Source organism: Oncorhynchus mykiss, chromosome 10 (genome assembly GCF_013265735.2).
Source record: "Oncorhynchus mykiss isolate Arlee chromosome 10, USDA_OmykA_1.1, whole genome shotgun sequence".
Lineage (NCBI taxonomy): Eukaryota > Metazoa > Chordata > Actinopteri > Salmoniformes > Salmonidae > Oncorhynchus > Oncorhynchus mykiss.
In genome coordinates, this window is record NC_048574.1 from 4,176,227 (window position 1) to 4,464,584 (window position 288,358).

The 288,358-nt window shown below is 43.1% G+C and overlaps 6 protein-coding genes and 1 long non-coding RNA gene across 14 annotated transcripts; 4 read left to right on the plus strand and 3 right to left on the minus strand.

Moving 5' to 3' along the window:
• Positions 1-6,177: 6,177 nt before the first annotated feature.
• Positions 6,178-60,248, plus strand: trpc6a (transient receptor potential cation channel, subfamily C, member 6a). Its single transcript, XM_021617324.2, has 17 exons — positions 6,178-6,715; positions 20,820-20,979; positions 24,881-25,049; positions 25,140-25,272; positions 32,079-32,379; positions 32,711-32,896; positions 32,970-33,134; positions 33,227-33,398; positions 40,447-40,527; positions 48,534-48,770; positions 48,875-49,027; positions 52,587-52,698; positions 53,012-53,207; positions 53,804-53,995; positions 57,923-57,979; positions 59,753-59,828; positions 59,938-60,248. The coding sequence occupies exons 1-17, from the start codon at positions 6,585-6,587 to the stop codon at positions 60,084-60,086; spliced, it is 2,670 nt and encodes an 889-aa protein (XP_021472999.1). The 5' UTR covers positions 6,178-6,584; the 3' UTR covers positions 60,087-60,248.
• A 26,304-nt stretch (positions 60,249-86,552) lies between these two features.
• LOC110533249 (dihydrolipoyllysine-residue acetyltransferase component of pyruvate dehydrogenase complex, mitochondrial) lies at positions 86,553-107,258 on the minus strand. Its single transcript, XM_036989511.1, has 14 exons — positions 106,792-107,258; positions 99,329-99,430; positions 98,466-98,590; positions 97,427-97,568; positions 97,164-97,290; positions 95,942-96,117; positions 95,633-95,774; positions 95,479-95,549; positions 91,276-91,377; positions 90,144-90,251; positions 89,316-89,434; positions 89,075-89,237; positions 88,737-88,873; positions 86,553-87,493 (listed from the first exon to the last, which is right to left on the minus strand). Exons 1-14 carry the CDS (start codon positions 107,035-107,037, stop codon positions 87,364-87,366), a joined length of 1,890 nt encoding a protein of 629 aa, XP_036845406.1. The 5' UTR covers positions 107,038-107,258; the 3' UTR covers positions 86,553-87,363.
• Positions 107,259-109,858: 2,600 nt separating this feature from the next.
• On the minus strand, positions 109,859-125,458 carry c10h11orf1 (chromosome 10 C11orf1 homolog). Of its 7 annotated transcripts, XM_036989515.1 has the most exons (5): positions 125,198-125,458; positions 120,858-120,913; positions 120,275-120,548; positions 110,195-110,264; positions 109,859-110,059 (listed from the first exon to the last, which is right to left on the minus strand). In XM_036989515.1, exons 3-5 carry the CDS (start codon positions 120,542-120,544, stop codon positions 109,944-109,946), a joined length of 456 nt encoding a protein of 151 aa, XP_036845410.1. In that variant the 5' UTR covers positions 120,545-120,548; positions 120,858-120,913; positions 125,198-125,458; the 3' UTR covers positions 109,859-109,943. The 7 variants fall into 7 exon arrangements, with proteins under 7 accessions (XP_036845410.1, XP_036845407.1, XP_036845409.1 ...); XM_036989512.1 differs by lacking the exon at positions 120,858-120,913 and having other exon boundaries at positions 125,187-125,458; XM_036989514.1 differs by lacking the exon at positions 120,858-120,913 and having other exon boundaries at positions 125,198-125,457.
• Positions 125,459-133,580: 8,122 nt separating this feature from the next.
• On the minus strand, positions 133,581-187,732 carry alg9 (ALG9 alpha-1,2-mannosyltransferase). Its single transcript, XM_021617332.2, has 15 exons — positions 187,504-187,732; positions 181,578-181,713; positions 176,543-176,677; positions 167,823-167,893; positions 167,649-167,737; positions 162,715-162,850; positions 162,188-162,275; positions 161,919-162,024; positions 158,958-159,080; positions 148,926-149,080; positions 148,018-148,147; positions 143,905-144,052; positions 142,865-142,994; positions 137,427-137,554; positions 133,581-133,972 (listed from the first exon to the last, which is right to left on the minus strand). Exons 1-15 carry the CDS (start codon positions 187,644-187,646, stop codon positions 133,849-133,851), a joined length of 1,842 nt encoding a protein of 613 aa, XP_021473007.1. The 5' UTR covers positions 187,647-187,732; the 3' UTR covers positions 133,581-133,848.
• Positions 187,733-189,572: 1,840 nt separating this feature from the next.
• mia (MIA SH3 domain containing) lies at positions 189,573-205,213 on the plus strand. Its single transcript, XM_036989520.1, has 4 exons — positions 189,573-189,772; positions 204,015-204,148; positions 204,564-204,674; positions 204,941-205,213. Exons 1-4 carry the CDS (start codon positions 189,649-189,651, stop codon positions 204,962-204,964), a joined length of 393 nt encoding a protein of 130 aa, XP_036845415.1. The 5' UTR covers positions 189,573-189,648; the 3' UTR covers positions 204,965-205,213.
• A 49,404-nt stretch (positions 205,214-254,617) lies between these two features.
• Positions 254,618-273,721, plus strand: LOC110514932 (nectin-1-like). 2 transcript variants are annotated; one of them, XM_021594057.2, is made up of 11 exons: positions 254,618-255,371; positions 256,907-257,019; positions 257,097-257,213; positions 257,475-257,616; positions 258,243-258,360; positions 261,668-261,849; positions 265,827-265,944; positions 267,307-267,458; positions 267,556-267,697; positions 272,726-272,795; positions 273,188-273,721. In XM_021594057.2, exons 1-11 carry the CDS (start codon positions 255,320-255,322, stop codon positions 273,491-273,493), a joined length of 1,512 nt encoding a protein of 503 aa, XP_021449732.1. In that variant the 5' UTR covers positions 254,618-255,319; the 3' UTR covers positions 273,494-273,721. The 2 variants fall into 2 exon arrangements, with proteins under 2 accessions (XP_021449732.1, XP_036845416.1); XM_036989521.1 differs by having other exon boundaries at positions 272,726-273,326.
• An 845-nt stretch (positions 273,722-274,566) lies between these two features.
• LOC118966690 lies at positions 274,567-277,527 on the plus strand. The gene is made up of 2 exons (XR_005053549.1): positions 274,567-276,720; positions 276,828-277,527. It is a non-coding gene; the product is annotated as an uncharacterized LOC118966690 (long non-coding RNA).
• The last annotated feature ends 10,831 nt before the right edge of the window (positions 277,528-288,358 follow it).

Genomic DNA, 288,358 nt, shown 5'->3' on the forward strand with positions numbered 1-288,358 from the left:
GTGTCCTTTGACAGCTCTTTGGTCTAGGCCATAGTGGAGTTTGGAGTGTGACTGTTTGAGGTTGTGGACAGGTGTCTTTTATACTGATAACAAGTTCAAACAGGTGCCATTAATACAGGTAACAAGTTACAGGTCTGTGAGAGCCAGAAATCTTGCTTGTTTGTAGGTGACCAAATGCCTATTTTCCACCATAATTTGCAAATAAATTCATTAAAAATTCTACAATGTGATTTTCTGGATTTTTTTTCTCATTTTGTCTGTCATAGTTGAAGTGTACCTATGATGAAAGTTTACAGGCCTCTCTCATCTTTTTAAGTGGGAGAACTTGCACAATTGGTGGCTGACTAAATAGTTTTTTGCCCCACTGTATATCTGTTCTTAGTTCTACATTTTTTGAAAGGGGCATGCTTATTTAAGTTGCTAAGGAAAGCACTTTTAAAGTGAAATTGTGAAATGGTGAAAATGACAGTGTTAAAAGCCTACAAATTGGTCCCAGGGGCTTATTGGCAGCGTTTTCGCAATTGGAAAAGTGACAAGAAAAACAATGTAGAATTTGCACGTTTAGCGTCTCAGTTTAATCATTGGTGTTCTGCCTCAGAGGTAGATACATTGGAGGAATTTTCTGATCTGGTGGTACTTGAGCAGTTTAAGAATTAAGTACGTGTTAACTTTCAGTGCATTCGGAAAGTATTCAGACCCCTTGGCTTTTTCTACATTTTGTTACGTTACAGCTTTATTCTAAAATTGATTAAAAAATTTTTTTTTCAATCTTAGCTTCATCAGACCAGATAATTTTGTATCTCACGGTCTGAGAGTCCATTAGCTGCCTTTTGGCTTACTCCAAGCGGGCTGTCATGTGCCTTTTACTGAGGAGTGGCTTCCATCTGGCCACTCTATCATAACGGCCTGATTGGTGGAGTGCTGCAGTGATGGTTGCCCTTCTGGAAAGTTCTCCCATCCCCACAGAGGATCTCTGGAGCTCTGTCAGTGTGACCATCGGGTTCATGGTCACCTCCCGGACCAAGGCCCTCCTCCCCCGATTGCTCAGTTTGGCTGGACAGCCAGCTCTAGGAAGAATCAAGGTGGTTCTAAACTTTTTCCATTAAAAAACAGAGGCCACTGTGTTCTTGGGGACCTTCAATAGTGCAGAAATGTTTTGGTACCTTTCCTGTGCCTCCACACAATCCTGTCTTGGAGCTCTACGGACAATTCCTTCAACCTCATGGCTAGGTTTACTTATATAGACTGGTGTGTGCCTTTCAAAATCATGTCCAATCAATTTCATTTACCACAGGTGGACTCCAATCAAGTTGTAGAAACATCTCAAGGATGATCAATGGAAACAGGATGCACCTGAGCTCAATTTCTAGTCTCATAGCAAAGGGTCTGAATATGTATGTAAATAAGGTACTTCTCTGTGTAGATTGTGGAACATTTTTTAATTTAATTGTTAGAATAACCTTTTACATCAACATTAGCCATTTATGTTATTAGTAACTACTGTTGTTGGTTTGGCGTCAAATAAGCCTCTCTTTATCTGTTATTTGCTGAATCTCAGTTTTCCATGTGGGTTTTATGCTAAAGTTCCCTCTTTGAAGTCGGTAGCTAACTGGAAAATGCATCTTCTTTAGGAGTGCTATTTTTACCCCGTCACTTCTGACCATTCATCCATACTCTGTGTGTCCCACGATTGCAGGTAATGTATGACAAATGTATAAAGTATATGTTTTATAAATTTATGAGCACCAGCTAGCAGCGTATTAGCCTGGTTTTGTTAGCTGTGGAAAATATGTGGTACATTCTAGGTGTATTATATTTCTTCGCCATAAGAGACGTTGAGTCATTATTCAGGTTCATTTGACATATTTTGTTAGTTTATTCTGATGTGAATATGAGACACATGGAAACAATGTATTCTTATTATTGTAAATTAGGAATTAGTAGAAAATGATAAATCTACTATACGATCACAATGACTTTGATAGACATTTCAATTGTTCTTTTGTTAGTATATTATACAGCAGATTTATGGAGAATTGCTATTTATATCCCGTCACTACTGACCATTCATCCATACTGTGTGTGTCCCACAATTGCAGCTTTGGAAATAAATGAACTATCCATCCTTACTCATTCCTGTGTTGACTCACTGACTTGACGGACCGGACCAGGAAGGTCACACGTGACAAATAAAGTTTGATTTGATTTGTTACCTGGATGATACTGCTGATGGTAATAGTCTGTCTGTCTGAAGCCGTCTAGATACCTGGATGATACTGGTGATGGTAGTAGGGCTCCCGAGTGGCGCATCGGTCTAAGGCACCGCCTGTCAGTACAAGAGGTGTCACTACAGTCCCTGGTTTCTAGGCTGAATCACATCCGGCCGTGATTGGGAGTCTCATAGGGCGGCACACAATTTGCCCAGCGTCGTCCGGGGTAGGCCGGTCATTGTAAATAAGAATTTGTTCTTAACTGACTTGACTGACTAAAAAATGTTTTTAAAATTATATCTGAAGCCCTCTAGATACCTGGATGATACTGGTAATGCTGTCTGTCTGTCTGTCTGTCTGTCTGTCTGTCTGTCTGTCTGTCTGTCTGTCTGTCTGTCTGTCTGTCTGTCTGTCTGTCTGTCTGTCACTAGGGAATAGAGTGCCATCTATGTCTAAAGTGAAACACATTGAACTGTAGGGAACCAACGGGCCTCTATAGACCCGACTGAAGTTAAACAAGGAGAGGAATCTAGAATGCTTAACAACTTAACAACTTGTCATCGGATGAAAGTATGAGAGAAACCAGAGAGAAGGGTGGAGGAGGAAGGGTGTGGGTAGAGAGAGGCGGGTAGAGAGAGAAGGGGGTGTAGAGAAAGAGAGAAGGGGCGTAGAGAGATGGGCGTAGAGAGAGGGGGGAGTCTAGAGAGAGAGGGGGGAGTCTAGAGAGAGGGGGGAATCTAGAGAAAGGGGGAATCTAGAGAGAGAGGGGGGAGTCTAGAGAGAGGGGGCATAGAGAGAGAGAGGGGAGTCTAGAGAGAGAGGGGAGTCTAGAGAGAGGGGTGGAGAATGAGGGGGGAGTCTATAGAGAGGGCGGTAGAGAGAGAGAGTGGGGGAATCTAGAGAGAGGGGGGGGGGTCTAGAGAGAGGGGGGAGTCTAGAGAGAGGGGTGTAGAGGGCGAGAGGGGAGGGTAGTCAGAGAGGTGAGTCTAGAGAGACAGAGGGGAATCTAGAGAGATAGGGGGGAGTCTAGAGGGGGGGGGAGTCTAGAGAGAGGGGGGTTAGAGAGAGGGGAGGGTAGACAGAGAGGGGAATCTAGAGAGATAGGGGGGAGTCTAGAGAGGGGGGGCGTCTAGAGAGAGGAGGGAGTCTAGAGAGTGGGGGGTAGAGAGAGGGGAGTGTAGACAGAGAGGTGAGTCTAGAGAGACAGAGGGGAATCTAGAGACATGTTTACGTGCTGCTGTGCAGTTTATTGCTAACGTTACTTTGCTACCTGCCAACTTTACACTTTTTACTTTTTAATTACTGTTTTATATTTTTATTTTCCCCCTCACTCAACTTTTTTCATTACATTTTTTTCACCCCGGAAGCTTTAACTGGACATGGTTCGTCAGGTCCTCCAACAGCCGAAGCTAAGTAGTAACATTCACATGATGCCTTCTAATTGCAGTTACTCATAATAAAATGTGTGGGAATTGAAAAAGTGTGTGCGAACAAGGAAGCCTTCAAACCTGACTCAGTTACACCAGCTCTGTCAGGAGGAATGGGCCAAAATTCTCCCAATTTATTGTGGGAAGCTTGTGGAAGGCTACATGAAACGTTTGACCCAAGTTAAACAATTTGAAGGCAATACTACCAAATACTAATTGAGTGTTTGTAAACCTCTGACCCACTGGGAATGTGATGAAAGAAATAAAAGCTGAAATAAATCACTCTCTACTATTATTCTGACATTTCACATTCTTAAAATAAAGTGGTGATCCTAACTGACCTAAGCCAGGGAATTTTTACTAGGATTAAATGTCAGGAATTGTGAAAAACTGGGTTTAAAGGTGTATGTAAACTTCCGACTTCAACTGTATATCAATGAATTGGCAAGGGCACTAGAACAGTCTGCAGTACCTGGTCTCACCCTGCTAGAATCTGAAGTCAAATGTCTACTGGAGGGCCTACAGCAGCACCTAGATCTTCTGCACAGATTCTGCCAGACCTGGGTCCTGACAGTAAATCTCAGTAAGACCAAAATAATGGTGTTCCAAAAAAGGTCCAGTCGCCAGGACCACAAATACAAATTCCATCTAGACATCTTTGCCCTAGAGCACACGAAAAACTATACTTACTTTTGCCTAAACATCAGCGCCACAGGTAACTTCAACAAAGCTGTGAATAATCTGAGAGAAGGCAAAAAGGGCCTTCTATACCATCAAAAGGAACATAAAATTAGACATGGTCCTTTATGGTTGTGAGGTCTGGGGTCCGCTCACCAACCAACCAACAATTCATAAAATGGGACAAACACCAAATTGAGACTGCATGCAGAATTCTGCAAAAATATCCTCTGTGTACAACGTAAAATACCAAATGATGCAGAGCAGAATTAGGCCGATACCCACTAATTATCAAAATCCAGAAAAGAGACGTTAAATTTAACAACCATCTAAAAGTAATCGATTCCCAAACCTTCCATAACAAAGCCATCACCTACAGAGAGAAGAAGAGTCCCCTAAGCAAGCTGGTCCTGGGGCTGTGTTCACAAACACAAACAGACCCCACAGAGCCCCAGGACAGCAGCACAATTAGACCCAACCAAATCATGAGAAAACAAAAAGATAATTAATTGACACATTGGAAAGAATTAACAAAAAAACAGCTTTGACTATGTACAGACTCAGTGAGCTTAGCCTTGCTATTGAGAAAGGCTGTCGAAAGCAGACCTGGCTCTCAAGAGAAGACAGGCTATGTGCACACTGAGTCTGTACATAGTCAAAGCTTTCCTTAAGTTTGGGTCAGTCACAGTGGTCAGGTATTCTGCCACTGTGTACTCTCTGTTTAGGGCCAAATAGCATTCTAGTTTGCTCTGTTTTTTTGTTAATTCTTTCCAAAATGAGGTGGAAACTGAGTTGCACTTCCTAACCTCCTGACAAATGTATGAACATATTAGAGACATATATTTTCCTCAGATTACACAGATCCACAAAGAATTTGAAATCAAATCCAATTTTGATTAACTCCCATATCTACTGGGTGAAATACCACAGTGTTCCATCACAGCAGCAAGATTTGTGACCTGTTGCCACAAGAAAAGTTCAACCAGTGAAGAATAAACAACATTGTAAATACAACAAATATTTCGGATTATTTATTTTCCCTTTTGTACTTTAAGTATTTGCACATCGTTGCAACACTGTATATAGACATAATATGACATTTGAAATTCTGTGAGTGTAATGTTTACTGTTAATTTTTTATTGTTTATTTCACTTTTGTTGATCTATTTCACTTGCTTTGGCAATGTTAACATATGTTAACCATGCCAATAAAGCCCCTTAAATTGAAAAATAAATTGAGATAGAGGGGGTAGGTAGAGAGAGAGAGGGGGGGGTGGAGAGAGAGGAGGTTAAAGAGAGAAGGGGGTGGATAGAGAGGGGGGGGTAGAGGGAGAGGGGGGGTAGATAGAGGGGGTGGAGAGAGAATGGGGTGGAGAGAGAATGGGGTGGAGAGAGAGAAGGGGTGGAGAGAGAGAAGGGGTGGAGAGAGGGGGGGTTAGAGAGAGAAGGGGGTGGAGAGAGAGGGGGATAGAGAGGGGGTGGAGAGAGAGAGAGAGAAGGGGGTGGAGAGAGAGAGGAGTTAGAGAGAGAAGGGGGTGGAGAGAGAGGGGGTGGAGAGAGGGGGTAGAGAGGGAGAAGGGGTGGAGAGAGAGAGAGAAGGGGGTTGAGAGAGAGGGGGTAGAGAGAGAGGGGGGTAGAGAGAGAAGGGGGTGGAGAGAGAGAGAAGGAAGCGGGTTGAGAGAGAGGGGGTAGAGAGATGGGGTAGAGAGAGAGAGATAAACACTGTACATAGCTGATAAGTTAACACTTAAAATGTATTTTTAAAAACCTTTTGCAGTGCAATGTTTTACTGCTGTTACATGTGTTTCTTCTCACTTGTGTTTATTGTTTATTTAATTTGTTTTGGCAATATAATCATATGTTTATATGCCAATAAAGCCAATTTGAATATAAATTAATTGAGAGAGAGGGGGAGAAAGAGGTGAGAGAGAGAGAAGGGAGGAGAGGCAGTTGGAGAGAGAGAGCGAGAGAGAAAGTAGAGAAAGAGAGAGTGAGAACGAATGACAGAGGCCACGCGTTGCTGTATTGGCTCCTCCGTGTGTGTGAGATGTCAGAACCCTAGAGCGGCAACCAGCAGCAAGAGCGGCCGTTGTGGATTGTGGTCTGTAGTTCTCTGTAGTGGTCTGTAGTGGTCTGTAGTAGTCTAGTGGTCTGTAGTAGTCTGTAGATGTCAGTAGTTATCTGTCCTGATCTGTAGTTATCTATAGTTTTCTGCATTAGTCTTTAGTGGTCTGAAGTGGTTGTTTAGCAGTTGTGGAGCGGTCAGAAGATGAACCAGCGCCGGTCTGTGTCGGAACAGAACCATGTGATCGAGCGGAGGGTCAGGAGTCGTGACAACCTGCTCATCAATGCAGACTTTGGAGATGACAACTGTTCCAGTTACCATGGATACTACCCAGGGTGAGTGACATGGCTCTGATTCAGCCTAAAATAATAAGTTATCCTTCTGACTTGCATTTTTAAGTTGTTTCAAATAGTGACTGATAACGTAGGCCTAAACTAATCTGATTTCCAGAGTAATACGTAATAGATTTACTAACCCTTTATGTGCAGAATACAAGGCAAGAAAAATAGACAAATGGAACAGACTTTCTGTAGGTCTGGATTACACTTTAGTGTAGTCTTTATGCTTTTAACCTGTCTGTGTAGAGAAAGGTGTATTATAGTGAGGTTTATTTTGATCTTGTACACATGAGCAATTAAGAGCTAAATTGCAGGTTATAGACAAAAACAGGTTGATTTAGATAGGGGACAAGGTGTTGTAGCCCACTCTGATTATGGTTTCATATCATGACATGGCACTTGATACGACAACAAACTGAGTTGGCAGAGATGATGGGACTAACCCCTAAGATGAAGATAATAAAGGTTAGGACAAGTTGTATTCACGTACAGAACATTTGGAAAACAAACAGATGAATGGGACTAGCGCCATTGTTTAGAATTCATGGGACTAGCACCATTGTTTAGAATTCATGGGACTAGCACCATTGTTTAGAATTCATGGGACTAGCACCATTGTTTAGAATTCATGGGACTAGCACCATTGTTTAGAATTCATGGGACTAGCACCATTGTTTAGGATTCATATGGGACTAGCACCATTGTTTAGAATTCATGGGACTAGCACCATTGTTTAGAATTCATGGGACATGCACCATTGTTTAGAATTCATGGGACTAGCACCATTGTTTAGAATTCATGGGACATGCACCATTGTTTAGAATTCATGGGACATGCACCATTGTTTAGAATTCATGGGACTAGCACCATTGTTTAGAATTCATGGGACATGCACCATTGTTTAGAATTCATGGAACTAGCGCCATTGTTTAGAATTCATGGGACTAGCACCATTGTTTAGAATTCATGGAACTAGCGCCATTGTTTAGTATTCATGGGACTAGCGCCATTGTTTAGAATTCATGGAACTAGCACCATTGTTTAGAATTCTAATGAATTCATGCAGAGTTATGGGATATTGGAATCCTCTTGTCCTAACCTGGTGTCACTAAAGTCAACTAAATATAGAACAAGAACCCACAAACACAAAAGGGTAAATGGCCACCTAAATATAATCCCCAATCAGAGACAATGATAAACATCTGCCTCTGATTGGGAACCATATCAGGCCACCATAGACATATGAATACCTACAAAACCTCTAGACATACAAAACCCTTAGACAATACAAAAACTAGCATACCCACCCAAGTCACACCCCGACTTAACCAAAATATATAGAAAACAGAGATACTAAAGGTCAGAGCGTGACACCTGGGTATCTTCCACCTAGGCTAAAGCTCCAGCCCCATCCTTCACCTTTATAGTAAACCAAGTGGCTGGGCTGATATTTGGCTGAGAAGTGAATGACTGATTGTGTCTTTAAGCAGCTGTCGAAGGTTATAGTAACAGCTGTTGAAGGTTATAGTCGGTTAATCAATCAATGAATCAAATGTATTTATGAAGCCCTTTTTACACCAGTCAATGTCACAAAGTGCTGTACAGAAACCCAGCCTAAAACCCCAAACAGCAAGCAATGCAGATGAAGAAGCACGGTGGCTAGGAAAAACTCCCTAAAAGGCAGGAACCTAGGAAGAAACCTAGAGAGGAACCAGGCTCTGAGGGGTGGCCAGTCCTCTTCTGGCTGTGCCGGGTGGAGATTATAACTGTACATGGCCAAGATGTTCAAATGTTCATAGATGACCAGCAGGGTCAAATAGTAATAATGATCACAGTGGTTGTAGAGGGTGCAACAGGTCAGCACCTCAGGAGTAAATGTTCTGTTCATAGGTCGTCATTGTAAATAAGAATTTGTTCTTAACTGACTTGCCTAGTTAAATAAAGTTTAGATAAAAAATAAATAAATGATAAATAAAATGTCAGTTGGCTTTTCATAGCCGAGCATTCAGAGTTCCAGACAGTAGGTGCGGTAGAGGGAGAGAATCAATAACAGCAGGTAGCACGTCTGGTGAACAGGTCAGGGTTCCATAGCCGCAGGCAAAACAGTTGAAACTGGAGCAGCAGCATGACCAGGTGTACTGGGGACAGAGAGGAGTCATCAGGCCAGGTAGTCCTGAGGCATGGTCCCAGGGCTCAGGTCCCCCTGGAGGGGAGAGAGAGAGAATTAGAGGGAACATTCTTAAATTCACGCAGGACACCGGATTAGACAGGAGCCCCCCAACACAAACTATTGCAGCATAAATGCTGGAAGCTGAGACAGGAGGGGTCGGGAGACACTGTGGCCATGTCCGACGGTACCCCCGGACAGGGCCAACCAGGCAGGATATAACCCCACCCACTTTGCCAAAGCACAACCCCACAACCACTAGAAGGATATCTTCAACCACCAACTTACTACCCGAAGACAAGGCAGTGTATAGGCCACGAAGATCTCTCTCACGGCACAAACCCGAGGGGGGCGCCAACCCGGACAGGAAGATCACGTCAGTGACTCAACCCACTCAAGTGACGCACCAGTAAGCCAGTGACTCAGCCCCTGTAACAGGGTCAGAGGCAGAGAATCCCAGTGGAGAGAGGGGAACCGGCCAGGCAGAGACAGCAAGGGTGGTTCGTTGCTTCAGTGCCTTTCCATTCACCTTCACACTCCTGGGCCAGACTACACTCAACCTACTGAAGAGATGAGTCTTCAATAAAGGCTGAGACCGAGTCTGCATCTCTCACATGGATAGGCAGACCACCTTAGAAATTCTAGGGACAATAAAGAGGCCTGCGTCTTGTGACCATAGCGTACGTGTAGGTATGGACGGCAGGACCAAATCGGAGAGATAGGTAGGAGCAAGCCCATGTAATACTTTGTAGATTAGCAGTAGAACATTGAAATCAGCCCTTGCCTTAACAGGAAGCCAGTGTAGGGAGGCTAGCACTGGAGTAATATGATCACATTTTTGGTTCTAGTCAAGATTCTAGCAGCTGTGTTTAACACTAACTGAAGTTTATTTAGTGCTTTATCTGGGTAGCCGGAAAGTAGAGCATTGCAGTAGTCTAACCTAGAAGTAACAAAAGCATGGATTAATTTTTCTGCATAATTTCTGGACAGAAAGTTCCACATTTTTTGCAATGTTACATAGATGGAAAAAATCTGTCCTTGAAACAGTCTTGATATGTTCGTCAAAAGAGAGTTCAGGGTTCAGAGTAATGCCGAGGTCCTTCACAGTTTTATTTAAGACGACTGTACAACCATCAAGATTAATTGACAGATCCAACAGAAGATCTCTGTTTCTTGGGACCCAGAACAAGCATCTCTGTTTTGTCCGAGTTTACAAGTAAAATATTTGTCGTATTTTTTCATATACATTGTTTGTCTTCAAGAAGGCAGTGAGTTGCTACGCAACAGCTTTTTCAAAATGTTTTGAGAGGAATGGAAGATTCGATATAGGCCGATAGTTTTTTATATTTTCTGGGTCAAGGTTTGGCTTTTTCAAGAGAGGCTTTATTACTGCCACTTTTAGTGAGGTTGGTACACATCCGGTGGATAGAGAGCCGTTTATTATGTTCAACATAGCAGGGCCAAGCACAGGAAGCAGCTCTTTCAGTAGTTTAGTTGGAATAGGGTCCAGTATGCAGCTTGAAGGTTCAGAGGCCATTACTATTTTCATGAATGTTTCAAGAGATATAGGATAAAAAAAACTTGAGTGTCTCCCTTGATCCTATGTCATGTCAATGTTGTGCAGACTCAGGACAACTGAGCTTTGGAGAAATACACAAATTTAAAGAGGAGTCCATAATTTGCTTTCTAATGATTATGATATTTTCGTCAAAGAAGTTAATGAATTTCACTGCTGAAGTGAAAGCCATCTATCTCTCTTACAGAATGCTGCTTTTTAGTTAGCTTTGCTACAGGATCAAAAATACATTTAGGATTGTTCTTATTCTCCTCAATTCATTTGGAAAAATAGGATGATCGAGCAGCAGTGAGGGCTCTTCGATATTGCACGGTGCTGTCTTTCCAAGAGAGTCAGACGATATCCAGTTTGGTGTAGTGCCAATTCTGTTCCAATTTTCTGTACGCTTGCTTCAGGGCTCGGGAATTTTCTATATACCAGGGAGCTAGTTTCTTATGACAAATGTTTTTAGGGGTGCGACTGCATCTAGGGTATTGCGCAAGGTTAAATGTAGTTCCTCAGTTAGGTGGCTAACCAATGTTTGTACTCTGACCTCCTTTGGTAGGTGGAGGGTGTCTGGAAGGGCATCAAGGAATCTTTGGGTTGTCTGAGAATTTATGGCACAGCTTTTGATGATCCTTGGTTGGGGTCTAAAAAGATGATTTGTTGCAATTGCAAACATAATAAAATGGTGGTCCGATAGTCCAGGATTATGAGGAAAAACATTAAGATCCACAACATTTATTCCAAGGGACCAAACTATGTCCAGAGTATGACCGTGGCAGTGAGTAGGTCCGGACATGTTGGACAAAACCCACTGAGTCGATGATTGCTCCGAAAGCCTTTTGGAGGGGGTCTGTGGACTTTTCCATGTGAATATTAAAGTCATCAAAAATTAGAATATTATCTGCCATGACTACAAGGTCCTATAGGAATTCAGGGAACTCAGTGAGGAACGATGTATATGGCCCAGGAGGCCTGTAAACAGTAGCTATAAAAAGTTACTGAGTAGGCTGCATAGATTTCATGACTAGAAGCTCAAAAGACAAAAACACAGTCTTTTTTTGTAAATTGAAATTGTAAATGTTAGCAACACCTCCACCTTTGCGGGATGAATGGGGGATATGGTCACTAGTGTAACCAGGAAGAGAGGCCTCATTTAACACAGTAAATTCATCAGGCTTAAGCCATGTGTCAGTCAGGCCAATCCCATCAAGATTATGATCAGTGATTAGTTCATTGACTATAACTGCCTTGGAAGTGAGGGATCTAACATTAAGTAGCCCTATTTTGAGATGTGCAATATCACAATCTCTTTCAATCATGACAGGAATATAGGTCTTTATTCCAGTGAGATTGCTAAGGTGAACACTGCCATGTTTAGTTTTCCCAACCTAGATCGAGGCACAGACACGGTCTCCATGGGGATAGCTGAGCTGACTACACTGACTGTGCTAGTGGCAGACTCCACTATGCTGGCAGGCTGGCTAACAGCTGCTTGGCCTGCATCCTATCTCATTGTGGAGCTAGAGGAGTTAGAGCCCTGTCTATGTTTATAGATAAAATGAGAGCACCTCTCGTAACAGTTATAGTAACAGCTGTTGAAGGTTACAATAATAGTTGTTGAAGGTTATAGTAACAGCTGTTGAAGGTTACAGTAATAGTTGTTGAAGGTTATAGTAACAACTGTTGAAGCTTACAGTAACAGCTGTTGAAGATTACAGTAACAGCTCAGTACTTTTCCTAATACCGGCAAAGACTCATTATAGATGTTTTTGTTTATCTTTTGGGGGTAGATCAGCTTTAATCTTGCAGGAAGTTTGTGGTTTCTATCAATTTAAATGTCTGCATCATTTCCAATCCCCCGTATAGTTTTTCCTGTAAATATACACCACATGAACAAAAGTATGAACAAAAGAACATCTCATTCCAAAATCACAGGCATTAATAGGGAGTTGGTCAAACCTCTACTGCTGTAACAGCCTCCACTCTTCTGGGAAAGCTTTCCACTCTACGCTGACCCTTTGCTATGAGCCTCGAAATTGAGCTCAGGTGCATCCTGTTTCCATTGAGCATCCTTGAGATGTTTATACAACTTGATTGGAGTCCACCAGAGGTAAATTCAATTGATTGGACATGATTTGGAAAGGCACACACTTATAAGGTCCCACAGTTGACAGTGCATGTCAGAGCAAAAACTAAGCATTGAGGTCGAAGGAATTGTCCGTAGAGCTCCAAGACAGGATTGTGCCGAGGCACAGATCTGGGGAAAAGTACCAAAGCATTTGAGTAACATTGAAGGTCCCCAAGATCACAGTGGCCTCCATTATTCTTAAATGGAAGAAGTTTGGAACCACCAAGACGTTTCCTACAGCTGGCTGCCTGACCAAACTGAGCAATCGGGGGAGAAGGGCCTTGGTCAGGGAGGTGACCAAGAACCCAATGGTCACTCTGACAGAGCTCTCGACTTCCCCTATGGTAATGGAATAACCTTCCAGAAGTAAAACCATCTCTGCAGTACTCCACCAATCAGGCCTTTATGGTAGAGTGGACAGACGGAAGCCAGTCCTCAATAAAAGGCACATGACAGCCCGCTTGGAGTTTGCCAAAAGTCACCTAAAAGACAACAACAAGATTGCTGATGAAACCAAGATTGAACTCTTTGGCCTGAATACCAAGTGTCACATCTGGAGGAAACCTGGCACCATCCCTACAGTGAAGCATGGTGGTGGCAGCATCATGCTGTGGGGAGTGGCTTCTCTGAATGTCCCTGAGTGGCCCAGCCAGAAGGCAGACTTGAACCTGATCGAACATCTCTGGAGAGACTTGAAAATAGCTATGTAGCGATGCTCCCCATCCAATCTGACAGAGCTAGACATGATCTGCAGAGAGAATGGGAGAAACAACCCAAATACAGGTGTGCCACGCTTGTATCATACCTAAGAAGACTCCAAGCTGTAATCGCTGCCAAAGGTGCTTCAACAAAGTACTGAGTAAAGGGTCTGAATTCTTATGTAAATGTGATATTAAAAAAATATATACATTTACAAAACCTGTTTATGCTTTGTCATTATGGGATATTGTGTGTAGATTGAGGGGAAAATAATAATTTAATAATTTAATCCATTTTAGAATAAGGCTGTAAGGTAACAAAATGTGGAATGTCAAGGGGTCTGAATACTGATAAATACTGATCGTCTTTTCTCATTATCTGCTAAGCCATTACAATTATAACTAGCTATATTGATTTCACCACTTACCATAATGAGATACAAGTTCTGATTCTACATAACATAATGAGATACATGTTTTTATTATACTTAACATAATATATGTTTGTAAACTTACCATTAAGAAGTACCATGATAATTGAGTGTCCATTTGTGTCTCGTTTCTGGAAACTATATGTTGCGTGTCGTTTTTTGGGAAGAAATGCATTCTGGGAAGAAATGCATTCTGGAAAATGTGAACTTTCATAAGCCTTAATAACAGACTTCTATGCCATCTGTAAATACAAATACAATTGTAAAATTATGAGCCTGGTTGGTTTAGTCACAGAAAAAGTAAGCATGATTGGCTGAGATAATGAGTGGGCTAGACATGCCGAGAGATGAGTTCGGCTTGGTCTGCCATGTAACATGCTTCTGTCTATAACATGAGCTGGTCAGTATGTGTAGGTACTCCTTTCTAACGTGGCTTTTTTGAAAGATATCATGTAGTAAAACTGCATGTGTTGCTCTCCACTTTCTGGAGGACCGAGTTTTGAAATCAGTGGAATTAGAGTATGATAGCTAAGGAGATGGAGAAACGTCTGGCGTTTGATTGCAAACATGCCGACGGAGTCGAAAAGGCAACACAGAAGGCTGTTGTATAAAACACCTGTCTCCGGATCACATCTTCAAACAAAGGGCAACCATGGCATCCGTGACAGAGAGGGAGAAGTGTTCATCCATGTACATTAGTAAGATAGTCTAGCTAGCTACCATTTTCAGATATTACACATTTCTAATTTTGTCAAAGTCATTTTCATTTCAAGTTAGTGTACTGGTTGCTAGCTAGCTGACGTTACACGTGTGAGATCTGTGTAGTTATATTTTTTGTATCTCAGAGCCATTAAAATTGATAGTTATAGCCTATTGTTGGCTAGCTAACATTGAACCTGGTTGGTTAGCTAACTGTTGCTTCATGCAGGCTAGTAACCATGAGTTGGGATTATGGTTCTTTGTTTAGCTAGCTAGATACATGTCAAAACAGAATATTCCACTATGCTTGCTTGCTAACCTGGTCTGCTAACTGCTAGCTTGTTTAGCCCCGGCCTACTAACTGTTAGCATGTTAGCATTGGCCTGCTAACTGTCTGAATCGCCGTGTCCCCAGTCAGCCCAACCACTCAGTGGACCCATATGTTCACTTGGCTACGCATGCCTCTCTCTAATATCAATATGCCTTGTCCATTACTGTCCTAGTTAGTGATTACTGTCTTATTTCACTGTAGAGCTCTGCTCAATATACCTTAACCAAGCATGTTGTTTCACCTCCTACATAGGCAATGACATTACCTGGTTTAAACGTCTCTACAGACTATATCTCTCTCATCATTACTCAATGCCTAGGTTTACCTCCAATGTACTCACATCCTACCTTATTTTTGTCTGTATACTATGCCTTGAATCTATGCTATCGTGCCCAGAAACCTGCTCCTTTTACTCTCTGTTCCGAACGTGCTAGACCGCCAGTTCGTATAGCCGTTAGCCGTACCCTTATCCTACTTCTCCTCTGTTCCTCTGGTGATGTAGAGGTTAATCCAGGTCCTGCAGTGCCTAGCTCCACTCCCACTCCCCAGGTGCTCTCATTTGTTGACTTCTGTAACCATAAAATCCTTGGTTTCATGCATGTTTACATTAGAAGCCTACTCCCTAAGTTTGTTTTACTCACTGCTTTAGCACTCTGCCAACCCAGATGTCTTAGCCGTGTCTGAAATCTCCATTGTTAACTATAACATTTTCCGCCAAGATAGAACTGCCAAAGGGGACGGAGTTGCAATCTACTGCAAAGATAGCCTGCAGAGTTCTGTATTACTATCCAAGTCTGTATCCAAACAATTCGAGCTTCTACTTCTAAAAATGCACCTTTCCAGAAACAAGTCTCTCACTATTGCCACTTGCTATAGACCTCCCTCTGCCCCCAGCTGTGCACTCGATACCATATGTGAATTGATTGCCCCCCATCTATCTTCTGAGCTCGTGCTACTAGGTGACCTAAACTGGGACATGCTTAACACCCCGGCCATCCTACAATCCAAGCTTGATGCCCTCAATCTCACACAAATTATCAATGAACCAACCAGGAACAACTCCAAATCCGTAAACACGGGCACCCTCATAGATGTCATCCTAACTAACTCGCCCTCCAAATACACCTCTGCTGTTTTCAATCAAGATCTCAGCAATCACTGCCTCATTGCCTGTGTCCGTAATGGGTCTGCGAACAAACAACCACCCCTCATCACTGTCAAACGCTCCCTAAAACACTTCTGCGAGCAGGCATTTGTAATCGATCTGGCCGGGATATCCTGGAATGACATTGATCTCATCCCGTCAGTAGATGATGCCTGGCTATTCTTTAAAAGTGCCTTCCTCACCATCTTAAATAAGCATGCCCCATTAAAAAAATGTAGAACCAGGAATAGATATAGTCCTTGGTTTACTTCAGACCTGTCTGCCCTTGACCAGTACAAAAACATCCTGTGGCGTACTGCATTAGCATCGAATATCCCCCGTAATATGCAACTTTTCAGGGAAGTTAGGAACAAATATACACAAGCAGTTAGGAAAGCTAAGGCTAGCTTTTTCAAACAGAAATTTGCATCCTGTAGTACTAACTCAAAAAAGTTCTGGGACACTGTAAAGTCCATGGAGAATTAGAGCACCTCCTACCAGCTGCACACTGCTCTGAGGCTAGGAAACAATGTCACCACCGATAAATCCACTATAGTTGAGAATTTCAATAAGCATTTCTCTACGGCTGGCCATGCTTTCCACCTGGCTACCCCTACCCAGGTCAACTGCCCGGCACCCTCCACTGCAAACTTGCCAAAGCCTCCCCCATTCCTCCTTCACCCAAAATCCAGATAGCAGATGTTCTGAAAGAGCTGCAAAAATCTGGACCCCTACAAATCAGCTGGGCTAGACAATCTGGACACTCTCTTTCTAAAATTATCTTCCAAAATTGTTGCAACCCCTATTACTATCCTGTTAAACCTCTCTTTCATATCGTCTGAGATTCCCAAAGATTGGAAAGCTGCTGTGGTCACCCTCCTCTTCAAAGGGGGTGACACTCTAGACCCAAACTGCTACAGACTTATATCTATCCTACCCTGTCTTTCTAAGGTCTTCGAAAGCCAAGTTAACAAACAGATTACGGACCATTTCGAATCCCACCATACCTTCTCCGCTATGCAATCTGGTTTCAGAGTTGGTCATGGGTGCATCTCAGCCACGCTCAAGGTTCTAAACGTCATCATAACCGCAATCGATAAGAGACATTACTGTGCAGCCGTATTCATCGACCTGGCCAAGGCTTTCGACTTAGTCAATCACCACATTCTTATTGGCAGACTCGACAGCCTTGGTTTCACAAATGATTGCTTCGCCTGGTTTACCAACTACTTCTCTGATCGAGTTCAGTGTGTCGAATCGGAGGGCCTATTGTCCAGACCTCTGGCAGTCTCTATGGGGGTGCCACAGGGTTCAATCCTCGGGCCAACTCTCTTCTCTGTAAACATCAATGATGTTGCTCTTGCTGCTGGTGATTCTCTGATACACCTCTACGCAGACTACACCATTCTGTATACCTCTGGCCCCTCTTTGGACACTGTGTTAACTAACCTCCAGACGAGCTTCAATGCCATACAACTCTCCTTCCGTGGCCTCCAATTGCTCTTAAATGCAAGTAAAACTAAATGCATGCTATTCAACCGATCACTGCCCGCACTTGCTCGCCCATCCAGCATCACTACTCTGGACGGCTCTGACTTAGAATACGTGGACAACTACAAATACCTAGGTGTCTGGTTAGACTGTAAACTCTCCTTCCAGACTCACATTAAGCATCTCCAATCCAAAATTAAATCTAGAATCGGCTTCCTATAACGCAACAAAGCATCCTTCACTCATGCTGCCAAACATACCCTCGTAAAACTGACCATTCTACCGATCCTCGACTTCGGTGATGTCATCTATAAAATAGCCTCCAACACTCTACTCAACAAACTGGATGCAGTCTATCACAGTGCCATCCGTTTTGTCACCAAAGCCCCAAACACTACTCACCATTGCGATCTGTACGCTCTCGTTGGTTGGCCTTCGCTTCATACTCATCGCCAAACCCACTGGCTACCTGTTATCTACAAGTCCCTGCTAGGTAAAGCCATGCCTTATTTCAGCTCACTGGTCACCGTAGCAGCACCCACTCGTAGCACGCGCTCCAGCAGGTATATCTCACTGGTCAACCCCAAAGCCAATTCCTCCTTTGGTCGTCTTTCCTTCCAGTTCTCTGCTGCCAATGACTGGAACGAACTGCAATAATCACTGAAGTTGGAGACTCATATCTCCCTCACTAGCTTTAAGCACCAGTTGTCAGAGCAGCTCACAGATCACTGCACCTGTACATAGCCCATCTGTAAACATCCCATCTATCTACCTACCTCATCCCCATACTGTATTTCTTTATTTATCTTGCTCCTTTGCTCCCCAGTATCTCTACTTACACATTCCTCTTCTGCACATCTACCATTCCAGTGTTTAATTGCTATATTGTAATTACTTCGCCACCATGGCCTATTTATTGTCTTAACTTCTTATTTTACCTCATTTGCACTCACTGTATATAGACTTTTTGTTTTCTTTTGTTCTACTGTATTATTGACTATGTTTTGTTTATTCCATGTGTAACTCTGTGTTGTTGTATGTGTCGAATTGCTATGCTTTATCTTGGCCAGGTCGCAGTCTCAAATGAGAACTTGTTTTCAACTTATAAAAAATACATTAAAAAGTAACCATTTCAGTGCAATGTTCATGATATCACTGCGACAAGTGTCGATAGGCATAGCTGGTGAATTCGCTCTGGCTATCTACTCCGATTTCAAAGCATTCTTGTCTAAGTGTGCATAATAACTGATGCATTTACGAACGCTCAACACCCGTTGAATATGGCCGGTGTCAGAAAACGTTGGCAAAAAAGTGTAAATCATTTGTTGCCAGCAGCACAGTTGCAGTCACCAATGCTCTCGATAACATAAAAACAGCCTAACCAGCTCTGCTAGGGTGAGTAAAACGGTGAGTGAGCAGTTCTCTCATTTGTGTCTGGAAGTAGTTAGCAATCTAGCCAACGTTAGCCAGTTAGCTTGACTACTGTTGTTAGGTCAGAACGCTCATCAACTCTACTCCTCGGCCAGAGCGTCCAGTGTGGCTTTGAATGCTCCAGAGTGAAACGCTCTGAATTTACAAATGGACAATCTGGCAATGCTCTGAGTTTACAAACATACTGAGCGCACTCTGAACACACTCTGCCACTCCAGATTAAATTTATGAATACACCCGTAGTATAAACCAGCCTTTAGTCTTGAAATCTTTGGTTATTTAGTACTTGGCCTCACATGTGAATCCTTAAAGAGATGGCTTTAGAGGTTGAGAACAATGCTGAATGGGTGTAGACAAAGAAGAGCTCTCCAGTAGGTGTACCTAAACATTCAAGGCTATTTTCTCAAAAGTGAAGTTACAAGTTTATCAACTTTCAAAGCAGAATTACTTTCCCATTGTTCCTCAACTGCTCTGAGTCTCTACTTTTTTCCAATGTAAAAAACAAAGTTTCAAATATTGTTACATAAACCCGAATTGAGCTGGTTGCACTTTTACGCTGTAGCTGCGACTAAGTAAAACTATTTGTCCTCCAATATTCCACCCGCTAAAACATCCCCTCATCCCAAGTTGGGTTGTCCTCCCAGTGACTGGCTGACCATCCCTGTACACATGGATCCTATGACCTTGAAGAGATAGAGGCCCATCCTTTAAAATGAGCATATGGATCCTAAGACATTTAAGAGATTGGGGCCCATCCTTTAAAAGAGCAGATGGGTCCTAGGGCCTTTAAGAGATGGGGGCCCATCCTTTAAAAGAGCAGATTGGTCCTAGGACCTTTAAGGGATGGGGGCCCATCCTTTAAAAGAGCAGATGGATCCTAGGGCCTTTAAGGGATGGGGGCCCATCCTTTAAAAGAGCAGATGGATCCTAGGGCCTTTAAGGGATGGGGGCCCATCCTTTAAAAGAACAAATGGGTCCTAGGGCCTTTAAAAAAAAAATGTTAAAAAATCTTGCATATCTTAATTTATTCCCACAATTGACGAATAATATGCGTAATAATATAAGCACTTCTATGAAGGATTGTTGTCGATAACAAGGACCGGCAGTAGGAATTGTGTGTGTGTTTGTCATATCAAATTTTATTTGTCACATGCGCCGAATACAACAGGTGTAGTAGACCTTACCGTGAATGCTTAATTACAAGCCCGTATTAACCAACAATGCAGTTCAAAAATATTTACTAAATAAATTAAAGTAAAAAAAAAAGAAAGAAGTAACACTAAAATAATAATAACGAGGCTATAAACAGGGGGTACCGGCACCGAGTCAATATGGAGACTATATACAGGGGGTACCGGTACAGAGTCAATGTGGAGACTATATACAGGGGGTACCGGCACCGAGTCAATATGGAGACTATATACAGGGGGTACCGGTACAGAGTCAATGTGGAGACTATATACAGAGGGTACCGGTACGGAGTCAATGTGGAGACTATATACAGGGGGTACTGGCACTGAGTCAATGTGGAGGCTATATACAGGGGGTACCGGCACCGAGTCAATGTGGAGACTATATACAGGGGGCCAGCACAGAGTCAATGTGGAGGCTATATACAGGGGCTACCGGCACCGAGTCAATGTGGAGACTATATACAGGGGGTACCGGCACCGAGTCAATGTGGAGGCTATATACAAGGAGTACCGGTACAGAGTCCATGTGGAGGCTATATACAGGGGGTACCTGCAGAGAGTCAATGTGGAGACTATATACAGGGGGTACCGGCACCGAATCAATGTGGAGGCTATATACAAGGGGTACCGGTACAGAGTCAATGTGGAGGCTATATACAGGGGGTACCGGCACTGAGTCAATGTGCAGGGGTACAGGTTAGTCGAGGTAATTTGTACATATAGGTAGGGGTTTCAGTTTGTATATGTGTGTGTGTTGACGTGTGTGTGTGTGTGTGTGTGTGTGTATGTGTGTATTTACATTTGTATATTTGTGTTTCAATTGTCAGTCGCAGCAGTGCAGAGCGACAGCTCCTGGCACGTCAGGCGGTTGCTAAGCGACGACAGGCCCTTCGAGGCCCTGCCTACATGTTCTCGGATCCGCCCATCAGCCTCACGGATGCAGAACAGCGTTTCCTGGAGGCGGCAGAGTATGGCAATATCCCAGAGGTCAGTTACCATGACAACATTACAGCCCTGTCAAATAAAATACACGTTTATTGGTCACGTGCACAAAATACAGGTGTAAAGGGTACAGTGAAATGCTTACTTGCTAAATCTACTCAACAATGCAGTTCAAGAATAAGGATCAACAATAAGGAACTGTTACCATGACAATGTTACACCCCTGTCAGTTAACTTATAAGAGTCTAAACCCTGTCTAAGCTGGGGAAGGGGTTCTACTAAGCTATATGGAATTGTTTTAAGAAGGTCATACCAAGGATACTTTTGATTAAGAAGACTCCTTAGAGTATCCCAAATCAGCCCATACAAACTTATTGAATAACAGATTCACCAAATGGAACAACAGCTACAGTCCCCCCTCAAAAAATCTAAAGGAAGTTTGTTATGAAGTGTCTGTACTATATCTGAGAGATAAGAAAGATCAGGAAACATTACATTTTTTCAACTGGCATGGGGGACATTCAGATGAGTCTTGTGAGTCCTGTGGGCATTCTCGAGCAAAACACCAAAATGTACAGTATAGTCTCACATTTCCACAGAGGGGTCATATACAGTTAATCGGAAGGTATTCAGTCCTCTTGACTTTTTCTACATTTTGCTGCGTTACAGACTTATTCTAAAATGTATTAAATTGTGTTTTTCCGTCATCAATCTACACACAATACCCCGTAAGCAAAAACGGGTTTTTAGAAAATGTAGCTAATTTATTCAAAATAAAAAATAAATATTCAAACCCTTCACTCAGGACTTTGTTGAAGCACCTTTAACAGTGATTAAAGCCTTGAGTCTTCTTGGGTGTGGCGCTACAAGCTTGGCACACCTGTATTTGGGGAGTTTCTCCCATTCTTCTCTGCAGATCCTCTCAGCTCTGTCAGGTCGGATGGGGAGCGTCCCTGCACAGCTATTTTCAAGTCTCTCCAGAGATGTTTGATCGGGTTCAAGTCCAATCTCTGGCTGGGCCACTAAAGGACATTCAGAGACGTGTCCCAAAGCCACTCCTGTGTAGGTTTGGCTGTGTGCTTAGGGTCGTTGTCCTGTTAGAAGGTAAACCTTCGCTGAAACATGCATGAGAGCATCAGCTGTTTCGGGAAAGACTGGGTGATCACACTCTCTGCAGTCGATGTGAGTAAGACCTTTAAACAGGTCAACATTCACAAGGCCACAGGGCCAGACGGATTACCAGGACGTGTTACTGCGAACACGCGTTGACAAAGTGGCAAGTGTCTTCACTGACATTTTCAACCTCTCTCTGTCTGAGTCTGTAATGCCAACATGTTTTAAAACCTCTTCGGGCTAGGGGGAACTATTTTCATGTCTGGATGAAAAGCGTGCCCAAAGTAAGCTGCCTGCTACTCAGGCCCAGAAGCTAGGATATGAACGTAATTGGTTGATTTGGATAGAAAACACTCTAAAGTTTGTAAAACTGTTAAAATGATGTCTGTGAGTTTAAAACTCTTTAGAGATACTGGTTCCCAGTTGGGAACCAACCCTCCCACGTTCAGCTGGAACGGTGGCACATGGAACGCAAAAATATTCTTAGAAATATTTAACCTCCACACATTAACAAGTCCAATAGCTCAAATGAAAGATAAACACCTTGTTCATCTAGCCAGCAAGTCAGATTTCTAAAATGTTTTACGGCGAAAACATAGCACATATAGATGTCAAACCACCAGACACAGCTCATTTGAATAGCCAAAACATGCAATCAACAAACGCAGGATTAAAAAATAAATCATTCACTAACCTTTTGAAAATCTTCATCAGATGACAGTAATAGGACATGTTACACAGTACATTTTTTTTTTTAAATAATATGCCATTTATATCCATAAATGTCCATTTACATTGAGTTCATGTTCAAGATAACGTAAATAGACATCATAAACTTTGACTAAATATACATGTTCTACATATAGTTAGAAAGATACACTGCTTCTTTATGCAATCGCTTTGTTACATTGATTTTTAACGTTACAGAAATCGCACACTATTCAATATTCTGAGACGGCGCTCAGATATAAGCTACATTTCTCCGTAATGTTGGAGTCAACAGAAACACAGATTTCAGCATAAATATTCCCTTACCTTCGATGGTCTTCATTCAGAATGTTCTGGAAGGCTTCATACTTACCCAATACATCGTTTGGTTTCAAGTCTTGTGTCTTTGTATTAGCTACTGCTAATAACATCAGCTGAAATGCACCCAAAATGTCCTCTGGTCCAGAAAGGTTGCGCATCAAAACTTCAAAATGACATATTATATGTCGACTAAACAGGTCAAACTAAGTACAGAAGCAAGCTTTATGATGTTTTAAACACACAAAACAAATTTCAATTCAACCGGTCATCGTTAGCTCTTCCCAGAAGTGCTGGAACAAAGGAATGACCGGGACCAATTCGCGCCCCAACGCACAACATATTTTCTCATGGCACACACTAATTTCACTCCCATAGGGCCAATTCTCGCGCGATTTGAACGATTAAAAGCTCTACTGAATGAGGACATCTAGTGGAAGACATAGAAAGTCTCCCCAGATTCATAACTGGTTGGGAAGGGTGGGGGCGATGACGTCAAAGTTGCTCCGACTTTCATGACCACAAAAACTAGTTTGGAAGAATGCCTGCCCTGTGAGTTCTGCTATACTTACAGACATAATTCCAACGGTTTTAGAAGCTTTAGAGTGTTTTCTATCCAATAATAATTATTATATGCATATATTAGCAATTTTTGACAATTTGTTTTTTCAGTTTACTAGGGGTACCCAATTCCTCCAAAGGGGGCATAAGTCAGCCATATCCTCAACAGGTTTTTTAACAGAACTTATTTGGCAGGCGAAACCCAGAGGACAAACTGTCCAGGAATTTTATTTTTTGAGGTGACTGTGTTTTCAATTGGTTTTCTATGTGAATCTAGATTTCTGAGGTATGTGGTTGCAGTTTCTATGGCTTCCACTAGATGTCAACAGTCTCTAGAAATTGGTTGACTTATTGACTTACAGAAAACGTTTGACCTCTGTCATTGCCAAAAAAGAGTATATAACAAAGTATTGAGATAAACTTTTGTTATTGACCAAATACTTTTTTCCACCATAATTCGCAAATAAATTCATTAAAAATCCTACAATGTGATTTTCTGGATTTTTTTTTCTAATTTTGTCTGTCATAGTTGAAGTGTACCTATGATGAACATTACAGGCCTCTCTCATCTTTTTAAGTGGGAGAACTTGCACAATTGGTGGCTGACTAAATAATTTTTTGCCCCACTGTAGTCTTGAGTTAATTCGGGAAACGGTAACTCATTAAACAAACTTTTTCCATGGTGCCCCAAGATACTAATTGGTTGATTGTTATATGATTAATTTAATCACATAATAATTCAACATAGTTAATTATTTGATAAATCGCATGTCATCACATTAATGATAGTCACGTCATGACAGGTCATAATAGTTTGAAGGCAGTTCGGAAGCTACAGACGATTTTGTGAGAAGACTGATTTTCGGGATGTCTCATGGTCTCACAAACACCGCTGTAGCTCTATCACGTTTCACTGCAGATGCGGAAGTGTTACATCGGCAGATGCAGTGGATTGAGACGCATTCCAATGCAAAACGAGCAATATTTCTCGTTTAAACTGACAGATTTGTATGGGGAATTTTTTATTTTGCCAAATAGATTTTCCATGGGTGCTTGGACATTGACCTTAACATGATATTACAGACCTTTACCATAAAACTCTTTATAATGCCAAATTATACAGGGGACTTTAGTTTAATGTCACCACAGTGCGTTGTGTATCTGTTTCAGACATTGGGACCAGGCTTAAATTCACCACAGGGCATTATATCGCTGTTTTTTAACCAGCATTTACTTCTCCCACGAGGTGCGACGCATGGTCCTACACATGCCCAGTCTCAACGTCAACGCAGTAGACTACATGGGCCAGAATGCATTGCAGCTGGCGGTGGCAAATGAGCATCTAGAGGTGACTGAGCTGCTGCTTGGGAGAGTGGAGCTATCCAGGGTGGGAGACGCTCTGCTACTGGCCATCAGTGAGTGATTGGTTGATTGATGATTGATAGAGAGAGAGAGAAAGAGAGAGAGAGATACACTTACTCCATTACTCTCTGTGTGTATCCTAGGTAAAGGTTATGTACGTATAACGGAGGTGTTGCTAGGCCACCGTTCGTTCAGTGACGCGCAACGCCTGACAGCAAGCCCTGCCCAGGTGGACATGTTGGATGACTTCTACGCTTATGATGAGGATGGGACACGGTGAGAGGGGTGTGTGTGTGTGTATGTGTGTGTGTGTGTAATGCTTGTCTGTCTGTTTTTGTGTGTGTGTCTATGTACGTGTATGTCTCTCTCTCTCTAGTTTCTCCTGTGACGTGACCCCAGGGATTCTAGGCCTAGCGTTGGGCCAGTAACCTAAAGGTTGCTAGCTCGATCCCCGAGCTGACAAGGTAAAAATCTATCAATCTGCCCCTGAACAAGTAGTTCACCCACCGTTCCTAGGCCATCATTGTAAATAAGAATTTGATCTTAACTAACTTGCCTAGTTAAATAAAAAATAAAATAATAAATTCTAGCAGCTAACACTGAGTGTACAAAACATTAAGAAAACTTATACTCCTAATATTGACCTATTACTCCTAATATTGAATATTGACATTAAGAAAACTTACTCCTAATAGTGGAGAGCAACACTTATGCAGTTTTACTACATGATACATTTAAAAGACTGCATTAAACAGGATTACCTAGACATAAACTAGACAATGTATTATATCTTACATTATTGGCCCAGAATATTTTTGTGTTATTACATACAGCCGGGGAGAACTATTGGATATCAGAGCGCTGGTAACTCACCAGCACTACCAGCACTACCAGCATCACGAGCAGGGATGACTTTTCTGAAGCAGATCCTTTGTTTGCAACCACCAGGGCAATTGAAAGGATTCCAGAAGCCGATCCAAAACAACGCCGGCGAAGGAGTGGGGTTCTAGTCTGATTTAGGAGGCGAAAACACCACCCACCACCTCCGAGTATATTACTCGCTAATGTTCAGTCTCTGGATAACAAAGTTGACGAGCTCAGAGCCCGAGTCTGGAAAGATCCAGAGAGACATCAGGGATTGTGACATACTCTGCTTCATGGAGACATGGCTCTCTCGGAATATACTGTTAGAATCGGTCAGCCAGCTGTATTCTCAGTTCTTTGCGCAGAAAGGAATAAATATCTCTGGTAAGAAGAAGGACAGGGGTGCATGTTTCATGATTAACGGCTCATGGTGTAATTGTGATAGGACTTGAGTTCCTGTATGTTTTCGTTCACCCGATCTAAAATACCTCACAATCAAATGTTGTATTATCTCCCAAGAGATTTCTCATCGGTTATAGCCATGGCCATGTATATCCCCCCTCAAGCTGATACCACGACGGCCCTCAAAGAACTCCACTGAACTTTATGCAAACAGGAAACCATATATCCTGAGGCTGCATTTATTGTAGCTGGGGATTTTATCAAAGCAAATTTGAGAAAAAAGATGCCAAAGTTCTATCAACACATAGACTCGCGCTGCCAAAACACTCGACAACTGTTACTCCAACTTCCGGGATGCCTGTAAGGCCCTCCACTGCCATCCTTCGGCAAATCTGACCACGACTCCATTTTGCTCCTTCCTTCCTATAGGCAGAAACTCAAACAGGAAGTACCCGTGCTAAGGACTATTCAATGCTGGTCTGACCAATCGAAATCCATGCTTCATGATTGTTAAGACAGGGATTTTGCTTAAGCCCCACCCTCTTCAGCATACAGTTGAAGTCGGAAGTTTACATACACTTAGGTTGGAGTCATTAAAACTAGTTTTTCAACCCCTCCACAAATTTCTTGTTAACAAACTATAGTTTTGGCAAGTCGGTTTGGACATCTACTTTGTGCATGACAAGTCATTTTTCCAACAATTGTTTACAAACAGATTATTTCACTTATAATTCTTTGTATCACAATTCCAGTGGGTCAGAAGTTTACATACACTAAATTGACTGTACCTTTCTTAAACAGCTTGGAATACTCCAGAAAATGATGTCCTGGCTTTAGAAGCTTCTGATAGGCTAATTGACATAATTTGAGTCAATTGGAGGTGTACCTGTGGATGTATTTCAAGGCCGACTTTCAAACACAGTGCCTCTTTGCTTGACCTCATGGGAAAATCAATAGAAATCAAGACCCCAGAAAAAAATTGTAGACCTCCACAAGTCTGATTAATCCTTGGGAGCAATTTCCAAACGCCTGAAGGTACCACGTTCATCTGTACAAACAATAGTACGCAAGTATAAACACCATGGGACAATTCAGCTATCAGCCGCTCAGGAAGGAGGTGCATTCTGTCTCCTAGAGATGATCGTACTTTGGTGTGAAAAGTGCAAATCAACCCCAGAACAACAGCAAAGGACCTTGTGAAGATGCTGGCGGAAACAGGTATAAAAGCATCTACAGTGAGGGAAAAAAGTATTTGATCCCCTGCTGATTTTGTACATTTGCCCACTGACAAAGAAATTATCAGTCTATAATTTTAATGGTAGGTTTATTTTAACAGTGAGGGACAGAATAACAACAAAAAAATCAAGAAAAACGCATGTGAAAAATTGTAATAAATTGATTTGCATTTTAATGAGGGTATATGAACCCCTCTCAATCAGAAAGATTTCTGGCTCCCAGGTGTCTTTTATACAGGTAACGAGCTGAGATTAGGAGCACACTCTTAAAGGGAGTGCTCCTAATCTCAGCTTGTTACCTGTATAAAAGACAACTGTCCACAGAAGCAATCAATCAATCAGATTCCAAACTGTCCACCATGACCAAGACCAAAGAGCTCTCCAAGGATGTCAGGGACAAGATTGTAGACCTACACAAGGCTGGAATGGGCTACAAGACCATCGCCAAGCAGCTTGGTGGGAAGGTGACAACAGTTGGTGCGATTATTCGCAAATGGAAGAAATACAAAAGATCTGTCAATCTCCCTCAGCCTGGGGTTCCATGCAAGATCTCACCTCGTGGAGTTGCAATGATCATGAGAACGGTGAGGAATCAGCCCAGAACTACACGGGAGGATCTTGTCAATGATCTCACGGCAGCTGGGACCATTAGTCACCAAGAAAACAATTGGTAACGCACTACGCCGTGAAGGACTGAAATCCTGCAGCGCCCGCAAGGTCCCCCTGCTCAAGAAAGCACATATACATGCCCGTCTGAAGTTTGCCAATGAACATCTGAATGATTCAGAGGACAACTGGGTGAAAGTGTGTGTCAGATGAGATCAAAATGGAGCTCTTTGGCATCAACTCAACTCGCCGTGTTTGGAGGAGGAGGAATGCTGCCTATGACCCCAAGAACACCATCCCCACCGTCAAACATGGAGGTGGAAACATTATGCTTTGGGGGTGTTTTTCAGCTAAGGAGACAGGACAACTTCACCGCATCAAAGGGACGATGGACAGGGCCATGTACCATCAAATCTTGGGTGAGAACCTTCTTCCCTCAGCCAGGGTATTGAAAATGGGTCGTGGATGGGTATTCCAGCATGACAATGACCCAAAACACACGGCCAAGGCAACAAAGGAGTGGCTCAAGAAGAAGCACATTAAGGTCCTGGAGTGGACTAGCCAGTCTCCAGACCTTGATCCCATTGAAAATCTGTGGAGGGAGCTGAAGGTTCGAGTTGCCAAAAGTCAGCCTCGAAACCTTAATGACTTGGAGAAGATCTGCAAAGAGAAGTCGTACAAAATCCCTCCTGAGATGTGTGCAAACCTGGTGGCCAACTACAAGAAACGTCTGAACTCTGTGATTGCCAACAAGGGTTGTGATTGCAAACAAGGGTTTTGCCACCAAGTACTAAGTCATGTTTCGCAGAGGGGTCAAATACTTATTTCCCTCATTAAAATGCAAATCAATTTTTTTTTTCTTTACTTATTATTATTTTTTTGAATTTTACCCCCTTTTTCTCCCCAATTTCATACTATCCAATTATTAGTAGTTCCTATCTTGTCTCATTGCTACAACTCCTGTACGGGCTCAGGAGAGACGAAGGTCGAGAGTGCATCCTCCGAAACACAACCCAACCAAGCCGCACTGCTTCTTAACACAGAGCGCATCCAACCCAGAAGCCAGCCGCACCAATGTGTCGGAGGAAACACTGTGCACCTGGCGACCTTGGTTAGCGTGCACTGCGCCCGGCCCACCACAGGAGTCACTGGTGCGCGATGAGACAAGGATATCCCTACCGGGCAAACCCTCCCTAACCTGGACGATGCTAGGCCAATTGTGCGTCGCCCCACGAACCTCCCAGTTGCGGCTGGCTGCAACAAAGCCTGGGCGCAAACCCAGAGTCTCTGGTGTCACAGCTAGCGCTGCGATGCAGTGCCCTAGACCACTGCGCCACCTGTTTATTACCAATTTATAACATGTTTGACATGCGTTTTTCAGGATATTTTGTTGTTGTTATTCTGTCTCTCAATGTTCAAATAAACCTACCATTAAAATTATAGACTGATAATTTCTTTGTTAGTGGGCAAACGTACAAAATCAGCAGGGGATCAAATACTTTTTTCCCCCTCACTGTATATCCACAGTAAAACAAGTCCTATATCGACATAACCTGAAAGTCTGCTCAGCAAGGAAGAAGTCACTGCTCCAAAACCGCCATAAAAATGCCATACTACGGTTTGCAACTCCACATGGGCACAAAGATTGTACTTTTTGGAGAAATGTCCTCTGGTCTGATGAAACAAAAATAGAACTGTTTGGCCATACTGACCATCGTTATGTTTGGAGGAAAAAGGGGGAGGCTTGCATGCTGTAGAACACCATCCCAACTGCGAAACACGGGGGTGGCAGCATCATGTTGTGGGGGTGCTTTCCTGCATGAGGGACTGGTGCACTTCACAAAGTAGATGGCATCATGAGGCAGGAAAATGATGTGGATATATTGAAGCAACATCTCAAGACATCAGTAATGGAGTTAAAGCTTGGTTGTTAATGGGTCTTCCAAATGGCCAATGACCCCAAGCATACTTCCAAAGTTGTGGTAAAATGGCATTAATAAGTACAACAAAGTCAAGGTATTGGAGTGGCCATCACAAAGCTCTGACCTCAACCCTATATACATTTTGTGGGCTGAACTTAAAAAGCATGTGCGAGCAAGGAGGCCTACAAACCTGACTCAGTTACACCAGCTCTGTCAGGAGGAAGGGTCCAAAATTCACCCAACTTATTGTGGGAAGCTTGTGGAAGGCTACCCAAAAAGTTTGACCCAGATTAAACAATTTAAAGGCAAAGTTACCAAATGCTAATTGAGTATATGTAAACTTCTGACCCACTGGGAATGTGATGAAAGAAGTTAAAACTGAAATAAATCACTCCCTCTACTATTATTCTGACATTTCACATTCTTAAAATAAAGTGGTGATCCTAACTGGGATTAAACGTCAGGAATTGTGAAAAACTGAGTTTTTAAATGTATTTGGCTAAGGTGTATGTAAACTTCTGACTTCAACTGTAGTCAAAGCTTTCCTTAAGTTTGGGTCACTAACAGTGGTCAGATATTCTGCCACTGTGTACTCTCTGTTTAGGGTCAGTCACAGTGGTCAGATATTCTGCCACTGTGTACTCTCTGTTTAGGGTCAGTCACAGTGGTCAGAAATTCTGCCACTGTGTACTCTCTGTTTAGGGTCACTAACAGTGGTCAGATATTCTGCCACTGTGTACTCTCTGTTTAGGGTCACTAACAGTGGTCAGATATTCTGCCACTGTGTACTCTCTGTTTAGGGTCACTAACAGTGGTCAGATATTCTGCCACTGTGTACTCTCTGTTTAGGGTCACTAACAGTGGTCAGATATTCTGCCACTGTGTACTCTCTGTTTAGGGTCACTAACAGTGGTCAGATATTCTGCCACTGTGTACTCTCTGTTTAGGGTCACTAACAGTGGTCAGATATTCTGCCAATGTGTACTCTCTGTTTAGGGTCAGTCACAGTGGTCAGATATTCTGCCACTGTGTACTCTCTGTTTAGGGTCAGTCACAGTGGTCAGATATTCTGCCACTGTGTACTCTCTGTTTAGGGTCAGTCACAGTGGTCAGATATTCTGCCACTGTGTACTCTCTGTTTAGGACCGAATAGCAATTTAGTTTGCTCAGTTTTTTTATTAATTCTTTCAAATGTGTCAAGTAATTATCTTTTGGTTTTCTAATGATTTTGTTGGTTCTAATTGTGTTGCTCTGTGGGGTCTGTTGTGTTAACAGAGCCACAGGACCAGCTTGCTTAGGGGACTCTTCTCCATGTTCATCTCTCTGTAGGTGATTGCTTTGTTATGGAAGGTTTGTGAATCGCTTTGTTTTTGGTGGTTGTAGAATATAATGTCTCTTTTCTGGATTTTGACAATTAATGGGTATTGGCCTAATTCCGCTCTACATGCATTATTTGGTGTTTTACATTGTACACTGAGGATATTTCAGCAGAATTCTGCATGCAGAGTCTCAATTTGGTGTTTGTCCCATTTTGTGAATTCTTGGTTGATGAGCGGACCCCAGACCTCACAACCGGAAAGAGCCATGGGTTTTTATAACTAACTCAAGTATTTTCTTGTCAGATCCTAATTGGTATGTTGAATTTTATGTTCCTTTTGATGGTATATTAGGCCCTTCTTGTCTTGTCTCTCACATCGTTCACAGCTTTGTGGATGTTACCTCTGACGCTGATGTTTATGCCAAGGTATGTATAGTTTGTGTGCTCTAGGGTAGAGATGTCTAGATTAAATTTGTATTTGTGGTTCTGGCAACTGGACCAGCATTTTTTTTGTCTTACTGAGATATACTGTCAGGGCCCAGGTCTGACAGAATATGTGTAGAAGATCTACGTGCTGCTGTAGGCCCTCCTTGGTTGGGGACAGAAGCACCACATCATCAGCAAACAGGAGTCATTTGACTTCAGATGCTAGTAGGGTGAGGCCGGATGCTGCAGACTGTTCTAGTGCCCTCGCCAATTCATTGATACTGTCTCTCTCTTTGTCTCTCTCTATAGTTTCTCCCATGATGTGACTCCAGTGATTCTTGCTGCTCATTGTCATGAATATGAGATTGTCCACAACCTATTGGGTAAAGGAGCTCGTATAGACCCGCCCCACGACTACTTTTGTTGCTGTGATTCGTGCAACTACCAGCAGCAATTTGACTCCTTCAGCCACTCACGGTCCAGGATTAACGCTTACCGTGGCCTGGCTAGCCCCGCCTACCTCTCGCTGTCCAATGAGGATCCAGTATTAGCCGCCCTGGAACTCAGTAACGAGTTAGCTGTCCTGGCCAACATCGAGAAGGAGTTTAAGGTGCACACAGAGGAGCACTCACAGGCTCTAACTAACACACACACACGGGTACTATACACACCTGTGCTCTATACACACAACCATGCATTTATGAAGGTAAAAATGTACATACCACACACAGGTGCACATGCACACACATACATATAATTATGCACAGACAAGTGACAGAACTTGCATAAACGACATTAATGTCTCCCTCTCTTTCTCTCCACCCTCTCTCCCCCCTCTCGCTCTCCCCCTTTCTGTCTCTCTCCCACTCTCCCTACCCCAACTCTCTCTCACTATCTCCCACTCTACTTCCGCACCTCCCTCCCTCCCTCACTCCCTGTAGAATGACTACCGGCGTCTGTCTGGGCAGTGTAAAGACTATGTGGTAGGTCTGTTGGATCTCTGTCGCAGCACTGAGGAGGTGGAGGCTATACTGAGTGGAGATACTGACTCAGAGGAGAAGTACCATCCACCTGGCCGACCCTCACTCATGCGACTCAAACTGGCCATCAAATATGAACTCAAGAAGGTCAGTACACACACACACACACTTGCATGTGCGTATGGATATCAGTCTAATTTAACTCCCTTCATCTCTCCAGTTTGTAGCCCATCCTAACTGTCAACAGCAGTTGTTGTCTATCTGGTATGAGAACCTACCAGGTCTGAGACAGCAGACTACAGCTGTTAAACTACTAGTGGTCCTGGGAGTGGCTGTTGGACTTCCTGGACTAGCTGTGGCTTACCTGGTGGCCCCCTGCAGTAGGGTAGGTACCCTACACACTCCACTACGCACACTACAGCCTAACCCCTCCACCCTACAGCTGTTAAACTACTTGTGGTCACCTGTCTCCCACAGGTAGGGAAGGTGATGAGAAGTCCCTTCATGAAGTTCGTGGCCCACGCTTCCTCTTTCTCCATCTTTCTGTGTCTGCTGGTCTTGAACGCTGCCGACCGCTTCGCTGGGACCACACTGCTACCCAACATGACCACACATCTCCCCACACGACTGCAACAGAACCAACAACAAGGTCTGTTTAACTTTAACCTTAATTCTCCCCACATGACCCCGACCCGATCACAACCAACAACAAGGTCTGGTAAGGATTACACTACAGCAATGTGTCCAATATGGCAGCCATAGTGTTTGTATTTCTATTTATTATGGATCCCCATTAGATGCTAACAAGGCTCAAATTAAGGCAGTTATACATTTTTTTTAAACATTACAATACATTCATTACAGAATCCACAACACATTGTTGGCCCTCAGGCCCATACTCCACACCCACATATCTACAACACAAAATCCATGTGTACGTGTGGGTAGCGCATATGTTATCATGTGTGTGTATGCATGTGTCTGAGCCTGTTTGTCTTGCTTCACAGTCCCCGCTTTCCATAAGGTGTATTTTTACCTGCTTTTAAAATCTGATCCTACTGCTGCATCAGTTACCTGATGTGGAATAGAGTTCCATGTAGTTATGTCTCTATGTAGTACTGTGGAATAGAGTTCCATGTAGTCATGGCTCTATGCAGTACTGTAGAATAGAGTTCCATGTAGTCATGTATCTATGTAGTACTGTGGAATAGAGTTCCATGTAGTCATGGCTCTATGTAGTACTGTGGAATACTGTGTATGGTGTTGAGTCATCCACATACATAGATACACTGGCATGTAGTTAGTAAAGATTTTTAAAAGTAAGGGGCCTAGGCAGCTGCCCTGGGGAATTACTGATTCTACCTGGATTATGTTGTAGAGGCTTCCATTAAAGAACACCCTCTGTGTTCTATTTGACAGTTAACTATTTCTCCACAACACATTTTTCCAGCAGCAGACTATGATCGACAATGTCAAAAGCCGCACTGAAATCTAACAGCCCCCACAATCTTATCATCAATTTCTCTCAGTCAATCATCATTAATTTGTGTAAGTGCAGTGCTTGTTGAATATCCTTCCCTATAAGTGTGCTGAAAGTCAATTGTCAATTTGTTTACTGTAAAATAGCATTGTATCTGGTCAAACACAATTTTCCCCAGATGTTTACTAAGGGTTGGTAACAAGTTGACTGGTCGGCTATTTGAGCCAGTAAAGGGGGCTTTCCTATTCTCAGGTAGCGGAATGACTTTAGCTTCCCTCCAGGCCAGAGGGCACACACTTTCTAGTAGGCTTAAATTCAAGATATGGCAAATAGAAGTGGCAATATCGTCCGCTATTATCCTCAGTAATTTTCCATCCAAGTTGTCAGACCCTGGTGGCTTGTCATTGTTGATAGACAACAATTATTTTTTTCACCTCTTCCACACTCACTTTATAGAATTCAAAATTACAATGCTTGTCTTTCATAATTTGGTTAGATATACTGATATAATGTGTGGTGTTAGCGTTTGTTTCTGGCATGTCATGCCTACGTTTTCTAATCTTGCCAACGAAAAAAACATTAATGTAGTTGGCAATATCAGTCGGTTTTGTAGTGAATGATCCATCTGTTTCAATGAATGATGGAGCTGCTTGCTTTTTGAAGGTGCGCCAATGTTTTTTACTATCATTCTTTACTATCATTCAGGTCCGAGATACTGTTGTGAAGAAGTTTAAAGCCGGATTTGGATACAAAAAGATTTCCCAAGCTTTAAACATCCCAAGGAGCACTGTGCAAGCGATAATATTGAAATGGAAGGAGTATCAGACCACTGCAAATCTACCAAGACCTGGCCGTCCCTCTAAACTTTCCGCTCATACAAGGAGAAGACTGATCAGAGATGCAGCCAAGAGGCCCATGATCACTCTGGATGAACTGCAGAGATCTACAGCTGAGGTGGGAGACTCTGTCCATAGGACAACAATCAGTCGTATATTGCACAAATCTGGCCTTTATGGAAGAGTGGCAAGAAGAAAGCCATTTCTTAAAGATATCCATAAAAAAGTGTCGTTTAAAGTTTGCCACAAGCCACCTGGGAGACACACCAAACATGTGGAAGAAGGTGCTCTGGTCAGATGAAACCAAAATGGAACTTTCTTGCAACAATGCAAAACGTTATGTTTGGCGTAAAAGCAACACAGCTGAACACACCATCCCCACTGTCAAACATGGTGGTGGCATCATCATGGTTTGGGCCTGCTTTTCTTCAGCAGGGACAGGGAAGATGGTTAAAATTGATGGGAAGATGGATGGAGCCAAATACAGGACCATTCTGGAAGAAGACCTGATGGAGTCTGCAAAAGACCTGAGACTGGGACGGAGATTTGTCTTCCAACAAGACAATGATCCAAAACATAATGCAAAATCTACAATGGAATGGTTCAAAAATAAACATATCCAGGTGTTAGAATGGCCAAGTCAAAGTTCAGACCTGAATCCAATCGAGAATCTGTGGAAAGAACTGAAAACTGCTGTTCACAAATGCTCTCCATCCAACCTCACTGAGCTCGAGCTGTTTTGCAAGGAGGAATGGGAAAAAATGTCAGTCTCTCGATGTGCAAAACTGATAGAGACATACCCCAAGCGACTTACAGCTGTAATCGCAGCAAAAGGTGGCGCTACAAAGTATTAACTTAAGGGGGCTGAATAATTTTGCACGCCCAATTTTTCAGTTTTTGATTTGTTAAAAAAGTTTGAAATATCCAATAAATGTCATTCCACTTCATGATTGTGTCCCACTTGTTGTTGATTCTTCACAAAAAAATACAGTTTTATATCTTTATGTTTGAAGCCTGAAATGTGGCAAAAGGTCGCAAAGTTCAAGGGGGCCGAATACTTTCGCAAGGCACTGTATCAAACATTATCAAGCATTTCACACACATTATCCAGATACTGACTGTTAGCACTTGGTGGTCTATAGCAGCTTCCCACCAGAATGGGCTTTAGGTGAGGCAGATGAACCTGTAGCCATATTACTTCATGTCACGTTCTGACCATAGTTCTTTTGTGTTTTCCTTGTTTTAGTGTTGGTCAGGACGTGAGCTGGGTGGGCATTCTATGTTGTGAATCTAGTTTGTCTATTTCTATGTTTGGCCTGATACGGTTCTCAATCAGAGGCAGGTGTTAGTCATTGTCTCTGATTGTGAACCATATTTAGGTAGCCTGTTTTGTGCTGGGATTTGTGGGTGGTTGTTCCCTGTCTTTGTGTTTTATGCACCTGATAGGGCTTTTTCGGATTTGCCACGTTTATTGTTTTGTAGTTTGTTCATGTTAAGTGTCTCTTATTAAAGAACCATGAACTTCAACCACGCTGCGTTTTAGTCCTCTCCTTCCCAGGAAGAAAGCCGTTACAGAACCACCCACCACAACAGGACCAAGCGGCGTGGTGAAAAGCAGCAACAGCAGGAGAGGCAGCAGCAGCAGCAGAATCTGGACTATACGACTTGGGAAGAGATAGACAGGTGGGCGGTCGACCCAGGGAGAGTGCCGGAGCCCGCCTGGGATTCGCTGGAGCAGTGCGAGGAGGGTTATAGGAGAATGGAGTTGGAGAAACGAGCACGGCGGCGCGGTAGGAAGCCCGAGAGTCAGCCCCTAAAATGTCTTGGGAGGAGGCACACAGGAAGTGTGGCGAAGCCAGGTAGGAGACCTGCGCCAACTTCATGTGCTTACCGGAGGGCGAGAGAGACCGGGCAGGCACCGTGTTATGCTGTGGAGCGCACGATGTCCCCAGTGCGGGTGCATAGCCCGGTGCGGTACATACCAGCTCCTCGTATCGGCCGGGCTAGAGTGGGCATCGAGCCAGGTGCCATGAAGCCGGCTCTACGCATCTGGTCTCCAGTGTGTCTCCTTGGGCCAGCGTACATCGCACCAGCTTTGCACATGGTGTCCCTGGTTCACCTGCACAGCCCAGTGCGGGCTATCCCACCTCGCTGCACTGGCAGGACGACCGGGAGCATTCAACCAGGTAAGGTTTGGCAGGCTCGGTGCTCAAGAGCTCCAGTACGCCTGCACGGTCCGGCCTATCCAGTGCCACCTACACGCACAAGCCCTCCGGTGGCAGCCCCCCGCACCAGCCTTCCTGTGCATGTCCAGAGCCCAGTATTCCCTGTTTCTCCTCCCCGCACTCGCCCTGAGGTGCGTGTCCTCGGCCCAGTACCACCAGTGCCGGCATCACGCACCAGGCCTACAGTGTGCCTCTCCAGAGCTGCTAGAGTCTCCCATCTGTCCAGAGCTGCTAGAGTCTCCCGTCTGTCCAGAGCTGCTAGAGTCTCCCGTCTGTCCAGAGCCGCTAGAGTCTCCCGTCTGTCCAGAGCCGCCAGAGCCGCCAGTCTGCAGGGAGCCGCCAGAGCCGCCAGTCTGCAGGGAGCCGCCAGAGCCGCCAGTCTGCAGGGAGCCGCCAGAGCCGCCAGAGCCACCAGTGCTGCCAAGATCCTCCAGAGCCGCCAGTCAGCCAGTATCTTCCAGAGCCGCCAGTCAGCCAGGATCTTCCAGAGCCGCGAGTCAGCCAGGATCTTCCAGAGCCGCCAGTCAGCCAGGATCTTCCAAAGCCGCCAGGATCCGCCAGACCCGCCATTCAGCCAGGATCCGCCAGAGCCGCCATTCAGCCAGGATCCGCCAGAGCCGCCATTCAGCCAGGATCCGCCAGAGCCGCAATTCAGCCAGGATCTTCCGGAGCCGCCAGTCAGCCAGGATCTTCCAGAGCCGCCAGTCAGCCAGGATCTTCCAGAGCCGCCAGTCAGCCAGGATCTTCCAGAGCCGCCAGTCAGCCAGGATCTTCCAGAGCCGCCAGTCAGCCAGGATCCGCCAGAGCCGCCAGTCAGCCAGGATCCGCCACAGCCGCCAGTCAGCCAGGATCCGCCAGAGCCGCCAGTCAGCCAGGATCCGCCAGAGCCGCCATTCAGCCAGGATCCGCCAGAGCCGCCATTCAGCAAGGATCTGCCAGAGTCGTCAGCCAGTCCGGAGCTGCCCCTCAGTCCGGAGCTGCCCTTCAGTCCCGAGCTACTCCTCAGTCCGGAGCTGCCCCTCAGTCCAGTGGGGCCATTTAGCAGGGTCGCCGTGTTTAGGAGACAATGAGGTTCTGAATATAAACAGCAACACCTCCACCATTGGCATTTCTGTCTTTTCTGTAGATGTTATAACCTTGTATTGCTACCAATGTATCATCAAAGGTATTGTCTAAGTGAGTATCAGAGAGAGTCAGAATATGAATGTCATCTGTTACTATTAAGTTATTAATTTCATGAACCTTGTTTCTTAAACTACATATGTTAGCTTAGGCTATTTTGAGCACTTTTCTGAAATGTTTGTTTTCATTGCTTTACTGGGAAGCTTAGCAGAAGTAGATATGTTCATGTTTTTTATGTTAGTGCAGGGTGAGCTGCACACAGTGGACTTCCTACTAGGGCACACCGCCTCAGTGCTAACAGCATAATTCTTGTTCATAGACACGTGATTGTGTCACGTCTACTCCCGCTTCCCCTCATCAGTTTCTACATAGGTAGTAACGTTAGCTGCCTAACGTTACTTCACGTTGCTCAGGCCTACAGTCTGTTTTAAATGTATTTGTAACAGAACACCAAACTTCATGTAGGCATAGGGTGCTAATTGAATTGAAGATTAGAAACGAGGGTACAGTTTTCACTAAGGTTCAGATTACACAACATTTACAGTGGGTTAAAAGAGACTGTTGTTAAACTGAGAACTGAGCTATGTGATGCTAACCACAATAACCACTAGTCAGCCATAATAGTTAATTTTGCGGTTTGCCTTCAAAATAAAAGTCCCTCAGTGAAACTGATGCTAATTGATTTCAATTGTGGAATCGTGCCATATTTCAGCCAAATAATCCTAACATTGGAATACTGTAATATAATGTTGTTGGTGTGTTTGACTATGTGAAATGTTTGCTTTGCGAAACATTATCAATACTCCTAATGCCCCTCTTCAGGTACCACTAACTATTGCCATCTTATTACAACTGCTCAGCTCACTTCAACATTTACCAACAATGAATAACAGTACCTAGCGTAAACCCCGGCAACACAGCTTGTGGCTGTAATTATTACTATTATTAGGGGTTCAGCAGCGAAGCTGGTGAAACCTATTGTATTTGTTTGGGTTCATTATTATTATTCTGTCGTAAATCAGAATACATAAATCAGACACAGATATTTTTGTATTGTAACAAAACTTGTTTCCAAACACTGCCAAGACTCGACATATGTAAGTACATTCAGATCGACCAATGGAAAATGTTTAATTAAAAAATTTGGGGCCGATCAGCCCAGCGGTTCTGAAAAATAGTCAAAGGCTAATGTCAAAGGCATATTGCATGATTTGTTTGATGTTGAGTTCTGATGTTTGGCCAAGTATGGTAAGGATTAGATCAAATCAAATGTTTTTATTAAGCCCTTTTTACATCAGCTGATATCTCAAAGTGCTGTACAGAAACCCAGCCTAAAACTCCAAACAGCAAGCAATGCAGGTGTAGAAGCTTGGTAGCTAGGAAAAACTCCCTAGAAAGGCAAGAACCTAGGAAGAAACCTAGAGAGGAACCAGTCTCTGAGGGGTGGCCAGTCCTCTTCTGGCTGTGCCGGGTGGAGATTATAACAGTACATGTCCATTAAGGCCAGATTCTTATTCAAGATGTTCAAACATTCATAGATGACAAGCAAATAATAATCACAGTGGTTGTAGAGGGTGCAACAGATCCGCACCTCAGGAGTAAATGTCAGTTTGCTTTTCAAAGCCGAGCATTCAGAGGTTGAGACAGCAGGTGCAGGTGCGTGAGTGAGAGAGAGAGAGAAAGTCAAAACCAGCAGGTCCGGGACAAGGTAACACATCCTGTGAACAGGTCAGGGTTGAAACTGAAGCAGCCGCACGACCAGATGGATTTGTGACAGCCAGGAGTCATCAGGCCAGGTCCTAGTGCTCAGTTCTTCCAGGAGAGAGAGAATTAGAGGAAGCATACTTAAATTCACACAGGACACCAGAAAAGACAGGAGATTTACACCAGATATAACAGACTGACCCCATTGTAGGGCGATGTGTCCAATTACACCTGATGGTGGAACAGTGGGCCCACAGCTTGAATCCCAGCATTGCTGCTTGCAACTTTAATTGTTCTTCATCTTCATCTCCTCCTCCTTCTCCTCTCCAGAGGAAGACCCCACCATGCTGTATCGTATGACCACCACCCCCTTCACCTGGATGGAGATTCTCATCATATCCTGGGTCATTGGTCAGTCTGACATCATATCCTGCTGCTATAACATAATTTCCTGGCTACTAACTCCCTCCCTCTATCCTTTTCTCCCTCTATACTTCACTCCCTCTATTCTTCGCTCCCTCTATCCTTCGCTCCCTCTATCCTTCGCTCCCTCTCTCTCCCTGCTATAAGTACAGTGCCTTCAGAAAGTAATCTCATTCATTGACTTTTTCCACATTTCGTCGTTACAGCCTAAATAAAAAAATATTAAATGTAGATTTTGTCACAATACGCCATCATGTCAAAGTGAAATTATGCTTTTACATTTTTTTTTACTAATTTGTAAAAAATGAAAAGCTGAAATGTCTTCAGTCAATAAGGATTCAACCCCTTTGTTACAGGTGGTAACTCAGTTGCCGGAGAGGAAGAAAACCTCTCAAGGATTTCAGTATGAGGCCAATGGCTGTAATAAAAGAGAACTGAGGCTGGATAAACAACAGTGTAGTTACTCCAAATATTTGTATAATATTCTTGTTCACACTGAATGAAAGATAAAATGTAAAGACACATTTTCCCCTTTTTGGCCCTCTTCGACCCCCCTCCAAACACATTTAAAAAGAAAGGGAAGTCATTGAGTTACATGTCAGAAAACAAAATGATACTTCAAAACAAGCGAAAACATAATAGCCTAACAATTTCAGGTGATTAGGTGATTTTATAGGCCTATATAGCAATAATCTTAATTGGTGGGGGTGAGGCCAAGAGTACTAATCTGAAGGAAGTGTTTCGAGCTGTTCAAAATAGGATATTATCGGGTCCCAGGTGGAATAAAATGAGTTGCTTGACGCTCAGATAGTATACTTAATATCTTCTCATTTTAGGAACAGCATCAGATCTTTGAGCCAAAGAGAGGTTAAGGGAGGATAGATAGATTTCCAATCCAATAAAATCCTTCTGCGGGCCAACAGGAAGGCAAAGCCACGTTTGAAGACCCAGCCTTTATTACACATTTCTGGTGATGGAGAGGTGTAGTACTGTTGTCCTAATCCCAAAATGTTGTTTCATTTTTCATTGTTTATTAAACAAGTCTCTCACCATTGCCGCTTGCTATAGACCACCTTCTGCCTCCAGCTGTGCCCTGGACTCCATATGTGAATTGATTGCCCCCCATCTATCTTCAGAGCTCGGGATGTTAGGTGACCTAAACTGGGACATGCTTAACACCCCGGCCATCCTACAATCTAAGCTTGATGCCCTCAACCTCACACAAATTATCAATGACCCTACCAGGAACAACCCCAAATCCGTAAACACAGGCACCCTCATAGATATCATCCTAACCAACCTGCCCTACAAATACACCTCTGCTGTCTTCAACCAGGATCTCAGAGATCACTGCCCCATTGCTTGCGTCCTTAATGGGTCTGTGGTCAAACGACCACCCCTCATCACTGTCAAACGCTTCCTAAAACACTTCAGCAAGCAGGCCTTTCTAATCGACCTGGCCCGGGTTATCCTGGAAGGATACTGACCTCATGCCGTCAGTAGAAGATGCCTGGTTATTCTTTAGAAGTGCTTTCTCACCATCTTAAATAAGCATGCCCCACACAAAAAATGTAGAACCAGGAACAGATATAGCCCGTGATTCACCCCAGACCTGACTGCCCTTGACCAGCACAAAAACATCCTGTGGCATTTTACATTCGTATAGCCCCCGCGATATGCAACTTTCAGGGAAGTTAGGAACCAATATACACAGGCAGTTTGAAAAAGCTAGCCTTGGCTTTCCTAACACAAATTTTGCATCCTGCAGCACAAACACCATAAAGTTCTGGGCCACTGTAAAGTCAATGGAGAATAAGACCACCTCCTCCCAGCTGCCCAGTGCACTGAGGCTAGGAAACACTGTCACCACCGATAAATCTGCGATAATTGAGAATTTCAAAAAGCATTTTTCTACGGCTGCCCATGCTTTCCGCGTGTATACCCCTTGTGAACAGCCATGCACCCCCCACAGAATGCCTCCCCCATTTCTCCTTCACCCAAATCCAGATTGCTGATGTTCTGAAAGAGCGGCAAAATCTGGACCCCTACAAATCAGCAGGGCTAGACAATCTGGACCCTCTCTTTCTAAAACTATCTATATTTGTGGCTATCCCTATTACTAGCCTGTTCAACCTCTCTTTCGTATCATCTGAGATCCCCAAAGATTAGAAAGCTGCTGCGGTCATCCCCCTCTTCAAAGTGGGAGACACTCTAGACCCAAACTGCTACAGACCAATATCTGAGGGGGAATAGGTGTTATCGTGCCCTCTTCACAAATGTCTTGGTGTGTTTGGACCATGATAGTTTGTTGGTGGTGTGGACACCAAGGAACTTCAAGCTCTTAAAACCTGCAACACTACAGCCCCGTCAATGAGAATGAGGGCGTTCTCAGTCCACCTTTTTCTGTAGTCCACAATCATATTTTTTGTCTTGCTCACGTTGAGGGAGAGGTTGTTATCCTGGCACCACACGGCCAGGTCTCTGACCTCCTCCCTATAGGCTGTCCCATCGTTGTAGGTGATCAGGACAATCACTGTTGTGTCGTCAGCAAACTTAATGATGGTTTTGGAATTGTGCTTGGCCATGCAATCATGGGTGAACAGGGAGTACAGGAGTGGACTGAGCACGCACTCTTGAAGGGCCCCCCCTTGTTGAGGATCAGTGTGGCAGATGTGTTGCTACCCTTACTACCTGGGGGTGGCCCGTTAGGAAGTCCAGGATCCAGTTGCAGAGGGAGGTGTTTTGTCCTAGGGTCCTTAGCTTAGCGATGAGCCTTGAAGGCACTATGGTGTTGAACGATGAGCTCTAGTCAATGAATAGCATTCTCACGTAGGTGTTCTTTTTGTCCAGGTGAGAAAGAGCAGTGAGGAGTGCAATACTAGATTGCATCATCTGTGGATCTGTTGGGGCGGTGTGCAAATTGGAGTGGGTCTAGGGTTTCTGGGATAATGGTGTTGATGTGAGCCATGAACAGCTTTTCAAAGCACTTCATGACCTCAGACGTGAGTGCTACGTGTCGGTAGTCATTTAGGCAGGTTACCTTTGCTTCCTTGGGCACAGGCACTATGGTGGTCTGCTTGAAACATGTTAGTATTACAGACTTGGTCAGGGAGAGGTTGAAAATGTCAGTGAAGATACTTGCCAGCGCATGCTCGGACTACAAGTCCTTGTAATCCGTCTGGTCCTACAGCCTTGTGAATGTTGACCTGTTTAAAGGCTACGGAGAGCGTGATCACACAGTCATCCGGAACATGCTCTCATGTATGTTTCAGTGTTGCTTGCCTCAAAGCAAGCATAGAAGTCATTTTGCTCATCTGGTAGGCCCGTGTCACTGGGCAGCGGGCAGCTGTGCTTCCCTTTGTAGTCCATAATAGTTTGCATGCCCTGCCACATCCGACAAGCGTCGGAGCTGGTTTAGTACTATTCAATCTTATTCCTGTATTGACGCTTTGCCTGTTTGATGGTTTGTCGGAGGGCATAGCGGGATTTCTTATAAGCGTCTGGGTTAGAGTCCCGCTCCTTGAAAGCGGCAGCTCTACCCTTTATCTCAGTGCGGATTTTGCCTGTAATCTATGGCTTCTGATTGGGGTATGTATGTACGGTCACTGTGGGGATGACGTCATCGATACACTTATTGATGAAGCCAGTGACTAATGTGTTGTATTCCTCAATGCCATCGGAAGAATCCCAGAACATATTCCAGTCTGTGCTAGCATAACAGTCCTGTAGCTTAGCATCTGCGTCATCTGATCACTTCCTTATTGGAGCGAGTCCCTGGTTTAGTTTTTTCTCGTAAGCAGAAATCAGGATTTGCCAAATGGTGGGCGAGGGAGAGCTTTGTACGTGTCTCTGTTTGTGGAGTAAAGGTGGTCTAGAGTTTTTTTCCCTCTGGTTGCACATTTAACATGCTGGTAGAAAAAAACCCACGTTGGATATTTAACATGTGTTATTAGTGCCAGCATCGTACATGGATACAGGTCATGTTCAGTTGATTCTCAATGTAGCTAGCTAGGTAGTTGTCCATATGTCAAGCTATATCTCAGCTAGCTAACCGCTAGAAATGGAGGAGAAGTGCTGAACTAAATCCACCGCCACATTCAAATAGCCCAGTCAGTGCTTGAGCACTCCTGTTTTTGCTGTGCATAGCTAGCCATGCTAGCAAGTCAGACGAATGTCCCTGTTGTCTGAAATCTTCTCAGCCAAGTATAGACGTAGTGAAGATATCCCTCGGTGCTCCTGGAGTTGAGCCATGTAGAAACACATCTCAAAATAAACGTAGCTAGCTAGATAGTAAACAGTCAAGTGTCTCCAGCCAGCTCCCGCTTGAGTGTGATGTATTAGTTGCCATTAGTCTCAGTCAAATATAACAAACAAATAAGTCTGTGCTCCTGGAATGAGAAGATAAAACAACAATGCTTTCATGTGAAAAGTAATATCCAAGTGGATGTCATGAAAATCAGTCCGTTGTCAGCTAGCAAATTAGCCAGCCAGCCAGCCATATATTTCTCCAGCCTGACTGCTAGCCTTCCTCGATCAACTTTACTCTATGGGCATAGAAGACGGGGAGGGTGTCGGAGCTGAAACTTGATCCCCTTCTTGTTGAGACCGGTTTTGATGTCCTTGAATTCAGCTAATTTCTTCACAAGGTTGCCACTCAGGTCCGGGTAGAATCATATATCTTGGCCACAGAATTTTGGTTCATGTTACCTTGCCCAGCACATTGCACATTCCTTGTCTTGGTAATAATGAAAGTGGGCTATGATTAACCTAGGTTGCTCACCTGAGTTGGGTATAGGGGAGAGGGATCTGTGCACTCGGTCGAGCTCCGGCGGCTTGTCAAAGACACCTTTACCCATCACTTCCACCAGCATGTTGGAGACAAATTTCACAGGGTTGACTCCAGTCTAAATTCTCTCCATGACGCCAACAATCAGATGTTTTCCCTTCTGGCATAATTCACCAGCAAATCTACCTTGGAAAGTGGAGCTGTGTTGGCTGTTTCCATATGAGATACAGCTCAGCAATCCGCTCGGTGTTGTCAATGGAGAAACCTGCTAGTGTAGTGAGGCATCGCCCAAATGTGTTGACTGTTTCGCAAAAGGCGTCAATGGAAGTTTGGAGAGGTGCAAGCCAAGTGCTGAGGAGACAAGCCATATCCTCTTTTAGGCTACTTATTTGTTTAGCTACCTCAGCTACAAGAGTGGTCATATGCAAGGCCTCCAACTCTGCAGCAGGGCTGGCAGCCATATACAGTAGTTGGTTTGGCCTTCGATGTGTTGGTTGTAGCAGTTCTATCTGGGCTGGTCTTGCTCAAACTACCATAAAAAGTGATCAAAAGAATATAACAAACTGATACATCAACATAAAAACTGACAGCGGAGTGTAAAAACTTTCAAATAAATGTTTAATTGGGTACCTTTCTCAAACACGTCTTCTTACATCGCCTGACCGGAAGTCTACCATTACTACACAATACTAACTGAAATGTCAAAGTGAAAAGAAGGAAACTCGTACAGAATAAAACTATTCCAAAATATGCATCCTGTTTGCAAAAAGGCACTAAAGTAAAACTGCAAAAAATGTGGTAAAGAAATTAACTTTATGTCTTGAATACAAAGTTTTATGTTTGGGGCAAATCCAACATCACTGAGTACCACTCTTCATATTTTCAAGCATGGTGGTGGCTGCATCATGTTAGGGGTATGCTTGTCATCGGCAAGGACCAGGGAGTTTTTTGGGATAAAAAAAAACAGAATAGAGCTAAGCACAGGCAAAATCCTACAGGTAAACTTGTTTCAGTCTGCTTTCCAACAGTCACTGGGAGAAAAATTCACCTTTCAGCAGGACAATAACCTAAAACACAAGGCCAAATATATATGAGTTGCTTACCAAGATGACATTGAATGCTCCTGAGTGACCTAGTTACAGTTTTGACTTAAATCGTCTTGAAAATCTATGGCAAGACTTGAAAATGGCTGTCTAGTAATGATCAACAAACAACTTGACAGAGCTTGAAGAATTTTACAAATAAATATCTGCAAATATTGTACAATCCAGGTGTGAAAAGCTCTTAAAGACTTACCCAGAAAGATGTACAGCTGTAATCGCTGACAAAGGTGATTCTAACATCTATTGACTCGGGGGTGTGAATACTTACGTAAATTACACGTTTCTTCATTTAATTTTCAATAAATTAGCAAACATTTCTAAAAACTTGTTTTCACTTTGTCATTATGGTGTACTGTAATCTATTTAATCTAAATTGAATTCAGGCTGTAACATACAGTGCCTTGCGAAAGTATTCGGCCCCCTTGAACTTTGCGACCTTTTGCCACATTTCAGGCTTCAAACATAAAGATATAAAACTGTATTTTTTTGTGAAGAATCAACAACAAGTGGGACACAATCATGAAGTGGAACGACATTTATTGGATATTTCAAACTTTTTTAACATATCAAAAACTGAAAAATTGGGCGTGCAAAATGATTCAGCCCCTTTACTTTCAGTGCAGCAAACTCTCTCCAGAAGTTCAGTGAGGATCTCTGAATGATCCAATGTTGACCTAAATGACTAATGATGATAAATACAATCCACCTGTGTGTAATCAAGTCTCCGTATAAATGCACCTGCACTGTGATAGTCTCAGAGGTCCGTTAAAAGCGCAGAGAGCATCATGAACAAGGAACACACCAGGCAGGTCCGAGATACTGTTGTGAAGAAGTTTAAAGCCGGATTTGGATACAAAAAGATTTCCCAAGCTTTAAAACATCCCAAGGAGCACTGTGCAAGCGATAATATTGAAATGGAAGGAGTATCAGACCACTGCAAATCTACCAAGACCTGGCCGTCCCTCTAAACTTTCAGCTCATACAAGGAGAAGACTGATCAGAGATGCAGCCAAGAGGCCCATGATCACTCTGGATGAACTGTAGAGATCTACAGCTGAGGTGGGAGACTCTGTCCATAGGACAACAATCAGTCGTATATTGCACAAATCTGGCCTTTATGGAAGAGTGGCAAGAAGAAAGCCATTTCTTAAAGATATCCATAAAAAGTGTCGTTTAAAGTTTGCCACAAGCCACCTGGGAGACACACCAAACATGTGGAAGAAGGTGCTCTGGTCAGATGAAACCAAAATTGAACTTTTTGGCAACAATGCAAAACGTTATGTTTGGCGTAAAAGCAACACAGCTCATCACCCTGAACACACTATCCCCACTGTCAAACATGGTGGTGGCAGCATCATGGTTTGGGCCTGCTTTTCTTCAGCAGGGACAGGGAGGATGGTTAAAATTGATGGGAAGATGGATGGAGCCAAATACAGGACCATTCTGGAAGAAAACCTGATGGAGTCTGCAAAAGACCTGAGACTGGGACGGAGATTTGTCTTCCAACAAGACAATGATCCAAAACATAAAGCAAAATCTACAATGGAATGGTTCAAAAATAAACATATCCAGGTGTTAGAATGGCCAAGTCAAAGTCCAGACCTGAATCCAATCGAGAATCTGTGGAAAGAACTGAAAACTGCTGTTCACAAATGCTCTCCATCCAACCTCACTGAGCTCGAGCTGTTTTGCTAGGAGGAATGGGAAAAAAATTCAGTCTCTCGATGTGCAAAACTGATAGAGACATACCCCAAGTGACTTACAGCTGTAATTGCAGCAAAAGGTGGCGCTACAAAGTATTAACTTAAGGGGGCTGAATAATTTTGCACGCCCAATTTTTCAGTTTTTGATTTGTTAAAAAAGTTTGAAATATCCAATAAATGTCGTTCCACTTCATGATTGTGTCCCACTTGTTGTTGATTCTTCACAAAAAAATACAGTTTTATATCTTTATGTTTGAAGCCTGAAATGTGGCAAAAGGTCGCAAAGTTCAAGGGGGCCGAATACTTTCGCAAGGCACTGTAACTAAATGTAAAGTAAGTCCAGCGGAATGATCTGACCTGGGGTGAAAGGAGCATCTATGAACTACTAACTCCCTCCCTCAGGTATGATTTGGGCAGAGGTAAAAGAGATCTGGTCCCAGGGAGCGGGAGAATACCTCTTAGAACCATGGAACTTCTTGGACTTCGGAATGTTGGCCATCTTCCTGGCGTCCTTCAGTTCCCGCTTCTCTGCCTATAACCACACCCACTCAGCCCAGCTATATGTCCACACACACTACACCCACCTCTCTACGCTGGACAACATCACCCTTCCACCACACGTACACTACTACACACTGGGTGAGTATACACACACCACACCACACACATACACAGAGCTTAGACTTGAGTCAATCATTCATTTAATCAATCAACCAACCAACCAATCAATCAATCCCCCCCAGCTCGTCTCTCCTGGTTGCCCTCTGACCCCCAGCTGATATCTGAGGGCCTGTATGCGGTTGCCGTGGTGCTCAGTTTCAGCCGCATCGCCTACATCCTGCCAGCCAATGAAAGCTTCGGACCGCTGCAGATATCACTGGGACGCACTGTTAAAGGTACACACACACACCTAACTAACTGCTATTTATGCAGGCAGGTCCCTGGTGACACAAGTCAATATTTGACGTCCATCCATGTCTAAGGATGTCGGGAGATGACGTGGAAAACGGCTGCTAGAGGCAACAGTGAGCGGTGTTACCTTCAAGGTTTTCGGTTTTGCTAGGGTGTTGTGGACAGGGATTGCAGATGGGTGTAAGCATCTGCCTCTTATTCCGAAGTTTGCAAGTTTGAGTCCAGTGATATAAAGTTGTTTTTGGTATTTTTGTTTTAAGCCTATCCCAAACCGACTCTTACCTTAACCAACCAATCGGAGTTAATGCCTAACCTTAAGACTTTTGAGTTAATGCCTGAACTGAACTCCAACCTTAAAAATGCAGATTTAATGCCTAAACTTAGCCTTAAACACTTCTAAGAGTTATTCTTGGAAAAAAAAAATGAAATTTGACATTGAGAAACATGGATGATCGTCTAATTCTGACGTGAGACTGTGAGACCTGGTAGGTTAATGGGTTGCATGTTTCATCACAATATTGTTTTGAAGACTGACTCCAGACAAAATGTTCTACTCAATGCCTTCTCAATTGGAGTTGATAAAAAGTTAGTCTAAAGTTAATTGTGGTGGCTTGGAAAAACAATGACATTTCTAAAGGAGGCAAATCATTAGTAGGAAAACCTTGTCATCATTGTGATGTCGTCAAAATGTCTTTAGACGTAGTTTAGCGTTAACTATTTAGCCAAGACTGAGGGGAGAGCACCGGATTTTAGCTAGCTAACTTAAGCATTGCTAAGTACTTTTGACAAACCTTGATAGCTAATAACAACATTGCCATCTGTCTAAAGTAAAATTGCCGACATCATAAACATGGCAAAGTTGTTTACTACTAATTATTTGCCTACTGTATTAACATTCACACCGGAGTATCTCATATATAACCCCAACACCACAATAACCTCTCTGTTACTCTACCTGATTATCTCATATATAACCCCAACACCACAATAACCTCTCTGTTACTCTACCTGATTATCTCATATATAACCCCAACACCACAATAACCTCTCTGTTACTCTACCTGATTATCTCATATATAACCCCAACACCACAATAACCTCTCTGTTACTCTACCTGATTATCTCATATATAACCCCAACACCACAATAACCTCTCTGTTACTCTACCTGATTATCTCATATATAACCCCAACACCACAATAACCTCTCTGTTACTCTACCTGATTATCTCATATATAACCCCAACACCACAATAACCTCTCTGTTACTCTACCTGATTATCTCATATATAACCCCAACACCACAATAACCTCTCTGTTACTCTACCTGATTATCTCATATATAACCCCAACACCACAATAACCTCTCTGTTACTCTACCTGATTATCTCATATATAACCCCAACACCACAATAACCTCTCTGTTACTCTACCTGATTATCTCATATATAACCCCAACACCACAATAACCTCTCTGTTACTCTACCTGATTATCTCATATATAACCCCAACACCACAATAACCTCTCTGTTACTCTACCTGATTATCTCATATATAACCCCAACACCACAATAACCTCTCTGTTACTCTACCTGATTATCTCATATATAACCCCAACACCACAATAACCTCTCTGTTACTCTACCTGATTATCTCATATATAACCCCAACACCACAATAACCTCTCTGTTACTCTACCTGATTATCTCATATATAACCCAAACACCACAATAACCTCTCAGATACTCTACCTGATTATCTCATATATAACCCCAACACCACAATAACCTATTTGATACCCTACCTGATTATCTCATATACAGTGGGGCAAAAAAGTATTTAGTCAGCCACCAATTGTGCAAGTTCTCCCACTTAAAAAGATGAGAGAGGCCTGTAATTTTATCATAGGTACACTTCAACTATGACAGACAAAATTAGATTTTTTTTCTCCAGAAAATCACATTGCAGGATTTTTAATGAATTTATTAGCAAATTATGGTGGAAAATAAGTATTTGGTCACCTACAAACAAGCAAGACTTATAGCTTTCACAGACCTGTAACTTCTTCTTTAAGAGGCTCCTCTGTCCTCCACTTGTTACCTGTATTAATGGCACCTGTTTGAACTTGTTATCAGTATAAAAGACACCTGTCCACAACCTCAAACAGTCACACTCCAAACTCCACTATGGCCAAGACCAAAGAGCTGTCAAAGGACACCAGAAACAAAATTGTAGACCTGCACCAGGCTGGGAAGACTGAATCTGCAATAGGTAAGCAGCTTGGTTTGAAGAAATCAACTGTGGGAGCAATTATTAGGAAATGGAAGACATACAAGACCACTGATAATCTCCCTCGATCTGGGGCTCCACGCAAGATCTCACTCCGTGGGGTCAAAATGATCACAAGAACGGTGAGAAAAAATCCCAAAACCACACGGGGGGACCTAGTGAATGACCTGCAGAGAGCTGGGACCAAAGTAACAAAGCCTACCATCAGTAACACACTACGCCACCAGGGACTCAAATCCTGCAGTGCCAGATGTGTCCCCCTGCTTAAGCCAGTACATGTCCAGGCCCATCTGAAGTTTGCTAGAGAGCATTTGGATGATCCAGAAGAAGATTGGGAGAATGTCATATGGTCAGATGATACCAAAATATAATTTTTTGCTAAAAACTCAACTCGTCGTGTTTGGAGGATAAAGAATGCTGAGTTGCATCCAAAGAATACCATACCTACTGTGAAGCATGGGGGTGGAAACATCATGCTTTGGGGCTGTTTTTCTACAAAGGGACCAGGACGACTGATCCGTGTAAAGGAAAGAATGAATGGGGCCATGTATCGTGAGATTTTGAGTGAAAACCTCCTTCCATCAACAAGGGCATTGAAGATGACACGTGGCTGGGTCTTTCAGCATGACAATGATCCCAAACACACCGCCCGGGCAACGAAGGAGTGGCTTCGTAAGAAGCATTTCAAGGTCCTGGAGTGGCCTAGCCAGTCTCCAGATCTCAACCCCATAGAAAATCTTTGGAGGGAGTTGAAAGTCCGTGTTTCCCAGATCTGCATGGAGGAATGGGACAAAATACCAGCAACAGTGTGTGAAAACCTTGTGAAGACTTACAGAAAACGTTTGACCTCTGTCATTGCCAAAAAAGGGTATATAACAAAGTATTGAGATAAACTTTTGTTATTGACCAAATACTTAATTGTCCACCATAATTTGCAAATAAATTCATTAAAAAAAATGTTTTTCTCATTTTGTACCTATGATGAAAATTACAGGCCTCTCATATTTTTAAGTGGGAGAACTTGCACAATTGGTGGCTGACTAAATACTTTTTTGCCCCACTGTATAACCCCAACACCACAATAACCTCTCTGATACCCTACCTGATTATCTCATATATAACCCCAACACCACAATAACCTCTCTGTTACTCCACCTGATAATCTCATAACCCAAACACAACAGTAACCACTCTGTTAATATACCTGATTATATCACTTTCTCACCACTCCCGTGTGTGTGTGTGTGTGTTGCAGACATCTTGAAGTTCATGGTGATCTTTATCCTGGTGTTCCTGGCGTTTATGATCGGAATGTTCAACCTCTACTCTTACTACCTGGGGGCCAAGCAGAACGATGCCTTTACCACGTAAAACATTCACACACACACAGTCCTACTACCTGGGGGCCAAGCAGAACGATGCCTTTATCACGTAAAACATTCACACACACACAGTCCTACTACCTGGGGGCCAAGCAGAACGACTCCTTTATCACGCATTACATTCACACACAGTAACAACTTCCGTGCAGCCTTTAGCTCAGCAGGCTAACTCAGATGGTTTCAACCCAGTCCGTTACATACGGCTTTATTTTCATTCTAATTATGTTTTATTTCCAGTGGTGCTTCAAATAACTCCCCCATCCTCCCTTCTATTTCCCCTCCCCTCCCCTCCCTCCAGTCTCGAGGAGAGCTTTAAGACTCTGTTTTGGGCGATCTTCGGCCTGTCGGAGGTGAAGTCGGTAGTCATTAACAACGATCACAAATTCATTGAGAACATCGGCTACGTGCTGTATGGTGTTTACAATGTTACCATGGTGATCGTTCTGCTCAACATGCTGATCGCAATGATAAACAGCTCTTTCCAGGAGATAGAGGTACACACCCCACTACTGATGCTACCAGACTCATAATATGATTGGTAAATACTGTAACATTTAAGAACTTGCCCCCTAATCCCCCTGTCCAAAACGTGTAAACATTGGACCATAAATTGTGCCTTCCTGTATTATACTGATGTTAAAATGTTTATTCTATCCTACTGAGCCATTTACTTTGTGTTCATATTCTTATCTTTTGTTATTTCTTATTGTTGAGAAGGAACACGGAAGTAAGCATTTCATTGAACAATGTATACCATGTGTATCCCGTACGATAAATAAAACTTGAAACACACCCATGCAAGCACACACATACGCAAACTCAAAAACACGCCTGACACACACAGGATCAAGGCCCTGGCATTGTAAGGTCTCATCAGTCAGACTCTCCTAAACCTGTTTAATAATCTCTCCTTCCTTCTTCTCTGTTCTTCTCTCTCTCTCTTCTGTTCTTCTCTCCCTCTCTCTGTCCTCTCTTCTTCTCTCTCTCTCCCCATTCTCTCCTCTCACTCTCTTTCATTCTCTTACCTTCCTTCTCGCTCTCTCTCTCCTTCCTTCTCTCTCTCTCTCTCTCTCTCTCTACCTGTTTACAGGATGATGCTGATGTGGAGTGGAAGTTTGCCCGTGCCAAGCTGTGGTTCTCCTACTTTGAGGAAGGCAGGACCCTGCCCGTCCCATTTAACCTGGTTCCTAGTCCTAAAGCAATGTTGGGGCTGGCCACTGCTGTTAGAGAGCTGCTGCTACACAGCCACACACAGCCACCTGACGGAGCGCAGCTCAACCAGGTACACACACAAACACACCTCTTTGTTCATCCACTGTATCAGCCTCTAGTTATGGTAGACGATGGTCCTGTATCAGCCTCTAGTTATGGTAGACTTAGGCTCTGTATCAGCCTGTAGTTATGAACCATGGTAGACGTAGGTCCTGTTTCAGCCTCTAGTTATGGACCATGGTAGACCTTGGATCTGTATCTGCCTCTAGTTATGAACCATGGTAGACATTGGTTCTGTATCTGCCTCTAGTTATGGTAGACCTTGGTCCTGTATCTGTCTGTAGTTATGAACCATGGTAGGTCTTGGTCCTTTATCTGCCTCTAGTTATGAACCATGGTAGACCTTGGTCCTGTATCTGCCTCTAGTTATGGTAGACGTAGTGTAAGATGACGCCGACAGAGACGGTTCGAATTCTTAGGAAACTGCAGTCTGCTGCCTCAGTTTGTATGATGGCAATTTGCATATACTCCAGAATGTTATGAAGAGTGATCAGATGAATTGCAATTAATTGCAAAGTCCCTTTTTGCCATGCAAATGAACTGAAACCCCCCAAAACATGTCCACTGCATTTCAGCCCTGCCACAAAAGGACCAGCTGACATCATGTCAGTGATTCTCTCATTAACACAGGTGTGAGTGTTGACGAGGACAAGGCTGGAGATCACTCTGTCGTGCTTATTGAGTTCGAATAACAGACTGGAAGCTTCAAAAGGAGGGTGGTGCTTGGAATAATTGTTCTTCCTCTGTCAACCATGGTTACCTGCAAGGAAACACATGCCGTCATCATTGCTTTGCACAAAAAGGGCTTCACGGGCAAGGATATTGCTGCCAGTAAGATTGCACCTAAATGAACCATTTATCGGATCATCAAGATCTTCAAGGAGAGCGGTTCAATTGTTGTGAAGAAGGCTTCAGGACGCCCAAGAAAGTCCAGCAAGTGCCAGGACCGTCTCCTAAAGTTGATTTAGCTGTGGGATCGGGGCACCACCAGTACAGAGCTTGCTCAGGAATGGCAGCAGTCAGGTGTGAGTGCATCTGCATGCACAGTGAGGCGAAGACTTTTGGAGGATGGCCTGGTCAAAAGGTACAGGGATTGGACTGCTGAGGACTGGGGTAAAGTAATTTTATCTGATGAATCCCCTTTCCGATTGTTTGGGGCATCCAGAAAAAAGCTTGTCCGGAGAAGACAAGGTGAGCACTGCCATCAGTCCTGTGTCATGCCAACAGTAAAGCATCCTGAGACCATTCTTGTGTGGGGTTGCTTCTCAGCCAAGGGAGTGGGCTCACTGACAATTTTGCCTAAGAACACAGCCATGAATAAAGAATGGTACCAATACATCCTCTGAGAGCAACTTCTCCCAACCATCCAGGAACAGTTTGGTGATGAACAATGCCTTTTCCAGCATGATGGAGCACCTTGCCATAAGGCAAAAGTGATAACTAAGTGGCTCGGGGAACAAAACATAGATATTTTGGGTCCATGGCCAGGAAACTCCCCAGACCTTAATCCCATTGAGAATTTGTGGTCAATCCTCAAAGTGCAGGTGGACAAACAAAAACCCACAAATTCTGACAAACTCCAAGCATTGATTATGCAAGAATGGGCTGCCATCAGTCAGGATGTGGCCCAGAAGTTAATTGACAGCATGCCAGGGCAGATTGCAGAGGTCTTGAAAAAGAAGGGTCAACACTGCAAATATTGACTCTTTGCATCAACTTCATTTAATTGTCAATAAAAGCCTTTGACACTTATGAAATGCTTATACTTCAGTATTCCATAGTAACATCTGACAAAAATATCTAAAGACACTGAAGCAGCAAACTTTGTGGAAAGTAATATTTGTGTCATTCTTAAAACGTTTGGCCACAGCTGTATACAGTACGAAATTCGAGCAAGGGATGCATTCCAGAGAGAACTAAGAGATTGTAGCATTCTCTGTTTCATGGAAACATGACTCTCTCGGGGTATGTTGTTGGAATCGTTTCAGCCACCGGGCTTCTCCATGCATCGCGCCGACAGAGATAAACACTTCTCTTGGAAGAGGAAGGGCGGGGGTGTATGCTTCATGATTAACGACTCATGGTGTAATCATAACATACAGGAACTCAAGTCTTTTTGCTCACCCGACCTAGAATTCCTTACAATCAAATGCAGGCCATTTTACCTACCAAGAGAATTCTCATCAGTTGTTGTCACAGCGGTGTACATTCCCCCTCAAGCAGACACCAAGACGGCCCTCAAGGAACTTCACTGGACTCGTAGCTGGGGATTTTAACAAGAAAATTTGAGAACAAGGCTACCTAAATTCTATCAGCTTCTTTATTGCACTACGCGCAGGGGTAATACACTCGACCACTGCTACTCTAACTTTTGCGATGCATACAAAGCCATCCCCCACCCTCCCTTCAGCATATCCGACCACGACGCCATCTTGCTCCTACCGTCTTATAGGCAGAAACTCAAACAGGATGTACCAGTGATGAGAACCCATTCAACGCTGGTCTGACCAATCGGAAGCCACGCTTCAAGATTGTTTTGATCACACGTACTGGAATATGTTGCGATCATCCTCAGAGAACAGCATCGTCCTATACGCTGACTTGTGAGTGATTTTAGAAAGAAGTACATTGGAGATGTTGTACTGTGACTATTAAAACCTACCCTAACCAGGAACTGTGAACGGGTGGCGGAATTTGTGCAAAACTGAAAGCATGAACCACCGCATTTAACAATGGAAAGATGTCCAGGAATATGGCTGAATATAAACAGTGTAGTTATTCCCTCCGCAAGGCAATCAAACAAGCGAAATGCCAGTACAGGGACAAGGTGGAGACGCAATTCAACGGCTCAGACACGAGACGTATGTGGCAGAGTCTACAGGAAATAATGGACTACAAAAAAAAGCCACGTCACAGGCACCAACATCACGCCTCCAGACACCTTCTTTGCCCGCTTTGAGGATACAGTGCCTCCGTCGCGCCCCACTAACAAGGACTGCGCCTCCCCCCTCCTTCCTTCTCCATGTGAGAGAATGTGAGAAAAACATTTAAATGTATTAACCCTCGCAAGGCTGCTGGCCCAGAGGAAGGAAATTGCCCTGCGTGCAACAGAAGAGAAGTCCAGGTCACAAAAAAAGTCCTCAGGTCATCTTGGAACAAAGCTGTCCTCTCCAACTCTTCCTCTGAAGAAGCTAGGCTAATTATTGAAACAATGATGGCTTAGCAAGGCTTCTAATTGGCTAAAACAAAATAGGTTACTTTAGTTGATTACAGCATAAAAGGTCAAAATATTTAAGTGAATGGTACAATAGAAAATTAAACATTGACCCTGAAATTTTGTTTCTTCTACGTTTGCACATGAAAGTAACAAGTGTTTGATGCAATAGAAAACACCATAGGCTCATCAACAAAGGCTGTAGTAAAGGGTAATGATTATAATACATGGTTTATGAGGGTATTAGACTGGGACAAAGCGCACCAATTCATCATCATCATCAGGGTTTCAAACGTGGGGCAAAACACATCATAGGAGTTGACCACTGGTCTAAAAACCAACCATTTATTTTCCTGGGGCAGAGCAACAATGCACCACACCCAAATGTGAAAAGATAACGTTCAACTGTGCAACTATAGAAAATAAGGTTGCATGATAATACATAAGGGTTCCTATTATTACATTTGTAAGTGCATTTATAAATGGTTAACTGGAGGCAAGCACTGACTGCCGATCACACTATTTTGACCAATGCGTTGTAACCTGCTTTTCACTGGTTTATAATGCATTTACAAATGATTAAATAACCATTAATAACGTAATTATAAAACTTACTGTAAAGTGTTAACGGTAATACGTATTTATATAGGTATGTAAACAGTATTAATATAGCAATTGTAATAGTATTGTAAGTATTTAATACTGTGTCTCTGTGTGTTCCAGCTGGGAGACAGTAAAGCTTCAGGATACAGCAACTCTCCGAGACCCACCAGATACCAGGTAACATACACCAGGATTATTTTATTATTTTAATGAGCATGGCCTTATTTATATTACAGCATATTGGATGACTGTCATTCATATTCCATGGACAAAGCTCAATGTAACAACGATAGGTTTAGGCTACTACATGATACTGTAATTTTCCCTAAACCTATCATGACGTTGATAGAACCTAACCTATGAATGAAAGTTTACAATGTAGGTTCACAGGTCAAGAGAATTCTTAACAATCAAGCTCACAGACAGTAACATATTCAATATCATCTTGTCTGCATCTAGCTGATAATATATATATTTTTTTATTTAACCTTTAATTAACTAGGCAAGTCAGTTAAGAACAAATTATTTTTTAGAATGACGGCCTAGGAACAGTGGGTTAACTGCCTTGTTCAGGGGCAGAACGACAGCTCGGGAATTCAATCTAGCCACCTTTCAGTTACTGGCCCAACTCTCTAACCACTAGGCTACCTGCCGCCCCATCTAAGATGCAAGCATTAGTACAACAGTTGCAAATGAGAGATTCTATTGGACCAATTCAGCTATGTTTATCCCCATTTCATTCCGTTTAAGAAATTTTTTTCAACAGAATATGCAGAATGAATACACCCCTAATCACACACAAACACAGTTCATTTCGTAGCAGCCACATACAAACAGCATTATCACTTTTCACGTTGTAATTCCTTCTCTGATCTACTTGGTCTCCTCCTCTCACCTTTTGCCTTCGCTTGTGGACTTCAGTGCACAACACATCAGCTGTATGTGACCAGGTGAAAAAACCATTCCAAGCCAAAGCTTCATATCATACCCTCTAAATGCTACACACAGCCTACATTGTTGTCACCATATTATCTAACGTCATAGTCAACATAGCTAACATAACTAATGCACTAGTAAACTTGCTACAATCATGCAGTACAGTCAGCAAGCATTTTAGCAGTTACACCGGAGTGCCCTGGTGGCAATAAATTAATACAACCAAAAGCTTACCTTGACTTAAGAGTTCCAGTGTTGGATAAGCCATAGCCAGTTAGCTAACGTAACATTCCTCTCTGTTTTGAGCTGGGTTTTTGATTAGGCTAAACAAGCTAGCTAGATAAAGTAGCTAACTAAGTAAAAGTGAGAGAAAAAAATACTACGAAATATAGCTAGCTCTCTCTCCCTTTCTCTTGCCTCTCAATCATTTTTTAAGAAATGTATATGTTCAAAACTGTTAAACTTCCTTTCTCTCGCTTTGAGTCAACTACTCACCACATTTTATGCACTGCAGTGCTAGCTAGCTGTAGCTTATACTTTCAGTACGAGATTCATTCTCTGATCCTTTGATCGGGTGGACAACATGTCAGTTCATGCTGCAAAAGCTCTGATAAGTTAGAGGACGTCTTCCGGAAGTTGTCATAATTATGGAAGGGGGGTGATAACAATGAGCCTCCTAGGTTTTGTATTGTGGTCAATGTACCCAGAGAAGGATGGAAGCTAAGCTGTCCTCTGGCTACACCATGGTGCTACCCTACAGAGTGCTGTTGAGGCTACTGTAGACCTTCTTTGCAAAACAGTGTGTTTTAATAAATTATTTGGTGACGTGAATATGCAGTATTTAGTATATTATATATATGTTTCACTATTTGCATTTTTATGAAAATCACTGAAAAGGATGGTCCTCCCCTTCCTCTGAGGAATCGCCACTCACTCACTCACAATACCAGGTTACAATAATGAATGTATATTTTGTAAGTTTATCTGTTCAGTTTGTGTGTGTGTATTTTGCAGAAGATCATGAAGCGCCTTATAAAACGTTACATCATCAAAGCCCAGACGGACAAAGAAAATGACGAGATCAACGAAGGTGACTGACACACACACTTCAGTCATAAGAAATGCCGAGTAGTTTTGAAACTTTACTCAACGCGAACTGTGTGGTCTGTGTGTGTGTGTATGTGTGTGTGTGTGTGTAGGTGAGCTGAAAGAGATTAAGCAGGATATCTCCAGTCTGCGTTATGAGCTGCTGGAGGACAAGAATCACAACATGGAGGAGCTGCAGGAGCTTCTGGGGAGGCTGAGAGAGACTTACAACACACACCACACAGAGGAACACACACAATAACGCACACCACACAGAGGAACACACCACACAGAGGAACACACCACACTGAGGAACACACACAATTACACACACACCACACAGAGGAACACACACAATAACACACACCACACAGAGGAACACACCACACTGAGGAACACACACAATAACACACACACCACACAGAGGAACACACACAATAACACACACCACACAGAGGAACACACCACACACACCACACTGAGGAACACACACAATAACACACACACCACACAGAGGAACACACACAATAACAGAGGAACACACACAATAACACACACACACACACCACACAGAGGAACATACACAATAACACACACACCACACAGAGGAACACACCACACAGAGGAACACACACAATAACACACACACCACACAGAGGAACACACACACCACAGAGGAACACACACAATAACACACACACCACACAGAGGAACACACACACAACACAGAGGAACACACACAATAACACACACACCACACAGTAACACACACACCACACAGAGTAACACACACACCACACAGTGTAACACACACACCACACAGAGTAACACACACACCACACAGAGTAACACACACACCACACAGAGTAACACACACCACACAGAGTAACACACACACCACACAGAGTAACACACACACCACACAGAGTAACACACACACCACACAGAGTAACACACACACCATACAGAGTAACACACACAACACACAATAACACACAAGTTTTAAGAAACTGGTTTCAGCTGCTGCATTGATGTCCTTCTTGCCAAGTACCACCTGGACTCAGCAGAACATATACTCATTACTGTATCTTCTGTTCCCTGAGAGAGGGAAACCAGGTACAACACAGCTATGGGGAGTTCCTGCCCTCTACTGATCAGTACGCCACCCCCTGGGCCCAGTACACCTTGTCCAGCTGCGTCCTGAAATTGCTTATTAGGGAGCGACATATTGGGGTTAGTCATCCCTTTGTTAGCCAACGGGTCTAGGTAGCCAGCTAGCTTCTCATCCACCGGAGGCATGAAGAAAATCCCCCGCCCCCTCCATATCCGTGAAGTGGGAATTATCCATGCAACATCAGCTTGTCAGACTGTGGCTGGACACATGTTGTCTTAAGCTCATCGAAAGAGTCTTGAAAAAGAGGCTGATAGCACCAGTAGTAGGACTGTGGATAGCACCAGTAGCAGGACTGTGGATAGCACCAGTAGCAGGACTGTGGATAGCACCAGTAGCAAGCCTGTGGATAGCACCAGTAGCAGGACTGTGGATAGCACCAGTAGCAGGACTGTGGATAGCACCAGTAGCAAGCCTGTGGATAGCACCAGTAGCAGGACTGTGGATAGCACCAGTAGCGATGCAGGACTGCTGATAGCAGGACTGTGGATAGCACCAGTAGCAGGACTATGGATAGCACCAGTAGTATGACTATGGATAGCACCAGTAGCAGGACTGTGGATAGCACCAGTAGCAGGACTGTGGATAGCACCAGTAGCAGGACTGTGGATAGCACCAGTAGTATGACTATGGATAGCACCAGTAGCAGGACTGTGGATAGCACCAGTAGCAGGACTGTGGATAGCACCTATAGCAGGACTGTGGATAGCACCAGTAGCAGGACTGAGGATAGCACCAGTAGAAGAATTGTGGATAGCACCAGTAGCAGTGCAGGACTGTGGATAGCACCAGTAGCAGGACTGTGGATAGCACCAGTAGCGGTGCAGGACTGCGGATAGCACCAGTAGCAGGACTGTGGATAGCACCAGTAGCGGTGCAGGACTGTGGATAGCACCAGTAGCGGTGCAGGACTGTGGATAGCACCAGTAGCAGGACTGTGGATAGCACCAGTAGCAGGACTGTGGACAGCACCAGTAGCAGGACTGTGGATAGCACCAGTAGCAGGACTGTGGATAGCACCAGTAGCAGGACTGTGGATAGCACCAGTAGCAGGACTGTGGATAGCACCAGTAGCAGGACTGTGGATAGCACAAGTAGCGGTGCAGGACTGCGGATAGCACCAGTAGCAGGCAGGACTGTGGATAGCACCAGTAGCAGGACTGTGGATAGCACCAGTAGCAGGACTGTGGATAGCACCAGTAGCAGGACTGTGGATAGCACCAGTAGCAGGACTGTGGATAGCACCAGTAGCAGGACTGAGGATAGCACCAGTAGAAGAATTGTGGATAGCACCAGTAGCAGTGCAGGACTGTGGATAGCACCAGTAGCAGGACTGTGGATAGCACCAGTAGCGGTGCAGGACTGCGGATAGCACCAGTAGCAGGACTGTGGATAGCACCAGTAGCGGTGCAGGACTGCGGATAGCACCAGTAGCGGTGCAGGACTGCGGATAGCACCAGTAGCGGTGCAGGACTGTGGATAGCACCAGTAGCGGTGCAGGACTGTGGATAGCACCAGTAGCAGGACTCTGGATAGCACCAGTAGCAGGACTGTGGATAGCACCAGTAGCAGGACTGTGGATAGCACCAGTAGCAGGACTGTGGATAGCACAAGTAGCGGTGCAGGACTGCAGATAGCACCAGTAGCAGGACTGCGGATAGCACCAGTAGCAGGACTGCGAATAGCACCAGTAGCAGGACTGCGGATAGCACCAGTAGCAGGACTGTGAACAAGCACCAGTAGCGGTGCAGGACTGCTGATAGCACCAGTAGCAGGACTGTGGATAGCACCAGTAGCAGGACTGTGGATAGCACCAGTAGCAGGACTGAGGATAGCACCAGTAGCAGAATTGTGGATAGCACCAGTAGCAGTGCAGGACTGTGGATAGCACCAGTAGCAGGACTGTGGATAGTAGCGGTGCAGGACTGCGGATAGCACCAGTAGCGGTGCAGGACTGCGGATAGCACCAGTAGCAGGACTGTGGATAACACCAGTAGCAGGACTGAGGATAGCACCAGTAGCAGTGCAGGACTGTGGATAGCACCAGTAGCAGGACTGTGGATAGCACCAGTAGCGGAGCAGGACTGCGGATAGCACCAGTAGCAGGACTGTGGATAGCACCAGTAGCTGTGCAGGACTGCGGCTAGTACCAGTAGCGGTGCAGGACTGTGGATTGCACCAGTAGCGGTGCAGGACTGTGGATAGCACCAGTAGCGGTGCTGGACTGTGGATAGCACCAGTATTAGGACATGGGAAGCACCAGTAGCGGTGCAGGACTGCTGATAGCACCAGTAGCAGGCAGGACTGTGGATAGCACCAGTAGCAGGCAGGACTGTGGATAGCACCAGTAGCAGGCAGGACTGTGGATAGCACCAGTAGCAGGCAGGACTGTGGATAGCACCAGTAGCAGGCAGGACTGTGGATAGCACCAGTAGCAGGCAGGTCTGTGGATAGCACCAGTAGCAGGCAGGTCTGTGGATAGCACCAGTAGCAGGACTGTGGATAGCACCAGTAGCAGGACTGTGGATAGCACCAGTAGCAGGACTGTGGAGAGCACCAGTAGCGGTGCAGGACTGTGGATAGCACCAGTAGTGGTGCAGGACTGTGGATAGCACCAGTAGCAGGACTGAGGATAGCACCAGTAGCGGTGCAGGACTGCGGATAGAACCAGTAGCAGGACTGTGGATAGCACCAGTAGCGGTGCTGGACTGTGGATAGCACCAGTACCGGGACTGTGGATAGCACCAGTACCGGGACTGTGGATAGCACCAGTAGCAGGACTGTGGATAGCACCAGTAGCGGTGCAGGACTGTGGATAGCACCAGTAGCAGGCAGGACTGTGGATAGCACCAGTAGCAGGACTGTGGATAGCACCAGTAGCGGTGTAGGACTGTGCATAGCACCAGTAGCAGGACTGTGGTTAGCACCAGTAGCAGGACTGTGGATAGCACCAGTAGCAGGACTGAGGATAGCACCAGTAGCAGGACTGAGGATAGCACCAGTAGCAGGACTGTGGATAGCACCAGTAGCAGGACTGTGGATAGCACCAGTAGCGGTGCAGGACTGTGGATAGCACCAGTAGCAGGACTGTGGATAGCACCAGTAGCAGGACTGTGGATAGCACCAGTAGCAGGACTATGGATAGCACCAGTAGTATGACTATGGATAGCACCAGTAGCAGGACTGTGGATAGCACCAGTAGCAGGACTGTGGATAGCACCTATAGCAGGACTGTGGATAGCACCAGTAGCGGTGCAGGACTGTGGATAGCACCAGTAGCGGTGCAGGACTGTGGATAGCACCAGTAGCAGGACTGTGGATAGCACCAGTAGCAGGACTGTGGACAGCACCAGTAGCAGGACTGTGGATAGCACCAGTAGCAGGACTGTGGATAGCACCAGTAGCAGGACTGTGGATAGCACCAGTAGCAGGACTGTGGATAGCACCAGTAGCAGGACTGTGGATAGCACAAGTAGCGGTGCAGGACTGCGGATAGCACCAGTAGCAGGACTGCGGATAGCACCAGTAGCAGGACTGCGGATAGCACCAGTAGCAGGACTGCGGATAGCACCAGTAGCAGGACTGTGGATAGCACCAGTAGCAGGACTGTGGATAGCACCAGTAGCAGGACTGTGGATAGCACCAGTAGCAGGACTGAGGATAGCACCAGTAGAAGAATTGTGGATAGCACCAGTAGCAGTGCAGGACTGTGGATAGCACCAGTAGCAGGACTGTGGATAGCACCAGTAGCGGTGCAGGACTGCAGATAGCACCAGTAGCAGGACTGCGGATAGCACCAGTAGCAGGACTGTGAACAAGCACCAGTAGCGGTGCAGGACTGCTGATAGCACCAGTAGCAGGACTGTGGATAGCACCAGTAGCAGGACTGTGGATAGCACCAGTAGCAGGACTGAGGATAGCACCAGTAGCAGAATTGTGGATAGCACCAGTAGCAGTGCAGGACTGTGGATAGCACCAGTAGCAGGACTGTGGATAGTAGCGGTGCAGGACTGCGGATAGCACCAGTAGCGGTGCAGGACTGCGGATAGCACCAGTAGCGGTGCAGGACTGCGGATAGCACCAGTAGCGGTGCAGGACTGCGGATAGCACCAGTAGCAGGACTGTGGATAGCACCAGTAGCAGGACTGTGGATAGCACAAGTAGCGGTGCAGGACTGCGGATAGCACCAGTAGCAGGACTGTGGATAGCACCAGTAGCAGGACTGTGGATAGCACCAGTAGCAGGACTATGGATAGCACCAGTAGTATGACTATGGATAGCACCAGTAGCAGGACTGTGGATAGCACCAGTAGCAGGACTGTGGATAGCACCTATAGCAGGACTGTGGATAGCACCAGTAGCGGTGCAGGACTGTGGATAGCACCAGTAGCGGTGCAGGACTGTGGATAGCACCAGTAGCAGGACTGTGGATAGCACCAGTAGCAGGACTGTGGACAGCACCAGTAGCAGGACTGTGGATAGCACCAGTAGCAGGACTGTGGATAGCACCAGTAGCAGGACTGTGGATAGCACCAGTAGCAGGACTGTGGATAGCACAAGTAGCGGTGCAGGACTGCGGATAGCACCAGTAGCAGGACTGCGGATAGCACCAGTAGCAGGACTGCGGATAGCACCAGTAGCAGGACTGCGGATAGCACCAGTAGCAGGACTGTGGATAGCACCAGTAGCAGGACTGTGGATAGCACCAGTAGCAGGACTGTGGATAGCACCAGTAGCAGGACTGAGGATAGCACCAGTAGAAGAATTGTGGATAGCACCAGTAGCAGTGCAGGACTGTGGATAGCACCAGTAGCAGGACTGTGGATAGCACCAGTAGCGGTGCAGGACTGCGGATAGCACCAGTAGCAGGACTGCGGATAGCACCAGTAGCAGGACTGTGAACAAGCACCAGTAGCGGTGCAGGACTGCTGATAGCACCAGTAGCAGGACTGTGGATAGCACCAGTAGCAGGACTGTGGATAGCACCAGTAGCAGGACTGAGGATAGCACCAGTAGCAGAATTGTGGATAGCACCAGTAGCAGTGCAGGACTGTGGATAGCACCAGTAGCAGGACTGTGGATAGTAGCGGTGCAGGACTGCGGATAGCACCAGTAGCGGTGCAGGACTGCGGATAGCACCAGTAGCGGTGCAGGACTGCGGATAGCACCAGTAGCGGTGCAGGACTGCGGATAGCACCAGTAGCAGGACTGTGGATAACACCAGTAGCAGGACTGAGGATAGCACCAGTAGCAGTGCAGGACTGTGGATAGCACCAGTAGCAGGACTGTGGATAGCACCAGTAGCGGAGCAGGACTGCGGATAGCACCAGTAGCAGGACTGTGGATAGCACCAGTAGCTGTGCAGGACTGCGGCTAGTACCAGTAGCGGTGCAGGACTGTGGATTGCACCAGTAGCGGTGCAGGACTGTGGATAGCACCAGTAGAGGTGCTGGATTGTGGATAGCACCAGTATTAGGACATGGGAAGCACCAGTAGCGGTGCAGGACTGCTGATAGCACCAGTAGCAGGCAGGACTGTGGATAGCACCAGTAGCAGGCAGGACTGTGGATAGCACCAGTAGCAGGCAGGACTGTGGATAGCACCAGTAGCAGGCAGGACTGTGGATAGCACCAGTAGCAGGCAGGACTGTGGATAGCACCAGTAGCAGGCAGGTCTGTGGATAGCACCAGTAGCAGGCAGGTCTGTGGATAGCACCAGTAGCAGGACTGTGGATAGCACCAGTAGCAGGACTGTGGAGAGCACCAGTAGCGGGACTGTGGAGAGCACCAGTAGCGGTGCAGGACTGTGGATAGCACCAGTAGTGGTGCAGGACTGTGGATAGCACCAGTAGCAGGACTGAGGATAGCACCAGTAGCGGTGCAGGACTGCGGATAGAACCAGTAGCAGGACTGTGGATAGCACCAGTAGCGGTGCTGGACTGTGGATAGCACCAGTAGCAGGACTGTGGATAGCACCAGTACCGGGACTGTGGATAGCACCAGTAGCAGGACTGTGGATAGCACCAGTAGCGGTGCAGGACTGTGGATAGCACCAGTAGCAGGCAGGACTGTGGATAGCACCAGTAGCAGGACTGTGGATAGCACCAGTAGCGGTGTAGGACTGTGCATAGCACCAGTAGCAGGACTGTGGTTAGCACCAGTAGCAGGACTGTGGATAGCACCAGTAGCAGGACTGAGGATAGCACCAGTAGCAGGACTGAGGATAGCACCAGTAGCAGGACTGTGGATAGCACCAGTAGCAGGACTGTGGATAGCACCAGTAGCGGTGCAGGACTGTGGATAGCACCAGTAGCAGGACTGTGGATAGCACCAGTAGCAGGACTGTGGATAGCACCAGTAGCGGTGCAGGACTGTGGATAGCACCAGTAGCAGGACTGTGGATAGCAACAGTAGCAGGACTGTGGATAGCACCAGTATCAGTGCAGGACTGTGGATAGCACCAGTATCAGTGCAGGACTGAGGATAGCACCAGTAGCTGGACTGTGGATAGCACCAGTAGCTGGACTGTGGATAGCACCAGTAGCAGGACTGTGGATAGCACCAGTAGTAGGACTGTGGATAGCACCAGTAGCGGTGTAGGACTGTGGATAGCACCAGTAGCGGTGTAGGACTGTGGATAGCACCAGTAGCGGTGTAGGACTGTCGATAGCACCAGTAGCAGGACTGTGGATAGCACCAGTAGCGGTGCAGGACTGTTGATAGCACCAGTAGCAGGCAGGACTGTTGATAGCACCAGCAGCAGGCAGGACTGTGGATAGCACCAGTAGCAGGCAGGACTGTGGATCGCACCAGTAGCGGTGCATGACTATGGATAGCACCAGTTGCAGACAGGACTGTGGATAGCACAAGTAGCAGTACTGTGGATAGCACCAGTAGCGGTGCAGGACTTTGGATAGCACTAGTAGCAGTACTGTGGATAGCACCAGTAGCAGGCAGGACTGTGGATAGCACAAGTAGCTGGACTGAGGATAGCACCAGTAGCAGGACTGCGGATAGCACCAGTAGCGGTGCAGGACTGCGGATAGCACCAGTAGCGGTGCAGGACTGCGGATAGCACCAGTAGCGGTGCAGGACTGCGGATAGCACCAGTAGCGGTGCAGGAATATGGATAGCACCAGTAGCAGGACTGTGGATAGCACCAGTAGCGTTGCAGGACTGCGGATAGCACCAGTAGCGGTGCAGGACTGCGGATAGCACCAGTAGCGGTGCAGGACTATGGATAGCACCAGTAGCAGGACTGTTGATAGCACCAGTAGCAGGACTGTGGATAGCACCAGTAGCGGTGCAGGACTGTGGATAGCACCAGCAGCGGTACAAGACTATGGATAGTTCCAGTTGCAGACAGGACTGTGGATAGCACAAGTAGCAGTACTGTGGATAGCACCAGTAGCAGGACTGTGGATAGCACCAGTAGCTGGACTGTGGATAGCACCAGTAGCGGTGCAGGACTGTGGATAGCACCAGTAGCGGTGCATGACTATGGATAGCACCAGTTGCAGACAGGACTGTGGATAGCACAAGTAGCAGTACTGTGGATAGCACCAGTAGCGGTGCAGGACTGTGGATAGCACTAGTAGCAGTACTGTGGATAGCACCAGTAGCAGACAGGACTGTGGATAGCACCAGTAGCTGGACTGAGGATAGCACCAGTAGCAGGACTGGGGAATGCACCAGTATCAGTGCAGGACTGCTGATAGCACCAGTAGCGGTGCAGGACTGCGGATAACACCAGTAGCAGGACTGCGATAGCACCAGTAGCAGGACTGTGGATAGCACCAGTAGCGGTGTAGGACTGTCGATAGCACCAGTAGCAGGACTGTGGATAGCACCAGTAGCAAGACTGTGGATAACACCAGTAGTAGGACTGTGGATAGCACCAGTAGCGGTGCAAGACTGTGGATAGCACCAGTAGCAGGCAGGACTGTGGATAGCACCAGTAGCAGGCAGGACTGTGGATAGCACTAGTAGCAGTGTAGGACTGTTGATTGCACCAGTAGCAGTGTAGGACTGTTGATAGCACCAGTAGCAGTGTAGGACTGTTGATAGCACCAGTAGCAGGCAGGACTGTAGATAGCACCAGTTGCAGACAGGACTGTGGATAGCACAAGTAGCAATACTGTGGATAGCACCAGTAGCGGTGCAGGACTGTGGATAGCACTAGTAGCAGGACTGTGGATAGCATCAGTAGCAGGACTGTGGATAGCACCAGTAGCAGGACTGTGGATTGCACCAGTAGCAGGACTGTGGATTGCACCAGTAGCAGGACTGTGGATTGCACCAGTAGTAGGACTGTGGATAGCACCAGTAGCGGTGCAAGACTGTGGATAGCACCAGTAGCAGGCAGGACTGTGGATAGCACCAGTAGCAAGCAGGACTGTGGATAGCACCAGTTGCAGACAGGACTGTGGATAGCACAAGTAGCAATACTGTGATAGCACCAGTAGCGGTGCAGGACTGTGGATAGCACTAGTAGCAGTACTGTGGATAGCATCAGTAGCAGGACTGTGGATAGCACCAGTAGCAGGACTGTGGATAGCACCAGTAGCAGGACTGTGGATAGCACCAGTAGCAGGATTGTGGATAGCACCAGTAGCGGTACTGTGGATAGCACCAGTAGCAGGACTGTGGATAGCACCAGTAGCGGTGCAGGACTGTGGATAGCACCAGTAGCGGTGCAGGACTGTGGATAGCTCCAGTAGCAGTGCAGGACTATGGATAGCACCAGTTGCAGGACTGTGGATAGCACCTAGTAGCAGTGTAGGACTGTTGATTGCACCAGTAGGGGTGTAGGACTGTTGATAGCACCAGTAGCAAGCAGGACTGTGGATAGCACCAGTTGCAGACAGGACTGTGGATAGCACAAGTAGCAATACTGTGGATAGCACCAGTAGCGGTGCAGGACTGTGGATAGCACTAGTAGCAGTACTGTGGATAGCATCAGTAGCAGGACTGTCGATAGCACCAGTAGCAGGACTGTGGATAGCACCAGTAGCGGTACTGTGGATAGCACCAGTAGTGGTACTGTGGATAGCACCAGTAGCGGTACTGTGGATAGCACCAGCAGCAGGACTGTGGATAGCACCAGTAGCGGTGCAGGACTGTGGATAGCACCAGTAGCGGTGCAGGACTGTGGATAGCTCCAGTAGCAGTGCAGGACTATGGATAGCACCAGTTGTAGTACTGTGGATAGCACCAGTAGCAGGCAGGACTGTGGATAGCACCAGTAGCAGGCAGGACTGTGGATAGCACCAGTAGCAGGCAGGACTGTGGATAGCACCAGTAGCTGGACTGAGGATAGCACCAGTAGCTGGACTGAGGATAGCACCAGTAGCGGTGCAGGACTGTGGATAGCACTAGTAGCAGTACTGTGGATAGCACCAGTAGCAGGCAGGACTGTGGATAGCACCAGTAGCAGGCAGGACTGTGGATAGCACCAGTAGCTGGACTGAGGATAGCACCAGTAGCAAGCAGGACTGTGGATAGCACCAGTAGCAGGCAGGACTGTGGATAGCACCAGTAGCTGAACTGAGGATAGCACCAGTAGCAGGACTGTGGATAGCACCAGTAGCGGTGCAGGACTGTGGATAGCACCAGTAGCAGGCAGGAATGTGGATAGCACCAGTAGCAGGCAGGACTGTGGATAGCACCAGTAGCAGGCAGGACTGTGGATAGCACCAGTAGCTGGACTGAGGATAGCACCAGTAGCAGGACTGATGATAGCACCAGTAGCAGTACTGATGATAGCACCAGTAGCAGTACTGTGGATAGCAGCAGTAGCGGTGCAGGACTGTGGATAGCACCAGTAGCGGTTCAGGACTGTGGATAGCACCAGTAGCAGGACTGTGGATAGCACCAGTAGCAGGACTGTAGATTGCACCAGTTGCAGTACTGTAGATTGCACCAGTAGCAGGACTGTGGATAGCACCAGTAGCGGGACTGTGGATAGCATCAGTATCAGAACTATGGATTGCACCGGTTGCAGTACTGTAGATTGCACCAGTAGCAGGACTGTGGATAGCACCAGTAGCAGGACTGTGGATAGCACCAGTAGCGGTGTAGGACTGTGGATAGCACCAGTTGCAGTACTGTAGATTGCACCAGTAGCAGGACTGTGGATAGCACCAGTAGCAGGACTGTGGATAGCACCAGTAGCGGTGCAGGACTGTGGATAGCACCAGTAGCGGTGCAGGACTGTGGATAGCACCAGTAGCGGTGCAGGACTGTGGAAAGCATCCATAGCAGGACTGTGGATAGCATCAGTAGCAGGACTGTGGATAGCATCAGTAGCAGGACTGTGGATCGCACCAGTGCAGGACTGAGGATTGCACCAGTAGCGGTGCAGGACTGTGGATAACACCAGTAGCAGGTATTTTCACCAAACCTTGACGCCTTCCACCGCAGGGTGAGGACAGCCCCTCCGCTGACAGCCGCTCTGAGACATAAATAAATTAGCGGTTCACTAGAATCAAGGGATTCCGTAGGACGTGTGGCTGCCCGGAAAACAAACCCTCAATCTTCTCAATCCCCTAGAACAGACCATAGACACAACAGCATCATTCGAAAGTGAATCCAGATCAACCCCGTATACTGCAACTCAGACTCCGCCGAAGTACAGGCACCCAGGAGAGGAAAGACAAATTCAGTCCCACAAAGCCTTCTAAGGAAGCCTACACGCTCCTCCGGAGAGAGAGAGAGCTTGTTGGCATCTGGCACGAGATATTTTGCCCTCCAAAATAGTTATTTTTAAAGAAATGTGTGAATTGTTCTGTTCAGCTGGAGGTGAAGAACGTTCCTCTGGTTTTTCACCTGTGGAGGCAGGGCTTCTGGCAGGGTAGCCTAGTGGTTAGAGCATTGGACTAGCAACCGAAAGGTTGCAAGTTCAAATCCCCGAGCTGACAAGGTACAAAATCTGTCGTTCTGCCCCTGAACAGGCAGTTAACCCACTGTTCCTAGGCCGTCATTGAAAATAAGAATTTGTTCTTAACTGACTTGCCTAGTAAAATAAAGGTAAAAAAATAAAAATTGGCCTTGTCAGGCGTGATTCTAATGTTCTTCACCTGTGGAAGGCGAGTTTGGGTGAGTTTTTTTCTCCTCGCCTAAGTAGCCTCGTTTCATTGCCAAAAATAAAATTAACCATCTAGTGTTCAGCGAAATAACAACACAATGTCAAATACAGGTTGCCTAGTCAAATAATTAACATCCAATCACATTAACCGTTACTCTCTCGTGGGAATTCCACTAACGGTCCGTATGTAGCCAAACGGAGCTGCTGCTCATGTTGGCATCTGTACTGATGGTGCAAAAGCCATGACAGGGAGACATAGTGGAGTGGTAACGCGCGTGCAAGCAGTTTCTCCCGATGCCACTTGGGTACACTGCAGCATCCACCGAGAGACTCTTGCTGCCAAGGGAATGCCTGACAGCTTGAAAGACATTTTGGACACTACAGTGAAAATGGTTAACTTTGTTAAAGCAAGACCCCTGAACTCTCGTGTATTTTCTGCACTATGCAATGATATGGGCAGCGACCATGTAACGCTTTTACAACATACAGACTATATTCAATGTGCGAGATACAATTGAGGCTATGATTAAGAATTTGGAGCTCTTCTATTTCCATTATTGTATGATTTTCTTCTGTGCAAATGAACTGAAGCTTACGAACAATGTCAAATGTGATTTAGCGAAGCACCTGAGTGAGTTGGGTGCACAGTTACGCAGGTAGAGTACATCCCTAAAATGGAAGACACAAACTGGATTCGTTATCCCTTTCATGCCCTGGCTCCAGTCCACTTACCGATATCTGAACAAGAGAGCCTCATCGAAATTGCAACAAGCGGTTCTATGAAAACAGAATTTCATCAGAAGCCACTTCCAGATTTTTGGATTGGGCTGCACTCAGAGTATCCTGCCTTGGCAAATCGCACTGTTAAGACTCTGATGCCCTTTGCAACCACGTACCTATGTGAGGGTGGATTCTCAGCCCTCACTAGCATGAAAACTAAATACAGGCACAGACTGTGTGGAAAATACTTTAAGACATACTCTCTCCAATACAACTCAACATTGCAGAGTTATGTGCATCCTTTCAAGCACACCCTTCTCATTAACTTGTGGTGAGTTAGTTATTCACCATTTTTGTGAACAAATAAGGTTTTATTTGTAAGTTAGTTCAATAAAGAGCAAAATTATTGATTATTATTATATGATTATTTGTGCCCTGGTCCTATAAGAGCTCTTTGTCACTTCCCACGAGCCGGGTTGTGACAAAAACTCTCACTCATTCTTATGTTTAATAAATGTATAGTCTAGTGTGTGTGTGGCAGGCTTACAATGATGGCAAAAAACAACATTTGAGAGTGCGCTGACCTGGTGCTAGAGGGGGTACAGTTGGAGGTTGAATGTTTGAAGGGGTACAGCTGGAGGTTGAATGTTTGAAGGGGTCGGGACTAAAACAAGTTTGGGAACCACTGATCTAGATGATGTGTTTTTATTGCTTTCTTATTTTTAGTGTGGAGTCAATAAAATATTTTTATCTAAAAATATCATGTTTTGTTTATTTCTGTCCTGCATACTTCCCTCTACAGGAGGGTTTGATACTGGAAGTCCTGCCACTCTTTTAGATGCTAGTTCATAAATGACTTCTCCCACACAGTTACATTACATTAATTATATTGAATCACTGTAATATCAAGTCCAGTCACCACACTAGTACATTGATGTAGCCTATGAAACGGCCAACCGTTAAAAGATGAGGTTATTAAAACTTGTTAGGGATAGGGGGCAGCATTTCCACTTTTGGATAAATAGCGTGCACAATTTCAACTTCATGCTACTCATGCCAGGAATATATTATATGCATATGATTAGTATGTGTGGATAGAAAACACTCTGAAGTTTCTAAAACTGGTTCAATCATGTCTGTGACTATAACAGAACTTATGTAGCACGCAAAACCCAGAGGAAAAACTGTTCAGAATTTTTTTTTTTCTCTGACCGTTCCCTCAGTTGTCTTTGCCAAGGGAAATTTGATAGCGACCATTTTACAGTTCCTACGACTTCCACAGGAAGTCACCAGTCTTTGGAATTGGGTTGAAGTTAATCATTGGTGCAACGAAGAAGAGGCACATCCTGGAACAACGTTACACTGTTGATAGTTACGCAAGAGGGAAAATGGTGCATGGACGGAATTAATCGAAAAAAAGGACCAATTGTGATGTTTATGAGACAAACAAGTGCAAACAAGTCAAAGGTAATGCATGATTAATATTTTATTTCAGCGTTTTGTGTAGCGCCTGCTACGCTAGTTCTTTTGTTTACAACTGGTTCAGGTGGGTGCATGCTATCAGATAATAGCTTCTCATGCTTTCGCCGAAAAGCATTTTTTAAATCTGACATGTTGGCTGGATTCACAGCGAGTGTAGCTTTAATTGAGTATCCTGCATGTGTGATTTAATGAAAGTTTGAGTTTTAACGTGTTTTATTTGAATTTGGCGCTCTGCATTTCCCGAGGCTATTGGCCACTTGGGACGCTAGTGTCTCACTATCCCCAAGAGGTTTTAATTAAAAAAGGCATTAAGATGCCCAAAATAGTCAACTATATTCCACAAATGATGCAAAACAAGGTCAAGGAGCGTAATGTAAGAAATAGTGTGTTCATAAGGCTCTCTTCAATCCATTTCAATTAAGTCACTAACAGGGATTTGTTCAAAACATTTGAGAGAAATAAGCATTTTGTTCATATGGCACATTGCTGTGATTTTCTTTCAGCTCATGGAACATTGGATCAACACTTTACATGTTGCGTTTATATTTTTTGTTCAGTACAGTTTTTAGGCCAAACTGTTCTGGAGCTACATACTTTTTTTCATGAGAAGACTGATTTTCAGGATGTCTCATGGTCTGACAAACCGCTCTGGCTGTGTCACCTTTCACAGCGGATGGGCTGTCTCATGGTCTGGCAAACCGCTCTGGCTGTGTCACCTTTCACCTCGGATGGGCTGTCTCATGGTCTGACAAACCACTCTGGCTGTGTCACCTTTCACCGCAGATGGGCTGTCTCATGGTCTGGCAAACCGCTCTGGCTGTGTCACCTTTCACCGCGGATGGGCTGTCTCATGGTCTGACAAACCGCTCTGGCTGTGTCACCTTTCACCGCAGATGGGCTGTCTCATGGTCTGACAAACCGCTCTGGCTGTGTCACCTTTCACCGCGGATGGGCTGTCTCATGGTCTGACAAACCGCTCTGTCTGTGTCACCTTTCACCACAGATGGGCTGTCTCATGGTCTGGCAAACCGCTCTGGCTGTGTCACCTTTCACCGCAGATGGGCTGTCTCATGGTCTGGCAAACCGCTCTGGCTGTTTCACCTTTCACCGCAGATGGGCTGTCTCATGGTTTGACAAACCGCTCTGGCTGTGTCACCTTTCACCGCAGATGGGCTGTCTCATGGTCTGGCAAACCGCTCTGGCTGTGTCACCTTTCACCGCAGATGGGCTGTCTCATGGTCTGGCAAACCGCTCTGTCTGTGTCACCTTTCACCGCAGATGGGAGAGTGCGACATCGGGCGGATGCGGTGCAGCCCAGGTATAAAAAAAACACCTCTAGCTTAAACTGACGTATTTGGGAGTTTTTTATTATGTTACTTACATTGATGCACGGGTGTAGATGTTCTTTTTTGTGAGAGAAAGCTAAAAAAGCTGTAGATTTAAAGCTGGACTCCTGAAGCATCTGACTGGACGGCGTCAATGACCTGGAAGGGTACATCCGTTTCTGTGAGGATCTCGTTATTCCCAAAAAGAAAGTCAACATCGTCCCCAGTAATATAGTGTGGGTAACTCGGGTATTAGAAGAGCTCCTCAACCAGAGAAAAGGCATGTTTAAATCAGGTGGCAGTAAAGAGGAAAGACACATATTCAGAGGCATGTCATAAGCAAAATGAAGTAGTGCAAGGCAGCATACAAAGACAGAAAACCTTTTCAAGGACAAAGACAGTAGGAAAGCCTGGCAAGGACTACAAACCAGAGTCCATCGAAAATTACCTTGCAGGTTTGACGTGTGATTTTACATCGCAGCAGAAACTGGCCTTAGACATCGCAGCAGAAACTGGCCTTAGACAGTATAGACAGCTGTTGATATACAGATCTCTGTGAATGACGTCAAGCAATACTTTCAACGTGTCAACCCAGGAAAACCATATGGTCCAGATGGCGTCAGCAGCAAGGCACTTCATGCTCAGACCAGCATTACCGTTCCAGAAGCTGTTCCAGCGGTCAATGAACACTGGGATAATTACAAACTTATGTTAGAAGTCACTGATTGTCCCAATACCTAAAAACAACAGGCCGAAAGAAAAGGACAATTTACGTCCTGTAGCTCCGACATCTGTACCTATGAAATGTTTTGAAAAAATTATTTCAATAACAAATTCTCTCTAAATTCTCATTCCAATTAGAGTCAAAGCAATTGGCATACCGTGCCTCCAGAGGTGTTGATGAGTTACTGGTCATGCTGAACAATATCTACCAACATTTAGAAAAGGCAAATAGCCTCGTGAAAATTGTATTCATTGACTTCAGGAGTGAGTTTAAAACCATCCAACCCCACCTACTTGTGGATAAGCTTGTGAATTTGGGTGTGAACTCTCAACTGAGCAAGTGGATAAATCGTTTCCTTGTGAACAGTACTCAACAAGTGAATTCTAACTCTGCATCTAGAACGGTGAATACGGGAGCCCCTCAAGGTTGCGTACTTTCACAGACACTGTACACAAACGATTGTAAAGCCTCTAACTCAGAAGCTCCCACCAATTCTTCTCTTTGGATTGGTCTCAATCTTATTTGAATACTTCAAATCAAATTTTATTTGTCACATACACATGGTTAGCAGATGTTAATGGTCACATACACATGGTTAGCAGATGTTAATGGTCACATACACATGGTTAGCAGATGTTAATGGTCACATACACATGGTTAGCAGATGTTATTGGTCGCATACACATGGTTAGCAGATGTTAATGGTCACATACACATGGTTAGCAGATGTTAATGGTCACATACACATGGTTAGCAGATGTTAATGGTCACATACACATGGTTAGCAGATGTTAATGGTCACATACACATGGGTTAGCAGATGTTAATGGTCACATACACATGGGTTAGCAGATGTTAATGGTCACATACACATGGTTAGCAGATGTTAATGGTCACATACACATGGTTAGCAGATGTTAATGGTCACATACACATGGTTAGCAGATGTTAATGCGAGTGTAGCGAAATGCTTGTGGGGTGCTGACATCACCCACCTGTATTCAATGGAGAGTGAGATGTTATGCTAGCCTCATGATATGCATAGCCAGTCTTGAATATCAACAGGGACAACTCCGATAAAGTTGTGAGTCTGGTGTGGGCTTACCTTGGCGTGATGTTTTGATAACAGTGTAATTCTCTCTCGGGCAATATGAGTTTTGTCAATATATTCGCCTCAATTTACTCTAAAACAATTGAAATGTTAACTAGCAACAGAGAAGACCTCAGCAAGACTACAAATTCCTGCAGGGAGGTGCTGCACATCATCTCTAGCTGACAGTCAGCTACCGTTCACCAGCGCAATCAGAGAGATGTGCCCAATCCATGATGAATCCATGTGCTGTATTGAAATGAATTGACTAAAGTGTTGAACTTCTTCCATCCCCTTTCTCTCTCTTAGCTAGCCACTGACTACACTTTAGCTTGCTAGTTAGGAGAGCAAAATATATTTTTGTATGACTTCGTCTGGATATGTTTGTACAGTATGTCGACTTGTGTCTATTTCATACCTTATGACATTTTTCAAGGATGAGCATAAGAGCATTAAAAGGGGAGAAGACCACCAGAAGTCTGGCCATGTGGAGAAGACCACCAGAAGTCTGGCCATGTGGAGAAGTGAGCTATAGTGAGGGGCAATCGAGGGGGTTTGGTCTGTGCCAACATGAGGGATAACTTTTATCCTGTGTCGGTGAGCGTAGCTGTTAAGTTAAGTTTGAGCATCTCAGCAATACCATGTGTTCATTTCAGCTGTCAACATTCTACAAGGAAAGAGTCACTTAATCAATGATATAATGATGAACCAGATTACCTCAGATACCAGATTTAGATGACTGATAACTCAGTTCTAGATTGTTGTCAATAATGAGAATGAATCTAAAAGTATATTGACATTCAGAATTGCCTTTGTTTAGACATCCAGTCTGTATTGTAGTTTCATGAGCAGAGACAAATCTTCAAAAGCATAGTGTTTATTTATTCAGAGTGGTACATTAATTCATACAGTGAATTTATAGGATTAAGTGATACACTTTTAATTGATAAAATTACAAGTTATGGAAAAGTTGCACTTGTCCTGATGTGAAAATGTGCTTAAAAATTCTACAGCTGGGTTCCCGAGTGGCGCAGTGGTCTAAGGCACTGAATCTCAGAGGCGTCACTACAGACCCTGGTTTGATTCCAGGATGTATCCTAACCGGCCGTGATTGGGAGTCCCATAGGGCAGCTCACAATTGGCCCAGCGTCGTCCGGGTTAGGGTTTGACTGGGGTAGGCCGTCATCCTCCTTCCTGTTGGCAGGGGATTCTCTCTACCACATGTGAATGCCTCCATTAGCGGTGCCATGTAGCCTATTTTGGTGGTTCATAATATCCAACATATGGATGTGGAATGTGGAGGAAGCCAGCCGTGCCCAACCAGGTGCAGTCAGTGGAGGACCTGTACCCGGCGAAGACTACAACCCTCTGTCCTGAGATCCCACAGAGGAGGATCTCAGAGGGTAAGGAACCGTCTCTGGGGAAGGTTCAGTGGATTGGCATGTCTTTTTTTAATTTTACCTTTATTTAACTAGGCAAGTCAGTTAAGAACAAATTATTATTTTCAAGGACAGCTTAGGAACAGTGGGTTAACTACCAAGTTCAGGGGCAGAAGGACAGATTTTACCTTGTCAGCTCAGGGATTCGATCTTGTAACCTTTCGGTTACTAGTCCAACGCTCTAACTACTAGGCTACCTGCCACCCCGTCTCCTTGAACCTGAGTCAGAAAATCCCCTACCCTCCCAGTCATCCCTGTCTGTACCGGGCATTGTTAAAAAACAAGGGCACCTGGGGCATGCAGGAGTCAGGGCTTTGAGTCTGGGATCCTGGGTGCCTCACCGGATGGTCTGGTGGAGGACAATGGTGCAACAGACCGTTGAAGAGGCAGTGAAGTCGAAGGATTTCTATATCAAGGAGCGAGGGTCTTACCGCCTCCGTAAAGACCATCCTTACTGGTACCAGGTCCAAGGTCAGTCCCACATCACTGGAAGGGACACCTGTTTCTTCGTTGTGTGGACCACCAAAGCCTCCGTCACCTTCCAGCGTGACGACCTCTGACAGACTCATATTGCTCATCCTGTCAGTACCTGTTTTCAGAGAAGCCAATAGTCCAAAAATATTCCACATAGTTCATACACAAACACTAGGCTCCCAGAACATGTTACATTACATACAAATGTTGCTCAAAGCAGCCAACTAAAGTAATGTAGTTCATTTTATCATGGGCACAGTGGGAATTTATATCTGTGATGTTCAAATTATTTCTTACCCCGTGTCTTACTTGTTGAAGGCCCAAGTCATCCCTGTCTGTATTTGGCCTTGTTGACAAAACAAGTGAACAATGAATAAAGATCATACGCAAACAATAGGCTATACTATACTGAGCAAAAATATAAACGCAACATGCAAAAAGCTTATTTCTCACAACTCTGTTTACATCCCTGTTAGTGAGCATTTCTCCTTCACCAAGATAATCCATCCACCTGACAGGTGTGGCATATCAAGAAGCTGATTAAACAGCATGATCATTACACAGGTGCACCTTGTGCTGGGGACAATAAAAGGCCACTCTAAAATGTGGTTTTGTCACACAACACAATGCCACAGATGCTGACTGCAGGAATGTTGCCGGAGTATTGAATGTTAATTTCTCTACCTTAAGCCACCTTCAACATCGTTTTAGTGAATTTGGCAGTACGTCCAACAGAACTCACAAATGCAGACCATGTGCAACCACACCAGCCCAGGACCTCAACATCCGGCTTCTTCACCTGCGGGATCGTCTGAGACCAGTTACCCAGACAAGCTGATGAAACTGTGGGTTTGCACAACCAAATAATTTTTGCATTGTGTGTGACGAGCGGTTTGCTGATGTCAACACTGTGAACAGAGTGCCCCCATGGTGGTGGTGGGGTAATGGTATGGGCAGGCATAAGCTACGGACACCGAACACAATTGCATTTTATCGATGGAAATTTGAAAACATAGAGATACTGTGATGAGATCCTGAGGCCCATTGTCGTGCCATTGATCCACAGCCATCACCTCATGTTTCAGCATGATAATACACAGCTCCATGTTGCAAGGATCTGTACACAATTCCAAGAAGCTGAAAATGTCCCAGCTCTTCCATGGCCTGCATACTCACCAGACATGTCACCCATTGAGAATTTTTTGGGATGCTCTGGGTCTATGTGTACAACAGCGTTCCCACCAATATCCAGAAATGTCGCACCACTGTTGAAGAGGAGTGGGACAACATTCCACAGGCCACAATCAAAAGCCTGATCAACTCTATGTGAAGGAGATGTGTTACGCTGCATGAGGAAAGTGGTCACTCCAGATACTGACTGGTTTTCTGTTCCACCCCCTACCTTTTTTCTGAAAATATATGTGACCAACAGATGCAGATCTGTATTCCCAGTCATGTGAAAGTCATAGATTAGGGCCTAATTAATTAATTTCAATTGACTGATTTCGTAACTCAGTAAAATCGTGGAAATTGTTGCGTGTTCAATCACAAAGGCTGGCCTGAGTACATCTCCTCACAGTTTCATTCAGTAGCACAACTCACATTGCATTTTATCATGGGCACAGTGGGAATTTCTATCTGTGATGTTTAAATGAGGTCTTACCCCCAGTGAGGACATCGCTTCCAGCAGATCTCCTTGCAGGGGGATGATCACTGCTGCTTCTCGTGAATGTAACTCAATGTAACGTAACACAAAGGTACAGACACGTGCATATTGTTGTAATGGTGGTATTGGATCTGTAGTGGTGTAATAATATACAGTATGATGTACTGTTTTATATGTAATGTAAGTGCTTTAATATGTTTGGACCCCAGGAAGAGTAGCTGCTGCCTTGGCATCCTAATAAATACATCATGTCTAAAACATGGGGGGAAACTGGACATTTATAAATTCAATGTTTTACACTATTGTATTTCATGAGTTACTGACCTGTCCATCCACAGGGTCTTTATGCGCTCGGATCCCACTGGCACAGGATGTCCATGCACAGGATGTCCATGCACAGGATCCCACTGACACAGGATGTCCATGCACAGGATCCCACTGACACAGGATGTCCATGCACAGGATCCCACTGACACAGGATGTCCATGCACAGGATGTCCATGCACAGGATCCCACTGACACAGGATCCCACTGACACAGGATGTCCATGCACAGGATCCCACTGACACAGGATCCCACTGACACAGGATGTCCTGAGGGGTCCACTCCTGTTGGACTGGAAAACAGACACATTTGGTCAGCGGTAAGTATTTTTCAATGCCGTATCAACATCATTATCAGGACAGAAAACACATTGTTTATCAAAACACAAACCCACCTTGGACTATGTTACAAGTGGTCCCTCAACACTCAATTTCTCATACCTCATTGTCTGTTCTTGTTTCCCAATCAACAGTCTCCCTCTTCTGTCACAGCGGTCTAAGGCACTGACTACATTGCAGTTGCTATTCGTGCCACTAGAGATCCTGATTCGAGTCCAGGCTCTGTCGCAGCTGGCCACTCCTGTGAGACCCATGGGGCAGCGCACAATTGGCCCAGCATCATCCGGTGTTAGAGGGTTTGGCCGGCAGGGATGTCCTTGTCCCATCGCGCCCTAGCGGTCACCAGGTGTCCCATCGCGCCCTAGCGGTCACCAGGTGTCCCATCGCGCCCTAGCGGTCACCAGGTGTCCCATCGCGCCCTGACACGGTCACCAGGTGTCCCATCGCGCCCTAGCGGTCACCAGGTGTCCCATCGCGCCCTAGCGGTCACCAGGTGTCCCATCGCGCCCTAGCGGTCACCAGGTGTCCCATCGCGCCCTAGCGGTCACCAGGTGTCCCATCGCGCCCTAGCGGTCACCAGGTGTCCCATCGCGCCCTAGCGGTCACCAGGTGTTCCATCGCGCCCTAGCGGTCACCAGGTGTCCCATCGCGCCCTAGCGGTCACCAGGTGTCCCATCGCGCCCTGACACGGTCACCAGGTGTCCCATCGCGCCCTGACACGGTCACCAGGTGTCCCATCGCGCCCTAGCGGTCACCAGGTGTCCCATCGCGCCCTGACACGGTCACCAGGTGTCCCATCGCGCCCTAGCGGTCACCAGGTGTCCCATCGCGCCCTAGCGGTCACCAGGTGTCCCATCGCGCCCTAGCGGTCACCAGGTGTCCCATCGCGCCCTGACACGGTCACCAGGTGTCCCATCGCGCCCTAGCGGTCACCAGGTGTCCCATCGCGCCCTAGCGGTCACCAGGTGTCCCATCGCACCCTAGCGGTCACCAGGTGTCCCATCGCGCCCTAGCGGTCACCAGGTGTCCCATCGCGCCCTGACACGGTCACCAGGTGTCCCATCGCGCCCTGACACGGTCACCAGGTGTCCCATCGCGCCCTGACACGGTCACCAGGTGTACAGTGTTTCCTCTGACATATTGGTGTGGCTGGTTTCCGGGTTAAGCAGCATTGTGTCAAGGGTACTATTTGTCTGAAAAGGTGAAGTATTGCGATGAGCTATACGACTGTACTTCTGATTTTAATTCTCAAGAGGAAAATTAAAACCCTCAGCTGTGAGGTCACTGAGGAGGACCAACAGTGATAGGGACTGACATGCAGGGATGGAACCTAAGCTAGTATGGCTAACGTTAGGCATATCACAGCCTATCGGGATAGTCTGACTACACCAAAGTGAGATACTCTGCAACGTTATCTAGTTAACGTAAGCTAATGTAGCCAACTAAGGTGCCTAACTTGCTAGCACACCAGGCAATATTTAGCTGGCTATATCTCTGCCCTTGTGGGCTAACATTAGCTAGCATGTCATCATGTTAAACACTATGACTTCACCACAATAGCTTGTTAGCAGCTAGCAAACAGGGTTTACCTCATCACACAGCTCCAGTGACGCCTCTCGCTTACAGACGTCGGAAAACTATTAAATGCATGTGTGCTTATCGGAGTAGTGGATACAATCCGGCACATAGCACAGAAACATCCTTGCTTCTGATCGACAGAGAGAGCTAAGGTTGACGTTAGCTACAAAGGCCAGGGTCATTAAAAAAATTATAGTAATTAAAAAATGCTAAGGTAACTAATTCATTATATAAATTATTTACACAACAAAGTAAAAAGTCTATAATATCTACTCGCTAGGTTACTTGCTACTTGTCAATGAGCGTTTGCATGGAGAAAGGTTTCCGGCCTTGAGTGATTACATCACAGCTTGCAACAGGATGTGTGGTTCTATATGATGGCCACATAAGAGGCTAATTAGCATTTCATTTTTGGGGGGTAATTACAGGTGGATATATTGATAAAAGTGACCTTGTCCGAGAGAGATTTGCGCGGTTACCAAAACGTCAAGCCACGGTAAGCTTTCACAAAACTCAGCCTTTACATGAAGTAGTACTAAAATCCCCTACGGAAAAATGAATGGTGGAAAAACGATTGGAACCATTTCCGGGTTTTACCGCTTGGTTTTATGGGTATTATAACTCATACTGTGGTATTCAATTGCCCCACGTACAAAAACAGAATAACTAATGATATGCTTAACATGGCCAGATTTTGGGCGGAGTAAACCCTCTCGCTTCTCCCTCTCTGTATGTCATAAACCAGCACTGCAGAGTTCTCCCTGTCCTCTGCCGTGCCTTGATTGTATTACTGTTGATGATATCTAGAAATGTGCATGTACACTCTGGCCCATCTACTGTTGCTAGCCCCAAATCTGAGATCTGCTTCACTGATTTCTGCACTCGTAAAAGCCTGGTTTTCTGCACGTTAACACTAGAAGATTATTACCTAAAATGGATCAATTTAAAGTGTGGGTTCACAGCTTCAATCCAGATGTGTTGGTCATTACTGAGACGTGGTTAAGGAAGATTGTTTTGAATACTGATGTTAACCTTTCTGTTTAAAACCTTTTTCGGCAAGACAGATCTTCCAAAGGTGGTGGAGTGGCAATCCTTACCAAGGATCACCTTCAGTGCTCGGTTGTCCCAAATGAGTCTGTCCCCAAACAATTTGATTTGCTGGTTTTAATCATTAAACTGTCAAATGTTTTGTTGACTGTTGCTGGGTGCTATCGTCCTCCATCAGCACCGGCCTGTACCCTACCTGCCCTAACCTCTCGCCTGGCCCCTTACACTAAACTGGGACATGCTTAAACTTCTTAGGGATAGGCTCCTTTTTAAAAATGTTCCCCTAAATGACCCAAATCTAACTGCCTGTAGCAAGGATATTTTCTTGGTACCATTTGAAAGGAAACACTTAAGTTTGTAGAAATGTGAATTGAATGTAGGAGAATATAACACAGTAGATCTGGTAGAAGAAAATACAAAGAAAAAAAACCAACCGGTCTTTTTCTACCACCATCTTTGAAATGGGGCGGCAGGGTAGCCTAGTGGTTAGAGCGTTGGACTAGTAACCGGAAGGTTGTGAGTTCAAACCCCCGAGCTGACAAGGTACAAATCTGTCGTTCTGCCCCTGAACAGGCAGTTAACCCACTGTTCCCAGGCCGTCATTGAAAATAAGAATTTGTTCTTAACTGACTTGCCTGGTTAAATAAAGGTAAAATAAAAAAATAAAAAAAATAAAATGCAAGAGAACAGTCGTTGTTCTGGCCATCACTCTGGTTGTAATTATGATAGTGTCCACAAGATGGCAGCGGTGTATGTGCAAAGTTTCAGATGGATAACTTGAAAAGGGAGTGAAAAAGTCCCCAGGTAGATTTGGGCAAATCATGAAGGAGACATTCATATTCCATTTTCCTGCAAGAATATCACCAAATCTGTATACTTGGACTTTGATTTAGCTTTCAAGCCATATAAGTTCAATATTTGCAAAACAACCAGTTTTCATATCTTCATAAAACTCCAAAATGAAAAGGCATGCTGTCGTACAAGGTTAGAAGCTACATTTTTACAAAATATACATTGTTTCCGGATACTCCTGTAAAACCTAGCTCATTGGCTATCTGGCTAGCTTTGTTTACCTTTGGTGCTTATTTGACAAAGATGGCCATCACTTGAATGACTGTCATCGGCGTGCCATGCGTCACTCTCTGACCAAATATGGTGTCCTTATGGTGTCCTATAGGATATACTACACCCCTAATGAAAGCTTTCTTAGTGTCCAACAAGCTTTCTCTACCCTTAACCTTGTTCTGAACACCTCCAAAACAAAGGACATGTGGTTTAGTAGGAAGAATGCCCCTCTCCACACAGATGTGATTACCTCTGAGGGTTTAGAACTTGAGGTAGTCACCGAATACAAGTACTTGGGAGTACGGCTAGATGGTACTGTCCTTCTCTCAGCACATATCAAAGCTGCAGGCTAAAGTTCACTCGACTTGGTTTCCTCTATCGTAATCGCTCCTCTTTCCCCCCAGCTGCCAAACTAACCCTGATTCAGATGACCATCCTACCCATGCTAGATTACGGGGACATAATTTATAGATTGGCAGGTAAGGGTGCTTTCGAGCGGCTAGATGTTCTTTACCATTCTGCCATCAGATTTGCCACCAATGCTCATAGGACACATAACAGCACTTTAACCTCCTCTAAACTGGTAATCTCTGTATACCTGTCGCAAGACCCACTGGTTGATGCTTATTTATAAAACCCTTTTAGGCATTATCTGCTAACCATGTGTATGTAAAATTTGATATCTCCTGCAGCCCTCATTCTTCACATACAACACCTGTTCTGCCAGTCACATTCTGTTAAAGGTCCCCAAAGCAAACACATCCCTGGGTTGCTCCTCTTTTCAGTTCGCTGCAGCTAGCGACTGGAACGAGCTGCAACAAACACTCAAACTGGACAGTTTTCCCTCCATCTTTTCATTCATGGACACTCTTACTAACAGTTGTGGCTGCTTTGTGTGATGTATTGCCGTCTCTACCTTCTTGATCTTTGCGCTGTTGTCTGTTTTCAATAATGTTTATACCATGTTTTTGTGTTGCTACCTTAGGTCTCTTTATGTAGTGATGTGTGTTTTGTCCTATATTTAATTGTATCATTTTTTAACCAGGCCCCCGTCCCTGCAGGAGACATTTTAGTAGGCCGACATTGTAAATAAGAAGTTGTTCTTAACTGACTTGCCTGGTTAAATAAATAAAATGCATTGTTGTCTATGGGATATACACCCAGTTAATCTGTATACAGAATTACTCTCCACAACAGCACCATAGTAGCTCATTTTGACTCATTTCAATTTATTCAGCAGTAATTTCCATGGAAACCATATATCCAGTTTCACTTGTTTACAGATGATGTCATGTAAATAGAAAGTTCTTTATCAAGGGTTAGAAAACAAGAACATGTCCTGGAGAAGAAGGGGATTGGCAGAGAGCTTAGTCAGGAGTGATGTCATGAATAAAGCCTCTCCTACTCTGTAAATGAAGATTCCACCAATCCTACAGCATTATAGAAGGTACCAATAGATCAGCTCCACACCTGGAGATAAGCAGCATGGCCGGTTGGCGATCTTCCCCTCTGAAGACTTAATATAGGTAGGTGAGTGAACTCTGGCCAATCAATCAATGAACAAACTACAAGGGAGAACATACAACCAGCAGAACTGTCAATGTGTTCACAACATATGGTTCTTCAGAGGAGCTAGGGTGGTCTGCAGTGGGCATGTGAGTGAGTCTAGGGGGCATTCTACATCTTACTTTGGCTTTTAAACACAATCTCCAATACTCTTTGTACACACACACAGGGGCGGGTCTGTAACAGTTCCCTTTATAAACATGAGTGACATTATGGCTTCTGGTCTAAACTGTAACTATGTGGTCGCAATAAATAAAGAGAGAGAGATGGGGAGGGGTGTTATACTCTGGGAGGGGAGTGAGTCCTGCCTCACCCCTTTAAGGGGGAGTGTCCTTGTGGTGGGCCAGCTAATCACAGAAGCATGATGAAAAGGTTTCCACCAATCAGATCAGCTTGCCGACGGCTGCAGCCAACCACAGCATGGCCTGGTGAGAGAGTTGTCCAATCAGAGCAGCATGGTGACAGGCTTCTCCAGGAACTTCCTGAACTCTGCGAGCCACTGAGCTCCGATCGCTCCGTCCACCACGCGATGGTCACAACTCAACGTCACCGACATCATGCTGGCCACATCAAACCTACACACCCGACAGAGCACAGTATGATCACCATTAGTTTTAAAAGCCCTGTCCGTAACCCGTCAATATCATGATGACGTCACATTATGAAATCACATTAAATCATGTCAACGACGTCACCATCGCTTCAACCTGTCAATCTAACCAGGCCCACTGCATGAGGACTGGCCAACCCTCATAGCCTGGTTCCTCTCTAGGTTTCTTCCTAGGTTCTGGCCTTTCTAGTTTTTCCTAGCCACCGTGCTTCTACACCTGCATTGCTTGCTGTTTGGGGTTTTAGGCTGGGTTTCTGTACAGCACTTTGAGATATCAGCTGATGTAAGAAGGGCTTTATGAATACATTTGATTTGATCTCTGGTGGTGCTGAAAATATCCACTCGTTAGTTTGAGAGCCCTTATATTTACCATTGTAGTATGATAGTAGTGTAGTCTAGCATAGTAAAGTACAGTGCTGTGAAAAACTATCTGCACCTTTGTGATTTTTTTTTTTTTGCACATTTGTTACACTTAAAATGTTTCAGATCAAACAATTTGTAATATTACACAAAGATAACTGCATTTTGTGTTTACTTGGGTTAAGTGATCATTTTATTTATTAAAGGAAAAAAAAGCTATCCGAACCTTCATGGCCCTATGTAACAAAGTAATTGCCCCCCGTTGTTAAATCATGTTGGTTAAGGGCTTAAGTATTTCACTGTAAAGTCTACACCTGTTGTATTAGGCGCATGTGACAAATACAATTTAATTAGATTTTTGATTTGATCTCAAGGATGATCAATGGAAACAGGATGCTCCTGAGCTCAATTTAGAGTCTCATAGCAAAGGGTCTGAATACTTATGTAAATAAGGTATTTCTGTATAATTTTAATACATTTGTAAAAAAAAAAAAAAAAATAATTTTTTTTTTTTTCGCTTTGTCATTATGGGGTATTGTGAGGTCGGCTGGCGGGTGGGTGGGTGTTAAGTGCGGTTTGGCAGGTCATGTTTCGGAAGACGCAATAATCAATTAACCTTTTAAAATGATAAACTTGGGGTATTGTGTGTATTCTAAAATGGATTAGTATTTATTTAAATTAAGGTTGTAACGTAACAAAATGTGGAAGAAGTCAAGGGGTCTGAATACTTTCCGAATGCACTGTATATGTAGAGGTAGTATAGTGTCGATGGATTAGGCCTGGGGTTGTACTATAGTCTAGTATAGTGTTGTTATAGTAGTAGTATTGTATAGTGGTAGTGTAGTTACCCTTTCTCATTGTCAGCGGGCAGCAGTCTCTTCTCTGAGCCCCCTACTGCCAGTATACAGGCCTGGGGAGGGTTAATGATGGCTGAGAAGTTCTTGACGCCAAACATTCCCAGGTTAGAGATGGTAAACGTGCCTCCCTGAAACACACAGTTTTTGAGGATTGAGCTCCTGGAACCTGTGGGACCAACTAATGTTGTGTGAGTGCATCAGATGTGTTTAACACGTACGTCTGTCTGTACGTCTGTCTGTACGTCTGTACGTCTGTACGTCTGTCTGTCTGTCTGTCATATATATATATATATATATATGTTTCGTTTGTGTGTATAATCTGTAGTTACCTGGAACTCATGCGGCTGTAGTTTCCCGTCGCGGGCCTTGGCAGCCAGGGCTGAGACATCAGAGCTGATTGCAGCCAGTCCCTTGGTGTGGGCGTTGAACACGATGGGCGTTATCAGACCGTTGGGTGTACTCACCGCCACACTCACATCCACCACATGGTTCCTACACACACACACACACAGGTAAAACCTGACCTATTGAAAAAATGTGTTTTTGCATGGTGTCAGTGTGTGTACTCACTGCCGGATAACAGAGTCGAGCCATGAGGAGTTGGCTTCAGGGACCTTAAGGCAGGCTAGAGCACTGGCTTTAATGATGAAGTCATTCACACTCAGCTTGATGTTCTGGGCCTTTACCTCCTAGAAGGAAGGGCAGGAGAGAGGGGGTGAGAGAGAGGCCAAAAGAGAGAGAGCGAGAGGGGGGAGAGGTTACAGACAGACAAGACTCACAGAGAGACAGCCAGAGAGACAGACTCACAGAGAGACAGCCAGAGAGACAGACTCACAAAGAGACAGCCAGAGAGACAGACTCACAGAGAGACAGCCAGAGAGACAGACTCACAGAGAGACAGCCAGCCAGACGACAGACAGAGAGACAGCCAGCCAGACGACAGACAGCCAGCCAGACGACAGACAGCCAGCCAGACGACAGACAGCCAGCCAGACGACAGACAGCCAGCCAGACAGACAGACAGACAGCCAGCCAGCCAGACAACCAGCCAGACGACAGACAGCCAGCCAGCCAGACGACAGACAGCCAGCCAGCCAGACGACAGACAGCCAGCCAGACGACAGACAGAGAGACAGCCAGCCAGCCAGACGACAGACAGAGAGACAGCCAGCCAGACAGACAGACAACCAGCCAGACGACAGACAGCCAGCCAGCCAGACGACAGACAGCCAGCCAGCCAGACGACAGACAGCCAGCCAGCCAGACGACAGACAGCCAGCCAGCCAGACGACAGACAGCCAGCCAGACGACAGACAGCCAGCCAGCCAGACGACAGACAGAGAGACAGGCAGCCAGACGACAGACAGAGACAGCCAGCCAGACGACAGACAGACTCACAGCGTTGAGCTCCATGCGTAGTTCCAGGACTTGGTCCATGTTGACGTCAACAGACAGGTAGTAGTGGGGAATGGTCTGTTTAGACTGCATCAACCTCTGGGCTATCACCTAGGTAACAACAATATCACCTGACATTAAAGTCACATGCCACACCCCGTCCACCTCCAGTCAGATATAACGCTGACTAATACATATTTATACCATGACATCGTTGAATACTTGTTTCTGATTGCTTGAAGGGCATTCTAGAGCGTGCATTATTTCCCTACAACACACAGTATATCAGCACTGTAGAATTCAATGGCTGTAGTTCATTCTTACATGTTCTATGTCTGAGCTGCTTTTGAAAGCTAGTCGAATTGAAAACATTATTGGCATTGTTAAATTCCATTTTCATAATGGCAAGCTAGGAATGATGGTTTGGTTAGCTAAACTAGCGAGTCTGTTTGGTTACCACGGCTCCTACTGTAGCTATCTATCCAACTTGAACCCATTTCTAGCGGATGTTGAACCCATTTCTAGCGGATGTTGAACCCATTTCTAGTGGTAAATGAACCCATTTCTAGTGGATGTTAAACCCATTTCTAGTGGTAAATGAACCCATTTCTAGTGGTAAATGAACCCATTTCTAGTGGTAAATGAACCCATTTCTAGTGGTAAATGTGTGAAATTATAACCATGGTATAAAAGGGATAACCAACTCGGGGCTCTATGCGTTCTCTGGAAAATAATGCCACTCCATGAAAGGTTAGTTCCTCCGCTAGTGCGTTGTGGAACACACCTTCCACGTCGTTGATTCACACCCAAAATGTGGATCAATAAACAGCCCAGCGAACATATTAAATGGTGAAATAAATATGAAAACAGTAGATCTTTTTTCATTGATTTCAATAACATATTGTTTGTATTTTCAATAAATGTATGTTTAAGTAACTTACATTTTATATTTAAAAAACATGGTATGATCGTGTGACCTTGATGCCTCCAGCTTAACAATGCTCAGCCAAAATATATTGTGATGAACTAAACAGAGGACGTTTATTTGTATGCTTTTAGCATGATTTGGACCTGTTAATGCCGCTAACAGGTGCCAATTTCACGGATCCCTCCTTGGCTTGCTAGCTCAGCTCACCCGTCGGATGTTGCTGATGGGGATGTCGGTGAAGGTGCCTGTTGACACGGCAACGGCTGGGGAGGGAGTAGAGGCAGGGCTAGGAGCAGCTGACACTGGAGCCTACACAAACACACAGAAACAACCACAAAATTACATCCCATTTTGAGTGAACATCGCATCAGATCTGTGTCTACAGACCATTAATCAATGAAAGTCTCATAACCCAATACTAAGCATTGGTCATAACCCAATACTAAGCATTGGTCATAACCCAATACTAAGCATTGGTCATAACCCAATACTAAGCATTGGTCATAACCCAATACTAAGCATTGGTCATAACCCAATACTAAGCATTGGTCATAACCCAATACTAAGCATTGGTCACAACCCAATACTAAGCATTGGTCATAACCCAATACTAAGCATTGGTCATAACCCAATACTAAGCATTGGAAAAAAAACAATACTAAGCAAAGCATTGGTAATAAGAATCCGACGGCGAGTGGATAACCCTACCATCATTCCTATTAACCAACGTGCAATCACTGGAGAATAAAAAAGATGAGCTCCGATCAAGACGATCCTTTTTATTTCACCTTTTTTAACCAGGTAGGCCAGATCACCTTTATTTAACCAGGTAGGCCAGATCACCTTAGTTTAACCAGGTAAGCCAGATCACCTTAGTTTAACCTTGTAGGCCAGTTGAGAACAAGTTCTCATATTCAACTGCGACCTGGCCAAGATAAAGCAAAGCAGTGGGACAAAAACAACAGAGATACACATGGAATAAACAAAAATACAGTCAATAACACAATATAAAAAATCTGTATACAGTGTGTGCAAATGAAGTAAGGAGGTATGGCAATAAATAGGCCAACAATTTAGCAACTTACACTGGAGTGACATGTGCAGGTGAGGATGTGCAAGTAGAAATACTGGTGTGCAAAATGGGACATTAAAAACGTTGTTTCACCGAAACGTGGCTAAATGACGACATGGATAACATACAGCTGGCAGGGTTTTAACTTCATTGGCAAGATAGAACAGCTGCCTCCGGTAAGACAAGGGGTGGTTTGTGTCGATTTGACAACAGTTGGTGCACGAAATCTAATATTATTGAAGTCTCAAGGTTTTGCTCGCCTGAGGTAGAGTATCTCATGATAAGCTTTAGACCAGACTATTTACCAAGATAGTTTTAATCTATATTATTCGTAGCCATCTATTTACCACCACAGACCGATGCTGGCCTAAAACCGCACTCAACCAACTCTATAAAGGCCATAAGCAAACAAGAAAATGCTCACCCAGAAGTGGCGTTCCTAGTGGCCGGGAACTTTAATCCGTTACCAGCATGTTACATATGCAACAAGAGGAGAAAAAACAACAACCTTAACTCCTTACACAGAGACACGTACAAAGCTCTCCCTCGCCCTCCAAATCTGACCATACTTCAATCCTCCTGATTCCTGCTTACAACAAGCAATAACTAAAGCAAGAAGTACCAGTGACTCATTCAATACGGAAGTGGTCAGATGACGCAGATACTATGCTTCAGGACTGCTTTGCTAGCACAGACTGGAATATGTTCTGGGATTCTTCCGATGGCATTGAGGAGTACACCACATCAGTCACTGGCTTCATCCACACAGTACCTCAACCAGAAGCCATGGATTACAGGCAACATCCGCACTGAGCTAAAGGGTAGAGCTGCCGATTTCAAGGAGCGCGACTCTAAGCCAGAAGCTTATAAGAAATCCCGCTACGCCCTCAGACGAACCATCAAACAGCCAAAGCTTCAATACAGGACTAAGATCGAATCCTACTACAGCGGCTCCGACGCTCGTCGGATTTGGGAGAGCTTGCAAACCATTATGGACTACAAAAGGGAAGCACAGTCGTGAGCTGCCCAGTGACACGAGCCTACTGGACAAGCTAAATAACTTCTGTGCGCGTTTCGAGGCAAGCAGCACTGAAGCTTGCATGAGAGCACCAGCTGTTCCGGACAACTGTGTGATCACGCTCTCCATAGCCGATGTGAGTAAGACCTTTAAAGAGGTCAACATTCACAAGGCTGTAGGGCCAGATGGATTACAAGGACGTGTACTCCGAGCATGCGCTGACCAACTGGCAAGTGTCTTCACTGACATTTTCAACTGGTCCCTGACAGTCTGGAATACCAACATGTTTCAAGCAGACCACCATAGTCCCTGTGCCCAAGAACACCAAGGTAACCTGCCTAAATGACTACAGACCCGTAGAACTCACGTCTGAGGTCATGAAGTGCTTTGAAAGGCTGGTCATGGCTCACATCAACACCATTATCTCAGAAACCTAGACCCACTCCAATTCGCATACTGCTCCAACAGATCCACAGATGATGCAATCTCTATTGCACTTCACACTACCCTTTCCCACCTGGACAAAAGCAACACCTACGTGAGAATGCTATTCATTGACTACAGCTCAGCGCTCATATCATAGTGCCCTCAAAGCTCATCAATAAGTTAAGGACCCTGGGACGAAACATCTCCCTCTGCAACTGGATCCTAGACTTCCTGACGGGCCACCCCCAGCACGACTCCAACACAGTCACTACGTTTGCCGACGACACAACAGTGGAAGGCCTGATCACCGACAACGATGAGACAGCCTATAGGGAGGAGGTCAGAGACCTTGTCATGTGGTGCCAGGACAACAACCTCTCCCTCAACGTGATCAAGACAAAGGACATGATTGTGGACTACAGGAAAAGGAGGACAGAGCACGCCCCCATTCTCATCGACAGGGCTGTTGTGGAGCAGGTTGAGGTCCTTGGTGTCCACATCACCAACAAACTAACATGGTCCAAGCACACCAAGACAGTCGTGAAGAGGGCATGACAATGCCTACTCTGTACTGGTACCCCCCTGTATATAGCCTCGTTACTGACATTTTATTGTTGCTATTTAATTATTTGTTATTTAAATGTTCTCTTTTTTTCCCCTTAACTGCATTATTGGTTAGGGGCTCGTAAGTAAGCATTTCACTAAGGTCTACTACACCTGTTGTATTCAGCGCATGTGACTAATACAATTTCATTTGATTCAATACTAAGCTAAGTATTGGTAATACTCAATACTAAGCATTAACTCCTTGATCCTACTTGAGACGCAGATGTCTCAACTAGGCACCTGGAAATGCAAATGCGCTACGCTAAATGCTAAATGTACTCGTTAAAACTCAAACGTTCATCAAAATACACATGCAGGGTATAGAATTAAAGCTACACTCGTTGTGAATCTAGCCAACAAGTCAGATTTTTAAAATGCTTTTCGGCGAAAGCATGAGAAGCTATTATCTGATAGCATGCAACACCCCAAAATGCCTGAATGCGACGTAAACAAAAGATTTAGCGTAGCCGGCGCTACACAAAACGCAGAAATAAAATATAAAACATTCATTACCTTTGACGAGCTTCTTTCTTGGCACTCCTATATGCCCCATAAACATCACTATTGGGTCTTTTTTTCGATTAAATCTGTCCATATATACCCAAAATAGCAATCTATGGAAGCTGTGTAATTCAGAAAAAAACATTGTTTTAAAACGCAGCGTCATTTTTTTAAATTAAAAAAGTCGACGATAAACTTTCACAAAACACTTCGAAATACTTTTGTAATCCAACTTTAGGTATTAGTAAACGTTTATAATCTATCAAAATGATCACGGGGCGATGTGTATTCAATAGCTCCTCGTCTTCAAATCAATGGCCGAAAATGTGCACTTCAAAACATCCTGGCGGAGACCGGAAGAAATGGAATCCAGTTAGTTGGATTTACCAACAAAAAACTCCCCGGATAATGACGACAATGGCGACATCGTGTGGAATCTGTAGGAATTGCATGCAGGTCCATAATTAATTTTGTGCCCTTTTAACAATCCATGAAAGTGACGCATGGATATTATTTTTAGCTTTCAGTGAGCAGTTTTTCTTGCGCTTTTCGATGAAACACACGATCTGTTATAGTCACAGCCGTGATTTAACCAGTTTTAGAAACTTCAGAGTGTTTTCTATCCACACATACTAATCATATGCATATACTATATTCCTGGCATGAGTAGCAGGACGCTGAAAAGTTGCGCGATTTTTAACAGAATGTTTGAAAAAGGAGGGGGTAGGCTTAAGAGGTTTTAAAACCCATCTAGGAAAAACACAGTAAAGTGTATGTGGTGACTTACAGCAGGGACAGCCTTGGGAGGGACAAAGGTCTCAATGTCTTTCCTGGTGACTCTACCATCAGGACCAGAGCCTGAAAAACAAACACACACACAGACAAGCGTCAGAGAGAAGGTGTGTGTGTGTGTGTGTGCTCTCACCGCTGTGTAAACTCACCGCTGACCTGGGCCAGGTCAATGCCCTTCTCAGCAGCGAGCGTTTTGGCGAGCGGGCTGACGAAAACACGCCCTTTCCTGGGGGTTGCTGGGGCAACGGGGGCTGGGCTAGGGAGGGGCGCTGCATGAGTTGGGGCTGCAACCTAGCACACACACAATGTTGTTGTATCTATGAGTTGACTTACAGGTATTCTCCAGTCTGTCAGATAACCAACTAGAAAATGTCTAATTAGCTAGTTATAATACAAGATCTCTAACAATGCTAGCTAACAAGTTATAGTACAAGCCATCAGAATGTTGTGTGTGTTACCGGGGCGGGGGGTGGGGTGGAGACATCAGCCCCTGCTGTCTCTACGTAGTCACTGAAGGCAGCGATGTCACTCTCCTTCTCCACGATGATGCAGAGAGGAGCGCCCAGAGGAACGTCACGCGTTCCCTCAGACACCATGATCTTCGCCAGGTAACCCTCCTCCTGCACCTCAAACCCTGTACACACACACGACTAACATCAATGTGTACAGTGTGGTAGTGCTGCGTAGGTCAGCTGTTTTGCTTATCCACACCTGCCCGCAATAGCTAATAACCCATCGACAACCGCCTGACTCTGTGATAGTGACAATCAAACCATTTCCAATGTTTTGGTAGGCTAGGCTATTACTTTGTCAACTTGTTTATAATCAGATACATGCAGCTTCTCGGTCATTACTGCCCTACAAGACTAAATAAATCCTTGTACACCAATGTCATAAAATCGATGATTGCTTCAATGTAGTTGACATCTAGTTGACATAAAGTTCTCTCATCTCTGCTTAGGGACCAGAGAGAAAATGCATGAACAAAAAAACAGAACATTTCCAAATGAAATCAGTTTGACATGTTTCTAGAAATTAAAAGCTGTTAAAATTAGAAAACTACATGTTTCTTTTTAAAATTTAAAATGTTATTTAACTAGGCAAGTGTTGTAATAACATATTAAAACATGTAATGACGCATTCTGTCCAGAGTCTCATCTTGGTCTTGTTTCTCCAATAACTAATCATTGACACAAGTCAGTTAAGAACAAATTCTATATTTTCAATGACGGCCTAGTGGGTTAACTGCCTGTTCAGGGGCAGAACGACAGATTTGTACCTTGTCAGCTCGGGGATTCAATCTTGCAACCTTTCAGTTACTAGTTCAACGCTCTAACCTCTAGGCTACGCTGCCGCCCCAATTACAGTAGCCTACAGTTCACTTCACGTGCCATTTTGAATTCCCTGTCTTGTGACTGTGGAAGTTGTATACTTCACCTAATCTTCCCAAACAGACTGCGGTTCTGGCAGTTTTTATGTTCACTCTTTATTCAACCAACCAAAAATCCACACATTATTTCAGGACCCTAAAACTCCCCACCCCATGGATATAACCAAATGGGACTGCGAGTTCTGAGTCAATCCAGGCATCACTATGGTGTGGTGTGTATACCCCGTGGGTGGTGTGTGGTGTGTATACCCCGTGGGTGGTGTGTATACCCCGTGGGTGTGTGTACTGACCGATGGTAGCCTTGTCGGTCTCTATCTCCGCCAGTAGATCTCCTTCACTGAGTTTCTCTCCAACCTTCTTCTCCCAGCGCTGCACTGTCCCCATGGTCATAGTAGGAGACAGGGCTGGCAGACACACCTAACACAGATGAGTAGACAGACAGGCAGACAGACAGGTTGGGAGGGTTTCTGGTTCTGAAAATATAATGCATCTTCACAGAGAATCTCCAGTGAAAGTGTTTAATCCAGCAACATGTATGGTGTGTGTGTCCTACCTTCATGTGAGTGGGTAGGGAGCTTCCGGGGGAGGGAGCAGGGGGCGGGGCTGCTACAGGGGGAGGGACAGCTGCAGAAGAGGCGGAGCTAGCAGAAAGCTTCTCCAATGTCAGGTCCTTAAAGGCCGGGATCAGATCAGCACTGATGACACACGCACAGGTCAGAAGACACACGCACAGGTCAGAAGACACACGCACAGGTCAGAAGACACACGCACAGGTCAGAAGACACACGCACAGGTCAGAAGACACACGCACAGGTCAGAAGACACACACACAGGTCAGAAGACACACACACAGGTCAGAAGACACACGCACAGGTCAGAAGACACACGCACAGGTCAGAAGACACACGCACAGGTCAGAAGACACACACAGAGGTCAGAAGACACACACACAGGTCAGAAGACACACACAGAGGTCAGAAGACACACACAGAGGTCAGAAGACACACACAGAGGTCAGAAGACACACACAGAGGTCAGAAGACACACACAGAGGTCAGAAGACACACACAGAGGTCAGAAGACACACACAGAGGTCAGAAGACACACACAGAGGTCAGAAGACACAAACAGAGGGCCTCCCTCTGCAGCAGCGGTCTTTTTCACTGCATCGCAGTGCTTCAGGAGTCACTACAGACCCGGGTTCGATTCCAGCCGGCAGTGACCGGGAGACCCATGAAGCGACGCACAATTGGGGAGGGGGGGGGTTTGGCCGGCCGGGATTTTCTTGTCCCATCGCGCTCTAGCGTCTCCTTATCGCGGTCCTTATCGGCGCCTGCAAGCTGACTTTGATCGCCAGCTGGACAGTGTTTCCTACGACAGATTGGTGCGGCTAGCTTCCGGGTTAAGCAAGCAGTGTGATAAGAAGCTGTGCTGCTTGGCAGGGTTGTGTTTCTGAGGACGCATGGCTCCCGACCTCCGCCTCTCCCGAGTCCGTACAGGAGTTGCAGCGATGGGACAAGACTACCAATTCAATATCACAAAATTAGGGAGAAAAAGGGGTAAAAGTACAAATCAAACAAGCACAGACGTACCTGTCAACGGTGATGCAGATGACTGCTCCCACAGTAACGTCTCTAGTTCCTTCAGGTACCAGGATCTTGGCCATGTAACAGTCTTCCAACAGCTCAAACCCCACCGTGGCCTTGTCAGTCTCCACCTAACACACACACACACACAGTTAGCCAGGTCTGTGTTCATCACGTATGAAACTGAGGAACACAAGTTAAAAACATCAGAGTTCAAAGAAGGGAAGAGAGAGACGTGGAAGAAAGAGAGAAGATGAAGAGAGGAGAAGAACGAAGAGGAAGAGAGAAAATATAAAACAATGAAATATAAAGCATGAATAAAGTAACATTGCAATTTATTTAACATTATTATGATTGTGACATTCAAACCTCTCAGAGAAATTCCCAAAATTATTTAAAACTCTCAAACCAGGTTTGATGTTTATCTTTTCACAAGGCCACTCCCACAATAACCGGCAGCCAAGGCCACTCCTGTGCATCTTTTGAAGGAGGGGGTAGATAAGGATTGACACAGCGTCCTCCCTCCATTCATTCGACAAATTCAAACAATCTTTTTCTTGCTTTAAGTCAAAAACTTCCAGGTCACCAAGTGAATAAGGAACTTTCTTCTGATTCAATCAGCTATTATAAAGCTGCCTTAGTATCTAAACAGGAAATGGAAGGGTTAGGTAGTTAGAAGTGTTTAAACACCTTTATTTTAGCGGGAAAATGCATTGAAAGTATAGTGTGAGTAACTTCAATAACTGGAACGGTAATCAGCGTTTACCCACTTATTTTGTTGCCACTACATCGCTGATTCTCACCTCAGTAATTAGGTCAGGGTTAGTATCTGAACTGATCAGGTCTCTCTGTGTGTGTGTACTAGTCACCTCTGCTATCAGGTCTCCCTCGTTGATCTTGTCTCCCTCCTTTTTCTCCCAGCGAGCGATGGTTCCAGTCTGCATGGTGGGGGACAGAGCAGGAAGCTCCACCTGCCACACACACACACACACGATCAATGTGTGCAAAGCTATCAAAGGCAAAAGGGTGGCTACTACATGACTCCATATGTGTTATGTAATTAGTATTATTTTTTATTTTAGGGGTAGATCAGCTTTAAAATTGCAGATAGATTGTAGCTTCCATCAACGTAATTGTCTACATCACTTATTTATACACATATATACACAGTTGAAGTCGGAAGTTTACATACACCGTAGCCAAATTCATTTAAGCTCAGTTTTTCACAATTCCCTAACATTTAATCCTAGTAAAAGTCCTCCTGACAGAGCTGGTGTATGCCTCCTTGCTCGCACATGTTTTTTCACTTCTGCTCTATAGGGTTGAGGTCAGGGCTTTGTGATGGCCACTCCAATTCCTTCACTTTGTTGTACTTAAGCCATTTTGCCACAACTTTGGGAGTATGCTGCTTGGGGTCATTCAATGGTTCCACATAATTTTCCTCCCTCATGATGTCATCTATTTTGTGAAGTGCACCAGTCCATCCTGCAGCAAAGTACCCCCACAACATGATGCTGCCACCCCCGTGCTTCACAGTTGGGATGGTGTTCTTCGGCTTGCAAGCCTCCCCCTTTGTTCCTCCAAACATAACATGGCCAAACAGTTCTATTTTTGTTTCATCAGACCAGAGGACATTTCTCCAAAAAAGTACAATCTTTGTCTTTATGTGCAGTTGCAAACCGTAGTCTGGCTTTTTTAATAGCGGTTTTGGAGCAGTGGCTTCTTCCTTGCTGGGCGGCCTTTCAGGTTGTCGATATAGGACTCGTTTTACTGTGGACATAGATACATTGTACCTGTTTCCTCCAGCATCTTCACAAGGTTCTTTGCTGTTGTTCTTGGATTGATTTGCACTTTTCGCAAGTACGTTCATCTCTAGGAGACAGAATGAGTCTCCTTCCTGAGCGATATGAAGGCTGCGTGGTCCCATGGTGTTTATACTTCCATACTATTGTTTGTACAGATGAATGTGGTACCTTTAGGCATTTGGAAATTGCTCCCAAGGATGAACCAGACTTGGGGAGGTCTACAATTCTCATTCTGAGGTCTTGGCTGATTTCTTTTGATTTTCCTATGATGTCAAGCAAAGAGGCACTGAGTTTGAAGGTAGGCCTTGAAATACATCCACAGTTACACCTCCAATTGACTCAAATGATGCCAATTAGCCTATCAGAAGCTTCAAAAGCTGTTTAAAGGCACAGTCAACTTAGGGTGTATGTAATCTTCCCGACCAACGAGAATTGTGATACAGTGAATAAGTGAAATAATCTGTCTAAACAATTGTTGGAAAAATGACTTGTGTCATGCACAAAGTAGATGTCCTAACCGACTTGCCAAAACTATAGTTGATTAACAGGACATTTGTGGAGGGGTTGAAAAAAAAAAGTTTGAATGACTCCAACCTAAGTGTATGTAAAACTTCCAACTTCAACTGTACACACACGTTGAAAAGTTTTGGGTCACTTAAAAATGTCCCTGTTTTTTAAAGAAAAGCACATTTTTTGTCCATTATTATAACATAACATTTATCAGAAATACAGTGTAGACATCGTTAACCTTTTGCGTGTAGGGGGCAGTATTTTCGTTTTTGGCTAAAAAAACGTACCCATTTGAAACGGCCTATTTCTAAGCCCCAGAAACTAGAATATGCATATAATTGTCAGATTAGGATATAAAACACTCTAAAGTTTCCAAAACTGTAAAAATATTGTCTGTGAGTATAATAGAACTGAAATTGCAGGTGAAAGCCTGAGAAAAATCCAATCAGGAAGTGCCTCTTATTTTGAAACCTCTGTTCCTATGCAAGCCTATCCTCCATTTAAAGGGATATCAACCAGATTCCTTTTTTCTATAGTTTCAGGCTTTTATTTTGAAAAATGAGCGTGAAGGATCACATTGCGTAAGTGGATAGGTTGGGACTCTGAGTGAGTTTTTGCGCAACTGAGTAAAGCCGCCATTGTTCCTCCTGCTGTTATTGAAAAAGCTACACACTCGGTTGATATATTATCGAATATATATTTTAAAAACAACCTGTGGATTGATTATAAAAAACATTTGACATGTTTCTGTGGACATTATGGATATTATTTGGAATATACATCTGCGTTGTCAAAGGTAAACGATTAATTTGATTGCTTTTCTGATTCGTGACCAAGCTTCCTGATGCTAAGTGTACATAATGCTATGCTAGGCTATCGATAAACTTACACAAACGCTTGGATTGCTTTCGCTGTTAAGCATCATTTCAAAATCTGAGACGACAGGTAGATTAACAAAAGGCTAAGTTGTGTTTTGCAATATTGCACTTGTGATTTCATGAATATGAATATTTTTTAGTAATATTATTTGACTGTTGCGCTATGCTATTCAGCGGTTGCTGAAAATGATCCCGCAACCGGATGGATAGCGCCAAGAAGTTAATGTTGTAAATAACTATTGTAGCTGGAAACATCATATTTTTTATGCAATATCTACATAGACGTACAGGGGCACATTATCAGCAACCATCACTCCTGTGTTCCAATGAGACGTTGTGTTAGCTAATCTGTAAATAGCCCACCCAACTACCTCATGCTCATATTGTTATTTATTTATTTGCTCCTTTGCACCCCAGTATCTCTACTTGCACATTTCAAGTGTTTAAAATTGTAATTATTATTATTATTATTATTATTATTATTTCACCACTATGGCCTATTTATTGCCTTACCTCCATTATCTTACTACATTTGCACACACTGTATATAGATTTTTTTTATTGTGTTATTGACTGTACGTTTGTTTATTCCATGTGTAACTCTGTTGTTTGTGTCACACTGCTTTGCTTTATCTTGGCCAGGTTGCAGTTGTAAATGACAACTTGTTCTCATTTGGCCTACGTGGTTAAATAAAGGTGAAATAAGAAAATAAAAAAAGGCTAATTGATCCTTAGAAAACCCTTTTGCAATTATGTAAGCACAGCTGAAAACTGTCGTCCTGATTAAAGAAGCAATAAAAAAAACTGGCCTTCTTTAGACTAGTTGAGTATCTGGAGCATCAGCATTTGTGGGTTCGATTACAGGTTCAAAATGGCCAGAAGCAAAGACCTTTCTTCTGAAACTTGTCAGTCTATGCTTGTTCTGAGAAATGATGGCTATTCCATCCGTGAAATTGCCAAGAAACTAAAGATCTCGTACACCACTGTGTACTACTCCCTTCACAGAACAGTGCAAACTGGCCCTAACCAAAATACAAAGAGGAGTGGGAGGCCCGGTGCACAACTGAGCAAGAGGACAAGTACATTAGTGTGTCTAGTTTGAGAAACAAACGCATCACAAGTCTTCAACTGGCAGCTTCATTAAATAATACCCACAAAACACCCGTCTCAATGTCAACAGTGAAGAGGCGACTCCGGGATGCTGGCCTTTAAATCTTCTCAAGGACATCATGGCACTGAAAACAATGGATACAGTCTACAAGAGAGCCAAGGAAATGGTTAAGTATGTGAAGGGTCATCAAGTTTTTGCAGCAATCTACATCACCAAGCAAAATGAGAAGAATAAGAGCATCACATTGAAGCTGCCCAAAAACACCTGTAGGGGTGGTGTTGTCATCATGTTTGACATGGAATCTTGGAGTATCTCCAAGAAAGGGCCATAACACAGTCTGCCGATATGGACAGCCCCATCAAGAGGATCCTTCTGGATGATGTATTTTGGGAGAGAGTGGTAAGCAGCCTGAAACCAATAGCACAAGCCATTGCACGGATTGAGGGAGACAATGCCATCCTGTCTGATGTTCAGACCCTGCTTGCAGATGTAAGAGAACAAATCCGTACTGCCCTGCCCACTTCACTGTTGCTCCAAGTAGAGGAAAATGCAGTTCTGAAATACATCAAAAAGCATGAAGACTTCTGCATGAAGCACATACATGTTGGACCCCGAGTATGCTGGCAAGAGCATCCTGTCTGGTGAAGAGATCAACAAGGCCTATGGTGTCATCACTACAGTGTCTCGCCACCTTGGCCTGGATGAGGGCACGGTTCTTGGCAGTCTGGCAAAGTACACTTCCAAGCAAGGGCTTTGGGATGGAGATGCAATATGGCACTCGTGCCAACATGTCTCATCAGCCACCTGGTGGAAGGGACTTTGTGGATCTGAGGCTCATTCCCATCGCCTCCATCACCCTTCTAATCCCACCAACATCAGCCAACTCCGAGCACAACTGGTCCTTGTTTGGGAACACACACCCCAAAGCAAGCAACAGGCTGAACAGGCTGACAAGGGTTGAAAAATTGGTGGCCATCCGGGCAAATTAGGCTTTTTGAGCCTGACAACAAACCATCCTCAACAAGGTTGGAAAGTGACAGTGAAGATGAGGCCTCAGAGTCTGATGTTGAGGTGGACATTTGAGGAGGTCCAGGGAGACGATTAGCTCCTTTATCTTAAATCACACTGAGGGAGAGGTTATTGTCCTGGCACCACACTGCCAGGTCTCAGCCTATAGGGAGGAGGTCAGTCTCATCGTTGTCGGTGATCAGGCCTACCACTGTTGTAGTCGTGCTTGGCCACGCAGTCGTGGGTGAACAGGGAGTATAGGAGGGGATTGAGCACACACCCCTGGGGAGCCCCAGTGTTGAGGATCAGCGTGGCAGATGTGTTGATGACTACCCTTATCACCTGCGGGAGGCACGTGAGGAAGTCCAGGATCCAGTTGCAGAGGGAGGTGTTTAGTCCCAGGGTCCTTAGCGTAGTGATGAGCTTTGAGGGCACTATGGTGTTGAACACTGAGCTGTCGTCAATGAACAGCATTCTCACATAGGTGTTCCTTTAGTACAGGTGGTAAACGGCAGTGTGGAGTGCGATTGAGACTGCGTCATCTTTGGATCTGTTGGGGCGGTATTAGAACTGGAGTGGATCTAGGGTTTACGGCATTATGGTGTTGATGTGAGCCATGACCAGCCTTTCAAAGCACTTCATGGCTACTGACGTGAGTCATGGAGCGCATGTCCATGACTTGTAGACAATGACACTGAAACAAATGATTGGCTGAAGAAAGACTATTGTATCTCTTCAAGGTAAAGTCAAGAATCCTGAAATCAAAAAGAATGTTGGATTGAGTAGCGCATTCCATTTGCCAACAATACTTTGACATACGGCACCAAAGCCGAGTGTTTGTTGCGCACGCCAGTTACTAAAACAATGTAACTTGATAAATGTTCCTACCCTGTACAAAGCTGCCCAATTAAATGTACATGCTCTAGCAATGTGAAATATATTATTATAATAACAATCAAACTGGAAGACAGCAGAACGGGCAAGTAACAGGTTGACTACAGTAGAGTTATACCTGGAGGAGAGCAGTCTGGGTAGGTAACAGGTTGACTACAGTAGAGTTATACCTGGAGGAGAGCAGTCTGGGTAGGTAACAGGTTGACTGGAGGAGAGTTATACCTGGAGGACAGCAGTCTGGGTAGGTAACAGGTTGACCACAGTAGAGTTATACCTGGAGGACAGCAGTCTGGGTAGGTAACAGGTTGACTACAGTAGAGTTATACCTGGAGGAGAGCAGTCTGGGTAGGTAACAGGTTGACTACAGTAGAGTTATACCTGGAGGAGAGCAGTCTGGGTAGGTAACAGGTTGGTTACAGTAGAGCTATACCTGGAGGAGAGCAGTCTGGGTAGGTAACAGGTTGGTTACAGTAGAGTTATACCTGGAGGAGAGCAGTCTGGGTAGGTAACAGGTTGGTTACAGTAGAGTTATACCTGGAGGAGAGCAGTCTGGGTAGGTAACATGTTGGTTACAGTAGAGTTATACCTGGAGGAGAGCAGTCTGGGTAGGTAACAGGTTGACTACAGTAGAGTTATACCTGGAGGAGAGCAGTCTGGGTAGGTAACAGGTTGACCACAGTAGAGTTTTACCTGGAGGAGAGCAGTCTGGGTAGGTAACAGGTTGACCACAGTAGAGTTTTATCTGGAGGAGAGCAGTCTGGGTAGGTAACAGGTTGACTACAGTAGAGTTATACCTGGAGGACAGCAGTCTGGGTAGGTAACAGGTTGACTACAGTAGAGTGATACCTGGGTTTTGTCATAGGCAAAGAGTTGTTGCAGGAATAGTTTATTCTGAGAATATGTTGTTTGGGGCCGTAATAATTTAGGCAGGTTACATTCGCTTTATTGGGCACAGAGACTATGGTGGTCTGTTTGAAAGATGTAGGTTTTACAGACTTTGTCAGGGAGAGGTTGAAAATGTCAATAAACACACTTGCCAGTTGGTCCGTGCATGTTTTGAGTACATGTCCTGGTAATCTGTCTGGCCCCGCAGATTTGTGAATGTTGATCTGTTGAAAAAGGTCTTCACGCTCACCGTAGCCGATGTGAGCGTGAACACAAGGTAATCCGGAACAGCTGGTGCTCTCATACATGCTTCCCTTTGTAGTCCGTAACAGTTTGTGCTACAGGATGTAACTTTCTGTTTGAAAAAGCTAGCCTTTGCTTTGACTTTGCACTGACTGTGTATATCGGTTCCTAACCTCCCTGAAAAGTTGCATATCGTGGGGGCTGTTCGATGCTAATGCAGTACACCAAAGGATGTTTTTGTGCTGGTCAAGGCAGTCAGCTCTGGAGTGAACCAAGGGCTATCTATATATGTTCTTAGCTCTACATTTTTTGAATGGGGCATGCTTATTTAAGATGGTGAGGAAAGCACTTTTAAAGAGCAACCAGGCATCTTCTACTGACGGAATGAGGTCAATATCCTTCCAGGATACCTGGGCCAGGTTGATTAGAAAGGCCTGCTCGCAGAAGTGTTTTAGGGAGCATTTGACAGTGATGAGGGGTGGTCGTTTGACCGCAGACCCATTATGGACGCAGGCAATGAGGCATTGGTCGCTGAGATCCTGGTTGAAGAGAGCAGAGGTGTATTTGGAGGGCAAGTTGGTCAGGATAATATGTCCTGATATACACAGGAATGCTGCTTGACCTTAGTGCAGCTGTAAGCAAGCAGGTCGGATCTGCTGGCTACTACTGTTGCTACTATGGACACCGCTAGTTAGTATGTTGGTTAGTTCCCGCAAGGGACTGGTTAGCTGCCGCTATTACCTAGGACACTAGTTGGTTAGTTCCTGCTACTACCACGGACACAGCTAGCTAGTTGGTTAGTTTACGACTCTGGGTGGCTAACTGATTAAGATGGTCCCGTGTCACTGTCAATGGCTGCTACTCCCCTGATATCTGTTGTTGGCTAAAATAAGGAAAATACCATTAACTAGTTAGCTAGCAAAGCTAACGATACTGTCTGAAACGGACGTCTTAAGAGCCCACACAAGTACAGCAGTTAGCTAGCTAAGTCAACATACCTTCTGGTGCGGTGGTAGGCTGTAGAAGCGCTGTGTCTGGGCGGGCTGTAGCAGGGCTCTGCTGGCGAAGACCACCGTGTTGAAACGACCTCCACTGCAAACAGCCCTGGACCGGACAGAGCCGTGGTAGCGCCTCAGATGACAGGGTCCCCGAACGGGACGAGAGCTCAGGGCAAGCTCAGGATGGGCACCGCGGGACCGAGGCAACCCTGCAGACGGCCTCAGCCGCAGGACCAGACGGAGCATTTCGCCTTTATAAGTTTAGTCGCTGAAACAGCTTTTAGATTCAGTTTGAGCTACTCAGGTAACAGAATGTCTGATACCAATGGTAGCAATAAAGTGTCTTTCTGTCCCCCCGAACCGGCCCAGGTAGCTAGCAAACAGCTCACTTTCCAATGACCTCCTTAACCACAACGCTTTACGGCTGTCCTTCCGGGCATGTTACAGTGGCATTGGGCAGAAGATTCTAAAAAGAAAACCGTAATTGAGCTGGCAACGTTGAGGACGCCACTGTCGTAAAATAAAGTCGCAACACAGCTCTTCTGCTGCTATGGTACATTGGTGATCACACAACTTCATGCTCAGTCTGCCACCTACTGTGCGGGATGAAAACAGGATTCCTAAATATGGAATAAAATACCAAAACCACTACCAAACTACCAAAAGATAAACTAAATCAGACAACTTTAGTAAAAAAAAGAAAAAGATCTGATCCCAACAAAGGCTCAAGGGAAACCTGGGAGGGTGGGTCTTTCGGCGCCAGTACCGCTTGCAGGTCTTTAGATGTAAAATCATTAAGTCCCAAAAACGTTTCTGCCGCAGCCACAATAATGTCCAGTTTCTTAGATTTCTTTGAGACTTGTGCCGTAAAGTTTATAACTGTGTGCAGCTGAACACTGTCTGCTGGAAACACTCGGTTTGTTGTTTTTTATTAAAAAAAACAAAAAAAACAACCCATCGTTAGTGATGAATACTGAACTTGTTTTTGCATGGATTTCACGACACGGTTAGCTTTTAACAGCTAGGACCACTGTTTATTGTTTCCGCTTAACATATTGCCCGCTGGGAACCAGACAACTTCTGGCCCAAACTAAGAGGTAAGGGACCCTTTTTCTAAATCCCTTTGAGAGATGTCTGTGTCTAGTGGGTGGTGGGGGTTTCCCTGTCGTAAGAGATCTACAAATTGAAGGTAAATTGGCTTTCCCTTCTCAAAATACCGGGCAGTATGAGTTAAGAATAATGATACTATAACCGGTTACTGGAATAGACCCAATCTGGACTTGGTTTGAATATGAATTAACGTTGACGAACGTGGATGAATTCATTTTGGTTTATTGTAGTCTAGGGGTATTTTCAGTTGGACCGGTTCCCTTTTTAGGGCAATGCGAACACACACCCTTGGCTGTACAATTACTCCATTATTTAATCTGTAGTTATTATTCTGTTAATAATAATATTTACATGTTATTAGTATCTTCTGATAACAATCATGTCTCATCTTAAAACAAAATGCAATCTATTAGCTTTCACAATGTAAGTAGGTATAACTAGCTGTCCGATAACACATTCTGATGGAATGGCTTGTCCTGCACTTTGGAAAAACCCAGAGTTCATTGAGTGAATGTTTGAAAAAGATCTTGATTCCTTTCTAAACATAGCAATGTGAATGCAAAAGAGGACTCGGACCACAAAATAGGTGAAGTGAACTGGCAAAATAGTTAAGTCCTCATTCAAAGGCAAGGGCACTTTAAAGAGGACTAATATCGGTTCTTAATATGTGAAAACACCCTAAGGCAACTTTTGTCTCTGGTTATTGAGCGCCAAGACAGCATTGATTGTCTTTGGTTATTGTGGTCCACTTAATTACACAACTTACATTATAAGTATATATATCTGTGGAGAATGTTAGAACAATGTCTTATGACCGATATACATTCTGTCATTATTGTAAGCAAAGGGGACACTGGGAAACAAGTGCCTTAATAAAGCAGGGATCCAGAGGGAGTTAAACAAGCAATTGAGTTCAGCGCCTGCATTGGGGTAGAATTACCCTTTAAAATGTTTATGCATGAACAGGAATGGCACTGTAGCGCGGTAGTTACACAGAACCATGGAGGAAAAAAAAAGACAAGTCAGGCACTGGAGGAAATCGACTTTTGGAAAGAGAAATGCCACCATGCCTATTAGTACAAGCAACTGAAATGGTTCTGCATAACATCCCCTCCATTACTATGGGTCAAAAAGTAGATTTGTATGTTCCATATGCAGTAGCGACTATAGTTAATAGTACAAAACATTACCAACGACTGCTGAGAGACAAGGCAAGAAGGGCCTTCTATGCCATCAAAAGAAACACAAAATACTTGAATCAGTTTTTGCCCTTCTTGGTTGTGAGGTATGGGTTCCATTCACCAATCAAGATTTCACAAAATGGGACAAACACCAAATTTAGACTCTGCATGCAGAATTCTGCAAAAATATTCTCTGTGTCCAACGTAAAACACCAAATAATGCAGAGCAGAATTAGGCCGATACCCACTAATGATCAAAAAGAGCTTTTCCATTCTACAACCACCTAAAAGGAAGAGATTCCCAAACCTTCCATAACAAAGCAATCACCTACAGAGAGATGAACCTGGAGAAGAGTCTCCTAAGCAAGCTGGTCCGGTCGCTCTGTTCACAAACAGACCCTACAGAGCCTCAACACAGCAACATAATTAGACCCAACCACGAGGAAAACAGAGATTTACTTGACAATTTGAAAGAATTTACAAAAAAAAAAAGAAAACTACAATGCTATTTGAGAGGGGAGAGGTGGAGAGAGAGAGAGACAGGGGAGGTGGAGAGAGAGTGTGTGTGTGTGTGTGTGGGGGGGGGGGGGGGGGGGGGGGGGGGTTGTAGAGTGGGAGTGAGTGAGGGGACGAGGGGAGATGGGGTAAGAGAGGGAACAGGGGGAGTTGATCCAAAAGAATGTTTGGCTCCAAAGGCTGCAAATACAGTAAGGGTTAGGGTAACCCTAACCCACACACTGTAGTCCACATTCACTGATGCACTACTAAAAGTGAACCACTCTTATCAGTATTTATTGAGGGGTCAAAAGGATGCTGCTCTGCTCGCTGTGTTCTCCTGCTGTCCCCTGGCATCCTGCAGCGTCACAGTCCCAGACGGGGGGGGGTGTGGTGTGTGTGTGACTGGTGTTGGTGTAGTCCCTCTTGGGGGAGGTCTAACTCCAGCTGCTGGCCCGGGAAACTCTTGGACTCCTTCCTCACTGGAACACACACACACACATACATAATCAGTAATATTATGACAAAATACATTTAGCATCAGCAATATTCAGTGATACTCAGTAGTATTCAGTAAAATTCTGTAATACTCAGTAATATGCAGTAGTATTATTCACAGCTGTAGATGGGTCTCTTCTCTTCACGGTTAAATGAGGAGGAGTAGGTGGAGTCAAAGTAGTGAGAGAACTGTGAAAGAGAGGAATGGACAGATATCAGGGAGGTGGAAGAAATAAACACTATGGCCAAAAGTATGTGGACAACCCTTCAGTGACCGCCTGCAGGGAGAATCTTTGTAGCGGGGCAGGGGGAAAAAAAAGAGGGAGGAGCATCGGCCTATTCACATTAGAATGGGTGGGAGATGAGGAAATGTTGGACAGGCAAGGAGCCATGACTGAGTCAAATAGGAATCCTGACTTAATGAAGTGGTGATTAAAGAGCTCAGCCATGTGCTTCTTGTCAGTAACATTGAAGGACATGGGCAGCTGTGAGGTGGGTTTATTCTCCAGGTCTTTAACCGTTTTCCAGAACTTCTTGGGGTTAGACCTACAGAGAGAGAACTGCTCCTTAAAGTAACTACCTTTGACCTTCCGGATAGCCTGAGTGCACTTATTTCTCATTTGCCTGAACGAGAGCCAGTCAGCCCGAGTATGCGTGGCTGAGCCTTTTGCCAAATGCGATTCTTGAGTTGGAGTAACTCTGCAAGATCACGGTCGAACCAGGGGCTGAACCTGTTTTTAATTCTCATTTTCTTCATGGGGGCGTTTGTTAACAATACCACTGAAAATTTCAAAAAAGAAGGCCCAGGCGTCTTCAACAGAGGGGATCAAGCTGATTCTATACCAATAAACAGAGGCCAGTTCATGAAGGAAGGACGTTTTTTTTACCAAGCGTCTATGACAAATCAGGACAGGTTGTTTCACTGATCCGCCATCACGAACACAGGCTGTAAAACAGTGATCACTAAGGTCATTACAGAAAACCACCACACTGATAACTATCAGGAATATTTGTGAGGATAACATCGTGGAGAGTAGCCTTTTCTGGGTGAGAGCTTAGGGCAGGTAGGGTACAGGCTGGGGCTGATGGAGGACAATAACACCCAGCAACAGTCAACAAATAACTATTTGAAAGTTTAATGCTTAAAACCAGAAAATCTAATTGTTTGGGGACAGACTTGGTGGAGACAACCGTGCACTGAAGGTGATCCTTGGTAAAGATTGCCACTCCTCCACCTTTGGAAGATCCGTCTTGCCGAAAAAGGTTATAACCAGAAAGGTTCAATACATGCTTCCTTAACAACGTCTCAGTAATGACCAACACACCTCGATTGGAGCTGTGAACCCACACTTTCAATTGATCCATTTTAGGTAATAAGCGTCCTGTTATGGTGAGTGAATGAGGACCCAAAAGCGAACTAACTTAAACAGAGCTTCTTTAATAACCAAACATAGGTAGGCTCAGATAGACCGGCAGATTCCGACAGGACAGGACAAGGTTACAGCAAACATGACGATAGTCTGGCTCAGGCATGAAACACAACAAACAAGAATCCGACAAGGACAGGAACAGAAACAGAGAGAGATATAGGGACCTAATCAGAGGGAAAAAGGGAACAGGTGGGAAACGGGGTGAATGGGTAGTCAGAGGAGACAAGGAACAGCTGGGGGAAAGCGGGGGAGAAAAGGTAACCTAACAACGACCAGCAGAGGGAGACAGGGTGAAGGGAAAGGACAGAGACAAGACACAACATGACAGTACATGACAGTACCCCCCCACTCACCGAGCGCCTCCTGGCGCACTCGAGGAGGAAACCTGGCGGCAACGGAGGAAATCCTCGATCAGCGCACGGTCCAGCACGTCCCGAGAGGGAACCCAACTCCTCTCCTCAGGACCGTACCCCTCCCAATCTACGAGGTACTGGTGACCACGGCCCCGAGGACGCGTGTCCAAAATTCTACGGACCCTGTAGATGGGTGCGCCCTCGACAAGGATGGGGGGGGGGGGGGGGGGGAGGACGAGCGGGGGCGCGAAGGACGGGCTTGATGCAGGAGACATGGAAGACCGGGTGGACGCGACGAAGGTATCGCGGAAGAAGAAGTCGAACTGCGACAGGATTAATGACCCGAGAAATACGGAACGGACCAATGAACCGCGGGGTCAACTTGCGAGAAGCCGTCTTAAGGGGAAGGTTCTGAGTGGAGAGCCAAACTCTCTGACCGCGACAATATCTAGGACTCTTAGTTCTACGCTTATTAGCAGCCCTCACAGTCTGCGTCCTATAACGGCAAAGTGCAGACCTGACCCTCTTCCAGGTGCGCTCGCAACGTTGGACAAAAGCCTGAGCGGAGGGGACGCTGGACTCGGCGAACTGAGATGAGAACAGCGGAGGCTGGTACCCGAGGCTACTCTGAAAAGGAGATAGCCCGGTCGCAGACGAAGGAAGCGAGTTGTGGGCGTATTCTGCCCAGGGGAGCTGTTCTGACCAAGACGCAGGGTTACGAAAAGAAAGACTGCGTAAGATGCGACCAATAGTCTGATTGGCCCGTTCTGCTTGACCGTTAGACTGGGGGTGAAAGCCGGAAGAGAGACTGACGGAAGCCCCAATCAAACGGCAAAACTCCCTCCAAAATTGAGACGTGAATTGCGGACCTCTGTCCGAAACGACGTCTGACGGAAGGCCATGAATTCTGAAAACATTCTCGATGATGATTTGTGCCGTCTCTTTAGCAGAAGGAAGCTTAGCAAGGGGAATGAAATGAGCCGCCTTAGAGAACCTATCGACAACCGTAAGAATAACAGTCTTCCCCGCTGACGAAGGCAGTCCGGTGACAAAATCTAAGGCGATGTGAGACCACGGTCGAGAGGGAATAGGAAGCGGCCTGAGACGGCCGGCAGGAGGAGAGTTACCGGACTTAGTCTGCGCGCAGACCGAACAAGCAGCCACGAAACGACGCGTGTCATGCTCCCGGGTGGGCCACCAAAAACGCTGGCGAATGGAAGCAAGCGTACCCCGAACGCCAGGGTGGCCGGCTAACTTGGCAGAGTGAGCCCACTGAAGAACGGCCACACGAGTAGGAACGGGAACGAAAAGAAGGTTCCTAGGACAAGCGCGCGGCGACGGAGTGTGAGTGAGCGCTTGTTTTACCTGCCTCTCAATTCCCCAGACAGTCAACCCGACAACACGCCCCTCAGGGAGAATCCCCTCGGGGTCAGTGGAGGCTACTGAAGAACTGACGAGACAAAGCATCAGGCTTGGTGTTCTTAGAGCCCGGACGATAAGAAATCACGAACTCGAAACGAGCGAAAAACAGCGCCCAACGCGCCTGACGCGCATTAAGTCGTTTGGCAGAACGGATGTACTCAAGGTTCCTATGGTCAGTCCAAACGACAAAAGGAACGGTCGCCCCCTCCAACCACTGTCGCCATTCGCCTAGGGCTAACCGGATGGCGAGCAGTTCGCGGTTACCCACATCATAGTTACGTTCCGACGGCGACAGGCGATGAGAAAAATACGCGCATGGGTGGACCTTGTCGTCAGAGAGGGAGCGCTGAGAAAGGATGGCTCCCACGCCCACCTCTGACGCGTCAACCTCGACAACGAACTGTCTAGAGACGTCAGGTGTAACAAGGATAGGAGCGGATGTAAAACGATTCTTGAGGAGATCAAAAGCTCCCTGGGCGGAAACGGACCACTTAAAGCACGTCTTGACAGAAGTAAGGGCTGTGAGAGGAGCTGCCACCTGACCGAAATTACGGATGAAACGACGATAGAAGTTCGCGAAGCCGAGAAAGCGCTGCAGCTCGACGCGTGACTTAGGGACGGGCCAATCAATGACAGCTTGGACCTTAGCGGGATCCATCTTAATGCCTTCAGCGGAAATAACAGAACCGAGAAATGTGACGGAGGAGGCGTGAAAAGTGCACTTCTCAGCCTTCACAAAAAGACAATTCTCTAAAAGGCGCTGGAGGACACGTCGAACGTGCTGAACATGAATCTGGAGTGACGGTGAAAAAAATCAGGATATCGTCAAGGTAAACGAAAACAAAGATGTTCAGCATGTCTCTCAGGACATCATTGACTAATGCCTGAAAGACAGCTGGAGCGTTAGCGAGGCCGAAAGGAAGAACCCGGTATTCAAAGTGCCCTAACGGAGTGTTAAACGCCGTCTTCCACTCGTCCCCCTCCCTGATGCGCACGAGATGGTAAGCGTTACGAAGGTCCAACTTAGTGAAAAACCTGGCTCCCTGCAGGATCTCGAAGGCTGAAGACATAAGAGGAAGCGGATAACGATTCTTCACTGTTATGTCATTCAGCCCTCGATAATCTATGCAGGGGCGCAGAGACCCGTCCTTCTTCTTGACAAAAAAAAACCCCGCTCCGGCGGGAGAGGAGGAGGGGACTATGGTACCGGCGTCAAGAGCTACAGACAAATAATCTTCGAGAGCCTTACGTTCGGGAGCCGACAGAGAGTATAGTCTACCCCGGGGGGGGGGGGTGGTTCCCGGAAGGAGATCAATACTACAATCATACGACCGGTGTGGAGGAAGAGAGGTGGCCCTGGACCGACTGAACACCGTGCGCAGATCGTGATATTCCTCCGGCACCCCTGTCAAATCACCAGGCTCCTCCTGTGAAGAAGAGACAGAGGAAACAGGAGGGATAGCAGACATTAAACATTTCACATGACAAGAGACGTTCCAGGAGAGGATAGAATTACTAGACCAATTAATGGAAGGATTATGACAAACTAGCCAGGGATGGCCCAAAACAACAGGTGTAAAAGGTGAACGAAAAATTAAAAAAGAAATGGTTTCACTATGATTACCAGAAACAGTGAGGGTTAAAGGTAGCGTCTCACGCTGAATCCTGGGGAGAGGACTACCATCCAGGGCGAACAAGGCCGTGGGCTCCTTTAACTGTCTGAGAGGAATGTCATGTTCCCGAGCCCAGGTCTCGTCCATAAAACAGCCCTCCGCCCCAGAGTCTATTAAGGCACTGCAGGAAGCTGACGAACCGGTCCAGCGTAGATGGACCGACAAGGTAGTGCAGGATCTTGAAGGAGAGACAGGAGTAGTAGCGCTCACCAGTAGCCCTCCGCTTACTGACGAGCTCTGGCCTTTTACTGGACATGAAGTGACAAAATGACCAGCGGAACCGCAATAGAGACAGAGGCGGTTGGTGATTCTCCGTTCCCTCTCCTTAGTCGAGATGCGGATACCTCCCAGCTGCATGGGCTCAGCACCCGAGCCGGCAGAGGAAGATGGTAGTGATGCGGAGAGGGAGGCGACGGAGAGCGCGAGCTCCTTTCCACGAGCTCGGTGACGAAGATCAACCCGTCGCTCAATGCGAATAGCGAGTTCAATCAAGGAATCCACGCTGGAAGGAACCTCCCGGGAGAGAATCTCATCCTTTACCTCTGCGCGGAAACCCTCCAGAAGACGAGCGAGCAAGGCCGGCTCGTTCCAGCCACTGGAGACAGCAAGAGTGCGAAACTCAATAGAGTAGTCTGTTATGGATCGATTGCCTTGACATAGGGAAGACAGGGCCCTGGAAGCCTCCTCCCCAAAAACAGATCGATCAAAAACCCGTATCATCTCCTCCTTAAAGTCCTGATACTGGTTAGTACACTCAGCCCTTGCCTCCCAGATTGCCGTGCCCCACTCACGAGCCCGTCCAATAAGGAGAGATATGACGTAGGCGACACGAGCAGTGCTCCTGGAGTAAGTGTTGGGCTGGAGAGAAAACACAATATCACACTGGGTGAGGAACGAGCGGCATTCAGTGGGCTCCCCAGAGTAACACGGCGGGTTATTGATTCTGGGCTCCGGAGATTCGAAAGCCCTGGAAGTGGCCGGTGGATCGAGGCGGAGATGGTGAACCTGTTCTGTGAGGTTGGAGACTTGGGTGGCCAGGGTCTCAACGGCATGTCGAGCAGCAGACACTTCCTGCTCGTGTCTGCCTAGCATCGCTCCCTGGATCCCGACGGCTGAGTGGAGAGGATCCGAAGTCGCTGGGTCCATTCGTGGTCGGATTCTTCTGTTATGGTGAGTGAATGAGGACCCAAAAGCGAACTAACTTAAACAGAGCTTCTTTAATAACCAAACATAGGTAGGCTCAGATAGACCGGCAGATTCCGACAGGACAGGACAAGGTTACAGCAAACATGACGATAGTCTGGCTCAGGCATGAAACACAACAAACAAGAATCCGACAAGGACAGGAACAGAAACAGAGAGAGATATAGGGACCTAATCAGAGGGAAAAAGGGAACAGGTGGGAAACGGGGTGAATGGGTAGTCAGAGGAGACAAGGAACAGCTGGGGGAAAGCGGGGGAGAAAAGGTAACCTAACAACGACCAGCAGAGGGAGACAGGGTGAAGGGAAAGGACAGAGACAAGACACAACATGACAGTACATGACACGTCCAGTGTTAACGTGCAGAAAACCCTGGCTTTTACGAGAGCAGAAATCAGTGAAGCACAAGTCATAATTGGGGCTAGCAACAGATGGGCCCGGGTGTACATACAGATTTCCAGATATCATCAGCAGTAAAACAATCAAAGCACGGCAGAGGACAGGGAGAGCTCTGCAGTGTTGATTTATGATATCTGAATGTGCATGAGAAGGCAACAAGATCATATTGTACAGCAATTTCATCAGGTAACATGAATACGAGAGGTGGTTAGAATAGGATGGGAGGCCAAACAGTCTGTGGGAACAGTGTGGGAACAAACAGTCTGTCCCATGGTTAGGTAAACAAGAATGTTCATAGTCAACAAAGCATTCAGGAGCCCTGAGGCAAATGGTATAAAGCACAAGATAAAAAAAATAACAACTTGGGGCTAGCCATTGTAAGTTCAGAGTCACTCGCCCCAACAGTGTATGTGTGCTGGAGGCGAGCGAAAGCGGAGTGTGGTGGGGGTACCTGTACCAGACAGGGGGAGACAGGCCAGGGAGAGAGGGGTGAGTGTACCTGTACCAGACAGGGGGAGACAGGAGAGGACAGATGGTGAACAAAGAGGGGTGAGTGTGGTGGAGGTACCTGTACCAGACAGGGGGAGACAGGAGAGGGCAGATGGTGAACAAAGAGGGGTGAGTGTGGTGGAGGTACCTGTACCAGACAGGGGGAGACAGGAGAGGGCAGAAGAGGTACACGTCGCCAGGTGGAATCCAAGCAGCAGTGTAGTAGGCAACAGGAGTAGGCGTCACACCCACTTGGGAGAATTACTTCTGGAGGCAGATTTCTTGTAGAAAATGCCAGTGGACGGTCTCTGAACAGTGGGAGAGGGCTTCAAGGCCTCTGGATTTGGGTGGGGTAGCCTGTGAGACTCCTGACATTTGTTGGGCTCAAAGGCCTCGACACCTCTCACTTCACACCTCAGTACTAATTGAAGTTGTATCTGTTCTGTCTCAGTTCCATGTTGGATGGTGTCCTCAGGTCTCTGCTGTTTACAGGCCACAGCACCCTCTGTACAAACAAAAGGAATCCTTGGTAGTAGTAATCCTTCCAGGCTTGTAGGTTTAGGTTGTAGGTTTGGAGTTTTGATCTGGAGTGAAGGTTATGCTGTATATGTCCCTGCCAAAAAATCCAAGTTTATCTAACTCCAAATCTATCCTTTTGTAAAAAAAAAAAACATGCAGCTGTGTCTCTCTCTCCCTTCCTCTGTCTGTAGTGAAAATACATTTCACAAATAAACTTTTAACAAGGCACACCTGTTAATTCAAATGCATTCCAGGTGACTACCTCATGAAGCTGGTTCAGAGAATTCCAAGAGTGTGTAAAGCTGTCATCAAGGCAAAGGGTGGCTACTTTGAAGAATCTCAAACATAAAATGCATTTTTATTTGTTTTTGGTCACTACATGATTCCATACGTGTTATTTCATAGGTGGAGGTCTTCAGTATTATTTGACAATGTAGAAAATAGTAGAAATAAATAAAAACCCTTGAATGAGTAGGTGTCCAAACTTTTGACTGGTACTGTGTAAAAATCGAGGACACAGACATGCAATCTCCATAGACAAACATTCCCCCCACATTCTGACATTGCATTTTTGTCCCCCCGTTTTAACATTGCAATGTGATACAAAAAAAGGATCTGCTTTCGGACCATGCGGACACCTCCGAGTGGTCGGGTGGGCTGTTTGGAGAAGTCCGTTGACTGGATTTAGGACCAAGGACACCACAGAGCAGGCTGACAGGCTGTGTGAGGGCAAAGCTTCTGGAAGGCTGGCTGGACCAGCACGGGAGAGTTGAGCATAGTTCAGTGTGTATGTGTTGCACTCTTTCGCCGAGTTGTAAAAGCAAGCAGAGCAGAAACTGGCTAATCTTTAGTTGACTGATGTAGCTGGCAAGGTAACTGCTGTTTAACATAAAAAACAAGTGTTTTTTATTCAGTGCTGAGCTAGTATTGTAACTGTCATGTAACGTTAGCTAATGTTTCATACCCTCTCGAATGAGGTGAATGAATAAACTACGCTAGCTAGTAGCTACCACAGCCAGGTCAGCTCTAGCCTCTAGATATCTGTCAGATAGCATTAATAGCCACGTTTTTTTACAGCTGTTGTTTGTATGGAGATTTTTTGTAGCCTTTGTTTTGACCCGTTTCAAAATATGTAATTGAACTTGGCTAGCTTTCACCAGTTGATGTACCATTGGAGAGAGAGTGAGCTGGCCAAAAGTTTGTTAACGTTAGCTATTCTTTTTTTTTCCTCAATCACACTAGACCTGAATTAAATGTTGAAAACATCAACCAAAAGATTGAAGATTGATATTCTACATTTCTTCAGTGCAATGAGAGTTTAGTCAGTATGGCAATGTAACATTATTGATCTGTCAGTTTCCCTAGCTAGTTCCCTACTTTTCACACTGACAGTAATAAACAGCTGACATAACAGGCCGATTTCTTCATCCCATCCACATTTGCAGCTTTTCATACTGCACTCCTCCTTTCTGTCCGACTCCCATCCGCTACCGGTCCCAAACCCAACCGCATTGTTATTGTAGGCTATGTGACGCAGCTCACCTGCCAGCCATGGTCCCAGCAATTTTTTCCCTTATTGTCAATATCAAATGTGCAAAAATAACTTCAGAAATAGTTTCTCACATGGTCCTTACATTGTAATAGAGGTGTCAGGTAGCCTAGTGGTTAGAGCGTTGGGTCAGTAACCAGCAGGTAGACTAGTGGTTAGAGCGCTGAGCCAGTAATCAGCAGGCAGCCTAGTGGTTAGAGCGTTGGGCAAGTAACTGAAAGGTTGTTGGATCGAATCCCTGAGCTGACAAGGTAAAACTCTGTTCCATCTCCGAACAAGGCAGTTAACTCACTGTTCCCCTCTCATTGTAAACAACAATTTGTTCGTAACCGACTTGCCGAGTTAAATAAAGGTTCAATTAATAATAATTGTTTTACAGGGCTATAATCAGACAATATATTAGATGTAGTTTGAAGAGAGCAGAGTTGGAGAGACTTTCTCTTCAGCTTTTTATTTTTTTATAGCCTACCTTTTGGGAATGGAAGCTTTCAGACAGAAATATGGTGATCAATATTTAGGCCTATTTCTGGGCAATGTAGGAAACTATAGCCTAATCATAGTCCTATTTAGGAAGTCCATCTCCTTGGAAAGTTAACTGCCCAGTGCTTCTCCGCCCATGCATAGGCTATAACATCCTCTAATTGAAAACACACCTGATCTCGCAGGTATGGCTACTGAACTGGAAGCAGCAACAATGATGACATTTGATTTCAAACCTTTTCCCCTGGTAATTAAAAAATGAAAGGTGTGAAATGGGAAGGAAAATGTGTTGGGAGAAAATGGAGTTATTGACTGGACAGGTGGGGGTTGCGCGTGCAGGCGGCTCGGGCCGACTGGTCGGTCTGGCTGAAATTTGATATAAAGGATGTCTTAGTAAAGACAATCAAAATACTTTATTTTTTAAAGAGTTGATTACTTTTTGTTCTAAATCGAGACGGCATAATGTATTGTGTAAAAATGCGGGAAATTAGCTTTAGACGCCCAAAATAATTTCTCCCCCAGACCCTCGCCAGGTTAAGTTCCCCCCACTAACCTTAGTCTAACTTGTAAAGGTAGGAAGGAGTCTGATGTGAAAATAGGAGTCTAACCTGTAAGAGTAGGGGTCTGGCCGGTGAAGGGGCCAAACCTGTGAATGAATCTAAGCTGTGAAGGTAGGGGTCTGACCTGTGAAGGTTGGGGTCTGACCTGTGAAGGAAGGGGTCTGACCTGTGAAGGAAGGGGTCTGGCTTTCCGGTATTGAGTGATGTCTTTTTGTTGTTCGACCCAGTTACCGATCAGAGTCCTGGTACCATATCCGTCCTCGCTGGTTCCGCAGCGCCAGCCATACTGATGGAACTTGTCCTCCGGCCGTGCGTCGCTCCATACCTCACTCTGCCCAGACGCACGCAGCATGTAGTGGAACGGAGGAGAGGAAAAAGTCCATGGGAACGACATCCTGCTGCGAGGGAGACAAGGGTAGTAGATACAATATTTTTTGGCCTAAAAATACACAAATCAGATATAACATATTGCCCATTATGGTTGTGAGTTTCACTCACCAACCAAGAATTCACAAAATGGGACAAATACCAAATTGAGACTGCATGCAGAATTCTGCAAAAACATTCCTCAGTTTACAACGTAAAACACCAAATATTGCATGCAGAGCAGAATTCCCACTAATTATAAAAATCCAGAACAGAGACATTAAATTCTACAATTACCTAAAAGGATGCGATTCTCAAACCTTTCCTAACAAAGCACTCACCTACAGAGAGAGGTGAACCTGGAGAAGAGTCACCTCAGCCAGCTGGTTCTGAGGCTCTGTACAAACACGCCATAGAGCCCCAGGACAGCAACATAATTAGACCCAACCAAATTATGAGAAAACATAAGCATTTCAACCTGATGATCTCACTCTCAGTAGCTGATGTGAGTAAGACTTCTAACCCACTGAGAGACCAGCAAAAATTGACTTTTCATTTATCTGCATGTTCAGGCCTTATGGTAAAACATTTCATTGTGAGGCTAAATATGTTATTTTCAGGACAACCAGGGCTACAAGTAGAACACAAAATGTTACATAAATAGTTGCATTCATGAGTTTTATTGACAAATATCAATATATACAGTGGAGCAAGAAAGTATTTAGTCAGCCACCAATTGTGCAAGTTCTCCCACTTAAAAAGATGAGTCCTGTAATTTTCATCATAGGTACACTTCAACTATGACAGACAAAATGAGAAAAAAAATTCAGAAAATCACATTGTAGGATTTTTATGAATTTATTTGCAAATTATGGTGGAAAATAAGTATTTGGTCACCTACAAACAAGCAAGATTTCTGGCTCTCACAGACCTGTAACAACTTCTTTAAGAGGCTCCTCTGTCCTCCACTCGTTACCTGTATTAATGGCACCTGTTTGAACTTGTTATCAGTATAAAAGACACCTGTCCACAACCTCAAACAGTCACACTCCAAACTCCACTATAGCCAAGACCAAAGAGCTGTCAAAAGACACCAGAAACAAAATTGTAGACCTGCACCAGGCTGGGAAGACCGAATCTAGTCTACACCAATACAAAGGACTTATGTAAAAATCAGGATGGAAATAAACTTTTCATAAACCCTTAACATTGGAAAGAACTTCAAAAACAGCTATATTCTTTTGCGTGGGTTGTATTACCAACAAATGATTACACACACACACAAAACAAAATGAGTTCTGGTTCCTCCTGTAATGTCCTGTACCTCGGGCCTAAAAAAAAAAAAAGTCCAGCCCGGTAAAGGAGTTCAGGGAACTCAAGTGACCTTAGTCACGCAATGTTTGTCCGTTCAGTAAACCCAGTATTAAATCATACAATCAATATAACAATTATTTTACCACACAACTTTAAAGCGTATCAACTCTTACTAAGTCCTCAACTACAACTAACTACATAAATCATCACCGTATACATCACATCAAAACAAATGAAATACCGTATACAAAAAGGTGGTAGTCGGTCAGTCAGACAATCCGCCACTAGATCTCCAGCGGAGAAAGGCCACGAAGAACAGAGAGGTGTAGTCCACGGACGCAAAGAGTGGATCCGATCCTGGGTAAAATCTATTAGGCTACAAAACAAACGGAATAGAGACGCTTCGGAACTGAGGGTTGAACACATCCTCATTCACGTCGCCATCACAACTCCACTTTTGCGCAGATGATGCTGGCTATTTAATTGGGAATTAAAGGGAAAGCGCCCTATTGGAAGGAGAAGCACTATTTAATTGGGAATTAAAGGGAAAGCGCCCTATTGGAAGGAGAGGCACTATTTAATTGGGAATTAAAGGGAAAGCGCCCTATTGGAAGGAGAAGCACTATTTAATTGGGAATTAAAGGGAAAGCGCCCTATTGGAAGGAGAAGCACTATTTAATTGGGAATTAAAGGGAAAGCGCCCTATTGGAAGGAGAGGCACTATTTAATTGGGAATTAAAGGGAAAGCGCCCTATTGGAAGGAGAAGCACGATTTAATTGGGAATTAAAGGGAAAGCGCCCTATTGGAAGGAGAAGCACTATTTAATTGGGAATTAAAGGGAAAGCGCCCTATTGGAAGGAGAGGCACTATTTAATTGGGAATTAAAGGGAAAGCGCCCTATTGGAAGGAGAAGCACTATTTAATTGGGAATTAAAGGGAAAGCGCCCTATTGGAAGGAGAAGCACTATTTAATTGGGAATTAAAGGGAAAGCGCCCTATTGGAAGGAGAAGCACTATTTAATTGGGAATTAAAGGGAAAGCACCCTATTGGAAGGAGAGGCACTATTTAATTGGTAATTAAAGGGAAAGCGCCCTATTGGAAGGAGAAGCACTATTTAATTGGGAATTAAAGGGAAAGCGCCCTATTGGAAGGAGAAGCACTATTTAATTGGGAATTAAAGGGAAAGCGACCTATTGGAAGGAGAAGAACAGACGGTTCAGAAAAATTCAGGGCCGTCACAATATGGACGGAAATAATCGAACAAAAGGACCAATTGTGATGTTTATGGGATATATTGGAGTGCCAACAAGAGAAGCTTGTCAAAGGTAAGGCATGTTTTATATTTTATTTCAGCGTTTTGTGTAGCGCCTGCAGGGTTGAAATATGCTACTCTTTGTTTACTGCTGGTGCGATCATCAGATAATAGCTTCTTATGCTTTCACCGAAAAGCTTTTTAAAAATCGGACATGTTGGCTGGATTCACAAAGAGTGTAACTTTAATTGAGCATCTTACATGTGTGATTTAAGGAAAGTTTGATTTTTATATCAATTTATTTGAATTTGCCGTGCCGCATTTTCCCTGGTTTTTGGCCAAGTGGGACACAAGCGTCCCCTATACCATAAGAAGTTAAAGCTTGGTCGCAAATGGGTCTTCTAAATGGACAATGACCCCAAGCATACTTCTAAATTTGTGGCCAAATGGCTTAAGGACAACAAAGTCAAGGTATTGGAGTGGCCATCACAAAGCCCTGACATCAATCCTATAGAACATTTTTGGGCAGAACTGAAAAAGCGTGTGCGAGCAAGGAGGCCTACAAACCTGATTCAGTAACACCAGCTCTGTCAGGAGGAATGGGCTAACATTTACCCATTTTTTTGTGGGAAGCTTGTGGAAGGCTACCAAAAATGTTTGACCCAAGTTAAACAATTTAAAGGCAATGCTACCAAATTCAAAGTTATTTATTTACATAAAGACATTGGTGAGGCAGCTGAGAAATAGTGTATTTTTTCTGCAATTCCTTAGATCAGTCTCAAACCTGCCCCACCTATCCCATGCTTATTGCTGGACTTTCACATAGAGGTTACTAGGTCACCCAGTTCAAACCACAATTGAAAAATAAAACAAATGTGGCTTGTTAGTCAAGTGTTCTGCCTTACAATAATAAATATAATAACTCATAAAATGCTATTTATTACTACAATGGTATTAACTAACATTATATTATTACTAAAATAGTTTCTAATAGTGTTCTAGTCCACCCTACCCTAGAATTAGGGTTAGGGTTAAGGCTAAAATAGGTTATATGTAGGGTTAGAGTTTCTGTATAGCCCTCTGTGACATCTGCTGATGTTAAAAGGGCTTTATAAATACATTTGATTATTAGGTTTAGGGTTTTTTAGGCCTTCTCTGGTTACTTCATACCTCATTCGCGACTAGGCTCATAATCTGAAGTAGAAACTGCGTCAGATCTACAAATCAATGAGCTAGACCTATCCATATTGCTTACAACGCAGTGAACCTGCACAGTATTCCCTCAATTCGACGCCTACCAACAACGATTTCGACGCATATCAAATTATCCATCAGCCATTTAGAAACAACAAATCAAAGTGTATTTCTTAATTAAAAAATGTCATCTGGCTGTTTAAATCGGCCACATCTTGAAAAAGGGGACATGGACATGCGTTTTGTTTAGGTTTAGACAGTTTTCTGAAATAAAATATGGTTAACTATGACCAAAAAATGTTTACCGTTTTAACACTTTGCGCCAGCCATGATAGATATGTTGGTCAACACAAGGTGAACAATGAGTTTGCGCATCAAGTAGCTGTGACCTTGTTAATGATACGTTAGATGAAGTAATCCTACGAGAGAACAATGACCTGGGAAAAGAGCGTTCTGAAGGCAGTTGGTTCCACGGGAGTTCAATACAACTAAGGGAGCTGGCAGTTTGAATAATGCATAAAACAAGTAGTTTTTCCGCAGCTACTTCAAAACTACACCAAGCAGCTGGGACATATTGCAATTTTATGAAACTGGGCTCCACGGCAGATGCAATGAACTAGTTATCAGAAAAAAAACATTGTTGTAAAGTGTCCAGCCTAACCATATCTAAATATCCTACTATCAAATAGCCTTTCTGTAATTCACATCTCAATGGCAAGGAGAACAAGAGTGCACGACCACACACACACACGGCGCAGGCCCTGGTAGAAACTGGACCATATTTTCCAAACAGTAAACCTAATTTCCACCCAGGAATGTGTAAATGTCCCTTTTGACCGGGATAAACGGTACAACGTGAGGTATTTAGTTGGTAATGGCCTGAAGTAAATATCTAAATTTCTACTTACATACTTCTTACCTGCTGACAGCGTGAACTGGACTTGGGGACAGAACTCCTGCACGCTCCTCTATTGTCAAGCGTTTCCTTGGCGATGTGACACAACCAGCAGCTCTGCGCAAACAGCGGATCCGTCCACATAAGCCCTATGGGTGCCTTCGTAAATGTACAGTTTTTTTAAAAACTTATTTTATTTTTTATTTCATTAACAACGAATCAAGATTACAATATATACAATTGAAAAAAACATTTTATATAAAAAACTGTATATATATATATATATATATATATATATATTCACACATATATATATATATATATATATATATATATATATATATATATATATATATATATATATATATATATATATATATCTATACACACACACACACACATTCCTAAGACCTTTCTCACTTGGAAATCAGTATTAATAATAAGTATTATAACGAGCCTGGGTTTATAGGCGCGGATATCGACTCCGCCGCTTGAGCATGCTTTTGGGGCACATTCGATAGCGCGCTGGACATCGGTCTACCTGCTCCCTGCCTGTTTCATTACATTGGTCTCAGAAGTGATCGGACCTTGCATCCACGAACATGTCCTCTGCCGGTGAGCGCGTTCCTATAAGACGTTGAGTCACAAACTAGCGCAAGGACGCCCTCTGAAAGGAGAGAGTTGTGTACGGATCCTGGGTTTAAAAGCGCATATATCGTCGACTCTTGCCGCTTTAACACGCTTTATATCCTTGTCGCAGTCGATAACGCGCTGAACTTCGGAATAGAAGGTTGAGGGTTCGAGATCTGCTCCCTGCCTGTTTCATTACAGTAATAATAATAAGTATTAATACACGAATAGAAAAATAAGAGTTAATTCACTCTGGCTATCAACTCCGATTTCAGAGCACTCTCGACTGAGTGTGCCAGAGACAGAATAACTGAGAAATGTAAGAACACTCAACACATGTTGAATATGATGGTGTCAGTAAATGATGGCAAAAAAACGTAATTAAATTGTTGACAGCAGCACAGTTAGTCACCAATGCTATAGATAACATGAAAACATCCTAACCAGCTCTGCTAGGCCAGTAAAATGTTCAGAGTGAGATGCTCTTTCATTTGTGCCTGGAAGTAGCTAGCAAGCCAGCCAACATTAGCCCTTTTAATTTTTTTACAAATTAACAACAAATCAATACAAAAAGTACATGGGGAACACAAGTGTATATACAGTTGAAGTCAGAAGTTTAGATACACCTTAGCCAAATACATTTAAACTCAGTTTTTCACAATTTCAGTTTTTTAATCCCAGTAAAAAAATCCCTGTTTTAGGTCAGTTAGGATCACCACTTTATTTTAAGAATGTGAAATGTCAGAATAATAGTAGAGAGAATGATTTATTTCAGCTTTTATTTCTTTCATCAAATTCCCAGTGGGTCAGAAGTTTACATACACTCATTTAGTATTTGGTAGTGCGCCTTAAAATTGTTTAACTTCGGTCAAACGTTTCAGGTTGCCTTTCACAAGCTTCCCACAATAAATTAGGTGAATTATTGCCCATTCCTTCTGACAGAGTTGGTGTAACTGAGTCAGGTTTATAGGCCTTCTTGCTCGCACACGCTTTGTGATGGCTACTCCAATACCTTGACTTTGTTGTCCTTATGCCATTTTGCCAGAATTTTGGAAGTATGCTTGGGGTCATTTTATTTATTTATTTTACCTTTATTTAACCAGGTAGGCTCGTTGAGAACAAGTTCTCATTTGCAACTGCGACCTGGCCAAGATAAAGCATAGCAATTCGACACATACAACAACACAGAGTTACACATGGAATTGTCACGCCCTGGCCATAGAGAGGCTTCTTATTCTCTATTTTGGTTAGGCCAGGGTGTGACTAGGGTGGGCGTTCTATGTTCTTTTTTCTATGTTTTTGTATTTCTTTGTTTTTGGCCGGGTATCAATCAGGGACAGCTGTCTATCGTTGTCTCTGATTGAGAACCATACTTAGGTAGCTCTTGCCCACATGGGTTTTGTGGGTAGTTATTTTCTGTTTTGTGGTTTGCACCTGACGGAGCTGTTTCGGTTGTGCCTTTTGTTACTTTGTATTTAGTGTTCAGTTATATTTAATAAAATGCCGAACACGTACCACGCTGCGTTTTGGTCTGATCCTTCCTATTCCTCATCCGAGGAGGACAACGATCGTTACAGAACTACCCATCACCAAAGGACCAAGCAGCGTGGTAAGGAGGAGCAGCGCTATAAGGAGGAATGGACATGGGAGGACATTCTGGACGGCAAGGGATCCTACACATGGGAGGAGATCCTGGCTGGAAGGGATCGCCTCCCATGGGACCAGGTGGAGGCAGCCAGGAGAGTGGAGGCAGCAGGAAAAGGGAGCCAGCGATTTGAGGGAACACGGCTGGCAAGGAAGCCCGAGAGGCAGCCCCAAAAATGTATTGGGGAGGGGCACACGGTGTGGCGGAGTCAGTTTGGAGACCTGAGCCCGCTCCCAGTGCTTACCAGGGCGAGCAGGTGACAGGTCAGGCCCGGTGCTATGGGGTGATGCGCACTGTGTCTCGGTCGAGAATCAAAGAGGCCGCCTGTATGTCTCCCCAGCCTGGTGAGTCCTGTGCCTGCTCCCAGAACCAAGTCTCCCTCCTGTCCCTCCTAGTGTTCAGTTATATTTAATAAAATGCCGAACACGTACCTCGCTGCGTTTTGGTCCTCACCTTCCTTCACCAACGGCCGTTAATGGAATAAACAAAACATACAGTAGAAAAACAAAAAGTATTTCCAGTGAGTGCAAATGAGGTAAGATAAGGGAGGTAAAGGCAATAAATAGGCTATGGTGGTGAAGTAATTACAATATGGCGATTAAAGACTGGAGTGATTTATGTGCAGAAGATGAATGTGCAAGTAGAGATACTGGGGTGCAAAGGAGCTAAATAAATAAATACAGTATGGGGATGAGGTAGTTGGATGGGCTATATACAGATGGGCTATGTGCAGTGATCTGTGAGCTAGCTAGCTGCGATGATCCTGTGTAAAGGTTCAGAGCTTGCGGTAGGAATCCAGAGAGAAAAAGATATGCTTTGTTGATATATAATTAAACAAATCAAATCTAATTTTATTTGTCACATACACATGGTTAGCAGATGTTAATGCAAGTGTAGCGAAATGCTTGTGCTTATAATTCCGACCATGCAGTTATATCTAACCTAACAATTTCACAACAACTACCTTATACAGACAAGTGTAAAGGAATGAATAAGAATATGTCCATAAAGATATATGGATGAGCGATGGCCGAACAGCATAGGCAGGATGCAGTAGATGGTATAGAGTACAGTATATACATATGAGATGAGTAATGTAGGGTATGTAAACATTTATATTAAGTGGCATTGTTTAAAGTGACTTGTGATACATTTATCACAAACATTTTTCCATTATTAAAGAGGATAGAGTTGAGTCAGTATGTTGGCAGCAGCTACTCAATGTTAGTGTTGGCTGTTTAACAGTCTGATGGCCTTGAGATAGAAGCTGTTTTTCAGTCTCTCGGTCCCTGCTTTGATGCACCTGTACTGACCTCGCCTTCTGGATGATAGCGGGGTGAACAGGCAGTGGCTCGGGTGGTTGTTGTCAATGATCTTTTTGGCCTGATCTACATGATCAGTCTCTGTGTGTAAAATAAAAAGTGGTTCATGTGAACCTAACTCACATCTAAGTCTTGAGTAAAAACAATACGCTAATATTGCAGTTAGCCATGACAGCCTTTATAATAGAACGCTTGTGACCACACACATCTAAATATTGCACTTGGGAAAAAAAACATCTTAAAGTAGAAATAGAATGAAACAAACAGGCATTCTATTTTTGCTCTATTATAGTGGCCACTATAGTAGACATCGATCAAGTACACAAGGCTACGTGTGCAAAAAATAACTTTAAAAAATGTAATAATCCCCCCTCACTCACACAAGTGTTACTGTCAAGTTCAACACAACAAAATCATTATCTTTGGGCTACACTGAACATTATTACATTGTACACTTTCTGCCTGTGGACATGTGTTCTACAATGTGCCAGCAGAGCATGAGACCCTTTGTTGGCATAATTGATCTCTTTCAGGCAGAGAGTAACACCGGGCATACCCCTTTTTATTCACAGTATTGAAGAAGTGAGAAAGAGGGTAAGTGTGTGGTGTTCCTTTTACCTCTATAGCGGCATCCAGCTTTAGCTAGGCCCAGCTCCAGCTACACTTGTTTAACAAGCAACGCCTCATTTTCACCTAATTCTCTCATTCTGAAAATTAACCATACTTGTTACTGTAATTTAGTTATTCCAATATGCTTTCATTAATTGAATTCCTTTAATCTATTTTATGAGAATTTGTAAGATTCTTGTTTGCATAAAATAAATGGAGACCAGTCTTATCAATAATAGATAATAGTATTTATTCTCGGAGCGCGCTGCCACGTTACCACGAGCAACAGTTTATATACAATAACATGACGTCATTTCATTGCTTCTAGAATGAATCCCCTCCTCCCGACCTAGAATTAAGTGAGTTTAAAAGTTCATTCCAACTCACTAACACACTCACAGGTCACACAACATAACTGAATTAACTCTTGATCCCTCACCATTATTGATCACCACTTGGCTGACAGTTCTAATTAACAGAGAACCTAGGAATGCACTCACTGCCTTATCTAAAACAACCCAGGGCTCAGTTTCGTCGGTTCAACCATAGGTTAACGACCGTATCTGCTTACTTAACCCACTCCTCTCCAGACTAGTTTGGAATGGTGCTCGTTATATTTAATTACTCCTTGTCCGTGTCACACAATCCCTTCTTATGAACTCATATTTTTTTCTTTTTCTACTGTATTATTGACTTGTTAATTGTTTATTCCATGTGTAACTCTGTGTTGTCTGTTCACACTGCTATGCCTTATCTTGGCCAGGTCACAGTTGTAAATGAGAACTTGTTCTCAACTAGCCTACCTGGTTAAATAAAGGTGAACAAAAATATATATATATATATATATATATATATTGTTAATCAGATATAATAAAACAGAGGATACGTTTACTTAGTTACAGTTCCATTTAAAATTAGAATATTGTTTAGTCATTTATTCATAATATTCCTAACAATACTGTAGAGGGAAAACATTACTGTTAGTAGTTCAGGACATTAGCTGGTTAACTAGTTAACATTTCACATATATTGCCAGGCTCCAGTAAGCAACTAACGCATTATAACTTGAGGAATGGCAACGTTATCAGTTTATACTATAGCGAATTGGTTAGGTTACTAACGTTAGCTAGCTACTGATCAGATGAGCTAAGGTTAGCGGTCTGACTTTATTAGCCAGCTAATCTTCACACCATAAACTTAATTATTTGATCAGTTAAGTTGGTTGATGTTGCTCAACATTTCTCTGGCTAGCTAAGGGAGAATTTGATCCAGCTAGCAAGATACTTAATGCTAACAATACTTGTTCCCTCACCTCAAACTTTCCAAATGCCACTTGTTTTTCGGTTACGGCTCATGAAGTGTGCTTTATCACCTTCTCACCCCCCCATCTCTTTGATCAGGCTTCTCACCCACCTCTTCGTTATCGGTCAGGGGTCGTGCTGCTAAGTTACCTGGCAAACTGCCTTTCCACTTCCCCGCTGTCTTTCCAGAATGCGCGCTGATGCTGAAACTAGCACATTGGTTGTCTCTTCTCTCTTCAGTCGCTTGCTGTATTCTGTTGTTATTAGAACAATTGCCTTGAATACAGACAGTATTGCTCCAAACGTACATCACTCGATCACATACAGCCAGTAGTCATTCAACCCCCAATCATTCAATTTGTTCTAAACTGACTTGCCTGGTTAAATAAAGAAATGTCAGCGTCGGAGAGGAGGTGTGTGTCTCTTTGTTAATAACAGCTGGTGCGCAATCTCTAATACTAAGGAAGTCTTGGCGTTCTGCTTGCCTGAGTTAGAAAAACTCATGATAAGCTGCAGACAATACTATTTACCTAGAGAGTTTTCTTCTATATGTTTTTGTAGCTGTCTATTTACCACCACAAACCGATACTGGTACTAAGTCCGCTCTCAATGAGCTGTATAAGGCCATAAGCAAACAACAAAATACTTAATCAGAGGCGGCTCTCCTAATGGCCTGTTATTTAAATGTATGAAAACTGAAATTCATCTTACCTAATTTCTACCAGCATGTCTCATGTGCAACATGAGGCGAAAAAACTCTAGACCACCTTTACTCCACACACAGAGACGCATACAAAACTCTCACGTCCTCCATTTGGCAAATCTGACCATAACTCTATCCTCCTGATTCCTGCGTACAACCAAAAATTCAAACAGGAAGTACCAGTGACAATACGGAAGCGGATGGTAAGCGACAGGGATGTTTTGCCAGCACAGACCGAAATATGTTCTGGGATTCATCCAATGGTATGAGGAGTTTACCACATCAGTCACCAGCTTCATTAATACGTGCATCGACGAAGTCACCCACAGTGACGGTACGTACATAAGCCAGAAGGCGAGGTCAGTACAGGTGCATCAAAGCTGGGACCGAGAGACTGAAAAACAGCTTCTATCTCAAGGCCATCAGACTGTTAAACAGCCACCACTAACATTGAGTGTCTGCTGCCAACACACTGACTCAACTCCAGCCACTTTAATAATGGGAAATGATGGGAAATGATGGGAAATGAGCATTAAACAATGCTACCTAATGTAATGTTTACATACCCTACATTATTCATCTCATATGTATACGTATATACTGTACTCTATATCATCTACTGCATCTTTATGTAATACATGTATCACTAGCCACTTTAACTATGCCACTTTGTTTACATACTCATCTCATATGTATATACTGTACTCAATACTATCTACTGTATCTTGCCTATGCCGCTCTGTACCATCACTCATTCATATATATTTATGTACATATTCTTTATCCCCTTACACTTGTGTCTATAAGGTAGTAGTTTTGGAATTGTTAGCTAGATTACTTGTTGGTTATTACTGCATTGTCGGAACTAGAAGCACAAGCATTTCGCTACACTCGCATTAACATCTGCTAACCATGTGTATGTGACAAATAAAATTTGATTTGATTACAGGCAACATCCGTCCTGAGATAAATGCTAGTTGCTGCGTTCAAGGAGAGGAACACAAACCATTTCATAAGAAATCCCGCTATGCCCTAAAACGAACATTCAAATAGTCAAAGCATCAATACAAGACTGAGATTGAATCGTACTACACTGGCTCTGAATCTGGTCGGATGTGTCAGGGCTTGCAAACTGTCACGGATTACATAGGGAAACCCAGCCGTGAGCTGCCCAGTGACACGACCAGACAAATCAGAGAACTGGTGGTGTGGTGCCAGCACAACCACCTCACCTTCAACATCTGCAAGACAAAGGAGCTGATTGTGGACTACAGGAAACGGAGGACCGAGCACGCCCCCATTCACATGTTATATAGCTGGGTCTGATGTTATAGATGATATATAGCTGGGTCTGATATTATATATGATATATAGCTGGGTCTGATATTATAGATGATATATAGCTGGGTCTGATATTATAGATGATATATAGCTGGGTCTGATATTATAGATGTATAGCTGGGACTGATATGATATATAGCTGGGTCTGATATAATACATGATATATAGCTGGGTCTGATATAATACATGATATATAGCTGGGTCTGATATTATAAATGATATATAGCTGGGTCTGATATGATATCTTCTCCCTCATCCCCCCCATCCTCCACCTTTCTCCCCCTCTCCTCTTCCCATCCTCCACCTTTCTCCCTCCACTCCTCCTCCAACTTTCTCCCTCATCTCTTCCCATCCCCCACCCCTCCCCCGTTCTCCCACTCTTCCTCCCCATCCCTCACCTTTCGTCCCTCCTCCTCCTCCCCCATCCTCCACCTTTCTCTCTCCACTCCTCCACATTTCTCCCACATTCCACCTGTCCCCCCTCTTCTCTTCCCATCCTCCACCCCCCCCCCTCCCCTCTACTTGTCCTGTTCCCATCATCCAACTTTCTCCCCCAGTCCCCCCCCCCCCTTCTCCTCTCCTTGCTGTTGTTACTGTTCAGGATACTGTATATCTTCTGTTCACTTTTTTTTCTTTTTTCTTTATAGTACTACTGTTATTCAATTTTACTTTATAGTTTAATGATTGTACTACTGTAATGAATTACTGCATTGTTGGGGAAGAGCTTGCAAGAAAGGCATTTCATTGTCCTTGTACACGGGACAATAACATTTGAATAGATAACAAGGAAATGAGAACTATCGTTGCCACTGATTAAAGTGTGTGTACTCCCTAAATAAAGGTACTCTGAACTCAGTCTGTTTTTACTTAGAGGTTTTTATTCTCCAATTAAAGTCTCGTACACTCGCTCTCTGACACACACACACACACACCTTAATTACACGTCAACATCACTTTCAAACATTTGATGGTCAGGACATGTCTCTTTCACACTCACATGACTTATGTTCTTAAAGGGTCAGAAATCTTTTAAAACACCCATCCCATCCAGAGGAATGAGTGGAGATGTGTGGGGTAGAGGGGGAACAGGGCAGACTTCAGAGCTGAGGGTCAGGGATCAGAGGTCAGGCGTGGCTGCGTTTGCGAGGCTGCTTTGGTCGTCGTGGTTTCAGGATGACGTATCGTGTGTATGTGGTGTGATGCTCAGAGAGGAAGGGAATGAAGAACGCTCTGAACAGAGGAGAAGACCTGAGAGAAAGGGAGAGGACAGAGGAGGAGAGAGAGAACAGAGGAGGAGAGAGAGAACAGAGGAGGAGAGAGAGGACAGGAAGAGAGAGAGGACAGAGGAGGGAGAGGACAGAGGAGAGAGGACAGAGGAGGAGAGAGAGGACAGAGGAGGAGGGAGAGGACAGAGGAGGAGGGAGAGGACAGAGGGAGAGAGGAGAGAGGGATAGAGGAGAGAGAGGAGGGAGGAGAGAGGACAGAGGAGGAGGGAGAGAGGAGGGAGAGGAGAGAGGAGACAGAGAGGAGAGAGGACAGAGGAGGACAGAGGAGAGAGAGGCGAGAGGAAGTAAATATCACATTACCATTATATTTACTGCTGTCACACAACCTCTCATTGTATGTGTCTAAATTAAGGAACAAACCATTAAAAAGTTGACACCTACTCATTCAAGGGTATTTCTTTATTTTCACTATATTCTACATTGTAAAATAATAGTGTAGACATCAAAACTATGAAATAACACATGTCAAATATCATGTAGTAACCAAAAAAAAATGTGTAAAAAATATATTTAAAATTTGAGATTCTCCAAAGTAGCCTCTCTCAACCAGTTTCATGAAGTAGTCACCTGGAATGCATTTCAATTTACAGGTGTGCCTTGTTAAAAGTTAATTTGTGGAATTATTTCCTTCTTCATGCATTTGAGCCAATGTCCCACTTGTTGTTGATTCTTCACAAAAAAATACAGTTTTATATCTTTATGTTTGAAGCCTGAAATGTGGCAAAAGGTCGCAAAGTTCAAGGGGGCCGAATACTTTCGCAAGGCACTGTATATACTGTATTCTATTCTACTGTATTGACTAACTAGTCACTTTAATAATGTTTACATACTGCTACTCATCTCATGTGTATATACTGTATTCTATTCTACTGTATTTTAGTCTATGCCGCTCTGACATTGCTCATCCAAATATTTATATTAATTGCATTCCTTTACTTTAGATATGTACTGTTGCGATATTTTTGGATGTTACTGTACTGTTGGAGCTAGAAACATTTTGCTACCCCTGCAATAACATCTGCTAAGTGACCAATACATTTTGATTTGATTATTCTAAAAAGGATTAGATCGTTTTTTCCCTCATCAATCTACACACAATACCCCACAAGGACAAATCAAAAAACATTTACATATTTTTTGCAAATGTATTACAAATAAAAACTGAAATATTACATTTACATAAGTATTCAGACCCTTTACTCAGTACTTTGTTGAAGCACCTTTGGAAGCATTACGACCAAGTCTTTTGGGGTATGACGCTAAAAGCTTTGCACACTTGTATTTGTGGAGTTTCTCCCATTCTTCTCTGCAGATCCTCTCAAGCTCTGCCACCCTGGAAGGGGAACTTCGTTGCACAGCTATTTTTAGATCACTCTAGAGATGTTCGATTGGGTTCAAGTCCGGGCTCTGGCTGGGCCACTCAAGGACATTCAGAGACTTGTCACGAAGCCACTCCTGCGTTGTCCTGTTGGAAGGTGAACCTTCGCCCCAGTCTGAGGTCGCGGTCTGGAGCAGGTTTTCATCAAGGATCTCTCTGTACATTGCTCCGTTCATCATTGCCTTGATCCTGACTAGTCTCCCAGATCCTGTCGCTGAAAAACATCCCCACAGCATGATGCTGCCACCAGCATGCTTCACCTTAGGGATGGTGCCAGGTTTCCTCCAGACGTGACACTTGGCATTCAGGCCAATGAGTTCAATCTTGGTTTCATCAGACCAGAGAATCTGGTTTCTCTTGGTCTGATAGTATTTTTGGTGCCATTTGGAAAACTCCAAGCTGTCATTTGCCTTTTTACTGAGCAGTGACTTCCATCTAGCCAGTCTACCATAAAGGCCTGATTGGTGGATTCTGCAGAGATGGTTGTCCTTCTGGAATGTTTTTACATCTCCACAGAGGAACTCTGGAGCGCTGTCAGAGTGACCATCGGGTTCTTGGTCACCTCCCTGACCAAGGCCCTTCTCCCCAGATTGCTCAGTTTGGCTGGGCGACCAGCTCTAGGAAGAGTCTTGGTGGTTCCACACATCTTCCAAATAAGAATGATGGAGGCCACTGTGTTTTTGGGGACCTTCAATGCTGCTGAAATGTTTTGGTACACTTCCCCACAGAAAGACCCAGCCACGTTTCATCTTCAATGCCCTTGCTGATGGAAGGAGGTTTTCACTCAATCTCACGATACATGGCCCCATTAATTCTTTCCTTTACGCGGATCAGTCGTCGTGGTCCCTTCGCAGAAAAACAGCCCCAAAGCATGATGTTTCCACCCCCATGCTTCCCAGTAGGTATGGTGTTCTTTGGATGCAACTCAGCATTCTTTGTCCTCCAAACACGAAGAGTTGAGTTTTTACCAAAAAATTATATTTTGGTTTAATCTGACCATATGACATTCTCCCATATGACATGCTCCCAATCTTCTTCTGGATCATCCAAAAGTTCTCTAGCTAACTTCAGACGGGCCTGGACATGTACTGGCTTAAGCAGGGGGACACGTCTGGCACTGCATGATTTGAGTCCTGGGCGGCGTATTGGTTACTGATGGTAGGCTTTGTTACTTTGGTCTCAGCTCTCTGCAGGTCATTCACTAGGTCCCCCCGTGTGGTTCTGTGATTTTTGCTCACCGTTCTTGTGATCATTTTGACCCCACGGGATGAGCCCCAGATCGAGGGAGATTATCAGTGGTCTTGTATGTCTTCCATTTCCCAATAATTGCTCCCACAGTTGATTTCTTCAAACCAAGCTGCTTACTTATTGCAGATTCAGTCTTCCCAGCCTGGTGCAGGTCTACAATTTTGTTTCTGGTGTCCTTGACAGCTCTTTGGTCTTGGCCATAGTGGAGTTTGGAGTGTGACTGTTTGAGGTTGTGGACAGGTGTCTTTTATACTGATAACAAGTTCAAACAGGTGCCATTAATACAGGTAACGAGTGGAGGACAGAGGAGCCTCTTAAAGAAGAAGTTACAGGTCTGTGAGAGCCAGAAATTTTGCTTGTTTTTAGGTGACCAAATACTTATTTTCCACCATAATTTGCAAATCAATTCATTAAAAATCATTCAATGTGATTTTCTGGATTTTTTTCTCAGTTTGTCTGTCATAGTTGAAGTGTACCTATGATGTTACAGGCCTCTCTCATCTTTTTAAGTAGGAAAACCTGCACAATTGGTGGCTGACTAAATACCTTACTTACATACAGTGGGGCAAAAAAGTATGTTTTTATTTTGAGAACATTTGCAAAAACCTGTTTTCGCTTTGTCATTATGGGGTATATTGTGTTGATTGAGAAGGGGAAAAAAATATTTTCCTAATTTTAGAATAAGGCTGTAACATAAAATGTGGAAAAGGGAAGGGTTCTGAATACTTTCCAAATGCACTGTGTGTATAAATATATATATATCATCTATATATCTAATGTCTGTTTGTACCTGGCAGCGTTTAGGAAGGGTTTCGATGCGATGACGCTCCAGTCTGTGTTGTCAGCGTAGCGCGGCTCTCTGGGTGCTGAGGTCTCTAGGTCCAGATCCACAAGGTAATGGCACTGACGCACGTCCACCTGAAACAACAACAACACAACCAGAAGCTCTGTTGGAATCACTTTTACAGATAACTTTGACACATTCTGGAAACTGCTTTACAGGAATGATGGAGTCCATCCAAATCATTTTGGCTACTGGACTCTGTCCACGCTTTTCAAGGCTGTGTTGAGAGATTGATTTATCAATGATTCAAGCCCAGCTTAGATAATCCCTACCATTGTGTCGCTGAGTTGTCATAATGCTTCATTAAATGTACATTATACCAGGGGTGTTGGCAGACACAATGTAAGTAACCTAATGTGTGCCCCTCTTAACTGCCCTGAATGCCTCTACTGATCCTACAGCTGTTGTATGCAGTAATCATGTGCCTATGAACCAGAGTTATACTGTTAGCAATGAGGTTGTGTGTCCTAGTAGGAAGACCACTGTGTGCAGCTCCCCCAGCACTATCAGCTCAAACATAAATAACATTGTCATACCTACTTCTGACAAGCCTCCAAGTAAAGCAGTGAAAACTATAAAGCAACCCAGAAGTGCTAAAAATAGCCCATATTAACATATGTAGCCTAAGATACAAGGGTCATGAAGTCAATAACTTGCTAGTAACAAATGACACTCATATTCTGTCATTTGCATCTTTCTTTTGGTGTTTTTCAGTCAGTAGAAAGGCCTTTTAGTGTCCTAAGTTTTCATGTCTGTAAGCTGTTAGTGTCTTAACGATCGTTCCACAGGTGCACGTTCATAAAAAAATGTTGGTTCATTGAACAAGGGAAACCGTGTTTAAACACTTTACAATGAAGATCTGTGAAGTTATTTGGATTTTTATGAATATCTTTGAAAGACAGGGTCCTGAAAAAGAGACGTTTCTTTTTTTTGCTGAGTTTATATGGAAAAGAAGAAACTGCACTGGGCCGGCAGTGGAAGTTTCCGGGAGAGAGATGGACTTTGGATTATTAATGGGACAAGGACGTGAGGCTGAAAGCTGGAGATATACATCTTACAAACTAGGCGTGCATGTGGACTTCCATCTACAATTACAAGATGACAGACTGAGAATTGGATTGATTAAGTGAAGTTTAGGAAACGCAAAAAGCGTGTGGGTGCTGTGACCATTCTTCCCCAAGTTCCTGACTGAGATAAATGGCAAAGGTATGTAGAAAATTAGCATTAACCATCGGTGTAGTAATGACTGCGATGGGGAAATGATTTATGGGTTAAATTAGTGGGTTATAGTTGTTTTAGGTTGCTTTTTGTGATTTATTTTGATGATTGTTTTGTAATGGAGATGTCCTGCTTAAAGCATTTCCTGCTGTTTTATTTAACATTGATGGAAAGTTATTATTATTATTTTTAAATTGTCTTGATATAAGTTTGAAGACAATTAGAAAATTAGCCTTGAAGTATATGACATTTGTTTAAGGGGAATTCATTTGGTATTGGAATGAATAAGAGTACTGTTTTAACTCAGTGGACTCCTTTAGACCTTCCTAAATGTTTTAAAATCTACAAGACTGTAGACTGTAGTTTTACAAACGTATAACTAAGCTACTGACTGAAGGAGTTATGACTGATTTCCAACAATACCATTTTCTGTCCGCCTGCTTGTGAAGTGGTAGCAGTATTGTACCCGCTAACCTTTGCTTCACAGCACTACCGGTAAAGATTTTAGAATTCTATGTTTTAAAAGTTAATGCTTTGAGCCTTGTGTAGAGAAGGCCTGTGTACAAAATGTGAAAAGGCGTTGTTGATGTAACTGATTCCTGGTTTTCAAGTGAGTTGACACAGGTAGGCTAATTGAGAACAAGTAATCATTTACAACTGTAACCTGGTCAAGATAAAGCAAAGCAGTGTGACACAAACACACATGGGACAAACGTACAGTCAATAACAGAAACATCTATATACAGTGTGTGCAAATGTAGTAAGAGTAGGGAGGTAGGCAATAAATAGGCAATAGAGGCAAAATAATTACAATTTAGCAATTAAACACTGGAGTGATAGATGTGCAGAAGATTAATGTGTAAGTAGAGATACTGGGGTGCAAAGGAGAAGAAAATAAATAACAATATGGGGATGAGGTAGTTGGATGGGCTATATACAGATGATATTGTTTAGGACCTTGAGCGTGATTGAGGTGCACCCATGACCAGCTTGGAAACCAGATTGTTTATCGGAGAAGATACGGTGGGATTCAAAATGGTCGGTGATCTGTTTGTTGACTTGGCTTTCGAATAACTTAGAAAGGCAGGGTAGGATAGATATAGGTCTGTAACAGTTTGGGTTTAGCATGTCTCCCCCTTTGAAGAGGGGGATGACCGCGGCAGCTTTCCAATATTTAGGGATCTCAGACGATAAGAAAGAGTGGTTGAACAGGCTAGTAATAGGGGTTGCAACAACTGCGGCAGATAATTTGAGAGGGTCCTGATTGTCTAGCCCAGCTGATTTGTAGGGGTCCAGATTTTACAGCTCTTTCAGAACATCAGCTATCTGGATTTGGCTGAAGGAGAAATATGGGAGGCTTGGGCAAGTTGCTGTGGGGGGTGCAGAGGTGTTGACCGGGGTAGGGGAAGCCAAGTGGAAAGCATGGCCACCCGTAGAAAAATGCTTATTGAAATGATCGATTATCGTAGATTTACTTTTTGGAGTTCGTATTACAGGATGAAAATTTCTGTTTGAAAAAGCTAGCCTTTATTTTCCTAACTGCCTGTGTATATTAGTTCCTAACTACCCTAAAAAGTTGCATATCTCGGGGGCTGTTCGATGCTAATGCAGTACACAGCAGTATGCATTTGTGCTGGTCAAGGGCAGTCAGGTCTGGAATGAACCAAGGGCTATATCTGTTCTTAGTTCTACATTTTTTGAATGGGGCATGCTTATTTAACTTCTTACGGATTAGTGGGACGCTTAGCGCTCCGGTGAAATTGCAGAGCGCCAAATTCAAATTAAATTACTATAAATATTAAACTTTTATGAAATCACAAGTGTAATAAATCAAAATAAAGCTTAACTTGTTGTTAATCCAGCCGCCATGTCAGATTTCAAAAAGGCTTTACGGCAAAAGCAAACCATGCAATTATCAGAGGACAGCGCCCAGCCCACAAATGCATAACAAATTATTTTCAACCAGGGAGTTGCGACATGAAAGTCAGAAGTAGAACAGAAATTGAAGCATTAGAGATGTCAGGCTGATGTTAGGCGATTAGACCTGGCTCGCAGTCGGCATTCCAATTCATCCCAAAGGTGTTCGATGGGGTTGAGGTCAGGGCTCTGTGCAGGCCAGTCAAGTCCTTCAACACCGATCTCACCGAGCTTAGTACATGGGGGCATTGTCATGCTGAAACAGGAAAGAGCCTTTCCTTAAACTGTTGCCACAATGTTGGAAGCACAGAATTGTCTCTCATGCCATTGTATGCAGTAGCATTAAGATTTCCCTTCACTGGAACCAACGGGCCCGAACCATGAAAAACAGCACCAGACCATTATTCCTCCTCCACCAAACTTTAAAGCTGGCACTTTGCATTGGGGCAGGTAGCGTTTCCCTGGCATCCGCCAAACACATATTCGTCCGTCGGACTGCCAGATGACGCGTGATTCACTGCTCTGATGCGGCTATGGAACCCTGACATGTTCACTGGACGTGCTACCTGTCCCAGACCTGCTGTTTTCAACTCTCTAGAGACAGCAGAAGCGGTAGAGATATTCTCAATGATCGGCTATGAAAAGCCAACTGACATTTACCCCTGAGGTGCTGACCTGTTGCACCCTCGACAACTACTGTGATTATTATTATTTGACCATGCTGGTCATTTATGAACATTTTGAACATCTTGGCCATGTTCTGTTATATTGGCCGTGTTCTGTTATAATCTCCACCCGACACAGCCAGAAGAGGACTGGCCACCCCTCATATCCTGGTTCCTCTATAGGTTTTTTCCTAGGTTTTGGCCTTTCTAGGGAGTTTTTCCTAGCCACGTGCTTCTACACCTGCATTGCTTGCTGTTTGGGGTTTTAGGCTGGGTTTCTGTCCAGCACTGAGATATCAGCTGATGTAAGAAATAAATTATTTTGATTTGATCACTCCAGAGAACGCGTTTCCACTGCACCAGAGTCCAATGTCGGCGAGATTTACACCACTCCAACCAATGCCTGGCATTGCCCATGATCGTAGGCTTGTGAGCGGCTGCTCGGCAATAGAAACCCATTTCATGAAGCTCCCAATGAACAGTTCTTGTGCTGACGTTGCTTCCAGAGGTAGTTTGGAACTTGGTTGTGAATGTTGCACCGAGGACAGATGATTTTTACGTGGCTGAGTCGTTGTTGCTCCTAGACGTTTCCGCTCCACAAGAACAGCACTGACTGGGGAAGCTCTAGCAGAGCATATATTTGACGAACTGACTTGTTAGAAAGGTGGCATCCTATGAGGGTGCCATGTTGAATGTCCATGAGCTCTTTAGTAATGCCATTCTCCTGTCAATGTTTGTCTATGGAGATTGCATGGCTGTGTCCTGGATTTTATACACCTGTCAGCAATGGCTAAGTTGAAATAGCCGAATCCACTAATTTGAAGTGGTGTCCACAAACTTTTGTATATATAGTGTATCTGCGCCCTCTGTTCTGTCTCCCTCTCCGGTGGCTTCTACCTCGGGTTCAGATCCTCGGAGCTCCCCCTCATCCAACCGTAAGTCTGTTTAAGAATCCTGCCCATTCCTCATACTACAGCTGTCTCGAATCCATCGGGTCCCACCTTCGGTCCTCGAGGGGTTTGCGAAACCACTCGAGGTGAAAGCGAGGCAAACCAAGTTCTGAAGACGGTACTTTGCTTCTGTCCAGCCCATGATTTATAACCTAACTCATGACACACAACCTAGGCTACAACGGTTAGACAGCCCATTCCTCATCATGTGTTGACCACACAGACACACCTGTTCCATGCTGAAGCTCCACCACAAAGGAATACTGGAAAAGATTTGCCTCTACTTCAGTTTAGCCACTTTGCCTCTGCCCAGGCTTTCAACAAAAACATTTTTATACCATCGTATATCACAATGTTTTATTGAGTACATAACCACGATATTACAAAGGTTGACATCTCCCAACCATACTTTGTACGTGACAAATAAAAGTTGACTTGATTTAAGTACATTTAAAACTCGATGGCTTTACTCAATACAAGTAGTATTTTACTGAGTCATTTTCTATTAAGGTATCTTACCTCTTAAGTATGACAATTGGGTACTTTTTACACCTCTGCCAACACACAACACAGCCGCCACACAACACAGCCGCCACACAACACACCCGCCACACAACAGAGGTCAGAGACTCACGTATCTTGTTGGCTCCTCCAGGTTCTGGTCGTTCATGTGGGCGGGGATAGTTTGAGTAGCCAATGGGCCGTCAGCGTACGGCTGGGGCAGCTGCCCTCTGAACTCTGATTGGATGAACTGCAGCTGCCAGCTGAAGAGAGGGCGGAGTCACACACTGGCATTCTAACACAATGCAATCAAGAACACTCAGAAACCTAAAGCCTTGTGGGAAGCTGCTATAGACCACACAGAGACACTCAGAAACCTAAAACCTTGTGGGAAGCTGCTATAGACCACACAGAGACACTCAGAAACCTAAAGCCTTGTGGGAATCTGCTATAGACCACACAGAGACACTCAGAAATCTAAAGCCTTGTGTGAAGCTGCTATAGACCACACAGAGACACTCAGAAACCTAACGCCTTGTGGGAAGCTGCTACAGACCACACAGAGACACTCAGAAATCTAAAGCCTTGTGGGATGCTGCTATAGACCACAGAGACACTCAGAAACCTAAAGCCCATTATTGTGGGAAACTGCTATAGACCACACAGAGACACTCAGAAACCTAAAGCCTTGTGGGAAGCTGCTACAGACCACACAGAAACCTAAAGCCTTGTGGGATGCTGCTATAGACCACACAGAGAAACTCAGAAACCTAAAGCCCATTATTGTGGGAAGCTGCTATAGACCACAGAGACACTCAGAAACCTAAAGCCCATTATTGTGGGAAGCTGCTATAGACCACACAGAGACACTCAGAAACCTAAAGCCGTGTGGGAAGCTGCTATAGACCACATAGAGACACTCAGAAACCTAAAGCCCATTATTGTGGGAAGCTGCTATAGACCACACAGAGACACTCAGAAACCTAAAGCCCATTATTGTGGGAAGCCGCTATAGACCACACAGAGACACTCAGAAACCTAACGCCTTATGGGAAGCTGCCATAGTGGTAACAGTCAGTATCTAGATAATATGTGTGAAATGCTGGACAATGTATGTGGTATCAACAAAAGAGGTATACAAAGAGACACTCTGAGAGAGCGAGAAAGACTGACTTGTTGGGCAGCAGAAAGCTGGAGGGGAACCGGTACCACTCTTTCCCAACACAGACACTGACGGGCCGGCCCTTTGGGACCGTGTGGAGAGACGGGTCCCGGGAGATACGGTGGAACTCTGGGTACAGATCCAGTGGCGCGTGGTAGCCTGGAAGGATAAACACACACATCTTCAAGGGTTTTTCATTTATTTTGACTATTTTCTACATTGTAGAATAATAGTGAAGACATACACTTTGAAATAACACATATGGAATCATGTAGTAACCAAAAAAGTGACAAACAAATCAAAATATACTTTATATTTGAGATTCTTCAAATAGCCACCCTTGATGACAGCTTTGTAGTTTGGCCAGCTCTAGGAAGAGTCTTGGTGGTCCCTAACTTCCATTTTAAGAATGATCGAAGCCACTTTGTTCTTGGGGAACTTCAATGCTGCAGAAATGTTTTGGTACCCTTCCCCAGATCTGTGTGTCATCACAATCCTCTCGGAGCTCTACGAACAATGCCTTCAACTCATGGCTTTATTTTTGCTGACATGCACTGTCAACTGTGGGACCTTATATAGACAGATGTGAGCCTTTCCAAATCATGTCCAATCTATGAAATTTACCACAGGTGGACTACAATCAAGTTTATTTAACCAGGTAAGTTGACTGAGAACACATTCTCATTTACAGCAACGACCTGGGGAATAGTTACAGGGGAGAGGAGGGGGATGAATGAGTCAATTGGAAGCTGGGGATGACTAGGTGGCCATGATGGTATGAAGTCCAGATTGGGAATTTAGCCAGAACAGTGGAGTTAACAACCATACTCTTATGATAAGTGCCATGGGATCTTTAGTGACCACAGAGTCAGGACACCCATTTAACGTCCCATCCGAAAGACGGCACCCTACATAGGGCAATGTCCCCAATCACTGCCCTGGGGCATAGGGATATTTTTTTAGACCAGAGGAAAAGATGCCTCCTACTGGCCCTCCCAAATTGTAGAAACATTTCAAGGATGATCAATGGAAACAGGATGCACCTGAGCTGAATTTCGAGTCTCATACCAAAGGGTCTGAATACTTACGTAAATAAGGATTTTATTATTTTTATAAATTTGAAAGAAAAAAAAATAATATTTTTTTACTTTGTCGTCTTCATGGGGAATTTTGTGTAGATTAATGACAAAAAACTAACAATTTAATCAATTTTAGAATAAGGCTGTAAAGTAACAACATTTGGAAAAAGGGAAGGGGTCTGAAGACTTTCCGAATTCACTGTTCATAGTTTTCTCCCAGGCAATTAAAAAACATTCAGATGTGTTCTATGCATTGACAAGGACTCAGAACATCCAGTTTCATTGTTTCTGTAGTTAAGTATTCAGAGTAAAAAAAACAGATCAAAAACCAAGAAAATAAAACTGAGAAAACAGAATTTGGCAAAAAGTATTAACATAATTTAGTGTATCCAATTGGCAATTACAGTCTTGCCCTATCGCTGCAACTCCTCTACGGACTCGGGAGAGCCATGCATCCTCTGAAACACGACCCTGCTCGCCCATCGCTGCAATGCTTCTTGATACACTGCTCGCTTAACCCTTGTGGCCAGCCGGACCATTGTGTCGGAGGAAATACCGTCCAACTGGCGACCGGAGTCAGCTTGCTGGCACCCGGCCCGCCACAAGGAGTCGCTAGAGCGAGATGGAACAAGGAAATCCCTCCCCTAACCCGGGACAACACAGGGCCAATTGTGCGCCGCCTCATGGGTCTCTCGGTCACGGCCGGTTGTGACACAGCCTGGGATCAAATCAGGGGCTGTAGTGACGCCTCAAGCACTGCGATGCAGTGAAGAAAAAATGAAGACCCCTGCCCTAGTCACTGTGTGGAGACCCCTGACCCCTGCCCTAGTCACTGTGTGGAGACCCCTGAACCCTGCCCTAGACACTGTGTGGAGACCCCTGACCTAGTCACTATGTGGAGACCCCTGACCTAGTCACTATGTGGAGACCCCTGCCCCCTGCCCTAGTCACTGTGTGGAGACCCCTGCCCTAGTCACTGTGTGGAGAACCCTGCCCTAGTCACTGTGTGGAGAACCCTGCCCTAGTCACTGTGTGGAGACCCCTGCCCTACGCACTGTGTGGAGACCCCTGCCCTAGGCACTGTGGAGACCCCTGCCCTAGTCACTGTGTGGAGAACCCTGCCCTAGTCACTGTGTGGACCCCTGACCTAGTCACTGTGTGGAGAACCCTGCCCTAGTCACTGTGTGGAGAACCCTGCCCTAGTCACTGTGTGGAGACCCCTGCCCTAGGCACTGTGTGGAGACTCCTGACCCCTGCCCTAGGCACTGTGTGGAGACCCCTGCACTAGTCACTGTGTGGAGACCCCTGACCCCTGCACTAGTCACTGTGTGGAGACTCCTGACCCCTGCCCTAGGCACTGTGTGGAGACCCCTGACCCCTGCCCTAGGCACTGTGTGGAGACCCCTGCCCTAGTCAATGTGTTGTCCACTGTGTCACGGTTGGCGTTTCTAGACTAAGATTCCATCACAACCTCATACTTTAATTTTCAAAACATTATTTTGTGTGCGCATGCGTGTATGTCTGTGGTGTGTGTATGTATGTATGCCTGCATGTATGTCTATGCAAGTATGTATGTCTATGTACAGTTAAAGTCAGCAGTTTACATAAACTCGTTTTAATGACTTCAACCTACGTGTTTCAACCACTCCACAAATTTCTTGTTAACAAACTATAGTTTTGGCGAGTCAGTTACTGTAGGACATCTACTTTGTGCATGACAAGTACTTTTTCCAACAATTGTTTAGACAGATTATTTCACTTATAATTCACTGTATCACAATTCCAGTGGGTCAGAAGTTCACATACACTAAGTTGACTGTGCCTTTAAACAGCTTGGAAAATTCCAGAAAATGATGTCATGGCTTTAGAAGCTTCTAATAGGCTAATTGACATCAATTGGAGGTTTACCTGTGGATATATTTCAAGGCCTACCTTCAAAACTCAGTGCCTCTTTGCTTGGCATCATGGGAAAATCAAAAGAAATCAGCCAAGACCTCAGATTTTTTTTTTTGTAGACAAGTCTGGTTCATCCTTGGGAGCAATTTCCAAACGCCTAAAGGTACCACATTCATCTGTACAAACAATAGTATGGAAGTATAAACACCATGGGACCACGCAGCCGTCATACCGGCTTGGGGCGGCGGCAGGGTAGCCTAGTGGTTAGAGCGTTGGACTAGTAACCCGAAAGGTTGCAAGTTCAAATCCCAGAGCTGACAAGGTACAAATCTGTCATTCTGCACCTGAACAGGCAGTCAAGCCACTGTTCCTAGGCCGTCATTGAAATTCAGAACTTGTTCTTAACTGACTTGCCTAGTTAAATAAAGGTAAAATAAAATAAATACCACTCATGAAGGAGACGCGTTCGGTGTCCTAGAGATGAACGTACTTTGGTGCGAAAAGTGCAAATCAATACCAGAACAACAGCAAAGGACATTGTGAAGATGCTGGAGGAAACAGGTACAAAAGTATCTATATCCACAGTAAAATATCCACAGTAAAACGAGTCCTATATTGACATAACCTGAAAGGCTGCTCCAAAACCGCCATAAAAAATCCAGACTATGGTTTGCAACTGCACATGGGAACCAAGATCGTACTTTTTGGAGAAATGTCCTCTGGTCTGATGAAACGAAAATTGAACTGTTTGGCCATAATGACCATCGACCATTTCCAAGCTGTTTAAAGGCACAGTCAACTTAGTGTATGTAAACTTCTTACCCACTGGAATTGTGATACAGTGAATTATAAGTTAAATAATCTGTTTGTAAATAATTGTTGGAAAAATTACTTGTCATGCACAAAGTTGATGTCCAAAACAACTTGCCAAAACTATAGTTTGTTAACAAGAAATTTGTGGAGTGGTTGAAAAACTAGTTTTAATGACTCCAACCTAAGTGTATGTAAACTTCCGACTTCTACTGTATGTATGTATGTATGTATGTATGTATGTATGTATGTATGTGTGTATGTGTGTATGTGTGTGTGTGTGTGTGTGTGTGTGTGTGTGTGTGTGTGTGTGTGTGTGTCGGTGGTGCGTGTCTGGACCTCTGAACAGGGCTACTGATCTGGACAGAGACAGCAGAGTGAAGAGGATCAGTGTTCCCACAGCCAGCCAGTTAGACGACACCGTGTAGTGTTCTAGACGATACCGCTGGAACAGGAAGTGGTAACACTTCTACAAAACACAACACAGAAAACACTTGATCAATACACAGGAAACGTATGTCTTCATCCATTGTCTGACTTCAGATAGAGCGACGGCCGTCTGCATTGATTGGTCTGTTAACTCGCAAACACTCATGGGAATAGATGAAAAGTAGGTAGGCTTCAATACAATGTCACAACATTACCAAGGTGACATCGTCTAATGAACCACCTTTCATCCTCAAAAGAGTAGCTGTTCGGCCATGAATAGTGCACCGAGTTCTGCAGCACAGCTGACAGCTTTCTGCTGTGTTATCGAGTTGGCCAAATGTTCCAAAGTAACGAGGCACAGTGCCAGCTGTCAGAGTCAGATACATGCTGATTTCTGAGAACGGCCCCACAACTTTGGTGCCGTACAACTTCATCAACAAGCTGGCAACCTAGTTAACGCAATGGCCATTCAAACAAGCTAGCAGTAACCTTCTAACTGGAACAAGTTTGCTCTGCTGATCAAGCACGGTTGATTGAGCTAGTTTGCCTGATGAATTTGTACTGCATCAAAGTACTAGGACTGTTCTCAGAAATCCGTTGGTTTGCGTAGTTGTCTGCCGGTGTCCCATAGCTACAGTAGTCATTGGAGACAGCAGTGATTTTCAGAAGGTAAGAACTAGTGTTAGGCTGATGCACAAAAATCTAGATTTTTAGAGATGAGCTCCACGATTTGCCAGACAGGATCCTGGCGCTACTTGTTGGAAGACAATGGTCTTTAACAGCAAACTATGTGTCTGTCTGTGTGTGTGTGTGTGTACCTGTAGTGAAGACAGTGCTACGGCCCCTGCCAGACAGATGAGGGGGTAGATGGGGAACAGGAAACGTTCCTCTTTATGAGGTCTGGTGAAGAAAACCAGCATCCACAGGTACATAGGAGACAGAGTCAACCAATATGGCTTTCCCAGGTTCTGCACTGTAAAACACACACACACAATGTTAGAGTAAAGACAAATTTATTGGAAATGTTAAGAATTTGTATTTATTATTGAATATACAGTACCAAAAGTTTGGACACACCTACTCATTCAAGGGTTTTTCTTTATTTTTTACTATTTTCTACATTGTAGAATAATAGTGAAGACATCAGAACTATGAAATAACACATGGAATCATGTAGTAACCAAAAATGTAAAAGTGTTAAACAAATACAAATAGATTTGATATTTTATTCTTCAAAGTAGCCACCCTTTGCCTTAATGACAGCTTTGCACACTCTTGGCATTCTCGCAACCAGCTTCACCTGGAATGCTTTCAAACAGTGTTGAAGGAGTTCCCACATATGCTGAGCACTTGTTGGCTGCTTTTCCTTCACTCTGTGGTCCAACTCAATTGGGTTGAGGTCTGGTGATTGTGGAGGCCAGGTCATCTGATGCAGCACTCCATCGCTCTCCCGCTTGGTCAAATAGCCCTCACACAGCCTGGAAGTGTGTTTTGGGTCATTGTTCTGTTGAAAACCAAATGATAGTCCCACTAAGCCCAAACCAGAATGCTGTGTTAGCCATGCTGTTTAAGTGATAGCTTTCCAAGATGGTGTAGCAGTCGGACGTCTGTCTTGTCCCGTCCCGTCTATATATTGTTTTCTTCAGATATATTTTTAGACTGAACATACTCTCCTCCAACCCGCCTCACCCAATGTGGTACGGGGCTTTCAGCAGGTTCTTCTGTTGCGACGTCCCCCCGTGGCCCATCTGCTAGCCCCGGCCTGCTAGCTGTCTGAATCGCCATGTCGCTAGCTCGCCTAGCTACTCACTGGACCCTATGATAACTCGGCTACACATGCCTCTCCCTAATGTCAATATGTCTATTGTTGTTTTGGTGACTGATTATTGTCTTATTTCACTGTAGAGCCTCCAGCCCCGCCCAATATGCCTTAGCTAGCCCTTATGTTCCACCCCCCACACATGCGGTGACCTCACCTGGCTTAAATGGTGCCTCTAAAGACAAAACCACTCATCGTCACTCAATGCCTAGGTTTACCTCCACTGTACTCACATCCTACCATACCCTTGTCTGTACATTATGCCTTGAATCTATTCTTCCGCGCCCAGATATCTGCTCCATTTACACTCTGTTCCTAACGCACTAGACAACCAGTTCTTATAGCCTTTAGCTGTACCCTTATCCTACTCCTCCTCTGGTGACGTAGAAGTTAATTAAAATGTGAAAAAAATAAAAAGTGTTCCATGAATTCTAAATAAATCACGGAGAGTGTCACCAGCAAAGCACACCAACACCGTCACACCTCCTCCTCCATGCTTCAAGGTGGGAAACACACATGCGGTTATCATCCGTTCACCTACTCTGTGTCTCACAAAGACACGGCAGTTGGAACCAAAAGTCGTGAATTTGGACTCCACCCGTCTAATGTCCATTGCCCAAGCAAGTCTCTTCTTCTTATTGGTGTCCTTTAGTAGTGGTTTCTTTGCAGGAATTCAACCATGAAGGCCTAATTCACACAGTCTCCTCTGAACAGTTAATGGTGAGATGTGTCTGTTACCTGAACTACGTGAAGCATTTATTTGGGCTGCAATTTCTGAGATGCAGTTAACTCTAATGAACTTATCCTCTGCAGCAGAGGTAACTCTGGGTCTTACTTTCCTCTGGTGGTCCTCGTGAGAGCATCATAGCGCTTGGTTTTTGCTACTGTACTTGAAGAAACGTGAAAAAGAAATGAAAGAAATTATGGACTGTTGTTTCTCTTTGCTTATTTGAGCTGTTCTTGCGATAATAGGGGGTTATCTTCTGTATACCCCACTACCTTGTCACAACACAACTGATTGGCTCAAACTCATTAAGAAGGAAATCAATTCCACAAATGAACTTTTAACAAGGCACACCTGTTAATTGAAATGCATTCCAGGTGACTAACTCATGAGCCTGGTTGAGAGACTGCAAAGCTGTCATCAAGGCAAAGGGAGGCTACTTTGAAGAATCTCAAATATATTTTCATTTGTTTAACAGTTTTTTGTTTACTACATGATTCCATGTGTTATTTCATAGCTTTAATGTCTTCACTATTATTCTACAATGTAGACAATAGTAAAAAATTAAAAAATCTCTTCACAGTACCCAAGTCCAGAACAGACTATGGAAGGCGCACAGTACTATATAGAGCCATGACTACATGGAACTCCATTCCACATCAGGTAACTGATGCAGCAGTAAAATTAGATTTAAAAAACAGATTAAAAAAACACCTTATGGAACAGCGGGGACTGTGAAGCAACACAAACATTGGCACAGACATATGCATACACACACACACATGGATTTAGTCATATAGATATGTGGTAGTGGTGGAGTAGGGGCCTGAGGGCACACAGTGTGTTGTGAAATCGATGAATGAATTATAATGTTTTTAAAATTGTAGAAACTGCCCTAATTTTGCTGGACCCCAGGAAAATTCCTTGGCAGCAGTTAATGGGGATCCATAATAAATACAAATACAAAAAAAACCTGCAATGAGTAGGTGTCCAAACTTCTGACTGGTTCTGTAAATGTTTGGAAATTATACGGTTGTATATAGAAATGCTTATTGAAGACATCATGTAGAGCAGTTCACTGTTTTAAACAGTCACACTTTCTTTTTTCGTTTTTTTAAATTTTTTTTTACCTCTTCTCTTGAAGTATCTTATTCAAACTTGTAGAGTCAAGTCACTTCACTGTAGTTAAATGCGGTGATTCGTGCTTTCAGTTATGTGCGAATGCTGCTATCTTTACACGGTTTTTGGTTTGGGTATGTTCAACATCCTCTATGCACTTCCTGAAGAACCGAGAGACAGAGTCAGTATATTCGTCAATGTTTTTCCCAGAAACTGCACGGAACATATCCCAGTCCGCATGATCAAAACAGTTGTATAGCATGGATTCCGAATGGTCAGACCAGCATTGGACAGACCTAAACACGGGTGCTTCCCGTTTTAATTTCTGCCTATAGGCGGGGAGGAGCAGAATGGAGACATGGTCTGATTTGCCAAAGGAGGGCTTAAATCCCTCTCAGAATGGTGAATAACAATGATCCAATGTATTATTCATGCGAGTGAGGCAAGAGATGTGTTGGTGGAAATTCTGTAGCATTTTTCTTAACAGTCCGTTGTTAAAGTCCCCGGCTATGATGAATGAATGCGGCCTCTGGATATTCTGTTTCCAATTTCTTCAAAGTCCCATGTAATTCCTTCAGTGCCAGCGCGGTATCGGCTTGTGTGTGTGTGAGGGATCATAAAACATACTCCTCCGCCTTTGCTTTTCCCACAAAACTAATTTACCATGTCCACGCAATGTACCAAGAACCCCGTAAACTGCATAGCTTGATCAAGCATCTCCCCCAATAACCAAGTCTCTGTGAGGCAGATTACGTTACAGTCTCTCTTATCTCTCCGAGCTCACAAAGTTTATTGTCTAGAGACTGTACATTAGCAAGTAATATACTAGGAAGCGGAGAGTGGTTTTTCCTTTTCCTTAAATCAGACTAGAACTCCAGCTCGCCTTCCCCTCCTCCAGCAGTGTTTTTTCGTGATGAATGGAACTACTGCAGTCTAGACCGAGGATCCCGCTCTGGAAAGTCATCTCAGATTTGCAAGATGGCGTAGCAGTCAGACGTGTTGTCGTGTCGTGTCCCTTGTATTTATATCGTTTTTCGTTTTTTTTTTACATATTTTTCTTCGCTTATCTTTTAAAACATTTTGCTAAACCTCAACTTCTAAATACTCTCCTGCAACCCGCCTCACCCAATGTAGCTTTTTTTTCCCTAAAGTATTTATATTTACTTCGAATCCGGAACCCCTCAACTGAAGCTAGCCAGCTAACTACCAGCTATCAGTCAGCAAAACATTGCTAGCGGTCTTCAGCTAACCTTTAGCTCGGAAAGCTCTCGCCAGTTCGAACAACGCGACTCTAACCAGAGCATAACGGACCTATTATTTTTTTTATCCCCAGATTCCCACCGCAAACGGAACATTTTCAGCTGGATCTTCACAACTAGCTAACCGCAACCCCGGATGATTACTCCTGGCTGGCGTTTCCACCCACTTAGCTTGAAGCTAGCCCGGCCAGAGCTCCTGTGCTACCACCGAAGCATACTCCTGGGCTACAATATCCGGACCCACGACCGGTCTATCGATGTCACCGCATGAAGAGGCATAAACAGACTCACCCCATCGCGACGCCCCCCAAAGGCTAACTTTCTAGCCCTTGCTATCTCCTTGCTTGCTAATTCGGCCTGCTAACTGCTAGCTTGTTTAGCCCCGGTCCGCTAACTGCTACCTTGTTTAGCCCCGGCCTACTAACTGTTAGTTTGTTAGCACAGGCCTGCTAACCGTCTGAATCGCCGCGTCCCAAACACTCACTGGACCCATATTTACTTTCAAACTCTTTTCGATTTTTATTTTGTTTATACCTTCCGGTAACCTGCCTCACCCAATGTGATACGGAATCGCTATAATTTGTTATTTTTAGAACACACTCAAGAACCTCCAGAAGCTAACCAGCTAACTAGCTACAAGCTATTTAGTCATTGTTATCCACTGCTAGCGGCTTTTACCTTTTACCTTCTGCACAGCCAGCCAGTTTTTTAACCTGGATAATACTCGCCAGTCCAGCTTCCCTGCCCCATCCACCGCTGCCCCCTGGACACTGATCACTTGGCTACATAGCTGATGCATGCTGGACTGTCCATTAATCACGGTATTCCATTCTGCTTGTTTATGTTTTATCTGTCGGCCCCAGCCGCACTCAGGCTCTGTGTGTAGTTAATCCGACCCTCCCTGCCTAGTCAACGCCATTTTACCTGCTGTTGTTGTGCTAGCTGATTAGCTGTTGTTGTCTCACCTACTGTTTTAGCTACTGTTTTAGCTAGCTCTCCCAATTCAACACCTGTGATTACTGTATGCCTCGCTGTATGTCTCTCTCTGTCAATATGCCTTGTATACTGTTGTTCAGGTTAGTTATCATTGTTTTAGTTTACAATGGAGCCCCTAGTTCCACTCTTCATACCCCTGATACCTCCTTTGTCCCACCTCCCACACTAGCGGTGACCTCACCCATTACAACCAGCATGTCCAGAGATACAATCTCTCTTATCATCACACAGTGCCTGGGCTTACCTCCACTGTACCCGCACCCCACCATACCCCTGTCTGCGCATTATGCCCTGAATATATTCTACCATGCCCAGAAATCTGCTCCTTTTATTCTCTGTCCCCAACGCTCTAGGTGACCAGTTTTGATAGCCTTTAGCCGCACCCTCATTCTACTCCTCCTCTGTTCCGCGGGTGATGTGGAGGTAAACCCAGGCCCTGCATGTCCCCAGGCACCCTCATTTGTTGACTTCTGTGATCGAAAAAGCCTTGGTTTCATGCATGTCAACATCAGAAGCCTCCTCCCTAAGTTTGTTTTACTCACTGCTTTAGCACACTCTGCTAACCCTGATGTCCTTGCCGTGTCTGAATCCTGGCTCAGGAAGGCCACCAAAAATTCTGAGATTTCCATACCCAACTATAATATTTTCCGTCAAGATAGAACTGCCAAAGGGGGAGGAGTTGCAGTCTACTGCAGAGATAGCCTGCAAAGTAATGTCATACTTTCCAGGTCCATACCCAAACAGTTCGAACTACTAATTTTGAAAATTACTCTCTCCAGAAATAAGTCTCTCACTGTTGCCGCCTGCTACCGACCCCCCTCAGCTCCCAGCTGTGCCCTGGACACCATTTGTGAATTGATCGCCCCCCATCTAGCTTCAGAGTTTGTTCTGTTAGGTGACCTAAACTGGGATATGCTTAACACCCCGGAAGTCCTACAATCTCAGCTAGATGCCCTCAATCTCACACAAATCATCAAGGAACCCACCAGGTACAACCCTAAATCTGTAAACAAGGGCACCCTCATAGACGTCATCCTGACCAACTGGCCCTCCAAATACACCTCCGCTGTCTTCAACCAGGATCTCAGCGATCACTGCCTCGTTGCCTGTATCCGCTACTGAGCCGCAGTCAAACGACCACCCCTCATCACTGTCAAACGCTCCCTAAAACACTTCTGTGAGCAGGCCTTTCTAATCGACCTGGCCCGGGTATCCTGGAAGGACATTGACCTCATTCCATCAGTTGAGGATGCCTGGTCATTCTTTAAAAGTAACTTCCTCACCATTTTAGATAAGCATGCTCCGTTCAAAAAATGCAGAACTAAGAACAGATATAGCCCTTGGTTCACTCCAGACCTGACTGCCCTCGACCAGCACAAAAACATCCTGTGGCGGACTGCAATAGCATCGAATAGTCCCCGCGATATGCAACTGTTCAGGGAAGTCAGGTACCAATACACGCAGTCAGTCAGGAAAGCTAAGGCCAGCTTCTTCAGGCAGAAGTTTGCATCCTGTAGCTCCAACTCCAAAAAGTTCTGGGACACTGTGAAGTCCATGGAAAACAAGAGCACCTCCTCCCAGCTGCCCACTGCACTGAGGCTAGGTAACACGGTCACCGATAAATCCATGATTATCGAAAACTTCAACAAGCATTTCTCAACGGCTGGCCATGCCTTCCGCCTGGCTACTCCAACCTCGGCCAACAGCTCCGCCCCCCCCGCAGCTACTCGCTCAAGCCTCACCAGGTTCTCCTTTACCCAAATCCAGATAGCAGATGTTCTGAAAGAGCTGCAAAACCTGGACCCGTACAAATCAGCTGGGCTTGACAATCTGGACCCTCTATTTCTGAAACTATCCGCCGCCATTGTCGCAACCCCTATTTACCAGCCTGTTCAACCTCTCTTTCATATCGTCTGAGATCCCCAAGGATTGGAAAGCTGCTGCAGTCATCCCCCTCTTCAAAGGGGGAGACACCCTGGACCCAAACTGTTACAGACCTATATCCATCCTGCCCTGCCTATCTAAGGTCTTCGAAAGCCAAGTCAAAAAACAGGTCACTGACCATCTCGAATCCCGCCGTACCTTCTCCGCTGTGCAATCTGGTTTCTGAGCCGGTCACGGGTGCACCTCAGCCACGCTCAAGGTACTAAACGATATCATAACCGCCATCGATAAAAGACAGTACTGTGCAGCCGTCTTCATCGACCTTGCCAAGGCTTTCGACTCTGTCAATCACCATATTCTCATCGGCAGACTCAGTAGCCTCGGTTTTTCGGATGACTGCCTTGCCTGGTTCACCAATTACTTTGCAGACAGAGTTCAGTGTGTCAAATCGGAGGGCATGCTGTCCGGTCCTCTGGCAGTCTCTATGGGGGTGCCACAGGGTTCAATCCTCGGGCCGACTCTTTTCTCTGTATATATCAATGATGTTGCTCTTGCTGCGGGCGATTCCCTGATCCACCTCTACGCAGACGACACCATTCTATATACTTCCGGCCCGTCCTTGGACACTGTGCTATCTAACCTCCAAACGGGCTTCAATGCCATACAACACTCCTTCCGTGGCCTCAAACTGCTCTTAAACGCTAGTAAAACCAAATGCATGCTTTTCAACCGTTCGCTGCCTGCACCCGCATGCCTGACCAGCATCACCACCCTGGATGGTTCCGACCTTGAATATGTGGACATCTATAAGTACCTAGGTGTCTGGCTAGACTGCAAACTCTCCTTCCAGACTCATATCAAACATCTCCAATCGAAAATCAAATCAAGAGTCGGCTTTCTATTCCGCAACAAAGCCTCCTTCACTCACGCCTCCAAACTTACCCTAGTAAAACTGATTATCCTACCGATCCTCGACGATGTCATCTACAAAATTGCTTCCAACACTCTACTCAGCAAACTGGATGCAGTTTCACAGTGCCATCCGTTTTGTCACTAAAGCACCTTATACCACCCACCACTGCGACTTGTATGCTCTAGTCGGCTGGCCCTCGCTACATATTCGTCGCCAGACCCACTGGCTCCAGGTCATCTACAAGTCCATGCTAGGTAAAGCTCTGCCTTATCTCAGCTCACTGGTCACGATGGCAACACCCATCCGTAGCACGCGCTCCAGCAGGTGTATCTCACTGATCATCCCTAAAGCCAACACCTCATTTGGCCGCCTTTCGTTCCAGTTCTCTGCTGCCTGTGACTGGAACGAATTGCAAAAATCGCTTAAGTTGGAGACTTTTATCTCCCTCACCAACTTCAAACATCTGCTATCTGAGCAGCTAACCGATCGCTGCAGCTGTACATAGTCTATCGGTAAATAGCCCACCCATTTTTACCTACCTCATCCCCATACTGTTTTTATTTATTTACTTTTCTGCTCTTTTGCACACCAATATCTCTACCTGTACATGACCATCTGATCATTTATCACTCCAGTGTTAATCTGCAAAATTGTAATTATTCGCCTACCTCCTCATGCCTTTTGCACACAATGTATATAGACTCCCCTTTTTTTCTACTGTGTTACTGACTTGTTAATTGTTTACTCCATGTGTAACTCTGTGTTGTCTGTTCACACTGCTATGCTTTATCTTGGCCAGGTCGCAGTTGCAAATGAGAACTTGTTCTCAACTAGCCTACCTGGTTAAATAAGGTGAAATAAAAATCGCCACGTTGATCCTCAACACAGGGACCCCCAGGGGTGTGTGCGCAGACTGCATAGCAACGCACGACACCAACTCAATCAAGAAGTTTGCTGACAACACGACAGTGGTAGGCCTGATTACCAACAACGACAAGACAGCCTACAGGGAGGAGGTTATAGCTCTGGCGGAGTGGTGCCAGTAAATTAACCGCTCACTCAACGTCGACCAAATGATGGAGCTTATCGTGAACTACAGGAAACTGAAGAGGTAGAGAGCCCCCATCCTCATCCTAGATAGGGTCAAAAGCTTCAAGTTCCTCAGTGTGCACATGACTGAGGACCTGAAATGGTCTCGACACATCAACATTTTGGTGAAGAAAGCGCAATAGCACTCTACAACCTCAGGCGAGTGAAGAAATTTAGCAAGGCAACCAAGAACCTCACAAACTTCTACAGATGCCCCATTGAGAGCATTCTATCGGGCTGCATCACCGCCTGATACGGCAACTGATCCGCCCTCAACCACATGGCTCTCCAGAAGGTGGTGCGGACCGCTAAATGCATCACCAGGGCCACGCTGCCTGCCCTCCAGGACATCTACAGCACCTGGTGTCAAAGGAAGGCCAAGAAGAAGATCATCAAGGACCTCAGCCACCTGAGTCATGGACTGTTCACTGGGCAGACGGCGACAGTACAGGTGCATCAGAGCCGGGACCAAGAGACCAAAAAACAGCTTCTATTAACAGGCCAGACTTTTGAACAGCCATCACTAGCATCTACCAGTTGATCCACACTCACTCACACAAAAGCTAATCACACAAACCTCATACTCACCAACACCTTTGTTGCTTTTATGAATTTTGTCTTGCTGCTTTTTGTTCTATGTTGCCATGTCTGTATGCTACGTCTTGCTTGTCCTATTTTGCTCTGTCTGTATGCTATGTCTTGCTTGTAATTGTTTTTAATAACCTGCCCAGGGACTGCGGTTGAAAATTAGCCGGCTGGCTAAAACCGGCACTTTCACTGAAACGTTGATTAATGTGCACTGTCCCTGTAAAGATAAAATAAACTAAAACTCAAACACACTTACAACCAAAGCTGCTGTCCCATGTTGTAGAGACATTGAACCACTTGTTACTTCCTGTTTCAATTTAAATACCGTATCACCGACATTGCTTATTATAATATTTCTACTACTGCACATTGTATGTTAGTGCCGCTGTTTATACACACCAAATATTTCTTTATAAAGTAGATGGTGGGTGTGTGGCTGCGTGTGTGGCTGCGTGTTACCATTGAAGCGTTGTAGTAGCGCCTCCATCAGAGCAGTGAGAGGTAGAGACAGCAGCGCCAGGACAAACACCACATTGAAGTTCAGGAAACCATTTATAAAGTAGAACGGCCACGGCTCTGTACCTAAACACATAATGCACAACGCAAGCACGCCACACAGTGTTAGATCAATGTTATGATACAAAACACAGTATAAGTCAATCATAAACAGGAAACATGCAGTCATGTTTCATGCAAAAAAATGTAAATAGCCTTGCACAAGTCTTGGCTTGACCCAGAACGGCTCATATGAGCAGGAGCCCATCTCCTGTTTCTGTAGCGTGAGGCAGCTTGATGTACAAGTATAGCCCCTGAACAGGACGCTAGTACATGATAGACTGGGGGTAAGGCTCTAACTCCTCAAAGGGATTCTTTGGGATTTTGGCAATGAGGCCCTTTATCAACTTCCCCAGAATCAGATGAACTAATAGATACCATTTGTATATCTCTGTGTCCAATAATCTACACAAGCCTATCTGACTCTAGGGAAGTTGATAAAGGGCCTCATTGTTAATTATGATCCAGAAGTATCCCTTTATTCCTGAGGGCCAGACGCATTGGGTCTCATTTTTACCTTCTTTGGAATGGCTCGGCCCGGGATCGTACTCCCAACTTTCCAATCCCAGGGCGGACACTAACCACAGGGCCACTGAGTTGGTAACACTGTCCTTTCAATCCCAGGGCGGACACTAACCACAAGGCCACTGAGTTGGTAACACTGTCCTTTCAATCCCAAGGCGGACACTAACCACAAGGCCACTGAGTTGGTAACATTGTGAAACTTCTAAAGCCACCAGACCTCAAATGACATTAGAACATAGAACAACAGATCAATGCAGCTGATTCTGACTCAACTCTTTAATAAATACCACCTGACTTGACTGCTTCAGAAGAGGACCTATCAAGCTAGCTAACTGAATCAGAAGAGGACCTATCAAGCTAGCTAACTGAATCAGAAGAGGACCTATCTAGCTAGCTAACTGAATCAGAAGAGGACCTATCTAGCTAGCTAACTGAATCAGAAGAGGACCTATCTAGCTAGCTAACTGAATCAGAAGAGCACCTATCTAGCTAGCTAACTGAATCAGAAGAGGACCTATCTAGCTAGCTAACTGAATCAGAAGAGGAAATATCTAGCTAGCTAACTGAATCAGAAGAGGACCTATCAAGCTAGCTAACTGAATCAGAAGAGGAAATATCTAGCTAGCTAACTGAATCAGAAGAGGACCTATCTAGCTAGCTAACTGAATCAGAAGAGGACCTATCTAGCTAGCTAACTGAATCAGAAGAGGAAATATCTAGCTAGCTAACTGAATCAGAAGAGGACCTATCAAGCTAGCTAACTGAATCAGAAGAGGAAATATCTAGCTAGCTAACTGAATCAGAAGAGCACCTACACTACCGTTCAAAAGTTTGGGGTAACTTCAAAATGTCCTTGTTTTTGAATGAAAAGCATATATTTTCTCCATTAAAATATCAAATTGATCAGAAATAGTGTAGATTTAGTTAATGTTGTAAATGACTATTATAGCTGGAAACAGCAGATTTTTTCATGCAATATCTACATAGGCCCATTATCAGCAACCATCACTCCTGTGTTCCAATGGCACGTTGTGTTAGCTAATCCAAGTTAATCATTTAAAAAAAGGCTAATTGATCATTAGAAAACCCTTTTGCAATTATGTTAGCACAGCTGAAAACTGTTGTTCTGACTAAAGAAGCAATACAACTGTCCTTCTTTGGACTAGTTGAGTACCTGGAGCATCAGCATTTGTGGGTTCAATTACAGGCTCAAAATGGCCAGAAACAAATGACTTTTTTTCTGAAACTCACCAGTCTATTCTTGTTCTGAGAAATCAAGGCTATTCCATGAGAGAAATTACCAAGAAACTGAGGATCTCGTACAACGCGGTGTACTACTACTCCCTTCACAGAAGAGCGCAAACGGTCTCTAACCAGAATAGAAAGAGGAGTGGGAGGCCCCGGTGCACAACTGAGCAAGAGGACAAGTACATTAGAGTGTCTAGTTTGAGAAACAGATGCCTCACAAGTCCTCAACTGGCAGCTTCATTAAATAGTACCAGCAAAACACCAGTCTCAACGTCAACAGTGAAGAGGCGACTCCGGGATGCTGGCCTTCCAGCCAGAGTTCCTCTGTCCATTGTCTGTGTTCTTTTGTCCATATTAAACTTCTATTTGTATTGGCCAGTCTCAGATAAAGGCTTTTTCTTTGCAACTCTCCCTAGAAGGCCAGCATCCTGGAGTCGCCTCTTCACTGTTGACATTGAGACTGGTGTTTTACGGGTACTATTTAATGAAGCTGCCAGTTGAGGACTTGTGCGGCGTCTGTTTCTCAAACTAGACACTCTAATGTACTTGTCCTCTTGCTCAGTTGTGCACAGGGGCCTCCCACTTCTCTTTCTATTCTGGTTTCCAGCTACAATAGTCATTTACAACATTAACAAAATCTACACTGTATTTCTGATCAATTTGATGTTATTTTAATGGCAACATTTTTTTGCTTTATTTGAAAAATAAGGATATTTCTAAGTGACACCCAAACTTTGGAACGGTAGTGTACCTAGCTATCTAACTGCTTCAGAAGAGGACCTACCTAGCTAACTATATCAGAAGAGGACCTAGCTAGCTGCTTCAGAAGAGGACCTACCTAGCTAGCTAACTCCTTCAGAAGAGGACCTAGCTAGCTAGCTAGCTAACTGCTTCAGAAGAGGACCTAGATAGCTAGCTAACTGCATCAGAAGAGGACCTAGCTAGCTAGCTGCTTCAGAAGAGGACCTAGCTAGCTAGCTAAATGCATCATAAGAGGACCTAGCTAGCTAGCTAAATGCATCATAAGAGGACCTAGCTAGCTAGCTAACAGCATCATAAGAGGACCTAGCTAGCTAGTGTGTGTGTGTTTACCATAGAGATCTGGGCCATGGGGGGTGAAGACATTATAGAGTAGAATATTGAGGGGAGCAATGACCAGTTTCCCATAGCAACAAGAATCCACCACCATCAGAGGCACCTGGAAAACACACACACACACACACACACACACACACACACACACACACACAATTAGTTCTGAGTGCTTCTTCTCCTTACACAGCGATCAACTAAAGATAATGACAAAGTTCTTAACAAACATTCATAACTCAGTGGGTAGTGTGTGTGTGTGTGTGTGTCACCAGGAACAGCAGCAGAGAGACAGTTGCCCAGGTGATGAAACTATTCCACTTCCTCTTCAGCACAAGCAGGTCGAAGGCGATCGGTAGCCTAGTAACCACATCAACCAATCAGAGACAGCATGACTATTTTTATTTTATCTTTATTTAACTAGGCAAGTCAGTTAATAACAAATTCTTATTTAGAATGACGGCATACCCTGGTCAAACCCTAACCCTGCCTTAGACCACTGCAACAATCAGGAGACCATACTTAGAACCCCTGACCTCAAACCCAGTCGTATTCAAACTTTTTCAGCAGGGACTCAAATTTCTTCAGAAACATCTGTAAATTTCTAGATCAACAAATAACCTTCAATTTAATACAATTTAATGGCTCCCTCTTACTTCTTTTGCTCCCTAAAACAAAACATAGCCCTGCCCTGGTAGTAAATTATTCTCCACTTCCTGCCAGCTGAAACTTACTATACAGTAGATGTATTTATATCATACTTCTTTACAATTAACTCTGCACAAGGAACAGCTCTTACCCAAGCAGAGCGGAGAATGGCCAGCCAATGATAGCCCCAGCTGCCACGCCCATCACAGCCAGGAAGGGCGTGTCTTGGAACCATCCAGTCATGGCAACCAGAGTAGAATACATACAGAAGGAAGAAGGCAGGAATGCTGGAGAGAGAGACGAGAGAGACAGAGAGAGAGCGAGAGAGAGCGCAAGGGACGCAGAGAGAGAGCGCGAGGGACGCAGAGAGAGAGAGCGCGAGGGACGCAGAGAGAGAGAGCGCGAGGGACGCAGAGAGAGAGAGCGCGAGGGACGCAGAGAGAGAGAGCGCGAGGGACGCAGAGAGAGAGAGAGCGAGGGACGCAGAGAGAGAGCGTGCGAGGGACGCAGAGAGAGCGCGCGAGGGACGCAGAGAGAGAGAGAGCGCGAGGGACGCAGAGAGAGAGAGAGCGCGAGGGACGCAGAGAGAGAGAGAGCGCGAGGGACGCAGAGAGAGAGAGAGCGCGAGGGACGCAGAGAGAGAGAGAGCGCGAGGGACGCAGAGAGAGAGAGAGCGCGAGGGACGCAGAGAGAGAGAGAGCGCGAGGGACGCAGAGAGAGAGAGAGCGCGAGGGACGCAGAGAGAGAGAGAGCGCGAGGGACGCAGAGAGAGAGAGAGAGCGCGAGGGACGCAGAGAGAGAGAGAGCGCGAGGGACGCAGAGAGAGAGAGAGCGCGAGGGACGCAGAGAGAGAGAGAGCGCGAGGGACGCAGAGAGAGAGAGAGAGAGAGCGCGAGGGACGCAGAGAGAGAGAGAGAGAGCGCGAGGGATGCAGAGAGAGAGAGAGAGCGCGAGGGACGCAGAGAGAGAGAGAGCGCGAGGGACGCAGAGAGAGAGAGAGAGCGCGAGGGACGCAGAGAGAGAGCGCGAGGGACGCAGAGAGAGAGAGCGCGAGGGACGCAGAGAGAGAGAGCGCGAGGGACGCAGAGAGAGAGAGAGCGAGGGACGCAGAGAGAGAGCGTGCGAGGGACGCAGAGAGAGCGCGCGAGGGACGCAGAGAGAGAGCGCGCGAGGGACGCAGAGAGAGAGAGAGCGCGAGGGACGCAGAGAGAGAGAGAGCGCGAGGGACGCAGAGAGAGAGAGAGCGCGAGGGACGCAGAGAGAGAGAGAGCGCGAGGGACGCAGAGAGAGAGAGAGCGCGAGGGACGCAGAGAGAGAGAGAGCGCGAGGGACGCAGAGAGAGCGCGAGGGACGCAGAGAGAGAGAGAGAGCGCGAGGGACGCAGAGAGAGAGAGAGAGAGCGCGAGGGACGCAGAGAGAGAGAGAGAGCGCGAGGGACGCAGAGAGAGAGAGAGAGCGAGGGACGCAGAGAGAGAGAGAGAGCGAGGGACGCAGAGAGAGAGAGAGAGAGAGAGCGCGAGGGACGCAGAGAGAGAGAGAGAGAGAGAGCGCGAGGGACGCAGAGAGAGAGAGAGAGAGCGCGAGGGACGCAGAGAGAGAGAGAGCGCGAGGGACGCAGAGAGAGAGAGAGAGCGCGAGGGACGCAGAGAGAGAGAGAGAGCGCGAGGGACGCAGAGAGAGAGAGAGAGCGCGAGGGACGCAGAGAGAGAGAGAGAGCGCGAGGGACGCAGAGAGAGAGAGAGAGCGCGAGGGACGCAGAGAGAGAGAGAGCGCGAGGGACGCAGAGAGAGAGAGCGCGAGGGACGCAGAGAGAGAGAGAGCGCGAGGGACGCAGAGAGAGAGAGAGCGCGAGGGACGCAGAGAGAGAGAGAGCGCGAGGGACGCAGAGAGAGAGAGAGCGCGAGGGACGCAGAGAGAGAGAGAGCGCGAGGGACGCAGAGAGAGAGAGAGCACGAGGGACGCAGAGAGAGAGAGAGCGCGAGGGACGCAGAGAGAGAGCACGAGGGACGCAGAGACAGAGCGCGAGGGATGCAGAGAGAGAGCGCGAGGGACACAGAGAGAGAGCGCGAGGGACGCAGAGAGAGCGCGAGGGACGCAGAGAGAGCGCAAGGGACGCAGAGAGAGGGACGCAGAGAGAGAGAGGGACGCAGAGAGACAGCGTGAGGGACGCAGAGAGACAGCGTGAGGGACGCAGAGAGACAGCGTGAGGGACGCAGAGAGACAGCGTGAGGGACGCAGAGAGACAGCGTGAGGGACGCAGAGAGACAGCGTGAGGGACGCAGAGAGACAGCGTGAGGGACGCAGAGAGAGAGAGAGGGACGCAGAGAGAGAGAGAGGGACGCAGAGAGAGAGAGAGGGACGCAGAGAGAGAGAGAGGGACGCAGAGAGAGAGAGAGGGACGCAGAGAGAGAGAGAGGGACACAGAGAGAGAGAGAGGGACACAGAGAGAGAGGTAAACAGAGAGAAACAGAGAGGAGAGAGAGAGAGCAAGAGAAGTGTGAGAGGTCATGAGCAGATGAGCTCTTACATTTTTCAACATGTTTTTACAAAAAGATAGATTTAGAATAAGATAAACTTGGATTTTCTCACGAATACATATAACCTTCACTCTAAACCAAAACTCCAAACCTTCAACCTGTTTTTGGACAAAATGACATGGAAGGATTTTATTCCAAGGACTATAGTGAATAATCTGGCAAACCATGGCCAGCAAAATAAGCAAAAAATAAACCTGAGAATAGCATCCAACCTGGAACTGAGTGAGTAATATTTAGTATGAAGCTATTTTTAAAGGCAAGAAGAAAAATAAATTACAATTATCTATTTTACTTTACAAGGACTGAGTTAAGTTTAGGCTACAAAGCTTGCTAAGACAGAACAGATGTCTCCAACTTCAATTACACTGACGTGTGAAGTGAGAGGTGTCAAAGCTCCCATCACAGAGTACTACTCTCTCATTGAAATGAAGGATACATTCACCCAGCTGGAGGTAAGGCAGGTGGAGCTGGAACAGCAGATGAACACACTCCAGTCAACACAAAACAATAGTCCAGCTCAACAACACCCCCTCAACCAGACCCAGAGAGCTGCAGGTGAAGAGATCTGCTCTCTGGAATGTGGTGAGACAACATCAACAGAAAAAAAGAGCAGGAGAACAAACAACTAGAGAAGGAGGTGAAAACGATGACGTGTGGCGGAGAACAACCCATTGGAGAGGTGGCCACCCCCGCAGAGAAGCCAGCAGAACAGCCCATTGGAGAGGTGGCCACCCCCGCAGAGAAGCCAGCAGAACAGCCCATTGGAGAGTTGGCCACCCCCGCAGAGAAGCCAGCAGAACAGCCCACCTCAGACCCTGAGGTGGCCACCCCCGCAGAGAAGCCAGCAGAACAGCCCATTGGAGAGGTGGCCACCCCCGCAGAGAAGCCAGCAGAACAGCCCACCTCAGACCCTGACCATAGCCTCGACACCACAGCAGAACAGCCCACCTCAGACCCTGACCATAGCCTCGACACCACAGCAGAACAGTCCACCCCAGACCCTGACCATAGCCTCGACACCACAGCAGAACAGTCCACCTCAGACCCTGACCATAGCCTCGACACCACAGCAGAACAGTCCACCTCAGACCCTGACCATAGCCTCGACACCACAGCAGAACAGTCCACCTCAGACCCTGACCATAGCCTCGACACCACAGCAGAACAGTCCACCTCAGACCCTGACCATAGCCTCGACACCACAGCAGAACAGTCCACCTCAGACCCTGACCATAGCCTCGACACCACAGCAGAACAGTCCACCCCAGACCCTGACCATAGCCTCGACACCACAGCAGAACAGTCCACCCCAGACCCTGACCATAGCCTCGACACCACAGCAGAACAGTCCACCTCAGACCCTGACCATAGCCTCGACACCACAGGGGCCCAGGGGGTCCCAACCCCCTCTGAGAACCCCCCCCCCCCACACACACACACACACCCACCGAGGACATACACAAGCCACAGATTGTACTCCTTATGCGGGAAACGGGAAATATATACAAGAAAATAAACTTTTCCCCACACACACTCTGGTGTCCAAACACCCATCGCCCAGCCACATAGGCACAAGGGAGTGATTAAAAAGTGATGGAAAAAGCTGCTTATATTTTCCCCAACGCACAAGTGGTGATCTCTCCACCCTGCTAGAGGTGAAAGAAACACACACCTATTTAGGCGAGGTGCTGGCTAGTGGAGTAGAACACTTGAACAATAAAGGAGAGCCACACACTCTGGGATGCAAAATTATTTATGTCCAACGTTTCAACAGACAAGCTGTCTTCATCTCCACCCTGCTACCATACAGCGGGTAAACGCAAGTATTTTCCTGTGACTGTGCCTCAAAACCAAATGTCTACCTGGCCCACCACCCACCCTGGACTTGACGACCAGGTCCACCTATACAAGGCAGCAGTGCCCACCACCCACCCTGGACTTGACGACCAGGTCCACCTATACAAGGCAGCAGTGCCCACCAACGCCCGGACCCTGAAGGATATCGCCCTCAACCACAGCCCCGTCACCTCACACAGGAGCAACAGATCAATAGACACCCCGCCCAGACCAGCGAGACACTCTCCCAGACCTGCGGGACCCCCCCGGACCCACGCCGAGAGGAACTACATTCCGACCACAGCACCAGCCACATTCACACCCCAACCAATCAACATCCCCCCCCCAAGTCGACCATGCCCACACCCCATTTAGGCCCCCTCAGATCAGACCTATGCCCCTCCTGCCCACCACTCTCACAAAGAGGGCCTTAACATGAAAGTCACACATACACCCAGGCCGTGAGCAGGCAAACAGGCCCTTTCCCCCACTCTTACACTAGCCCAAGCCAATCAAATCAAATCAAATTGTATTTGTCACAGACAGAGATACAGGCAGAGAGGGAGAGACAGAGGAGAGGGAGAGAGATGGAGGGAAGATGAGTGAGAGATGGAGAAAGGGAAGGAGGGAGGAAGAGGGGAGGAAGAGAGATGAAGGGAAGGAGGGAGGAAGAGAGATGGAGGGGAGGGAGGGAGATAGGAGTAGCACCCACCTGCTGAGGAGCAGAACATTCCAGAGCTCAGGAGGAGGAAGGCCAGCATCAGACGACCCACATGCAGCCCAAACTTCTTACACACCGCCCTGCAACACACACACACCTACCTTACACTAAAGATAAAGATAAAATAAGAGACTGACACACACACGAGGAGTGACAGATACTGACTTGTAGAAGTAGAGTTCACAGATGCAGCAGGAGAAGGCCAGGACACAGCGCACAAAGTAGAACACCAGCACCTAAAACAAAACATCACAACATCACAACCACATAAACATCACAACATCACAACCACATAAACATCACAACCTCATAACCACATAAACATCACAACCACATAAACATCACAACCACATAAACATCACAACCACATAAACATCACAACCACATAAACATCTCAACCTCACAATCACATAAACATCACAACCACATAAACATCACAACCACATAAACCTCACAACCACATAAACATCACAACCACATAAACATCACAACCACATAAACATCTCAACCTCAACCTCACAACCACATAAACATCTCAACCTCACAACCACATAAACATCATAACCACATAAACATCACAACCACATAAACCTCACAATCACATAAACATCACAACCACATAAACATCACAACCACATAAACATCACAACCACAAACATCACAACCACATAAACATCACAACCTCAACCTCACAACCACATAAACATCACAACCACATAAACATCACAACCTCAACCTCACAACCACATAAACATCACAACCACATAAACATCACAACCACAAACATCACAACCACATAAACATCACAACCACATAAACATCACAACATCACAACCACATAAACATCACAATCTCACAACCACATAAACATCACAACCACATAAACATCACAACCACATAAACATCACAACCACACAACCACATAAACATCTCAACCTCACAACCACATAAACATCACAACCACATAAACATCACAACCACACAACCACATAAACATCACAACCTCACAATCACATAAACATCACAACCTCAACCAAATAAACACATAAACATCACAACCACATAAACATCTCAACCTCACAACCACATAAACATCACAACCACATAAACATCACAACCACATAAACATCACAACCACATAAACATCACAACCACATAAACATCACAATCTCACAACCACATAAACATCACAACCACATAAACATCTCAACCTCACAACCACATAAACATCTCAACCACATAAACATCAAAACCACATAAACATCACAACCACATAAACATCACAACCACATAAACATCACAACATCACAACCACATAAACATCACAACATCACAACCACATAAACATCACAACATCACAACCACATAAACATCTCAACCACATAAACATCACAACCACATAAACATCACAACCACATAAACATCACAATCTCACAACCACATAAACATCTCAACCACATAAACATCAAAACCACAAACATCACAACCACATAAACATCACAACCACATAAACATCACAACATCACAACCACATAAACATCACAACATCACAACCACATAAACATCTCAACCACATAAACATCTCAACCACATAAACATCACAACCACATAAACATCTCAACCACATAAACATCACAACCACATAAACATCACAACCACATAAACATCTCAACCTCACAACCACATAAACATCACAACCACATAAACATCACAACCACATAAACATCACAACCACATAAACATCACAACCACATAAACATCACAACCACATAAACATCACAATCTCACAACCACATAAACATCACAACCACATAAACATCACAACCTCAACCTCACAACCACATAAACATCACAACCACATAAACATCTCAACCTCACAACCACATAAACATCACAACCACATAAACATCTCAACCTCACAACCACATAAACATCACAACCACATAAACATCACAATCTCACAACCACATAAACATCACAACCACATAAACATCACAACCACATAAACATCACAACCACATAAACATCACAACCACATAAACATCACAACCACATAAACATCACAACCTCAACCTCACAACCACATAAACATCACAACCTCAACCTCACAACCACATAAACATCACAACCTCAACCTCACAACCACATAAACATCACAACCTCAACCTCATAACCACATAAACATCTCAACCTCACAACCACATAAACATCATAACCACATAAACATCTCAACCTCACAACCACATAAACATCACAACCACATAAACATCACAACCACATAAACATCACAACCTCACAATCACATAAACATCTCAACCTCACAACCACATAAACATCACAACCACATAAACATCACAACCACATAAACATCACAATCTCACAACCACATAAACATCACAACCACATAAACATCACAACCACATAAACATCACAACCTCAACCTCACAGCCACATAAACATCACAACCTCAACCTCATAACCACATAAACATCTCAACCTCACAACCACATAAACATCACAACCACATAAACATCACAACCACATAAACATCACAACCTCACAATCACATAAACATCTCAACCTCACAACCACATAAACATCACAACCACATAAACATCACAACCTCACAACCACATAAACATCACAACCACATAAACATCACAACCACATAAACATCACAACCTCACAATCACATAAACATCTCAACCTCACAACCACATAAACATCACAACCACATAAACATCACAACCTCACAACCACATAAACATCACAACCACATAAACATCACAACCACATAAACATCACAATCTCACAACCACATAAACATCACAACCACATAAACATCACAACATCACAACCACATAAACATCACAACCTCACAACCACATAAACATCACAACCACATAAACATCACAATCTCACAACCACATAAACATCATAACCACATAAACATCACAACCACATAAACATCACAACCACATAAACATCACAACCACATAAACATCACAACCACATAAACATCACAACCACATAAACATCACAACCACATAAACATCACAACCACATAAACATCACAACCTCAACCTCACAACCACATAAACATCACAACCACATAAACATCACAACCACATAAACATCACAACCACATAAACATCACAATCTCACAACCACATAAACATCACAACCACATAAACATCACAATCTCACAACCACATAAACATCACAACCTCAACCTCACAGCCACATAAACATCACAACCTCACAACCACATAAACATCATAACCACATAAACATCTCAACCTCACAACCACATAAACATCATAACCACATAAACATCACAACCACATAAACATCACAACCACATAAACATCACAACCACATAAACATCACAACCACATAAACATCACAATCTCACAACCACATAAACATCACAACCACATAAACATCACAACCACATAAACATCACAATCTCACAACCACATAAACATCACAACCACATAAACATCACAATCTCACAACCACATAAACATCACAACCTCAACCTCACAACCACATAAACATCACAACCTCAACCTCACAATCACATAAACATCACAACCACATAAACATCACAACCACATAAACATCACAACCACATAAACATCACAACCACATAAACATCACAATCTCACAACCACATAAACATCACAACCACATAAACATCACAATCTCACAACCACATAAACATCACAACCTCAACCTCACAGCCACATAAACATCACAACCTCACAACCACATAAACATCATAACCACATAAACATCTCAACCTCACAACCACATAAACATCATAACCACATAAACATCACAACCACATAAACATCACAACCACATAAACATCACAACCACATAAACATCACAACCACATAAACATCACAATCTCACAACCACATAAACATCACAACCACATAAACATCACAACCACATAAACATCACAACCACATAAACATCACAACCTCACAATCACATAAACATCACAACCTCAACCTCATAACCACATAAACATCTCAACCTCACAACCACATAAACATCACAACCACATAAACATCACAACCTCACAATCACATAAACATCACAACCTCAACCTCATAACCACATAAACATCTCAACCTCACAACCACATAAACATCACAACCACATAAACATCACAACCTCACAACCACATAAACATCACAACCACATAAACATCTCAACCTCATAACCACATAAACATCACAACCACATAAACATCACAACCTCACAACCACATAAACATCACAACCACATAAACATCACAACCACATAAACATCACAACCACATAAACATCACAACCACATAAACATCTCAACCACATAAACATCACAACCACATAAACATCACAACCACATAAACATCTCAACCTCACAACCACATAATCACAACCACATAAACATCACAATCTCACAACCACATAAACATCACAACCACATAAACATCACAACCACATAAACATCACAATCTCACAACCACATAAACATCACAACCACATAAACATCACAACCTCAACCTCACAACCACATAAACATCTCAACCACATAAACATCACAATCTCACAACCACATAAACATCACAACCACATAAACATCACAACCTCAACCTCACAACCACATAAACATCACAATCTCACAACCACATAAACATCACAACCACATAAACATCACAATCTCACAACCACATAAACATCACAACCACATAAACATCACAATCTCACAACCACATAAACATCACAACCACATAAACATCACAATCTCACAACCACATAAACATCACAATCTCACAACCACATAAACATCACAACCACATAAACATCACAACCTCAACATCACAATCACATAAACATCACAACCACATAAACATCTCAACCACATAAACATCACAACCACATAAACATCACAATCTCACAACCACATAAACATCACAACCACATAAACATCACAACCTCAACATCACAATCACATAAACATCACAACCACATAAACATCACAACCACATAAACATCACAACCACATAAACATCACAACCACATAAACATCTCAACCTCACAATCACATAAACATCACAACCACATAAACATCACAACCACATAAACATCACAATCTCACAACCACATAAACATCACAATCTCACAACCACATAAACATCACAACATCACAACCACATAAACATCACAACCTCAACATCACAACCTCAACCTCACAACCACATAAACATCACAACCACATAAACATCACAACCACATAAACATCACAACCACATAAACATCACAACCACATAAACATCACAACCACATAAACATCACAACCACATAAACATCACAACCACATAAACATCACAACCACATAAACATCACAACCACATAAACATCACAACCTCAACCTCACAACCACATAAACATCACAACCACATAAACATCACAACCACATAAACATCACAACCACATAAACATCAATCTCACAACCACATAAACATCACAACCACATAAACATCACAATCTCACAACCACATAAACATCACAACCTCAACCTCACAACCACATAAACATCACAACCTCAACCTCACAATCACATAAACATCACAACCACATAAACATCACAACCACATAAACATCACAACCACATAAACATCACAACCACATAAACATCACAATCTCACAACCACATAAACATCACAACCACATAAACATCACAATCTCACAACCACATAAACATCACAACCTCAACCTCACAGCCACATAAACATCACAACCTCACAACCACATAAACATCATAACCACATAAACATCTCAACCTCACAACCACATAAACATCATAACCACATAAACATCACAACCACATAAACATCACAACCACATAAACATCACAACCACATAAACATCACAACCACATAAACATCACAATCTCACAACCACATAAACATCACAACCACATAAACATCACAACCACATAAACATCACAACCACATAAACATCACAATCTCACAACCACATAAACATCACAACCACATAAACATCACAATCTCACAACCACATAAACATCACAACCTCAACCTCACAACCACATAAACATCACAACCTCAACCTCACAATCACATAAACATCACAACCACATAAACATCACACCCACATAAACATCACAACCACATAAACATCACAACCACATAAACATCACAATCTCACAACCACATAAACATCACAACCACATAAACATCACAATCTCACAACCACATAAACATCACAACCTCAACCTCACAGCCACATAAACATCACAACCTCACAACTACATAAACATCATAACCACATAAACATCTCAACCTCACAACCACATAAACATCATAACCACATAAACATCACAACCACATAAACATCACAACCACATAAACATCACAACCACATAAACATCACAATCTCACAACCACATAAACATCACAACCACATAAACATCACAACCACATAAACATCACAACCACATAAACATCACAACCTCACAATCACATAAACATCACAACCTCAACCTCATAACCACATAAACATCTCAACCTCACAACCACATAAACATCACAACCACATAAACATCACAACCTCACAATCACATAAACATCACAACCTCAACCTCATAACCACATAAACATCTCAACCTCACAACCACATAAACATCACAACCACATAAACATCACAACCTCACAACCACATAAACATCACAACCACATAAACATCTCAACCTCATAACCACATAAACATCACAACCACATAAACATCACAACCTCACAACCACATAAACATCACAACCACATAAACATCACAACCACATAAACATCACAACCACATAAACATCACAACCACATAAACATCTCAACCACATAAACATCACAACCACATAAACATCACAACCACATAAACATCACAACCACATAAACATCTCAACCTCACAACCACATAATCACAACCACATAAACATCACAATCTCACAACCACATAAACATCACAACCACATAAACATCACAACCACATAAACATCACAATCTCACAACCACATAAACATCACAACCACATAAACATCACAACCTCAACCTCACAACCACATAAACATCTCAACCACATAAACATCACAATCTCACAACCACATAAACATCACAACCACATAAACATCACAACCTCAACCTCACAACCACATAAACATCACAATCTCACAACCACATAAACATCACAACCACATAAACATCACAATCTCACAACCACATAAACATCACAACCACATAAACATCACAATCTCACAACCACATAAACATCACAACCACATAAACATCACAATCTCACAACCACATAAACATCACAATCTCACAACCACATAAACATCACAACCACATAAACATCACAACCTCAACATCACAATCACATAAACATCACAACCACATAAACATCACAACCACATAAACATCACAACCACATAAACATCACAACCACATAAACATCTCAACCACATAAACATCACAACCACATAAACATCACAATCTCACAATCACATAAACATCACAACCACATAAACATCACAACCTCACAATCACATAAACATCACAACCACATAAACATCTCAACCTCACAATCACATAAACATCACAACCACATAAACATCACAACCACATAAACATCACAATCTCACAACCACATAAACATCACAATCTCACAACCACATAAACATCACAACATCACAACCACATAAACATCACAACCTCAACATCACAACCTCAACCTCACAACCACATAAACATCACAACCACATAAACATCTCAACCTCACAACCACATAAACATCACAACCACATAAACATCACAACCTCACAATCACATAAACATCACAATCTCAACCTCACAGCCACATAAACATCACAACCTCAACCTCACAGCCACATAAACATGACAGCCACATAAACATCACACAACCACAACTGTGAGTGTGTGTGTTGCTACCTTGTTGGTCTGTAGGACGTGTGTGTGTGGATGTGTTTAACTATACTTGAAAACCGGAAGTCCCCACAAGAATAGTAAACAAACAAACATTTGTCTAACTGGGGACATTTTGTTAGTCCCTACGAGATCAAATGCTATATGTAGAGGGCTTAGGGTTAAGGTTAGAATTAGGTACAGGGTGAGGAGCTAGTTTTAGGAACAAAAGTTTAGGAGCTAGGAGCCTAGAATTAGGAGCTAGGGTTACTTTTTAGGAGCTAGGGTTAGGTATAGGGTTAGCTTTAGGAGCTAGGGTTAGGGGCTAGGATTAGTTTTAGGAGCTAGGATTAAGGTCAGAATTAAGTATAGATTATAGATTCGTTTTAGGAACTAGGGTTAGGGGCTAGGATTAGGTAAAGGGGTTAGCTTTAGGAGCTAGGGTTAGGTATTGGGTTAGCTTTAGGAGCTAGGGTTAGGGGCTAGGATTAGTTTTAGGAGCTAGGGTTAGTTTAGGAGCTAGGGTTAGGTATAGGGTTAGGAGCTAGGGTTAGGTATTGGGTTAGTTTTAGGAGCTAAGGTTAGGTATTGGGTTAGCTTTAGGAGCTAGGGTTAGGGTTAGGGGCTAGGATTAGTTTTAGAAGCTAGGGTTCGTTTTAGAAGCTAGAGTTAGGTATAGGGTTAGGGGCTAGGGTTCGTTTTAGAAGCTAGGGTTAGTTTTAGAAGCTAGGGTTCGTTTAATGAAACTATAGTTAGGTATAGGGTTAGGAGCTATAGTTAGGTATAGGGTTAGGAGCTAGGGTTAGGTTTTCGGTCAGGGTTAAGGGAATGCAAATGAATTGTGTTCCCCACACAAGGTTAGTTATACAATACTGTGTGTGTGTGTCTGTGTTACCTTGTTGGTCTGTAGGATGTGAGAGTGTAGTGAGGCGGGGAGGGCGTGCAGCCACAGGTAACCGTAGGAACGGATGGCGTTAAGCGGGGAATACTCCCACGTTTGCATCCCATAGCCATACAACAAGAAGTGCATCTAAAGGACAGGAAATTACATGATCAAATTAGTGAGGGAGAGAGAACAAGGTTTTCTACTGGACAAATGTAGGTGGTTCCCTCTACGTTTGATTCCTTGTGTTAGATCACAGTCTCTGAAATGCCTGTAGTGGCACAGTCTTCTAAAAAGATGCAACCGCAGTAGTCTATGTAAAAAGCAGAGAACTAAAAAAATATAATTCAAAAGCTTCTCAGTTTATCAAAAAAATAAACACGTGAAGAGAAATAGTCACATCTACAGGTTGGGTCCAATTCTGCAAGATGGAATACTGAGAGTAGGTGGACGGCTGAATAAATCTGCTACGACAGAGGAGGCTAAGCACACAGCTATTATGTCTAAGGACCTTTGAGTTGCCAGTATTATTCTTCAGCACATCCACAGAGAAGTTGGAACCTGGGGACGGAACCACATGCTTGTGAAGCTACTGCATAGGTTTGGGATTCCACAAGCTAACTGCAGTAAGACAAATCCTCTCAGAATGTACTGTATGCAGAAGACTTTATGCTAAAGCTGCAGAGCAGAAAATAGCAGACAATCCTTCACGAACGTCGGAATGGACTTCGGACCCTTCGAGGTCAAGAGAGAACGTAGTCTGGTGAAAAGTAGTCTGGTGAAAAGATACGGTGTGGTCTTTACATGCCTGACAATCAGAGCAGTTCCCAATGAAGTTGCTCACTCTCTAGACACTGATTCTTGTATCAATCCTCTGCGTTGCTTCATCTGCAGAAGAGGTTAGGTGAGCATCATGCGATCTGACAATAGGACAAATTGAAGAGGACTTTGAAGAGGACTGGCCACAGCTCATTGCCTGGTTCCTCTCTAGGTTACTTCCTAGGTTCTGGCCTTTCTAGGGAGTTTTTCCTAGCCACCGTGATTCTACACCTGCATTGCTTGCTGTTTGGGGTTTTAGGCTGGGTTTCTGTACAGCACTTTGAGATATCAGCTGATATCAGTATTATAAATACATTTGATTATTTGATTTGAAGATCTAAACCAGACAAAGATAGCATGGTGGAAAGTGATCTGTTTCAGCGTTGCTCCTGGATTTTCCCCAGCAGGAAGGAACTGTTTCTTTCCTTATTCTTTCGTCAACTGTGCAGGAGCATCCTCACTGGCATCGGAAAAGTGGTGTCGCTGTGCTGTCTTCATAGGTCAGAAACTTGCAGGCTTGATACTAGAGGTCGACCGATTATGATTTTTCAACGCCGATACCGATTATTGGAGGATCAAAAAAGCCGATACCGATTTAAATCGGCCGATAAAAAATAATAATAATGACAATAACAACAATACTGAATTAACACTTATTTTAACTTAATATAAAACATCAATAAAATCAATAAAATCAATTTAACCTCAAATAAATAATGAAACATGGTCAATTTGGTTTAAATAATGCAAAAACAAAGTGTTGGAGAAGAAAGTAACATGTGCCATGTAAGAAAGCTAACGTTTCAGTTCCTTGCTCAGAACATGAGAACATATGAAAGCTGGTGGTTCCTTTTAACATGAGACTTCAATATTCCAAGGTAATACGTTTTAGGTTGTAGTTAATATAGTATTTATAGGACTATTTCTCTCTATACAATTTGTATTTCATATACCTTTGACTATTGGATGTTCTTATAGGCACTTTAGTATTGGCAGTGTAACAGTATAGCTTCCGTACCTCTCCTCGCCCCTACCTGGGCTCGAACCAGCAATACAACGACAACAGCCACACTCGAAGCATCGTTACCCATCGCTCCACAAAAGCCGCGGCCCTTGCAGCGCAAGGGGAATAACTACTCCAAATCTAAAAGCGAGTGACGTTTGAAACAGTATTAGCGCACACCCAGCTAACTAGCTAGCCATTTCACATTGGTTACACCAGCCATTAGGCTGATAGGCTTGAAGTCATAAACAGCGCTGTGCTTGCGAAGAGCTGCTGGCAAAACGCACGAAAGTGCTGTTTGAATGAATGATTACGGGCCTGCTGCTGCTCAGTCAGACTGCTCTATCAAATCAGACTTAATTACAACATAATAACACACAGAAATACGATCGAATCCGGAAACTATCATTTCAAAAACAAAACGTTTATTATTTCAGTGAAATATGGAACCGTTCGGTATTTTATCTAACGGGTGGCATCCCTAAGTCTAAATATTCTTGTTACATTGCACAACCTTCAATGTATGTCATAATTACGTAAAATCCAAGTGCATACAGATGACATGCATTTATTTCCCTTGCCCCAACAGGTGAATTATAATGGCCCTTTCTAAATCAGAACTAGTTTCACACATATATTATTTTGGTGTATGTACAGACAAGATGAAATTGAGAATAGTCTGATGGGTGACAACATTATGACCTGTGAATGATGTATTATCACTTGTGAATGATACCCAGTCTCAGGCAAGAAACAGCACGCCTTTTTTTTGGTGCAAACTTTTAAAATCGTAAATCACACACGTGGCCTAGCCCATCGGCCTAACTGTTTTCATAAAGGTTTATATCACAACTAAAGGGGCTAAATACAGCGTATGTTACCCCTTGGCAGCGTTATCAGAAAGCACCGTGATTTTTTTTTTCCTGCCACCAGAGTATTTTAGCTCCACGGATAAATTATTAGACTGTATGGGTGATTTTAAATACTTGGATGGCTCAAAACTTCCTCCAGCTAAATCAAGACAAGACCGAGGTACTTATTGTTGGAGTCAAAGCACAGAGAGAATCTAACACATTATAATTCATGGGAAATAAAGATAAGAGGTGTTATTTTAGATTCTGAACACAGTTTAGAATCACACATCAGGAATGTGACCACAACAGCTTTCCACTATCTGAGGAACATTGGAACATTTTTCAGCTTTTCTCTCTCAGACTGATCCATGCTTTTATTACAAGCAGGCTTGACTACTATAATGCTCTTCTCTCTGGTCTACCCAAGAAAACCATTGGTTAAATGCAAAACATACAGAATGCAGCACAGGTACTGACCAAGACCAGACAGAGAACACATTACACCGGTTTTAAGGTCTCTGCACTGAATGTCTGTGGGTTTAAAAATACATTTTAAGATAGTTCTATTGGTTTTTAAGTCAATAGACGATTGTGCACCCCAATACATGTCACACATGCTTTTAAGTTACAGTGCATTCGGGAAGCATTAAGACCCCTTGACTTTTATTACGTTACAGCCTTATTCTAAAATTGAATAAATATTTTTTTTCCCCCTCAACAATCCACGCACAATACCCCATAATAACAAAGCAAAAACAGGTTGAGAAATTTTAGCAAATGTATTAAAAATAAAAAACAGAAATACTTTATTTACATAAGTATTCAGATCGTATGCAATGAGACTCGAAATTCAGCTCAGGTGCATCCAGTTTCCATTGAACATCCTTGAGATGTTTCTACAACTTGATTGGAGTCCACCTGTGGTCAATTCAATTGATTGGACATGATTTGGAAAAGCACACACCTGTCTATATAAGCGGAAGAAGTTTAGAACCACAAAGGCTCTTCCTTGAGCTGGCCGCCCGACCAAACTGAGCAATCGGTCCTTGGTCAGGGAGGTGACCAAGAACCCAATGGTCACTCTGACATCTCCAGTGTTCCTCTGTGGAGATGGGAGAACCTTCCAGAAGGACAACCATCTCTGCAGAACTCCACCAATCAGGTCTTTATGATAGAGTGGCCAGAAGGAAGCCACTCCTCAGTAAAATGCACAACAGCCTGCTTGGAGTTTGCCAAGATTGCCAAGATTCTCTGGTCTAATGAAACCAAGATTGAACTTTTTGACCTGAATGCCAAGCATCATGTCTGGAGGAAACCTGGCATCATCCTTATGGTGAAGCATGGTGGTGCCACCATTATGCTGTTTTTCAGCGGCAGTGACTGGGAGACTAGTCAGGATCGAGGGAACGATGAACGGAACATAGTGCAGAGATGCTTGATGAAAACCTGCTCCGGTGCACTCAGAACCTCAGACTGGGGCGAAGGTTTCTATTTGTATTCATATTTATTATGGATCCCCATTAGTTCCTGCCAAAGACTAGCTACAAGAATGCACTGCATTACTTAATTTAGTAGCTAGCGAGCTATATGGCTAAGTGGTAAGCTTCTTCCAAAAATCAAGCGTTCACTTAGTAATAGCAGAGAATTCCCTCCAGGATCAAGAGCCATGATGTCTAATATTGTTTTTTTTGCATGCAGCAAACTGTGTAGCATTTTTGAATTACTTATTTATATTTATACTATATATATATATTTGTATAGTTTAGGTCAAAGACCGTATAAAATGTTTGCAATGTGATTGTTAGCATTAAGTTAGCATTCTCTATGGGATTGTACATGTACTTGTTAGCATGGCTAACCTTTGGACTACAGAGAAAGGTTTGAAAGCAGCGCCCCTTGTGTTCAGTGCCGGTATTCCAAAATATCCCAGTACGGCACAAATTTGGTATGAAGGTATGACAATCTAGATACCGCCGAAGCCTACTTAAAACATGTGTTGGTCGCACACTGATGTCAGCGACATCACGTAGCTTTGAGGTTAGAGGGTTGGGCCAGTAACCGAAAGGTTGCTGGTTCGAACCAACAAGATGAAATAAATAAATACATCTGCCACTGTACCCTTGAGCAAGGCACTTAATCCTAATTGCTCCAAGGGTGGCCATGACCCCAATCCTTGCGGCTGACTTTAAAAATATATAAATATTTAACCTTTAACTAGGAAAGTGAGTTAAGAACAAATTCTTATTTACAATGACAGCCTACAATGTCTCATGTGGAGTTGGGCAAAAATACACATTTCCATTATACATGTGTGAGTAACAGGACAAATAAACACCACCCAAATAATTATTATTGTATTATTATTACTCACCGGCTCCCAGTAGTTGTAGGTCTCGTCACAGTCGGAGATGTTGCTAAGCAACGCTGCACAGAACCGGGCTGACAGGAGACATTTAAATGCCGTGGAACCTTCAGGAGCCCACACCTGGCCTCCTCTACTGACACACCTACACACACGCACAGACAGAGAGAGAGAGAGAGAAAGAGAGAGTGTGAGTCCTACTACCCTCCACCAGAGCCAAAGAGCAGCGACTTAGCAAAGGTATCGACACACACAGACAGACAGACACACACACAGACAGACAGACAGACAGACGTGCCGTACCGGGAGAAGATGGAGCCGGAGAAGAAGGCAGACGTTTTAGGTGCCCACGGCCAAATGTGTATTTTTGTTTGCGTTGTTTGTAACTTATTTCTGTATGTAATGTTGCCGCTACCGTCTCCTATGACCGAAACGAACTTCCAGACATCAAGACTGCGATTACTCACCACGGACTAGCAGAATCCTTTTTTCCTTTCACGACTCTGACGAGCCCGGCGCGAAGGATATCCTGCTTCCTCGTGAACAGGCCCCGATCCCTGTGAACTGCGTGAAGTCTGCGTAAAGAGGAGGCGGAGAAAGAGGTGCCGAAGGGAGGGCTGCCTTCTGAGAATTCGTAGGCGATCGAATAAACCCCCAGTTCCCTCCATTCTGCTAGCAAACGTGCAATCTTTGGAAAATAAAATTGACGCGTTAAGCAGAAGATTAAACTACCAATGGGACATTAAAAAAACTAACATCTTATGCTTCACGGAGTCGTGGCTGAACGACGACAATATCAACATACAGCTGGCCGGTTAAACGATGTACCGGCAGGATAGAACAGCGGCGTCTGGTAAGATAAGAGGCGGCGGTCTATGTATTTTTGTGAATAACAACTGGTGCACGATATCTAAAGAAGTCTCAAGCGATTGCTCGCCAGAGGTAGAGTGTCTCATGATAAGCTGTAGACCGAGAGAGTTTTCATCTGTATTCCCCGTAGCTGTTTATATACCACCACAGTTAGAGGCTGGCACTAAGACAGCATTGAATGAGTTGTATTCTGCCATAAGCAAACAAGACAACCCTCACACAGAGGTGGCACTCCTAGTAGCCAGGGTCTTTAATGCAGGGGAATGTGCAACCAGAGGGAAAAATAACTCTGGACCACCTTTACTCCACACACAGAGACGCATACAAAGCTCTCCCTCGCCCTAAATTAGGCAAATCTTACCATTATTATATCTTCCTGATTCCGGCTTACAAGCTAAAATTAAAGCACCAGTGACTAAAAGCAGATGCTAAGCTACAGGACTGTTTTGCTAGCACAGACTGCAACATGTTCCGGGATTCCTCCGATGGCATTGAGGAGTCCACCACATCAGTCATTGGCTTCATCAATAAGTGCATCAATGACGTTGTCCCCACAGTGACTGTGCGTACATACTAGAGGTCGACCAATTAATCGGAATGGCTGATTAATTAGGGCCGATTTAAAGTTATAACAATCGGTAATCACCATTTTTGGATACCGATCATGGGCGATTACATTGCACTCCACGAGGAGACTGCGTGGCAGGCTGACTACCTGTTATGCGAGTGCAGCAAGGGGCCAAGGTAAGGTGCTAGCTAGCGTTAAACGTATCTTATAAAAAACAATCAATCTTAACATAATCACTAGTTAACTACACATGGTTGATGATATTACTAGATTATCTAGCTTGTCCTGCGTTGCATTTAATCGATGTGGTGCTTGTTAATTTATTATATGTTTCTTTCATCACACCATGTCACGTTAGCCATAAGGCATACGCCCCCGCCCCTCTTCTTACCAGAAAGATGTTTGTTTCTGTCTGCGCGATGCGTGGAGAAACCCGTTGGCTGCACCGCCTCGGATAGCGTCTCTCCAGTGAGCCACGTTTCCGTGAAGCAAAGAACGTTACAGTCTCTGATGTCCCTCTGGAATGCTACCCTTGCTCGGATTTCATCAACCTTGTTGTCAAGAGACTGGACATTGGCAAGAAGAATGCTAGGGAAAGGTGCACGGTGTGCCCGTCTTCGGAGTCTGACCAGAAGACCGCCTCGTTTCCCTCTTTTTCGGAGTCGTTTTTTTGGGTCGCTGCATGGGATCCACTCCGTTGTCCTGTTTGTAAGGCAGAACACAGGATCCGCGTTGCGAAAAACATATTCTTGGTCGTACTGATGGTGAGTTGACGCTGATCTTATATTCAGTAGTTCTTCTCGACTGTATGTAATGAAACCTAAGATGACCTGGGGTACTAATGTAAGAAATAACACGTAAAAAAATAAAAAACTGCATAGTTTCCTAGGAACGCGAAGCGAGGCGGCCATCTCTGTCGGCGCCGGAAGTAGACTACAAATACCTAGGTGTCTGTTTAGACTGTAAACTCTCCTTCCAGACTCACATTAAACATCTGCAATCCAAAATTAAATCTAGAATCGGCTTCCTATTTCGCAACAAAGCATCCTTCACTCATGCTGCCAAACATACCCTCGTAAAACTGACTATCCTACCGATCCTTGACTATGGCGATGTAATTTACAAAATAGCCTCCGACACTCTACTCAGCACATTGGATGTAGTCTATCACAGTGCCATCCGTTTTGTCACCAAAGCCCAATATTACTACCCACCACTGCGACCAGTATGCTCTCGTTGGCTGGCCCTCACTTCATACTCGTCACCAAACCCACTGGCTCCAGGTCATGTATAAGTTCATGCTTGGTAAAGCCCTGCCTTATCTCAGCTCACTGGTCACCATAGCAGCACCCACCCGTAGCACGCGCTCCAGCAGGTATATGTCACTGGTCACCCCCAAAGACAATTCCCCCTTTGGCCGCCTTTCCTTCCAGTTCTCTGCTGCCAATGACTGGAACGAATTGCAAAAATCACTGAAGCTGGAGACTCATATCTCCCTCACTAACTTTAAGCAAAAAAAACTGTTTGCATGTTCTTCACAAAGAGGGCAACAGATGCTACTCAGCCAGATGTCTGTGTGTCAGGGGAGAAGCTCCAGGTGGTATCCAATTTTAAGTACCTTGGCATCATACTTGATTCCAACCTCTCTTTTAAAAAGCATGTGAAAAAGGTAATTCAAATAACGAAATTCAACCTAGCTAATTTCCGATTTATACGAAATTGTTTGACTACAGAGGTAGCAAAACTGTACTTCAAATCTATGATACTCCCCGACTTAACATACTGCTTGACTAGTTGGGCCCAAGCTTGCTGTACAACATTAAAACCTATTCAGTCTGTCTACAAACAGGCTCTCAAAGTGCTTGATAGGAAGCCCAATAGCCATCATCATTGTCACATCCTTAGAAAGCATGAGCTCTTGAGTTGGGAAAATCTTGTGCAATACACCGACGCATGTCTTGTATTCAAGATCCTTAATGGCCTGGCTCCCCCTCCACTCAATATTTTTGTTAAACAGAAAACCCAGACATATGGCAGCAGATCCACAAGGTCTGTCATGAGAGGTGACTGTATAGTTCCCCTAAGGAAAAGCACCTTTAGTAAATCTGCATTCTCTGTGAGAGCTTCCCATGTCTGGAATACACTGCCATCAGACACACATAACTGCACCACATATCACACTTTCACAAAATGCTTGAAGACATGGCTAAAGGTCAATCAGATTTGTGAACATGGTCCCTAGCTGTGTGTTGCTGCTTTCCATGTTGTCTGTTGTCTGTAGCTTGTGAGGTGTGGAAACACTTTGTTGCTTTTATGAATTTTGTCTTGCTGCTTTTTGTTTTATGTTGCTCTGTCTGTATGCTACGTCTTGCTTGTCCTATGTTGCTCTGTCTGTATGCTACGTCTTGCTTGTCCTATGTTGCTCTGTCTGTATGCTATGTCTTGCTTGTCCTATGTTGCTATGTCTTGCTTGTTCTATGCTGCTATTGTCTATATTGTAATTGTTTTTAATAACCTGCCCAGGGACTGCGGTTGAAAATTAGCCGGCTGGCTAAAACCGGCACTTTTCACTTTTTTTTTTTTTTTTGCACTGTCCCTGTAAAAATAAAAATAAACATCAACATCAACTATATGAGCAGCTTCCAGATTACTGCACCTGTACATAGCGCATCTGTAAATAGCCCACCCAACTACCTCATGCCCATATTGTCATTCATTTTATTTACATGTTTTAGCTTCTTTGCACCCCAGTATCTCTACTTTCACATTCATCTTCTGCACATCTATCACTCCAGTGTTTACTTGCTAAATTGTAATTACTTCGCCACTACGGCCTATTTATTGCCTTACCTCCCTAATCTTATTTCATTTGCACACACTGTATATAGACTTTTCTATTGTGTTATTGACTGTACGTTTGTTTGTCCCATGTGTAACTCTGTGTTGTTGTTTGTGTCACACTGCTTTGCTTTATCTTGGCCAGGACGCAGTTGTAAATGAGAACTTGTTCTCAACTGGCCTACCTGGTTAAATAAAGGTGTTCTCAACTGGCCTACCTGGTTAAATAAAGGTGTTCTCAACTGGCCTACCTGGTTAAATAAAGGTGTTCTCAACTGGCCTACCTGGTTAAATAAAGGTGTTCTCAACTAGTCTACCTGGTTAAATAAAGGTGTTCTCAACTGGCCTACCTGGTTAAATAAAGGTGTTCTCAACTAGCCTACCTGGTTAAATAAAGGTGAAAAAAAATACAAATATGCATGGGTGTGTATATATATATATATATATATATATATATATATATATATATATATATATTTACCAAAAAAAAGATATGGGGGATTGGAAACGATGCAGACAATTACAATGATCCACCCCTAAAAAAATACAAATAACATGGTCCAAGCACACCAAGACAGTCGTGAAGAGGGCACGACAAAACCTATTCCCTCTCAGCAGACTGAAAAGATTTGGCATGGGTCCTCAGATCCTCAACAGTTTCTACAGATGCACCATTGAAAGCATTCTGACTGGTTGCATCACTGCCTGGTATGGCAACTGCTCGGCCTCTGACCGCAAGGGCACTACAGAGGGAAGTGCGAATGGCCCAGTACATCACTGGGGCTAAGCTTCCTGCCATCCAGGAGGTGTCAGAGGAAGGCCCTAAAAATGGCCAAATACTCCAGCCACCCTAGTCATAGACTGTTCTCTCTGCTACCGCTATCTATGCATAGTCACTGTAATAACTATACCTACATGTACATACTACCTCAACTAACCGGTGCCCCGCACATTGACGCTATTGTCATTTTACTGCTGCTCTTTAATTACTTGTTACTTTTCTCTCTTATTCTTATCCATATATATATATATATATATTTAAACTGCATTGTTGGTTAGGGGCTCGTATGTTGTATTCGGTGCATGTGACTAATACAATTTCATTTGATTTGAAGATCATCTCTGTGGGCTCCAGCTAATATGGAGGAGCTCATAACACGGAGCATGCGCAGTGTGGAGCGTCACTTGGAAAACGTCATCCTTAATGCGCTCTACGAGTCTCAGACTGGACTAGCTGAAAAACTCCAGGTACAAATAAATACACACTGACCTCTGAGTTACAAGACCAACTGTAGAAGCTGTGTCTGTCAGAGAAGAAGAAAAAAGTGTATTTGTCAGAAGGGTCGGCTGGCTACAGCTAAATTCAGTGTTGATGGAAGCAGCGGCAGACGGAATAAATAAACTGAAGAAGAGTGACAGAGATGAAGATAGCTAACTACTGACTGTGGCTAATTAGCTTCGATACTGGCTGATACAACTAACTTAAACACGTCCTGTAACGCAGTGTTTCACAAGCAATACCCACGTTTAGCAACATATGGGTTGGTTGTCACTGACAGTGCAGTGAGCCAACATTAGCTAGCTAAGTTAGCATTGACCCAATAGCATCCCCTGGAACTGTAGCTAGCTATCACTACCGGCAAAATGTACTGTACTCACTCAGTCCGTGTGTCGGAGGTTTTGGTCTCCTCTCCGGCCTTCTCCTCTCTCTGCACCCGGGTTTCGCTCAGTAGATTCCCGCTGTTATTGGCATCTTGTCTACTGACTCGTCGCGTTTTTTGCTTACCCCCCTTAGCCGCCATGTCTACTACTGGCGCTCCCGTGCCTCGCCTTGTCCTCAATATGGTGTTTTGTGGCAAAAGGCACCGCCATGTTTAGTGATGGCAAGTTTACTAGTGTAGACTGCGTGCTGTTCTGGACATCCTTGAAAGCTACAATTAAGCAAGAAGCCACGAGGAGGTGTGTATATTATAGTGTCCTTTCCGTCTCATAATTCAACAAAAAGTAGGGAGAAATGTTGAGCGAACGTGGAGAGAGTTGATAAGTCATAAAACATGGCCAGGAGGCAGATTATCATGTTGAGGAGCTGAGAGACAGTTGATGACATATTATTATCCATTCCTTTACACTTGTGTGTATAAGGTAGTTGTTGTGAAATTGTTAGTTGAGTTGGACTTGTTGCAGAGTTACTGTCATGTTGCCGAGTTGGACCTGTTTGTAGAATTATTGTCATGTTGCTGAGTTGGACTTGTTGCAGAGTTACTGTCATGTTGCTGAGTTGGACTTGTTGCAGAGTTACTGTCATGTTGCTGAGTTGGACTTGTTGCAGAGTTACTGTCATGTTGCCGAGTTGGACTTGTTGCAGAATTATTGTCATGTTGCTGAGTTGGACTTGTTGCAGAGTCACTGTCATGTTGCTGAGTTGGACTTGTTGCAGAGTTACTGTCATGTTGCTGAGTTGGACTTGTTGCAGAGTTACTGTCATGTTGCTGAGTTGGACTTGTTGCAGAGTTACTGTCATGTTGCAGAGTTGGACTTGTTGCAGAGTTATTGTCATGTTGCAGTGTCACTGTCATGTTGCTGAGATGGACTTGTTGCAGAGTCACTGTCATGTTGCTGAGTTGGACTTGTTGCAGAGTTACTGTCATGTTGCTGAGTTGGACTTGTTGCAGAGTTACTGTCATGTTGCTGAGTTGGACTTGTTGCAGAGTCACTGTCATGTTGCTGAGTTGGACTTGTTGCAGAGTTACTGTCATGTTGCTGAGTTGGACTTGTTGCAGAGTTACTGTCATGTTGCTGAGTTGGACTTGTTGCAGAGTTACTGTCATGTTGCTGAGTTGGACTTGTTGCAGAGTTACTGTCATGTTGCCGAGTTGGACTTGTTGCAGAATTATTGTCATGTTGCTGAGTTGGACTTGTTGCAGAGTTACTGTCATGTTGCTGAGTTGGACTTGTTGCAGAGTTACTGTCATGTTGCCGAGTTGGACTTGTTGCAGAATTATTGTCATGTTGCTGAGTTGGACTTGTTGCAGAGTCACTGTCATGTTGCTGAGTTGGACTTGTTGCAGAGTTACTGTCATGTTGCTGAGTTGGACTTGTTGCAGAGTTACTGTCATGTTGCTGAGTTGGACTTGTTGCAGAGTTACTGTCATGTTGCAGAGTTGGACTTGTTGCAGAGTTATTGTCATGTTGCAGTGTCACTGTCATGTTGCTGAGATGGACTTGTTGCAGAGTCACTGTCATGTTGCTGAGTTGGACTTGTTGCAGAGTTACTGTCATGTTGCTGAGTTGGACTTGTTGCAGAGTTACTGTCATGTTGCTGAGTTGGACTTGTTGCAGAGTCACTGTCATGTTGCTGAGTTGGACTTGTTGCAGAGTTACTGTCATGTTGCTGAGTTGGACTTGTTGCAGAGTTACTGTCATGTTGCTGAGTTGGACTTGTTGCAGAGTTACTGTCATGTCGCAGAGTTCTGTCCCTATTCTCCTCTCATCCCAAAGTGGGTCTCTGTGTGGGTCTCTGTGTGTGTTTCTGTGTGTGTCTGTGTGTGTGTGTACTGTCCTCTTTCTAGACAGTGGGCGGAGTGTGCTACTCTGGGACTGGAGGGGGGGGGGGGGGCTTCTGTGGGCTTGAACAGAGATATCTTGTCCTCTTTCTAGACATTGGGCGGAGTGTGCTACTCTGGAGGGGGGGGGGGGGGGGCTTCTGTGGGCCTGAACAGAGCTGTGTGTGTTTTCCTCTCCTTCTTAGCCTCTATTCAGACAGCAGAGCAGCAGAGAGAGAGAAGCAGAGTAAAGGAGAGAAAGATGTCCGCTCGAAGAGTGTGTTTGTGGGGTGTTGTGTTTTTGTGTGTTGTGTCTGTCTGTCAGGCCGGAAGACAGATGCCCAAACTCTCCAACAAGAAAATGTGTGCCGACGCTGAGTGTAGCCGTGAGTACAGATATAAATACAGCTACAGTACTACTAAAACTATACTGTTACTATATATACTACAGTACTACTAAAACTATACTGTCACTATACTACAGTACTAGTAAAACTATACTGTTACTATACTACAGTACTAGTAAAACTATACTGTCACTATACTACAGTACTAGTAAAACTATACTGCTACTATACTACAGTACTAGTAAAACTATACTGTTGCCATACTACAGTACTACTAAAACTATGCTGTTACTATACTACAGTACTACTAAAACTATACTGTTACTATACTACAGTACTACTAAAACTGTACTGTTACTATACTACAGTACTATTAAAACTATACTGTTACTATACCACAGTACTACTAAAAATATACTGTTACTATACTACAGTACTGCTAAAAACTATACTGCTACTATACTACAGTACTACTAAAGCTATATTGTTGCTATACTACAGTACTAGTAAAACTATACTGTTACCATACTACAGTACTACTAAAACTATGCTGTTACTATACTGCAGTACTACTAAAAATATACTGTTACTATACCACATCGACAGTACTACTAAAACTATACTGGTACTATACTACAGTACTACTAAAACTATACTGCCACTATACTACAGTACTACTAGAACCATACTGTTGCTATACTACAGTACTACTAAAACTATAATGTTACTATACTACAGTACTACTTAAACTATACTGTTACTATACTACAGTGCTACTAAAACTATACTGTTACTATACTACAGTACTATTAACACTATAATGTTACTATGCTACAGTACTACTAAACTATACTGTTACTATACTACAGTACTACTAAAATAATACTGTTACTATACCACATCGACAGTACAACTAAAACTATACTGTAACTTTACTACAGCACTATTAAAACTATACTGTTACTATACTACTGTACTATTACAACTATACTGTTACAATACTACCGTACCACTAAACTGTACTGTTGCTATACTCCAGTACTACTTAACTATACTGTTACTATACTACATTACTATTAAAACTATACTGTTACTATACTACAGTACTACTAAAAATAAACTGCTACCATACTACATCTACAGTACTACTAAAACTATACTGATACTATACTACAGTACCACTAAAAATATGCTGTTACTATACCACATCTACAGTACTACTAATACTATACGGTTACTCTACTACAGTACTACTAAAACCATACTGTTACTATACTACAGCACTACTAAAACTATACTGTTACTATACTACAGTACTACTAAAAATATACTGTTACTATACTACAGTACTACTAAAACTATACTGTTACTATACTACAGCACTGCTAAAACTATACTGTTACTATACTAAATATACATCAATAATAAAACTATACTGTTACTATACTATAGCTAAGGTACTACCAACACTGTATTGTTTGCATACTACATCTACAGTACTACTAAAACTATAATGTTACTATACTACAGTACTACTAAAACTATACTGTTACTATACTACAGTACTACTAAAGCCATACTGTTACGATACTACAGTACTACTGAAACTATACTGTTACTATACTACAGTACTACTACAACTATACTGTTACTATACTGCATCAACAGTACTACTAAAACTATTCTGTTACTATACTACAGTACTATTAAAACTATACTGTTACTATACTACAGTACTACTAAAACTATACTGTTACTATATTACAGTACTACTAAAACTATACTGTTACTATACTACAGTACTAGTAAAACTATACTGTCACTATACTACAGTACTAGTAAAACTATACCGCTACTATACTACAGTACTAGTAAAACTATACTGTTGCCATACTACAGTACTACTAAAACTATGCTGTTACTATACTACAGTACTACTAAAACTATACTGTTACTATACTACAGTACTACTAAAACTATACTGCCACTATACTACAGTGCTACTAAAACTATACTGTTGCTATACTACAGTACTACTAACACTATACTGTTACTATACTACAGTACTGCTAACCTATACTGTTACTATACTACAGTACTACTAAAACTATACTGTTACTATATTACAGTACTACTAAAACTATACTGTTACTATATTACAGTACTACTAAAATAATACTGTTACTATACCACATCGACAGTACTACTAGAACTATACTGTTACTATACTACAGTACTATTAAACTATACTGTTACTATACTACGGTACTACTAAAACTATACTGTTACTATATTACAGTACTACTAAAACTATACTGTTACTATACTACAGTACTACTAACCTATACTGTTACTATACTACAGTACTGCTTAAACCATTATGCTACTATACTACAGTACTACTAAAACTATACTGTTACTATGCTACAGTTCTACTAAACTATACTGTTACGATACTACAGTACTACTAAAACTATACTGTTACTATACTACAGTACTACTAAAACTATACTGTCGCTATACTACAGCGCTACTAAAACTATACTGCCACTATACTACAGCGCTACTAAAACTATACTGTCGCTATACTACAGTACTACTAAAACTATACTGTTACTATACTACAGTGCTACTAACCTATACTGTTACTATACTACAGTCCTACTTAAACCGTTATGCTACTATACTACAGTACTACTAACCTATACTGTTACTATACTACAGTGCTGCTTAAACCATTATGCTACTATACTACAGTACCACTAAAACTATACTGTTACTATACTACAGTACTGCCTAAACCATTATGCTACTATACCACAGTACCACTAAACTATAATGTTACTATTCTACAGTACCACTAAACTATACTGTTACTATACTACGGTACCACTAAAACTATACTGTTACCATACTACAGTACCACTGAACTATACTGTTACTATACTACGGTACTATTAAAACTGTACTGTTGCTATACTACAGTACTACTAAAAATAGACTGTTACCATACTACATTTACAGTACTACTAAAACTATACTGTTACTATACTACAGTACCACTAAAAATATACTGGTACTATACTATATCGACAGTACTACTAAAACTATACTGGTACTATACTACAGTACTACTAAAACTATACTGCCACTATACTACAGTACTACTAGAACCATACTGTTGCTATACTACAGTACTACTAAAACTATACTGTTACTATACTACAGTACTACTTAAACTATACTGTTACTATACTACAGTGCTGCTAAAACTATACTGTTTCTATACTACAGTACTACTAAAACTATGCTGTTACTATACTACAGTACTACTAAAAATATACTGTTACTATACCACATCGACAGTACTACTAAAACTATACTGGTACTATACTACAGTACTACTAAAACTATACTGCCACTATACTACAGTACTACTAGAACCATACTGTTGCTATACTACAGTACTACTAAAACTATACTGTTACTATACTACAGTACTACTTAAACTATACTGTTACTATACTACAGTGCTACTAAAACTATACTGTTACTATACTACAGTACTATTAACACTATAATGTTACTATGCTACAGTACTACTAAACTATACTGTTACTATACTACAGTACTACTAAAATAATACTGTTACTATACCACATCGACAGTAAAACTAAAACTATACTGTAACTTTACTACAGCACTATTAAAACTATACTGTTACTATACTACTGTACTATTACAACTATACTGTTATAATACTACCGTACCACTAAACTGTACTGTTGCTATACTCCAGTACTACTTAACTATACTGTTACTATACTACATTACTATTAAAACTATACTGTTACTATACTACAGTACTACTAAAAATAAACTGCTACCATACTACATCTACAGTACTACTAAAACTATACTGATACTATACTACAGTACCACTAAAAATATGCTGTTACTATACCACATCTACAGTACTACTAATACTATACGGTTACTCTACTACAGTACTACTAAAACCATACTGTTACTATACTACAGCACTACTAAAACTATACTGTTACTATACTACAGTACTACTAAAAATATACTGTTACTATACTACAGTACTACTAAAACTATACTGTTACTATACTACAGCACTGCTAAAACTATACTGTTACTATACTAAATATACATCAATAATAAAACTATACTGTTACTATACTATAGCTAAGGTACTACCAACACTGTATTGTTTGCATACTACATCTACAGTACTACTAAAACTATAATGTTACTATACTACAGTACTACTAAAACTATACTGTTACTATACTACAGTACTACTAAAGCCATACTGTTACGATACTACAGTACTACTGAAACTATACTGTTACTATACTACAGTACTACTACAACTATACTGTTACTATACTGCATCAACAGTACTACTAAAACTATTCTGTTACTATACTACAGTACTATTAAAACTATACTGTTACTATACTACAGTACTACTAAAACTATACTGTTACTATATTACAGTACTACTAAAACTATACTGTTACTATACTACAGTACTAGTAAAACTATACTGTCACTATACTACAGTACTAGTAAAACTATACCGCTACTATACTACAGTACTAGTAAAACTATACTGTTACTATACTACAGTACTACTAACCTATACTGTTACTATACTACAGTACTACTAAAACTATACTGTTACTATATTACAGTACTACTAAAACTATACTGTTACTATATTACAGTACTACTAAAATAATACTGTTACTATACCACATCGACAGTACTACTAGAACTATACTGTTACTATACTACAGTACTATTAAACTATACTGTTACTATACTACAGTACTACTAAAACTATACTGTTACTATACTATGGTACTACTAAAACTATACTGTTACCATACTACAGTACCACTGAACTATACTGTTACTATACTACGGTACTATTAAAACTGTACTGTTGCTATACTACAGTACTACTAAAAATAGACTGTTACCATACTACATTTACAGTACTACTAAAACTATACTGTTACTATACTACAGTACCACTAAAAATATACTGTTACTATACTATATCGACAGTACTACTAAAACTATACTGTTACTATACTACAGTACTACTAAAACTATACTGTTACGATACTACAGTACTACTAAAACTATACTGTTACTATACTACAGTACTACTGAAACTATACTGTCACTATACTACAGTACTGCTACAACTATACCGGTGCGATACTACAGTACTACTAAAACTATACTGTTACTATACTACAGTACTACTACAACTACGCTGTTCCTATACAACATCTACAGTACTACTAAAACTATACTGTTACTATACTACAGTACTATTAAAACTATACTGTTACTATACTACAGTACTATTAAACTATACTGTTACTATACTCCAGTACTACTAAACTATACTGTTACTATACTACAGCGCTACTAAAATAATACTGTTACTATACCACATCGACAGTACTGTTAAAACTATACTGTTACTATACTACAGTACTATTGCAACTATACTGTTACAATACTACCGTACCACAAAACTATAATGTTGCTATACTCCAGTACTACTGAACTATAATGTTACTATACTACAGTACTATTAAAACTACACTGTTACTATACTACAGTACTACTAAAACTATACTGTTACTATACTACAGTACCACTAAAACTATACTGTTACTATACTACAGTACTACTAAAACTATACTGCTACTATACTGCAGTACTACTAAAACCATACTGTTACTATACTAAATATACATCAATACTAAAACTATATTGTTACTATACTACAGTACCACTAAAAATATGCTGTTACTATACTACATCCACAGTACTACTAATACTATACTGTTACTCTACTACAGTACTACTAAAACTATACTGTTACTATACTACAGTACTACTAAAACTATGCTGTTACTATACTACAGTACTACTACACCTATACTGTTGCTATACTACAGTACTACTAAAACTATACTGTTACTATACTGCGGTACTACTAAAACTATACTGTTACTATACTACAGCTACGATACTGCCAACACTGTATTGTTACCATACTACATCTACAGTACTACTAAAACTATAATGTTACTATACTACAGTACTACTAAAACTATACTGTTACTATACTACAGTACTACTAGAACTATACTGTTACTTTACTACATCACCACTAAAACTATACCGTTACTATACTACAGTACTACTAAAACTATACTGTTACTATACTACAGTACTACTAAAACTATACTGTTACTATACTACAGTACTACTAAAACGATACTGTTACGAAACTAAATCTACAGTACTACTAAAACTATACTGTTACTATACTCAGTACTACTAAAACTTTACTGCTACAAAACTAAATCTACAGTACCACTAATACTATACTGTTACTATACTACAGTACTACTAAAACTATACTGTTAAAATTTAACAAATATTTTGTGAGTAGCCGTAAGTAAAGATACAGCTACCATACTACTATACTTCTACTACTACTATACTAATACTACCATCACTACCACTACTACTAATGCTACTACTACTATTAATACTATACTGCTATAATGTTACTGTAGTCCGTATGCCAAGTGTCACATGGCTTGACGCTGGAGAGACGAAGCAGGTACGGGGAGTCATACATTTAATATAGAACGGACATGGAACGAGACAGGAACAGCGTCAGCAAACAGATAACACAGACAAACAAACAAGTCATGCAGCAGCGGGGATCAGAGCAGGGAACTGACACATATAGGGGAGGTAATAAACAGGTGATGAGTGAGTCCAGGTGATCAGAGCAGGGGACTGACACATATAGGGGAGGTAATAAACAGGTGATGAGTGAGTCCAGGTGATCAGAGCAGGGGACTGACACATATAGGGGAGGTAATAAACAGGTGATGAGTGAGTCCAGGTGATCAGAGCAGGGGACTGACACATATAGGGGAGGTAATAAACAGGTGATGAGTGAGTCCAGGTGATCAGAGCAGGGAACTGACACATATAGGGGAGGTAATAAACAGGTGATGAGTGAGTCCAGGTGATCAGAGCAGGGAACTGACGCATATAGGGGAGGTAATAAACAGGTGATGAGGAACTGACACAAATAGGGGAGGTAATAAACAGGTGATGAGGAACTGACACATATAGGGGAGGTAATAAACAGGTGATGAGTGAGTCCAGGTGATCAGAGCAGGGAACTGACACATATAGGGGAGGTAATAAACAGGTGATGAGGAACTGACACATATAGGGGAGGTAATAAACAGGTGATGAGTGAGTCCAGGTGATCAGAGCAGGGGAACTGACACATATAGGGGAGGTAATAAACAGGTGATGAGTGAGTCCAGGTGATCAGAGCAGGGAACTGACACATATAGGGGAGGTAATAAACAGGTGATGAGTGAGTCCAGGTGATCAGAGCAGGGGAACTGACACATATAGGGGAGGTAATAAACAGATGATGAGTGAGTCCAGGTGATCAGAGCAGGGAACTGACGTATATAGGGGAGGTAATAAACAGGTGATGAGTGAGTCCAGGTGATCAGAGCAGGGGAACTGACACATATAGGGGAGGTAATAAACAGGTGATGAGTGAGTCCAGGTGATCAGAGCAGGGAACTGACACATATAGGGGAGGTAATAAACAGGTGATGAGTGAGTCCAGGTGATCAGAGCAGGGAACTGACACATATAGGGGAGGTAATAAACAGGTGATGAGTGAGTCCAGGTGATCAGAGCAGGGGAACTGACACATATAGGGGAGGTAATAAACAGGTGATGAGTGAGTCCAGGTGATCAGAGCAGGGAACTGACACATATAGGGGAGGTAATAAACAGGTGATGAGTGAGTCCAGGTGATCAGAGCAGGGAACTGACACATATAGGGGAGGTAATAAACAGGTGATGAGTGAGTCCAGGTGATCAGAGCAGGGAACTGACACATATAGGGGAGGTAATAAACAGGTGATGAGTGAGTCCAGGTGATCAGAGCAGGGAACTGACACATATAGGGGAGGTAATAAACAGGTGATGAGTGAGTCCAGGTGATCAGAGCAGGGAACTGACACATATAGGGGAGGTAATAAACAGGTGATGAGTGAGTCCAGGTGATCAGAGCAGGGAACTGACACATATAGGGGAGGTAATAAACAGGTGATGAGTGAGTCCAGGTGATCAGAGCAGGGAACTGACACATATAGGGGAGGTAATAAACAGGTGATGAGTGAGTCCAGGTGATCAGAGCAGGGAACTGACGCATATAGGGGAGGTAATAAACAGGTGATGAGTGAGTCCAGGTGATCAGAGCAGGGAACTGACACATATAGGGGAGGTAATAAACAGGTGATGAGTGAGTCCAGGTGATCAGAGCAGGGAACTGACACATATAGGGGAGGTAATAAACAGGTGATGAGTGAGTCCAGGTGATCAGAGCAGGGAACTGACACAAATAGGGGAGGTAATAAACAGATGATGAGTGAGTCCAGGTGAACAGAGCAGGGAACTGACAAATATAGGGGACGAAATAAACAGATGATGTGTGAGTCCAATATCGCTGATGCGCGTGACGAGGGTAGGCAGGTGTGCGTAATGGATGGCAGGAGTGAGTGATGCAGGGCAGCCTGGCGTCCTCAAGCGCCAGAGGGGGGAAGAGCGGGAGCAGACGTGACACCAAGTGTAGCCATGAGTGCAGGTATAACTGCAACTACTATACTACTACTGAAATACTACTACTAAACTACTATAACTACGACTACTACTACTCCTACTTCTCCTACTAATCTACTACTACTATAATACTATGACTATTACAATATTACTACTATACTCTGACTGTAATTCCTCTACTCCTTCTGTTACTACTATACTACTGTCACTACTGTTACTACTACTATGCAACTACTACTGGCGGTTTTGGAGCAGTGGCTTCTTCCTTGCTGAGCGGCCTTTCAGGTTATGTCGATATAGATACTTTTGTACCTGTTTCCTCCAGCATCTTCACAAGGTCCTTTGCTGTTGTTCTGGGATTGATTTGCACTTTTAGCACCAAAGTACGTTCATCTCTAGGAGACAGAACGCGTCTTCTTCCTGAGCGGTATGACGGCTGCGTGGTCCCATGGTGTTTATACTTGCGTACTATTGTTTGTACAGATGAACGTGGTACCTTCAGGCATTTGGAAATTGCTTAAAGGATGAACCAGACTTGTCGAGGTCTAAAACATTTTTCCTGAGGTCTTGGCTGATTTCTTTTGATTTTCTGTACTTGGTAGTATTTAATAGCTGGTCCTAAGATTTGTAATTTCAAATGTTTATGTTTTTGCTGTTTGTTCTTTGTTATAGAGCCAAAAACATTGTAGAAGGGGTTTATCTATACATCTCCGTTTTGGATAGACGGCTCTTCTTGTTGTTGTTTGTTTAAATGTTCCAATTTTCCCAGAAGTGGTTCGATTCTATGGAATCTCAATTCCATTGAGCTGATTTCTCTCATGCTGTTCCTTCTTTTTTTCCGTAGTATATTTCTGTATTTTGTTTGGATAGGTTTCTCAATTTCTTTCTTAGATTTTTGCATTCTTCATCAAACCATTTGTCATTGTTTTTAATTTTCTTAGGCTGTTGTCACGCCCTGACCTTAGAGAGCCGTTTTATTTCTCTATTTGGTTAGGTCAAGGTGTGATGTGAGGTGGGCATTCTATGTTTTGTTTTCTATGTTTCTTTATTTCTATGTTTTGGCCGGGTGTGGTTCTCAATCAGGGACAGCTGTCTATCGTTGTCTATGATTGGGAATCATACTTAGGTAGCCCTTTTTCCCTCCTTTCAGTGTGGGTAGTTATCTTTGTTAGTGGCCAGAGCGAACTTACCAGCAACGTCTATCAGCAGTTGTCGCAGTGACATTCTATTGAAATGGTTACTTGCAGAGTGGAGTCTTTAGCTAGACTATCTTACCTGTACACATCATGGATGGACGCCTCTCCCTGTCACGGATGCCATGGTTGCCCTTAGTTTGAAGATGTAATCGGGATACAGGGGTTTTCTCCATCTCCTTAGCTTTCATACTCGAATTCCACTGATTTCAAAACTCTGTCCTCCAGAAAGTGGAGAGCAACACTTATGCAGTTCTACTACGTGAGACTTAAAAAAAATAAAAGCTGCGTTACACAGGACCAGCTCAAATAGACAGAAACGTGCTACATGGCAGACCAATTCCGAACTCATCTCTCGGCATGTCCAGCCCACTCATTATCTCAGCCAATTTATTTATTTTAATTTTATTTAACCTTTATTTATTTAACTAGGCATGTCAATTTTCTTAATTTGCAACACATGGCAACAAGGCATGGTAGCAACACAACACGAAGCGGCACAGCATGGTAGTAGCACAAAACATGGTACAAAACATTATTGGGCCCAGACAACAGCACAAAGCGCAAGAAGGAAGAGACAACAATACATCACGCAAAGCATCCTTCATGCATACATTTATTTTGTCCCCTACACCAAACGCAATCACGACACGCGGGTTAAAATATCAAAACAAACTCGGAACCAATTACATTCATTTGGGGACAGGTCAACAAGCATTAAACATTTATTTCGTTTTTGTTCTGGGATATAAACATTAGGTTGTTGTTTTACCTGAAATGCACAAGGTCCTCTACTCCGACAATTAATCCACACATAAAACGGTCAACCGAATCGTTTCTTGTCATCTCTCCTCCTTCCAGGCTTTTTCATCTTTGAACTTATATGGTGATTGGCATCTAAACATTCATAGTATTACCACGACGACCGGCAGTTCGTCATTCAATCACCCATGTGGGTATAACCAATGAGGAGATCACACTTGGGTACCTGCTTCTATAAACCAATGAGGAAATGGGAGAGGCAGGACTTGCAGCGCAATCTGCGTCAGAAATAGGAAGGACTTCTATTTTAGCCCTTGGCAACGCAGACGCTCGTTGACGCGTTGAAACGCTCGCGGGTGCGACGCAAGCGGTGTGGTCAGCCTGTAAGAGTGTCCATGATTGAGTCTTTGAATGAAGAGATGGAGGTAAAACTGTCCAGTTTGAGTGTTTGTTGCAGCTTGTTCCAGTCGCTAGCTGCAGTGAATTGAAAAGACGCGCAAACCAGGGATGTGTGTGCTTTGGGGACCTTTAACAGAATGTGACTGGCAGAAAGGGTGTTGTATGTGGAGGATGAGGGCTGCAGTAGATATTTCAGATAGGGGGGAGTGAGGCCTAAAAGTGTTTTAAAAATAAGCATCAACCAGTGGGTCCTGCGACGGGAATACAGAGATGACCAGTTTACAGAGGAGTATAAATTGCAGTGATGTGGCCCTATGAGGAGCATTGGTGGCAAATCTGATGGCTGAATGGTAAAGAACATCTAGCCAATCATGGCTAGCGGGATGGTTGCTCCCATTTTCTGTGACTAAACCAACTAGGCTCGTAATTAAATTATTGTATTTGTATGTACAGATGGCATGCAAGTCTATTATTAAGGCACATTTACGTTTTCATTTTCCAGAAAACACATTTTGATTAAAAACATTTTTAAAAAGTACTTTCAAATGGTTCTCCTGTGAAGTAGTGACACCTAGTTTCCTGAAAAGAGTCCCCCCCCAAAAATATGGGCGCACTGGTTCTCACAAATTAAAATGCCAGGTCTCACAGCAAAATATTTAAGCATATGTTCACCCTGTATATCCCTGACTGGCTATACAATATATCCTTTACTACAGCTAATATTACTAATATTATAATAATAATATAATTATAAGTAATAATTTATTAATAATATTATATTACTAATATCTAAATCCACGTGAAATTACAACCTTAGCTAGATGAGTTATGAAATTAGTAAATGAAAATAGTTTGCTAACTAACTAGCTTTCTGTCTTTGGATTGCTTGAAAGTTGTCACATTCAAAAAGCTCAGCGGCTTGATAACTTACTTGACCGTGCAGTCCGTTCCGACTATAAAACCCATGTTTAGGTTATTCAACCTGATCTGTCTTTGACGACAACTAGTTAGATCAGGTCTTTGAATTAACAATGGTGAAGTCGTTTTCTCATCAATATTTTGGATTAGTGCTGATGAATGGTGGCACTGCTTCTGCCTTGTCTCAGCTAGCTAGATGGTAGCCTGTACATGACATGGTGACACTGCTTCTGCCTTGTCTCAGCTAGCTAGATGGTAGCCTGTACATGACATGGTGACACTGCTTCTGCCTTGTTTTAAGCTAGCTCGGTGGTTGCCCATACATCACATTATGAAAGTTCCACTTTTTATTTTAGCTAGCTAAAGTACCTCAAATAAATTACAGAGATGCAAATAATTTTTGTCTCTTCGATATTAGCTGCTATTAGTATTACTTAGCCTTTTTTCGTGCCTTTTTACACGAGACACCTGCATGCATGCACTTGTTGTAGCCAGTTGAAATTGACATTTCACCAACTTTTTAATATAATTTTTAATTTCATCTTTATTTAACCAGGTAAGCTAGTTGAGAACAAGTTCTCATTTACAACTATGACCTAGCCAAGAAAAAGCAAAGCAGTTCGACACATACAACAACACAGAGTTACACATGAAATAAACAAACATACAGTCAATAATACAGTAGAAAAGGTCTATATACAGTGAGTGCAAATGAGGTAAGATAAGGGAGGTAAGGCAATAAATAGGCAAGTAGAGATGTGCAAGTAGAGCTACTGGGGTACAAAAGAGCAAGATAAATAAATAAATATAGTACGGGGATGAGGTAGTTGGATGGGCTATTTACAGATGGACTATGTACAGGTGCAAGTGATCTGTGAGCTGCTCTGACAGCTGGTGAGGGAGATATGAGTCTCTAGCTTCAGTGATTTTTGCAGTTCGTTCCAGTCATTGGCAGCAGAGAACTGGAAGGAAAGGCGGCCAAAGTAGTAATTGGCTTGGGGGTGACCAGTGAGATATACCTGCTGGAGTGCGTGCTACGGGTGGGTGCTGCTATGGTGACCAGTGAGTTGAGATCAGGTGGGGCTTGCCCTAGCAAAGACTTGTCGATGACCTGGAGCCAGTGGGTTTGGCGACGAGTATGAAGCGAGGGCCAACCAACGAGAGCATACAGGTCGCAGTGGTGGGTCGTATATGGGGCTTTGGTGACAACACGGATGGCACTGTGATAGACTGCATTCAATTTGTTGAGTAGAGTGTTGGAGGCTATTTTGTAAATTACATCGCCCAAGTCGAGGATCGGTAGGATAGTCAGTTTTACAAGGGTATGTTTGGCAGCATGAGTGAAGGATGCTTTGTTGCGAAATAGGAAGCCAATTCTATATTTAATTTTGGATTTGAGATGCTTAATGTGAGTCTGGAAGGAGAGTTTAGTCTAGCCAGACACCTAGGTATTTGTAGTTGTCCACATATTCTAAGTCAGAACCGTCCAGAGTAGTGATGCTGGATGTGCGGGCAGTGATCAGTTGAAGAGCATGCATTTAATTTTCCTTGTATTTAAGAGCAGTTGGGGGCCACGGAAGGAAAGTTGTATGGCATTGAAGCTCGTAAGGAGTTTAGTTAACACAGTGTCCAAAGAAGGGCCAGAAGTATACAGAATGGTATTGTCTGCGTAGTGGTGGATCAGAGAATCACGACAGAGGAAGTCTGTTATAGCCTCCTCGTGCGGTTACATTGAATTGACCAGTCGTGATGGATTAGTAGTTCCGTGTTGCAAAGGGGTCCTGCCCAATTGGCAAAATAGGTATATTGGCCCAAGAAATTGGCCGATGGACCTATTCAGCTAACAGTCCGATATGCTCTAGACAGCTAGCAGATGGGCATTCCGGGGACGCCGCAACGTAGGATCTCGGCTTGGTATCTTGAAATAAGTGGTAAAAGTGATTTATTTGTTAAATATTCAACTTCATGGCTCACACAACAGAAGTCAGGGATCAACTTGATTATAGATAGAATACATGATTATATGAAAATGTTATATTTTAAAGCATTTAAAGCAGTACTAAAATCTTTGAATTTCAATGAGAGATTCCCTTTTCTGTACCCTTTGTGTGCGGGACCGAAGCTGTTGCCGGGGATGCAAGGCCTGAGCACGTTGGAAAGTTAAAACCTGTGTTCCTCCATACTGTTACTATACTAAATTAATATAATACTACCATAACTGTGCTTCTTCAACAACTACAATCATATACTGATTGTACTACCTGTGTGTGTGTTAGACCCCATCCTGATAGCGCGTGCCTTAGAGGACTACTACCCTGGAGACTGCCGCTTCATCTCTCTGCGTCAGGGTCAGGTGGTCTATGTCTACGCCTTGCTGAAGGACCGAGGAAACATGTTCTGGGCTGGCAGCGTAAGGATCTGTGTGTGTGTGTGGGGGGGGGGGGGGGGGGGGAGCATGTGTGTGTGGTGTGCAAGTGTGCAGAAGGACTCCCTTATTGGGGGTGTCTTGCTAATTGCCTATAATTTCCACCTGTTGTCTATTCCATTTGCACAACAGCATGTGACATTTATTGTCAATCAGCGTTGCTTCCTAAGTGGACAGTTTGATTTCACAGAAGTGTGATTGATTTGGAGTTACATTGTGTTGTTTAAGTGTTCCCTTTTATTTTTTTGAGCAGTGTAGTAGTATTTATATATAGTAGTATTCATATAAAGTAGTATTTTTTTATTGTAGTATTTATATATAGCAGTATTTATACATAGTAATATTTATTTTGTTTGTATGGTCTTCTATCTGTGTGTGCGTGCACGTGTGTGTTTACCAGGTCCAGGGGTCGTACTACGGGGAACAGGAGGCAAGACTGGGACATTTTCCCAGCAGCGTCGTCGAGGAGACACACGCTCTCATGCCAGCTACCAACGAGGTCATGACTGATGTAGGTGGACACACGAACACTCACACAAACAAATACACAAACACGCACGCACACACGCACATAATGAATAATTTTTCAGCAAAATCAATTGATATAGAATATTAGGCATCTCTCCTCCCTCTCTTCTCCCCTCTGCTCCTCTCCTCCTCTTCTCCTCCTCTCTTCTTCGCTCCTCCTCCTCTCCACTCCTCTCCTCCTTCTCCTCCTCTCTTCTTCTCTCCTCCTCCTCTCCTCCTCTTCTCTCCCTTTCTTTTCCTCTTATCCAGAATTGGGACTTTTACTGTAACTGAAGACTGAAGTGTCTTGATTCTTTGTCTCCCGGCTGGCGCACTGCAACATGAGGACAGCCCTGACAGCATCAAACCAGTATTTTTATTATCTACAAGCTATGATGAAAACACGTTATAGTTTAATAATTTTTCTTTATTACAACCATGCATATACAGTATATTCTTTAGAATAAACCTTCCTCTCAGCTGTTTAATGTTATCTCTGTTGCTTTAATCTGAAAGAATAAAGATACTATGCTGCTCTGATCACTGCTGTCTCTTCTGGTGTCGGGTCTTCATTATCACTGCTGTCTCTTCTGGTGTCTAGTCTTCATTATTACTGCTGTCTCTTCCTGTGTCTAGCCTTCATTATCACTGCTGTCTCTTCTGGTGTCTGGCCTTCATTATTACTGCTGTCTCTTCTGGTGTCTGGCCTTCATTATCACTGCTGTCTCTTCTGGTGTCTAGTCTTCATTATTACTGCTGTCTCTTCCTGTGTCTAGCCTTCATTATCACTGCTGTCTCTTCTGGTGTCTAGTCTTCATTATTACTGCTGTCTCTTCCTGTGTCTAGCCTTCATTATCACTGCTGTCTCTTCTGGTGTCTAGTCTTCATTATTACTCCCAGTCTGCTGTTCCCACATGCTTCAAGAGGGCCACCATTGTTCCTGTTCCCAAGAAAGCTAAGGTAACTGAGCTAAACGACTACCGCCCCCCCTAGCACTCACTTCCAGTCATCATGAAGTACTTTGAGAGACTAGTCAAGGACCATATCACCTCCACCCTACTTGACACCCTAGACCCTCTCCAATTTGCTTGCCGCCCCAATAGGTCCACAGACAACGCAATCGCAACCACACTGCACACTGCCCTAACCCATCTGGACAAGAGGAATAGCTATGTGAGAATGCTGTTCATCGACTACAGCTCAGCATTTAACACCATAGTACCCTCCAAACTCGTCATCAAGCTCAAGGATAGGGGGGTGCTCCCCCTGCTGTTTCCTGAAGTTCACGATCATCTCCTTTATTTAGTTGACGTTGAGTGATTATTATTTTCCTGGCATCACACTCCCAGAGCTCTCAACTCCTCCCTGTAGGCTATCTAATCAAGCCTACTACTGTTGTGTCATCTGCAAACTTGATGATTGAGTTGGAGTTATGCTTGGCCATGCAGTCATGGGTGAACAGGGACTACAGGAAGAGGCTGAGCACTCACCCTTATGGAGGCCGTGTTGAGGATCAGCGAAGTGGAGGTGTTGTTTCCTACCTTCACCACCTGGGGGCGGCCCAGGTCTTTGAACTTAGTGATGAGCTTGGAGGGTACTATGGTGTTGAATGCTGAGCTATAGTCGATGAACAGCATTCTTACATAAGTATTCCTCTTGTCCAGATGGGATAGGGCAGTGTACAGTGTGCTGGCGATTGCGGATCTATTGGGGCGGTATGCAAATTGAAGTGGGTCTAGGTTGACAAGTAAGGTAGAGGTGATATGATCCTTGACTAGTCTCTCAAAGCATTTCATGATGACAGAAGTGAGTTCTAAGGGGTGATAGCCATTTAGTTCGGTTACATTTGCCTTCTTGGGTACAGGAACAATGGTGGCCAACTTGAAGCATGTGGGGACAGCAGACTGGGATAGTGAGAGATTTAATATATCCGTAAACACACCAGCCGGCTGGTCTGCACATGCTCTGAGGACATGACTTGGGATGCCGTCTGGGACGCTTAGGTGTCTTAAGAACGTCGGCCACAGAGAAGGAGAGCCCACAGTCCTTGGTAGCGGGCCGTGTATATACTGTAGAACTTTTGGGGGTTCCATACATGAAGCAAGCAATATAATCCTTTTTGTTTCTATAAGGAACCTTTTTTTCTAAGAGTGTCGTGTTGTTGTGGTGATATGCTGCCACCTATTGGCTGAGCTGAAACTGCAGTTTAGAATCAAAGGTGGCTTCTGAGTCAAAAACATAATAATTCCTGTCAGAGACGATAGAGGAAGTGAGGCATCCCACTCCCTCATTTTTTCTGGTAGGGGCGGGGCCGCTCTAGCCTGCTTATCAACCCCGCCCCGTGGAGAGGGTTCCCCAAAGACGGTAGAGAAAGGAGACATCTCAATGGCAATTTTTTTCCAGTCTGGGCTAGTGGGGAGGGACTAGGGGACAATCTCAATAGCATACTCCTTGGGTCCTCACTCCTCCCACCTCAAGGAGATTGGGATGAAGAGAGGATAGGAGAAGAAGGGAGAGGAGACGATAATGTTGTGATCCTCCTGTACTGGCTGGTGTCCTTGGCTGAGTCACTGCAGAGGAGAGAGACGAATCAGCGCTCTCCCTCCCTCTCTTCTCTCCTGAGCAGTCTGCAGTGCTCCAGCCCAGACTGCAGCTATAAAAAAATAAGCATATAACGTCACCACCACTACTATCACAGCTCTACCACTGAGATTCACAATCAGTTCTACACCACAGAACACAGTCCAGAGACGAGAAAAACAGGAAGCCTGTCGAGCACGGGGCGGGATGTTTGGGTTCCAGAGGACACAGTTCAGGTATGTTCCTTGCCTCTCCTGTCTTAGACCAGGGTTTCCCAAACTCTGTCCTGTGAAACCCTGTTTTGGACAGTGCAGAACTGGTGTAGAGTATGGAATGTGCTAAAAGGAACTAGAGAGGACAGGCATGATGCTAGATGGACATGCTAGAGAGAACAAATACTTTATGCTAGTAGGAAATGCTAAATCAGGAGAGAGATACAGGCTAGTTGAACTAAACCAGTTAAATGCTAAATCAGGAGAGAGATACAGGCTAGTTGAACTAAACCAGTTAAATGCTGAATCAGGAGAGAGATACAGGCTAGTTGAACTAAACCAGTTAAATGCTAAATCAGGAGAGAGATACAGGCTAGTTGAACTAAACCAGTTAAATGCTGAATCAGGAGAGAGACAGGCTAGTTAAAGCAGTTAAATGCTAAATCAGAAGAGATTTAGTTTAATTAAAGCAGTTAAAGGCTAAATCTCGAGAAGAGGAGGAGGGAGTGAGAGAGAGGGGAGGGAGACAGGGTGTGTGCTGTACAATATTCTAGTATTGTATCAATAATGTATTGCTGACGGGAGGCCTGCTGTTTCACGCTGGTAGGGTGTGTGTGTGTGGCATATGGGGACAGGGCTCTAAATTGCAACCATTTTGGTTGCACATGCTTCTAAATATTTTGCTGTGCAACCTGGAAGTTACATTTGGGAGCACAAGTGTGCTTAGATAAAAACAGAGTAATTGTTTTAATGATTATGCTTTGCTGTATCTCTGCCTCCGAGTGCCATCGACTGAAAAAGCGTTGCAGATTTGTGACTGCCATGGTTTCACCATCACTACAGAGAAAACTGATTGTTTCTATCAAAAACCATTCAAAACATATAATGCTATGTTTTCATCTTCCTATCGCGCATTGGCGGGCCACGTGTTTGTCTTCATAAACCATGTCGCGGGCCGTTCTAAAACTAATCGTGGGCCGCCAACCATTTGTTTGCACTTTGTTCAGTTAGCTAGCAAGACTTTACCAGTGTATCCAAACATTTGGCGGCTCAGAAAGAATGTTAAAGGGATATCTTGTTCAGGAGATCAATGATCTTAGCAATGAATGAATGACTGATCTCTTGCATGTTGTGACTCACAAATGATTTTATAATTTCAATGACCGGTATTTGTATCAGTCTTTCTATAAACTAGGGTACCAGTGAGGATTTCCTACACTGTTGATAATTATCTGCCAATTTTTTTCATGTCCTTACCTTTAAGATATAAAGAGGATCATAGCTATATTCAATCAAATTCACAAGTGTGTTTAAAACCTAGGTTTAACCCTTTATCATGGTTGCTGTCTTGACAGATTTGTTGAAAATCGTGTGACATAAAACATAACTTTTCTGTCTTTGCATTTATGGCAGTGTAAGTTATCATTATAACATATGTTAACCATTAATCCGTTAAATTATACATTGAACTTGAACCTGTATGAATCCTGGATCTAACTGTCAGACAGCATTTTGTATAAAGATCTCAGAAATGCAGTATAACTACGTACCATTTCATGTCTCCTTATGTTATGGGCTGACTGTTTGACCTATTGCTATCCCCACCCTATGGAAAACATCTACCATAGTCCCCAATCCCCAAAAATCCCCCCTGACTGAGTTCAACCATTACCAACATGTTGCTCTCATGTCCCTGATCATGAAATACTTGGAAAGACTGCTTCTGAACATCCTACTTCCCACCGTCCTCCCTTGATTCCTAACAGTTTGCTTACAAAGCAGGGAGAGGAATGGATGATGTTGTGGTCTGCATGCTGCAAAGGCTCCTGGAACACTGGGAATGAGAAATGATGCGCGCATCCTGTTTGTGGATTCCACCTCTGCCTTCAACACCCTCCAACAGCACACTACGACCCAGAAGCTCATTAACCTGGACGTATCTCCCACCATCATCCGCTGGATCCACAAGTTGTTAAATGGCAGACCTCAGGCCGTGAGGATATAAAACACCCTTCTGTGCGCATCACCAACATTGTCGTGCCAAAGGGTTGCATTCTTAGTCTTTTGCTCTACACCCTGTATACCAATGACTGCAAATCATGATCCACAATACACTCCTTTTCAAGTACTCTAATGACGCAGCCATCCTGTCCCTATCTAGCTAACAGTACACAAAATTAGAAAACGTGTAATGTACCTTCCAGCAATATCAATAATCCATCATGAAAACATCTACAGTCCTATTGATCTGATTGGTTACTGATCTGATTGGTTAATAATAATAATATCATTTAAAATTCCTCATTGTGTCCCAAATGTGTTTAGACACGGTGACCATTTATGGTGACGGTGTTGCAATAACTACCTGGATCTCAAAACCTCAAAAACAAAATAAAATAACAAACAACTTCCTGGAATAAAATATGAACTGTGACTGGCCCTATCCTCATCAATGGAGAGGCCAACGAAATGGTTCCTTCATTCAAGTATCTCGGAATAAAAATGGAAATCACAGCAACGTCTGTCTGTCATCAGACAAATCCTGTCCGTCAAACCTCCTTCTACTACAGTACCAGAGCATCAAACCCCAACTCCTTCTACTACTGTACCAGAGCATCAAACCTCAACTCCTTCTACTACAGTACCAGAGCATCAAACCTCAACTCCTTCTACTACAGTACCAGAGCATCAAACCCCAACTCCTTCTACTACTGTACCAGAGCATCAAACCCCAACTCCTTCTACTACTGTACCAGAGCATCAAACCCCAACTCCTTCTACTACTATACCAGAGCATCAAACCCCAACTCATTCTACTACTACACCAGAGCATCAAACCCCAACTCCTTCTAATACTGTACGAGAGCATCAAACCCCAACTCCTTCTACTACTGTACCAGAGCATCAAACCCCAACTCCTTCTACTACTGTACCAGAGCATCAAACCCCAACTCCTTCTACTACTATACCAGAGCATCAAACCCCAACTCATTCTACTACTACTACTATCCAAGAGCATCAAACCCCAACTCCTTCTACTACTGTACCAGAGCATCAAACCCCAACTCCTTCTACTACTGTACCAGAGCATCAAACCCCAACTCCTTCTACTACTACACCAGAGCATCAAACCCCAACTCCTTCTACTACTACTACTGTACCAGAGCATCAAACCCCAACTCCTTCTACTACTGTACCAGAGCATCAATCCCCAACTCCTTCTACTACTGTACCAGAGCATCAAACCCCAACTCCTTCTACTACTACACCAGAGCATCAAACCCCAACTCCTTCTACTACTACTACTGTACCAGAGCATAAAACCCCAACTCCTTCTACTACTGTACCAGAGCATCAAACCCCAACTCCTTCTACTACTGTACCAGAGCATCAAACCCCAACTCCTTCTACTACTGTACCAGAGCATCAAACCCCAACTCCTTCTACTACTGTACCAGAGCATCAAACCCCAACTCCTTCTACTACTGTACCAGAGCATCAATCCCCAACTCCTTCTACTACTGTACCAGAGCATCAAACCCCAACTCCTTCTACTACTGTACCAGAGCATCAAACCCCAACTCCTTCTACTACTATACCAGAGCATCAAACCCCAACTCATTCTACTACAACTACTGTCCAAGAGCATCAAACCCCAACTCCTTCTACTACTGTACCAGAGCATCGAACCCCAACTCCTTCTACTACTGTACCAGAGTATCAAACCCCAACTCCTTCTACTACTACACCAGAGCATCAAACCCCAACTCCTTCTAATACTGTACGAGAGCATCAAACCCCAACTCCTTCTACTACTGTACCAGAGCATCAAACCCCAACTCCTTCTACTACTGTACCAGAGCATCAAACCCCAACTCCTTCTACTATTACTACTGTACCAGAGCATCAAACCCCAACTCCTTCTACTACTACTACTGTACCAGAGCATCAAATCCCAACTCCTTCTACTACTATTACTGTACCAGAGCATCAATCCCCAACTCCTTCTACTACAGTACCAGAGCATCAAACCCCAACTCCTTCTACTACTGTACCAGAGCATCAAACCTCAACTCCTTCTACTACAGTACCAGAGCATCAAACCCCAACTCCTTCTACTACTGTACCAGAGCATCAAACCCCAACTCCTTCTACTACTGTACCAGAGCATCAAACCCCAACTCCTTCTACTACTATACCAGAGCATCAAACCCCAACTCATTCTACTACTACTACTGTCCAAGAGCATCAAACCCCAACTCCTTCTACTACTGTACCAGAGCATCAAACCCCAACTCCTTCTGCTACTGTACCAGAGCGTCAAACCCCAACTCCTTCTACTACTGCACCAGAGCATCAAACCCCAACTCCTTCTAATACTGTACGAGAGCATCAAACCCCAACTCCTTCTACTACTGTACCAGAGCATCAAACCCCAACTCCTTCTACTACTGTACTAGAGCATCAAACCCCAACTCCTTCTACTACTACTACTGTACCAGAGCATCAAGCCCCAACTCCTTCTACTATTACTACTGTACCAGAGCATCAAACCCCAACTCCTTCTACTACTACTACTGTACCAGAGCATCAAACCCCAACTCCTTCTACTACTGTACCAGAGCATCTAACCCCAACTCCTTCTACTACTACTACTGTACCAGAGCGTCCAACCCCAACTCCTTCTGCTACTGTACCAGAGCATCAAACCCCAACTACTTCTGCACTATTTATGTCTGCCTGTTGTTTGTTTGTTCTGTGTTTTATGTATTCATTTTTTTAACTAGGCAAGTCAGTTAAGAACAAATTCTTATTTACAATGACGGCGTACACGGCCAAACCCTAGCCTGGACCACACTGGGCCAATTGTGCGCCGCACTATGGGACTCCCAATCACGTCCAGTTGTGATACAGCCTGGAATCGAACCAGACTCTGTAGTGACGCATCTAGCACTGAGATGCAGTGCCTTAGACCGCTGTGCCACTCAGGAGCCCTGAAACTGTGCCATGATTTTACTCCTGAAGGACAATAGCGTGATTCTGATTCTGATATATACTTAGCAAATTGATGTTGATCATATGTTGTCTGCTTGGCGTGACCGTTTTCCTGCGCCGAAATAAAAAACAATTGTCCTTTACCCTCTGTTCCCTGCGCCTGACTCCATACCCAATACTCATAGAAGTGCGTTACACCTAAGTAATTCATCATTAACGTTTGCTTCATTCATGTGACTCACCATTACTGGGTCATGCATGTGACAGACCAATACCTCATGATGCTTCTTCTCCCTAATCTGAGACCTTGAAACTGAGATATCTTTAATTCTCAAAACAAGGGTCTGGGCGTACTGCCAAATTGCGGATTCGTTTAGTCTTGACTCTTCACTTGCATGAACACACATATTGGTTAATAGAAAAACATAAAATGTTCCATTACAAGGTTTACTTTGAAATTCAGACATTCCCTCAGTTTGGTGATTGAAAAGTGATTGTAATTAAAGTAGCCAATTTATGCATTTTCCTGCTCCCTTACAATTATCAGGGTGGCAGGTAGCCTAGTGGTTAGAGTGTTGGACTAGTTACCGCAAGGTTGCAAAATCAAAACCTGAGCTGACAAGGTACAAATCTGTCGTTCTGCCCCTGAACAAGGCAGTTAACCCACTGTTCCTAGGCCGTAATTGAAAATAAGAATTTGTTCTTAACTGACTTGCCTAGTAAAATGCCTAGTAAAATAAAAATCTTAGATTTTTTTGTGAGCGATGTGGCCACTTTAATTTGCTTCCCACTGCTTCAATTGAAGGGTGTTGTGTTACTCTGTTGTGGTAAATTATGAACATGACAACATCTAATGTTGGCTTCAACTTGGCATACATACAAATCCTTACATTACAAAAGGAACCTGTTTTTGGTCACTTTCTCATGATAAACATTGTAATGGTGCTATTCAAATGCTGAGATTAATGATACCGCTATTCATGGCTTAATTATGTGGGCCTGCATTGGCCACATTCATACAGTAAGCTACAGAAAACTCGCCACGCATGCATCCAACCTATTTAGTCAGGCAATGTCCACCTTATTTTCACATATGTGACCCGATTCAGGAAACTAGGTTAATGACGCAAGTCACGACTTCACAGGAAAGCCATTTGAAGGTAACATTGTTTTTAATCAAAATGTGTTTTTGTTTTTTTTTGCCAGAAATGGCTTCGCGAACATGTGAAGTTTCATGTGCCTTAATAACAAACTTGTATGTGATCTGTAAATATGATTACAGTTGTTAAATTACAAGCCTTATTGGTTAAGCCAAAGAAAAAGCTGTCAACCTTCCCACTAGCCATTGATTGGCAGAGATAATGAGTGATTGACAGAGCCATTGATTGGCAGAGATAATGAGTGGGCTTGATATGCCGAGAGAGTTCAGATTGGTCTGCCATAGAAGGCTTCTGTCTATTTGAGCTCGTCAGTATGTGTTGGCAATCCTGTCGAACTGAGCTTTTAAAAAAAATATATTGTGTAGTGGAGCTGCATAAGTGTTGCTCTCCACTTTCTGGAGGATCCATTTTTTGTAATCAGTGGAATTCGAGTATGATAGCTAAAGAGATGGAGAAAACACCTGTCTCCAGATTACGTCTTCAAACTAAGGGAAACCATGGCATGACTTTCCTGACAGGGAGACGCGTCCATCATGCATTATAGTGTATTTTCAGATATTACACGTTTTCTAATTTTGACAAAGTGGTTTCATTTAAAAAAATAATTACATTTTCAAGCTAAAGTGTACTGTTAGCTAGCTAGCTAACATTAGCTGGCTGACGTTATTATTCGTATCCCAGAGCCGTGTGCTGTTCTAGTTAGAGCCTAATGTTAGATAGCTTACATTGAACATGGTTGGTTAGCTCCCAGCACTGTGGCATTGTTGGCACTGCTCATTGTTGTTTAACAAGCTAACGTTAGCTGGCTGGATCATTAGCTTATGTGATGTGTATACCACACCCGTTGAATATGGCCAGTGCCAGTAAACCTCTGCAAAAAAAGCATATTGAAATTGTTGCCAGCAGAGCTGGTTAGGCTGTTTTTATGTTATCCAGAGGTAAACAAATCATTGGCCAGAATGTCAAGAGTGAGCTCCGTGAGCAAAACGAGACGGGTGGGGCTAAAGTTTAAGTGTGTGAATGATGCTGAATGAGTGTAGACAAAGAAGAGCTCTTCACTAGACAGCAAAGCATTCAAAGGTTATTTTCTCAAAAGTGAGTTTAAAAGTCGATCTACTTTCAAAGCAGAATTACTTTCCCTTGGTTCCTCAAATCCAATTTTATACCTCTACTTTTTTTAGTCTCTACTTTTATCCAATGTAAAAAACACCATTTCAAATTTTGCCACATAAGACCGAATCCAGGTGGTGAGTCACATATTTAAGAATGTAATAATAATTTGAATATCAATGTATTGGCAAGGCCTAAAAAATATATACAGTACCAGTCAAAAGTTTGGTCACACCTACTCATTCCAGGGTCTTTCTTTATTTTTACTATTTTCTAAATTGTAAAATAATAGTGAAGACATCAAACCTATGAAATAACACATCCGGAATCATGTAGTAACCAAAAAGTGTTAAACAAATCAAAATATATTTGATATTCTTCAAAGTAGCCACCCTATGCCTTGATGACAGTTTAGCACCCTCATGGCAGTCTCTCAACCAGCTTCACCTGGAGTTATTTTCCAACAGTCTTGAAGGAGTTCCGACAGCCGGGAAGAACTAGTGGGTATCAGAGCGGCAGTCACTCACCAGCACTACCAGTATTACGACCAGGAATACGACTTTCCTGAAACGGATCCTTTGTTACCCCAGGGCAATTGAACTGGTTCCAGTGGCCGAACCAAAACAAAGCTGGCGGAGGAGAGCTTCTTGGAGTGGTCTTCTATTCTGACTTAGGAAGTGTGCACAACACCCACCGCTTCCGAGTATATTACTTGCTGATGTTCAGTCTCTGGATAGTAATAACGACGAGCTCAGGGCAAGGTTTATTTCCAGAGAGACATCAGGGATTGTAACATACTCTTTTTCACAGAAACATGGCTCTCTCAGGATGTACTGTCTGAGTCCGTCCAGCCAGTTGGGTTCTCAGTTCATCGCACAGACAAGAATAAATACCTCTCCCGGAAGGAGGGTGTATGTTTTATGTTTAATGACTCATGGTGTGATTGTGATAACATACAGGAACTCAAGTCCTTTTGTTCACCCTAACTAGAATACCTCACAATGAAATGCCAACCGTATCACCTCCCAAGATAATTATCTTTGGTTATATTCACAGCCGTGTATATCCCCCCTCAAGCCGATACCATGGCGGCCCTCAAAGAACTTCACTGGACTTTATGCAAACTGGAAACCACATATCCTGAGGCAGTATTTATTGTAGCTGGGATTTTATCAAGGAGAATTTGAGGAAAATAATGCAGAAATTCTATCAACACATTGACTGTAGTACTCGCGCTGCTAAAACACTTGACCAGTGCTACTCCAGCTTCCGGGATGCCTTCAAGGCCCTCCCCGCCCTCCTTTCGGCAAATCTGATTGCAACTCCATTTTGCTCCTCCCTTCCTATAGGTAGTTACTCAAACAGGAAGTACCAGTGCTAAGGATTATTCAACGCTGGTTTGACCAATCGGAATCCACACTTCAAGATTGTTTTGATCTCGCAGACTGGGATATGTTCCGGGTGTTTCCAGAGAATAATATTTACATATATGCTGATTCGGTGACTGAGTTTATCAGGAAGTGTATAAGAGATGTTGTACCCACTGTGACTATTAAAACTTACCCTAACTAGAAACAGTGGATAGATGGCAGCTGTCAGGACGTGACTTAACATAAATCTGATGACTGTTATGTATCGAATCAACTAACTAGGTTTAATTGTTACTCGATAAAATTATTCATGTAACAATTAACTCATTAGGATTTGGGGCACCACAGAAGAAGTTGTTTAATGAGTTACCATCTCCCGAATTAAACTCTCGACGATATATACGTTTTATATATTGATAAGTCAGTTATTAATCAATCCCTCATATCAGTCTCATAATTTATTTATGAATCATTACCTCATATCAGTCTCATAATTAATTTATGAATCATTTCCTCATATCAGTCTCATCATTCATGTATTAATCATTACCTCATATCAGTCTCATAATTAATTAATTAATCATTACCTCATATCAGTCTCATAATTCTGAATGTCACGTACTCCTTGCATCTACACAAACCCCAGCTTTTCTTATCATTCCATATAACAGATTTAATTGTTTATTTACTAACTAAATGATAACACAGGATACACACACGCGGTATAGGTTATTGATTTGAAACTTAATGCGATGGAAACAGGTCCCTAGAGGAGTAATGACAACATGCCTGCTTGTTCATCAAAAGAGAGATGAGTAGAGAGGGGAAAAGGGAGAAAGAAAGAGAGACTAGAGAGACTTATATACTTGGAACTATGCTCACAGTAATCATAATACTTTGCCCCGAACCGCCGCACATTTGGGGTAAAAAAATAATGAATCTTATTTACGTGTTTGGATGTCTTCCTTCGTCATTTATCTCTGTTGGACCCAGGCCTTCGTGGAAATGGTTCCGTTGGCCTTCTCCTGAACTCTTAAGTGTAAGGCTCTGATTGTCCACAAGAGGTCACAATGTCCTCCTTCTTAGTTGTCGGTGGCTTCAATACCTTGTTCTGTAGTCTGAAGCAGACTAACAGGGTGGTGTTTACTGATCAACGATCCTCAGTGAGCTGATAAGAGCAGTGTAGTTGATGATGATTTGAAGAGGATAACCAGATGGTCCTACTTAAACAGCCACCATTAACATTGAGTGGCTGTCGCCAACACACTGACACTGACTCAACTCCAGCCACTTTAATAATGGGAAATGATGTAAATATATCACTAGCCACTTTAAACAATGCTACCTTATATAATGTTACTTACCCTACATTATTCATCTCATATGCATACGTATATACTGTACTCTATCCCATCGACTGTATCCTTATGTAATACATGTATCACTAGCCACTTTAACTATGCCACTTTGTTTACATACTCATCCTATGCTACGCCTACGCCTATGCTGCTCTGTACCATCACTCATTCATATATCCTTATGTACATATTCTTTATCCCCTCACACTGTGTACAAGACAGTAGTTTTGGAATTGTTAGTTAGATTACTTGTTGGTTATTACTGCATTGTCGGAACTAGAAGCACAAGCATTTCGCTACACTCACATTAACATCTGCTAACCATGTGTATGTGACAAATAAAATTTTATTTGATTTGATTTAAATTCACTTTCTTAGATACAGTACTTAGAACAGCTACTCAGCCATAGCATTGATTGTTAGAGAGGCTAATTTGTCGTCTTCATCTTGTGTTAATTTTCAGGGTCGTAACCAATGGAGACCTAAGCTGCAGCTTGGGTCCTTCTGGTCTGGTATTTTAATTCTCAACTCATCCTTTATACACCCTGGTAAAAAGGGGGCATTCCATCTTGCTGACACGCTCTCTGAGCTCCCTCGGGAGTGGCTACTTACTTGTGCAAAGTATCATCAAATCTATGATCTCATTAGAAAACAAGAACATTATCATTATCTGTGATATTTCCTACACAACTTAAAGGATGAAAACCTTACATATACAGTGTGTATACTGTTCAAGTTACAATATTTTCATTAACATTTTTAGACCTTTTTTAATGACATCACAAAATCAACATTCGCTTTCCATAGACCATCTCTCATCATTCCCCACATTTGGATGTTAGGAATATTGTTCCAGTGTCCACTTTTGGGCAGCAAAATGTTTCTGTTAACAAAGGACATTCCATTCAGCAATACTAAATCTAAACAGGTTCCCCTGCTGCATACAATTTACGACCGGGTTTACGACCCCCATTTCCATCCCTCCTCCCTTCTGCAGGTGAGAGGAATCTGGTTGAAGTTCAGGCTCCCGAGTGGTTGTCTCTGGAGCTTTCGCTCTTTTGTTTTTGCTCGGTGGGAACGGTGGGAACCACACATGGGGAGATCATCCATTTACCTACTCTGCATCTCACAAAGCACCCACACACCATCACACCTCCTCCTCCATGCTTCACGGTGGGAACCACACATGGGGAGATCATCAATTTACCTACTCTGTGTCTCACAAAGACATCACACTTGCTCCATGCTTCACGGTGGAAACCACACATGGGGAGATCATCCATTTACCTACTCTGCGTCTCACAAAGCACCCACACACCATCACACCTCCTCCATGCTTCACGGTGGGAACCTCACATGGGGAGATCATCCATTTACCTACTCTGCGTCTCACAAAGCACCCACACACCATCACACCTCCTCCATGCTTCACGGTGGGAACCTCACATGGGGAGATCATCCATTTACCTACTCTGCGTCTCACAAAGACACGGCGGTTGCAACCAAAAGTCTCACATTTGTACTCATCACGCCAGAGGACAGATTTCCACCGGTGTAATGTTCGTTGCTTGTGTTTCTTGGTCCAAGCAAGTCTCTTCTTCTTATTGCTGTCCTTTAGTAGTGTTTATTTTGCAGCAAATCGACCATGAAGGCCTGATACACGCATTCTCCTCTGAACAGTTGATGGTGAGATGTGTCGGTTACTTGAACTCTGTGAAGAATTTATTAGAGCTGCAATTTCTGGTAACTAATGAACTTATCCTCTGCAGCAGAGGTAACTCTGGATCGTCCTTTCCTGTGGTGTTCCTCATCAGAGCCAGTTTCATCATAGCGCTTGATGGTTTTTGCAACTACACTTGAAGAAACTATTGACATTTTCCGGATTGACTGACCTTCATGTCTTGAAGTAATGATGGACTGTCGTTTCTCTTTGCTTATTTGAGCAGTTCTTGCCATAATATGGACTATAGGGCTAACTTCTGTTTACCACCCCTACCTTGACATAACACAACTGATTGACTCAAACACATTAAAAAGTAAATGCATTCCAGGTGACTACCTCATGAAGCTGGTTGAGAGGGTGGCAAATTTGAAGAATCTGAAATATACAATATATTTTGATTTGTAACATGTTTTTGTTTACTACATGATTCCATATGTGTTGTTTCATAGTTGTGATGTCTTCACTATATTCTACAATGTAGAAAATAGTAAAAATACAGAAAAACCCTTGAATAAGTAGGTGTCCAAACTTTTAACTGATGGTCACTAAACTTTTCAGTCAAGATCACTTTCGCAGTCAATGAGCAAGTTGAGATTTGTTGACAAAAATGTAAGCCTATTCAACATTAATAAATACAGTTAATTAGGATTGAAGTTTGTGCAGTAGGCCTAATACACTGAACAAAATGATAAACAACAATTTCAGGGATTTTACTGAGTTACAGTTCATATAAGGAAATCAGTCAATTTAAATTATTATTATTATTTTTTTTAACAGTATTTTTATTGGAATTTCACAATTTTCACCCATATTAAGAGATACAACAACAGAGACAAAGCACACAGAAAAAAAGAAGAAAAACAGCACCCACTTACACATATCTACGCGTATATATATACAGTGCCTTGCGAAAGTATTCGGCCCCCTTGAACTTTGCGACCTTTTGCCACATTTCAGGCTTCAAACATAAAGATATAAAACTGTATTTTTTTGTGAAGAATCAACAACAAGTGGGACACAATCATGAAGTGGAACGACATTTATTGGACATTTCAAACTTTTTTAACAAATCAAAAACTGAAAAATTGGGCGTGCAAAATTATTCAGCCCCCTTAAGTTAATACTTTGTAGCGCCACCTTTTGCTGTGATAACAGCTGTAAGTCACTTGGGGTATGTCTCTATCAGTTTTGCACATCGAGAGACTGACATTTTTTCCCATTCCTCCTTGCAAAACAGCTCGAGCTCAGTGAGGTTGGATGGAGAGCATTTGTGAACAGCAGTTTTCAGTTCTTTCCACAGATTCTCGATTGGATTCAGGTCTGGACTTTGACTTGGCCATTCTAACACCTGGATATGTTTATTTTTTCCATTGTAGATTTTGCTTTATGTTTTGGATCATTGTCTTGTTGGAAGACAAATCTCCGTCCCAGTCTCAGGTCTTTTGCAGTCTCCATCAGGTTTTCTTCCAGAATGGTCCTGTATTTGGCTCCATCCATCTCCCCATCAATTTTAACCATCTTCCCTGTCCCTGCTGAAGAAAAGCAGGCCCAAACCATGATGCTGCCACCACCATGTTTGACAGTGGGGATGGTGTGTTCAGCTGTGTTGCTTTTACGCCAAACATAACGTTTTGCATTGTTGCCAAAAAGTTCAATTTTGGTTTCATCTGACCAGAGCACCTTCTTCCACATGTTTGGTGTGTCTCCCAGGTGGCTTGTGGCAAACTTTAAACAACACTTTTTATGGATATCTTTAAGAAATAGCTTTCTTCTTGCCACTCTTCCATAAAGGCCAGATTTGTGCAATATACGACTGATTGTTGTCCTATGGACAGAGTCTCCCACCTCAGCTGTAGATCTCTGCAGGTCATCCAGAGTGACCATGGGCCTCTTGGCTGCATCTCTGATCAGTCTTCTCCTTGTATGAGCTGAAAGTTTAGAGGGACGGCCAGGTCTTGGTAGATTTGCACTGGTCTGATACTCCTTCCATTTCAATATTATCGCTTGCACAGTGCTCCTTGGGATGTTTAAAGCTTGGTGAAATCTTTTTGTATCCAAATCCGGCTTTAAACTTCTTCACAACAGTATCTCGGACCTGCCTGGTGTGTTCCTTGTTCTTCATGATGCTCTCTGCGCTTTTAACGGACCTCTGAGACTATCACAGTGCAGGTGCATTCATACGGAGACTTGATTACACACAGGTGGATTGTATTTATCATCAATAGTCATTTAGGTCAACATTGGATCATTCAGAGATCCTCACTGAACTTCTGGAGAGAGTTTGCTGCACTGAAAGTAAAGGGGCTGAATAATTTTGCACGCCCAATTTTTCAGTTTTTGATTTGTTAAAAAAGTTTGAAATATCCAATAAATGTCGTTCCACTTCATGATTGTGTCCCACTTGTTGTTGATTCTTCACAAAAAAATATAGTTTTATATCTTTTTGTTTGAAGCCTGAAATGTGGCAAAAGGTCGCAAAGTTCAAGGGGGCCGAATACTTTCGCAAGGCACTGTATGTAGCCCTTCGTACATCAGCTGATATCTCAAAGTGCTGTACAGAAACCCAGCCTAAAACCCCAAACAGCAAGCAATGCAGGTGTAGAAGCACGGTGGCTAGGAAAAACTCCCTAGAAAGGCCAAAACCTAGGAAGAAACCTAGAGAGGAACCAGGCTATGTGGGGTGGCCAGTCCTCTTCTGGCTGTGCCGGGTGGAGATTTTAACAGAACATGGCCAAGATGTTCAAATGTTCATAAATTACCAGCATGGTCCAATAATAATAAGGCAGAACAATTGAAACTGGAGCAGCAGCACGGCCAGGTGGACTGGGGACATCAAGGAGTCATCATGTCAGGTAGTCCTGAGGCATGGTCCTAGGGCTCAGGTCCTCCGAGAGAGAGAGAGAAAGAGAGAATTAGAGAGAGCACACTTAAATTCACACAGGACACCGAATAGGACAGGAGAATTACTCCAGATATAACAAACTGACCCTAGCCCCCCGACACACAAACTACTGCAGCATAAATACTGGAGGCTGAGACAGGAGGGGTCAGGAGACACTGTGGCCCCATCCGAGGACACCCCCGGACAGGGCCAAACAGGAAGGATATAACCCCACCCACTTTGCCAAAGCACAGCCCCCACACCACTAGAGGGATATCTTCAACCATCAACTTACCATCCTGAGACAAGGCCGAGTATAGCCCACAAAGATCTCCGCCACGGCACAACCCAAGGGGGGGGGGGCGCCAACCCAGACAGGGAGATAACATCAGTGACTCAACCCACTCAAGTGACGCACCCCTCCGAGGGATGGTATGAAAGAGCCCCAGTAAGCCAGTGACTCAGCCCCTGTAATAGGGTTAGAAGCAGAGAATCCCAGTGGAAAGAGGGGAACCGGCCAGGCAGAGACAGCAAGGGCGGTTCGTTGCTCCAGAGCCTTTCCGTTCACCTTCCCACTCCTGGGCCAGACTACACTCAATCATATGACCCACTGAAGAGATGAGTCTTCAGTAAAGACTTAAAGGTTGATACCGAGTTTGCGTCTCTTACATGGGTAGGCAGACCATTCCATAAAAATTGAGCTCTATTGGCGAAAGCCCTGCCTCCAGCTGTTTGCTTAGAAATTCTAGGGACAATTAGGAGGCCTGCGTCTTGGGACCATAGCCTACGTGTAGGTATGTACGGCAGGACCAAATCAGAGAGATAGGTAGGAGCAAGCCCATGTCATGCTTTGTAGGTTAGCAGTAAAACCTTGAAATCAGCCCTTGCCTTGACAGGAAGCCAGTGTAGGGAGGCTAGCACTGGAGTAATATGATCAAATTTTTTGGTTTTAGTCAGGATTCTAGCAGCCGTATTTAGCACTAACTGAAGTTTATTTAGTGCTTTATCCGGGTAGCCGGAAAGTAGAGCATTGCAGTAGTCTAACCTAGAAGTGACAAAAGCATGGATTAATTTTTCTGCATCATTTTTGGACAGAAAGTTTCAGATTCTTGCAATGTTTCGTAGCTGTCCTTGAAACGGTCTTGATATGTTCTTCAAAAGAGAGATCAGGGTCCAGAGTAACGCTGAGGTCCTTCACAGTTTTATTTGAGACAACTGTACAACCATTAAGATGAATTGTCAGATTCAACAGAAGACCTCTTAGTTTCTTGGGACCTAGAACAAGCATCTCTGTTTTGTCTGAGTTTAAAAGTAAAAAGTTTGCAGCCATCCACTTCCTTATGTCTGAAACACATGCTTCTAGCGAGGGCAATTTTGGGGCTTCACAATGTTTCATTGAAATGTACAGCTGTGTGTCATCCGCGTAGCAGTGAAAGTTAACATTATGTTTTCGAATGACATCCCCAAGAGGTAAAATATATAGTGAAAACAATAGTGGTCCTAAAACGGAACCTTGAGGAACACCGAAATTTTAAGTTGATTTGTCAGAGGACAAACCTTTCACAGAGACAAACTGATATCTTTCCGACAGATAAGATCTAAACCAGGCCAGAACTTGTCCGTGTAGACCAATTTGGGTTTCCAATCTCTCCAAAAGAATGTGGTGATCGATGGTATCAAAAGCCGCTCTAAGGTCTAGGAGCACGAGGACAGATGCAGAGCCTCGGTCTGATGCCATTAAAAGGTTATTTACCACCTTCACAAGTGCAGTCTCAGTGCTATGATGGGGTCTAAAACCAGACTGGTGCTATGATGGGGTCTAAAACCAGACTGAAGCATTTCGTTTACATTGTTTGTCTTCAGGAAGGCAGTGAGTTGCTGCGCAACAGCCTTTTCTAAAATTTTTGAGAGGAATGGAAGATTCAATATAGGCCGATAGTTTTTTACATTTTCTGGGTCAAGGTTTGGCTTTTTCAAGAGAGGCTTTATTACTGCCACTTTTAGTGAGTTTGGTACACATCCTGTGGATAGAGAGCCGTTTATTATGTTCAACATAGGAGGTTCAAGCACAGGAAGCAGCTCTTTCAGTAGTTTTGTTGGAATAGGGTCCAGTATGCAGCTTGAAGGTTAGAGGCCATGATTATTTTCATCATTGTGTCAAGAGATATAGTACTAAAACACTTGAGCGTCTCTCTTGATCCTAGGTCTTGGCAGAGTTGTGTAGACTCAGGACAACTGAGCTTTGAAGGAATAAGCAGATTTAAAGAGGAGTCCGTAATTTGCTTTCTAATAATAATGATCTTTTCCTCAAAGAAGTTCATGAATTTATCACTGCTGAAGTGAAAGCCATCCTCTCTTGGGGAATGCTGCTTTTTAGTAAGCTTTGCGACAGTATCAAAAAGGAATTTCGGATTGTTCTTATTTTCCTCAATTAAGTTAGAAAAATAGGATGATCGAGCAGCAGTAAGGGCTCTTCGGTACTGCACGGTACTGTCTTTCCAAGCTAGTCGGAAGACTTCCAGTTTGGTGTGGCGCCATTTCCGTTCCAATTTTCTGGAAGCTTGCTTTAGAGCTCGGGTATTTTCTGTGTACCAGGGAGCTAGTTTCTTATGAGAAACGTTTTTAGTTTTTAGGGGTGCAACTGCATTTGGGTATTGCGCAAGGTTAAATTGAGTTCCTCAGTTAGGTGGTTAACTGGTTTTTGTCGTCTGGCATCCTTGGGTAGACAGAGGGAATCTGGAAGGACATCAAGGAATCTTTGTGTTGTCTGTGAATTTATAGCACGACTTTTGATGTTCCTTGGTTGGGGTCTGAGCAGATTATTTGTTGCAATTGCAAACGTAATAAAATGGTGGTCCGATAGTCCAGGATTATGTGGAAAAACGTTCAGATCCACAACATTTATTCCATGGGACAAAACTAGGTCCAGAGTATGACTGTGACAGTGAGTGGGTCCAGAGACATGTTGGACAAAACCCACTGAGTCGATGATGGCTCCGAAAGCCTTTTGGAGTGGGTCTGTGGACTTTTCCGTGAATATTAAAGTCACCAAAGATTAGAATATTATCTGCTATGACTACAAGGTCCGATAGGAATTCAGGGAACTCAATGAGGAACGCTGTATATGGCCCAGGAGGCCTGTAAACAGTAGCTATAAAAAGTGATTGAGTAGGCTGCATAGATTTCATGACTAGAAGCTCAAAAGACGAAAACGTCATTTTTATTTTGTAAATTGAAATTTGCTATCGTAAATGTTAGCAACACCTCCGCCTTTGCGGGATGCACGGGGGATATGGTCACTAGTGTAGCCAGGAGGTGAGGCCTCATTTAACACAGTAAATTCATCAGGCTTAAGCCATGTTTCAGTCAGGCCAATCACATTAAGATTATGATCAGTGATTAGTTCATTGACTATAATTGCCTTTGAAGTAAGGGATCTAACATTAAGTAGCCCTATTTTGAGATGTGAGGTATCATGATCTCTTTCAATAATGACAGGAATGGAGGAGGTCTTTATCCTACTGAGATTGCTAAGGCGAACACCGCCATGTTTAGTTTTGCCCAACCTAGGTCGAGGCACAGACACGGTCTCAATGGGGATAGCTGAGCTGACTACACTGACTGTGCTAGTGGCAGACTTCACTATGCTGGCAGGCTGGCTAACAGCATGCTGCCTGGCCTGCACCCTATTTCATTGTGGAGCTAGAGGAGTTAGAGCCCTGTCTATGTTGGTAGATAAGATGAGAGCACCCCTCCAGCTAGGATGGAGTCCGCCACTCCTCAGCAGATCAGACTTGGTCCTGTTTGTGGGTGAGTCCCAGAAAGAGGGCCAATTATCTACAAATTCTATATTTTGGGAGGGGCAGAAAACAGTTTTCAACCAGCGATTGAGTTGTGAGACTCTGCTGTAGAGCTCATCACTCCCCCTAACTGGGAGGGGGCCAGAGACAATTACTCGATGCCGACACATCTTTCTAGCTGATTTACACGCTGAAGCTATGTTGCACTTGGTGATCTCTGACTGTTTCATCCTAACATCGTTGGTGCCGACGTGGATAACAATATCTCTATACTCCCTACACTCGCCAGTTTTAACTTTAGCCAGCACCATCTTCAGATTAGCCTTAACGTCGGTAGCCCTGCCCCCTGGTAAACAGTGTATGATCACTGGATGATTTGTTTTAAGTCTAATACTGCGGGTAATGGAGTCGCCAATGACTAGAGTTTTCAATTTGTCAGAGCTAATGGTGGGAAGCTTCAGTGTCTCAGACCCCGTAACGGAATGAGTAGAGACAAGAGAAGGCTCGGCCTCTGACTCCGACTCGCTGCTTAAACATGAACTCATAAAAGCATCAGCTCTTCGCTGTATTATTTGACAGTTTCTCTCTGGTCATGGTTTTAAAAGTTATGAAATCTCATGTAGGCTAGTATCAAACTTTGCTGTCGGGTCCTAGAAGCTGTTCTAAGCATGGTAATTTGAGCTATCTGATTAAAGCGCTGGAGGCGCACTTGATTTAGCCACAGTTCTTCTGGTACACCAGGTAGGCGTAACTTGTCCCTTCAGACAAATGAAATGGTTCAAAAGGGGATAACTTTGCCTACCCGGTGCAGGGCTTCTGAATCAAGTGCAACTTCCGCCAAAATCAAAAAGTCAGATAATAAATAAATAAAGGAGTTCAAGTCTTAATTGTTGGCTTTTCTACAGAAATGTTTTGTGATCGACTAGGAATGCCTAGAAGATTGACCAGTCGATCCCAATTGACCGGTTGGTGACCACTGCCCTATCTGTACAACTATAACTTATACATGTGTACCAGACTGGAGACAACCTTTACATGTGTACCAGACTGGAGACAACCTTTACATGTGTACCAGACTGGAGACAACCATTACATGTGTACCAGACTGGAGACAACCTTTACATGTGTACCAGACTGGAGACAACCTTTACATGTGTACCAGACTGGTGACAACCTTTACATGTGTACCAGACTGGTGACAACCATTACATGTGTACCAGACTGGAGACAACATTTACATGTGTACCAGACTGGAGACAACCTTTACATGTGTACCAGACTGGAGACAACCTTTACATGTGTACCAGACTGGAGACAACCTTTACATGTGTACCAGACTGGAGACAACCTTTACATGTGTACCAGACTGGAGACAACCTTTACATGTGTACCAGACTGGAGACAACCTTTACATGTGTACCAGACTGGAGACAACCATTACATGTGTACCAGACTGGAGACAACCTTTACATGTGTACCAGACTGGAGACAACCTTTACATGTGTACCAGACTGGAGACAACCTTTACATGTGTACCAGACTGGTGACAACCTTTACATGTGTACCAGACTGGTGACAACCTTTACATGTGTACCAGACTGGAGACAACCTTTACATGTGTACCAGACTGGAGACAACCTTTACATGTGTACCAGACTGGAGACAACCTTTACATGTGTACCAGACTGGAGACAACCTTTACATGTGTACCAGACTGGAGACAACCTTTACATGTGTACCAGACTGGAGACAACCTTTACATGTGTACCAGACTGGAGACAACCTTTACATGTGTACCAGACTGGAGACAACCTTTGTATAACATTGAGTTCCTTGAAAGTTAAAATGATGTGCTTGAAAAAGTTCCTGAAAGTCCTTAAATTTGACATGCAAATGTCGGTATGAACCCTGCTTAAAGGATGTATAGTCCTAGGCCCATGTTGTGGACTTATTGGCCAATTTGCATATATTCACTTTTATTCCTCTAAGTACATATGTGGAACTGCATGAAAATATATATATTTTTTCAATCCATTTAGAAATGTTGATTCCAATGTCACACATTGTCCCCACTATTTATAGAAAGATCTATTAACAATTTACCTTTTATAATAGACACGTCTTTACACGGTTACATGTTCGTTTTTTGAGCACACACGTGCTTCAGAAGTAGCTACAATTCACATAGGCCCAATAGGCTACATCTCAATCAATTTAACAATCTTATTTTCTGGTACTCCTAAATGTTATGCTGTGCTCCTGTTTGTTTGTTTAAAGTTTTGGAGCACCAGTGCTACCAATGAACATTTTTAAGAGCCCTGCATGGGGTTGTGTGAAACTCACTCCTCAGCCTGAAGTGTCTCATCTTCTGTTGCTGAATAGCTAGCTTTTCCGTGGTGCAAATGGGTAAGATTCTTCAGGAGGTCGGTCACATGTGTTTAGAGTCTCGGTATGATCAGGAGAAAACGTTTATCGCTAAGCAAGCAGTGTGACGTCCTTTACATGTGTACGAGACTGGTGATGTCCTTTACATGTGAAACCAGACTGGTGATGTCATTAGATGTGTACCAGACTGGTGATGTCCTTTAGATATGTACCAGACTGGTGATGTCCTTTACATGTGAAACCAGACTGGTTTATGTCCTTTAGATGTGTACCAGACTGGTGATGTCCTTTACATGTGAAACCAGACTGGTGATGTTCTTTACATGTGTACCAGACTGGTAATATCCTTTACATTTGCACCAGACTGGTGATGTCCTTTACATGTGAAACCAGACTGGTGATGTCCTTTACATGTGAAACCAGACTGGTGATGTCCTTTACATGTGAAACCAGACTGGTGATGTCCTTTACATGTGAAACCAGACTGGTGATGTTCTTTACATGTGTACCAGACTGGTAATATCCTTTACATTTGCACCAGACTGGTGATGTCCTTTACATGTGAAACCAGACTGGTGATGTCCTTTACATGTGTACCAGAATGGTAATATCCTTTACATGAGTACCAGACTGGTAATATCCTTTACATTTGTACCAGACTGGTAATATCCTTTACATACCTGAAGAGCACTTTTCGGCATTTGCTGTATGATCGATGAAAATCTCCATATTGCAAATGTACGGTCCCTTACAAGACGTCCGCGAATGTTTCTAAAATTCGCCGACGGTGGCGGGCCGTGCACCGGGGCCAGACCTTCTGGGAAGTCATTGAACGAATGTCTCTCGGACATTCCGTTTACGTTTTATAAAATGTTCAAATTTTTGTCATTTTTCTGCTGTCCCGGTAAATTCCACCAGATGGCGAATGGAATCTTATTGCAAATGTACAAAACATCACCAATCACGACATGGCCATTTCTCCAAAACGGAAAAGACTTCGAAGACAAAACTTGCTGAGCATAGGTTTGGACTAATGGGCTGTTAGCCCAGAAACAAGATGGCATCGAGGCCTCAACGCTTTTTGAGTTAAGGCCATTTTTCTGGGATTAAAGGTAAAACAATAAAATAGAGTGCCAATTTGACCGCTTCACATCAAAGTGAACATGAACCTAAGGTGTCAGGAAGAAAAGAACCAACCATTTATCTATCGTAATTTAAGAGAAATCGTACAATGTACAATTGGTGATGGTCAAAGACTTTTCAAAAAAGTTAGATCCATTTGCGGCGTTTCGGGGCTCTGTAAGATTTCTGTGATTTTCTGAAATCACACACACTCATTCAACCCTCTGTAAATCAGTCAGTTCTTAACCTCTAGCGTCGAGCAATCCCGTATCCGGGAGCGTAATCATAGCCTCAAGCGCATTACCATAACGCAACGTTTCCCATTCATGAAAATCGCAAATGAAATGAAATAAATATATTCAAACACAACCTTAGCCTTTTGTTAACAACACTGTCATCTCAGATTTTCAAAATATGCTTTTCAACCAAAGCTACACAAGCATTTGTGTAAGAGTATTGATAGCCTAGCATAGCATTAAGCCTAGCATTCAGCAGGCAACATTTTCACAAAAACAAGAAAAGCATTCAAATAAAATAATTTACCTTTGAAGAACTTCGGATGTTTTCAATGACGAGACTCTTAGTTAGATAGCAAATGTTCATTTTTTCCAAAAATATTATTTGTGTAGACGAAATAGCTCCGTTCTGTTCATCACGTTTGACTAAGAAAAAGACCGGAAAATGCAGTCACTTACAACGCCAAACTTTTTTCCAAATTAGCTCCATAATATCGACAAACATGGCAAACGTTGTTTAGAATCAATCCTCAAGGTGTTTTTCACATGTATATTCGATAATCTATCAGTGGTGGCAGTTGGCTTCTCATCAGAAGCAAACGGAAAAATACTGCAGCTGGAGATTACGCAATAATTGCGACGGAGGACACCAAGCGACCACCTGGTAGATGTAGTCTCTTATGGTCAATCTTCCAATGATATGCCTACAAATACATCACAATGCTGCAGACACCTTGGGGAAAACGTGGAAAATGTAAGCTGACTCCTAGCTCCTTCACAGCCATATAAGGAGTCATTGCCATGAGGCGGTTTCAAAAAATGCGGCACATCCTGATTGGATTTGTATCTGGGTTTTTTCTGTAACATCAGTTCTGTGGCACTCACAGACAATATCTTTGCAGTTTTGGAAACGTCAGAGTGTTTTCTTTCCAAAGCTGTCAATTATATGCATAGTCAAGCATCTTTTCGTGACAAAATATCTTGATTAAAACGGGAACGTTTTTCATCCAAAAAAGTAAAAGAGCGCCCCCTATATCCAAGAAGTTAACGTAAAGACTTTAAAGTCAAAATTCTGTAAGAGCCTACCCCAAGGAGGATGTGTTCACTTTCAGCTTCCGGAAGTGCCTTAAATTGGGGTCATAGGGGCTGTTTCAAAACTTCATATGTGTGATTAGGCAACCCTCATGAACTGTAAATCAGTAATTTCTCCCAACAAGCACAAACAACTGTCAAAGAAAAGCTCACACACACACACACACACACACACACACACACACACACACACACACACACACACACACACACACACACACACACAGCAAGGATGGAGTGACACAGTGCGGAGCTTAAAGACACATAGAGCTTGGAATGGCATTACCCTAATCTCTAAACTGTGCCGAGTTCAACGAGATGCCTCGCTTGACCGTAGCTCACTCAGTCTGAGCGCAGTGACCGTGAAAATAAGTAGGCCCAAAATGAAGCCTGACCCTAAATTTCAGGTGCTTTGGGTGACAATGGGAGAACCGTTAGGGTTAGAAGCATAATTCAACCCCAGGAACGTTCCTGAGGTCCTCCCGATCTGTGCAAGCCTAACCTTGACTGTGTGGCATTTACATGTGCACCAGACTGGTAATATCCTTTACATTTCCACCAGACTGGTGATGTCCTTTACATGTGTACCAGACTGGTGACAACCTTTACCATGTGTACCAGACTGGCTGAATCAAATCAAATTGTATGTGTCACATGCTCTGGTACCACTTTCTGTGCGGTAGCAGAGAGAACAGTCTATGATTAGGGTGGCTGGAGTCTTTGATAGTTTTTAGGGCCTTCCTCTGACACCGCCTGGCATAGAGATCCTGGATTGCAGGAAGCTTGGCCCAGGTGAAGTACTGGGCTGTATGCACTACTCGCTGCATTGCCTTGCGGTCGTGGGCCGAGCAGTTGCCATACCAGGCAGTGATCTAAACAGTCAGGATGCTCTCGATGGTGCAGCTGTATAACCTTTTTAGGGTCTGAGGACCCATGCCAAATCTTTTCAGTCTCCTGAGGGGGAATAGGTTTTGTCGTGCCCTTTTCATGACTGTCTTGGTGACTTTGGACCATGATCATTTGTTGGTGATGCGGACACCAAGGCACTTGAAGTTCTCAACCTGCTCTACTACAGCCCCGTCGATGAGAATGCGGGCGTGCTCGGTCCTCCTTTTCCTGTAGTCCACAATCATCTCTTTTGTCTTGATCACGTTGAGGGAGAGGTTGTTGTCCTAGCACCACATGGCAAGTTCTCTGACCTCCTCCCTACAGGCTGTCTCCTCGTTGTCGGTGATGAGGCATAGTGGTGTCATCGGCAAACTTGATGGTGCTGGAGTCGTGCCTGGCCGTGCAGTCATGAGTGAACAGGGAGTACAGGAGGGGCCTGAGCACGCACCCCTAAGGGGCCACCGTGTTGAGGATCAGCGTGGCAGATGCTTTGTTACCTACCCTTACCACTTTAGGAAGGTTCGTCAGGAATTCCAGGATCCTGTTGCAGATGGAGGTGTTTAGTCCCAGGGTCCTTAGCTTAGTGATGAGCTTTGAGGGCACTATGGTGTTGAACGCTGAGCTGTAGTCAATGCATAGCATTCTCACATAGGTGTTCCTTTTGTCCAGGTGGGAAAGGGCAGCATTGAGTGCAATAGAGATTGCATCATCTGTGGATCTGTTGGGGTGGTATGCAAATTGGAGTGGGTCTAGGGTATCTGGGAGGATGCTGTTGATGTGAGCCATGACCAGCCTTTCAAAGCACTTTATGGCTACAGATGTGAGTGCTTCAGGTCGGTGGTCATTTAGGCACGTTACCTTGGTGTTCTTGGCCACTGGGACTGTGGTGGTCTGCTTGAAACATGTTGGGATTACAGACTCAGTCAGGCACAGGTTGAAAATGTCAGTGAAGACACAGTTTATGCTCGGAGTATACGTCCTGGTAATCCATCTAGCCCTGCGGCCTTGTGGATGTTGATCTTTTTAAAAGTCATACTCACATCGGCTACGGAGAGCGTGATCACACAGTCGTCCAGAACAGCTGATGCTCTCATGCATGTTTCAGTGTTACTTGCCTTGAAGCAAGCATAGAAGTAATTTGCTCAACTGGTAGGCTCGTGTCACTTGGCACCTCGCGACTGTGCTTCCCTTTGTAGTCTGTAACAGTTAGCAAGCCCTTCCACATCCGACGAGCACCAGAGCCGGTGTAGTACGATTCAATCTTAGTCCTGTATTGATGCTTTACTTGCTTGATGATTCGTTGGAGGGCATAGAGGGATTTCCTATAAGCTTCCGGGTTAGAGTCCCGCTCCCTGAAAGCGGCAGCTCTAGCCTTTAGCTCAGTGTGGATATTACCTGTAATCCATGGCTTCGGGTTGGGGTATGTAAGTACGGTCACCGTGGGGATGACATCATCGATGCACTTATTGATGAAACCAGTGTCTGATCTGGTGTACTCCTCAATGCCATCGGAGGAATCCTGTAACATATTCCAGTCTGTGCTATTGAAACAGTCCTGTAGCTTAACATCTGCTTCATCTGACCACTTTCTTATTGACTGAGTCTCTGGTGCTTCCTGCTTTAGTCTTTGCTTGAAATCAGGAATCAGGAGGATAGAATTATGGTCAGATTTGCCAAATGGAAGGCGAGGGTGAGCTCTGTATGCGTCTCTGTGTGTGAAGTAAAGGTGGTCTACAGATTTTTTTCCCTCTGGTCGCACATTTAACTTGTTGGTAGAAATTAGGTAAAACAGATTCAAGTTTCCCTGCTTTAAAGCCTCCGGCCACTAGGAGCGCCGACTCTGGATGAGCATTTTCTTGTTTGCTTATGGCCGTATACAGCTCATTGAGTTCGGTCTTAGTGCCAACATCGGATTGTGGTGGTTAATAGACAGCTATGAAGAAATATAGATGAAAATTATCTTGGTAAATAGTGTGGCCAACAGCTTATCATGAGATACTCTACCTCAGGTGAGAAAACCCCGAGATTACCTTAGATTTCGTGCACCAGCTGTTGTTTACAAATAAACACCCCTTGTCTTACCAGAGGCCGCTGTTCTAAAAACACTCCTTGTCTTACCAGAGGGCGCTGTTCTAAAAACACTCCTTGTCTTACCAGAGGACGCTGTTCTAAAAACACTCCTTGTCTTACCAGAGGGCGCTGTTCTAAAAACACTCCTTGTCTTACCAGAGGGCGCTGTTCTAAAAAGCGTAAAAACCCGCCAGCTGTATGTTATTCATGTCGCCGTTCAGTCACGACTCAGTGAAACATAAGATATTACCGTTTTTAATGTCTCATTGGTAGAATATAGGTGATCGTAGTTTGTTTATTTTATTTTCCATTGATTGTACGTTGGCTAATAGGACCGATGGTAAAGGGAGATTACCCGCTCGGCGTTGGAGCCTTACAATGCACCTCGATCTTCGTCACTTTCTCTTACGAATGACAGGGATGAGGGCCTTGTCGGGCGCCTGAAGTAAATCCTTCCCATCCGACTCATTGAAGAAAAGTATTCCCCCAGTACGGGGTGAGTAATCGCTGTCCTGATATCCAGAAGTTATTTTCGGTAAAAAATGTACACACAATAGCACAATTGGTTCGTAAAACGGCAGCCATCTCCTCCGGCGCCATTATCTTCATGATGTCCTTTACATTTGTACCAGACTGGTGAGTGTAGTTCATTTTCAAAGTGACCCTGTAGCTATTACTATAGCAACACCAGAGGGAATGACCCTGATGGGCAAAGAAGAAATAACATCCTTCTCTGTGTCTCTGTCTCTCTCTCTCTTTGTGTCTCTGTCTCTCTAGGTGTACCAGTTCCATCATGAGGTCTCTGTTGGTCTGTGGAGTAGTTCTAGGAGGTGAGACATGTGCATCCTCATTTGAATCTCCTGATATTATAACGGGTATCAGTGTAGGCGTGCTTCGTAAATTATTACTATATAAATACCTGCTCTGATGATGAGGTAACATTATAAACACTACAATATACAGTGGGGATAACAAGTATTTAACACACTGCCGATTTTGCAGGTTTTCCTACTTACAAAGCATGTAGAGGTCTGTACATTTTATCATATGTACACTTCAACTGTGAGAGACGGAATCTAAAACAAAAATCAAGAGAATCACATTGTATGATTTTAAAGTAATTAATTAGCATTTTATTGCATGACATAAGTATTTGATCACCTACCAACCAGTAAGAATTCCGGCTCTCACAGACCTGTTAGTTTTTCTAGAAGCCCTCCTGTTCTCCACTCTACCTGTATTAACTGCACCTGTTTGAACTCGTTACCTGTATAAAAGACACCTGTCCACACACTCAATGAAACAGACGGCAACCTCTCCACAATGGCCAAGACCAGAAAACTGTGTAAGGACATCAGGGATAAAATTGTAGACCTGCACAAGGCTGGGATGGGCTACAGGAAAATAGGCAAGCAGATTGGTGAGAAGGCAACAACTGTTGGCGCAATTATAAAAAAAATGGAAGAAATTCAAGATGACGGTCAGTCACCCTCAGTCTGGGGCTCCATGCAAGATCTCACCTCGTGGGGTATCAATGATCATGAGGAAGGTGAGGGATCAGCCCAGAACTACACTGCAGGACCTAGACAATGTAGAGAGCTGGGACCACAGGCTCAAAGAAAACCATTAGTAACACACTACGCCGTCATGGATTAAAATCCTGCAGCGCACGCAAGGTCCCCCTGCTCAAGCCAGCGCATGTCCAGGCCCGTCTGAAGTTTGCCATGACCATCTGGATGATCCAGAGGAGGAATGGGAGAAGGTCATGTGGTCTGAAGAGACAAAAATAGAGCTTTTTGGTCTAAACTCCACTCGCCGTGTTTGGAGGAAGAAGAAGGATGAGTACAACCCCAAGAACACCATCCCAACCGTGAAGCATGGAGTTGGAAACAGTAAACAGCTGTCTCTGATTGGGAACCAATTCAGGCCACGATAGACCTACATATACCTAGACATACCAAAAACCCATTGAATGACAAAAACCCCTAGACAAGACAAAAACACACATACGACCTTCGTCACACCCTGACCTAACCAAAATAATAAAGAAAACAAAGATAACTAAGGCCAGGGCGTGACATAAGGCACTATAGAAAAACGGGAAAAAAAAAAAAAATCATAGAAATTATCTTTATGTCCTGAATACAAATCATTATGTTTGGGGCAAATCCAACACAACACATCACTGAGTAGAACTCTTAATATTTTCAAGCATGGTGGTGGCTGCATCATGTTTTGGGTATGCTTGTCATTGGCAAGGACGAGGGAGTTTTTATGGATAAAAAGAAACGGAGTAGAGTTAGCACAGGCAAAATCCTAGAGGAAATCCTGATTCATTCTGCGTTGCAACAGACAGTGGGAGTCAAATTCACCTTTTAGCAGGACAATAACCTAAAACACAAGGCCAAATATGCACTGGAGATGCTTACCAAGATGCCATTGAATGTTCCTGAGTGGCCTAGTTACAGTTTTGACTTACACTACCATTCAAAAGATTGTGGTCACTTAGAAATGTCCTTGTTTTTGAAAGAAAAGCAATATTTTTGTGCATTAAAACAACATCAAATTGATCAGAAATACAGTGTAGACATTGTTAATGTTGTAAATGACTATTATAGCTGGAAACGGCAGATTTTTTTATGGAATATCTACATAGACGTACAGAGGCCCATTATCAGCAACAATCACTCCTGTGTTCCAATGGCACGTTGTTAGCTATTCCAAGTTTATCATTTTAAAAGGCTAATTGATCATTAGAGAACCCTTTTGCAATTATGTTAGCACAGCTGAAAACCTGATTAAAGAAGCAATAAAACTGGCCTTCCTTAGACTAGTTGAGTATTTGGATTATCAACATTTGTGGGTTTTATGCCTGTACAGCACTTTGAGATATCAGCTGATGTACGAAGGGCTATATAAATACATTTGATTTGATTTTGATTATAGGCTCAATGACCAGCAGCATACCACCCTGCATACCACTGCTGGCTTGCTTCTGAAGCTAAGCAGGGTTGGTCCTGGTCAGTTCCTGGATGGGAGACCAGATGCTGCTGGAAGTGGTGTTGGAGGGCCAGTAAGAGGCACTCTTTCCTCTGGTCTAAAACAATATCCCAATACCCTAGGGCAGTGATTGGGAACACTGCCCTGTGTTGGGTGCCGTCTTTTGGATGGGACGTTAAACGGGTGTCCTGACTCTCTGAGGTCATTAAAGATCCCATGGCACTTATCTTAAGAGTAGTTTAGTCAGTTTACAATTGTGAATGTGTTCTCAGTCAACCTACCTAGTAAAATAACAGATAAATACAAAAATAAAGGACTTTCTTCTGAAACTCGTCAGTCTATTCTTGTTCTGTGAAATGAAGGCTATTCCATGCAAGAAATTGCCAAGAAACTGAAGATCTCGAACAACGCTGTGTACTACTCCCTTCACAGAACAGCGCAAACTGGCCCTAACTAGAAAACAAAGAGGAGTGGGAGGCCCCGGTGCACAACTGAGCAAGAGGACAAGTACATTAGAGTGTCTAGTTTGAGAAACAGACGCCTCCACTGTTCTCCACTGGCAGCTTCATTCAATTGTATCCGCAAAACACCAGTCTCAGTTTTCAGCTGTGTTAACATAATTGCAAAAGGTTTTCTATTGATCAATTAGCCTTTTAAAATGATAAACTTGGATTAGCTAACACAATGTGCCATTGGAACACAGGAGTGATGGTTGCTGATAATGGGCCTCTAAAAGCCTATGTAGATTTTCCATAAAAAATCTGCCGTTTCCAGCTACAATAGCAATTTACAACATTAACAATCTCTACACTCTATTTCTGATACATTTTATGTTATTTTAGTGGACAAAAAATGTGCCTTTCTTTCAAAAACAAGGACATTTCTAAGTGACCCCAAACGTTTGAATAATAGTGCAAATTGGCTTGAAAATCTATGGCAAGACTTGAAAAAAGCTGTCTAGCAATGATCAACAGCCATCTTGACAGTTTGAATATTTTTTTTATAATAATATGCTAATATTTTGCAATCCAGGTGTGCAAAGCTCTTAGAGACTTACCCAGAAAGACTCTAATTGCTGCCAAAGGTGATCCTAACACGTTTTGAATCAGGGGTGTGAATACTTATGTAAATTAGATATTTCTGTATTTGATTTTCAATACACTTGCAAAAATGTCAAAAAACATATTTTCACTTTGTCATTATTGGGTATTGTGTGTGGTTGGGTGGGAAAAACATCTATGGAATCCATTCCAAATTCAGGCTGTAACACAACAAAATGTGGAATAAGTCAAGGGGTAGGAGTACTTTCTGGCACTATATGTAAATATGAATATTTAATCTATAATTTTCTCTCTGTCTCTCACACACAGTGCTGTGGAATGTGGTTCATTGTGAGCTGGTCTCGGTGTGTGAGGAAGAGGATGGAGATCTGAGAGTAGACTGTCATGTGGAACCCAGGTATCTATCTATCTATCTATCTATCAAATCTTATACAGTGGCTTGCGAAAGTATCCACCCCCCTTGGCATTTTTCCTATTTTGTTACTCTTACAACCTGAAATTAAAATAGATTTTTGGGGTGTTGTATCATTTGATTTACACAACATGCCTACCACTTTGAAGATACAAAATATGTATTATTGTGAAACAAACAAGAAATAAGACAAAAAAAATGGAAAACTTGAGCGTGCTAACTATTCACCCCCCCCCCCCCCTCCCCCCAAAAGTCAATGCATTGTAAATCCACCTTTTGCAGAAATTACAGCTGCAAGTCTCTTGGGGTATGTCTTTATAAGCTTGGCACATCTAGCCACTGGAATTTTTGCCCATTCTTCAAGGCAAAACTGCTCCAGCTCCTTCAAGTTGGAAGGGTTCCACTGGTGTACAGCAATCTTTAAGTCATACCACAGATTCTCAATTGGATTGAGGTCTGGGCTTTGACTAGGCTATTCCAAGACAATTAAATGTTTCCCCTTAAACCACTCGAGTTATTGCTTTAGCAGTATGCTCAGGGTCATTGTCCAGCTGGAACCTCCGTCCTAGTCTCAAATCTCTGGAAGACTGAAACAGGTTTCCCTCAAGAATTTCCCTGTATTTAGCGCCATCCATCATTCCTTAAATTCTGACCAGTTTCCCAGTGAAAAACGATGAAAGACATCCCCACATTTTTCCCGATGAAAAACATCCCCACAGCATTATGCTGCCACAACCATGCTTCACAGTGGGTATGATGTCCTCGTGGTGATGAGAGGTGTTGGGTATGCGCCAGACATAGTGTTTTCCTTGATGGCCAAAAATATACATTTTAATTTAATCTGACCAGAGTACCTTCTTCCATATGTTTGGGGAGTCTCCCACATGCCTTTTGGTGAACACCAAATGTGTTTGCTTATTTTTTTCTTTAAGCAATGGATTTTTTCTGGCCACTCTTCCGTAAAGCCCAGCTCTGTGGAGTGTACGGCTTAAAGTGGTCCTATGGATAGATACTCCAATCTCTGCTGTGGAGCTTTGCAGCTCCTTCAGGGTTATCTTTTGTCTCTTTGTTGCCTCTCTGATTAATGCCCTCCTTGCCTGGTCTGTGAGTTTTGGTGGCCGGCCATCTCTTGGCACGTTTGTTGTGGTGCCATAATATATATATATATTTTTTAATGGATTTAATGGTGCGCTGTGGGATGCGCAATGTTTCTGATATTTTTTATAAGCCAACCCTGACCTGTACTTCTCCACAACTTTGTTCCTGACCTGTTTGGAAAGCTCCTTGGTCTTCATGGTGCCGCTTGCTTGGTGGTGCCCCTTGCTAAGTGGTGTTGCAGACTCTGGGGCCTTTCAGAACAGGTGTATAAATACTAAGACCATGTGACAGATCATGTTACAATTAGATTGCACACAGGTGAACTTTTCTAACTAATTATGTGACTTCTGAAAGTAATTGGTTGCACCAGATCTTATTTAGGGGCTTCATAGCAAAGTGAATACATATGCACGCACCATTTGTCCATTTTTATTTTTTATTTATTTTTTGAAACAAGTTCATGTTTTCATTTCCCTTCACCAATTTGGACTATTTTGTGTATGTCAATTGCATGAAATAAAAATTAAATCCACTTAAATTACATGTTGTAATGTAACAAAATAGGAAACATGGCAAGGGGGATGAATACTTTTGCAAGTCACTGTAAATGTATCTATATATCTATCTATAGTATCTATCTAAAGTATCTACAGTAGTATATGTCTATCTTTCTACATAAATTATTTTGTTTATATTATTCTGTCTGCCAGAGCCAATCAGATCAACAGTTATGAGTTCTCCGTGTCAACGGGAACCGTGGAGACTGTCGTCAACACCAACGTGTCTGGCTCCTCCCCTGATGTGCGTTACCGTGACCATAGCTACGTGGAACAACTGGAGCCCTACGGATACCGGCTGACGCTGAATGCAGACACCCATACACACACACTCACCAACACACACACACACACAACCTTCATTTGCAAGATTTCCAAGAACATCGCCTCCGTCATCATAGAAAAAAGTGAGGCTGAGAGAGAGAGAGAGAGAGAGAGAGAAAGAGAGTGAGAGAGAGTGTGTGTGTGTGTGTGAGAGAGACAGTGAATTGATCTCACATTAATGAAAAGCTTGTGATATATAGAGGGTGTAGCAAGTGTGTGTGTGTCTAACCCTGCTGCTGTTGTTGTTATGTGTCTCCAGATGACTTGTTGCCGTGTTCAGCTGACAGGGTGCTGGTCCAGAGTTGTTGCTGGCTGCTGGGTGTACTGCTGTCTCTCTGGGGCCTGCCCCCCCAATGACAGACATACATACAAACACACTTCTCACAAAAACATCTGTAGAGTCAGAACGAATTTGACCCATCTATGAAAAGCTGAGACTCCAACGAACATGCACATTTAACCTGTTTTATTCACAAGAAGTACAAGAGTCGTTAGAAGGTAAGGGGTTCTTCTACAGACAAGATCACAGGAAATCCCGGAACATAGTGTCTATAATACTGTAATAAGCTCACATATTTGCTGTCACAAACTACAAACTCCACACAGTTGTCACCGACTAGATGGATATTCATTTCCCACTGAGCATTCTGTGCTTACATAATTCTTATAAATTCATTGTTGTGAGGTTTTGCTTGGAGGACCCTGTTGTCTTGATTGGCATTTGAGATTAACATAAAACTCATGAATTGCAACTGTTTCTGTCAAATGCTTTGTGCTCTGTCTGTAACACTTTTGTCCTGAAAAGAACATGGTAAAACACCTCAGTGTGAGGCTAAATATGACGGCTGGAGATAAATGAAAGTACATTTTTGCTGGGATCCATGGGCCTCATGATAACTTGTATTTATGCTGTAGGCCTGTTCATCTTCATAACTGAACCTAGAACTGGAAAGTTAACCAATTGATAGTTTAATTAACTGAACAATACTTGTCTGAAGATAACCCGGTACCAGAATAAAATACAAATGGAAGTATATAAGTACTTTAGTCTCAACAACTAAAAAATGGTTAACTATGGGTAAAAAATATATATAATAATTTCCTGAGTTTTCTTCCAGTATATCTCTCAGATGTCAGACAGATACTTCAAAACCGTATTAGTTTTGATACATTGTTTCATTATCTGTTTGCCATAGATTAATATGTTGTTCTATGTGTTTCTATGGTCTAATAGCAGTAAGGCCAAATTCAATGTTTCATAAAAATATATAAATAATACAGGGGTCCTAAAATTCAGAATCAAATACTAAATGGTCCTTGGTATGGATTCTTAAAACATTGAATATGTTAGATCTAGGGAATCTGGTTTAACTACTGACTCAACTATATATTATTATAGTGTAACTACTGACTCAACTATCTATTATTATGGTGTAACTACTGACTCAACTATCTATTATAATGAAACTACTGACTCAACTATCTGTATTATGGTGTAATTGCTGACTCAACTATCTATTATTATAGTGTACCTGCTGACTAAAGTATATATTATTATGGTGTAACTACTGACTCAACTATATATTATAATAGTGTAACTACCGACTGAACTGTATATTATAATAGTGTAACTACTGACTCAACTATATATTATTATGGTGTAACTACTGACTCAACTATCTATTTAATAAAACTATTTTAATTGTAACTACTGACTCAATCTATTATTATGGTGTTTACTATTGACTCAACTGTATTTTATTATGGTGTTACTATTGACTAAGCAATCTATTATAATGAAACTACTGACTCAACTATCTGTATTATGGTGTAATTGATGACTCAACTATCTATTTTTATAGTGTACCTGCTGACTAAAGTATATATTATTATGGTGTAACTACTGACTCAACTATATATTATTATGGTGTAATTGCTGACTCAACCATCTATTACTATAGTGTACCTGCTGACTAAAGTATCTATTATTATAGTGACACTACTGACTCAACCATCTATTATTATAGTGACACTACAGACTCAACCATCTATTATTATAGTGATACTACAGACTCAACCATCTATTATTATAGTGACACTACTGACTCAACCATCTATTATTATAGTGATACTACAGACTCAACCATCTATTATTATAGTGATACTACAGACTCAACCATCTATTATTATAGTGATACTACAGACTCAACCATCTATTATTATAGTGATACTACAGACTCAACCATCTATTATTATAGTGACACTACTGACTCAACCATCTATTATTATAGTGACACTACAGACTCAACCATCTATTATTATAGTGATACTACAGACTCAACCATCTATTATTATAGTGATACTACTGACTCAACCATCTATTATTATAATGACACTACTGACTCAACCATCTATTATTATAGTGTAACTGCTTACACCATAACAATAGATGGTTGAGTCAGTAGTTACACTATAATAATAGATAGTTGAGTAACTGCAGAGCATCTTTACCTGCCGATCTATAAATTACATATCAGTAATCTAGCATGGGTAGGATGGCTATCCGAATCAGGGTTAGTTTGGCAGCTGGGGTAAATAGGAGTGATTATGATAGAGGAAACCAAGTCTAGAGTGAACTTTAGCCTGCAGCTTTGATATGTGCTGAGAGATGGACAGTGTATCATCTAGCCATACTCCCAAGCGATAAACCCTCAGAGGTAGTAATCACACCTGTGGGAGAGAGGCATTCTTCTTACCAAACCACATTACCTTTGTTTTGCAGGTGTTTTGAACAAGGTTAAGGGTAGAGAAAAATTGTTGGACCCAAAGAAACCTTTGTTATAGAGTGTTTAACACAAAATCCGGGGAGGGGCCAGCTGAGTATAAAACTATTATCGGCATATAAATGGATGCGAGAGCTTCCTACCACCTGAGATATGTTGCTTATGTAAATTGAAAATAGAGTGGGGCCTAGGATTGAGCCTTGGGGTACTCCATTGGTGAAAAGCAGTGGCTGGGACAGCAGATATTCTGACTTTATACACTGCACTATCTGAGAGGGGTAGTTAGCAAACCAGACCAAAGACCCCTCAGAGACACCAATACTCCTAATCTGAGAAAGATTTAGGGAGTCCCATTGCTTTAGGACTTGGTCAGGTGGTTGAAGCATGTCCCAGTTTAGGTTACCTAGCAGGACACATTCAGACTTAGTTTAAGGGACCAGGGTTGAGCTTAGGGCAGATAGGGTACAGGCCGGTGCTGATGGTGGACGATAACACACAGCAACAGTCAACAAACAACTATGTGAAAGTTTCATGCATAAAACCAGCAAATCAAATAGATTGGGGACAGACTTGGTATATGGATATGATAAGCAATGTATGTGTTGGAGAAAAGTTTTAAACAGCACTGACAGTGTTAGAGAGTAGGAGGGGAATCAACCCCATAGAAAATCTTTGGAGGGAGTTGAATGTCTGTGTTGCCCAGCAACAGCCCCAAAACATCACTGAACTAGAGGAGATCTGCAGGGAGGAATGGGCCAAAATACCAGCAACAGTGTGTGAAAACCTTGTGAAGACTTACAGAAAATGTTTGACCTCTGTCATTGCCAACAAAGGGTATATAACAAAGTATTGAGATAAACTTTTGTTATTGACCAAATACTTATTTTCCACCATAATTTGCAAATAAATTCATTAAAAATCCTACAATGTGATTTTCTGGATTTTTTTTCTCATTTTGTCTGTTATAGTTGAAGTGTACCTATGATGAAAATTACAGGCCTCTCTCATCTTTTTAAGTGGGAGAACTTGCACAATTGGTGGCTGACTAAATACTTTTTTGCCCCACTGTATATGACCACATGTGAGGTATAAAAGGCTATGTGCATTGTATGATTTTTAGCACTCTCGTGAATAAACTTCTTGATTATTGTAGGCTGGGACTCTGTCTGTTTCATTCAACCAGAATCTTACAAACTCTGGGTTGCCGACTGAGTAGTTTAATTGAAGTTTGGTTAATGAACATTGATAACATCATTCTCTTGACAATTAATGACATAGGAAACATTCATCTCTATGCAGATGACACAGTTTTGTATTCCTGTGCCACCTCAGTGCAGCACCCATTCTTGAACTTCAGCATGACTTTTATTCAATTCAGAAATCACTTACAGATCTTAAATTAGTGTTAAATACAAGTAAAACGAAGCTCATGCTGTTCTCTAGGTCATTTTGGTGATATTGTTTACATGCATGCGGCAACCTGTTTTTAAACCCTTCTACGCAGTCTACCATTCAGCAATACGTTTTATCACAGGGGACAATTTTAGGACTTATCATTGTAGTCTGTTCATGGACCTCTCTGTCTGTAAGAAGAGAGCTGCATTCTCTTATTTATTTATTGACAAAGAAATCTTACAGAAACGCCCTCTATATGTAACGTAATTAATTAAGATAAAAATCATAAGTTACCAAACCCGTTCATAGGAATGGATAACACTAGAGATCCCTCCAGTCTCCACCGATTTGGGAAAATCTGTGTTTTGTTTTTATGCCCCTAATTTGTGGAACATTCTGTAGAGTTCACTGCAGCTAGATGTGATGGTGCCACTCAGGCAGTTTCAATCATTGATTGAGGACCTCTATGTTGTTGAATGTGATTGCTTTTATTAAATGTTTATGTTTTTATTGTGCTGAATTTGATTGTTCTAGACACATGTATGTTGTTCTAATATTCTGTTTTTATTGTAATGTAATAATAATAATAATAATAATAACAGGGCTCTCTTGATAAAGAGATTTTAATCTCAATGCGACTCCATGTTTAAATAAAGGTAAAATAAAAAATAAAAGCTGTGACAGCCGCTGTTTACTTCTGAAGATAACTTTAGCGCCGCCCTAAAAACCTGATTCAAATTCAACACAAACCTTCAAATAGTAAGGGAATTACCCCCCTGAAATGGACAAAAATGAATGGCAAAACATTGGCATTGGACAAACCATGTACACGATGTCCAATACCACCCAATGTGGCGTTGATTCGTCCAAAGTTGATTGCAAATGCCATATGGCAAGTGCCAGTTGTAACACTTCAAAAATCCAACAGGTGGCGAATGCGCTCCACCGGGGTTTTTCATATTGTAAGGGAATACCCCCCTGATTTGGACAAAAATTAATGGCAAAATATTGGCAATGGACAAACCATATACACGATGGCCAATACCACCCAATTTGGCGTTGATTCATGCAAAGTATATTGCAAATGCCATATGGCAATTGCCAATTGTAACACTTCAAAATTCCAATAGGGGGCGTGTGCGTTCCACCGGGGCTTTTCATATTGCAAATGGAACCCAAGTCAACATCCAAAAGCAAAATTTTGAAAAAAGAATAAAAAAATAAAAACACGTATCACCCCTTAAAAAAGTGCTTTCTGGACCTTTTTTCGAAATTCTTTAAAAATTTTTGTCAATTACACATGTGTAAGAACTGTATGAGTATACTTTTGTCATCATAATTTGTTTTGTTTTTAATTACATGCGCATAAGGCATATGTTTTGTCCATTTGCAATATGATTTCATAGGAAGTCAAAAGTCAAAAGTCAAAAATGTCAAAATTTGGTAAAAAACTTCACACATCCTTAAAAAAGTGCTTTCTGGACCGTTTTTCAAAATTCTTTCGATTTTTGTGTCAATAACACATGTATAAGAACTTTATCAACATACTTTAGTCATACTTTATTATCATATATATATTTTTTTTTTACTTGTGCATAAGGCATATGTTTTCTCCATTTGCAATATGATGTCATAGGAAGTCAAAAGTCAAAGTCAAAAGTAAATATTTTCCTCCGTGCACCTGGTGATCTGAAATGTGCAACTGGTGACCTGAAATGTGCAACTGGTAATCTAAAATATGCAACTGGTAACCCAAAAAAACATTTTTGGGATGTTTTTTTGTTTATGTTTCCTTACTTTTTCAAAGTCACTGTGCATTTGCAATATGTTTTAATGGGCAGGTACCATCACGAATTTGTCATGCTCAAAATTCAAACTTTACTTTGCTCAAACTATACCTTTGTCAACTTGTGATCTAAAATATGCAACTGGTAACCAAAAAAACATTTTTGGGATGTTTTTTTGTTTATGTTTCCTTACTTTTTCAAAGTCACTGTGCATTTGCAATATGTTTTAATGGGCAGGTACCATCACGAATTTGTCATGCTCAAAATTCTAACTTTACTTTGCTCAAACTATACCTTTGTCAACTTGTATTATCATATTTATTTTTGTTTTACTTGGTCATAAGGCATATGTTTTCTCCATTTGCAATATGATGTCATAGGAAGTCAAAAGTCAAAGTCAAAAGTAAATATTTTCCTCCGTGCACCTGGTGATCTGAAATGTGCAACTGGTGACCTGAAATGTGCAACTGGTAATCTAAAATATGCAACTGGTAACCCCCCCAAAAAAATTTGGGATGTTTTTTTGTTTATGTTTCCTTACTTTTTCAAAGTCACTGTGCATTTGCAATATGTTTCAATGGGCAGGTACCATCACGAATTTGTCATGCTCAAAATTCAAGCTTTACTTTGCTCAAACTATACCTTTGTCATCTTGTGATCTAAAATATGCAACTGGTTACCCAAAAATGTTTTTGATGTTTTTTTGTTTATGTTTCCTTACTTTTTCAAAGTCACTGTGCATTTGCAATATGTTTTAATGGGCAGGTACCATCACGAATTTGTCATGCTCAAAATTCAAGCTTTACTTTGCTCAAACTATACCTTTGTCATCTTGTGATCTAAAATATGCAACTGGTTACCCAAAATTTTTTTTGATGTTTTTTTGTTTGTTTCCTTACTTTTTCAAAGTCACTGTGCATTTGCAATATGTTTCAATGGGCAGGTACCATCACGAATTTGTCATGCTCAAAATTCAAACTTTACTTTGCTCAAACTATACCTTTGTCAACTTGTGATCTAAAATATGCAACTGGTTACCCCCCAAAACATTTTTTTTATGTTTTTTTGTTTATGTTTCCTTACTTTTTCAAAGTCACTTTGCATTTGCAATATGTTTTAATGGGCAGGTACCATCACGAATTTGTCATGCTATAAAAATCCTGCAGGAATGTGAAATTGACTGGCCCGATGAACTCGGGATGGCTTTGCAGTGATTCTGGGTCATCTCAATCGCTCGTTTGGGTTGATTTCAGAATGTCGCTTTTGGTGATGTTTTTTCACTATAGAATCATATTGCAAATGTACAAGAGTCAAGTGGACAAGAGTCCATCAGTCAATTAGATATCATTCTGACCACCAAACTGATACAAACTGACACCAAACCCACTTTTTCCAACTCGTTTAGTAGCCAACTATTACATACTTCAGAGCTGGCCCAAAATTCACAACGCCTACGGTTCAAACCATAAAAAAACCATAAAACACGTAGTTACGTTCTAGCTGCGGGTCCATTTCTTATGTTATGTGTTGGCCTAGCTGAGGCGACCCCGAATCCCAAGTTTCGGCTCGATAGGTCATTTGGTGTCCGAGAAAAACCCTAATTGGTGCTGAAAATCCACTATTTTCCACGACTTGCTACGGGGTCCTTGAATGAGCTATCGGACAGAAACGCTGGGGTCTGTCTATATGGGCCGAGACGTTCGCAATGCACCTAGTCTTGCGACTCTGGGACATTTCTAAATGTCGTCATTTTCGTGATGCAAAAATGAATTGAAGTTATAGTTCTCGGTCCGAGAACCTTCTAGAGCCACGTAACTCACCACGCACCATCGACGGGAGGTCTAGAACAGGTTTCTAAAGTTTCGGAACTCTAGGTCTGACGGTTCTTTCTTAGCTCCAACAAAGCTAACTATTGCAGCCACTGTCTGTCTCTACGCACCCCAATACGTCCCTCCTTCCAAGTTGTGTTTTAGTGTGATTTTTTTTTCCTTTGAATTTTTTTGGGAAAAATGACTGATTTACAGTTCATGGGGGTTGCCTAATCACATATGAAGTTTTGGAAAGATCAGACTTTTTTAACCCTTCGAAACAGCCCCTGAGACACCAATTATGGCACTTCCGGTTGGCACAGGAAGCTATAAATCAACACATATCCTCATTGGGGTATGCTGTTACAGAATCCTGAGTTTTAAGTCCTTACGTTAAGAATTGACTGATTTACACAGGGTTGAATGCACTATGTCTATCAAACTGCAGGCAGGGTATGGGTAAACACTTTTAGGGTGATTTTAACCACTTCCGGTTGGTCCAGGAAGCTTAGATTCGACACAGGTAGACCTCATAGTGGCCTGATGGACTGGTACCGAAGACAGGTTCATACGGCATTCATAACCCATATAGGCTTCAGGTTGAATTTTGTGGTGCAGGCAATGTATTCCTATGGGGAGAGATGACACTGTAATCTGTGAGATCAAAAAACACTGTTAAGGGTTAATGCCACATGGTCAAGGTTAGGCTTGCACGGATCGGGAGGACCTTAGGAACATTCCTGTGGTGGAATTTTTCTTCTCACTCTAACGGTTCTCTCACTCTCACCCAAAATCAAATGACATTGTGGGGCAGGCTTCATTTTGGGCCTACTATTCTAATGGTCGCTGCTCCTAGACCGAGCGAGCTACGGTCAAGCGGGATAGCTCGTTGAACTCAGCACAGTCTGGAGACTTGATTGATTTCAGAATGCCATTTTGGTGATGGTCCCTCTCTGTTTAAACATATTGCAAATGTACAAAAGTCAACTAGCAAGTCAGTGTCCATCAGTCAATTAGATGTCATTATGACACCAAACCCACTTTTTCCTACTCATTTAGAAGCCAACTATCATATATGTCAGAGCAGTCCCATAATTCACAGCGCCTTTAGTTTAAAACATAATAAAAAGGTAAAACACATAGTTACGTTCTAGCTGCGGGTCCAGTTCGGACATTATGTGAAGTCCTATGTGAGGCGACCCCGAATCCCGAGTTTCGGCTCGATAGGTCATTTGGTGTCCGAGAAAAACCCTAATTGGTGCTGAAAATCCACTTATTTCCATGCCTTACTACGGGGTCCTTGAACGAGCTATCGGACAGAAACGTTGGGGTCCGTCTCTATGGGCCGAGCCGGTTTCAATGCACCTAGCCTTGCGTCTCTGAGACTTTTCTAAACGTCGTCATTTTCGTAATGGTCAAAATGAATTGAAGTTATTGCAAATGTACGAGGCTGTTTCTCGGTCCGAGAACCGTCTAGAGCCACATAACTCACCACGCACCATCGACCGAAGGTCTAGAACAGGTTTCTAAAGTTTCGGAACTCTAGGTCTGACGGTTCTTTTTTAGCTCCAACAAAGTTAACTATTGCAGCCACTGTCTGTCTCTACGCACCCCAATACGTCCCTCCATCCAAGTTGTGTTTTAGTGCGATTTTTTTTTCCTTTGATTTTTTTTGGGAAAAATTACTGATTTACAGTTCATGGGGGTTGCCTAATCACATATATGAAGTTTTGGACAGATCTGACTTTTTTAACCCTTCGAAACAGCCCCTGAGACACCAATTATGGCACTTCCGGTTGGCACAGGAAGCTATAAGTCACCACATATCCTCATTGGGGTATGCTTTTACAGAATCCTGAGTTTTAAGTCTTTAAGTTAAGAACTGAGTTATTGTGTTATTTCAGAAAATCATAGAAAATCACAGAAATGTCGCAGAGCTCCGCAGCACACTTTAAAAAGATTCGTATGAACACCCTGCAACTGGATCTGTAACTGTTGAAAGAAAAAAACGCCTATTTGTGACCATCACCAATTTGTCATTGTTCCGTTTCTCTTAAATGACGATAGATAAATGGCTGGTTCTTTTTTTATTGACACCGGAGGCTCCTTGACTTTGACCTGAAGTGGAAAAATAATTTCTCTACTTCCATTTTAAGCCTTTAATCCCATAAAAATGGCCGTAACTCAAAAACCGTCGAGGCCTAGACGCCATCCCGTTCGGGGCCAACTGCACATTACGCCAAACCTACGCTCACCAAGTTTCGGCTTCAAAATATTTTCCGTTTTTGAGATAAGGCGCCGTCGTGACTCGTGATGTTTTGCCAAATTGCCATACGATTCCGTATGCCATCTGGTGGGAATTTCCGGGACGGCGGAAAAACGGTCCAAAACTTGTTTATTTTATTTAACGGAAACCGAACGTCCGACAAAGTTCATTCGATGACTTCCCGGTAGGTCCGGCCCTACCGCACGGCCCGACGCCGACCGCAAATTTTACAAACGATTTCAGACGTCTGGTAAGGGACCGTACATTTGCAATATGGACTTTCTCACTGATCATACACGAAATGCCGAAATGTTCCCTTAAGGTATGGTATGTAATGACACATTATATAACTCTTTATAGTGTTTTATTTACATTTTATAGGTGATACGTTGGACAGATCAGGTGAAAAAAATATTTTCCCCACACGGCTCCCCCTTTCACTATCACGCAGTAGGTTTCACTTCCCCATCCACCATTTTTAAAAAGACCCGACGGAGCTCATTGTCTTCTTCAATCATGCAGAGACGGGCAGCATGAAGGTCTTGTCATTGATTTTGCTGGAAAGGGGAGAAATTGTGCTTTACAATGGTATTAATATTACAGTTGACCTGGAAGTATTACATTTTTTGGTTGCTAAAATAAGGTAAATTGTACTTTACAGATCGATGTACAAAAGTGCGTTAGTTACCGTTACCCTTCATGAATCTGAAGGTAGCTAACCAACCAGGTTCAATGTTAGCTAGCTAACATTAGGTCATATCTAGCCAAGCAAATGGCTCTTTCTTTCAAAATTAGAAACGTGTAATATCAGAAAATGTAGCAAGCTAGACTATCTTACCCCTATACATCATTCATGGATGGGCTCGTCTCCTATCGGATGCCATGGTTGCCCTTAGGTTAAAGATGTAATCCAGAGACAGGTGTTTTCTCCACCTCCTTAGCTATCATACTCTAATTCCACTGTTTTCAAAACTCGGTCCTTCAGAAAGTGGAGAGCAACAATTATGCAGTTTTAATACACAATAGAAATTTTAAAAATCTGCGTTAGACAGGATTACCTAGACATACTGACCAGGTCAAATAGATAGAAGCGTGCTATATGTCAGACCAATCCAAACTCATCTCTCGGCATGTCCAGGCCACTCATTATCTCAGCCAATCATGGCTAGCCTGTCTAGGAAAGGCATTCCGCTAGCGTAACCCCACAACAACATTTCTCTGAAAAGGCAGCGTGCAAAATTCAAAAATATTTTTTCGAAATATGTAACTTTCACACATTAACAAGTCCAATACAGCAAATGAAAGATAAACATCTTGTTAATCTACCCACGGTGTCCGATTTCAAATCAAATCAAATCAGATTTATTTATATAGCCCTTTGTACATCAGCTGATATCTCAAAGTGCTGTACAGAAACCCAACCTAAAACCCCAAACAGCAAGCAATGCAGGTGTAGAAGCACGGTGGCTAGGAAAAACTCTCTAGAAAGGCCAAAACCTAGGAAGAAACCTAGAGAGGAACCAGGCTATGTGGTGTGGCTAGTCCTCTTCTGGCTGTGCCGGGTGGAGATTATAACATAACATGGCCAAGATGTTCAAATGTTCATAAATGACCAGCATGGTCGAATAATAATAAGGCAGAACAGTTTAAACTGGAGCAGCAGCACGGCCAGGTGGACTGGGGACAGCAAGGAGTCATCATGTCAGGTAGTCCTGGGGCATGGTCCTAGGGCTCAGGTCCTCCGAGAGAGAGAAAGAGAGAATTAGAGAGAGCACACTTAAATTCACACAGGACACCGAATAGGACAGGAGAATTACTCCAGATATAACAAATTGACCCTAGCCCCCTGACACATAAACTACTGCAGCATAAATACTGGAGGCTGAGACAGGAGGGGTCAGGAGACACTGTGGCCCCATCAGAGGACACCCCCGGACAGGGCCAAACAGGAAGGATATAACCCCACCCACTTTGCCAAAGCACAGCCCCCACACCACTAGAGGGATGTCTTCAACCACCAACTTATCATCCAGAGACAAGGCTGAGTATAGCCCACAAAGATCTCCGCCACGGCACAACCCAAGGGGGGGCGCCAACCCAGACAGGATGACCACATCAGTGAATCAACCCACTCAGGTGACGCACCCCTTCCAGGGACGGTATGAGAGAGCCCCAGTAAGCCAGTGACTCAGCCCCTGTAATAGGGTTAGAGGCAGATTTAAAACATGTTTTACAGCGAAAGCACAACATATGATTATGTTAGCTCATAGATCTTTGATGATATTCATCAGATGACACTCATAGGACATCATGTTACACAATACATGTATGTTTTGTTCGATAATGTGCATATTTATATGCAAAAATCTCAGTTTACATTGGCGCGTTACGTGCAGAAATGTTTTGATTCCAAATCATCCGGTGATTTTGCAGAAATACTCATAATAAACATTGATAAAAGATGCAAGTGTTATTCACAGAATTAAAGATAGACTTATCCTCTATGCAACCGCTGTGTCAGATTTCAAAGTAACTTTACGGAAAAAGCGTAATCTGAGAACGGCGCTCAGTACCCAATTCAGCCAAAGAAAACTCTGCCATTTTGGAGTCAACATTAGTTAGAAAAAACACTATAAATATTCATCTTCAGAAGGCACTCCCAGGAATCCCAGTTCGACAATAAATTACTGATTTGTTCCATAAAGTTCCATAAAGCCCATCATTTAGGCAGTTGTTGTTAGCGTGTTCAGCCCAGTAGTCCATCTTCATGAGGCGCGATCACTTCCTCCAGACAAAAACTCAAAAAGTTCCGTTACAGGTCGTAGAAACAAGTCAAATGATGTATTCAATCAATCTTTAGGATGTTTTTAACTTAAATCATCAATAAGGTTCCAACTGGAGAATTTCATTGTCTGAAGAAAAGCATTGGAACGAGAGCATACTCTGTCGGGAGCACACTTCATGAGACCGAGGCTCTCTTCCAGAACACTCACTAAAATAGTTCTTCTGAGCCCCTCCTTTATAGTAGAATGCTAAAACCAGTATCTAAAGACGGTGATATCTAGTGGAAGCCCTAGGAAGTGCAAGCACATCCATATCTAACAGGGATTTCAATAAGCATTGTTTTGAAAATCGATTTCTCACTTCCTGTTTGGATTTCTTCTCAGGTTTTTGTCTGCCATATGAGTTCTGTTATACTCACAGACGTCATTAAAACAGTTTTAGAAACTTCAGAGTGTTTTCTATCCAATACTAATAATAATTTGCATATGTTGGCATCTTGGACAGAGTATGAGGCAGTTCAGTTTGAGCACGCTATTCATCAAAAAGTGAAAATGCTGCCCCCTATCCCAAAAAAGCCTCTCTTTTTCTGTGGCTAAACCTACTAGGTTCGTAATTCAACAATTTTATTTGTATTTACAGATGGCATACAAGTTTGTTATTAAGGCACATGACAGTTCACATGTCCGAGAAGGCATTTCTGCCAAAAATCGCATTTTGTTAAAAAAAGTTTATGTTCAAACGGTCCTTCTGTGAAGTAGTGATCAGCGACATACGCCTACAGTAGTTTCCAGAAACGGGTCACATACAGTGGGGAGAACAAGTATTTGATACACTGCCGATTTTGTAGGTTTTCCTACTTATAAAGCATGTAGATGTCTGTATTTTTTTTAATCATAGGTACACTTCAACTGTGAGAGACGGAATCTAAAACAAAAATCCAGGAAATCACATTGTATGATTTTTAAGTAATTAATTTGCATTTTATTGCATGACATAAGTATTTGATCACCTACCAACCAGTAAGAATTCCGGCTGTCACAGACCTGTTAGATTTTCTTTAAGAAGCCCTCCTGTTCTCCACTCTACCTGTATTAACTGCACCTGTTTGAACTCGTTACCTGTATAAAAGACACCTGTCCACACACTCAATCAAACAGACTCCAACCTCTCCACAATGGCCAAGACCAGAGAGCTGTGTAAGGACATCAGGGATAAAATTGGAGACCTGCACAAGGCTGGGATGGGCTACAGGACAATAGGCAAGCAGCTTGGTGAGAAGGCAACAACTGTTGGCGCAATTATTAGAAAATGGAAGAAGTTCAAGATGAAGGTCAATCACACTCGGTCTGGGTCTCCATGCAAGATCTCACCTCTTGGGGCATCAATGATCATGGTGATCAAATACTTATGTCATGCAATAAAATGCAAATTAATATGTATTTCAATAACAAACTAAACACAGACACACACAATGTTTTAATAACACAATTAAAACAAACATCATGATGTTAGTGCAAATTAACCACACAACTACGAAGTCAACTGTCCATCTAATGCTAATAGTGCTGCATGAGCTGACATGTCTGACCAATGATAATAACTACATGGTCTGTTTATGTTTGTGTGTGTGTGTCGGGGAGGTTGTGTGTGAGTGTAACTCAGTAATCTGTCCACCACTAAGCTGCTTTAGTCCCGTCTGCCTGGCCGCTTCGCTGCAGGGAGTTCATTTCACTACCGACTAACGCTACACAGCAAACTGAAACTATTGACTAACGCTACACAACAAGCTGTAACTATTATCTAACGCTACACAGCAAGCTGAAACTATTATCCAACGCTACACAGCAAGCTGTAACTATTATCCAACACTACACAACAAGCTGTAACTATTATCTAACGCTACACAGCAAGCTGAAACTATTATCCAACGCTACACAGCAAGCTGCAACTATTATCCAACGCTACACAGCAAGCTGCAACTCTGAAGACAATTAGTGGCAACTAACAACTGACAACAAGCTGCGACAGGAGTTCATTTCACTACCGACTACCAGCTAAGAACATAACAACCAGTCACTAGCTGAAACTACAGTGTGACAGCTGTTAGAACTATTCTGTTGGAACAATTCTGTTGGAACTATTCTATCAGAACTATTCTGTTAGAACTATTCTGTTGGAACCATTCTATCGGAACTATTCTGTTGGAACCATTCTATTAGAACTATTCTGTTAGAACCATTCTATTAGAACTATTCTATCGGAACTATTCTATCGGAACTATTCTGTTGGAACTATTCCGTTGGAACTATTCTATCGGAACTATTCCGTCGGAACTATTCTGTCGGAACTATTCTGTTGGACCTACAAGGAAGGTGGCGCCAGTGGAGTTGTCATGGAGAATTCTGTGTTGTGGATATTCCTGACAGCAACATGTGTTATTAAAGGTGAGATAACCTCTAGTCTACCCTCTAACCATAACCCTACCATCAGAGAGTTGGTTCATCCTACAGCATACATCTTCAATCTGTAAATTAAGATCACACCTTATCCTCTGGTGTTCCACCGGGTTTAACTCTGAGAACAGCTGCCACACCACATTAACACTTCTATACATAAACAATATATTACACACACACACAGACAGACAGACAGACAGACAGACAGACAGACAGACAGACAGACACATGCACACTAACACACACACACACACGTAGGTCTGTATTCTATCTGTCTGTTTGCTTGCCTGCCTGTCTGTTGATATCGCTCTGGTTCCAGAACACAGATGAAACATGTAATCCCTGAGCTCCTCTTGAACGCTCTCCAACACACACTACTCATGCTGGCAGTGCCAGAGATCACACACACACTACATATCCAAATAGTCCAACAGATTACAATCAATTTGGCAGAGTAGAAGTGGAAGCAGACTGTATCTGGGCCAAACACACACACACACACAAACATTACTTTGAAAAATCAACATTTCAGCCTAAAATAATTTTTCTGCCTTTGTCAGAATTAAGAAATGTTGGGTATATGTTGCTACTCTGCTGCTGTGTTAGCAAGCTGGAAGCTATCTGTTGGTTAACTGTTAGAGAGCTTTTACTCAGCCGTTAACGAGATGGTAGTTAGCTGTTGGCTAGCTGTTAGTTAGCTGTTAGCTATTAGTTAGCTGGTAGCTAGGTGGTAGCTGTTAGTTAGCTGTTACATAACTGTTTGTTAGCTGTTATTTAGCTGTTAGTTAGCTGTCTGTTAGCTGGTAACTAACTATTAGTTAGCGTTTAGTTAGGTGTTAGTTAGCATTTAGTTAGCTGTTAGTTAGCTCTTATCTTGCTGTTGGTTAGCTGGTAGCTAACTGTTAACTATCTGTTAGCTCGCTGGAAGTTGGATCATAAAGGAAAGTATAGGCACAGAGAATATTGTTTTTACATTTTGAAGTAACATCAGAGTTATCAATATCTACTGGTTATTCATCAAAGTGCTACCGTTAGTACCTCTTAGTTAATTTCCAGTGTATTTTTTAAAGTGTGTGTCTGCGTGCTTGTGTGTAGTAGGTCACATGGTCAGTAAGACAAACAGCCTCTCATTCCAGGTCAATCACAGACTAGAGATTAAACAGTTAATCCCTCTCTATTGCTCTCCCCTTCTATCTCTCTCTCTCTCTCTCCCCTTCTCTCTCTCTCTCTCTCTCTCTCTCTCTCTCCCCTTCTCTCTCTGACTCTATCTTCTTTCTCTCTTTCCTTCCCTGCATGCTATATTTTCCCAATGAGTGTGTGTGTGTGTGTGTGTGTGTGTGTCAGACAGGTAGGCTGTGTTCCTCACCTAAAGCTTAGGTCTAACTCTAACCCTAATGAGCTCAGCTACAGAGCTGGCCTGATCCCACTGGGTGACGGCGTATGTATACGTGTGTGACCCTAACCATAACCCCATTTAACTGAGCAGCAGTGTATCTAACTTCTGTGTGTATTGTGTGTCCTAGGTGTGTGTAGTCAGTCAGTCCAGATGGAAGCTGGACAGTCAGGTTTCGTGGGCTCTAAGGTGGATCTACCATGTCTTTTTATTAACAGCATCCCACCTGTCAAGATCTCACAGGTAACCATCACACACACACACATGCAATCAATACAACATCTGCAAGAACTTTGCCTTGAATTCTTCCCTCCCTCCAGGTGACATGGCAGAAGGTGATTAATGGAAAGAAACAGAACGTGGCGATAGCTAACCCGTCTCTAGGCGTGTCTGTGGCTCCGCCCTTCAAAGACAGAGTCAGCTTCAAAAACCCTGTGGTGAGGATGATGTGGAGTTGCAGTTGTGTTGTGGTTGTGTTGCAGTTGTGTTGTGGTTGTGGTTGTGGTTGTGGTTGTGGTTGTGTTGCGGTTGTGTTCTAACCTTGCCGTGCAGTCTTGTGGTTGTCATTATGGTTGTGTTGAGGTTGTTTTGTGGTTGTGTTGTGCTTGCGGTTGTGTTGTGGTTGTGTGGTGGTTGGGTTGTGGTTGTGTTGTGTTGTGGTTGTAGTTGGTCTCTAAATATATGGCTCTGATGTTAAGGTGCGGAGGAGAACTCCGTCCCTGGAGGACACCACTCTGACCTTCTCGTCTCTGCGACTGTCTGACGAGGCCAGATACATCTGTGAATACACTACCTTCCCTGCTGGCAACCGTGAAAACACGGTCAACCTCACAGTCTACGGTAAGACCACAACACAGCCACTATGCGGATGTTGGCCAACACGGGTTAACTCTCAATCTGATTGAATATAGGCCAATGTTTCTGCGTTCACAGAGATTGCATTCATGGGTCAGTGCTGCTTTCAGTATGTCGGCTCAATGGTGAATGCGCATAAAGATGGCAGAATTCAGATATGACGTCCTTGTTTTAGCACTATCCAATGAGTCTTGAAGATGAAATTGGGATCATATATACTGTGCTAATGAACATACATTAAAAAAAGAGTAATGGAGAGCAATGTACAATATGGTGAATTTACCAAAATGAGAAATTTGTGTTAAGTGCATGGGGATCATCATCTTTATGCACCTCCGCTATTAAAAATTGACTTTAAACGCCACATTGTCTACAACCAACGATGGGATTGAATCCTGGCCTGAGGATTGTAAAATGATTGAATCCTGGCCTGAGGATTGTATAATGATTGAATCCCGGCCTGTGTAAAATGTCATGTGATATCCTTGGGGCCTTGTACACCACATTTCCTGTAACTCAAATTATGTCTAGCAGCTATGTTGCTGTGCTGTGATTTGACCAACTGTTGCTGTGCTGTGTTTGGCCAAGTTGTGATTTTGTTGTTGGTCCAGCCCGACCTTTGACCCAGATGAGTTTGTCGACACCCACACTGGTAGCTCGGTCATCCAATCTGAAGACGCCGGTCGCCACCTGCCTCTCGGCCAATGGGAAGCCTCCAGGAACCATCAGGTGGGACGCCACCATGTGTGTTTGTTTGTGTGTAAACAGCTCTCACATAGGAATATTTCAAATAGATGGAAAAATCTGTGGAATAAGTAAGGATGGGTTAGGGTTAGCGATTGAATCACTCTAAGGTAGTGTCGCTATGTGTACTCCTTACACCGATACCCAGTACCCAGAGGTACTCCGATGTTATGATTGTAAAACTGTGTAGTGTTCAGGAGGCCTAAGACAGGAGATGTGATTGACCTGCACACTTTGACACTAAAGCTTCATGAAACAGTTAAAATAAAGCGTTATGAAACAACTTGAAACTACAAATCGTTATGAAACAGTTTAAAGTCCATAGCTTTATGAAACAGACACTCTAAAGCTTCATGAAATAGTTTGAAAATAAAGCATTATGAAACAACTTGAAACTACAAAGCTTTATGAAACAGACACTAAAGCTTTATGAAACAGTTTCAAGTCCATAGCTTTATGAAACAGTTTAAAGTCCATAGCTTTATGAAACAGTTTAAAGTCCATAGCTTTATGAAACAGTTTGACACTCAAGCCTCATCTGATGTATGAAACAGTTTGACACTCCCACTGCACCAACTACCCTAGTTTCACAGTACTAATTATCCTAACACCTCTGGAAGATTAACCACTTCCATGCCAGTCAGAAGAATTTAAGGGCTCTATTAAAAACAGATTTTCTGAAGTGTTCTTCAGCTTACAAGCCTCCCCCTTTTTCCTCTAAACATAAGGATGGTGATTATGGCCAAAAAGTTATATTTTAGTTTCATCAGACCAGAGGACATTTCTCCAAAAAGTATGATCTTTGTCCCCATGTGCAGTTGCAAACCGTAGTCTGGCTTTTTCATGGCGGTTTTGGAGTAGTGGCTTCTTCCTTGCTGAGCTGCCTTTCAGGTTATATCGATTTAGGACTCGTTTTACTGTGGATATAGATCATTTTGTACCTGTTTCCTTCAGCATTTGTTGCTGTTGTTACTGTTGTTCTGGGATTGATTCGCACTTTTCACACCAAAGTACGTTCATCTCTAAGAGACAGTATGCGTCTCCTTCCTGAGCAGTATGATGGCTGCGTGGTCCCATGGTGTTTATACTTACGTACTATTGTTTGTACAGATGAACGTGGTACCTTCAGGTATTTGGAAATTGCTCCCAAGGATGAACCAGACTTGTGGATGTCCATCATTATTTTTCTGAGATCTTGGCTGATTTCTTTTCATTTTCCCATGATGTCAAGGAAAGAGGCACTGAGTTTGAAGGTAGGCCTTGAAATACATCCACAGGTACACCTCCAATTGACTCAAATGATGTCAATTAGCCTATCAGAAGCTTAAAAAGCCATGACAACATTTTCTGGAATTTTCCTAGATGTTTAAAGGCACAGTCAACTTAGTGTGTGTAAACTTCTGACCCACTGGAATTGTGATGCAGTGCATTATAAGTGAAATAATCTGTATGTAAATAATTGTTTGAAAAATTGCTTGTGTCATGCACAAAGTAGATGTCCTATCCAATTGGCAAGACTATAGTTTGTTAACAAGAAATTTGTGGAGTGGTTGAAAACTGAGTTTTAGTGACTCCAACCTAAGTGTATGTAAACTTGGATACAACATCTGGATGCCAGGAAGCTTGGTCACAGTGATGTACTGGGCCCTACAAACTACCCTCTGTAGCACCTTACGGTCGGATGCCGAGCAGTTGCCATATCAGGCGTTGAAGTAACCGGTCAGGATGCTTTCGATGGTGCAGCTGTTTATACCTTTTGAGGATCTGAGGACCCATGCCAAATCTTTTTAGTTTCCTGAGGGGGAATAGGCGTTGTCTTGCCCTCTTCACGACTGTCTTGGTGTGTTTAACACATGATAGTTTGTTGGTGATGTGGACACCAAGGAACTTGAAGCTCTCAACCTGCTCCACTACAGCCCCATTGATGAGAATTGGGGCGTGCTCGGTCCCCCTTTTTTTATAGTCCACAACCATTACCTTTGCCTTGATCATGTTAATGGAGAGGTTGTTATCCTGGCACCACAATGTCAGGTCTCTGAGGTGCCCCTGTGTTGAGGATCAGCGGGGCAGATGTGTTGTTACCTACTCTTACCACCTGGGAGCGGCCCATCAGGAAGTCCATGATCGCAGTTTCAGAGGGAGGTTTTTCGTCCCAGGGTCCTTAGCTTAGTGATGAGCTTTGAGGGCACTATGGTTTTGGACGCTGAGCTGTAGTCAATGAATAGCATTCTCACATAGGTGTTCCTTTTGTCCAGGTGGGAAAGGGTAGTGTGAAGTGCAATAGAGATTGCATCATCTGTGGATCTGTTGGGGCGGTATGCAAATTGGAGTGGGTCTAGTGGTTCTGGGATAATGGTTTTGATGTGAGCCATGAACAGCCTTTCAAAGCACTTCATGTCTACAGACTTGAGTACTACTGGTCAGTAGTCATTTAGGCATTTTACCTTGGTGTTCTTGGGCACAGGGACTATGGTGGTCTGCTTGAAACAGACTCTGTCAGTGACAGATTGAAAATGTCACTTGCCAGTTGGTCAGCTTATGCTCGGAGTACACGTCCTGGTAATTCGTCTGACCACGCGGCCTGTGAATGTTGACATGTATAATAGTTAGAGTCCTGCTCCTTGAAAGCGGCAGCTCTAACCTTTAGTTCGTGGGGTTTATACACACATCTAAAATAATGTATCAGCCTACATAGAGGGGTTTATACACACATCTAAAATCATGTATTAGCTGACATAAAGGGCTTTTTACACACATCTAATAGCCCAACCTGCACATACTGAAACTAATACTTTGGCGCACGTTTTTAAGGACACCTCAGATATTGCCACCCCTCCCACCTCAGCAGCAGGTAAGACAGATAAGACAGATAAAACATCAATCCCGGCACTAGGGTTTGGAAATATAAGAGACCCGGTTTTGACAATGCCTTAGACAATTGCTCTGGCATAAGGCCAGACAAAAATGGAGCTCTAAAGCTCTATGACACAGTTTGTAACTACAAGGCTTTATGAAACAGTTTGACACTCTAAAGCTCTATGCAACATAATCTCTCCAAAGTAAGAATTCAGACATTAATGATTCTTGAAGGTTTGATCTCAAACAGTGAACATATCAGTAACTGTTGCTAGCTTCAAATGTTATATGGAAGTTTATTTCCTGACTGCTTTGTGTGTGTGTTGGTTTTTCTCTGTGTGTCTGCGTGTGTTTCTCTCTGTGTGTCTGTGTGTTCATGCGTGTGTGTGTGTGCACACGTGTGCGTGTATTCATGCGTGTGTGTGTGTGTGAGCAGGTGGGACACGCGTGTGCGTGGTGAGGCGACCACCCAGGAGATCCGTAACTCTGATGGGACGATCACAGTGCGAAGCGACTTTATCCTGGTACCCAGCAAGAATACACACCTGGAGAAACTCACCTGTATCACCTCCTATAACCAGGAGACATACACCGACTCTGTCACGCTGGACATACAGTGTAGGTCACACACACACATACAACATACTCACTCACACACACACACACACACACACACACACACACACACACACACACACACACACACACACACACACACACACACACACACACACACACACACACACACACACCAGGGTTGGGGTCAATTCCAATTGAATTCTTGAATTCACTCATGAAATGGAGAATATATGTTGAATTCAGTTCGAATTCCAACAATAATTAAGTTAAGAAAAAAATGTAATCTTTGAAAATGAATTGATTTGGAATTCAGTATTTTTACATTTCCCAGTTCATGGAGTTAATGCACATAGTATCAAACATTGACTGCAGGATTTATTTTAAATAATTTAAACCTAATTTCAACTCTTTCTACATGTCCAGTATAGGCTTTCTGAACAGTGACATGATACTTTTTAACATTTCCTATTAGATGACAAGATAAAAATGCGGAAAGGGTCGTTCTTCGTTTATTTGATTTGAATCTGAAATCAAACACATAAACGGTTTTGTTTTTTGTTTTTATTGTCTAAAGGAAATATGAAATGAAAAACTGAACAATGATTTGATTATTCAAATGTTGTGTTTTTAATTATCGGTTCTGGTTCGACCCGTGCACTGTACGTTTTTGCCAATTAATAGGAATGGCAATGGCTTCTTGACAACACAGAAAATTATAAATGGGTCATTCTTCATGTTTTTGATCTGATATTATTATTTATTTAAATGATTTGATGATTGACAGTCACTGCAGTTGGTCATGTGACCAGTCCTGAGTCCAAATTGATCTAGGTCGATGAGACAGTCACTTCCACAACATTGACAACCTTAACGCCTAACCTATTACCTACATAATTGCTAACAGGCTCTATAATATGCCACCAATCTCTTCAGTGCCAACAAGCTTAGACAACATGACAACATAGGCAAACAGCCACGGTCTGGTGAAATTCACGCGTCAGAACAGTTTTTAATTTTGCCTATGCCAGGATCTGTCCATTTGTGATGAGCCTATAAGCTACATCAATAATAAGGTATAATAAGGTATGATAGAATACCTCTGTCCACGGACCTAAAGCATATGACCTGCCCTTTTAAACTCTGATGCACAACTGTGCGTAGGATCCTGGAGGGCAGGTAATTTGTCCCAGGTGATGCGTTGGGCAGACCGCACCACTTTCTGGAGAACCCTACGGTTGTGGGCGGTGCAATTACCGTACCAGGCGGTGATACAGCCAGACAGGATGCTCTCAATTGTGCATCTGTAAATGTTTGTGAGGGTTTTAGGTGGCAAGCCAAATTTCTTCAGCCTCCTGAGGTTAACCTCTAGCGACGAGCAATCCCGTATCCGGGAGCGTAATCATAGCCTCAAGCGCATTACCATAACGCAACGTTTCCTATTCATGAAAATCGCAAATGAAATGAAATAAATATATTCAAAAACAACCTTAGCCTTTTGTTAACAACACTGTCATCTCAGATTTTCAAAATATGCTTTTCAACCAAAGCTACACAAGCATTTGTGTAAGAGTATTGATAGCCTAGCATAGCATTAAGACTAGCATTCAGCAGGCAACATTTTCACAAAAACAAGAAAACCATTCAAATAAAATCATTTACCTTTGAAGAACTTCGGATGATTTTAATGACGAGACTCTCAGTTAGATAGCAAATGTTCGTTTTTTCCAAAAATATTATTTGTGTTGGCGAAATAGCTCCGTTTTGTTCATCACGTTTGGCTAAGAAAAAAGACCCGAAAATGCAGCCACTACAACGCCTAACTTTTTTCCAAATTAGCTCCATAATATCGACAGAAACATGGCAAACGTTGTTTAGAATCAATCCTCAAGGTGTTTTTCACATATCTATTCGATAATATATCAGTCCTGACAGTTGGCTTCTCATCAGAAGCGAAAGGAAAAATACTGCAGCTGGAGATTACACAATAATTGCAACGGAGGACACCAAGCGACCACCTGGTAGATGTAGTCTCTTATGGTCAATCTTCCAATGATATGCCTACAAATACGTCACAATGCTGTCGACACCTTGGGGAAGCGACGGAAAGCCTAAGCTCATTCGTGGCCCATTCACAGCCATATAAGGAGTCATTGGCATGAGGCGGTTTCAAAAAATGCGGCACTTCCTGATTGGATTTTTATCTGGGTTTCGCCTGTAACATCAGTTCTGTGGCACTCACAGACGATGTCTTTGCAGTTTTGGAAACGTCAGTGTTTTCTTTCCAAATCTGTCAATTATATGCATAGTCGAGCATCTTTTCGTGACAAAACATCTTGTTTAAAGCGGGAATATTTTTCATCCAAAAATTTAAATAGCGCCCCCTATATCCAAGAAGTTAAAGAGGCACTGTTGTGCCTTCTTCACCACACTGCCTGTGTGGGTGTACCATTTCAGTTTGTCAGTGATGTGTACGCTGAGAAACTTTAATCTTTCCACCTTCTCCACTGCGGTCCCATCAATGTGGATAAGGGGGTGCTCCCTCTGTTGTTTCCTGAAGTCCATGATCATCTCCTTTGTTTTGTTGACGTTGAGTGAGAAGTTACTTTCCTGACACCACACTCCCAGAGCCCTCACCTCCTCCCTGTAAGCTGTCTCGTCATTGTTGGTAATCAAACCTACTACTGTCGTCTGCAAACTTGATAATTGAGTTGGAGGCATGCATGGACATGCAGTCATGGGTGAACAGGGAGTACAGGAAGGGGCTGAGGACGCACCCTTGTGGGGCCCCAGTGTTGAGCATCAGCAAAGCGGAGGTGTTGTTTCCTACCTTCACCACCTGGGGACGGCCTGTCTGGAAGTCCATGACCCAGTTGCACTGGGTGGGGTTCAGACCCAGGGCCTCGAGCTTAATGATGAGCTTGGAGGGTACTCTGGTGTTGAATGCTGAGCTATAGTCAATGAACAGCATTCTTACATTGGTCTACAACTGGTTCCACGACCATCCCAGGTTTACAATTTTCTTTCTCCCACCATATTCCCAATTTTTCAACCCAATTGAGACAATGAAGGAGGCATGTGGTGACATTCCAGCAGAGTCCTGTCAGGGGTGAATACCTCATGCCAAGGAGAATATCGCCTGTGATGTTTATGAAAATCTGTGGCCGGACCAGAACAGCAGACATGACTGATTTTGTTTTCACATTATTATTTGTTTCTGATTTCACTGTTTCTGATTTCTGTTTCTTTATATATTTAATGCAATTGATCTAACATACAGTACAGTGGTACCAATATGCCTATTTGTCTTCCTTTCCAAATGCAAAATATATTTACTTTGTTTTACATTTTTACTGTATGTGTGCATACAGTATGCTGTTTGACATGTATTGAGTCATGTTGAAATATCATTTTTGCATTTGTGTTCCTTTCTTGTTTGAGTACACACAAACAATATGCAGTATAATAACAAAATCTTAGTCTTTACACTGAAATAGATTCTGATAGTAGTGTTTTGAATAGGTCACATTAGTGCGATTTCAGTTGTCACTAAGTTAGATTAATTTGATGTGTGTGTGTGTGTGTCATTTGTATACAGTTTCATTTTGTATACAGAGTTTCATTTTGATTGCTGTGTTTCATTTTGCAAGATGTCTGTGGGGTTTGGGGAAATTGGTTAACTGTTTTGTCTTTAGAGGTTTGAGTATCTGACATTTCGTTTCAGCAAAGGTGTGCTAACAATTGGGAAAAACTGTAAGAAGTCATTGAAAATAAATGCCCTTTTTTCAATGATTGAATTGTAATTGTACTTTACTTCCTTCAATTAGAATTGAGCCCAACCCTGATACACACATTCACACACACTCCAGCGCACATACACACACGCCAGTGCACATGCACAAGCACTTTCACCGTCCCACTGACTTACTCACTTGTGCAAATTATTGTAAGTGGCTCTGGATAAAAGTGTCTTCTAAATGGCATATATGAAAGTATTCTATATTATTATTTTACATCAGATGAACCAGAGGTGTCAGTGGAGGGGTTCGATGGGAACTGGTACCTGGACCGTCAGAACGTTGAGCTCACATGTCTAACCGATGCCAACCCACCTGTCTCTCTGTTCCAATGGAGAATGTGAGTAACCGCTGACCTCTAATCCCTAACCTCTAACCCTATGCGTAATTGTGAGTATACCAGTGGCATAGCGATATAAAGAGGGCGCTAGATGGATGTAGCTTGTTTTAGCATGGACAGCACCATTGAGGAATGTTTTAACCTCTACTGACTCCCCATCCCGTATGCCGGAGCGTAATCATCGCCTGACACTAATTAGCATAACGCAACGGACATAAACGGACATAAATATCCCTAGAAAATATTCCTATTCATGAAAATCACAAATGAAATATATTGAGACACAGCTTAGCCTTTTGTTAATCACCTTGTCATCTCAGATTTTCAAAATATGCTTTACAGCCAAAGCTAGACAAGCATTTGTGTAAGTTTATCGATAGCCTAGCATAGCATTTTGTCCAGCTAGCAGCAGGTAACTTGGTCACGGAAATCAGAAAAGCAATCAAATTAAATCGTTTACCTTTGATGAGCTTCGGATGTTTTCACTCACGAGACTCCCAGTTAGATGGCAAATGTTCCTTTTTTCCCAAAATATAATTTTTGTAGGCGAAATAGCTCCGTTTGTTCTTCACGTTTGGCTGAGAAATCGCCCGGAAATTGCAGTCACGAGAACGGCGAAAAATATTCCAAATTAGCTCCATAATATCGACAGAAACATGGCAAACGTTGTTTATAATCAATCCTCAAGGTGTTTTTCAAATATCTATTCGATAATATATCCATCGGGAAAATTAGTTTTTAAGTAGGACCAATTGGAGTACCTCTGTATTTTACGCGAGAATCTCTCTGGGGGCATCAGGTGACCACTTGCGCAATGTAGCCGCCTACGGCTGTTCTTCAACATAAATGCGTAACACTACGTCACAATGCTGTAGACACCTTGGGGAATACGTAGAAAGTGTAATCTGGTTGATAGCACATTCACAGCTCAATAGGGACTCATTGGAACGCAGAGCTTTCAAAATATGGGGCACTTCCGGATTGGATTCTTCTCAGGCTTTCGCCTGCAACATCAGTTCTGTTATACTCACAGACAATATCTTTACAGTTTTGGAAACGTTAGAGTGTTTTCTATCCTAAGCTGTCAATTATATGCATGTTCTAGCATCTTGTCCTGACAAAATATCCCGTTTAAAACGGGAATGTTTTTTTTCCAGTTTTCAGTTTGTTTACTCCTTTAAAATGGAGAACGCCCTCAATGGTGTCACATAAGCCATTATGTGATTAAATATAAAGATGAGTCCTGTTTATAATTCTATGGTCTGTTTGATGTTTATGAAGCTATTCATGTTATGTCATACTTGGAATAATGGCATTAATGTGTGTTTGTGTATGGGTGTGTGTGTGTGTGTGTACCTGCAGGTTGAATGGTTCCATACCGAACAGCGTAGAGATCCGTGACAATGTCCTGTTATTTAAAGGACCAATCAGATACGAGGTAGGAGGGACTTACGTCTGCGATGCAACCAATAGCATCGGGACAAGCTCTGCCTTCATGGAGATCAGCATCACAGGTAAGGTCATTTGGTTACAATGGTTACCTGGAGTGTGTGTTTGTGTGTGTGTGTGTGTGCGTGTGTGTGTGTAACTGTGTTTTTTCTCTCTGTGTAGAAGAGCCACTGCCCCAGGTGGGAACGGGTGATGTCTTCAGTGTTCTGGGCATGCTATTGGCTGTGGGGCTGATTCTGGGCGTGGCGATCACTGTGCTGCTTCTTAACAGGAGAAAACAGAGGGAAGAGATGGATGCTGACTCGTATGTATATCTTTAGTTATCAAACCTATTGTTATTTTCTGAATTCTTCTTGACATGGTCAGATAACTCAAGCTGGGAGAGGGTCACATTTTTTCTAATTTGACACACAGAAACTAGAAGCGATGAGTCATTTTGTCAAAAATAATGGCACCAATTGACCTGTAGGTGGTACTGTTATAAGCAGTCTCACATAGACCGTCATATCCGCCACCCAGTTTGACTTAGAGACTTGAAACTCCTCATGCTGAACAAATTTGCCTCACTCACTAATAAGGTCCATTGAGATCGATTTTCCTCCATCTTGGAAATTTTGGAAAACATTAAAAAAAACTTCTTATGAACCATTGGTCAAAATTTGGCTGAGTTATTAAAACATCTCAGGGCTTCCCAAGTGGTGCAGTGGTCTAAGGCACTGCATCACAGTTGCTTGCTGTGCCACTAGAGATCCTGGTTCAAGTCCAGGCTCTATCGCAGCTGGCTATGACCGAGAGACCCACACTTGGCCAGGTGTCATCCGGGCTAGGGGAGGGTTTGGCCGGCAGGGATGTCCTTGTCCCATCAAGGTCTAATGACTCTTGCGGCGGGCCGGGTGCATGCATGCTGACACAGTCGTCAGGTGTACAGTGTTTCCTCCAACACATTGGTGCGGCTGGCTTCTGGGTTAAGCGGGCATTGTGTCAAGAAGCAGGACGCATGGCTCTCAACCTTTGCCTCTCCCGAGTCCATTGCAGCAATGAGACAACTACCAATTGGATACAATGAAAAGGGGTAAAAAGTAAACAAAAACGTTTTTAAAATTACGTGTCCATTTAAACCACTGTATTTGTATGTATTAATTGCCAAGGAACCAGCTACTCTTCTTGGAGTGCAGCAAAAATATGACAATTATTTAAAAAAAAATTGACATTACAACACATTCACAACAGATTTCACAATTAATTAAGTGTGTACCCTCACGCCCCTACTCTACTACCACATATCTACAACACAAAATCCATGTGTACATGTGTTTATAGTCCAAGTCTCTTGGGGTATGTCTCTATAAGCTTGGCACATCTAGCAACTGGGATTTTTTACAATTCTTCAAGGCGAAACTGCTCCATCCATTTCAAGTAGGATGGGTTCCGCTGGTGTACAGCAATCTTTAAGTCATACCACTGATTCTCAATTGGATTGAGGTCTGGGCTTTGACTAGACCATTCCAAGACGTTTAAATGTTTCCCCTTAAACCACTCAAGTGTTGCTTTAGCAGTACGCTTAGGGTCATCCCAGTCCCTGCAATGAAAAACATCTCCACAGCATGATGCTGCCACAACCATGCTTCACAGTGGGGATGGTGCTCTCGGGGTAATGCGAGGTGTTTGGGTTTGCACCAGAGATAGTGTTTTCCTTGATGGCCAAAAAGCTCAATTTTAGTTTCATCTGAACAGAGAGCCTTCTTCCATATGTTTGGGGAGTCTCCCACATGCCTTTTGGCGAACACCAAACATGTTTGCTTATTTTGTTTTTTAAGCAATGGCTTTTTTCTGGCCACTCTTCCGTAAAGCCCTGTGGAGTGTACGGCTTAAAGTGGTCCTATGGACATGTACTCATATCTTTGTTGTGGAGCTTTGCATTTCCTTCAGGGTTATCTTTGGTCTCTTTGTTGCCTCTCTGATTAATGCCCTCCATGCCTGGTCTGTGAGTTTTGGTGGGCAGCCCTCTCTTGGCAGGTTTTTTTGTGGTGCCATATTCTTTACATTTTGTGTAACGGATTTAATGGTGCTCCTTGGGATGCTCAAAGTCTCTGATATTTTTTTATAACCCAACCTTGATCTGTACTTCTCCACAACTTTGTCCCTGACCTGTTTGGAGAGCTCCTTGGTCTTCATGGTGTCGCTTGCTTTGTGGTGCCCCTTGCTTAGTGGTGTTGCAGACTCTGGGGCCTTTCAGAACAGGTGTATATATTCTGAGATCATGTGACAGATCATGTTACACTTAGATTATACACAAGTGTGCTTTATTTAACTAATTATGTGACTTCTGAAGGTAATTGGTTGCACCAGATCTTATTTAGGGGCTTCATAGCAAAGGGGGTGAATACATGTGCACGCACCACTTTTCCATTTTTATTTTGGGGAATTTTTTGGGTAATTTTTTTAATTTCACTTCACCAATTTGGACTATTTTCTGTATGTCCATTACACGAAATCCAAATGAAAATCAATTTAAATTACATATTTTAATTAAACAAAATAGGAAAAATGCCAAGGGGGATGAATACTTTTGCAAGGCACTGTATGTGTATGCATTTGTCTGTGCCAATGTCTGTGTTGCTTCACAGTCCCCGCTGTTCTATAAGGTATTTTTTAAATCTGATTGTACTGCTTGTATGAGTTACTAGATAGAGTAACCTGGATTATGCTCTGTTAGACAGTTAACTCTTCATCCACAATATAACAGGGGGTGTGATTCCACTCCGCAGAGGACTACCAACTTGAAACGCGTAATCGCTTTCATGGACATCCATAAGATGAACCACACTGAATTTGTGGTTGTACCTAAAATATAAATGCAACATGAAACAATTTCAAAGATTTGACTGAGTTACAGTTCATATAAGGAAATCAGTCTATTGAAATAAATTCATTAGGCACTAATCAATTTCACATGATTGAGACAACAGATATGCATCTGTTGGTCTCAGATACCTTAAATAAAAATAAGGTGCATGGATCAGAAAACCAGTTAGTGTCTGGTGTTCACACCATTTGTCCTTTGCATATAGTTGATCCGGCTGTTGATTGTTGCTGGATATTGGCGGGAACTGGAACACGCTGTCGTACACATCGATCCAGAGCATCCCAAACATGCTCAATGGGTAACATGTATGGTGATTATGCAGGCCATGGAAAAACTGGGATATTTTCAGCTTTCTGGAATTGTTTACATATTCTTGTGTCATGGGGCCGTGCATCATCATGCTGAAACATGAGGTGATGGCGGTGGATGAATGGCAAGACAATGGGCCTCAGGATCTCGTCACGGTATCCCCGTGCATTCAAATTCTCAGTGATAAAATGCAAATGTGTTTGTTGTCAGTAGCTTATGCTTGCCCATATCATAACCACACCTCCTCCATGGGGCACTCTGTTCCCAATGTTGACATCTTTAAACGGCTTGCCCACATGACGCATGTTGTCTGCCATCTGTCCGGTACAGTTGAAACCGGGATTCATCCGGTTTCAAATCAGACCACACTTCTCCAGCATGCCAGTGGCCATTGAAGGTGAGCATTTGCCCACTGAAGTCGGTTACGACGCTGAACTGCAGTCAGGTCAAGACCCTGATGAGTACGACTAACCCAATTGAGATGGTTTGGGTGAGATGAGTTGGACTGTGGAGTGAAGGAAAAGCAACCAACAAGTGCTCAGCATATGTGGGAACTCCTTCAAGGCTGTTGAAAAAGCATTCCAGGTGACTACCTCATGAAGCCGGTTGAGAGAATGCCAAGAGTGTGCAAAGCTGTCATCAAGGCAAAGGGTGGCTACTTTGAAGAATCTAAAATATAACATATATTTGGATGTGTTTATTAACACTTTTTTGGTTACTACATGATTTTATCAGACCAGTGTCAGGCCTGGATTCGCCATGCCCGAAGATTCTTCCCAAGATGATTGGCTAATGAAAACATCCATTGTGATGTGGATGAGAACCTGTGGCCAAATCCACAAGACAGAGTTGATGGAAATATATAGAAGTACAGTAATCAATCTTTTGTTTTGCTTTTTACAGTCAGGTGAGGAACACTGCAGTTGACAGTTTCTTTTTTGTAGCTAATTATTTTTGCTTTGATTCAAAGAAACCTATGTTGTGATTTTATTGTATTTCATCAATAAATGTCATTCTGTTCAATGATTCCACTGTGTCTGTAGTATTCTCTCTACTAGTTATTTTACAGTGATGTATTTACGTGTAGTAGCATAATGAAACATCTATCACATATTTTGTATGACAATATTTCATGATTGTACGAACAACTACACAGTGAAACTATCGGTATCTTGTGTGTGGGTGATCTAAATTAATGTTCCTATGGTATTTCATGATAAATGAGTTATTTGAACCAATGATTCTGCAAGTATAAGGTTTCTTTAAAGATATGAATGCAATGTTTTGGACTTTGGACAGCCTGTGTTACAACTGATGACCGTTTTGAGTTTTGTGTCTAGAGTTTTGAAAAATGACCACAAGGTTCTGAAATTAGTGCCAAAGTAATTGTTAAAAACTGTAACTGAACCAATGCACATTGGTCCATGACATTTGGTATGTAAACCTCATGTATATGTCCTTAGAAACTGTGTGAATTTAAATGGCCAGACCAGTTGGTGGCACAATAGATGTTGTTGGGATTATTGATCAAATGGACTTTGCCTCATGTTTTGAATGTTCGATTTAAATTATGCAGATGAACAATGTGAAATATTAGTCGAATTGACACCATAATAAACTCAATACATAAAGTAATGACTTTAAGAAGGATTACTCGCTGCATTCAAAGACAAACAACTTACAGCAGTAGACTAAACTTCACTTGCGTACTCCTTGTGGTATTTAGAGATAAATAAGGTAATGCTTTCACTGACTGATTGTCAATTCCTTTCCCACCCCTTCCCTACTACCTTCTTGGGGTTCCCAAGTGGCGCAGTAGTCTAAGGCACTGCAGCTCAGTGTAAGACGCATCACTACAGGCCCTGGTTCAAAGCCAGGCTGTATCACAACCAGCTGTGATTGGGCATCCCGTAGGACGGCGCGCAATTGGTCCAGCGTCGTCTGGGTTTGGCCGGTGTAGGCCGTCATTGCAAATAAGAATTTGTTCTTAACTGACTTAATTTTATATAACTATTTGATGGTCTATGCATGTTTATAGTTTAAATCATTTATTTTTATTTCACTGCTTTACTCTCTCTGTCTCTCTCTCCATTTCCCTCCCTCCCTCTCTCTCTCTTCCTCTTTCTCACTCTCGCTCTCTCTCTCCCCATCTCTCAGGACAGACTCTGCTCCTTCTCTTAAACTGGCTCCTCCTCCTGCCAGGAGAAAACCTGGTGATGAGTTCCAGGTAGAGGAGTGTGTGTATGTGTCTGTGTGTCTTTGTGCGTGTGTGTGTGTGTGTATGTGTGTGTGTCTATGTGTGTCTGTATGTTTTTGTGTGTTATTGTGGTGTGTGTATTTGTGTGTGCTCCCCAACACAGCAGACTATCTACCTGTCTGTCTCTCTTCTCTTCACAGCGGACTAACTACATGTCTGTCATCTCTTCACAGCAGACTAACTACCTGTCTGTCTCTCTTCTCTTCACAGCGGACTAACTATCTACCTGTCTGTCTCTCTTCTCTTCACAGCGGACTAACTATCTACCTGTCTGTCTCTCTTCTCTTCACAGCGGACTAACTATCTACCTGTCTGTCTTCTCTTCACTGCGGACTAACTACCTGTTTGTCTTCTCTTCACAGCGGTCAGGGAGGGTGTATGAGGACCTCCCCAACACAGCGGACTATGTCAGCTACCGACTGGCCTGTAACAAGGATGACTACCCAGAACCCTACTCTCCCCCCATCAACCCTCCCCTCTCCCTCCCCGACTCTCCACCTATCAACCCTCCCCTCTCCTTCCTCTCCCAGCACGCCTACACCCACTCCAACAATACCTTCTCCCCCGCCTCCCATCCCTCCTCTGTCTTCAGATATCCTTCCCTCCCCTCCCTATCCCCCCCTCCCGGCCTTGCACCCTACACCTTCCCTAAAGAACAGTATGTCTGACCTGTATCCACTGACCTGTAACACCTCTCTAGAGACCATGGACCAACAGCTTTTCTCTGTCTTCTGTTCTCCTGTCCTTCATCTTCTGTTCATCCACTGACCTCAGAATGTTTTCCAATCCTAGATATGAGTGTGTGTGTGTGTGTTTAAAGTGTGTTTTGTGCAAGGGGGCATTGTGATGCTGAAACAGGAAAGGGCCTTCCCCAAACTGTTACCACAAAGTTGGAAGCACAGAATTCAATGTTATTGAATTATTTCCCTTCACTGGAACTAAGATGCCTAGCCAGAACCATGAAAAACTGCCCCAGACCATTATTCCTCCTTCGCCAAACTTTACAGTTGGCACTATGCATACAAGCAGGAAGTGTTCTCCTGGCATCCACCAAACCCAGATTCCTCGGACTGCCATATAATGAAGAGTGATTCATAACTCCATAGAACGTGTTTCCACTGCTCCAAAGTCCAATGGCGGCGAGATTTACACCACTCCAACCGACGCTTGGCATTGCGCATGGTGATCTTAGGCTTGTGTGCGGCTGCTCGGCCATTTACTGAACCTCCCGACGAACAGTTCTTGTGCTGACGTTGCTTCCAGAAGCAGTTTGGAACTCAGTAGTGAGTGTTGCAACCGATGACAGGTGATTTTTACGGTGATATGCGCTTCAGCACTCCGCAGTCCCGTTTTGTGAGCTTATGTGGCCTACCATTTCACAGCTGAGCCGCTGCTGCTCCTAGACATTTCCACTTTACAATAACAGCACTTACAGTAGACGGGCAGCTCTAGCAGGCCAGAAATTTGATTAACTGACTTTTTGGAAAGGTGGCATCCTTTGACGGTGCCACGTTGAAAGTCACTAAGGTCTTCAGTAAGGCCATTCTACTGCGAATGTTTGGTGTCAGCATCAGCTGAAATAGCCCAATCCACTAAGTTGAAGTGGTGTAGCAGCAGCGTATATGATGATTGTATGTGAGTGGGTGTGTCAGTATACTTACTATATGTATATGTACATATTATGTGTGTGTATGCAGATGATGGAGCGAGTGTTTTGTATGTGTGTTGGAGTATCAGTGTGAGTGTGCATAGAGACTGTGCAAAAATTAAAATACAATACAAAGGTCATCTCCGATAGTCCGTGTAGCCATTTTGTTAGCTATTTAGTTAGCTATTTAGCAGTCTTATGGCATGGGGTTAGAAGCCTTTCAGGAGCCTGTTGATGTCAGACTTGATGCACCGGTACTGCGCGGAAGCAGAGTGAACAGTCTATGGTTTGGGTGGTTGCAGTCTTTAATGATTTGCCAGGCCTTCCTTTCACACCACCTGATATAGAGGTCCTGGATGGCATGGAGCTCGGCCCCAGTGATGTACTGGTCTGTCCTCACCACCCTCTATAGCACCATGTGATCAAGGGCGGTGCTATTGCCATACCAAGCAGTAATGCAGTCAGTCAATAGGAGCCCAGGAGGTGACTAAGCACGCACCCCTGAGGGGCCCCAGTGTTGAGGATCAGCGTTGCAAAGGTGATGTTAACTACCCTCACGACCTGGGATCGGCCCGTCAGGAAGTCCAGGATCCAGTTGCAGAGGGAGGTATTCAGTCCCAGGGTCCTAAGGTTGGTGAGGAGCGTGCATTGGACAATGGTGTTGAACTTGTGTTTGTGTCTCTGTAAGTAAACAACGTCTAGCAGGTTGAAAAGCAATTGACATGCTTTAAATCCCAGGTCACAGTAACATAAACCTTCAGATGCACAACTAACCCTAACCTTAACCCAAACCAAGACCTCAAGTAGGGTATTGTCCCAAACCCAGACCTCTAGTAGGACATTACCCCAAACCTCTAGTAGGACATTACACCAAACCCAGATCTCTGGCAGGATATTAACTCAAACCCAGACCTCTAGTAGGACATTACCCCAAACCCAGACCTCTAGTAGGACATTACTCCAAACCCAGAGCTCTAGTAGGACAGTAACTCAAACCCAGATCTCTAGTAGGACATTACACCACACCTCTAGTAGAAAAGTAACTCAAACCCCAGATCTCTAGTAGAAAAGTAACTCAAACCCAGACCTATAATAGGACATTACCCCAAACCTCTAGTAGGACATTACCCCAACACTCTAGTAGGACATTACCCCCAAACCCAAAGCTCTAGGAGGACATTACCCCAAACCCAGACCTCTAGTTGGAACATTACCCCAAACCCAGACCTCTAGTAGGACATTACCCAAAACCCCTCTAGATGGTCATTTCTTAGAGTTCTGGATTAGGAATGTATGTATTAGATTGTAGATTGAGTTATGGATAAGATGCCTGTATTAGATTATATTAAATTGGAAACAATGTTAATCTGTAAGGATGAGATTACCTTCTGTTTTTATCCACTGCTGCTATTGTAGCCCTGACAATTACCCAAACCCTAACCAGAATCTTTCTTCCCCCCTCTCTCTCTCTCTCTCTCTCTCTCTCTCTCTCTCTCTCTCTCTCTCTCTCTCTCTCTCTCTCTCTCTCTCTCTCTCTCTCTCTCTCTCTCTCTCTCTCTCTCTCTCTCTCTCTCTCTCTCTCTCTCTCTCTCTCACCATACTGTGACGCTTATCGTTTAAAGTTTCTACTTCCTGTTTACTTGTTTTATTTGTTTATTATTGTTTTGGTTTCATGTGTAGTTTTGGGAGTGTCTTATTATCTGTGATATTGGCAGGGTCTTATTATCCGTGATACTGGGAGGGTCTTATTATATGTGACATTGTGCAGGCTTTATTATCTGTGATATTGGGATGGTCTTATTATCTGTGATATTTTGGAGGGTCTTTTTATCTATTTATTTTATTTTATTATGTGATATCGGAGGGGTCTTATTATCTATGATGTTGGGATGTCTCATTATACGTGATATTGAGGGTCTTATTATCTGTGATATTGGGATGTCATATTATAAATGATATTGAGAGGGTCTTATTTTACTGTGATATTGGACGAGTTTTATTATATATGATATTGGGAGGGTCTTATTATCTGTGATATTGGGGGGGGTCTTATTATCGGTGGTATTTGGAGGGTCTTATTATCTATGCTATTGGGAGGGTTTTACTATCTGTATTATTGGGAGGGTCTTTTTATCTGTGATATTGGATTGTTTATGGTTGGGAGGGTCTTATTATCTGTGATATTGGGATGTTTACGGTTGGGAGGGTCTTATTATCTGTGATATTGGGATGTTTACGGTTGGGAGGGTCTTATTAGCTGTGATATTGGGATGTTTACAGTCGGGAGGGTCTTATTATCTGTGATATTGGGATGTTTACGGTTGGGGGGGTCTTATTATATGTACTATTGGGAGGGTCTTATTATATGTTATATTGAGAGGGTCTTATTATCTGTGATATTGGGAGTGTCGTATTATCTGTGATATTGAGAGGATGTTATTAACTGTGATATTGGGAGGGTCTTATTATCTGTGATTTTGGGATGGTTACGGTTGGAAGGGTGTTATCTGTTATATTGGGAGGGTCTTATTATCTATTATATTGGGAGGGTCTTATTGTCTATGATATTGGGATGTTTATGCTTGGGAGGGTCTTATTATATGTAGTATTGGGAGGGTCTTATTATATGTTATATTGAGGGGGTCTTATTATCTGTGATGTTGGGAGGGTCTTATTAAATATGATATTGGGAGGGTCTTATTATCTGTGATGTTGGGAGGTCTTATTGTCTATGATATTGGGATGTTTACGGTTGGGAGGGTCTTTTTATATGTAATATTGGGAGAGTCTTATTATTTGTTATATTGAGAGGGTTTTATTATCTGTGATGTTGGGAGGGTCTTATTATTTGTGATATTGGGAGGGTCTTATTATCTGTGATATTGGGATGGTTACGTTTGGGAGGGGTAACCCTAACTAATCTTAATCCATTTGTCTGTTTGATGTCAGGATGGGTTAGTGTTCATGCAGTTAGTTCTGTTACCGGAAACTACGCTACTATACTATTTCCTGTGCTTTCATATTATCATTTTTTATAAATATATATTTTTAAAATATTCAGCTAGTGTTCTCGTTATTATAATATCGAGCTTGTCCTCTGTCCTCTGTAGTTGATTGACTGTCTGCAGACATTAGGGTTTGGTTGGGGTTGGTTATGACAATCTCTCTGTCTGTGTGTGTGTGTGTGGGGGGGGGGGGGGGGTGATATGGTGACAAAATGTAAACGAATGTAGCTACTGATACCTCTCACCAAGTCAAAGGACTGTCAATAGAGATACCTTTTTTACTCACGTGATCACACGTTTACACATGAGTTGACATATTCACACGCCTTGTTGAATGAGTGAATGTAATTTAAAATGAACGTCTTTCTACTGTATTGTCATTAAGGTATAAAATCACCTTTGTCACATTATGTTATTGTCATTATATTCTAGGTATAAAATCACCTTTGTTACATTGTTCACACATAAGTTCATAACTTCATTCCTCTCCTCTCACCAGTTCATTGTTCATTCATTCCTCTTCTCTCCCTAGTTTATTATTCATTCCTCTCCTCAACTCAACTCTCCCCAGTTTATTGTTAATTCCTCTCCTCTCCTCTCCTCTCCTCTCCTCTCCTCTCCTCTCCTCTCCTCTCCTCTCCTCTCCTCTTCTCAGTTCATTGTTCATTCATTACTCTCCTCTCCCCAGTTCATTGTTCATTCATTACTCTCCTCTCCCCAGTTTATTGTTCATTCATTACTCTCCACTCCTCAGTTCATTCTTCGTTTATTCCTCTCCTCTCCCCAGGTCATTGTTCATTCTCTCCTCTCCTCTCCTCTCCTCTCCTCTCCTCTCCTCTCCTCTCCTCTCCTCTCCTCTCCTCTCCTCTCCTCTCCTCTCCTCTCCTCTCCTCTCTTCTCCTCTCCTCTCCTCTCCCCAGTTCATTCATTCCTCTCCTCTCTCCAGTTCATTGTTCATTCATTACTCTCATCACACCAGTTCATTGTTCATTCATTACTCTCATCACACCAGTTAATTGTTCATTGTTCATTCCTCTGTTCTTCCCAGTTCATTATTCTCTCCTCTCCTCTCATCTCCTCTCCTCTCCTCAGTTTATTGTTCATTCCTCTCCTCTCCCCAGTTCATTCATTCCTCTCCTCTCCCAAGTTCATTCATTCCTCTCCTCTCCCAAGTTCATTGTTCATACATGCCTCTCCTCTCCCCAGTTCATTGTTCATTCATTACTCTCATCACACCAGTTAATTGTTCATTGTTTGTTCCTCTGTTCTTCCCAGTTCATTCTCCTCTCCTCTCCTCTCCTCTCATCTCCTCTCCTCTCCTCTCCTCTCCTCTCCTCTCCTCTCCTCTCCTCTCCTCTCCTCTCCTCTCCTCTCCTCTCCTCTCCTCTCCTCTCCCCAGTTCATTGTTCATTCATTCCTCTCTTCTCCCCAGTTCATTGTTCATTCAGTCCTCTCTTCTCCCCAGTTCATTGTTCATTCAGTCCTCTCTTCTCCCCAGTTCATTGTTCATTCAGTCCTCTCCTCTCCCCAGTTCATTCATTACTCTCTTCAGTTCATTGTTCATTAATTCCTCTCCTCTCCTCAGTTCATTGTTCATTCCTCTCCTCTTCTCAGTTCATTGTTCATTCATTCCTCTCTTCTCCCCAGTTCATTGTTCATTCATTCCTCTCCTCTCCCCAGTTCATTGTTAATTCATTCCTCTCTTCTCCCCAGTTCATTGTTCATTCATTCCTCTCCTCTCCCCAGTTCATTGTTCATTCATTCCTCTCCCCAGTTCATTGTTCATTCATTCCTCTCCTCTCCTCTCACCGGTTCATTGTTCATTCCTCTGTAATTTAACCAGGTATTTCACCTTTATTCAACCAGATTGATTTAATTGAGATGAAAAATGAATAATAACTTATTCAATGTTTTCTTCTCATTTTAAATATTTAATTTTATCCAACCAACCTTAGCCTACAGAAATTAAAGCAATGTTTTGGACCCCCAAGTTGGGTCTGCTGAAGATGCTGGAGGAAACTGCACGTGAGAACATTATGCAGGTAACCAAAGAGCTCATTATGATTTTGGGCCTTTTAGAGTGGAGCCGGAGTCGTAGGTCCCCCCAATAAGGAAGAGCCAGGACCCTCACAGCCAAAGAGACCAATAGTCACATATTGAGTTCTCAGACTGGGATGATGAAGCAGATATCATTACTCCTGAGTCAAACCCACTGGCAAATGACATTTAAGATTATGGTGCAGTCAAACTCGACCCAATTCTAAGAAGCAGACCCGGCGTGTTCTGTTGTGGTGGCAGGCACAACAATGTAAGTTCCCTGTGCGCATGAACCTTACCTGCCACGTCCTCAGCATTCTAGCATCCAGTGCTCCCTTCGAGCAGGCATTCAATGGGTGTGGATTCATTTTGGAGGAGAGATGGTCCAATACAAATACACGCTGAAGTCCTCCTCTGTGAACAACATCCTCTTTCTCCACAGGTGATGGATAAAAGGCTATAGGCAATGCACTGTGTTAGGTTCATTAAACAGTACCTTTGTCATTAGCTCTGAAACAAGAGCTGTTGTGTTTTTAGCCTGTCATGTCATTTATTTGAAATGAACTGTTTTATCGAGAGAGAAAAAAAGTTATTGAATGTTTTTATACAATTTCTCATTTCAATGACACCAACATGTAAAAGGTGAAATAAAAGGTGACATACCAGTTTAAATAAAAGTAATTCGTTTCGAGTTGTAGTTTGTCACATGCACAGTTACAGTAAAATTCATTTTTTTCAAGCTCTAACCCCAAACAAAGCAGTAATCAATAACCATCAATCAATCAAATGTATTTATAAAGACTTACATCAGCTTATGTCACGAGTGCTGTACAGAAACCCAGCCTAAAACCCCAAACAGCAAGCAATGCAGGTGTAGAAGCACGTGGCTAGGAAAAACTCCATAGAAAGGCCAGAACCTAGGAAGAAACCTAGAGAGGAACCAGGCTATGAAGGGTGACCAGTCCTCTTCTGGCTGTGCTGGGTGGAGATAACAGAACATGGCCAAGATGTTCAATTGTTCATAGATGACTAGCAGGGTCAAAAATAATAAAGTCACAGTGGTTGTCGAGGGTGCAACAGGTCAGTACCTCAGGAGTAAATGTCAGTTGGCTTTTCATAGCCAATTATTCAGAGTATCTCTACCGCTCCTGCTGTCTCTAGAGAGTTGAAAACAGCAGGTGTTGGGGAATAATCAGAATTGGTTGTTAACATAGGTAAGATGTTTTATATTCATGATATGCTTATGAGTTATTTCTCATAAGAATGTATTTTGTTGTACTATAGTGGTGGCCATTGGCAGTTATCTGTTCTATGTCAAGACTAAGTTGCATGGGCCGCAGAGAGGGGAGAGGTCAAGGTGTCATCATGTGTAAACATATCTTTTGCTCCACTGTGTCTGTGTTCCAGTCACTCCCTACTTTTCCCATCGGGGAGAGGAGGATGGCAGTGTCTGGAATCATTCTATGTTCCACGTGAGCTTGTCCAGGATTGGTTGTATTTAGAATTGGTTGTATCTAAATGACAATTTGATATATGCCTGTTGATATGGAGGATTGGTTTATGGTTCTGGGTTTGAGTAAGGAGACAAAGCTGAATGATTTATTATGTCTATGCTGTCTGACTATGTGTGTTCTTGGCTATTAAAGGATCTCAGTTGCAATGTAGAGGGGGCTCTCAGAGAATTCATTGATAGACACTGAATTGATCTGAGAGTCACAGGGTTGTGATAGAGCTCATATAATTAAAGATGGACTTTGATAACTAACTCTGACTTGTGTTGTGGTTTGCGCTCATGATTTGGTAAATAGAGGAAATTTCCACGACACAGGTCTGGGACAAGTAGCACGTCCGGTGAACACGACAGGGTTCCATAGCCGCAGACAGAACAGTTGAAACTGGAGCAGCAGCACGGCCAGGTGGACTGGGGACAGCAAGGAGTCATCATGCCAGGTAGTCCTGAGGCATGGTCCAGGGCTCAGGTCCTCCTCCGAGAGAGAAAGACAGAGATAATTAGAGAGAGAATACTTAAATTCACACAGGACACCGGATAAGACAGGAGAAGTACTCCAGATATAACAAAATGACCCTAGCCATCTACAGTCTCTTTTTCTATGTAATGACAGACCTTCTACATCTACAGAATCTAATATATTATGCCAGCTACATCTACTGTCTTTATTATATTACGACAGACCAGGCTAGATCTACTTTCTCTATTATCCTATGACTAACCAGCTAGATCTACTGTCTCAATTATATTATTGGTGACCAGCTAGATTTAATGTCTCTACTACATTATGACACAACAGCAACATCTACAGAACATATTATATTATGACAGAGCAGCTAGATCTATGGTCTCAATTATATTATGACACACCAGCTAGATAGACTGTCTCTATTATCCTAAGACAGACTGAATAGATCTACTGTCTCTATTATATTATGTCAGACCAGCTAGATCTACTGTCTCTATTATATTATGACAGACCAGCTACATCTACTGTCTCTATTGTATTATGACAGACCAGCAAGATCTACTGTCTCTATTGTATTATGACAGACCAGCTAGATCTACAGTCTCTATTATATTATGACAGACCTGCTAGATCTAATGTCTCAATTATACTAAGACAGACCAGCTAGATCTACTGTCACTGTGTCTCTATTATATTATGACAGACCAGCTAGATCTACTGTCTCTATTAAATTATGACAGACCAGCCAGATCGACTGTCTCTATTATATGATCACAAACAAGCTAGATCTACTGTCTTTATTGTATTATGACAGACCAGCTACATCTAGAGTCTCTATTGTATTAAGACAGACCAGCTAGATCTACTGCCTCTGTTATATTATGACAGACCAGCTAGATCTAATGTCTCTATTACAGTATGACAGACCAGCTGGATCTACTGTCCCTATTGTAGTATTACAGACCTGCTAGATCTACTCTCTCTATTATCTTATGTCAGACCAGCTAGATCTACTGTCTCTATTATATTATGACAGACCAGCTACATCTACAGTCTCTATTGTATTAGGACAGAACAGCTAGATCTACTGTCTCTGTGTCTCTATTATATTATGACAGACCAGCTTGATCCACTGTCTCTATTATATTATGACAGACCAGCTATATCTACTGTCTCTGTTATATAATGACAGACCAGATAGATCTACTATCTCTATTATATTATGACTGACCAGCTAGATCTACTGTCTCTATTACAGTATGACAGACCAGCTATATCTACTGTCCCTATTATAGTATTACAGACCTGCTAGATCTACTGTCTCTATTATATTATGACAGAGAAGCTAGATCTACTGTCTCTATTATATTAATTCAGACCAGCTAGATCTACTGTCTTTATTATATTATGACAGACCAGCTAGATCTACTGTCTCTATTACAGTATGACAGACCAGCTGGATCTACTGTCCCTATTGTAGTATTACAGACCTGCTAGATCTACTCTCTCTATTATCTTATGTCAGACCAGCTAGATCTACTGTCTCTATTATATTATGACAGACCAGCTACATCTACAGTCTCTATTGTATTAGGACAGAACAGCTAGATCTACTGTCTCTGTGTCTCTATTATATTATGACAGACCAGCTTGATCCACTGTCTCTATTATATTATGACAGACCAGCTATATCTACTGTCTCTGTTATATAATGACAGACCAGATAGATCTACTATCTCTATTATATTATGACTGACCAGCTAGATCTACTGTCTCTATTACAGTATGACAGACCAGCTATATCTACTGTCCCTATTATAGTATTACAGACCTGCTAGATCTACTGTCTCTATTATATTATGACAGAGAAGCTAGATCTACTGTCTCTATTATATTAATTCAGACCAGCTAGATCTACTGTCTTTATTATATTATGACAGACCAGCTAGATCTACTGTCTCTATTATATTATGTCAGACCAGCTAGATCTACTGTCTCTATTATATTAGGACAGACAAGCTAGATCTACTGTCTCTATTGTATTATGACAGACCAGCAAGATCTACTGTCTCTATTATATTATGACAGACCAGCTAGATCTACAGTCTCTAATATATTATGACAGACCAGCTAGATCTACATTCTCTGTTATATTTTGACAGACCAGCTAGATCTACTGTCTCTATTGTATCATGACAGACCAGCCTCATCTACAGTCTCTATTGTATTATGACAGACCAGCTAGATCTACTGTCTCTGTGTCTCTATTATATTATGACAGACCAGCTTGATCCACTGTCTCTATTATATTATGACAGACCAGCTATATCTACTGTCTCTGTTATATAATGACAGACCAGATAGATCTACTATCTCTATTATCTTATGACTGACCAGCTAGATCTACTGTCTCTATTACAGTATGACAGACCAGCTAGATCTACTGTCCCTATTATAGTATTACAGACCTGCTAGATCTACTGTCTCTATTATATTATGACAGAGAAGCTAGATCTACTGTCTCTATTATATTAATTCAGACCAGCTAGATCTACTGTCTTTATTATATTATGACAGACCAGCTAGATCTACTGTCTCTATTATATTATGTCAGACCAGCTAGATCTACTGTCTCTATTATATTAGGACAGACAAGCTAGATCTACTGTCTCTATTGTATTATGACAGACCAGCAAGATCTACTGTCTCTATTATATTATGACAGACCAGCTAGATCTACAGTCTCTAATATATTATGACAGACCAGCTAGATCTACATTCTCTGTTATATTTTGACAGACCAGCTAGATCTACTGTCTCTATTGTATCATGACAGACCAGCCTCATCTACAGTCTCTATTGTATTATGACAGACCAGCTAGATCTACTGTCTCTGTGTCTCTATTATATTATGACAGACCAGCTAGATCTACTGTCTCTATTATATTATGACAGACCAGCTAGATCTACTGTCTCTATTGTATTATGACAGACCAGCTATATCTACTGTCTCTATTACAGTATGACAGACCAGCTAGATCTACTGTCTCGATTATATTACGACAGACCAGCTACATCTACAGTCTCTATTGTATTAGGACAGACCAGCTAGATCTACAGTCTCTATTGTATTAGGACATACCAGCTACATCTACTGTCTCTGTGTCTCTATTATATTATGACAGACCAGCTAGATCTACTGTCTCTATTATATTATGACAGACCAGCTAGATCTACTGCCTCTGTTATATTATGACAGACCAGCTAGCTCTACTGTCTCTATTACAGTATGACAGACCAGCTAGATCTACTGTCCCTATTATAGTATTACAGACCTGCTAGATCTACTCTCTCTATTATATTATGTCAGACCAGATAGATCTACTGTCTCTATTGTATAATGACAGACCAGCTACATCTAGAGTCTCTATTGTATTAAGACAGACCAGCTAGATCTACTGCTTCTGTTATATTATGACAGACCAGCTAGATCTACTGTCTCTATTTCAGTATGACAGACCAGCTAGATCTACTGTCCCTATTATAGTATTACAGACCTGCTAGATCTACTGTCTCTATTATATAATGACAGAGAAGCTAGATCTACTGTCTCTATTATATTATGACAGACCAGCAAGATCTACTGTCTCTATTGTATTATGACAGACCAGCTAGATCTACAGTCTCTATTGTATTATGACAGACCTGCTAGATCTACTATCTCTATTATATTATGTCAGACCAGCTAGATCTACTGTCTCTATTGTATAATGACAGACCAGCTACATCTACAGTCTCTATTGTATTAGGACAGACCAAATAGATCTACTGTCTCTGTGTCTCTATTATATTATGACAGACCAGCTACATCTACTGTCTCTATTATATTATTACAGACCAGCTACATCTACAGTCTCTATTGTATTGTGAAAGACCAGCTAGATCTACTGTCTCTATTATAATATGACAGACCAGATAGATCTACTATCTCTATTATATTATGACTGACCAGCTAGATCTACTGTCTCTATTACAGTATGACAGACCAGCTAGATCTACTGTCCCTATTATAGTATTACAGACCTGCTAGATCTACTGTCTCTATTATATTATGACAGAGAAGCTAGATCTACTGTCTCTATTATATTATGACAGACCAGCTAGATCTACTGTCTATATTATATTATGTCAGACCAGCTAGATCTACAGTCTCTATTGTATTATGACAGACCAGCTAGATCTACAGTCTCTATTATATTATGACAGACCAGCTAGCTAGATCTACTGTCTCAATTATATTAAGACAGACCAGCTAGATATACTGTCTCTGTGTCTCTATTATATTATGACAGACCAGCTAGCTCTACTGTCTCTATTATATTATGACAGACCAGCTAGATCTACTGTCTCTATTATATTATGACAGACCAGCTAGCTCTACTGTCTCTATTACAGTATGACAGACCAGCTAGATCTACTGTCCCTATTATAGTATTACAGACCTGCTAGATCTACTCTCTCTATTATATTATGTCAGACCAGCTATATCTACTGTCTCTATTGTATAATGACAGACCAGCTACATCTAGAGTCTCTATTGTATTAAGACAGACCAGCTAGATCTACTGCCTCTGTTATATTATGACAGACCAGCTAGATCTACTGTCTCTATTACATTATGACAGACCAGCTAGATCTACTGTCCCTAATATAGTATTACAGACTTGCTAGATCTACTGTCTCTATTATATTATGACAGAGAAGCTAGATCTACTGTCTCTATTATATTATGACAGACCAGCTAGATCTACTGTCTCTATTATATTATGTCAGACCAGCTAGATCTACTGTCTCTATTATATTATGACAGACCAGCTAGATCTACTGTCTCTATTGTATTATGACAGACCAGCTAGATCTACTGCCTCTGTTATATTATGACAGACCAGCTAGCTCTACTGTCTCTATTACAGTATGACAGACCAGCTAGATCTACTGTCCCTATTATAGTATTACAGACCTGCTAGATCTACTCTCTCTATTATATTATGTCAGACCAGCTGGATCTACCGTCTCTATTGTATAATGACAGACCAGCTACATCTAGAGTCTCTATTGTATTATGACAGACCAGCTAGATCTACAGTCTCTATTGAATTATGACAGACCAGCTAGATCTACAGTCTCTATTATATTATGACAGACCAGCTAGCTAGATCTACTGTCTCAATTATATTAAGACAGACCAGCTAGATATACTGTCTCTGTGTCTCTATTATATTATGACAGACCAGCTAGCTCTACTGTCTCTATTATATTATTACAGACCAGCTACATCTACAGTCTCTATTGTATTGTGAAAGACCAGCTAGATCTACTGTCTCTATTATAATATGACAGACCAGATAGATCTACTATCTCTATTATATTATGACTGACCAGCTAGATCTACTGTCTCTATTACAGTATGACAGACCAGCTAGATCTACTGTCCCTATTATAGTATTACAGACCTGCTAGATCTACTGTCTCTATTATATTATGACAGAGAAGCTAGATCTACTGTCTCTATTATATTATGACAGACCAGCTAGATCTACTGTCTATATTATATTATGTCAGACCAGCTAGATCTACAGTCTCTATTGTATTATGACAGACCAGCTAGATCTACAGTCTCTATTATATTATGACAGACCAGCTAGCTAGATCTACTGTCTCAATTATATTAAGACAGACCAGCTAGATATACTGTCTCTGTGTCTCTATTATATTATGACAGACCAGCTAGCTCTACTGTCTCTATTATATTATGACAGACCAGCTAGATCTACTGTCTCTATTATATTATGACAGACCAGCTAGATCTACTGACTCTGTTATATTATGACAGACCAGCTAGCTCTACTGTCTCTATTACAGTATGACAGACCAGCTAGATCTACTGTCCCTATTATAGTATTACAGACCTGCTAGATCTACTCTCTCTATTATATTATGTCAGACCAGCTAGATCTACTGTCTCTATTGTATAATGACAGACCAGCTACATCTAGAGTCTCTATTGTATTAAGACAGACCAGCTAGATCTACTGCCTCTGTTATATTATGACAGACCAGCTAGATCTACTGTCTCTATTACATTATGACAGACCAGCTAGATCTACTGTCCCTAATATAGTATTACAGACCTGCTAGATCTACTGTCTCTATTATATTATGACAGAGAAGCTAGATCTACTGTCTCTATTATATTATGACAGACCAGCTAGATCTACTGTCTCTATTATATTATGTCAGACCAGCTAGATCTACTGTCTCTATTATATTATGACAGACCAGCTAGATCTACTGTCTCTATTGTATTATGACAGACCAGCTAGATCTACTGCCTCTGTTATATTATGACAGACCAGCTAGCTCTACTGTCTCTATTACAGTATGACAGACCAGCTAGATCTACTGTCCCTATTATAGTATTACAGACCTGCTAGATCTACTCTCTCTATTATATTATGTCAGACCAGCTGGATCTACTGTCTCTATTGTATAATGACAGACCAGCTACATCTAGAGTCTCTATTGTATTATGACAGACCAGCTAGATCTACAGTCTCTATTGAATTATGACAGACCAGCTAGATCTACAGTCTCTATTATATTATGACAGACCAGCTAGCTAGATCTACTGTCTCAATTATATTAAGACAGACCAGCTAGATATACTGTCTCTGTGTCTCTATTATATTATGACAGACCAGCTAGCTCTACTGTCTCTATTATATTATGACAGACCAGCTAGATCTACTGTCTCTATTATATTATGACAGACCAGCTAGATCTACTGTCTCTATTACAGTATGA

Excerpts from the sequence above, each read along its gene's own strand:
- trpc6a (XM_021617324.2), top strand. The coding sequence starts at position 6,585 with ATGAACCAGCGCCGGTCTGTGTCGGAACAGAACCATGTGATCGAGCGG. Across the intron at positions 33,399-40,446 it reads GCAACAGAACCAACAACAAG|AGGAAGACCCCACCATGCTG; the intron begins GTCTGTTTAACT and ends TCTCCTCTCCAG. Across the intron at positions 53,208-53,803 it reads GCTCTTTCCAGGAGATAGAG|GATGATGCTGATGTGGAGTG; the intron begins GTACACACCCCA and ends ACCTGTTTACAG.
- LOC110533249 (XM_036989511.1), bottom strand. The coding sequence starts at position 107,037 with ATGCTCCGTCTGGTCCTGCGGCTGAGGCCGTCTGCAGGGTTGCCTCGG. Across the intron at positions 95,550-95,632 it reads TGACCTGGCCCAGGTCAGCG|GCTCTGGTCCTGATGGTAGA; the intron begins GTGAGTTTACAC and ends TTTGTTTTTCAG. Across the intron at positions 89,238-89,315 it reads CTCGACTCTGTTATCCGGCA|GAACCATGTGGTGGATGTGA; the intron begins GTGAGTACACAC and ends GTGTGTGTGTAG.
- c10h11orf1 (XM_036989512.1), bottom strand. The coding sequence starts at position 125,317 with ATGTGGACGGATCCGCTGTTTGCGCAGAGCTGCTGGTTGTGTCACATC. Across the intron at positions 120,549-125,186 it reads TGTCAGCAGGTAAGAAGTAT|CAGGATGTCGTTCCCATGGA; the intron begins GTAAGTAGAAAT and ends TCTCCCTCGCAG. Across the intron at positions 110,265-120,274 it reads TCAGACCCCAACCTTCACAG|TTCTCTCACTACTTTGACTC; the intron begins GTCAGACCCCTA and ends TCTCTTTCACAG.
- alg9 (XM_021617332.2), bottom strand. The coding sequence starts at position 187,646 with ATGGCGGCTAAGGGGGGTAAGCAAAAAACGCGACGAGTCAGTAGACAA. Across the intron at positions 181,714-187,503 it reads ACCTCCGACACACGGACTGA|GTGTGTCAGTAGAGGAGGCC; the intron begins GTGAGTACAGTA and ends GCGTGTGTGTAG. Across the intron at positions 162,851-167,648 it reads AATGTTCTGCTCCTCAGCAG|CATTCCTGCCTTCTTCCTTC; the intron begins GTGGGTGCTACT and ends CTCTCTCTCCAG.
- mia (XM_036989520.1), top strand. The coding sequence starts at position 189,649 with ATGTCCGCTCGAAGAGTGTGTTTGTGGGGTGTTGTGTTTTTGTGTGTT. Across the intron at positions 189,773-204,014 it reads TGCCGACGCTGAGTGTAGCC|ACCCCATCCTGATAGCGCGT; the intron begins GTGAGTACAGAT and ends TGTGTGTGTTAG. Across the intron at positions 204,675-204,940 it reads CCAACGAGGTCATGACTGAT|AATTGGGACTTTTACTGTAA; the intron begins GTAGGTGGACAC and ends CCTCTTATCCAG.
- LOC110514932 (XM_036989521.1), top strand. The coding sequence starts at position 255,320 with ATGGAGAATTCTGTGTTGTGGATATTCCTGACAGCAACATGTGTTATT. Across the intron at positions 255,372-256,906 it reads AGCAACATGTGTTATTAAAG|GTGTGTGTAGTCAGTCAGTC; the intron begins GTGAGATAACCT and ends TGTGTGTCCTAG. Across the intron at positions 265,945-267,306 it reads TCTCTGTTCCAATGGAGAAT|GTTGAATGGTTCCATACCGA; the intron begins GTGAGTAACCGC and ends GTGTACCTGCAG.